The sequence below is a fragment of the Athene noctua genome, chromosome 5 (assembly GCF_965140245.1).
Source record: "Athene noctua chromosome 5, bAthNoc1.hap1.1, whole genome shotgun sequence".
NCBI classification, from domain to species: Eukaryota; Metazoa; Chordata; class Aves; order Strigiformes; family Strigidae; genus Athene; species Athene noctua.
In genome coordinates, this window is record NC_134041.1 from 63,640,113 (window position 1) to 63,928,470 (window position 288,358).

A 288,358-nucleotide genomic window follows, 5' to 3' on the forward strand; every position below is an offset into this window, starting at 1 on the left:
CTGATCTGTCTGACTGCTTCTGTCTGCTGGTAGATGTTTAAGGAAGATCTCCTTTTTTCCAAAACAAAATCTGTGCCAGCCTCCACTACAACAGCAGACCAATGTGCTCATGGAGCAGGAAGAAGTCTTTCAGGGCAGTGGATGTTTATTCCCAGTGTGGTTTTGAGAGAAAAACTGAGTTAATTTGTGAAGAGCAGCCTACCCCTGTCGTGCTTTTCAGCTGCAGGCTCCCGTTGGGTTTGCTTACCAACACAGTCCAGCCAACCAATGCATTCAAAACTTGAATTTTCTCCAAACGGATGGGCCTTTACTTTTATTTTTTCCAGCATCTGCTGAAAGTAGTGCCACAAATACTCTTTCTGAATCTGAATAGTTTGGGGATTTTTAATTTATTTGTCTTTACGGATCGCTATGAGGGTATCGACAGGGCTCCAGGGTATGAGACCATGGTAGCAAATAAGCTTTAAAGCCAACTCGGGATTCACTAGCAACTCTCAAACTACTTTTTTGGTGAAGTTTTAAATCCAACAAGTTGGATGACCCTCATGAATGCATGAGAGCAAAGTTGCTTTATTTTAACTTCGGGGGTTTTTTTGACTAATGACTGATCTAGAGGAGACTCAGAGCTGCCAAACTTCATTCGAAACGGTTTCTAGCAAGGAGGTGGAATTTTGCAGGTGACCGGGTGATGATACAATGTGTTTATAGGACTTTGGGTCCATGTAATTACTTTGAGGGATAACTTTTACAGATGGAACTAATCTCTGAGAATAGCATTTAGTTTTTTTACCTGTCTCTAGAACATGTTACAGCCTACATTATGGCTGCAGGGGGCTGCAATTTTAATATGATCTGAGTGAAAGACTCGATTGTTAAAATTATTTGTGTGGGTCCAAAGTGCTAGCTTAGCTCCAGCTGAGAACAGGGACACTGAAAATTTTATTTTCTTTATGAATACTGTTTTGAAGTTGCATTTGCTAGCTGCAAAGCAAGAGATGAGAAGTTTGTTCTGGTGTTTGATAACTTGCCCAAAGATTCTGGCAGGTTTCAGGATTATCGGTGCTGGACCGGTAGTATTCAGGAGAAACTCATCTGTTTTGGGAGGCAATAGAAGAGAATTCATTGGAGAAGATTTCACTGAACCACGGTGTAGTGAAGGCATTCAGTGAAGCTGTGTGGTGTGGCAAAGCTACATCAGAGAGATTTCATCTATCTGTTAAAGAGCTTCTCCCCACAAGGGGTTGTATTCATCTTCTTTATACTTATTTGTCTTGATTTAGTAAAAACCCTGAAATGGCTAATTTTTTTCTTGTTTTGGTTGGGGTTTTTTTTTGGTTTTAAATCTGTGCTCAGGTTTCTTTTCTTTTTCACTGCCTGCAACACAGCTTGTGCCTGTGTTGGCTGGAAGACTCATGAGAGAGCTGGGGAGCAGCTATGGCTTCACCTGGAGGCCTTGAAGCCTATTGAATGGACAAAGGAAGATAAACTTCTCAGTCTTTTAGAGTGACACGGACCATGCAGCCTCATACATCTGCAGGTTTAGGTCCTCATGCAGAATCACAGAATCATCTCGGTTGGAAAGGACCTTGAAGCTCCTCCAGCCCAACCATGAACCTCACCCTGACCGTTCCCAACTCCCCCAGATCCCTCAGCGCTGGCTCAGCCCGACTCTTCAACCCCTCCAGGGATCCTGGGGACTCCCCCCTGCCCTGGGCAGCCCATTCCAACGCCCAACAGCCCCTTCTGCACAGAAATCCTTCCTCAGAGCCAGCCTGACCCTGCCCTGGGCAGCTTGAGGCCATTCCCTCGGGGCCTGGCGCTGGGGCCTTGGCTCCAGAGACTCATCCCCCCTCTCTGCCCCCTCCTGGCAGGGAGTTGCAGAGGGCCAGGAGGTCTCCCCTCAGCCTCCTCTTCTCCAGACTGAACCCCCCCAGTTCCCCCAGCCGCTCCCCAGCAGACCTGTGCTCCAGACCCTGCCCCAGCTCCGTTGCCCTTCTCTGGCCACGCTCGAGTCATTCAATGGCCTTTTTGGGGTGAGGGACCAAAACTGAACCCAGGAATTGAGGGGCGGCCTCCCCAGTGCCGAGCACAGGGCTCAGATCCCTTCCCTGTCCCTGCTGGCCACGCCAGTGCTGACACAAGCCAGGATGCCACTGGCCTTCTTGGCCACCTGGGCACACTGCTGGCTCATCCTCAGCCAGCAGGACACAGCGATGCCGCAGCATCCTTTGGAGTGTGTTGGGAAGCCCCATCTCCCTCCCGGCAGTGATGGGTTGCGCTGGTGTGTGCTGGGGGTGAAGGTGCAGGTCTGGGCCTGGGAAGCTGACCCGTGGCTCTGAGCACGGTGGGGTGGAATTAAGTTAACCAGAGCTTGCAAGCCAGGCAGAGAGCAGGATGCAGCTGGCTCTCTTCTAATTTTCTCCAGTGAGTGATGATTCAATTCCAGTGCAGGAAAGCAGGCACAAATGGGCTCTGCTGATCTGAGCTAACCCTCTGGACCAGCTGGGCTTTGCTCACCCAGGACACAGGGCAAACCTCCTGCAACTTGCTCCGTGCAGCCTGTTCCTCTGAAGCACTCCAGACTCAAAGAGCACCTGGGGAAGGTTTGAAGACATCCAGGCAGAGCCAAAAGGGTTTGCAGGAATCGTCTTCAGCCAGTGGGCAGCGAGGGAGAAGAAAGCCCTGCTGAGGGGAAGGCACACAGGGCAGCGGCATTCGGCACGGCTCCTCCTGGGAGACCTTTGGGTGCAGGAGTGGGCACGAGTCGTGTTCACGGACCTTGGTGGCTCTCACTACAGACGCAGGTCACACTGGGAACAGACTCTGCTCGTACTGGAGTGAGCATCCAAAGCCTGGCTTTGCCACGCGGGGTTGGAATTGGATAAAGGTGGTCCTGTGAGCTGACCAGAGCCGCTCTCCGAGCCCCATTCATCATCACAGGCTGTCTCAGGAGCAGAGCTTTGAGGGTATTCTCTGTGTATGTAACCCCATTTTTATCCCACTGGTTTCAGGTCATAATTCTGCCTCTTCCCTTTCAAGTAGGAAATTTCATTTTCAAAAGAAATCCTATGGAAAGGATTGGGCTAGATGATCATTGTAGGTCCCTTTCAACTGAAAGTATTTTATTCTAAAGAAAAGGGGAGCTTTTCCGTGACGCACTGACCAGCAGCAGGCAGAGGACTGCATTTTGGCAGAGTATTGCTAAGTGAAAAAGGGGATTTAGTTTCTGAAAGAGGAGCCCACAGACAGAGAACCTTTGCATGTCATTTGGAAAAAAGGATATAAATGCTTTAAAGTGAATGCCCAACAGTGGCAAACTCCAGCCACCTTCGAAGGCTTGTTAGATACAGCATTTCATGAATACAACGGGATTATCTTGTGGAGGTGGATAACTGGTGGCTCAGTACCTGACCTGACAGAAAGTGCTGCTCTGCCTTACATATTCTTTTTTCTTTTTTTTTTTTTTGAATGATCATTTTTAATACCTTTGAATAATTCCTAGCTGTAACTGCACAGTCATTGTGGGGGGGAATTATAATCAAAACGTCTCTGATACGAATGCTCTGTGCTTTTCCCTTTTCCAGAAATACTTTCAGACTGACACCTGCTATTGTGCTGACGCTCATTTTGCTCCACCACATTTCTCTGCAGATATTTCATCTACTCTTTTTTCTTTTTAGTTAGTTACAAAAGGCACTGACTCAAGTCCTTCAGAGTTGTCATTGCAAAAATGGATTCAGAATAACAGCAAAGAAAATGTTTTTCAGGGGAAGGCGAGAGAATCCAAAAAGTGCTAAATGGAATAAAGTTGAGCACAACTTTTTAGCAGGTGCTGGAAGAGCAGATCAGCACATTTATCATCCCTTTGCTCTCTGTCTTTCAGGATGTTTTATGCAGAGATAAGACCTCGAGGAAAACCAAGCAGTGTTTAGGATAGAGCTGGTGTTGGCAGCCGCCGCTTCAGTCCGGTTGGACTGTTCATCAATAACGGAACGACCACAGAGGTGGAGAGCTGGGATGTACGGGAGGGGTCCCCGAGGAGAAGCAGGTTGGGTCCTCGGCGGGTGCTGGGTGCTGACTCCGGAGGGTGCAGAGAGCCGAGCGCGGCCGCGGGGACGTGGCAGCGTGCCCACTGCTGCCGGCCGTCAGCAGCATCTGCCAGCTTATCTCCGGGTGAAATGTAATGTGCTGTTTACCATCTGTAAAGCATTAAATGACCTAGCCCCTATTTAAATCGGAGACTGTCTTGACAACTGCTGTCTGCAGCACGGCTTTGGCTGTCTTCCCTTGGGGGGAGGCTGGAGGAGTGCGAAGCGTATTCGTGGAGAAGATCCACTGGTAAAAACGGATGGTGTTTTGTGGTTTTTTTTTTTTTTTAATAGAACAGCTTAAATTTTTGAAAAATGTTTACAACTATTAACATCATTTATTCACTAAAAATCCCAGCTGCAGTTTTCATTTTGTTTTCTACATTTTAATAAACTCTTCAGAAAACATTTCGCTCCGTGAATCCGACTGGGGTGAGTATTTTGAACACCAAGGCATGGGATCTAGTCGAAGACACAAAGACTGAAGGTCGCTGCTGGCTACACCTGGGAGAAGGTAAGGTCCCTGCGTCACTTGGCTTATGTCTGATGAAAGATATACGCACATTTGTTTCCAGAATGTGACCTGGCAGTTTCTGATTTCATAACTAGAAGGACAGATGAGCTACCAAGTCCTTGGACAGCTTCACTCAGTCTCTCCTTGAGGCTCCCCAGTTTTAACGGACTATCCCACACTATCCCATTGCAGCTGGACTAGATCATCATTTGTAGGTCCCCTCCAACTATCCTATTCTGTCCTTTCCTATTCTTTCCTGAAAGGAAAAGAAAGGACAGAGCGTGAAGTGCAGAGCCTTTGGCGGTATGCCACGTGCAGCAGGATGAGGGCCCAGGAAGCAGCTAAGGCAAAGGAGACAAAGACCTTCAAACAGGTGAAACGCTCGTCGTTGCTAGTGGCAACATCTCTTGATTGCACAGTATTTGATAAGATGTGGGAAGTTAGGGAGGAGGTTGCTTCATCCATCTAACGCTACTGTAGGACGTGAACGTGTCTACCACCCATTTTCAGTTGAGCTCATTACAGAATCTGAACTGGCTATTGATCATAAATTCTCTATTTAACCCGTTTCTGAGAGAAAAGCCTTTTCAGTCCAAAGTGAGCCTTTCCTGCCGTATTTTCAGGTTAATCAACAATTCTCATCCTTTATGAAAAATAATCATAAAGCACGTGTTCCCTCTTTTGATGCAGTTCTCTCTCACTTGGAAGCCTTCCCCATCCCTTCTTTTTTCCAAAGCAAAATAATTAAAAACAGAGGTTGATTTGCATCCCAATGTAGCTATTTTTTAATGTTAACTGAAAAAAATGTCAAAGATCATTTTACCATGGGAATATCATAAGTTGGTTGGTTTTTTTTTCCCCAAACAGGATATACATGGCAGTAAAAGCCTTTTTACCTTGTAACAGGTTTAGCCAGCTTGCTGTGTGCTTGGGTACTGCCACCCTCCTGGATTTGCCCCAGGAGCTGAGCACTGAGCTTGCCCCTGCCCCAACCCCTCGTTCTGCCCAGCACATCATCACTCCCATCCCACTTTCTCTGCTGGGCACAGTCAAGAGCCAGAGCCAGCACTCTGTCTGAGGTGAGGGGCTTTCTTTAAAACACAGTTGTAGTGCATCACCCCCTGCTTGCTGCAGCTCCAGCAGCTCAGCCCATCTCCCTGCCACGCTTTCCTCAGGCCCAGAAATGGGATAATAATGCTGTGCCATGCGTAAGGATTAATATTTTAAAGTGGGTTGAGGTTAAAAGGTGTGGCGTGGATCTGTTCTGTGCTATTGAAGGTCAGCAGAAGCTTTAGGATGAGGATGGAGTAATAGTACTTTAAAAAAATAATTTTGCTTTATTCTTTCAAATCCAATTATTTTCCGGAAGAACAGCAAGTAGTTTTAGTGTAATGGCCATGGAAGTTGATCACAAGACACACAATCCCTGCGTGACTCACAGTGCTTGCATTAGCCCTAATGCTTTCTCTCTCCAGCATTTAAATTTCTGCTTACAAAATAGTTTATAGTAGTAAGCTCTGCAATGCATAAACATTAAAACATATAATCAGATGATTCCCTAAATATTCCTTTTTCCTTTCACCCCCGGATGATTTTTACTCGCAGCAGTGGCACAGCCCGCCACGCAGCCAAACCCAGACCACGTAGCCCTGGTCTATTTGTCCTGTGTAACCCACGTAATGTGTTTCTGTGGCTTCGGCATCACCCCCCGTGTGGTACCCAATCTGCCAACTGGTTATTTTTGTTTAAAGATCAATTCTCAGACACCGAGCCACCGAAGCAACTGCCTCTCTGTTGGTCCTTAAGCCAGGCAGAAAGATTGCCTATTCAATCGGCTCACGTCTGCACGGCGTGCCATGAGGTTGGGTGGAAATAATTTAGTGTACTTTTTTCTGCTCGTTGCTGTACAGCAGGTATTTGCATGGTTACCTATGTCAGGTTTGATACCCTGCTCAAGCCACGTAGTTGCACGTGGGCACTAGATGCCTACTTGGCTAAATGTGTGCACCCCAGCACATCCAAGTGTGCAAATCCAACTTGCATTAAGTGGATCCATCTCTGCTTTTATCCTCTGAATGAAGAGGCAGTCCTGGGACTGCCAGCACCGCTGGTATTCGCTATCAGTTTGTTGGAACACATTGCCCCTCGTCTTATTGAATGCACTGCATTATTTATCAGAGAGATTAAAAAATGGAGTAGCTATTGTTGGTCCCATTTAAACTCTCAGTTCCTGCGGCATTGAAAGGAGCGGTCGTTACCTGTCTCCTCTTTCAGGGTAGATCCAATTTGCTGGGATGTGTGTATCCCGGGAAGCTCCGTAGGGCTCCTCAGGGCCAGGATGATTTATTTATAGGAATGACCTTACCACCACTTTGAAGACTTTCTGCTGACATTTGTGCGCTGCTTAGTGTTTGTGGCAAGAAATTCTCTGTATTTCTAATTCCTCTTTCCATTTGCAAAAAGTTTTTGTAATCTGTTCTATGGTTTATTAAAGTCTGGAGTAAACCATAGGCCAGAGTTACAGCTCGGGTGCCTCTGTGGCTCACTCAGCCTGCTTGTTTTCCATGCCCATGTTTTCACTTTTCTTCTCTGGATATGAAGCCCAGAGCTGCTGATTTACTGCCCCAAGCAGCATTGCTGTGTTTTCCTGCAGGCTGCACCCCTGCAGCAGTGACACAGCATCCCCCAAAAGATGTAATGGTCCTATTCCCATGGGCTGCTGCCCGGGTGGGTTTGAAGAAATATTTTCATCAAGCTGCAAATGTCTCCGGGGACACAGCATTACCCAAACCTGTGATGCCTGTTCTGGCTATGACCTAGGCAGATGAATAAAGCGCAGTTGCATGACCCATGGGCTTGTCCACGCAAACCTCCGGGGATGTTCTTGATGAGCAGGAGTGTCTGTGCTTATCTGGGCAATGTGACTGTCCTTTTTTGTGTCCTGTTTATAAACAGCCAGGCTGGGCTGACCCAGAAGGGTTTTGTTTGTACCCGTGGTGCACTGGTCTGTGAAGGGCTTTAAATAGCTACTGACAATTATTTTAGGATTTTGAACAGGGAAAGAGCTAGTAAATGTCTTTGGAAAAGGTCTGATTAATGCAGCGGGAGAGAGCAGGGAGCCGGGTGAGGGAGGTGTGGATGCAGGGGACACACAGCTCCCCATGCATGATGGGACATGCAGTGAAATGACATTTCTGACCACTGCTGTGTGTTCCATAGAGACAAACTTAAGGCTGATTCTTCTACTGAAGGTACTAAACTTTGGGATCTCTGTTAGTGAACCATATATCCCCTTTATGTGGGTAAGAGCAGAGAGAGAAATAATTACCCCAAAACTCATCCCGTAGTCACTGCCACAGCATGGATTACCATTTGGCAGCCAATGCCCTCCCCCCCCCCCGCCAAGTGCTTCTTCTGGGAGATCTCAGCAATCTTAAACGTCCCCAGGCGTCTGACAGACATGGCATGTGCCTCGCAGAGACCCTGCACCCATCCCCTCCGTCCGGGCTGTGTGTCCCCAATGCCATGGGCAGCCACCCGAAGAAACCCTTGCCCCTTGCCTGCCCTTCACTGGGCTGATCAGAAATCCAGCCCCCTGCTGCTTCAGCAGAGAAACGTAGAGACAATAGTAAAATCCCTCACAGAAGGATGTGAGAGTCAAGTAAATGCAATGTTTTAAACTGCAGCTCGGGGCAGCTGCAGAGAAACACCGAGCATGAGGCAAGTGATGGTGGATCCCATCGGTTCTGCGTGGAAATAAATGTGCTCCTGCACAGCATTGCCAACCTCTTAAAATGCAGCTGGCTTCATGCAGGGAAAAAGTTGATCTCTGCAAAGCAAGAGCCTTAATGTTCCAGGAAGTAACCGTGTTTTATTCATAGAATCACAGAATGGTTTGGGTTGGAAGGAACCTTAAAACCCATCCAGTCCCATCCCCCTGCCACCGGCAGGGCCACCTTCCACCAGCCCAGGTTGCCCAAAGCCCCGTCCAACCTGGCCTTGAACCCTTCCAGGGAGGGGGCAGCCACAGCTTCTCTGGGCAGCCTGTGCCAGGGCCTCACCCCCCTCACAGGGAAGAATTTCTGCCTTACATCTCATCTGAATCTCCCCTCTGTCAGTTTAAACCCGTGACCCCTTGTCCTATCCCCACACCCCTGATCCAGAGTCCCTCCCCCCTTTCCCGCAGCCCCTTTCAGCCCTGGGGGGCCGCTCTAAGGTCTCCCCGGAGCCTTCTCTTCTCCAGCTGAACCCCCCGACTCTCTCAGCCTGTCCTCACAGGGGGGGCTCCAGCCCCCCCAGCATCTCCATGGCCTCCTCTGGCCCCGCTCGAGCAGGTCCGTGTCCTTCTGCTGTTGGTGCCCCAGAGCTGGACCCAGCCCTGCAGGGGGGTCTCACAGAGCGGAGCAGAGGGGGAGAATCCCCCCCTCGCCCTGCTGCCCACCCTGCTCTGGGTGCAGCCCAGCACACGGGGCCTTTCTGGGCTGCCAGCACACGTTGCTGGCTCACAGTCAGTTTTCCATCCACTGATACCCCCAAGTCCTTCTCCTCGGGGCTGCTCTCCAGCCACTCCTCGCCCAGCCTGGATTTGTGCTGGGGATTGCCCCGACCCACGGGCAGGACCTTGCCCTTGGCCTTGCCGAACTCCATGGGGTTTGCATGTCCCACCTCTCCAGCCTGTCCAGGTCCCTCTGGATGGCACATCCCTTCCCTCCAGCGTGTCACCGCCCCACACAGCTCGGGGTCGTTGGTGAACTTGCTGAGGGTGCCTCGATCCCACTGCCCATGTCGCTGACAAAGATGTTAAACGGCGCCGGTCCCAACACCCACCCCTGAGGACACCACTCACCACTGCTCACCACTGCAGGTGCCTGGTTAGGGATTGGCATGCCTGCTTGGGAAATTGGCCGGTTTCTGATGGACAAAATATCTTCTAGACAGGCCCAAATTTTGTGACGGGGCAGGAACTTGCCCAGGTGTTGTCCCCCATCCTCCTCACTCTGTTCCTGCAGGACCGTTGTGGTGGCCTGAGTCATTTAATGCTGGGATTCACCAGCCCTGCTTGCTATCCTAGGCTCATTTGAATATGGGGTCTGATGAATACTTCACCCCATCCACAGATTTCCCAATTAAAAAAGGATTTATCTCAGAATGGTCCCCCTGAATTATTTTCAGATGTTGCCTATCTTGCATCAGAAGTTGAGGTGGTGCATGATCAATACCCTCTAAGACATCTGGGTAAGAAATGACAGTGATGTTCAATTTAGGTGAGGTAAATATTGGCAGCTGGGTTGGAAACTTTCTGAAAATCATAGAATCATACAATGGTTTGGGTTGGAAGGGACCTTAAAGATCATTTAGTCCCAAGCCCCCTGCCATGGGCAGGGACACCTGCCGCTAGACCAGGTGAGGTGAACTGAACAGTTAATGACTTTTAAAGTGTCACAATGGTGAAAGGATTATTAAATCCTGAAGAGATGGGATGAGGTCTTGACCTGTGTCTTGGGTTAATTGTCTTCTGTGGAGACAGTACAGGATCTGGTGCTTTTCACAGGGTGTTCAATACTAGAGCAAAGGGAGAAAAACTACTGAGCTGCAGTTTGGACCAGGAGTGGGAGTTATCTGACAAGCTATAATCTGAAACCTTTGAAGTCTATGGGAGAGCAGTCCTTTTAAAGTATCAAACGGATGGCGGTTCCAAGCTGGGACATCATGTGCCGTTAGGGAATGGAAATTCAGTCATGCAAAAGAGCTAAACATAACAACTGCTAAAAGAGAGTCTGTTTTGGGGAAGAAAATAGGGAGGCTGACCCTATAAATTTGTTCTCTGCACATTCTGCATGAGGTTTTTGGAAATGCCCATTTACACAAAGCAAAGGTTAACCCACGGTTGGAAGAATCACTAAAACCCTACTCAGCTCCAGGTCTCCCCAGTGCCTCTGTGTGGTTAAGGGTTAAACCCTGGAATCCATCTCTTAGTCAAGCTTCTCAACTGCCTTTAAAATCAGGTAAATTGGACTTGGGAACCTGCCTGTAGGCTCTTCATTACAGGACGGCTTCCAGCCTATTTCTGAGAATTTCTGCTCTGAAGTATATGACTTGAGAAAATTTTTATTACTGAAAATCTGAAAGCCAATCTTTTCCCCAGTTTGATTTACAGAAAACATCAAAGTATTAATGGTGGCCTTGACCACACACATAACTGAAGGGGTAAACAAGGGAAGACATCTCACATCTGACTTACCAGGGGTTGTGGTGACCTACCATGAGGTTTGTTTTAGCATTTTGCTTTTCACACATTGTAATTCTGGGTCTTTCCTTGCAAAGCTGTATTTGTACCTGAAAAAACCAGAAGCACAGAGGCACCCATCCACAGCTGTAAGCGTAGCATGGAAACCCGCTCAGCAGGCTGTGGTTCCCAGCTTCACACAGAGCAGATATCTTTATAAATAAGCTCACTTATAGTCTTACAGGGAGTTTCCATAGGGCCCCCACCTATTATATATGCGGAAGAGAGAGGAATTTTCCTCCTAGTAACAGCTATTCATTATGTTAGCTTCTGGTCACCACAAACACTTATCCAATATTTTTTAATGAATTTTGACTTTTCTGGGCCAGGCCTCCACATTTTTTTCCCCTTGTGCTGACATTTCCTATCTACATATGTTTCATTTAATCTTTCCCAAAAGAGTCTAGGGAATTAGATTAGTGAGGCAAATTAATAAACTATTTGTAACCGTGAGACCTCATACGCTTTGTTTACCGAGTTCAGTACGTCATCCTTAACTCAGAGGTCCAGAAAATGTTGTTAATGACCAAATTTTGCCATCTTTGGTGCTACGGTCAACCAGGATGCTACCTGCTGGAGCAGGGGCTGTGAAATGCCACAGGGATTTGGGGGCTGTGCCCTGGATGTCGAGACAGTGGACGGCTGCAGGGTGCTCTGCTACAGCTCAGGCACTGAGGTGCATCTGCTGCTCTGAATCCGTGCCAGGGAAATGCACCGTATAGCTGGAGATTTTATTACAGACCATTGTAACTCAACAACAATAAAGCAATTAGAGTTTGGGCCTGAGCCTACAGCACTTGGAAGGATGATGGACTTCACCTTTATAGGGACTGACAACAGGGTTTGGTTTCTCTGTTGTGGCTTTATCTGTCAGTCTCAAAATGACTTACCCTCCCACAGGCTTGGGAAGGTGAGTTTGGGGCTATGCACCCTTCTCTGAGGTCTGAGGTCTCTTCCATCACCAGGCAGAGTTGTGCACATGGAGATCAGAGGGTTACCCTACTATAGCCTCCCTGTTGAGGCTGGTTTTGTACTTCAGCAAAAAGCACACCCAGAATTTGCAGAGGGACAGTTTAAGAGCTGTAGCATTCTGCACTCTTCAAGCACCTCCAGTCCTCTGGCTGCGATAAGGTGGAGGATGATCAGCGTGGTACAGCGAGCTCTGTCTTCAAGGAGATGTGTCTGTGCATCGGAGTCTGTGCCGCAGCGCAGCCGTGGCGGGATGCTGTGTGCTCTGGACAAGCTCATGCTCTGAGACGGGGATGGAGACCATGGATCTGATATTGATCTTTGTTTAATATAATATACTAAGCAATTTAAACAGCAAGCAGTGCTCTTTAGCGGGCAGCCCACGCTCTTGGGAGCATCATTCGTGTTTGCTGTCTTCTGCTGTGCACAGCCCCTGCCCCCCCCCCCCCCCCCCCCCCCCAGCAGCTCTGGGGAGTGGGACAGAAAGCGGAGAGGGACTGTGAGGGCAGGCAGGCAGGAGGGATCCTGCTGCTGAGCCCACACCCCAGACTGGTTTTCTTTGAGCAGGTCGGGGCTGGTAGATCTCTTTTTTTGTAGTATTACTGCCTTTCCTGGTGAGTTTTTTCCTCTGGGGTGGCTCTGGGATGGGGTGCAGAGGGGATGCCAGGGAAGGCTGTATACTGGCAGGCAGCTGCTTTTGCTGTCCAAGGCAAGGAATGCTAAGAGATAAGGGAGTGCACAAATCCAGATGAGATTTGGCTTTTACGAGTAGCTTTCTTACAAAGTGCACCTGTGTATGTCTGGAATAGTTTTAAAGGTTCTCTGAGCACAGGGAGGTGAGACAGAGTGGGGGCTCCTGTCTGCTCTATCCAGGATGGTCTCAGCAAATTGAAAGGCTCCTGACCACGATGGCAGTGGTGCCATCCTCCCGATTCACCCCATTCTCTGCTGGCACAGGGTGTGGAGGTAGGCTCCTCAGAAACCTGGAGATGGCAACGCAGTGATGGCCATTAACTCCTTGTCTCACTGCTGGTGGTAGAGGTGTCTGCCTTTTGCCAGGAAACACAGAGTACCCGCAGGGAAGTGGTGGCCTTGTCTGTGGTTTAGTCAGACCCTAAAGCTTCACCCATCCAGGCTGAAGACGGAAGCACTTGTCTCACCAGGAAGAGTCATTTCTGAGCATCCTCTAATCTGGGAACCCCACCTTCATTAGGAAGAAGCCTAATGGATCCAAGCACCTAAGAGCATCCTGAAAAGGGAGCAGACTGGATCAGTCTGGGGCTCCAGCAGGTTTGGGACCGAACGCCTTCCCAAGTTCCTTTATGAGCAGAATTTTCTACTTGTTTATGTCAGTTTTGCCATGTGTAATCTGTTTGGCCTGACTGGAGGAGCAGCAGGGCACTAATTAATTAATGATCACAGGAATGACTCACTTTCCTTGTGCCCTCCTGTGGCACCTTCTTTGTCACAGCAGGAAGCAGGAGCACAGATCCTGTTCCAGGCTGCTCTGGCCTGGCTCCTAGGTAAGGACGCCAGCAAAACACAGATTTACAGTGACCGTGCAGTGTTTGCCACTTGCCCAATCTCACCACAGAAGAGCAGCGTGGGTGTAAGCTTGCTCCACAAATTGCCATTCTTCACTCATCGTTCCTGAGAAAAGCTGGAAATGTTGAGATTTTAGCAGCATTGGCATTAACGCTGTCTGCTTAAATGAATTAGACAATAGCTCTGTAATTAGTGTGACTTCCTAAACAAAAATGGGGAAGCTGCTTGCCCTGCTACTCAGGGGAAGAGCTCAGTCTGGTCCTGGGGCAGGCTGGGCAGTAAGGCTCGAACATCACCACTGCTTCCCCAAGATGCAGAGAAGGTCCATGGCCTGTAGGAAGGCTGCTGCAGTCTGCATGGGGAACCCCTAAGGATGGGAACTCTTGAAGGGCTTAGAATTCTTCTCCCCACTCACAAGTTGTGATACAGGGAGAACGCAGAACTTACATTATGTTTAAGGCAAAATAATTTTAATCCAGTTTTGACCATCTGGTGTGAAACGGGAGGGAGCGGAGGTTGCCCCCGCAAGGGTCGTGTTGGCTGACACAAACCCTTGTGCACGGCGAGCGCAGGGGAGAAGGGATGCTGGAGGGGGCGAAGCTGGGAACATCGCCGCGGAGGGGTACGTTGTATTTGTGGATGGGCAACAAGCTATTTGTTGTGGGCAGATTCCCTTCCCTCTGAGATCATCTCAGCTGACAGTCATCAGACATGGCCGAATTCTCTATTACCCAAACAAGGCTTGGTCATATCCTCTTATGACAGCTTAGAGTCTATTATTACTGTTTATTACCAGACTGACACAGGATCGCAGGCCCCGTCCTTACTGCGCTGCCTGCAGCGGGCAGAAGCGTGATGAATTCAGGATTCAGGAACCCTTGCTGCCATTAGAAAGCCTACAGGAAAAAAAAAGCCTCTGAACCCCAAATGCCCAACCATCAATGCCATTGTGCCAAAATAAAATGTATTTATTTATTTACTTACTTAACTGAAGGGGAAGATGTCCATGTAACAGCATTGAAAAACAGACTGAGGAGTGGCTGACTGAGCACCTCAGAGTTCCACTTCACATCTCTTTTTCATGCTACACTGTGCAAATGTAAGATTAAACATCACACAGCTTTCTTTGGCCTCTGGCCAGGCAAAGATTAGGAAATAATTCCTTTTTTATAGATATCTTTATCCATCTAGCATGTGTCAGTTTAGCCAAGAAATACGTGAGCACTGTGGAGAAACCGATGTCCGGTAAAAGAAAAAAAAACACAATACACTCACTTATTTTCCTAAGGATATTTTTGAGAAAATTCAGATGAACTGGAACCAGATAATGCGATACACATCTTGGCAAACACACTGAGGTGAAAGCTAAACTGGATGTTTACTCTCCTCCCGCTTACATTGGTGATCTGTAGCTAGGAATGGAGATTTAGTTCCCTATTTGTTTAATGGGAGATGATAGAATATTTCAGGATATAGAAGCCTATGTTCTGCCAATTCATAGTATAAACAGACAAAATATTTCCTGTGGCTGATCTGTAAAGAACAGCTGTTCTTTAAGATGCTGTAGGTATCTTTCCCTCGAACTAATTTGATCAGGACTTTTTTTTAAAAAAAAACAAACAAACCACAAAATAAATACTCAACAGTTCAAGCAGATACTGCAGCTGCTGGGTGAAGAAGGCTTGAGTTATGAAAATGGAAAAATTGCTACTCCACAGGAAGATGCAAGCTGAATATTTCCTCTGGTGTGGGAAGTGTTGTCACGGTGATAGAGAAAAACAGAGCACCCAAGGAAATGGGTACCACGGGGAAGGGTAATTAGTGACTGGCAGATCTAAATCATTTTCCTGTGTGTTTGGTACTAACTCTTAAGGGCAATTGCACAGGATCAGGACTCACCTTTTAAAAATACTCTGTATAAGAGGGACAGAATGTGTCTACAAATATAAAACCATCTTACTGTAACATTCTTTTACCATATTTTTCTTCATCTCCTCTAAGTCACTGCTTTTTGCAGCTGAATGCTTTAATTTGCCACCAAATGTAGTTCAGGTTTCCATCCATACCAGGTAGCCTCCATTGTCTTTTCAGTTTTAAAACTATGCAGTGTTTTTGAGACCATTTATTGGTCTCAAAAATTGGTTGCATTACGTGTAACCCCTGAGATAGCTGTCAGGAGTGCTGCATAAATTACAGCCTTTTCTACAGACTACGTCATGTAAGAAAGATGGGGAAAAAAATAAATATGTAGATGATGATGAAAGGCAAGAGCGTTTCGCAAAACTCAAAGTCTTCATGCTAGTAGTAAAAAAATTCTTGATTCTGCTGGGGGTGACCTTGTAAAAACCAACTTGCATGTGTATCTCAGAACATCAGGACTAAATTAGGTCTTCATAATGTGACTGTAGCCTGAACTAGACTGTTCGTATTCCCCCGAGGGGTCAGCGTGCCTGGGATGTAACTTGTTTAGCCTAGTTTAGATGCAGTGAAATGTACTGAGACGTTTTCAAGTGTGGTGAGCTGCATATGTTGCTTTCTCCCTGCGTATACAGGGTAGGACATCTCAGAACAGCTCGTAGGTAAATGGCTGTTGGAGAGATGGCTGCTAGATGATAAGCAAAATACTTCCTTTTAGATGGGAAACAGTGCTTGCTAGACAGTTTCCAAAAATGCAGATGTTGTGGTAAATGGCAGTTTGTTGAAACCAAACTGTTTTGCATAAGCTAACGAGTTTCAGCACATTTCTGAGCTACACTAACAAGTGCTGCCAGTTTGCCAGGAGGTCCAGGCGGTGGCCTGGCCTTGGCGGAGCGTGTCTCTGGGGAAGCCCCGTGTTATGACGAGGTGTCCCCATCACTTCAGAGTCCATCTCTGAACTAGCCACGCTGGGCTCCTGGGCTCCCTGGCTTGAATACTGGAGACCTTAGGAGATCACACAGAGCTTTGGAGAGCAATTCCAGAGGTTCTGCATGAATTACAAAAGCCCCAAGTTCTGTGATCATTTTTTTGTTTGTTTGTTTTAAATAACATAGTTATTTTTCTGGCAAGTTTTCAATATTTTTTTCTTTTGTAGAATTAATTATTTTAGAACTTTGAAAATTCTAGCAGAAAAGAAAAAAAGACCAGTTCTAGTTATAAACTTGTATGATATATATATCAACTAAATTATTTTTGTCATGGCCCCTCCAGTACGAGGCTGGAAGAAAAAGAAGCCAAAGCTTTTCTTGGTGTTCTAGGTTAATGGCTTTTGTGTTTCTAATCTAGAATCTCCTTCATTTCATGCAGCCTCAGCAAACTTGGGACTTCATGATTTCTAATCACATTATCTCTCAATGAAAAACAACTAAATTAAACTTCATATAGGCTTACAGCACTGAAAAGAGGCAGAGTATACATGTTTTGGAGACAACTAGTGCAAACTTAGACAACATATTAGAAAAAAAAAAAAAATTCAGTGTCAGTCAGACCCTGGAATAGGGTTCGGAGGAGCTGTGGGAACTCCATCCTTTGAGGGACTCAGACTCAACCGTACAAGGCACTGAACAACCTGATCTGACTTCCCAGCTGGATCTAACTTTAAAGGTGTTCCTGCTTTGAGCAGGGGGTGAAGCAGAAAGCCTCTGGAGGTCCCTTCCTACCAACTCATTCTATGATTCCATGGCATTATCTGACACACATTTAACACTAAAGCTGTGTGAAACTGTAGACAATACCTACAAATGTAAAAAAAATTACTGTACAGAGCTATGGCAGAGTCATCTCTGGGATGGACTACTGCATCCATGCAGTCCAACTGCAATGACTGATGGTACGGAAAGAAAAGTAATATGTAGGTACTCTGCTGGATGAGAAAATCAGTTAAACAAAGCATATCTACCCAAAATGTAACCCAGAACACAGATGCTGATATCCCTTCTTTTTCCTGGCATGTTTTAGGAAGACAGTGATTACTACTAGATGTAAGGACCTCAGCCTGAGTGGTCTCTTGGTGAGAGTAAATCTACTCATTCCTCTGTACTAAGACGGGATATTGTTCCAGCAGTGGCACAAAAAGAAATGTCTTCTGCATTGTGGAACTGGCAGTCAAAAACTTGGGGAAAAAAAGTACAAGCAATTTCTCATTCTCAAAACCTTCTGAAATGTATTATTAAAGAATGAGTTTTAGGAACCAGTATTTGTGGTTCTTTTTTTGTTTTAACTCCTGGGTTTTGAACCTTCAAATTGCACTGAGGTTACATTTAGCCCATATTTTATGCTTTTCTTCACCGCCTTGAGGATTAGAAATCTACTTTGAAAATAAAACCTCAGAGTCTAACTTAATCGCTTGACTCTAGAAGCAGGAGGTCTAGGACAGAAAGTGAATATTCCAAGAAAAACATTAAAATACTGAGAGTTGACAGAACTGTGATTTAACAGTGTTTAACTGAGAGGATCTAACAAGACCGTATGCCAAGGCAGTCAACAGCTCTGAAGGAAGTCAAAGTCTAAAGGACTTTTCTCAAGGGTTTATCAAACTTAAATAGGATGAAGCTATTTTGATTTTGACCAGTGAGACCTTATTTGGAATATTCTCTGATGTGAGAGGAAGACAGCCAAGAAGTTAATACCATTCAGCTTCAGAGATGTGTGCTCTGAGAGAAGTCCAGCTCCACTTGACCTCTTCACTGAGTGCCTGAGAACAACGTGAAACCTCTTGAAGGCTAAACTGTCTGGGCAAGAAGTATACTCGGAATAAGAGAGTGGCAAATCCAAAGGCAGCAAGGCAAGATAAGAGAAACAGCACCAAAATGAAATGACAGAACTTCTGTTTCTCCCACAGAGTGGTAGGAAAGCACTAATCCAAACAGATTTTTGCTCCATTTGCAAAATAAGCTTCCTAGTTTGATGCAAGTAATCATCCCCATTCATCTGAATCATCATTCTTCTGGTTCTGACATGTGTAGCCTGGATTCTGTCACATCAGTTGTGTAAAATATATTACTAATACGCTCGGTGTAATGTGATTTTTCTACACCGATCAAGCATGGCTTGTGGGCAAAGGTTCAAATCTGAACTTTCTCACTGCGCCTTGGGTGTTTGCCCAGGCTCCTTGACTGTGGCAGTTAACTTGACAGAGGGATGTATGGTGGGAAGTCTTGGGCAAACTGGGCTACATGGGATGTCTGGTATTGCAAGGAGAGCAGTGCAAAGTCCAGGAAGAGAAGCATCTGAATCCCCCTGGTCAAGGATTTTAATGTTTGTAAAGGTTCAGTCTCCAGTGGAGGAACATGACTTTTGTGAGACCGAGCAGCTTCACCGATTTCCAATTATTTCAGCGGGAGCTCAACATTTTGCTTAATTTTGTAAAATTGGTTTGAATCGCATTGGGCAAACACTCATCCTCTCTGCTTCTGTTTTGCTTGGCCAGTAATGAGATGTACAGACAAATGATTATATGTGGATCTGGCTGGCTTATGACATCAGTTGCTGAGACAGGAGTTTGCTCCTCAGTTAAATATACTTCTGAATTCTCTAATAGCCCTTACTCTGACCTCCATGGAAGATCTAACTTGCTGTGATATTTAAGCAATTTCAGCTGTATGCAATCCCAATATATAGTCTAAATTGTCTTTTTGTGTTAAAGCCCAGCAAATTTAAAACTGTCCCTGGACATGGGCAGTTCCAGAGCTGTCTGTCTTATGGAAGCGGAGGCTGTCGAAGCTGAAACTTTATTCAAAGACTTTAGGCAAGGCAAACTCACATACAGTTGAGACATGGGGTTGGAATACTGAAGCAACACGTTCCTGAATCACAAAATGTGTATTTCTCAGGCTGGCAAGGATTATTTGGGAGACAACAAACATGTTTTTTATATGGAAGCAGAAATGTGTGGTACAAAAAGATTATTTATAATGCTGCTTACCTACTAGATAGCCACGTAAGAGCTATCAATGGGAGAAAGTACTGACAACAAGCTAATGAGCTCCTGCTGCTCGATAAATGTCTTAGCTTTGCTTCAGCATTTCTTTGTGCAGTGGGAGGGAGACAGTGATCCTAGACAATGTTCTAGTGCAATTATTTTATTCTGATTCTACCCATCATTTTAACACAGCATACAAGAAAGGAAGGCACAGCAGCTTTTCTGATGCCTGATACAAGTAAACAGTAGTTGCTCAATGTACAATTTCTAAATGATTTTCTTTTAAAGTTAGGAATAAAAGCAATCAAAGAACTGTCCTTCCAGGAAAATAATCTGGTTGGAAAATGATTTATTTTTCTGTTTCTCTGATTTATTTTCCCCTCGTTCTGTCTGTAAATAAGGCATAGCATTATGAGTTATCTTGCTAAATGGCTTTCTGCAAGATTAAAAGTAGGAATAAGATTGAAAGCTACTTTTTATCCAGTTGTTGAAGCTGCCTATTTGTGATGAGAAATGCTGGGAGAAGGTACAGATTTTTTGCAGAAGCTATCTCTAAAATAAGGCAATGGTATTAAAGTAATAAGAATTTATGGCCCGGGCTAGGCCTGAATTAAAATAAAAATCTCTCTCTTCCAAAATTCAGGACTTCCTAGAAAACTGTCCTTTCCACATTTTAATTCCAGACTCATGTATTCCTTAGCTTCATCAGTTACGATCCTTATAAGGTCTCCACTAATAGCATTAAATTATCCCTGGTGTTACTGATATTATTTCATCATCCTGCTGAACCGGTAGCGTGGTGATTGGCACGGCTCTGTCAGCTACGCTCCCATGGAGTCTCACTCTTACCTGTTTTGTTTTCTGTTTTTTATTTGAACTGTATGTATTCAATCCTAGATTTGCTCATAAAAAAGGAAAATCTCAATGAAGGGGAAGGCTTCTGAGACCCAGAATGAATATATCCAGAATCCTTAAGCAGTCTACCAGTGGATTACGTCAACTTGAAGATAGATTTTGCTCCCTCTGGCTCATCAAATAATCTGATTAGCTGGCACTGATTATGCTCACCATGATGTACTGTGTTCTGTAAACTGAACACAGAAGGTCCCTTCTCTGTTGCCTCGTACGCTCCTGGCCAGCCTTCATTTACAATAATTATTTTTTTTTTTTTTTTCACTTTCGCTGGCCACTAACAGCTACTAACTTTGCCTCAGATTTGGGGCATATGAATGCCATCTGATAGTACTGCCTTGCTAAACAGGAAAAGCGGTGTGCTCACCTAAAGCAAAAAAAAAAAGCATGAGTTCTTGCCTCTCAGCTTCACAGCCAAACCTATGTCCTCCGGGTTTAGCATCTACGACATTTATGGGATGTTTGGAGAGGGGTGATGCCATCAGTGGGGCTCACAAAAGCCAGTACTCAGAGGAGGGAGCTGCTTAACCTGGGCATCAAACCCAGTGCTTGTATAATGTGGTATTTTTATCTAGCCTCAGTTAGCAGTGTTGGAGCAGTCAGTGTTACGCTCACCCCACAATTCTGTCAACACTTCCTTTTCTGCTGGCAGGACCATTTTGGAGGGGTCCCGGTGTTTGGTAGTAGTTAAATCTGTCATTGTTAAGGATAAGAGAGATGCTGGCTGTTGCACAGAGGAATCCAGTCTCTTTTGGCCTGACATTTCTACACAGCAATTAGTTCATGGATTTTAGTCCATTTTTCTCATGGATGTTTGTCTCAAGCCCTCACAAATGTTTTACATGCCCCTAAAGGGACTCAGGCTGCTGCTTCCTTTTATAGTTGCATTGTTACTTGTCATTGTTCTCCCTCATGGCTTTCTTTAAGAGTGCGTTCAAAGAGCTCTTTGCATTTTCCTGGTTTATTTTTCTTTTCCTTTTGTTTTTAATACTCTGTTTCACATTTTCTGTAATTCTCTCCCTCTTTTTCTCCTCTTTGTCCTCCCTTCCTCATTCTTTTGCTGTGACAAACCTGCTGATGCATGCTTAGAGCAGTGGCAGCAGCCATGCTGTGCTCACCATCTGGGACGGGCAGATCCTGCAGCCTCCCGGAGTCTCCAGAACCATCCTGAATTCACACGCTGTACTACAGCCACCCCATCGCCTCCCAGTTTCCCAATTTTCTCCGTGTGTGTTGCTTTTCTGTTGGCTATCCAGCACAGACTCCTTCACCTACTCAGTGTCTGCCCAACTGAGGAAAGTTGCTAAGATTCCCTGATCATGTAGCTCAAACCCTTCAGCTGGAAATCACAATGGATTTAAACTGACAGAGGGGAGATTTAGATGAGATGTGAGGCAGAAATTCTTCCCTGTGAGGGGGGTGAGGCCCTGGCACAGGCTGCCCAGAGAAGCTGTGGCTGCCCCCTCCCTGGAAGGGTTCAAGGCCAGGTTGGACGGGGCTTTGGGCAACCTGGGCTGGTGGAAGGTGGCCCTGCCCGGGGCAGGGGGTGGGACTGGATGGTCCCTTCCAACCCAAATCATGCTGTGATTCTATGATCTATGGTTCACTCCTTCACCCCCTTTCTCTGCTCCCTGTGGAACCAGAGAGAAAGCAAGAAAAACATGGTACATGTTGAAGCTTTTGGCACAAGTGCTCCCCACTTTTAACTTTTTTTATTTTTGCTATTGAAATATATTTCAAAGTGACTGAGGAGACAACAACTCAGTACATACTTTTGTCATATTTCTACACACTTCTTCCTAGCTATATTTGTTTATTCTCTACTTTTCCTAGCTATTTTATCCCCAAATGTGTGGGCATAAACCACCTGGAGAGGTGTCTCTTGCTGTCCCCATGGAGAGCCATGGTGCTTCTGCAGTAGGGCAGCTCTGTAGCTGAAGAAGAGGCAGAACATGCAGGTGAGTGTTTCATGGTGCAGCGTGAACTGCTCCTACCTCTGACCAAGCCCTGGTTGAAGACAGCTATCTCTTCCCAGGGGTACAGACGGTGAGGAGGCAGAAAGGACGCTTTCCTCTTTGGCTGCTCCTTCCCTGCTCCTTGTGCTGATGTGTTTGGTGGCTCTGGGTGTTGGATAAACTCTCACTTTTCTTGTAATAAAAGAGGCCAAAAGGAGAAGGGCTTGATCTACGTGCATGACATCCCTTCTTAGCACAAAGCCCCTGGGGAAGTCAGAAGAAATCTTGTGTCTCAGAAAATATTTTCTGAAGGATGTTTTTCTGAGAGACAGATAAAAACTGAGCCAAGAGAATGGGTAGAATTAGCAAAGCCATTTCCCACTGGCTGCAGCCATGAGGGCAGACCAGGTGGGATGGCAGTAAGTGTCCCACGGTGAGCGGGAGTGTGCGGTAACGAGAGGGAAGGACCCTGCCTTCCTTCCCTGCCCAGAGGTCAGCGGCAAATATTTGAAGCGCGCTTACGGGCTCTCAGGGTGGCAGCCTGTAACAACACCCAACAGCTGTGGCAGAGAAGAACGGATTTGGTCAGGGCATTATGCCTTCTCTGACTTCATCTTTGTCTGGGTAGGGGGGATAGTGATCTAGCTATGGTTGAATAAATACTCAGGCTAAAACGGGAAAAAGAGCCGCAAGTGTGAGATTTACTGGGTGTGAAGGCTGAGGCTGACTCAGAGAGAGGATGGAAAATGGTAACAAATCAGTCAACCATTTAAAATATCCTGTTTTCAATAGCTTCAAAAACTGTGCTTCCTTTGGATTTTTTCGCATTTCTATTCCTCACCCTTTATCTAAATGTTTCAGTTCAGTTGCAAATCTTCCTTGATCATAAAAAGCCTGAAAACACTGAATAAAGCGATGGTAAGAGCAAGATTCGAGGAGCCAGTGTGAGCAGGGAGTTCTGCATATTCAAAGTTCAGCTAGTGAGAAATAACCATCTGGTGAGCACGTACATCTCTGCTCCTGGATAAGCCGAGGATGAATTGCCTAATGGGAGCCAGCGCTCAGCCTGAGAGCGAGTAGTTACCAGGGTAAAGAGAATTACATAAGAGCAAGATCTGCACTTATACATCACTAACTAGATGTAATCTTTGCACTCGGGCTGAGGCAATCCTGCTGCAGCACAAAAACACTCCACGCCAGCGTAAAAATAATTCGGTATTTGTCTTTTTGCTTACCTGAAGCACAATTTTGCTTCACAGAGTCCCCCAGCTATTGTATGCAACATCTAGAAATATGCTACTGTGAAATGTTTCGACGCTTTCTTTCTAATTATAGCTTTCGGTATCATTCTCTCGGTTATAAGCAGGGTGAATCAGAACAGAAACGTCAGGGAGGGTTGAGGGAAGAAGCCTTTCACTGACAGTGAGCATCAGGACGGAAGAAACAGGGTGTCTTGTAAGGCAGGGTGGTGCAAAGTGCTCGTTTAATAGGAGATAGCGTCAATTTGCAATTCTGGGTTATTCTGAAAAAAATCCTAAATTTATAAATTCTTTGCAGAAAAGGAAAGGAACTTCCCAGCCATCTGCCTCGCTGGCTGCCAGCAAGGCTCGCACCTCGGAGGCACAAAGGGTTCCTGCTTCAGGCAGTCTGTGCTACTGGCGGCGGCACAAGTGCTGGTGGTGCGGCTCCAGGCTGCCAAGGGGGAGGAACCAGGTGGGTTTCTTAGCTGGGTTCCACCAGATATTCCTGCGAAATTACGTGACTTGCGTGCGCCGTTTGGATTTCATCAAATCTGTGAGTTCTGACCAAGAAATTTACTATCAGTTCTTTTCTGAGCAGCTCTTCCTTGTTCGAGAGGAACTGGAAGGCGAGGAAGGAGGTCGGAGGGACCTAGGATGGCTGAGGAAGGCGGGAAGAAAGCAGCAGGCACTAGGTTTGAGACAGGAGGGGGAAAAAAAGAAAGCTGGAAGACATACGTGTGCAAATTATATCTTTAGATGTGAACGAAGGCGCGTAGCTTTGCTGTGGGTTTATTCTGAGTTACAGAGGGCAGTTGCACACCCAGTCAGGGAAGGCACATAATCTCCAAGGCATGAGTGAATTCAGCTCCGCAAAGCAAAGTTCCCAAAATAACATATTAAGCTGTCAAACCAGTATGACTGTTCCAAATTCCTTACTAGAGAGTTAAATTTTGTCCTTAAACTGGTAGAATAAAATTAAAATTTGGGATGGAATATAGGAAATCAGTACTTGCATACAAGTTCTGCTACCTCTAACAAAAATAGAATTATCTTTCTGACATGTAAAAAAGAAAAAGATGATCAAATACCAAATCTATTGAGAACCAGGTTATCAAGTCATGTATATTTTGATTTCTCTCCAAATTAGAAGTCTGAAAGCTATTATAGGATAAAACACACGTGTAAATATCAATGTTCTAACCCGCTGAAAGGTCATTCCTATTGTATTTTATTGTTTAAGTCTAGAACAAATGGCAAACTCGTGCAAGGAAAACCTGGTGGGAGATGCCAGCAGTTTTTTGAGATAAAGCCAAAGACACGGCCTCAGGAGTAACGTCGCCAACATCAAAAATGTCTGGTAATTTGGAGATGCAGCCAGGATTCACTTTTGAAACTATCAGCTCTAGTAACTATTTTCAAATTCAGTTTTACTACACGCCTTTATATACTTTATATTACATGGAATGCTGCTGTTCTGCAGAACAGCTATGCAGGTATGAAAATCACTTGTCTCTAGAAGTCTTTGAAAATCTTTTTTTTTTTAGTCAATCATAATTTTTTTCTTACCTATGCAACAAAAGTCTTTGAAATGATACGTGTCTAGCTTCATTAAAGCTTTTTTTTTTTTTTTTTTGTGTTGTGGAAGTACATTACATGCTCCTAATGTGCTGCAGTGCACTGTGTTTTGTTTAAAATATGTTTCTGTGATCACCAAAAGGTCTTCTGACAGGTTTAAGAAATACTCTGGAAGAATTTGAAGTGATCTTTTCTCCCAGATTACTTATTCCTTTTATTTTCATACCTTATTATGCAGTCTAATCGATAACAATTATTTCTGTAAATTACCCATTGTTGTACAGTTGTGGCAGCATTTAGGATTTACCCCACTACTTGTTCGCTTACATGACAGCTCTTCCATCATCGTGCCTAGATGCCAAGAGCAAGGGATATGTTTTGTGAATTATTTCTAAGCACAGAGATGGCATGATTCCTTAAAATAAGGAATATTTCTTTCACACGACGTATCCAAGTTCATCTGGATCTTATATGTGGGTGTGTGAAAAAAAAATACAGTTGTCCCCATATTTTCTACAGCTAAATATATGTAATTGTTGGTATGTTTCCCAAAACACAGACTGGGGTCCAGCTTGCTCAGTGGAGTCAGAGTCTAGTAAATAACTAGACTGGGAGGGACAAATCACATTACTCCCCCCCCCAACAGTTTCTGATGTTTATAGGGAACGAATTTAATTGCAAATGGAGACAAATTTCTATTTCGGTCTTCATAAGTAATTACATTTTACTTGTGCTGACTCCAGTTGTAGTTGTTTGTCTGCTGGACAAAGGGATTTTCTCTAGTGCAAGGCATCAGTTCTCTGTTTGAACATCTTGGGTGCTTTTATGCTGATTGAGCGAGAAAGGATGGATCCAGCTGGTCAGAAGAGGACAACCTTCCCAACGCAACACCTAGCCCGAGGCGTTAGCAGAGTCCCCTCTGTCACCTCAGCCAGGAACAGGGAACGAAATCACGGAAATAAAAACTGCTAGAACATCTGGGAAAGCCTGAAATAAATTGTAGGAACTACGGTGGGAGGAAACAAAAAATAGTCAGGTATCAAATTATGTAAGACCTGCAAGGGAAGAGCGAGGGTGTGGGCAAATACGCTTTTTCTGTCAATGAGCCCACAAGAGCTGCTGAAGGAAGATGCAGACTCGCAATTTTTGAGTAGAAAGCGAAACCCAGGAGCGCAGAGCCAGCACGAGGGCTGAACCCAAGGGCTGGTGGAGCAGTCGCTACCGGCCTTTTCCTCGCAGGACAGGGCCGGGTTTTGCGCCGCATGGCCGCTACTTGGCTGAAGAGTCCTTCGGGCCAGGACCACCGTCCTGGGCTCCCGCCCCACGCACGTGCCGCGCTGGCCTGTACTGGCACACGGAGGACACGTTGATAGTTTATTTTAGCGGCACTCGGGGAAATATTTTGCTGCGTGAGCACTGCAGGAATGAATTGGGAATCTACCGAAGGCTGGGGGCTGTACAGCCTGGGCACGAGACCCCCGGGCGCGCTTTTCTCTTTTATTTCTCCCACGCAGATGTTTCTCGTCCGGACGCTGGAAGGATGGGTTGTCACAGGAGCAGCGTTTCTGACGGCGGCTGGCCGGCCCTGCGCCATCGCTGGGGGTTTTCACGAGGGATTATTTCCGCAGGAAACTTTAGGTCGAGACACCGGCTACGATCGCGGCCGTCGAGCCGGGCCCACGGCCTCGTTTCCACTTCTCCCGCGCGTCCCGGCGCTGGTGACCCGGCCGGGGTCCCTGTCCCTGGCAGCGGGCGCCGAGGCCGCGGCGGGCCCGGGCGGTGCGTGAGGGGCGGCGGGGCCGGGACAAGGGACCCCCGGGGCGGAGGGGCGGGGCCTGCAGGGGGCGGGGCCTGCAGGGGGCGGGGCGACCCCCCGCGCCCCCACAGCGAGGCGCCCCGGCGGCAGGGATGACATCACCCCTTCTTCCCAAAGAGACGCGCGCTGATTGGCGGAGGGGAAGGCGCCGGCTCCGCCAATGGGCGCTGTGCAGGGCGGCAGGCCGGGCTGACGTGCGGGCCCCTGGCCGTATGGGGGTTTATTTTGCTTTGGGCCGCTCCAGCCGCCGCCATTAGAGGAGCCCGGGGAGCGGGGCGAGAGGCTCCCCCCGCCGCGCCGAGTGGGAGCGCCCGCGGCCGCGGCAGCCCGCCGCGCTGGGAGAGACCATGTCCTGAGCGGGGAGAGGACGCCGCAGCCAGCGGGCCGGGGTTGGGGGGGGGGGGGGGGGTCGGCTTCCAGCGCCGAGCGTGTGCCTGAGGGACGGCTCCCGGCGGCGGCGGCGAGGTAAAGCCCCTCTCCCCTCCCCGGGCAGCGCTGGGGGAGGAGGGGGCGGTGCGGGGAACGGCCGGTTGCCTCCCGCGGGGGCCCGGCGGCGCAGCCCGCGGTGGTTCCCCGGCCGGTGACCCGCCGGTGGAGCGGAGCGGAGCGGAGCGGAGCGGGGCCGAGGGTGGCCCGGCTGAGAGGCGGTGTGGGGAGTCGCCTCCTCCGTGAGCGGCTCGGGTCACCGTCCCGCGTGTGGAAGAGGGGCTTGGCTTCGGCGGCGAGGGCAGCCCGCTCGCCTGCCGCGGGATGCGGCGGTTCTCCCTCCGTCCCGGCAGCTCCGTGTGTAACAGAGCTTTGGGAAAAGCCGCGTTACAGCAACAAGACTCTGGGTACAAAGGCAGGAAACTCTGATTTTTCTCTTGTGGCTGGTTCCCCAAATGCTGGGCTGCAGTACCTCGATCTGCTGGGGTGAGATCATGCCTCTGCTGCCTCCCACTTCTTTCCCCCTCCTTTTTTTTTTTTCCCTTTTGGATATGCCTGTTTTGATCTGTGTGCCGTGCTAGGATAGGTGATGGGAGCTACTTGCGTGTAGCTGTGAATCCTGGCGAGCAGAACTTCCATGATGTTGCCTGTAGTACGGTATCACGTATTGTCGATACTTTATCAGAAATAAAGTGCAGCGTGGGAAGTATTTCGAAACCGAGCTTGTTTTTGTGAACTGAAGTTTAAAAAGCAATTTAGAAAAGTTCCATCGACGAGAGAGGCAAACCGTGGTAATCTACCGCTTCCAGCCACTTTCTGACTCTACCATCGCAGTCCCCCACTGCGGCAGCTCCCTGCCAGGATCAGGTAAACTTCTCTGCGGAGGTCACGGATGTGGCTGTGAGTCCTTCCTTCGGAGTGACCACAGGACCCTTCTTCCAGCCCTCAACCCCCGCCTCCAGCGCTCCGTCCCCGCGGTGGTCACCGCTCTCCTGAGAGCAGTGGGTGGGAAAAATGATGGGGGAAAATTAATCTGGGTCTCCTGCATGGTGGACACAGCACGGCTGCTGAGAACTTTTTGCTGCCATGGTGCCTTTCAGTGATAACAATAATGACAACTTTTTCTAGAATTCTTGTGAGTCGGTGTAGTAAACAAATGTTGTTTGACAGGCTCTGTGCTGTGCTTGAACAGTCTCTGCTCGCTAGCTACCTACTGTGTCAGAAGTGGTGAACCTGGCATGTGAGTTTAACGCATTGATACGTTTGTTGATGCAAAAACTGAAAGGTGAGATGTCTTTCGTGTAATGCCTTAACTTCCTCCTTTCTGGAACACACGCTGTGCTAAAGCTTGTTCTGGTGTGAGCAGAACCTCGTAACAGTAGTTTGGGAGAGATTTGTTCCACTTAGTTTTGCTTTTCGTTCTCATCTAGCGTTTTGTCTTTGTGGAAGAGATTTATGAAGCCCTTTTTCTTTTTTTTTCCCCCCTCCTTTTTCAGTGGTTACTTGGGGGAAACAGGTAAGCAGCAGGAGGTGTTCTGGAGCTGTTTTATTTGCCTCCTCCCAAAGGCCAAGTTGAATTGGTGTCTCAGCATGCAGAGTCTAGCGTGTCATATGTAAAAGATCACTCCTTGTTTAAGTCTGTCACAGTGTTAAAAGAGAATAATGCTTTTGGATGTCTTGCGTTTTGTAGGGTTTGTGAAACTTTAATTATGCGGTGTAATTATTCTGAAGAAAAAAGAAATTATTACCTTTACTTTTCTTACGCTGCTTAAGTAAGGACAGGCAGATGGGGATGACCGATGAGGCCATAACCTGTTATTGTAGAGTTGTATCCATTAGCATTTTCTCAGAAGTATAATTAAAAAATATTAATTTAATTGGAATGCCAAGTGGCATAAAAGCATCAACGGGATTCATCATAGAAGCATGACTTAAATTGGAGACTAGTTAAAACGCAAAATTGGTCAAAGCAATATTTTTGGTCTTAGTTAGCCTTGTGCATGGCAATTGTATGTCATTTGATATGTAAATTCATTGGGGATGGGAAATCCCATCCATCTTTGGAGTTCTTTGCAAGATGGATCTGTAAATAAGTCAGAAATGTAAATAGAAAATACTTTACTGATTGTATGGGAGCTTATTTTTAATACGGTCAATCAAATAATCAAATGTACTCTCAGGCACTTTGATGTGAGATTTACTGGCTCCTTCATGTGGTATCAGCTTAGGTGTTAATGTTTCTCTTTGCAGCTTCTCTTTGCCCTACCGGTTCTGCACAGGGCTGAGATTGTGCAGAACTTTAGATCAATACATTTTTCATTGTGATGTACTGTCAACTAATTGCAGCAAAGCATTTAAACTGCTACTGCCAGTTCTGTTAGTAATCTCATGCCCATTCCTCCCCCCAGAATTTGAAGACTGGGTTATTTTGAGCTGTTCAAAATTTATGTCAACAAGTAATCCTCATTTTAACTGCATGAATTATGATCCAGAGTCTCCTGGTACTAAAATGGAACTAAACTTTAGTTTGGCAGCTGAAAATGGCTGGCTTAGATGTAACTAATTTTTTTTTTTTTTTAAGTAGTACTACATATGAAGAGAGAAATGAGGCAAAGTTAAAAAGAGAATTTTTTTCAACACAGCTGATGAGGAGGTTACCACTTCACTTGTCAAGTGTTATGCCTTGGTAAAATCAGTTAAATAACAGATAATTATAACTTTGTAATGTCAGTTGAATGGAATTTGTTATACCTTAAAAAGAAAACTTCTGTCTTCTAATTAAGATCTCAAACATTAGGAATTCAGATGCTTTCCTGGTACTTACTCTTTTTCATAGCAGTTCTTTCATAGCTGATGTTGCTTTAACTTGCACAGAATCAGACTGATTTTGTGACTGTCTTCACTTCTGCATCATCAGTTGCTGAAGCACAGCATCTCATACGTATGTAGTTAATGCATTTGGAATTTCCTTGAAATATAAGATAAATAATAGGACTCATCTCTTTGCTGTCGAACAGTTAGCATACTTTGAAAGAAGAACCGTAGTGCTTCAACATCAATTCTGAGAACTTGTTAGTCTGTAATAATACAGATGATTTTGTATTTCTGTTTGTGGCATGGACAGGTTTTCAGAAGCTCTCTAGTCAAACTGGAGTTGTATCCACCTGGCATTTTTCAAAACAAGTTTTTTCCCGGTGCTTCTGTTCCCTTTGTGCAAAAAATCATTTTGGTGAGGACCAGAGAGGAGAGGTGTGGAGGGGGTGGAGTAGGGAATGAGTGCAGTGACATTTGAAGAAGGAACGGTCCTCAGGAGTGGGCTGATACGGAGACCTTGACTCAAGAAAGCAGAAGGAATGGTAGGATTTTTTTTTTGTTGTTTGTTTTACACAAGGAGCATGGGAGGGTAATACATTGGAAAGAGTGGTAGTTGCTGGTATGTGCAGAGCATCTTGCCTGTGAAGCAGCCAAGTTTGCAGCCCTTTTGCATCTTCTACTGTACAGCAGATATAATTAAGTTGGCATTTTTCCCTTTGGATATTTGAATTTATCCTGATATAATCTGTTCTGCTTGTTCTTAAAACAAGGATACTATTGCATCATTATTTTTTTTAATTTCTAGTAATGTGGTATTTTTTTGTGCTCAGAGTGACTGCTAATTTTGCTTGTACTCATGTGTGTGTTTTAAATTAGTGGAAGTTAGTACTTCTAAGACAAATGCTGGAGAAGGCACAGAATTTACATCTGCCTTTAAGGTTAAGAATTGAGCTGAAAATGCCTGAATTAATGAGAGCTAGGTACAAAACAAATAACAGGCCTGCAACCTGCTGTCCAGGGGGTGGAGGGACTGGAAGGATGGATATGAGTCTATTTTGGTAAGTGTAAATAGGACTTCCTTCTGAAACTGTCAGTTGTGACCAAGGAGGCTACAGTCTTTTCTCTCTTTTTTTTTTTTTTTTTTTTTTTTTTTTCCTTTTTCTTCTCCTTCCTCCCACTTGTGGTAGAACCCAGTACATGTTGATGTTTTATTTGGGTTATGTTTGCCATTGGTTTTGTAAACAGATGTTAAGGTTTAAAAATCTTCCATGTGATTCTTTGACTTCAGTTTGATTTAGCATCTAGTCTTGAGTTGGTGGTTTTTAATGAAGCAGAAAAAGTCCGAGTTACTGGGGAGTTCACAGACATTAAGAAACTTTTGTAAGTTATGTTGTTCTGCTATCTTCTAGATATTCAGGAGGTAGCTTTCCTGAGCTAAAGAAAATTGTCAGAATCATGGTTTACGTGATGCTGGAAAGAAAAATAAACTTGAGTGGTCTGTTTTGTTTTCAGTAGATGAGAACTATTACGATCAAGTCTTTTAGTAGCTTTGAAGCTGCACACACTTTTGTATGTCCATTCGTTTAAAAACCATGCAGCTCTTGGTGCATAGTCAGTTGATTCTCTGGGAAGAAAACTGTCATAAATTTCATGAACATGGGTAATTCTAGCAAAAAATAGGAAATTTGCTTTGTGAAAGTGATTGTCGGTTTATGAGAGAATCCTGTTTCTTGTGGCTGTAAAGACTAAGTGCATTGTGTAAGCGTCGACTTGTATGTCTTTCAGGCTAATGGGCTTGAAAGTATTTCTTCTGTCTCCATTCATCTTCCAGTATCTAAGCAGGGATTCAGTACAGACAGCTGGCATATTTATTAGTTGCTGCTATCTGAATTACATCCCTGAAACAGATTCAGTCTACGGGTCTGAGCCTTTTCTGCAGTTTCAAGGAGCGTTGAGTATAAACTTGTTTTCATGCTAGGCTTTTTTTTTTTTTAGTCCACACTACTGTGATAAGTCAGGAGTACTTTGTACTAGGTGTCTTAACAATGTCTGATTGTCGTTTATGCCGTCTGTCAGATGGGCCTGTGGGTTTAGGTTTTGGCTACAAAGGCTTCCCCTTAGTGTGTGCTTGTTGAGAAGTTAATTTTTATCTTGCTGAACGGTTGGGATGGTCTGCTCAACTATTTACATTTTTTTGACCTCCTCATTACTGTTTGGCTTGGCAGGGATAAAAAATAATTGTCACTTGATGGCTTTTAAATGGTTTATTTAAAGAAAGTTGTTCAGTGTTGTCTCTAGCAGAAAGTTATTCCCACCTCCCAAAAGCAGAAGGTTTTCTGTTTTAGAGCTGTTACGCTGAAACTTCCTAGCAGCTCAGAGTACCTTGCAGTGACTAACTTGGGGTTGTTGACGATGTATCATGAACAGATTACTAATCATAAGGTTAAAAAAAAAGTTTTTTTTTAAAAAAAAGAACTGATATCACTCCTTCTCCAGAAGGAGTTTGAATTTACTTCCCCAGCGATACTTGATACTAGTTCTTTGCACTGTGCTAAGCAGCAACATACGCAGTAGTGGTTTTTGTGTGCTGTGGTAATCCCATTTTTGCTTCTTTCTCCCCCAGATTGTTTTGATACTTTGTTGTCTAGCCAGTATTTTAAGAAGAGCTGGATAAAATGAGTGTAGCTTGTATGGCTTACTTGAGCTAGAACTAGTCTTAAATATAGCCTGATTGCAAATGCATATTACCAGAGACAGTCTTTAAGTGTGTCTGAAAGTGGCTTGCCATTAATTAGGAGGAAACTACACAGTAGTTGATGTTGAGTGTGTGTTTCCTCGTTGCATTTGGAGGCAGGTGTTTTTTCTCAGCCAAATGGTGACTATGTCTGCATGTAGCCATGATCTGATTTATTGTCAGCTAGTCCTGAGGAGGTCCAGAGGATAATTGCTAGAACTGAATGTCAAACATACAAGTCTTAATACAATGTTCCTTGGCTGTTGGGCAGGTTTAAGTGTGTTAAAGTTTTGATGTTTGATTCCACAGTGTGTTTTTATTCAGAGCATGACATCTGGTTTGCCTCATCTTGTGGATGAGCTGAGATCTAAACACAATGAGTCTCATGTTTTTGGCATCTAGTCTAAACACAGATAAACTTTATTTTTCTGTTTGACCTTGCTTTGTATAAAGAAACCTCTTGTTCAACTTCTGTACTTTGTCTAGTGCAAATATCTTTTAGAATGAAATTTTAACAATTCTGCTGTGTTTTATTACATGTGTTTGTTACTGTGTCGTACATCTTATCTTGAGTCAGTATTCATCTGTTGCTGACTGTTCATGATGATCAGATTCATTAAATGTCGCTGGCTGTAATAATGTGGATATTCTATCATAGCTCATTATTTTGAGTCACTTTGCTTGGTTTTTGATTAGTATTGTGTGGGAGACGCTGTGTATTATGTAACTGTTGATCTGCTTACTCTGGTTTTTCCAAATGGTATTGGTTTCTAAGTAAGCAATCGTATTTAGTCCATCCTAAGTGTGTAGTAACATCTTACCTAAAGAGTTGTTCACTCTTAATTGAGTTCTAAAACAAAACCAGAAAAACCCTGAAAAATGTAACTCTCCTGAAATAAGAAAGAGGCCTAAGCTGCTGCTAGTGTTTTTTTTTTCTAGGTTGTTTTTAGCAGTTAAGGTTTTCCTAGCTTTTAGGCATGAATTTAATAGAGCTATATGTAGTTTGACCCATTTGAAATGAGTAACAAATAAACCAGAAACTTGTACTTTGCAAGTTACACAGAAGGATTAACCGTAGTGGTTAAGAGCACAAAAATGCTTCGAGGGATAAACATCAAAATAAAAAAAGCAGAAAGAGTGAATGTTCAGTGTTGTCAAATACTTGTTAATTCTGTGATGAGTTTTCAGCTTTCACAGAGGAGTCTCTTTATAGTTAGGTCTACATCCTAACCTAAAGTTCATTGTCAATTCTTGTGTTTCAGATATATCCTAAGATCTGTAACATATCGTTTGCAAAATTAGGCACCCTGTTGCATTAAAACTGCATATAAATTCTTTTGCTTACGAAAAGTCAGACTTCAAGGTTTATTTGAAATGATAGCAGTTGGATTGGAAGTGTGAATAGAATATGAAAAAGAAAGCTGAAGCAAAATCAGTGTAATTTTTCTGAATACCATAAATACCTAATAAAGTAGACTTAAGGTGTTGTAAAATGAGAAACGAACCCGTAAGTCAAAATGAAAGCTATTTTTTTAAATTATATTTAAATGAAGGCCATCAGAATTCACCCAACCAACAGGCTTTTAAATGTTCTCAAAAGTTACTACTTACTCTCCCAGATTTTTTTAAATCGTATCTAATGATTTTTTTTTGTTTGTTTTAGAGAATGCATTTCTTGCATCATGTTTCTTTGTTGAAAGTTCAAGTCTTCTGGATTTTAACTAATTGCCCACTTGTAATAGTAGATGACAGATTGTATGTAATGAAGAAGGTCATACCTAAAAATGTGCGGTACAGAGTATTTGTTGACAGCCTAGACTATCAAAACTGAAGGAAAATGTTAAAACTCATTTAACATACTAGCTTATAAATACTAAATACTGCTAAACTAAAATATTTTCAGTTTTTCTTTTCACCATTAATGTTACAGTTTGTAGATTGTGTTGTGATTTACATGACAGTGATTTGTTCCTCAGCGGAACTGAGATTTGTGCCTGTTTTAAGTCCATGGTGGCTCTCTTCAGACAGCAACATTCTTCCTGTTATCCGTGTTACCGGGAGCAAAGGAACAGCTCTGCTCCTCAGAAGAGCAGAAGTGATCCCAGCGTGTTTTGAGAGCAGTGCTCTTGCTAGGATGAGGATGGGAAGGATAATGTAGTTTGACAAAAGCCTCTGTCTTCCAGAATAGTTCTTGCTTTGCATCTGTGTTTGATAAGTTTCTGTGCTCTGTAATGATAGCTGCAGTCTGAGACCCGTTCCTACTGCAAATAGCCAGCTGGTGTTCTTTAAAGAAGTAAACATTTCTGAAGGAAAAAACCCACCTCAGAGCAACTTGCAGAAAATTATTTCAGTGCTCTCTTCCTGAGATGACAGAGTGTTTTCTCCTTTCTGCTGATCTGTTTAGGACAGTAACCTTTCATTTTTGATGAACTGTCCTGACAACCAAAGCAAACTCTACTTGCTTTTTAAATTCCTTGCTTCAGTGTATTCCTTGCTTCAGTGTATTCAGACCAATACAGAAAGTGCTTCTACATTTGTGACTTTGCAATAATCTTTCCATCTTTTATTTTAATACATAGTTATTGCCCTTACTGCAAAGCGTCCAGATTCAGTGCTGATCTGATTTGGTTGTCCCATTGACAAGGTCAATGTTAATTTTTTAAAAAAACCTAATTTGCAGAGATGACAATGGAGCTTATTGTTAGTTCCTTCAAACTATGGAAGCCTAGGTTCAAGTTTTATGCTTTTAATATACTGGGCTGTGGAGGCTTATGCTGAATTCTTGAGAAAGCAGTCATGCAAGAATAGTGGATAGTTGAAGGTGGAGTAAGTAACTCCAGTAAGTTAAGAGAAGAAGGTCAGTAAAATTCCACCTTGTAAAATGAAAACCAAATCTTAATATTTCACAATAAATTTCAAATCGGTTATTTAAAAATGTAAGTTGTTTTTTCTGTATTGAGTGTGATGCTTCACAAGGATTCTTGAACTCAGATACCAAAAGTGAATTTGAGCCATGTTAAATAGCCACGTCTTTCATGTAGGAAATTGAGGAGGTTTTCAGAAAGTGTACAAGTTTGAAAGAAACAAATTGGCCTTTATGATTTAAACTTGTGTACAGCTCTGTTATCTTCTAGATGTTCCTACTGGCTCTAGTTAAAAATTGGCAAAATTTTTTTTGAGTCCCATGGTACAGCTTATATGAGCTTTAAAAAGAGACTCTGGTTAGAGTCAGCGACAGAGTGGCAGTGTTTAGAAATGTATTTGTTTGGAAACAGTGAAATCAAACCATTGCTTTGTTTCCTGCTGTGAAGGGTTGACTCAAACTCATCTTATGCGTCTTTTAAAAACATTCTGCAGTCTTGCAGAACAAAACCAGCTACAGCTATCAGAATTCAGACTAGTGGGGGTTTTATCATAACCATTTAAGGTGATAATCCAGATGTGTGATTTTAATGGGTTTTCCTTCTACAGCTTTAATTAGAAGGCTTATTTGTGTATAAATGGACTTCAGTTCTCTAAGAAGTATGCTAATTTTTATGGGTAACTGGAAGAGAACTTGAGGTAGTGACGTACAAGGGGGAACACTTCTGAAAATGCATCAAAGTATGTGGGGTTAATCATAGGCAGTTTTTCTTGAAAAGCTGTTTGTCTATCATTGTATATATAAACTTCACAGCAACATTATCCAGCTGTTAGTGAGCAATTACAGCTGTCAGATTCTTGGTAGATGTGCATTTAAATACACCAAGTTTCATAATACGTGAAGAATACAGTCAGTGAAAGTGCTGCCGTTTGATCTTTTGCTTTGACTCACAGTCCTGTTCTCCGCTCCTTGTGGTTGGATGTGTGAAAGGGCTTATTTCTAAACTCATAAACTGTTGGGTTCATAGATTCTGTGTTTGGTTATAGAGACCTCTCTTTCAGAACAAGATGCTTTTCCTTCTTTTGTTCCTCTGAAAAGTTGCTTCAGTGTTTTGAAATAACAATAAATAAACCAGTCTGCCTTTCTTTTTGGAGCGGCCTGAGAGAGGCAGCTCAGGGGAAGGAGAGTGGATCTCCTTTGCCTTGCAGGTCTTGCTGAAGGCTTGATACCTAAGCTCCCTCTTCCCTGTAAATACAGAAGCAGTTAGCTTTGTTCAAAAAATCTGTACATGGGAGCATAATGAGTTAAGGTGGAAACATCAATTTGATTGGTATAATTACGTAAGGTTTCTGCCAGCACAATTCCGGCAGAAAATCCGTAGTGTAGACTGGTCTGAAGCAGCATCTGGCCTGTTTACGGGGAGAGGCTTGATTGTTTAATGAAATGGAGCTCGATACTGTTCCTTGTTTGAGCCAAAGGAAAAATAATTTCTGAACATAAGAATTAAATTGAGGGGAGTATAATATATCCTGTCATAAAAATCTTGTTTGAGGATTTCATTGTTTCTTCCCAGTTTCTGTGTTCCATTTTGTGTTTTCCCATGCACCTAAAAAGCAAAATATTCTTAAAAGTTGAAACAAAGCAAAAGAAAAAATTGTGACTCTTCTACGTGACCTTTTCTGACTGTCTTTATTTTTTAAAAAGCTAATCTGGTAATGTTTTGAGTTTTCTTTGTTACTTGATTTATCAGAATGTAATATATTCTCCTCTTTAATGTACTGAGTATTCTACTAGTCTGTCCAGGAAGTATCTAGTGCGCTATATAAACTGATCAATTGGAACTTGCTTGGGAGTTTTGTGGGTTTTAATTTCTTGTCTGCTCATGCTTTTTGGACATGAAGGCATGCACCTGCACTTCACAGTCACTGTTGTGCTATTTCTCTGTGAGAGGAGGTACTACATGATTCAACTTCTCCTCTGCAAAGAATCTAAAATGACAAGTTAAGTTGAAGACAGAGTGGGAAAGAAGTAATTCTGAAAAAATGTTAACAAGCTTCAGACTGCTCAGTGGCTGGATGGTGATCCTGTATGGGCAGTAAATCAGATGGTTCTGGTGACCCTGGGGTGGGGTGCAGTTCAGACCAAGACCTAAAAGTAAAAAAAAAAAAAACAAAACCAACCTGATATGTGAAAGTGCTAAATTTCCTCATCTAGCTGTGCCATAGTGGGTGTTGGCAGAGCTCTCAAAGAAGAGAAATTGCATTGCTCCATTGAGCCTTTTTATATTCTTTACTTCATAGTAACCTGAGGCCTTGTGTTCGGAGGTGGTGAGCTCATATCTTGGAGGCTTTCGAAGCTGCAGATACTCAGCCCGAGAATTATGTCTGAACGCATCTAGCATTTTAAGGGGTGCAGAAAATAATTGCAGCTAAAAACCTAATCTCATGAGATCTGTGAAAGCTTTTCTGTAACACAGTATGTGCTGTGCTATTTAGTTTCATACGTGGTATCTCAGTATTTGTTTAGATCATTTTTGCAAGCATCAGCTTTTCAACCCCAACAGCAATCTCCTTTCCCAGTTTTAATGTCAGTAAAACATGATGCTTACTTTTCTTGCCCCATCCCAAATGTGGGTTGGGATTTGTTTGCAATGGGAACTGCTGGGTTTAAGGCTTTAGGCCATTTACAGTTACAGATCCCTCCTGGGCTTCATCACACATTGGTACGCAGATCTGGCTTTTGATTGAAAGCATTACCTCCTCAAAACATAGCAGCTTCTGCTCAAGTAGAAATTATTCTCAAGCTTATATTGGGCACTGAAGTACGGGGACAGCCACTTTCTGTTATCCTTGGTAGCACAACAGCTCTCGGAGGGTTTGCTGGTGGCAGTTAGCAGGTGCACAGGCAGCGTGCTGCTTCCTTCTCTTTTCTGAAAACCAAGTTCAACTGCCTTCCATTTCTAACTAGAAAATGTTAATATCTCAGAAAACTACTGTTTATAGAGAGAATAAGCTTATTAAGAAATGGTAAAAGTCATTAGAAAACTTAGTGTGGGAATTGGGGGGGAAAACTTTGGCCAAGTGGAATAGTTAAATCTAACATATAGTGTACTCATATAGGAGGTGTTTTGGCAAAGCTTTGGTTTGTTTATGGAGTAGTGAAACTGTTTTTCCTCCAAGTTTCTGCAAAGTATTCTTTATGAAGTCACCTTTAGTAAAATCAGGTTGATGTGGTGTTCTTATGTATATGTATGCGTTTTTCACGTACTTCATTACATGGAGATATGGGGACCCTAGTATGATCTCACTCCTTTTTTTTCCGTTTTGCATGGGCATGGACATTTGAGAAACGGTGGAGGGGAAGCAGTAGGAAGTCTAATTGCCTTCTCAGCACATTCCTCAGTCTGACACAGTTTTGTAATGTATAGGTGGGAGTGAAGTGCTCTGCAGGCTGTTCAAACACGTCATATTAGAACCCGAGCTTTATAAGAAAGCTTTATGAGTTCCTGATTGCTCATCTTGCTTTCATGCAGAATAAATATGGATTGCTGCTGAAAATGATAGTCCTGCTCTCTCCTCTGTCCTGGCCATGCGATAGCCCCTCATTCATGCAGCCACCTGATCTGGTGAATAGATCAGAGTCGAGCTGTTGGAAAAAAACCTACTCTGTGTGCTGGAGTCCGCAGGAGGGAGATAGTAGGAATAAGGGTGATGAATTTAAGTGGACTTTTAGCTATACTTTGGTAGAGCAAGGTGTGTGTGAAGGTATTTCAGTGGCAAATGTACTAACTCATAAAACACTTCCTGATTGGAGAACAGGTATAAACTACTTTTTAGTTTGATGTGTCTAGTTTTGAATTTAATCTTGTTGTCTGACTTCTCAATTTTGAGTTCTTGTTTACTAGACTCTGGGTGTTTTTGTTAGCCGAGAGAGTTGTGATACGACGAATAAGAATCGTCAGTCAATTGATATGACAAATTTGTATTTGCAACAGTTTTGCATGCTTAAAAATAGCACATAATTGAGACTTATATGTTGGGTTACTATTCTGTGGTAAGGGAGGAAATAGAGCGTATACGTTTTTCTTTGTCCTTTATCTACCTGCCTCACCCTTTCCCTCTATTATGCCCTCTACACAAAGGTTTTTTTTCCTTCCCAGTCCTAAGTTTCAGATTGCATTAAGTGTTTATAGATGTTTTGGTGTGAATTTGATGTTGCTTGGATCTAGTTCTTTTACTTCAGCAGACTGATCGCTTGTGTAGCCACTTGTTCTTGATAAATACTGGTTTGTTTTAACCAGTCTATATGTTAGTCTCAGCAGGTCATGACTGAGTTTAAACAAGTAAATTGGGATCAGACTAGGTGTGGCATTTAATGATTAACTTTCTGGTTACTCAGGTCCAGTAGGAAACCTATAATGAGTCTGTTTTCATTTTGTTTACAGGAATAGTTATCTGCTTAGTCTCATCCTTCATATTTGGCCATCTGAGGAAAAGGTCTGAGCCAGCATGAAGACAGAATCCCCTCTTCAATAGAGAAAAAGTGAGTTGGATTGAAATGGGGGTTTGTAGAATGAAAATGCTGTGTTAGCTTGTCAACGCACACAGCTTGTTCTTCCTTTCAAGTGGTATTTTAACTTTGTAACGCTGCTGTTATAAGTGATGGCCAATCAAGGCCTAGTCTTGGTTAAGCATATGTATAAAATTCTCAAGTGTACGCATTTTATGTAAAATTCTACACCCTACTTTTCTGAAAGAACTGCTTACTCACTCTGTAACTGCCCACCTGATACACTCCTTCTTCCTTCCTTCCAAGTCCTGTGAGGTCTATTGCAAGACCTCCTAGGATCTAGACATCATATTGAATTGAGTTCATATTGAGCTATATTCATACTGAATTTTATTTGAATAATTTGTGACTTGTTTCTGTAGCCGTACTGGTCTCTTCTTCAGTATTCTCAGTGCTTAATATGTATCTGCGTTCTGAATTTGTTTTGGAAACCTCAGTGCAAATTTAAGAAACTCCAGACACACAGGACTGAGTTTTCTTTTCATTTCTGCACTAGGAAATCCCCAATTCTGCATTTAAAATGCTGTTAGTTCACGTCTTACCCTTTTCGTAGTAGTTTTTCTTCCCCTAAATGTTCTAATAGTCTCAAGGAAAAAAGATTGCTTGTTTGCCCAGCCTGATTTTTTTATTTGGTGCAGTATGCATCGACTGGGTTAAATCTCATTTACTTTATTTTTTTTAAACAGAGCTCCTCTGCCACCATTGTGTACTAACGATGTATTCTGATTACTTAGCTTTCTGCCTGACGCAGTTCATTTCAAGAAGTGCACGATGACAGAGCGTGGAATTAAATGGGCTTGTGAGTATTGTACATATGAAAATTGGCCATCTGCAATCAAATGTACCATGTGTCGTGCTCAGAGACCTAGTGGAACAATTATCACAGAAGATCCATTTAAAAGTGGTTCAAGTGATATTGGCAGAGACTGGGATCCTGCGAGCACTGAAGGAGGGAGTAGTCCTTTGATATGTCCGGATTCTAGTGCAAGACCAAGAGTTAAATCATCTTACAGTATGGAAAGTGCAAATAAATGGTCGTGCCACATGTGCACGTACTTGAACTGGCCCAGAGCTATCAGGTGTACTCAGTGCTTGTCTCAACGTAGGACCAGAAGTCCCACAGAGTCTCCTCAGTCTTCAGGTTCTGGTTCCAGACCAGTCCCTTTTTCTGTTGATCCATGTGAGGAATATAATGACAGAAATAAACTAAACACAAGGGCTCAGCACTGGACTTGTTCTGTTTGTACATATGAAAACTGGGCAAAGGCCAGGAAATGTGTTGTTTGTGATCATCCCAGACCTAACAACATAGAAGCAATAGAACTGGCAGACACGGAAGAGGCTTCTTCAATCATAAACGAGCAAGACAGAGCTCGATGGAGAGGAAGCTGTAGTAGTGGTAATAGCCAAAGAAGATCTCCACCCACAACCAAACGTGAATCGGATGTGAAAATGGACTTCCAAAGAATTGAATTGGCTGGAGCTGTTGGCAGCAAAGAAGAACTTGAAGTTGACTTCAAAAAACTAAAGCAAATAAAAAATAGAATGAAAAAGACTGACTGGCTGTTTCTAAATGCTTGTGTTGGTAAGTTGCTTGCTGCTACCTTATACTGTTATGCCTGTGATTTTGGGAGAATGAAGAATTAAAGCATAAACTTAACATTTTATTTGAAACCCATCTTTTTTTAATCTCTGCATTTTAATTTTAAAGAGTAAGCCAAATGTAGAAGTTCCTGAAATAGCATCTGCTAAGAGAGAGTGTGGAGTTCATACATAATCTGGACAGGGTTAGACGTGTTTCCCAACTGTGCTTGGACTTTCTTGACCTTTTGTAGAAATGGATATCCTTGTAACCAAATCCTGTTGTTCTATGTAGTCGTTGAAAGGTGGAAAAATTACAGAAGCAGTCTGTTGAACAATGTAATGCATATAGTACTGTAAAAAATGCTATTACTGGATAATTAAAATGACTCTTCTTTTTGCTATGGCAAGATATGCTAGTAGAATCAGCAGCTGCAGCTTGGGAGTATTTGTAAACAGTGTAGAGCTTGCAACAGTACAAGATGCTCTGTCAGATGTTAAAAATAACACCAAAATATGTAGCTCCAAGAAAGTGCATGTGTAATACTGACCTTGAAAGTAATAATGTTGTATTAATACAGATACTGTGTTGTAAATGTTTACAGGCTTTCTGAAAGTATTTTTGTAGTCAGCTGCTTCAAAAAATTCAAATACCAGTTTTGTTTTGTATTTTAGTGCTTTCCTTAAGGAAATTCTGGATAATCCTCCCAATGCTGTTAAATAACAGAGACGTGAGAGCAGGGTTTTCTTTAATTATTGACCTCGCAAGTTAACTTTTGTGCTGTAGCTTCCCAGAAGCAGATATCTTGTGCCCTAGCATACAAACAGGTTAAACACTTGAAATACATAACTATTTTTAGAGTAAAACACTTCATTTGAAACTCTGGTGCTACTGGTATGTCTCATACCGTTCCTTAATGTTTCACGAAGTCTCCTCGTGGTGATTATAATTGAAAAAAACTAATTTGTGGAGCTCCTTTATTTAGTATCTTTGATCAGGTGTAAATATTTTTATGGGTGTCATGGGTTTGATTTCTCTGAGCTAATAAATATTCCAGTTTATTTTTGTCTTGCGTAAATGGTTGGACAAGCACATTTCCTTTTGAAAATAGTTAGATGCCTCAATATTTCCTGATACTTTCAGCTGCTTACATGCTAGCAGACATGCCGTGCTTTTTCCTTCTGAAGTGAAGCAATTGAAATTCTGTATGGTATTTCATAAGTTATCAAATACCCAAGCTCACTTGTTGGAGGTCGTTCCTGTGCCTTACAAGAGTCTATCTTGCATTCTGATGGCAATTGTATGAAATATAATGGGTTTTATCCCCCCTCTGCTTTTTTGAAAAGTGAATTTTTTTTTTTTTACTATTCCAGTGCTCACACTTTCATATTTCATCTGTGTGGAAATGGTTGAGTTTATATTTAAGAATTTGAGTTTTGCAAGTATTTAATATTTCTTGTGGCTGTACAATTCTACATGAAACTCAAAACTATGTTCATAGAAATTTTGTTAAGGCAATAATGATTTGGTTCTTTTAAAATGAAAATAGTTTGAAGGTATCTTGAAGGGATCTTGATGAGAAGGCCAGAATACAAATGGATTTGTGTGCTGATTTTTACTACTGTTCTGCTGAAAGATTTCATCGATTCTTTTCTGTAGCTTAAACGCTTACTATAGTTGAGCTTCTTAACTGAGGGGGGAAAAACCCAGCAACCAGAGCCATTCATTATCAGTCCTTCATTTCAGAATGTAATTTTGCATATCACAGGTGTAATATTTTTCCAAATGCTCCTTGTAGGAGGAATAACCTTAGGAAGATTGATGGAAGCTTCATGGATTCTTTTGTGGTTGTCTCTGGATGTTTTGCAGAGTATCTATATTGGAAGGGTATACCAGTTTAACCAGTAATTTTAAAATCAATAAGCCACATTTGTGCCGGTTGTTTTGTTGTCTTAGTGTGACATACTTAAAACAATTTCACTGTCGATTGAACAATTCTGCCTGAAGCGTATGTTCTTACCATTGCCATCAACTTAGTTGTGGCCAGCAGGGACAGGGAAGTGATCTTGCCCCTGTACTTGGCGCTGGTGAGGCTGCACCTTGATTACTGTGTTCAGTTTTGGGCCCCTCACTACAAAAAGGCCATTGAGTGACTCGAACATGTCCAGAGAAGGGCAACGGAGCTGGGGCAGGGTCTGGAACACATGTCCTGTGAGGAGCGGCTGAGGGAACTCGGGGGGTTTAGTCTGGAGGAGGCTGAGGGGAGACCTTTTCACCCTCTACAACTGCCTGACAGGAGGGTGCAGAGAGCTGGGTTTGAGCCTCTTTAGCCTAGTAGAAAGTGACAGGACAAGAGGTAATGGCCTCAAGTTGCACCAGGGAAGGTTCAGACTAGATATTAGGAAGGATTTCTGTGCAGAAGGGGCTGTTGGGCGTTGGAATGGGCTGCCCGGGGCAGGGGGGGAGTCTCCATCCCTGGAGGGGTTCAAGAGTCAGGTCGATTTAGAGCTTAAGGATCTGCTGTAGGTGGGAACTGTGCTAGGCGAACGGTTGGACTAGATGATCTCCAGGGTCCTTTCCAACCAAGATGATTCTGTGATTGTGACTTAGTGAGTTACTGCTTGTTACCCAGCAGGACAAGTTCATGTTAAATGTCAAGTAAGTTTGTAAAAATTGATCGAGTAAGAGTTGGTTTGTAATTTATTATTGTAGTCCAGCTGAGAAGTAGTGGCTTGATAGGATTCAGTAAATTCAGGCTGCACACCTCCAGGTTTAAGCTTAATCAGTTGTGGAGGGTCCATCTTATGTGGGAGAGATGCACAAAGTGTAGCTTTCCCTGAAGTTAAAAATAAAAATTAGAGGAGCAGGAGTAGGAGTAATTCTTGGCAGACTGGTTATTTTATTTTCTCTTAGAAGAAATTATCTTTCAGAAGGTACCAAGGAAAATGTTTGATACTTTAGGACAGCTGTTTAGTTGAACTCCTCTTCACATATTGCTTCTAGTATAAAATTATTTTTACTAGAGTTTAAATGTAATGTCAAGTTTCATTAAAAACGTGTATCAGACCACTTTTTTCCAAATCTGTTTTTTCAGCTGAAGCATGAAGGTAGATGTGTATCTGGGGTGGATTCAGAAAAGTACCTCTGTGTGTGTGTGTGTATGTTTGTGGGTTTTATGTTTTGTTGGAGACATCCATTAACGCTCCACCCACCTCAGTACACAAACATACCATGTCATCAACGCTTCTATTCCTTGCCAGTCTAGGCTGTACAAAACGTGATGAGTGCAACTCTTATGTTTCACTATTCATATTTATATGAATAGTTTCCTTAATGGAGGCTATTATTTCCAAATCAGAAGGATGAGCGGCATTCCCCCTTCCAAACTCTTCAAGTTAATATGCTTAAATGTTATTTTTGTTACTGACTTGTTTTTTTGCAGCAGCGAATGCATCCATCAAATGATCTTTCTCAAAAGAGTGAGATTTTAGAACTGATCATTTGGTTAAAATTTATTAAAATCAAAGCAGAATATCTAGTAAATATGGCTGTTGAGTAACGTGACTTGCTACAAATGCCAGTTTGAGTTACAATGAGAAATTACAAATGGCTTCTGCAAGGACACCAATGCTTTCTACTGGACTGGCCTAGTAAAGGTTTGTGTGAAGTCCAAGGTGACTCATTTCTTGGGGGTGAAGCTAATGTATATTTAAAATTAAGCTTCATCGCCTTTTGTCTAACTCGTGGTGCCTGTTGCCAAAGAGAGAGGTAAGAGAGGTTTGGTGGCCTGTGGGGTTTAGGAATCCGATGTGCAAGAAGAGCGGTACTGCTTGGGGCCTGGTGAAGCTGGTTACAGCTGGCTGTGGAATTAAGTAGTATAGATGGATGAAGATAGTCATGGCTATAAAACCTTTATAGTGTTTAGAGTTTGCTTGGGGCTTACACTTTAGTACTTGTCGAAGCTTCCCCTCTCCTGGCACTTGAGGGCTGGGTTTTACAGTGGTGTTAGCGGAGTGGGTTTGCTGCAGGGCACTGCTGGGCATCCTTGGGTTGTGTGTTCAACTCCTGAGCTTGAACTGTAGCCCACAGATTAGAAGTAAATTCTTCTCCTTTTCCTTTCTCCCTGCTTGTTAACTGCTGCCAGAGTATGCACTTTCCATTCAGGTCAGTAAGTTAGCCACTGCCATCGTGGGTCAGGCTGCCCTTGCTGGGGATGGTGGCTCTGCAACCAAGTAGACACACGTTCTTCAAAGCTGTGTGAATGAAACAGCTGAGTGTTTTTCTTAAATCCAAAATATTTAGAGCAATCTGTAATGAATCTTGTTTTGCAGTACATCCTTAAAAGGACTGTTAGTTCATTCCTAGTATTCCTACACATGTGTCTGCTTAGTTTATCCTTTGTTGACTACTTTATCTCTCTTACAGGGTGTTTTTTTTCCCTTTGTCCTTCTCTCCCTTCAGTTTTCTGAAATAGTGCCAGATGTGTTACCCAAGCATTGAGAAACCCTGTGGGGAAAGGAGAATTGTTCTGTCCAGCTTTGTGTGGAGCTGGCTGGGCAGTGTCCTGAGCTGCTCTGCAGAGATGGAGGCCACCTCCTGCTCTGGGTCCTGCAGAGCACGTGGCTCTTTCCTGACAATAAAGGCAGTGAGAAGGGACTGACATACTGAGCTGCTTTCTGCTGGCATTGCCACCCAAAGTAGTGTCCTGGCTGCTTGCTTCTGGCCTGCTGGCGTGGTTGCATGCCAGCCTACAATGAAGGGCATCTGGAAACTAATCTTGCTAAAAATGAAACTTGACAGGCTTGATTAGGGGATATTTTTTTTTCTGGGGGGTGTGGTGGTGGTTTTGTTTGTTGTTTTTGCTGGTTTAGTAAACCCAGACTGGTTTCCTCATCGCATCCATGGTAGGGCTAAACCTTGATGGGGCTGTTTATGCTGTAATAAGGGTGTGGGAAGTGTATGGGTGGGAGCAAGCTGCTGGAGGTGGGGAGGGGTCATGCACCCTTCCTTGCTGGTCTCCGTTTAGGCTAGCATGAACTGTTTGGGGAAGTACAGCATGAATTAGATCAGTGATTACCTACCATGCTGTCCTTGGCTAAATACAGCAAAGAGTGTCTGTTGGGATGGTTGGGGAGGGAGAGGTTGATGTGAGCTGTTCAGTCGCGTCTCCTCCCTCCCTTTGTGATTCTGGGAAGCATGACTTGGCATACTTGTCTGCTGTGCCATGTAGCAATGACGTAAGCTTACAACTTTCACCTGGGTAGGAAAGCTTGTCTGTGTCCTGTACATATATTCTATTAGAAATTTTTTTTTTTGTATGTGTGTATGTCTTCCAGAGGAGATAAAACTCTGCATGTCTTACTCCTTGGTAGGAAATCCTAACTCCTGAAACACACTTGTATTTTGGTCTCTTGACTACTTTTTTTTTTTTAAATGCTTGCTGATGTTTTATGCTAAAAATAATTGAAAAAGTAGTTATTTAAATTTGCCTTGGAAGCACTGATGGTTAACTTTAATATCATTCATGACTTTCCCCTGTCCAGCCTCCCTGCCCTGCAGGCAACTAGTCGGCCATTAATGCAACAAGGGGTGTGGATACCTCTGGCAGATAGGAGAGGGGATAAGGACATCTTTCAACAGTAGTTCTTACACGTGTGCTGCTTTGTCTTGTAATGGTATGTTAGAAACGTACTACATGGACTGCGTGTATAGGTAAGAGCTGTTTGCATGGGAAAAAGAATAGGAGATAGTCATACTTTCATGCATTGGATGGCTTTGGGTTTAAAGTACATCATCTTGCAAGTTACTTATGTTTAAGTTGATGCAAGTTGCTAAACTTTGAAGAATTAAAAGAAATTAGTATACAGAAGGTTCTGTCTCAAGCTGTTATTAGCTAGAGAGTGATCTGCTGTTGATTGTGTGCTAAGTCTAACAAGGGAGGTCCTGGAAATGAAGAAAGAGGAGAATGAGCATAGGGGTGTGGTTAGAGGCCCACAAAGGTTTTTTCAGATAATCCCTCTTTCTCATATTAATTGATGTGTTATATTTGCTTGCAATGGTGTCCTTCCTCTAAGAGGAGGAGTTCTTCTCAGACGGATTGGTTTTGGTGCTCAAAATGCTGGAATGGTGGAGTAGCTATGGATAATGAATCTTTCTTTATGGCCACCTGATGGACCCATGGTGAATAGTTGGAAGAGGTTGAGGGCTGAGCTACAATTTACGTGGTCAAACCACAGGTCCTCAGCACTCATTGCTAGAGGAGCAGTCAGATTTTTAACAAGTGTCAGAATTTGGTTTTAATGGGTCAGTTGATCAGCTTGTCACTTAAACTAGTCTTAGGATTGGTCTGTAGATGAGGAAATGAGAGCATGTATATGAGTAGACCACTTGCAATTGTGTCTGAAGCAGAAAAGAAGCAGCCCAGGGCTCTTCTGTGTTTCTGATCTGGTGTATTTTAGGGAGGGATCTATCTCTGCTTCTGATTTTTGAAATGTCTAATTTGGTTATTAGAGAAATTTGCCTTCTCTTACCAAGAAGTTCAGGGAATAGTGAAGTTGATTACAGTTGTCCCACATACGAGGCACAATGACCTCTTTAAGATGAAGTGTCTTCTGTTGTAGTCTACTCAAATGTGAGAACACGTTGTTTGCCATGGCGTTTCTACCTCTTTGAATCAAAGTAATCTCGCATTTTTGGGTTGTTCTTTATTCTTTGGTTTTGCTTGTTTCATTTCAGCTTGATCCTGTTCAACCTTTTCAAAGATTTAGAGTGCCTGCCCTGTAGTATATGCAAGACTGTGTATGTGCCTCTCACGCAGTGGTGCTTTTACAGTTTTTGAGGATCAGGAGCCTCATGCAGAATCAGCTACCGCAGCCTGGCTGACCCACTGCTTTTTGCTGCTCTGCAATCGCTCATTTGTCTCCATAGCAGTTCAACCGAGGCATTATTGAGGAACCTTTAACTAAATTGACAGCAAAGGTGGTTGAATTGAGGGTTCTTACGCGCTTTTAGTCTCTCGCTGCATATTTAAACCTTGCTGCTGGTGGAGCTGTATGTGGAGCTGATGGCCTCTGTCCTGACCTGCTAAGGCAGTGCTGTCTCCCCTGGCCCCTCTGCTTCCCCAGATGTAAATGGCAGAACTGCATCAGTCTAGTTGAAAGGTTTCATTTGCAAGTGGTGCCAGCCAGTGCACTCCAGAACTATCAGAGAGATAGCGACATAAATAAAGGCTGCTGCTGTAGGATTTTCTCTCGAAGCGCTTACATCTGGCTGTTCTGAAGCCATTGGGACTGTGCAATTAAGGCAAACGGGAATTGAGTTTTCTAGATATGCTTGTAAACTCTTGCATATTTTCTAGCTTTACTTAACTGCACTGAATCCTATAAATATTTACATGTTTTAAAGAATCAACTTAATAGCACGCTAGCTGAAGTAGTTTGGTTTTAGCAGCCAGGCTAATTATGGGCTTATTCAATATGAGCGAAGGTAATATTGATATCTAATAAAGATAGTTGTAACAGTTGTAGCAGGAGAAATGCAGGATCAAGATGGTACAAATAGTTGTCATTGGGTGATTTAATATTTTTAAAATTTAGTCTTTTTACATAACCTTCTTAATCTCTGTCATATTTTCTGATACTGAGATTGCATATTCCTGATCTGTGCTATCTGTAAGAGTCGGGGCTTTACTAGAAAAAGAAAAAAACCTTGGCTCCCAGTGCTGTGAAAGAATATTCTGATAAGGGGAAATGCCTGAATCGCAAATGGGGACACCGTTGAACCGGTAAACGCAGAATACTAACCCGTGCTTGTATTCTCTCCTGACTTGGGTGCAGCATTCTGTCCTGTCACTTAGGATGTCAGGCTGTAGCCATGTGTTTGTGCATTAAGCAAAGCAAAACTTGTTGGGGGACACAGACTTAGACTGATGTCTTCAGTTGCAACACGAAGCTAACGTTTGTGGAGTCCACTTTAAAGAAAAGCTATTCTTAATGTGGCTCAGATGTAGACATTGAGTCATAAGGATCCGTTTGCATTTGTGTAGCTCTTGTAGCTTTGCCCTCGCAAGAGGTCTCGCTGCTGGAGCGCTCACGGGGGCTGTGTGAACAATCTTGAGGCAAATGCCAGTCTTCCTTTTGACATTTTAACTGTCTGTGGAATGCGGTGGGTGTCAGTGGGGAATAATCCAACTGGCACGGCACTATCAGAACACGATTCAGAGGCTGCTTGTGTAAGTAATCAGGCACTTGTGTGTTATGAAGTGTAGTGAATTATAACATCAGTAAATATTTCTGTAATATTTCTTGTAAATAGTGTTTTGTTAAGCTTTATTTAAATAGACTTAATGAATTGGAGGCTCTCATTCATCTGACAGAAATCAAAGCCATTGTAGGGAATGTGCCTCCTATTGTCAGTAAAAGCATATTAAGGCCTCATTTTGGAGTGGTGATACTCAGTCTAGGAATTGCAGGCAGTTCTTAGGATTGTTGCATGTAGGCAAGTTTACCCTATGGATTTGGGGCAAGATTTGTGTTTTCTGGTTCAGATTTCTGGCAATGTGCCCGTTTAAACTATATTTTTGCACTTCTACATTTGGGTTGTAGTGCCTGGCACTGTAAGTAGGCTGGCACCTGCCGAGCTGTCAGGAATCTTTCCCTGTTCTTTTGAATCAGCTAAAATAGCGTAGGTGTTTGGTAGAACGGGTAAAGAGAAATTTGAGCTTTCTTCTTGTGGCTGAGAGGGGGCCAAAGAGGTTTGTAATGACCGTGGAATATCAGCCCTGCAGCAGTGATGCTCCAGGTACTTGGGTCACAGAATTTCAATGCAGGTCAGTCAGTACCAGACAGTAGAGTGTGCAGTGGGGTTGCAAGAGGAAGCTTCTCATAAGGAAGTAGACTTGTAGTGGGCTCTCTGCAAAAAAAAAAAAAAAAAAAAAAGGAATGAGCTCTGTATGGCTTGATTTTTTTTGTGTGTGTCATGTTTATGTATTGAGTCTCAGTTACAAAATGGTTAGTGCAACCAGAGTGAGCTTGATCTAAAAACTTCCTCCCCCCACCCCAGTAGTCACTTGGCTGTTTGGATTAAGGAATAGAGGATGACCAGATACAATTTATGCACATAGTCATCACCATCCTTCCATGAGCTGTAACTCTGCTACTTTGATGTGTCATTTGGCACACCATCACTGTTCTTCACTTCGAGATAAAGTATTGCCAATCCTGTACCTAAAACACACTTATCTCAATTTTTTAAATAAGGCCTAGAAAGCACACAGTTTTTTCTGGTTTTGATATATGTATTGATCTTTAGCTTTAGCTTAAGCTTCATCAGTGAAGTTTAGAAATGTAGTTTTTAAATGCCAGCTTATATAACAATTTTAGTAATTAATTCTAGGACATGGGGCTTTTAGGAATGTCAAGTATTGCAAGACGTGGGAATAAACTGTGAGAACTGGCAGTGCTGCATACAGCACATGTCACTGATTTGGATCCTTATTGCAACTTGTAGTAGTTAGTGCTTGAAGGTATTGCCAAACCTCACATGACCACCTATCAGCATCAGTCTTAGACTTCAGTTGTTGCTGAGGCTTGATTAAGAGTGGGATGATAATAAGTTGCCTTAGCAGCTGAGGGTGGGAGACTAAAAGAATAATTACAAATATGAATTGACCAGGCACTGACTTAAGGCTGTAGTAGCAGGTACTACTCTAGCGTGTACTTGTCAGGCTGGCCGACTGGAACGGTTACAATGGGTCTAATCTTCTGTCACTGAAATATCATTTTGGGGGTGTTTGCTTAAATTTTGAAATTAGTCTGAGATATTTGGATTGTCAGAGTGTATACCTACCAGCCTTGGGTGGTCTGTGGTGTGTTTGTCAGTGGATGATGTGGTGGAAGGTGCAGGTGTGGTAACAGGCATCTTTCCTGTGATAATAGAAGTGGTTAAAATTATAAAAGGATATGAAGTGGCTATTAGTCTTTAACAAGATGTCTTTCCTAAATTAATAATAGTAATATTGTATTTTATATATATATAAAATATTAATAAAAGGGGTGTGATAAGATAGCAGAGAATCTGCCCTTCTATCAAGATTCTTCTTTCCCTATGGATTCTTGGGTTTACTAGCAGGTGATCTTGTGCCAAAGCTGTAGTATAACTTGTTTTAAGAGAGTGGATCATGAGAAATTGTCTGACTTTGACATCTGTGTATACATACATGTCTACACTAAAAAAATCCAAACTAACAAGTCAGTTTGCTGCATTTTGCTGGAATGACATCACAAGCAGCCTTGGTATTGCCTTATGAGTGGCATAAATAACCACTGCATGGAAATAAAACGCTGCACTGGGCATTCTTGTTGTGGATACAGCGTATATTGACAAAACCATACCTATTGCTTCCTTATGTTTTAGTTTCACCCAGAAGTGGAAATGTTGCAGCAGGAGCAGAGCTATGTTTGGTCACATCTGTATTTCATTCCTTTGATAGATGTTTTGGAGAATGGCTTGAAAAACCAGTGAATTTTCAGTGTTCGCTTCCCCTCACTGAAACTGCTGTTCTCCATCACTAGCAGCTCCTTTCTTTAAAATAAAATATTTTTTCATCAGCAAAGTTCTAACTCTTACAGAACAAGAACTAAAATTAGACAGACATAACTCCTTGTCTAACTAGTTCCTTAACTCATCTGGAGTGGGTACACAGGCAGGCACTTAAGCAGAATGAGACGTTGATGCTCGAGTGGAATAGGAATGACTTCCTATACAGACAGACCAGAAACATACGTTGCAAAACAAATTGTCATCCTGTATTGTTTTCGTTCTGCCCTGGCCTGTTAGGACTTTTGAGTCCCTGATGGGTCGGTGTTACATGACTGAAATTTGCGATTGAGTTTGTATTCTGGAACTTCTCTGGTTAGACTGCTGTTGAAATGAGTAGTCTTATCTGCAGAGGATTACTAAGCAGAGCTGATAACTTTGTAGAGAAATGTCTTGCACTGATAATCTATTTTCACCCCTGCTTTTCTTCTGAAAGCTTTATTATCTCAGTATTGAAAATGATGGACTTTTTGGCTGAGCTAAGAATGCTTTCTTAAATCCTGGATTAACCAACAACCTGGCAGTTACTGTGCGTCTTCAGTAGCAGGCAGTTCGATTTGTTGTGTTGTGGGGTTTATTTTGTTTGTTTTGGTGGAGTTTTTTGGTTGATTAGTTGGTTTTGGGGTTTGGGAGGTTTTTTGTCTGTTTTGATTCTTAGTCCTCAGTGGGAGTGAGTGCCCTGATTGAGACTTACCTCTTCTGATGATCAAGTTTTGAGTCTTGGTAAGCATCTTGAGTGCAGGATAGACTTGAGTCTCAATTTCTAGCCTCATGGGCCCTACTCAACTGCTGACTCTTAGGAGTTGGCACGGAGGTTTAGCTACAGAAAATAGGGGAGAGGGTTTTCTTGTTTGAGATCTGCACTCTTCTGTTTTTGAGCTGCTGCAAATAGAGCTGCTTCTCAGCAGTGAATTAGAAGTATTCTATTTACTTTTCTATTAAAAATGTCTTTTAAGATCACTGTTTCCTCAATTCAGCATTACACTGTTCTCTTATGAAGCATATATCTAAAATCGAATCTTTATATTTGAAGGAATTTCTAAATTTAGAAACTCTTATATTGGAACCGATGCAGTCACCACCACCACATCTTGTGGATGGTGTATTCTGATAACTGCAGGTAAAGAATGCATCCAGCATGGATGGTCTTGATATGAAACATGGTACAGAAGTTAAGAGATTCCCAGGGACTCTAAAAGTATAGTAGGGTTCTTCCTCCCCCTCCTGCCCCCCCATCTTGCTTTAGAAAGTACACACAGTGTGTGTGTGTAATTTCTCTAATTCAGTTTCAGTAGAGTACCCTGAATGATAACTGTGTAAGTTCAATTAGTAGCAGAGATGGCGAGCTGAAGAGAAACTGCTGTGTACCCACTTCCAACACCGTTTCAAACCATATTTGGAAAAAACCTCCAACTTTTATTCCAAAAAACGTTTAATAGATCTATTTCTTAGATCCAGTAGTTCATTTTTAAGCTGAGTTAAAAGGGAAGATACAATAATCAAACTAATATCTGTACTGTGGATGAATGCCTTTCCCTCGCTAGTGTTGATCAAATGCTAGTGACTATGTTACGTGAGGTTTTTCATCCAGGGGCCTCAGCACCACTTTATGGCTGGCTTTTGATCTGCCCTGTCTTCCAACTAGTTTGGATAGTGGAAATGGTCTAGGAGACGAGGTAAGTGTAAATACTTTTGTAGTCTTCTCTTAAAGAAATATTTGCAAGTTTCTTGGTATGCCCTTGATCTTTATATGGTTATGTCTGTATCAGAATAGGTAAACTGTTAAATAAGGTAGCTTGATCCAGAATGACTGATCCACTAGCTAAAATGTTTGTTTGTTTTTTTTTTTTTTTTTCAGGAGTCGTAGAAGGTGATTTAGCTGCTGTTGAAGCTTACAAGTCATCAGGAGGAGATATTGCCCGCCAGCTTACTGCAGATGAAGTACGCCTGCTAAATCGCCCTTCTGCTTTTGACGTTGGGTACACGCTTGTGCATTTGGCGATACGCTTTCAGAGACAAGACATGCTAGCAATTTTGCTTACGGAGGTGAGTTCTTTTGACTCTTACATAGCCTGAATAGGAACCTCACGTAACCGTGTCGTTCGCAACCAGCGACATGTAACTTTATGAGCTAGAAGATGGAGGCTGATACTGTTAGGATAGGTGAATTGTTGCTTTGTGACTTTGTTGACGTTTCTCCTAGAGAAGCGAGTTTACTTCAAGACTATGTGGTGGTCTTGAGGATGTTCCGTTTTCTCATTAATGAGCGGTCTTGGCACACGCTCTGACCTTACTGGCGGTGGAAGTGAGCTATTGTGAGGCTTCCTGTGCCTTGGGTGGGGGAGAGGAAATTCCCTGAAAGCAAAACACAGAGATCAATGACAGTGTAGTTATTTTTCTGAGTTTTGTTAATGAATTAAGTCTACCTGGTCTTTCTTCCCTGTTTTTCATGGGAGTTTCTCGTCCAGAGAAAGTCTTGCTTTGCAAAATTGCTGCATTTTTTTCCACTCTTTGCTCATTTTATAGACTGGTTGGTTCCTCTCTGTGGTCTCCTTGCTCTTGCATGTTCCATTTTCTTGTATATTTTTGTACTGTCCACCTCACTTCTGGTCATCTTTTTGCCCTCCTCCTAGGCCTGTAAGTAAATTTTTTTTTTTTTTTTTTTTTTTTGTGTGCTTTCTTCATCTCAGAGTTCTGGTTCCTGGCCTGATCAGAGCCATATTTTTATTCTGCCTCCTTTCCTCTTTTGATGCTTAGTGCAATTCTGAAAACGGTGTTCCTGAAAAAAGTAGCATGCCTGAGAAGCGCATAACGGTGATGGAGTGCATAGCACTGACTAATTAAAAAGAGTAGATGAAGCAAGACAAATGTAGCTAAAGCCTTGAGTATATATTTATATATGGGTAATATCAGTAGTTTTGTGCTGCTTACATAGCTATCTGGATGGAGTTATGCATTTGAAAACAAGTTAATTTGCTGCAATACTGCCTTACAGATTTTTCTATTTGGTTTTCTTTCGTTTTTTGGGAATGCTTATGTAACATACCATTTATGAAAATGCTTACTAGTGCTTGAGCCACTGTAATACTCTCCTTTTGCTAGGATATTAACTAGTGAAAAATGTGTGTCTTAAAGAGGTTTTTTTTATACATTCAGTGTCACCCCTGGGTCACTTACCCTGTATCACTGAATGAGTTCCTGCTGCCCATGATGATTACCATCTGCAGAAATTTAAGTATCTCAGCTTCATAGTTTTTGGAAAGATTCTTTGTAGGAAACTGTTTTGTGCTGTGGTAGTGTAGTTCTTTGTTAAATGTAGACTGGGCTCATGCATAAGATTTGAAGTATGTTTCCTATTGTTATCTAGCTCTTACCTATTTCTTTTGTTCTCCTTCTTCCGCTGAAAGCGGTCACCTGTTAATTCCGTTCTTTGCTTTAAAGAAGTATTTAACCAGCTTTGCATTATCAGCTACATGACAAATGAGATGTTAATTAACTGAGAGTCACTAAACATTTAAGCTTTCAGGGTACCAATGTTTATACTTCCTTTGCATTACTTGCTAACAACATACTGTCTGCTGATGGTTATCAGTCCTAAGTCATCGTATTTAACTAGAAATAATACTGAGTGCCGTAACTGTGTTATGTTACAGGTATCGCAGCAAGCAGCAAAGTGCATTCCTGCCATGGTGTGTCCAGAGGTCACAGAACAAATTCGTCGTGAAATCGCTGCATCTCTTCATCAGCGAAAGGGAGACTTTGCTTGCTATTTTCTAACTGACCTTGTAACGTTTACGTTACCCGCAGGTAGTTACAAAATCCTTCTTACTGATGGAATCTTTTTCTTTTCTTGTTACCTAGTTGAGAATTGCTTGGTTTGGATGTGTTCTTTGACTCTGTGATGGTTGTGGGGTGTGTGTGCATTAAGGTTTAATAGCTTAGGTCAGATCTAGCATTTGAATTTGTTTATGCACACTTAAACCGATATGTTGTTCCTGTGAAGTGAACATCCTTTTTAGACATGGAGAAATTGAAAAAAAGCAGTGCATTCTAAGGAAAAGCTGTGTTTAAAGTTAAGATTGGAACCCAGAGTATTTCTGGGTGCTAGTATGACTCTTAACATAGCTATGTTAGCTTTCAGTCCTTTCCCTTAAGGCCCAGGGCTATTCTTTGCATTTGTAGCTGGTTATAGCAATTGTACTTTGAGGCACACCACAATCAAAAGAATTTTTCTCTATTAATAAACTAATCTTTGCTATCTTTTGTTTCTTTTTAATAGAATTGTTTCTTTTAATAGGAATGCTAGCAGAGCTAAGAAAATGTGTAGATGGAAACTTTAGCAATCAGCAGATCTGTTTGTCTTTTTTTATAAAGCAGCGGCCTTGTAAGAATTGTATTTGGAACCTCTTTGGCTGAGTGTTACCTCCTTTCAGAAAGTGTGGGTAATACCACTTGTCTACAACTCTCTGTCTGAGGTGCTGTATTCAGCCTTATTGTGTGGGTCACGTATGAGAGGCAGACGGTGTGGGTGTACAAAGCGTCTAGAGACTAACACTTCATTGCTGTTTATAGGGAGAAGGGAAAGGGGGGAAACAGAATGATTTCATAACACGTGAGAAATGTTGCTTTCACCAGAACTGAGGAGTTTGTTCAGTATTTTCAAGAGATGCGTCCCAAACCACTGTGTAGCTTTTTAACGTGTAATAGCCATTAAATAATTAAGGAATGTGAATGTTGAAAAGCTTCTGTACATCAAGACTGTTGATGTATTTCCACTTCCATTACACTTGGTCAGCTGAACATATTTTGTAGTCAACAGTTAGCAGCTGGTCTTGAGACAGCATCTCCAAGGACAGTGGTATAACTCACACAATCCTATTCAGGTATTACCTACATGATGTAGTTTAGGAACCAGTTTCCACTTGATCTTTCAGAGGAGTGATAGGATCCTCCTGAAGAGCCAATATACAGATGTTAGAGTGTAGAACTTTTAAATTGATTGCTGGCCACTGTAAGACAGTTTTAGTTTTTAAAAAAAGTTTTAAAAATCAATCATACAGGAAAAAAAAAAGACCATCCCACAACACCCTGCCTGCACCAAACAATAGTATATCCTTCAGCAACTCCTGTGCCTGAATGTGGACTTCAATTTTAGAAGGACATCTGAGCAGGACTGGCAGATAAGGACACTGAAATTGAGAGAGAGATCTTGCTGCCCTTGAAATACCACTTAGGACCCAGTCCTTATCCCCTAGACTGCCTGAAGGGATGCTAGATGCTTCTGTTTTAACTATTTACTCTCTTAACTTCGACGTATTTAAGCTTCACAACTGTGCTGAAGCTAGCAAAGCTTCTCTGGTTGCTGATATGCCTTAGCAATCCTTTAGTACTTACCCTGTATTGAAATGCAGGCCATGAGCAAATCTTTAAGGTGTAGCAGATGTTTGTGTTTTAGAATGTGTGACAGTGTGTGTTTGTTTTACGTGATACAGGAGTCATAAAAGAGTTTTGCCCTTTATACAGTTTTCTGTCTTTTTTATTTTTTTAGCAGTACATGCACAGTTGCAGATTCTGCCTGTAAAGCTCTTGGAACAGTTGTCAGTAGTGGCATTTTCCCTGTCATAGCTCAATAGTTTTCTCATTTCTTGTTTTCCAACCTGCAAACCTTTGGAGTTCTCTGAACTATTTCATCAAAGTCTGCATGAAATCGTTAAGGAAGTTGATATTCTGTATAAGAACAAGCCTCTTGGCAAACTGTACCTGTCCTTTGTGCGAGACTGGGGCGGGGAAACCATTCACATGGGTGGAAAACTATTGTGTAGGATTGAAGCTGTCCTAAATATAGTAGGGTTGAGAATTTTTTCTTTGCTTTTCACCTCAAAGTGGTTCTCCACTTCCTCCTTTAGAGAAATACATTCTTATCCTACATGTGCTGTGATGATCCTTTCTGTATAAAAGGTACGGCAGTCAGTCTGAGATACATACCTACTTCAGCCTGCTCTGTGAAGCCTGTGCTCACAAGTGACAGATCTGAAAAATAATAGCAGCTTTTCAGAGGAGACATTAGGGATGATAGCAGAAAAGCTGTTGCACAAGTTCTCCTGAGCATCAGCTGGCAATGTGTCTCTCTTACAGTAACACTGACTGACTTCTCTATTTGCTTTCTTATTTTTCCAGATATTGAAGACTTACCGCCCACAGTCCAAGAAAAGTTATTTGATGAAGTACTTGATAGAGATGTTCAGAAAGGTAGATACTCTGAGAATGGCTGGAATCTCTCCTTGGTTTCCATTAGAGAATATTTCTGTTATTAAAAAAGTGCATTTGTGTGTGTGTATATGTGGCTTTGTTGCCTGAATTTGTTTTAAATACAGATTTGATGCTTTCAAGTTAATCTTCACCCTAGAATTATCTTAATTTTAACATTTACAGTCAGTATTTGAGGCACAGAGAGAATGGAGTCTGTAGAAAATAGTGTTTGTAATGTGTCTTTGAATTTTAAATATTTTTAAAGCTTTACAGTTTTAAGTCACAAGCTCTTCCACTTCAGTAACAATCCTCAAACAAACGATGCAATGCTTTGTTTAAGGCTATGGTTTGTTCTATTTTGGTTATTTCTTTTCCTTCTTTTCTTGACAGCATTTTGCCCAAGGAATGCCTTTAACCACTATAGTTCACCTATTTTTGTAGCATGAAGGAAAACTTAGTTTTATTCATGTAAATGGGTGAATTGTTGAGATTATGCCATTACTGTGCTGTTTGGATTCTCTGAGACTTCAAATGAACATAGGTTTAAAAAGAGGTTATTGTCACGTTGCAGAGCTAGAAGAGGAATCTCCCATTATTAACTGGTCACTGGAACTGGGTACGCGCTTGGACAGCAGATTATATGCACTTTGGAATCGGACTGCAGGGGACTGCCTGCTTGATTCAGTACTACAAGCCACTTGGGGCATTTACGACAAGGATTCAGTGCTGCGGAAAGCTCTGCACGACAGTTTACATGACTGCTCGCATTGGTAAGTTTAGTTTTTATGTCTACTTTAAGATAGCTTTCCATGTAGCATAGTACTACAGTATTAAAAAGAAACACAACCAGCACTCCCCAATTTCCTGTGGGTTGTGTGCCTCAAAGATGTTGAGTCACAGTGTGATTCACGTAGTAATCTAGATCTAGCGTATTTTAAATGTGAGCATTGGAAACTTGGACGTTCTGAGCTCGGTGACAGTATGTGATATTCAGCAAATAGCATTTAAAACAGAATAAATATTTTATGCTGCGTGCTCGTCGAGAGTGTGCTAACCACAGTTATTAAGACTGGAATTTCTGTATACTTGCAATGTAAATCATGCACATGCCATGCCTTGCTGCTTGGTGGAAGCTTTGCAGAAGATTGTTAATAGAAGATAGGCTTTTATTCCTGTATAAACTTTTCAGTATTTTCATTCCATCTGCTTAGTTACAGCTTTATTCGGTATTGCTCTTTTTGTTCCCGTTCTGTCTGTTAAAATAACGGCGGTAAAGTACAGAGTGGTGACATTTAACTAGTGCTGTCATTTGGCCATAGAATTAATTTATCATTCTGTAAAAGAACTTTTGTTGTTTTACACTGGCAACCTTCCCTAAGCTGATACTGTGGTTTGCTTCTGCTAGAAGAAAAACTCTTACAGTTTGCACTCCCAGTGGTGTCCAGCAGCTCTCAAGTGTGTAATGGGATGAAGGGAAGAGACTGATAAAGACTAGTAATGTAAGACACAGGTGATTCATTTTCTTATGCTCTCGTAGTCAAGGACAAGAGGAACACTACCATGCTAGAGACAGAGCCTGACCCCTTGCTCTGTCTGCTGTACAGGATGTCAACAACAAAGGTTAATTTTAGGGGTCTAAGCTTTTGTGATTACTGGCCCCAACTGCCTGCTGTTTGGAGAAACTCCCCAAATTAGCATCCAGAGCTGGAGTCAAGAAAGTGGTGCTTCAGTAACAATTCTTCCAAGAACCTGTCTCCAAAGGGAGCTGTCAGTGCTTCAGAGTTGTTTATAATGGAGCGTGCATCTCGACCACGCAGGAATGTCCCTGGCATCACAAGCAGTTCCCCTGAGGCCAGAACAGAAATTTATGATAGATCAGGTTTTGTTCTTTATGGTAACAAAACCAAGCATGGTATCCAAAAACATGCTGCAAACCGTTGAGGTTTAAAGCAATCTTTCTAAATGTTAGTGTTAACTGTTGTTGAGTTACTGTTGTATCTAACATAACTCTCATTATTTAGAGTGTATTAAATCTGGTTAAGCTTTTTAGTCCGTGTTCTAGAGAATTTGCATTTTGCTCTGAATTTACTTTATCCTTACTGGAAGCACAGTTTCTTGTTTTTAACTGATTCATGTGTTCTTTTATAGTTGTTTGAATACAGTTGCCTACTTTCAGCCTGGATAATCAGATTTGTTAGTTTGCCATTGGAAAAATTAGTACAGGCTGTAGTACAATCCTCTACCGAGCTACATCCTTAATAGGAACTGGTCCATCTGCAGAGGCCGTTAGTGATGGAAATTCTTGAAGAATTGACTGGGGTGTTAGTGGTGATACTATATCAGACTGGAGTCACCGTTCCTTTCAAAAAATCCAGACTTAAGGTGTGGGAGGTCTTTTTTATTGTAAATGGATCATTCTGTACATCCTGTACTTGCGGTGGAGATTCCATGTGGGAAGATACATTTAATTTTGTGGGCCAGGATGAGTAGCAGATAGGAAGTAGTGTTGTCGTCACTGGCTTTAATGATAATTGCTGAAGGAATAGGCTCTTAAATGCAATCACTAGTCTCAACAACAGTATACTTAAACAGTGGAATCGGTCTTCAAAGCTTTCACAAAGACATTTAAAAATGGGTATTTTTATAGTTAGACACAGAACAGTCATGTAACTCATTTGGCCTCCTTTTATGTTTGTTTTGATGCTGAACAAAGAAGAATCTATTTACTAGAGACAGTCTAGGGTCTGGTACTCAGAAAAAGCTCAGTAGTGAAGTTCCCAGAGGCTCTGGGCTGTGTACTCTTTTCCACTCACCTTTTAAGTTACTACACTTTTTTAGTTTACTCAAAAGTGTGTTCTGATTTGTCCTGTTTGGTATTCCACCCTTAACTTTTGGTGGAGAATGAACATACGCCCTAAGTAGGTTTTTGGGATTTTATTTTTTATTATTAAGGATGCATTCAGTTCTCTTGTTCTAAACTGAAAAGTTTATTTTAAATGAGATCAAAATCTTCAGCCTTGACTTCTGTCTACAATTGTGGCTTCCTCCTGGGAACACCTACAGAGAACTGTGTATATGGCTGGCTAATTCAAGGAAGAAACTTCTTTAGGAAAGCACTTTCACAGTAGAGCTTTTGGGGGATAGGTTGTGTGGGTGTTCTTCCTTTTTTATTTTCCTTTTTTCCTTTCTGCTGGAATGTAGATAGATCAGTAGATTCTCTGTAGCTGTATCACTGTGAGCACACAGACCTTTCAGAATGTCTTACTAATAGGTCTACTAAGCCATGCAAAGGTTTTAGCTGTACTTGGGCAAGCCAGCCTTGGTCGGTGTCAACTGTTATATACACCAAGATTTTTAGGATGACTCCATCTTTAATGAAAGCATAGGAAAGGTTTCTTTCCACACACACACCACTCACTGTCTGTTAATTTTCTCAGATTTTAATTAAATGAGTTCATTTCAATGACTTTTTTTTTAATAAGCTGAACTTCAGAATGGTTTCTTTGTATTCACAGTAAAGGGCATTGTTTCAGAGTTGGCTTAGCACTCGTCACTAAACCCGTGTTCCTAATGTGAAGTTGTGGCCTTTAGGTTGATTAGACTGAGTTTAAAATTTTAAAAAGCCAGCATCTGATTTCTAATGTGTAGGTCATTTTTCTTTGTAATTGATGAAGTAAGATAAAACATTAGGACTAAATTAGTATACAAAAATGCTGATTTTAATTTAAACAGAAAAAGAGGAATCCTGTAACTTCAAAACTTTCAGTGTCTCATTAATCCCATTTTCTATATTTGATTCTTATTTACGCTGCTTTATAATTATTCCATACAATGTGAAATGACCAGACGCTTTGCTCCGAATACTGATATAAAAGAGATTCTGCTTCTTAACCACGGTCTATTTGAAGCTGATACACAAGTACTTCAGAGTTATTTGCCTCGTGATATGGTCAACAAAAGAGAATACCTGTATTGTTTGTGTGAGAAGAATGAGCAACTCTTCTGTGAAATAGAATGTCTTAGTTATGTTCTGTATACATCAGGGTTAATTAATCGTAAATAGGGCTTAAAAAAAACTCTTACAAGAAGTGTCAAGCTAGCCAGGAGCCTCTTAAGAGCTTGCATCTCTTAAAGCATGTTTGCTGTAGGCATTGCGATCCCAAATTATTTCTTCAATGAGAATCACCCAGTGGAGTCTCCTGGATTCAAACCAAAATAAAATCCGGTTTTCCTGATGTGTGCTCTCTTTCTTCCCCCTTCTTTACAGACTTGGGAAAAAGAATTATACGGATTGAATATCACTATTGGGTGTATGGTGATTGAGTAAATATTTTTGTGTTTACCACTCTTTAACATTTTAGGTTCTACACACGCTGGAAAGAGTGGGAATCGTGGTATTCCCAAAGCTTTGGTTTACATTTCTCATTGCGAGAGGAACAGTGGCAGGAAGACTGGGCATTCATACTCTCTCTTGCGAGTCAGGTAAGAAAACTTCTTTTATAAGATGGCTGTCAGAAAGGATATTTTAATCTCTGAAAAGAAATTTCAAGAATTTAAAGTGTTCTTCAGGAATAAGAATTTTAATGTATAAAGGAAAACATTCCTCTTAAGCCAGTAATCTTAAAGTATTACTGGGTAGACTCTTCTGCCAAGATGGAAAGGTTAATTTACAATTCTAATATTTTAATTTACCATTAAACGGTACTCTACAAAAAAGTGTGGTGTTCTTGGTGTCAGTGAAGCCTGTAGAATAAACAAATACACAATTGTCTATTTAATGTCCTGCCTCCTAGTTCCTGCAACACTTACTTCCTAGAACATCCTACCAATCTGTAAGCTTACTCTACCTAAACCTCAGCAAGCTGATATTTTGTAACTCCCCTCCAAAAGGAGATTTACATTCCTATAAGCTTCCAACTATAGGAATATTTTTAGCTCCTCTTTTAAAGTATAAACATGATTTGAACGCTCTTCTCTTGTGATTTGTTTTGGACGTGCTCTTTATTTATTTATCTCTTCCTATTTTTCCATATTTACCTTAACCTGTCTTCAGATGAGTGAATTACTTTTAGACTAAGCGTTGTGTAGAGTTTCACTTGTAACTGGGGAATTAAATATGTTAGATTGAATCTGGCCAACAGGGTGAAAAATTATTACTGGCAGATTAAGCTGTTGTGCAAGCTGAATGTTTTTGCTTATTTCTAACTGATACGTCTTCTAGTCTTCTGTTTTTCCTGTCAAAGCTAGGTTGCTCTTAAAAGCATTTTCATCCTCAATTTGGAGTCTGTTTTTTCAAATTTCAAAGTAGGGAATAAGTTCTGTTTCGAGTGATGTCTTTCTTTGTGTTTGGTTCAGCCTGGAGCGAGTTTGGAGCAGACACACATTTTTGTACTTGCACATATTCTTAGAAGACCAATTATAGTTTATGGAGTAAAATATTATAAGAGTTTCCGAGGAGAAACATTAGGATATACCCGCTTTCAAGGTAAGCCTTTAGTTTTTCAAATTTAGTTTTATCAGGTTCAGCTATAAGTCATGAACATAAAAAGCTGAAAGGAGAGTGACATTAAGCTACTAGCTGGAAGAGGATGGAATTACGTTGTAGGTAAACTTTTATTAGAAAAACAAAAAGAGTGAAATAATCCCCTCAGAACTTGCGGTGTTTCACTGTATAGTGGGCATGCTGCCTGCAGCAACAGTAAAAAACGTGTTTTGACCTCCACTCAGCATGCCTTTAGTCTCTACTTCATATAAACATTCTGATCGTGCGAATTTACCAAAAGTTGTGTGGTTTGTACTGCTGTAAGACACAAGAGGTTTAATAAATGGAATTTAAAATTCCTTTCGCTTGTGGTGCTAATGGCTGTAAACACTCATTTTGGGAACTAAACTGTATTTAGCATTTCCTAAAGGAGGCTGGTAAAGCTGGGGGCGAGGCAGGCAGAAGGTGTTTGCACTGGCAGAGCAGCAGCAGGATGTGGGACAGAGGAGCATCGTGCCTTGCAGGAGGTGGTTTGTGAAGCAGCCCTTAAGAGCAGTGAAAAGTAGCCACCCTTAAAGCCAGAAGCAAGGGTATATGAAGAAGGGTAGAGAGGTTACAGTAGGGTGGAGAATGATAAAGTTGAGCTTTTGTTGTAGGTGATGAAAGTAAGAGGCGACAACTTGAGTGTATGGTGTGGAGGCTGAAAAAGAAGGTAGAGCATTTATGAACAGAATTCCAACAGTTACGTGTGAAGTCTAAGACTGGGTAACTTAGTTACGATTACAAAATACTGGTCGTAAATCTGGCCTTCTGCAAAAGTGAATTTCATGATGTAGTTAAAAGGAAGTTTTAGAAATTTATCTGTGTTTCAGTAATTCACACTTTACAGCAAGTGTGATGTAAATACTGCCCTTTTGCTCTAGCAGTATAGTTTTGCTTAGCTTGATCAGGTTCTTTCTGACTTGTTTCTCCTAGTCTTCTGGGCAAACAGCCTAACTATCCTTAAGATAAATATGAAGATGTTTAGCTGACTCAGTCCAGTTTTGCTTAGACGTATGTTTGTAGATTACTGAAGATGTGTATTCTATTTTGTAAGCCAAATACGTGTTTGGGCAACTTTGTGTTGCATATTAAGTCTTTTATTAGTTGAAGAATAAAAACATAAGAGGGGATTGGGAGCATCTGTACGTGCTCAGCAGTAAACAAACCCCAGAAAGAACTGCTTGATCAGGCACTGCAGCTGTTACAGGGTGTTAGGGCTTTTGTTTCGCCCGTGGTTCATCTTCCTGCTTTCAAAGTTTATCTGCTTGATGACTACCCTGCAGTTGTTTTCATCAGCACATCGCTGTATTTATAGCTTAGCAGAGGACTTTCCAGAACATTTATTTCTGTGATTTTTAAAACAGGTTCGCTAACTTTGGAAGGAGGCAAACCTGTAATGTAGAGAAGAACTCCAAGCTGTGGAGTTCATGTCAAACGTGTAACCTATTATAACTGTTCAGAGTCTTCAGAAAATCTGAGCAACCATTCAGCTTGTAAGTTTGGGGTAGTGAGAAAACTCTTTTATGTGAAGAAATGAAATACTTTTTTGAAGAGTATAAAAACTTAGTGCTTTCTGTAGTTTTATTTGAGAGGATGAAAAGATAGACTGGGGAAGAGCAATTATTTATGCAATGTAAATCTGATGCTTCACGTTCTTGTTGCTTTTAACTCAAAGGCTGAGTCGCTTGCAAAATGTTTTTATTTTATAGATGGGGCTTTGAGGCAGACAAGTGTTACATGGCCTAAATACGCTGAAATTGTTTTCTCTTGCTCTGTGAACCAGAAGGTAATGGGGTGTCTGGGACAAGCTTTTATTAGACATGTGTTTCCAGGAATTTAGTCAGACAACTATTATTGACTTGTGATTTTCTTGCCACAAGCTGCATCCATCCATCCATAGAAACGCACAACACTGAACAGGTGAACTTAGGAGTCCTGTGTCAAATTACCTGGAGTTACTTCTATCCCTGTCCTACCACATTTTTGTGGTTAATGTGTGCTAATTAAATGCTAGTAGCACAGCTGAAACCAAACAGCTGTCAGACTCAGAGTGGCACGGGCTGCTAAGACAAGTCTCCCATAAATGGTACAAGACTTGCTGCTCTGGGCTTGCGTGTGAGCTTGGCTTCACCCCTTGGTGAAGCTCTGAGGAGTGCTTGGGCTTCTCTGACTTGCCGTGTAGCACCCTGTTTGTTTTTAAGATGACGTCCCCCAAAAAAGAAAGAGGAAAGAAAGATTGTGGATTAGAATTGAGATGAAGAAATCTTAATTTTTTTTAATGCTAACTTAACATCATGGTTTAGTTTGTAGCACCTTGGAAGGTACTGTAAACCCCTTATCCACCCCCAAAAGTCTTCTCCCTGGTCAGAATTTTTTTCTCGAGGGATTCCTTGTTCCAACTTGGCATCCTTGCTGGTAACTGCTGTGAATCCCATAACCGACAGCCTCCTTGTTTCCTAGATTGCTATTGACTGTTAATCAATCGACTTCTTGAAATATTAAGGCTTCGACAGTGAAAGATTCATTTACTCAGCCTTAAGTGTGCTCCTGGTCTAGCTGCATGTATTTAGTGGCATGAACATACAGCTTTTAAAACTAAACAGGAAAAAAGGTGACTGACTGAAATTATCAGATCAGGTTAGAGAAACTAAAGCCTCTGTGGATGTCTTCCAGGGTAGGTGTTAGGCTGTACTCTTTATTTTGCGTGGCTTGTTTGTGTGCGTGTCAACTGTTTTTACACCACCTTCTCAATATATATCCGATTGACTTCTATAAATCTTAAGAGCACTAGATTTTCTCCCTGGTAATGCGTGAAATTCCCTTCTCATGGAGCAAATCGCATCATGTTGAGGAGGAATGGGAAGCGCAACCCATCCTTCTGTCTTGGGGAGGTTATTAGTGTGGTGGTTTTACTCAGGTAAAACAACGGTGAAAAAAACCTTCCAAAATGTTGCTGAATTTCAATGTAGAGATTACGTCAAGGCAAACAGATCAGCTCCGCTCCTGAAAGGTCACGTAGCTGAGCCTGACGCAGGGGTTCTGCGTTGTTAGATGAGACATGTGACGTCCATAGAGATGAGACCCTTTGCTTACCAGCAATTTCTGTAGCCCTGACAACACTGGGTAATGCTTGGGGCCAGAATCTGCCAGTTTAGGTCAGCAGGGCATTAACCGTCTGTATTAATTGGCGATAAATTAAATTGACCTTCCCCAGATTGAATCTGTTTTGCCCGTGATGGTAACTGGTGAGTGATCTCCCTGTCCTTACCTCCACCCACAAGGTTTTAATGGTGTCTTCTCCCCTGTCCTGCCGAGGGGAGTGAGGGTGCAGCTGGGTGGGTACGTGGCCACTCGCCAGGGTCAGCCACCACACCAGGGGGGGTGTCCTGAGGAGCTGGCACGGTTTGTGAGGGAGGAGGGGACCTTTTGATACATCTCTGCGACCATAACTTGTGGGAGAAGAGGGGTAAACGGTCACCCTGAGGGTGCTGATGCTTTCAGTTCTGAAAGGCCTCGGTAACCCGGGCAACATGGCACTCTGCAATAGCAGTGTCCCACCCTCGCTGCTTGCTTGTCTTGCTGATGCTTCAGACTAAAGGTTGGAAAAAAGTTGATTTAAGTTATTTCTCACGGTGTGTGCATGAAGAGTGAATTTCCAGGAATGGAGGGACTGTCTCTATTACATTTGACTGTTAGTATGTTATTTTCAGTGTGACTTTGAATTTTAGCCAGATGTTTGGTTCTTTCCCTAAACGTAAAGGCTTGAAATTTTTTTGGTTAACGCTTACCCCTTGTTCTGCATGTTTTGTGTCTGCAACTGAATTACAGTGAGACGTCATTGTAATGGGGATGGGATGAAGGGAGCGTTAAGAAGGTATTCGATGGATTGGTGCTTAGATCTAGATGTAAAAGCTTGTGTGAATATTAATCTCAAGGAGATAGAAAGACTTTGAGGTGTTTCTTGATTGCTACTTGAAGAAAGGGAGGGGGGGGAAAGGGACAAATATTTACTGGTAGCCCCCACTAATTTTTGTTACAGCAAAGCAAGGTGAGTTCTAAACCTAAGTAAAACCTCCAAATCCACCCCCTGCCTCAGATTTCCATTTTAGCGTTGCCCGTCCATCTCCATGGATGTTGGGGAAGTGAAGTGCCTTGTTTTGCTGCCACGTTTATTCCCAACTTACTGGCAGCAGCTGTACTACGAAAGGTTGCTATGCTACATGTGCACTTAAGTTTATGCATGGCTATTTTTAAGCTGTCACAAGGTAAGGTGTGCTTTCGCTGAAGATGTCTTGCAGCAGTACACACCAAGAATTATTTATGTTCCTAGAAGCAAGGAGTTCTAGTTTTATTTTGAGTCTTCATGCACCTCCAGCAAATTGCTGTCTTTACTGCTAAAAATGGAGGGGAGAAAGAGTGCAGTTTCTTTCAGAATCTGTGACTTCGGTAATTTTTAGTTGTATCTGAGCAAAATAGTATCAGCTTTCCGCTGGTGGCTTGGGTTTGGCTTTTTTGGGGGGGCGGAGACTAGATATGCATAATTGATGTGGGTTAATTTAATCTATTCATACCATGTTTATGCAAAGTCCCATTGTCTCTGGGATGGGCTACATACTTAGGTGCTGAATAATATTTAGTGCAGCAAGTTCTTTTAATAATAATTTTTGTAAGCAGATGGTGGAAAATTTGTTGTGGTAAAAATAGACATCTGACTGTAGCTTTTATTTCTGTGATGCAGAATCTCTTGATTTTTTTTTTTTCTTTATTTTTTTAATTTATTTTTAAGAAGAGTTACCAAACATAAGACAGCTGTTGTAACCTTTTGTTCATTGCTATACTGTAGACCATAGATTTTTAGAGGAATGGTAATGTGGTACTCTTTGTAATTGTAATGGCTTTTATGGCTAAACTTGTAACTTTTTAAAGTTACAGAGATACTTGACTAATCTCAACCTAATAATAATTAGCTGTACAGAAAAGTATGACCTATATTAGTATAGATCAAACCAAGTACGTTTTAAATGCTTGTTAATGTGCTGCTGGTGCTGTGTTTAGCCAAAAGCAAGAGGTTTGTATCAAAAAGTCTTTGTTGTTGAACATTGTAATTCTGAGTTTTACCCTTCGTTTTAACTTGTTGTAGGTGTGTATTTGCCTTTGTTATGGGAACAGAGTTTTTGTTGGAAAAGTCCTATTGCTCTGGGCTACACGAGGGGCCATTTCTCTGCTCTGGTTGCCATGGAGAACGATGGTTATGGCAATCGAGGTGCTGGTGCTAACTTGAACACTGATGATGATGTTACTGTTACCTTTCTACCGTTGGTGGATAGCGAGAGGAAATTATTGCACATTCACTTCCTTTCTGCTCAAGAGGTAAGAACTAGCTGGTGGCTTTTGTCACAGCTGCTCTTTAAGCTGGGACCTCAGCAATCTCTGTAGCCCCACGTGTTTTTGCAGCTCAGGGAATTACAGGGAGTACGCTGTCCTGGTTAATTCATACTGCTCCCTTTCCCGTCACTGGAGAAGATTCTGAAACATATCTTCCCACAGATTTGATGCTTATTTATAGCTTTGTAAATTGAATGTAACTTCACTGCGCACGTGAATACAAGTGTACATTGAAAAGGACCCAGAAATAAGGATTCTGGCACTAACGTGAGACTGAAATAAACCTTTTTTTGAAGGATGCAATGAAAATATTGGCCAGTACTTGCAGGACGCTCTACCTCTTTTTTCAGTGACACTCAACTAGTTTCCTATTAAAGACAGGGAACCACTTCAGTAAAGCGTGTTCCTGGGGGGAGGGAGAGTTGGAAAACTTGAAGTAATTGCAAAAAGTGGGCATCCTTTAGATAAAGGAGAAAAAATATGGCTAAGTCTAGAGAGGGATATTTTTTCCCGCAAGCCACATCTGTTATGTCTTACAAAAGGAAATGTTTCATGTCAAGAAGTGCTAGACTCCTAAAAAGTGCTTTGTAAAGCCTCAGGGCCCTTTTAGGACTTATCCTACTTATATATATGGTACCTAGCATAAATAATTAGTTGCTCACAAATAATTGAAATTTAGGAAGGCTATATTGGAAATATACCTCTAAAGAATTTAGAAGGGCAGAACAGCTGGCGAGTATTTCCAGAGCCTTCAAATTTGGATTGAAAACACAGCACGGATCAGCGTGGTTTTGGGAGGCTCCAGCTCGCTCAGCTCTGGAAAGGAACTGCCTCGCTCCCCGAGCCTGGGCGTTCCAGAAAATCACGGGTATCTTGCTTAAAGTTTGCTGGTAATGTTTCAGGCCTCGTTCTCAATGGGTTTTCTCCTTTCCCCCAAAGATAGGTAACGAGGAGCAGCAAGAAAAGCTGCTTCGGGAATGGCTGGACTGCTGTGTGACAGAAGGAGGGGTTCTCGTGGCCATGCAGAAAAGCTCTCGCCGGCGCAACCATCCGCTGGTCACCCAGATGGTGGAGAAGTGGCTCGATCGCTACCGACAGATCCGCCCTTGTACGTCCCTTTCTGATGGCGAGGAAGATGAGGATGATGATGATGAATGAAGGAATTGAGAGAAAAAAAAAAAAAAATTATCAGCGCAGAGCGTCTGACCCAGAGTTAGTGTCGTGCTCTAGGAGTTCGTTGTGGAACGACCCGATTTGAGGGGAAACGTGCTGTAAAAGGCTTTTTCTAACCCGCATGGAGAGAGTCTAGAAGCTCATCTGCTGTGTGAAGAGAGCGAAATGGGCTGGACTACCGTTTGTATAAAAACAAAAAGAAACAAAAAACAGCTAATTTTATTATCAAGACAGAAAAAAAAATAATTTTTTTTTTCTTTCTGATTGTAAATCTGTCTATAAATGTACCGCATGTGGTTGTGTTAAGAGGTTGTGTAATAGGAAAAGTATACCAGCATCTTAATTATTGCAAAGAAATTTTTCAAATAAGGGCACTTACGAAAGCACATGTTAGATGGATCTCTCTTCCCTCCAAGATTCTTTTACAGTAGAACTTGCTATTCTACATCACCTTTTCAATACTCTGACACATTTCCGTGAAAGGCCCTTTTATGTGAACTCTCACTAGTGCCCAGGTCAGATTGTGAGGGTTTTTTTGTCTGCACAAAATACCCACAGCAAGTCATAAGCAAAAACACATTCATTATTTTACTAATATCTTAGTTACTGCTGTGCCCGTATAATAAAATCTAAACTCTACGGAACAAACTGGAAGAGAAGCTAAATTTTTCATCGAGTGAAATGATTTGTTTTCCTGAAAAAGGTTTTGGTTATTTTTTTTTTTTCCTTCTAATAGTTAATAGATTCATTTCAGTATATGTAAGAATATTTATTCAGAGAAGTGACCTAAAATATAGGGATTTTTATTCCAGTGAGCATATATTAAGCAAAATTGTGTGAAATTTTAGAACTCGGACATGATTGAGAAGTTCATATTGTCAGAACTCCGTCTTGCTGTGATACAAACTATGTATTATTTTTATCATTTATTCTTTCACCAACTTAACCATTGCTGCAAATGAAAAAACTCCTTTTTAAAGGGTTACTCCTCAGTCATTAAATCTAGTGAGAATACACTTGGCAGTTCTAATTAAAAAGAAGAATCTATGCTAAAGGTTTTTTTTTTTTTTTTTTTAAAAAAAGCACTGTGTTATATATTTCTCAGTATGTAAACCTGGGAATTTCTTGCATGTTGATTGATGTGGCCATACTTAAACTCATGTAAGTTCCTAAGATTGTAAGTTCAGAGTATATTCTCCAGTAGAAATTTTATTATATTTGATAACTTTAGCCATGTAACCTGTAATGGATAAAGTTTATCTAAAAATCTCACTTAAACACTAAAGGTTAATGCCAGTTTTTACATATACAGTGCAATTCAGGTTGTCTTGAAAAGCACTTTTGATGGTGTGGTGGTTGAATACGCAATTTTGCAGTAGATGAAATTGTTTTAATTAGAATTTGGAAAGAAGCCCCATAGCACATATTTTTATGTAGTTCAGAGCTATGGAAACCCCTGAGGAACTTGCTGCTTTTTCTTCCAAATGCTGCTTGGATGGTGTTGAAACGTGCACAACTCCTACATAAACTTGGTGACGACACCAGAAGTATAGAAATAATGAAGTACTGTATTAACTTAGCAATTTCCCCATCGCAGATTCCATTGAGGTTTCTGAGGAAATGTCTTCACCTTTTTTTTTTTTTTTGGCCATTAGATCTCCTCTGATTGGTGCATGCGCAAATCTTCAGGTAAAAGCCTGCATGCTTGTCTGCACCCTGCGTGTGATTTACCTGAACTACACAGCCAGTCCCAGACACTAAAGAGGTTCTTCACAGGCATTTGGTCCTGTTTCAAGTTTGCTTTGTAAATTTTTTTTTTTTTTTTTCTTTGTCCTTTTTCTTACCTTGCAGTGAAATCCTTTTAGACCTTGCCTTGCTGAGGACGTGAAGCTTTTCTGTCAGGGGAAACAGAAGGCGGAGTAAGCTGGGATGAGAATTTCCCTGGTCGGAGGTGGCCGGCACCGCGCGCCCAGTGGCATCGTGACCTGTCGCGGTGTCACCCCGCGCACTCCTGGAGGTGCTTCTAGTCCAGGGCTCGGTGTGCCAGCATCAGGAGTGTTTTGTTCCACGAATAGATCGCTGTAAATTTGGATCCCAGCTTACCCAGGCCTGGCTTCCCTGTGCAGCCCCCTGTTTTGAGTGGACAGAAGGATAAGCTCCTGCCTTCAGTAGGCTATTTCGAGGGGTATATGCAAAAATGCTGTGCGGAATTTTAATTCCCCCCCGCCCTGCACGCTTTCCCCGTAGTTCTGTTCCGTTTCAGGAAGTCAGGCTTCCTTGTAACATGGGGAAAATAACCAATGTGAACGTCTACCCTGAGCCAGATTGGAGGAGCAGGCCTTGGCTGTGGCCTGACGTGCCCGTCCCCAGCCCGCCCCTCACCACAGCGAGTTCAAGTTCACCCTGCAGTCGGTTCAGCTGGTTTTTTTTGGTTTTTTTTTTTTTTTCCTAAAGCATGCAGCGTGCTCCGTGGTATTTACCTGGCTCTGGTGTGAGAGGACAGTCGTACTTCAGAGCTCTCAGCTTTTTTTGATCGTTATTGTTTTGTTCTGATGTGCTGTAAAATGGTATGTTCAGGTTAACACGCTTCACAGGTCATTTCGGAACTGGTGAAGTAGCTTTCTTTTCAGAATCAAAGTAATCCAAACCTCATGTACCTGTAGATTAAAGAGCTGCAAACCCCTGCTTTGTGCTAGCACGGCAGTCAGTGTATGTTCATGGGTACGCTCCTTCAATTACAGACTTGAAAGTTTACAAATACTGAGATTAATTTGCAAATGCTACCTTGCAGCTTGTCGGCAAGTTTTAGCCAAGTATATATATGAAATTGGGTTTCTCAATGTTATTTTTCCTCATATTATTGCTCGCAGCAGCACACGCTTTCCTAGCACAGAACTTGGCTTTTCATTGCTACCTCCTTTACATCTGGTCGTTTTTTCTGGTTTTATTTATGAATTCCTCAGTGAAAAAAAAATCCCTGTATTTCTTTTGTTTTTAATATATTAAAATTTAGTAATTCTGAATTCTTCCAAAGTTCTGCTGCATGGCTTACAGCAAATAGTACTCCATTGTGTTTACTCCATTAACAGAACCGGTTTGTGTGCATTTAGAGACCCTTATTTAACGGCCACTTCTTCTCCTCCTTTTTTTCCCCTCCTTTTGTTCAGTAAGTTCCCTTACCACTTTTTTTTTTTAGGTTTTATTTAGTCTGTCACCTTCAAGCTGCTTTTTTTTTTTTTTTAAGCTACTCTGACATCCATCATGGATGGAGAGCCTCCCTGAGCCTGACCACAGCAGCACGGCTCTGTCAGCACAGCAACAGCACAAATATTCAGCAGCAACTGCTTATCTCCTGTTTTTTTTTTTTCCCCGATAATTTTCCAGTTGCGAGTTGCAGCGTGTTCCCAGCGTGTCTTAACGGCGAGGATGCTCTTCCCCTCCTGCTTCCCTGGAGCTTCTCTTTGCGCTTGAAACCCCACAGCAGAAAAGCCACCGTCGGGTACCAGAACATGTCCTTTAGGCTGTAACCCCCAGGGTCTCTTTAATTTCTACTCTTTGAGCTTGTAGCACTTCAGTAGAGGGTGCTGGCCCACGTTTGCATCCATCCCCAGTTTTGGCTGAGAGGGGGGTTGGGTGTTGGGTGAAAAGCCGAGCGTTTGCTGTGCTGGGGGGTCTGAGGGAAGCCTCGTGCTGTCCTGGGGCTGAGTCCACTGGTGCCACGTCCCACTGGCAGCAGATGCCCGAGATCCTGGGACGCAGGGAGGTGCCTGCACCCATCTGGGATGCAACTGCTTATTTAAAACCGAACAAAAGTACCACAGCTAGTTTATTTTTAAAACAAACCTCACATCGATTAAATGTTTCCCTCTTGGTTTTCACTGTCACTTCAGTGTTTCCCAAACACCTGCTCTGTAACCAACCTGTTTTATCCTCCTGGTTTCTCCTCGTCACTGGTGTGCTGTGTTGGTCACTGACAGTTGCTCACTCCCTGATGAAAGGTGACCTCTTTTTTTTTTAACGTGTTTGAAGCTGGTAACTAGTTTTCAGTTTAATTTAAAGCAAACAAAATACAGAGTTCTGTAACCTGGACGTTTTTTGGTTTCAACTTTTGTAGTCCCTTTCCAGCCCAAGCTCTTTGCCCCATCTAAGGCTGTGTCTGCTGGCACCTGACACCGTGAAAGGGTGGAAATGAAAGAACAGGACTTTTGTCTAGCAAGGCTTTACGCTGCTCCTGCCTCTCGGGCATGTTTTCAGCCTCATTTCCAAGCAGTTTGTTAATGCTGCATCTCGAGTATATACAAAAAACGTTGGTTGAGGTGTACCTGCCTTCATAGCTAATGGAAACCAGAGTGATTTTTTTTTTTTTTTTTTTTTCCACTTAGGCTCCTTATAATGTCCCACTTGCTTATAATTTGTGAATATTTAAAAAACAAGTTTACAGCTTCTGCGTAGGAAACTAAACTCAGGCAGTGTTTCCCCAGCAGCACGATTTTAACACTGACCTGCGCACAGCGAGCTTGAACCGAGTTTCTGCAGCGTTTCTGAGACTGTCCAGGTCGTCCTGCCGCGGGCGAGGCGAGCGGGTCCCAGCTGCTGCTCGAGGGCCGGAGGTGCCGCAGTCCCAGGAGAACTCACCTGCCCTGCGCTGCCAGACCCTCCTCGCTGCCACCTCACTGTCTTCAGCTTAGAGCAGTGGTCAGACTGCAGCGAGAGCTCTTACCTTTCAGAAATTATAGAAATTTTATCACTTTTTATTGAAAACTGCACTGAACGCTAAATGTCCACCTTTACAATAAACAAATACAGTAACGGTAACACACTAAAACAAAACATACTTCTGATAGCCATTGTTTTTTTGTGGTTTTTTTTTTTTTTTCTGTTTGGGACAGCTTAAGATTTTTTTTTTGTCACAGAAACAGGAATGTACCCATACAAAGGCTCAAAATAGGCCATCTTTTTAAAAACAAAAAGGCGATGATTCACAAAAGACTATGAATATAACATGTAACTAGTTGATACAAATCTAATAGGATTTGTTAAAATCAGTCACATCTAATAACACATTTTGAAGTGTTCTTGTATAAAATATCACGTGAAGAAAAGAAGACTTTTATCAATGTCTAAAAAAGTGGGTTTTGTTCATAGACAGTCTGACAAGTTACCATAAAAAGTGTTTCCTGAGACATAAGGAAATGCAACATTATTCTTGAACCCTTTCCAGCTCAAGACTTTTTCCACTTGATAAAATAGCTGCAGATTTAAAACTGAGAAAATATATTTGAGTACAAATAGTGTGTGAAACTTAATACTTTCTTCTTTTTTTTTTTTCTTTTTTTCTTTTTTTTTTTCTTGCATCATTGCAGGGCGTAGGTGAATGCACAGCTACTTTATTCAGTGTATGGGGCAGAGAAGAGACTGGCAGTTTGTTTTTTCCTCAGCCCGGGAGGGCAGTGGCCGTTGCCAGGAGCCCTTTCTGCCCTCCCCATCCCACGGATCCCAGCTGGAATGGCTAGAACTTAAACCTGGCAGGAGAACTTCTGTTACACTGGCCCTGTGAGACTGCAGAAAGGATTTTTTTTTTTTTTTCTTCCATTTCTAAGCCAGTACTGATGCCTCCCATTAGAAGAGGTAACCACATACAAGAGTAAGGAAAGGGCTGAAGCCACATAATGGTTTCCTCTTACATTTCTACGTTAACTCTGTAAGGATTGCTTAATGCAATGGTTTGAAAACAGGTGCAGCAGCCCTGTCCTTCCCAAGGAATTGAGGGAAAAAAATCTATTTTTATTCATGTGATTGATGCACAGATGAAGGAAACTTAACACACAATAACAGAAGTTGATCATTAATGTATCACATCCTAGTTTTCAGCGCTTCAGTAAGCAGGTGACTTCCTCAGGGCTTCTCCTCCCCGGTCTTGACTGCTATCACTTGGTCGTTAACACTGGAACATCAATGATGCGTCTGTCCAAAATCAACATTACAAATTTTGTATCAAATTCTTTTTTAGTTCATGTATAACTTCTTTTCCAATGTCTCTTGGTCCCAAGTTTATTGAATGATTTTTTTTTAAATTATCTGCTATTGCTCATTGGGATGTTCCCTGTTGTCCCCGTGTTTTGTGGGCTGGTTAGGAGATGGAGCTTGGGAAGGATGTGCCACTGTGGGAAGATTGTGAGTAACGGGGATGCCTCCAGGAATGATGCCCTCCATCGCTGCCGGTATTCCTCCTGGTGCCACACTGACCATCCCAGGTGGATACCTGGGAGAGGGGACAGAGAGAGGCAGGTTTATCCCCTTGGAGCTCACCACAGGCACTGCCAACCACCCAACCACCCTCACAGAGGCTATGGAGAAAGCCAGCAGCAAAGAGTCCACTTCTCTGCTCCAGACGAGTTTAATTTTTTTTTTTTTTAAATCACAGAGGATAGCTCAACACTGACTGTTAAACCAAAGCTGCTCTGTCTTGGCTGAGCTTCCTCCACTACGCTACCAGGGCTGCTTGTACCTTCTAACATGTTGTTGAACCACGAGGTTTAACATTTAATAATTTTTTGAAAAATTGGGTAAGGAATCATCTTGAACACTCTCTGAAACGCCAAACACTAGCACGCTGCCCTGACCATCCCCTTTGAACCTCTCCTCCTGGTGTGTAAGTTTTCCCTCTTCCTGGTGTAACCAGGGAGCACAACTCAACAAGGGGGTTGGATCTAGTCCCTCTTCATTTCTAAGAGCAGGGTGAGTTACACATAGTGAAGAAACAACAGCAAGTTTGAGAAAGGAGAAGAAACACCAATTTCTTGAGCAGTCCAAGCTCAAGATGTGGGGGCAGTGAGGCCAAAACCCTCTGGGGGTCTGTGGGAGAGGAGGGACCCGAGGTGGAGGGGGGAGGCAGGAGGGGCAGGGAGGGTTTTACTCACCCGGGAAGGCGATGAGCTGACCCCAGCTTACAGGGCCACGGCTCCTGAGGAGCTCGGCGAGGCTGAAGCACCTGGCAGAGGTTAAGCCAGGAAGGGCTTGTCCTCAGGTCTGGCTTTGCCCACGGGCTCCTGAAGAGGCGGGAGCAGGGCCCAGGGTGCTGCCTTCACCAGGGTCAGCTGTTTCAGCCTCCACCTACGCCCATGGAAGTGGAATATCGCTGCCTGTGGCCCGCAAGCGGTTGTGAGTGTGCAGCGCCACGGCACAGGCATTGCTGGGGGCCTTCCCCGCTCCAGGACTCTGCTGTCAGATGCACTCCTGCCTGCCCCTGCCCTGTAACACACCCTGATGCACCCCACAGGCGCTTTTTTTTTTTTTTTGAATTTTTTTTTTTTATTATTTCGGAGTATTTTCGGCAGCAGTGATATGCTGAAGGCTGCCCATGCTCAGGCTAAGTCCTCAAGCCTAATGGCAGCGTGCTTTGAGCCGTCCAAAGTGGAGCAATACATAAACCCAATCTCGGGGATTTAGGTGGCAATTAGGCCACCCGACTATGGACCTATATTTGGAGTTCTCACCCTGACTCATTAACCCGGGAGCCGGGCCAGGCTCACAGCGGCCAGCGCACGGACAGAGGGGCAGAGCAAATCCTCAACGTTCTCTCCTGCTTGTTTACAGGTCTGAGAAGGGGGGTCCTGCCACTTCGGGAGGTGCTGTACGAGTGGCTCCCGGCCCACCAGAACGGAGGTTTAATCAACGGGAGGCTTTACAAACCCCGGGTCAACTCAAGCAGCACCAGTCCTGCCAGCGATGTGGCTGCTGGCCCCAAGGAGGGGGATTTCAGAGTCGCCTGCTGAGCTGATGAAGCTGCTGTTCCTGGGGATTTCTCCCTCGATTTGCAGCCAGAACCCTGACGCCTACCCCTGCAGGGAACCCGCGGCGGGTTGGGGTGCTCCTGTTCTCTGGCTTACCTGTACGTGGCACCATTGAGCTCTGGATGAATTGCTTGTTGATCTATTACTGACCACGGAGCTGTTGTGACAAAGAATTCCTTGTTCACGCAGTTTCTTAGGCTTTCTGGGATGCGCCCTGGAGTTGGTAATGAAGATAAGTCTCTGTCAGTTGGGTCCCAGATTTATCACCAATAAGCTACGATTTTTTAATTTCACTATATTTGTTACTGTAAAGGATGGGGAGAAAAAATACCCCATATCTCTTGTCTCAGGAGGATGTTTGGGCTGTTCTGAGGTGTAGGGTTGGAGTCCAATTCCCTCCCCTCAGCCCTACCTCTCTGCTTTCAGGCACGCTGTTCCCTTGAGCCTGCTGCTCCCAGGGACAGAGGGCAATTTTTAGGGCAAGAGAACCACAATTTTGCTGGAGCATTGTGACCACCACCACAGAACAAGCTCAGTTACAGAGAAGGGCAACGGAGCTGGGGCAGGGTCTGGAGCACAGGTCTGCTGGGGAGCGGCTGGGGGAACTGGGGGGGTTCAGTCTGGAGAAGAGGAGGCTGAGGGGAGACCTCCTGGCCCTCTGCAACTCCCTGCCAGGAGGGGGCAGAGAGGGGGGATGAGTCTCTGGAGCCAAGACCCCAGCGCCAGGCCCCGAGGGAATGGCCTCAAGCTGCCCAGGGCAGGGTCAGGCTGGCTCTGAGGAAGGATTTCTGTGCAGAAGGGGCTGTTGGGCGTTGGAATGGACTGCCCAGGGCAGGGGGGAGTCCCCGGGATCCCTGGAGGGGTTGAAGAGTCGGGCTGAGCCAGCGCTGAGGGATCTGGGGGAGTTGGGAACGGTCAGGGGGAGGGTCATGGTTGGGCTGGAGGAGCTGCAAGGGCTTTTCCAACCGAGATGATTCTGTGAGAGTTGGACACAGGTGCCTTCACTGCTTTGAAATGTGGTTTTGGCATGTAGTTGGCTGTGGTCTGCATCATCTTTGGGGTTAGGACCATTAAAAGTGGCAGCTATTACTGCTTCGCTGTCCTTTTCTTCCGAGTCACAGACACTAGTCTTTGCCATGCTGCTGATTTACAAAAAACCCCAACAAACCCACAAAACCCCCCACACCCAAAGCCCTCACCCAACCACAAACACGCCCAACTGACAGAAAAGTAAAGTTTGGTTTCTCAGCTCTTTGGCTGGGAAGAAAATGAGGGTTAGCCCGGCCTTTCCCAGGCTCCTGCTGAGACACGGGCAGGGTGATGCCCTGCCTCTGCCCCTCCTGGCTCACGTTCCAGGCACACCCGTGAGCTGAGCCCGGCTTCTCGGCGGCGCCGGGTACCTGTGATCGCGCGTCGTATTTCAGTAGCAGCAGCTTCTCTCATCTCTAGAGACGCCTGCTCGCTGTACCAAGCGGTGTGTGGAGTACAGATTAAATTAGGAGCATCTTTCAATGGGCCTTGAGCAAAACTGGGAGCAGGGAGGAAAAAAAAAAAAAAAAAAGGAAGATTAGTCAATGTTTAAAAAGAGAATAAAGTATGTTACGAGCAGCAAAAGGCTTGTGGCCTGCCTGCTGCACATGCAAGCCTCAGTCCGCAGTGCCCTGCCTGTGGCACTGGGGCTGGAAAGAGCCCGACAGTGTCCTGCCAGCCCGAAACAGCCATGGAAATGTTGAGGAGGAAGCACAGCTCCAGTGCAGGGCACAGACTGAAAATGCTCCCAAAAAAGAGCCAACAGGGCTGAAAAAACAGTCTAGAGGGTGGTGGTTCATAATGTTCCCACAGGAATCAAGCTGACCCAGCATGGAGGGATCTGGTGGAGTTGAGAACAGTCAGTGTGAGGTTAACAGTTGGACTGGAGGATCTCCAAGGGGTTTTCCAACCGAGATGATTCTGTGATTCTGTGAATAAATGCCTGGGGGTGTCCCTGCAGCAGTGTGGGGATGTGGGCACAGGCTGCAGGTCACCCAGCCCAGGGAGGGGAGTGGGTGAATATCAGGGTAACCCTTTTGCAGGACCACACTTTCAGGTTTTTTCCTGAAAACACAAGTAAACTATTAGTATTACCCCTGTCCCCAGGCTGCAGTGAGAGAAGCTGCACTCCCACTTATAACCAACCCCTTCTCAACTAGCAGCAGCCTGTGGGCAAAAATGCCCAGCGCTCAGTACAGTAAATTTGTTCTCATGTACATTTTTATTTTTAAAATACAGGCCCATATCTTGTTCTAAGCCCCCCGTGTCCCTCTGAACACCCGTAACCCCACTGCCAGCCCAGGCCTGAGGGATGCAGCCAGGTGCTGTAGCCTTTTCTCAGCCCAGCAGGACTGTCCCCCCGGGTGACAAGAGACACGGGTGTTGTGTACCCCCCGCTACACTCGGCAACCCACGAAACGGCCCCGTGAGCCAGAGCTTTACCTAAACGGTTCAGACTCGTGCACGTCCAGCGCAGCCCCTCGTATCCGTCCCTCCTTCAGGGCTTGAGTTAAGGCCTTCTCGTCCACCAGCCCCCCGCGCGCCGTGTTCACCAGGAACGCTCCCTGCCTCATCTGCCGGCGGCCGGGGGGAGAGAAGAGAGTGAGCTCAGTGCTGTGACCCCGTCCTCCCCCCACCCCAATGCAGCAGTGGGTGCCCCGGGGTGCCTCTGGCCGGGACTGCACCCTGCTTTTCGTGCTGAGCGGCTGCACTCCTGCCCCAGAGCACTGCCCAGCCCTGTGCACGTGGGTTTTCCACGGTTAGTCCAGCTGTGGCTGGTATCAGCAAACAAAACATGGTCCTGCCATTGCCTCCACACCACACTGTGGGGAGTGTTTTTCAGTTTTGGTCCCTCACCCCAAAAAGGCCATTGAATGGCTCAAGCGTGGCCAGAGAAGGGCAACGGAGCTGGGGCAGGGTCTGGAGCACAGGTCTGCTGGGGAGCGGCTGGGGGAACTGGGGGGGTTCAGTCTGGAGGAGGCTGAGGGGAGACCTCCTGGCCCTCTGCAACTCCCTGCCAGGAGGGGGCAGAGAGGGGGGATGAGTCTCTGGAGCCAAGGCCCCAGCGCCAGGCCCCGAGGGAATGGCCTCAAGCTGCCCAGGGCAGGGTCAGGCTGGCTCTGAGGAAGGATTTCTGTGCAGAAGGGGCTGTTGGGCGTTGGAATGGGCTGCCCAGGGCAGGGGGGAGTCCCCGGGATCCCTGGAGGGGTTGAAGAGTCGGGCTGAGCCAGCGCTGAGGGATCTGGGGGAGTTGGGAACAGTCAGGGGGAGGGTCATGGTTGGACTGGAGGAGCTTCAAGGGCTTTTCCAACTGAGATCATTCTGTGATTTATAATCTAGGGCAGGTAGGAGACCATTTACAGTTACAGATCCCTCTCGGGCTTCATCACACATGAAAGAGACAGGTTGTTGGGTGGCAACCAGCTACTCTGGAAGTTGCCCATAGGCAGTAAGGCCCTGGCTAGCTGTGGCCCTGACCGCAGAGGGTCCCACAGCCAGCACGGACACTTGGGGTTTGCCTGTTGACGAGCAGAGCCCTCCCCTGTCGTGCATGCGAGGTGAATTACCTGCTTAATCGTGAAGTCGTTGATAAGGTGGTGGTTATGTTCATTAAGGTTACAGTGCAACGAGACACAGTCGCTCTGATAGAGCAGGTCCTGGAGCGTGTAGACCCGCTGGACCCCCAGGGACCTCTCTATCCCATCCTGCAGGTACGGGTCATAAAATATCACGTTGAAGCCGAAGGCCTTGGCTCGGACCGCGACCGCCTGTGCAGTGCGACCTGCGTGTGAAGGAAAGAGGGGGGGTAATTTAACTCATTCCCACGTCCCCGGCTCCACACCGCCGAGCTGCCTCATAGCCTGACACCCCCCAGCCTGGCCCAGGGACTGCCATGGGGGTGCCCGGGACCTCCTGGGCTTCCAGAACAGCCTGCAAAGGGACGCTGGCTGGAGGGCAAACCTGGGCCATCTTGGTTTAGCTCTAGCAAACATGATGCTTGTGTTAAAATCTGAAAAAAACCCAAAAAATCAAAGTGAAGAGCGAGGCCACCAGGCACCTGCCAGCTCATGGCCATTTGAATGTGCTGGACCATCCGTGGCCACTCAGGTCTGGCAGGGGAGGTCCATGGTATGGCTCAGCCCCACCGATGTGCAGCTCTGGATATCGCAGAGAAACAATCCACTGCAGTACCACATCTACCAAGAAAAACTGAAATAGGAACGGAAAAAGCGCCGCCTTTTTCAGGCCACTTGTTTGTGATAGGTTTGTCAGCCTCTCGCTGAACGGCTGGTTAATGGGGCATGACAATGACAACTGCTGTGTCTTGGAAGCAGAGGGCTACTACAGCCTCTGGGCTGGGGAAGGATGGCTGTGGTGTTGCTGGAGACACCCCTGCCTGTCCTTTTTGCACTAATTAACTCAGGGCTCTGCAAGACAACAGCACGAAGCAAGTGGGGAAACCGGCTACTGCACAGAAAGCAAGTGGAAATAGTGCTGCAGCATCTGGGGCTTGGCTCTTGGTCGGTGCTGCCCCAAACGGCAGCTGCCCTTCAGCTGCATGGGGGGGCACAGGCCTGGTAACGCAGCCAGAACTGCTCCCTAAACCAGCACCTCGCCAAAAAACCTCCTCTGCATGAGTTTCTGTCCCTTTGCGTGTGTGTGATTGGCCACCAAGTGCTGGGTGAGCTTCTGCTGCCTGAAGGCACCTCCTGAATCATCGCACGATGGCTGGATTTGCTCCCAAAAGGGAATTCCAAGAGGGCTGTCAGCAGAGGTACCTCAGATGCTGAAACTCCCCATGAAGAGGTGAACTGAAGACAAACTCTGTTTTACACAGCCCTGCCGAGGCGCAGGGCGGAAGGGCTCTGGAAGAGCTGGGTTGTGTAGCTGTGGCTCAGGGATGGGGTTTTTTGGGAGAGGACGGCAGCACTACCAGGTGTGGTCCCTCGTGGGGTGCTGCTGGGTTTCACCCACGCTCCCAGTTGGACTAAATGATCTCCAAGGTCTTTTCCAACCTAGATGATTCTGTGATCCTCCAAGGCTCACAAAATCCAGCTCCTTCCCCCCAAAACCAGCCTAAAATGTTCTCCCTGCTTCACACCGATCCACCGTGGTGGTTCTGGTTTTGAGAAACACTCAGTTTACGTGTTTCCCAGGGCAGGGAAGCGGTGCTGAGTCTTCCTCAGGGGCTGAAGAGCGGGCCGGCAGCGCTCCACGCACCATCTGTGGGCTCCCTGCCCCCGGCCCACGTACCGAAGCCGATGAGGCCGAGCGTCTCCCCCCTGATGCGGGCGGCCCCCGAGGCCACCTCCCGGATCTGCTCCACACTCTGCACCCGCGTGCCTTCCCGCAGCGCCTGGTACAGCCACGTGTTCCGTCGGTAGAGGTTGAGGACGTGGCAGACGGTGGAGTCGGCCGTCTCCTCCACGGCGGCCGAGGGGATGTTGCAGACGGCGATTCCTGCAGAGGCAACAGCACAAAGTAAAACCGTGGCTCGGGGAGGGAACAGCCACGCAGAGGGGCTCCTGGCTTTTTGCCCTCACATCACCCAACCAGCCCATAATTTTTTTTAAGCACTCAGAGGAACATGAGGAACATTTTCCAAGGACGTGCATGGTTTAGGTACTGAAATCTCTGCAAAACCTACCGCGACTGGTAATGCTCAGGGGTGCCCTACACCCTGGGTTCAATCTGGAGTAAGGACAAGTGCCAATTTCAAGTGCGACAGCTACGCAGGAGTAGCTCCAGCAGCAATAGAAAGACTTAGTCCTGTTTAGTTTAAGCTACCTTCAAAGCGACTTCAATTGCGCTGGCACAAGTCACTTCTTTTCCGCAATAAGACTGTTCGACCATTAAATTGTTTAGGGATGGGTAATTCGGTGCAGGATGCTGCACCAGGTCGGCACGGCCAGGCCAGCTTCCCCTTCCACCACCAAGCACCAAACCAGATGGCTCCAAACACCCCACGACAAGGCTTGGGGTGACCCCCACCCCCACGGCACGTGCACTGTCAGCGGAACACCCACCCACACCCCTGCGGAAGGAACCCATAGCTCCTCCCACAAAATTTGGAGGCTTTCCCAAAATTTGGGAAGCGCAGGGGGCACGGCTGCGCCAGAGCAGCTCTCCCAGCCCAGCGCTGCTGCCACACACCCGTCTGCCCCAGCTTGTTCCTTTGCCACAAAATTTATTTTAACCCACCGTGTCCCCACTTGGAGCTGCAAATATTAAGTTCACTGAAAATCCTCCCTGATCGTTGCCCCATCCAGGCTCTGGCTCGGTAACGTGTGTAAGGGTGTGCTTAATTTCAAATCTATTCAGCAGAGCAGTTAAGCACAGGCTTATATCCCCCCAGATTCAACGCCATTTAAACACACATTTAAAGATGGATGTGTATTTAAGTGCTTTACTGGACTGGGGCCTTTGAGTAGAAACCATGAAAAAGTAGAAGACAGAATAAGATATTCAGAAAAATCCCCTTCCACTGGGAGGGGCACTGATTGAAATCAGTTTCCCACCCCCCTGTGAGTATCCCTGCTCCCAGGAGCTGCTTTTCTGTTTTTAAAACTGTTTTCCACCCTGTGGCTGTTTGAAAGACCTGCAGAAACGGGGAGAAAAACTGACTGACCCTACACGGTGAACACCCCACCCCGCAAGCAACCCCTGAAAACACTGCCTGCCTCCTTCAGGTGATGGGGACACGATGCTCCGGTCCCCACCAGCTCTTTAAGCTGATGCTGTCTCGTTTTACATCCCCCACCTTTTCCACAGAGGGTGATTTTGGGTTTACCTGGGGGACGTGGGTGCCCAGAAACCACGCTGACTGCCTGCCCCAGTCCCTAAGGACACAGGAGGAAGGGCATCCCGAGAAGTTTAGCTACCAGGCAACCGCTCGTGGCCAGCTGTAGGCAGAGGCTGTGGCTGCTCACAAGGGAACAAGAAGTTTGGGGGGTGATGGGGGCTCTGGCAGTGCTCCCCATCAGCCTGCAGCTCTGCTGAGGGTCCCCATCACCAACCCTGCCTGCACTTGTCCCTTTTTTGAGGCATTTGTCCCTTTTTTGAGGGACCGCTTGCTTACAGAGCTGGGTGACACCAGCCTGCCTGTCCCACCAGCTTCTTACGCTGTTATTTACTCTTGTGTCCCCAGGAGCTGCCAGTCCCAGGGGTTAAATACCCACTGTGGATGGTTCAACACTGGCATCTTTTTCTCAGGGGTGTCTTTTAATGAGTCAAAACTGGTCCCACCGGCCCGGCCAGTAAGGCGCAGGCGGCCGCTAGTGCGTGGCCAGGCACTGTGGTTCGACACTGGTCATTTATTGACTGCACAGTTTAAAAACTACCTTATGGAAAGCAATACCAATTAAACTTTACGCTACATTTGTGGGTAGTCATTACATTTTCTACTCGAAACCACATCATTTGGCCACCCAATTTGCCAAGTATAAAAAGAAGGATTATACTGCAGTATCCCATTACTTTATTCGTTATATTTTTCCTTTCTTGATGTTCAAAGCCTCAGAACATTGCTATAATGGATAATAACAATAAGAGTTAAAAACATGAAGAAACCATTACACTGAGAAGACACTGTTCTCCCCTCGAAAAAAATAATTCACTATATTGAGAATTGCTTTTTTAGGAATGACTATTTGAAACTCTCTTATCGCAATTATCTTTGTAAAATGGCTCACGTGAAATGGCTGTTATTCTTCACTTCCCCAGAGATAACCTTTAATACAAGATATCCTAAACACTATTGTAGGACTGCTTGATAGACTGGATCTTGGAAGCAGACGATCAAAACTGGTTGTAGCTCAGCTGCTAAAATCGTGGCTACAATTAAGCTCTCGCAGCTGGGAGTGGGTGACCAAAGGTCTCTGTGACCATCCAAACCAGTATGGAAACTGGGTGGCCCCAGCACCATCTGACAGCCACGTAACGCAGCCTGCCCACACCCCCTGAACCCCGGCGTGCAGAAAAATCCTGTCGCGGGATGCAGGGGCTCCTTTCTGGCAATGTGAGCCTCCGTATTTTGGCAGCCCATGTAACAGGGACCCACAGTAAGTGTCTTTTTCAAGTTCCTGAGGCACCTTTGGTGAGGTGGCAAAGGAGGCAGCAACCACCCAATGCACAATTCCTGCTTCACCGACCAACACGTCGCCTTCCCAGCGGCGTGGGCGTGACTCAGAACCAGATCAGATCAAAAGACTAATCTGGCTTAACAAAATATAATTAAACACCCTTTCTCCAATTTTTCTAAAACTAGATCAACTCTCCTGTGCCAGAAATAGAACAGCCGTACAAATATCTGTCGGTACAAGGGGGCACCTGGAACTAGGGACAGCCTAGGAACAAGGGACTCGGGTCAGTTTTAACATAGCATGAGCCTAAACGCTGCCTTTTAAAACTGCACCATTTTGTTTACTTCACAGTCAAGTTGTCTCGTCATAATATTCTCTACATGCAAAAATTATAAACTGCACCTGGAATTTTAGGGGCTGAATCACCCCCGTTTGGGAGGTCCTGTCAGCAGCTCCGCTTTGCCAGCACGCTCCCATGGGAAGCTGCAGGTACTTGTGCAGATTTTAAAGACTCGGAAGGACACGGAGGGGAATCAGGGTGTGGAGCTCAGACCTACCAAGTTCTCCCGCAGCTTTGATGTCAATGTTGTCATAGCCACTGCCTATTCGAACAATGACCCGTAAGGCCTTGAACTTCTCTAGATCTTCTCGAGTTAGTGTGATGGTGTGGTACATCATCGCCCCAACAGCTTCGTTTAATACCTGGAACAGAACAGAGATGTCAGGAGCCACCAGGACACCTGGAGGGGACACCCGCAGCTCCTGAATTGGGAATATTACACAGAAAATTGTAACGTTTTTACAGCTGACCTACTGTCTGACCCAGGCACAGTGCAACCCGACACTTCCAGGTGTCACCAAAACCATCAGGGGTGTGACCCACTGCCACGGCGGCCGTTCCCTTTGGGAACAGACTGGATAGATACCTGAAAATTATGATCTGGGGAGACGAGGCAGAGGAAAACTGAGCCAGTCACTCACCTGGACCCTTTTCTGCTAATCCTTCTGCTTCCAACCAGCAGAAATTCTGCTTTTAAAAAGGATTTAGGTTTTACGGCAGTATCTGTTATTTTTGAACGCAACTGCATGTCACTTGTAACTCCTCAATCTTCTTCTGTCTGTTGGAAGTACGAAGACCTGTCACACTGTTCACGTTAACCTTTCCTGTATGTTTGCAAGAGTACCCAACATGACTTGTGTGGGGCTCTACAGTCATGTAAGGCTGTACTTCATCCGCTTCAGTGGAGATTCAAACCTTCATCCGTGCTCACCATAAGCCACCTCGGTGCTTTGGAAAGCCAAACCCAAACCAAATTCTCCAGAATCGGCTCGTCTGTCATCTATCAATATATCTCATTAAAAATCTCTGTCCTCCTTCCCCCACATTTAGTATTTGAAGCACTGCAAAAATCAGCACCGATGCTATTTGTAGTTCTCTTTCCCAGATCCTGGCAGTGATTTCTAATCACTTCAAACCTCATTTGAGTTGTCTAAATGTGCACAAAGAATACTTTTAAAAGTATTGACAAGTAACTGAGCTTCCAAGCAGAAACACCCACCCACACTACACATATCTATCTGCCTGCCTGCTGCCCAGCTCACTGCTGGGGAGAAATGAGCTGCTGGAGGTGCAGGCAGCACCCGAGGAGACCCACCAGCTGCAGCACAGGATGGTGATAGCAAAGCCAGAGCAACTGTGCCATGCCCCAGGGAGGTGCAAGAGGACTTCAAAAAAATAAGAAACATTAATAACATGGATGTAAAAAACCTGATGCTAAGAGATAAAGTGACTATTTTTTTTCTTTTTTCCCCAAAAGAACATCTGGCTTTTAAAGCAGCCTTGCTGAATTTTAATCTGCAGGGACTTCTGTTGATGTTAGCTGCTGATCGACTTGAAGTGCAGATTTGTACACGTTTTGCTCAAGAAGAACTGGAAGAGGAAGGCCAGAGCATGCCGTCCCCCAGCCCGGCCCGCCCGTGCCCTCGCGGCACACGTTACCTTCTCGTGAATCTCCTGAGTTGATTGTGCGTCACAGAATGCAACCGTCGCCAGGTCCTTCAAAATAGGCATCTCCACCGTGCAGTCCCTCCCGTCCAGCAGTGCCACCAAGGGCCGGGGGTGCATGGGGCCGTTCATGATCTGAGGGCGAATACCTGCAAGCAGAAGGAGTGTGGTTTTCACACCGGCGGCAGCGGGAGGGTCCCCCAGCAGCGGTGGTACCTGCGCACGGTTCCCGTGTCAGGTGAGGGGCAGCAGCACATGGTTTCAGCTTGTACAACAGATTTTCAGATGGCAATACAATGCAACATTTAGCACAGGGACCAGCTTTCTCTCTAGGAGTACAGCTGCAGTTTTGCCCCCGTACAGAGAGGAAACCCAGCAAAACTTGCCCCAGGACAGGGACCGACAACCCCCCTTCAGCCACCCGTGACTTTATGGGCTGTATCTCCCCGTGCCAACCCTCACCGACACAGGCCACGCTTCAATCAAACCACATAAGCCAGACCTGCCGGCCCATTTCACTGTTTTATTTAGCATCTTAGGAGGGAAACCCAAGCCAGTAATAATTTTTTCCCCTGTCTGCAGGAGGGCTGGGATTTCATTCTGCAGATGTACACTGGGAATTGGTCTGGGGTTTTTTAAAACTCTACCATTTTGACCACCTCAGAAAGCCAAGTCCAAACAGACAATCAATAACAAAAAAGGATTACAGGAAAATCACAGACAGAACAGGACACTGAAGAGCTCTTTAGCATACAGGCATATATTCTGTTTTATTACCAGCTACTAAAAGGCTTCAAAAGGTGGGAACAGCAAAGCTCAGCTTACTCTGTAAAACCACAGCCGGTCTATCCCCGCATCCCGCAGGATGCTCTGGGATGAGTGGCTGGAGCCAGCATGAAGGACCTGCACAAACACGATGAAACAGCTGCAGACCCAGCTTGTGCCAGCACAGGACACGTCTCTTCTCACGCTTACACGCACCTCACCACGGGCTGAAATTATTTGTATTCAGGGGTCTGTTCAGCTGTGCTACGTTTTTCTCATTTTACAATGACATGACGTGAGGAAAGGAGCGATCACCACCAAGGGCCACAGAAAGCCAATTTTTCTATCCTATTTATTGCTCCGCCAGAGATTAACCAATTCATTTTTGGACAAGTCACTTAGAAATTTCTACGCTTCCCTTTACTACTCAGTAAGGGCATTTCTTATATCAGGCCAGTACAAAATGTCTCATCTATCTTTTTCAGCTACCCAGGTGGTTTCTGCAAAAAACACATGTGGGGGCAGCAAGTGCTCTGGGCATAAAGTGGTTTATTTTTGCTGCTGCACCATGACATGGCCAGGCCTGGAGGGTTTGGGCTCAAACCTTCAAACCCTCCACCCAAGCATCCCCAGAAAATCCTTCCTTCCTTACCAAAACCTCCTTTCTGCTCAAGAACCTTCCAGGGCTACCAGCCAACATGTGTCTCGCCTTTAGGCACAGCGGTTGTGCGATCCTTTTATTGAGGGGCTCACAGGCACAGCAAATGCCTTCACTCCATCTGGATGAGCACATTTTCCACCTCCAGGTATCATCGCTTGCTCACAGTGCAACTGCTGATGCTGGTGAGCTGGACAAGCACGGGGTTTGGCTGAAGGAACTCCGTGGAGTTGGTTTTGGGTATTTTGGGGGGGATTCAAACAGCTCACAACAAGTATCAAAGAACAAACGCTACTGTCTGTGGCACGTTGGAGCAAGTTGGACCCAAGGGGAGAGCGGGAGGCTCCTTCACTGGCCCTCACGTGCAGGGCTGGGTACTGCTCCAGCCCTCCGGACTGCGGTCAACACCAGGAATTGTGTCACTGCAGCCCCACGTGCCAGAAAAATGACAACAAGGGAAAGAAACTAATGAGAAGAGCAACGCCGTTTCCTTTTTTTTTTTTTTTTTTTTTAAGGGAAAACTAAATGTGTCTTTTTGTCCAGATTGCCATCATGTAAAGTATTAGCAAGATCTCCACCAGCTGATGAGTATGTGACAGACGTGGGTGCTATGGGCCAAAGCAATGCCTCCCAGATGACGCCAGCACCAAGAGCATCGCCCCAGGGAGGGATCTACACTGCTGCCTATGAAACGCCGGAAAACACGTAGTTACATTTGTTTTACATGGGAAAAAATAACCCCGTGGAAACAGGCGGGTTTAATGGAGGGGGTTTAGTGGTGCTCTGTTCCTGTTTTACTAAATCTGCTTTAAGACAAGCCAACCAACCCAGCAGACCTGACTGAAGATTTTCAGCATTACAAGTGAATGTTTTTGGAATAGGTTCTTCTCTCCATCTTTCCTACCGAGATCATCCATTAGCATGTACTGGACGTAATACATTATGTTTGCCTGCATTTCATCCAGATGGAAGTGCAACTGTGTCAGTATGCAGGGTAGAGTGCCGAGACGATTTGGATAACCGAAAGAAGCTTGCCCTAAGCAGATAAGCAAGAATAAAAACATGCACAAATCTCAGAGCGCTTACACAATCCTTATGTGAAGCACTATACCGCAGCTAGATTATTTTCTCAGGTTAACAGGCCAGCGAATTATAACACTGACTTAAATGCTTACTAACGTGTATGATCTCCCAGGCTTAGAGCATCACCTACCAGACTCATACCGCAACTGTAAATACAAAGGAATCTGATGCAGGGGTCGAGGTGGCCGTGGTGGTCCCAGCCGCCATCCCCATCCCCACGCTGCACAGCCATCTGCCTCGGTCTGGGCAAGCTGAGCTCAGAGTTCGGTGCCCACAAGGTCAAGGCCCATTCTCAGGCAGAGCAGTGGGCACAGGGAGGGGGGTGGTGGCTTCCTGTGAGCCTGGCACATGCAAGACAAAACCACTGGTTATCTGAAACTTTGACATTTAATCCGAGCCCCAAAATAACGGTTTTATTATGCTGCCATTGCATAAGCTTCTTTGAAAGTCAAACGAAACACAGCTTTTTTTTTTTTGAAACAGCATCTGTGTCTTTGCTCGGGATTAGGGATGTAATTGTGCACGGTGACACAGGCTTCTTAGGCATGTCACCCTCGCCCGCACACAACGTGCGGCCGCCGAGGGTGAATGCTGGCTGGAAACCGTGAGGTAGTCACAGGAATGCCTCTCACTTCTCCTGCTTCAATGAGGGAATTTACTTCAGCTTGACAAGGAAAGTTTTGAAGCAAATCAATACGAGGTGAAGTGCATAATGTATGGAAATTACGTTTTAATAAAAACCATTGGCAGGTTTGCAACTTAACCCGTGGTGTATCTTCCTCGCTTGCCTCTCCAACACTCTGTGTCTATTCCTCACCCTCCTGGTTCCTACCTCCTGTGTAAACACATTCAAACCAAAACATTTGGGCTGACAAAACCCGCTGAACTCAGTCCGCTTTTCTTTCTCCCCAAGCTCATACAGCACGTTTGTTCTGCGTGCAACTGCTTCATTAAGAACGAGGTATGCCATGGATCAGAAAGTAATTAAACAGCCAGACACTCCCCCCCCCGCTAAATTCTGATAAACCATCGCGGCCGTTAACCCTTTCGCTCTGCCACACGTCGCAAAACCCCCGGGCCCACCCCCCCGGGGTGGGATGCGCTGCAAACCGAAGCCAGCGCAGCGGAGCCAGCCGGGGCGCTGCGGGCAGGAGCAGCGGACCCGCTCTCCTTGGGTTGGGTGGGATCCGCTCCCCCCCTCCAACAGCCTCACAAATTCAGCGGCTTCCCCACCATTTGAAGCTGATTTTGCCGACAACCCCCCAGCTGTTCTTGCAAAGTTGTTGCAAGTATTGTTCGGTACGTATTTTTTTTTTTTTTTTTTTTTTTAGGCGTTTTCAGCTGCCCGCGGACCCTCGCCAGCGTTGGAGGGAGAGCTTGCTAAGGAAGAGGGAGAGGAGGAAGGGTTTATGGAAGCAAAAAAAAAAAAAAGGCAAGGAAAAAAAAAAAAAAAAGGCAAGGTTTTGCAGTCACACTGAGAACTCAAACTCCACCCCGGCTCACAGACAGCGCCGCTTGTTGCACGCAGCCCCGCGTATAAAGTGCTTTTGTTTCATTTTTAATACACAAAGCCTGCTTGTCCTCTCCTGCCGCTCCTCCCCTTTGCCACCCACTTGTATCCGATCCCAATGGCACCCCTGCCAAGAGAATTAGGGAGTGCTCCCTGCTAAATGGCAGCCTTTGTGTGACCGCAAGACGGCTGGTACTATCTCACAGAAACAAAAGCAGAAGCCATTTGCCTAATTCTTATTAATCTCAGTTGCCTACGCCACGCAGCATTTACAAAAAAAAAAAAAAAAAAGGAAAAAAAAAAAGAAAAAAAAAAGGCTTTAAACACGTTCACTTGCAGTATATAAAAGTGCATCAAGAATCAATTCTGACACTCGCTTGAATTACCCGTTCACAACAAAGTAGCTACAGTTTTACAGTCAACTACACACTTTATTAAACAAACAGAAAAGAAACAGGAAATTTCCCCTTGCCTGGAAAATGTTGCCTCCACATTCTTCTTCTTATTAAAAACCACACATGGCAGTGGAGGAGGAGGGAGGGAGGAGGAGGGGGGGGGAACCCACACACGATAAAATACTACCACTTCTCAGTGCGTTGCCTCTCCTTTCGTCTACGAGGGGGTATCTTCAAACAAGCAATCCCACGGCCCACAGCTGCAACATCTCAAGACAAATGTCTCTTTGAACACGGAGGGAAAAGAAAAGGCTTTTGTCCTGAGCCACAGAAGAATAGTCTGAAATTGCGAGAGGAGTTACAGTCACCTCTGCGCGGCTCCCAACTCTTCAGAGCACTCCCTCCAGACTTTGCCGAAGCTTTTAACTAATCGTAGTTCTTTCCCAGCCCTTGAATAAAATCATGTGAGTGCCAGCCAAAAAATCTTATGCTATGCACACTAAAGGGTTTGTATATGTCACAGTTGCTTTTTCCCCCTTCCACTCCCCTCCTCCTATTGACTTGCACATACGGCATTTTTTTTCAAGTTGTCTCAAATGGATTTAATCTGTGCCACGCTGCGTTTTATGTTTGTTTGGGTTTTTTTGTGTGTGGGTTTTTTTTTTTTTTTTAAGCTTAAAAATGAAACATGCCTTTCCATGCGGAGTATATTGAACAAGGCTCCAGAAACAGGCTGATAGCCTTTAACAGCAGCGACAGCACCACGAAAACAAACACAAAGCACTGGGGGAAAGCAAGGCTGTGCTGATCTCATCTAGCACCCAGAAACGAAGGGCCAAATTCTTTCCCGATGTGTAAACCAACTGGTTTTCAGCATCAAACACAACACTCGCTTGCTGGCAGGATTCACATCTCAGAGACGTCCATCTCTTACCTCCTCGGGACAAACTGGGCAGGACCAGAAGCAGCCCCGTATCGTCGTCATCCCAATCCCAATTCCCCCGCAGAGCGTGGGGAAGTGTCATTGCGGGACATGGCGAAGGAGGGCAGGTCCTACCTGTGCAGTGCCCTGTCTCCAGAGCATGAGGCAACTCACAGCTTGGAGCAGTTTTTTTCTCTTCCCAGTTGCTATCGTGATTGCTAGTGGTAGCAACAGCTAGAGACAATCCTCATCCAAGAAATAAGGAAAAAAGTCTTCATCTCACTCCTGCTTAATACTGTTAGCGCTGCATCCTAGTATTTGCCATTCCCTGCCTAGAGAGCGGTACAACTCAGTGAACAGAGGGATCGAGGCGGCCTTTGTGCAAACTAACTTGGATCTGACAAACTCATTTTCAGTCTCAGAAGCCAAAACTGGACCAGAGTGCTGCCAGTGCACCAGCGGTACTGGCTACAACGCTTCACCGGGGAGAAATGCAGTACACGGGGAAATCTGTCAGCAGCAAGGTCAGCTGTGCTTCTCCATCACCGTTCTATCACCAACCCGCTGGTTCAGACAGCATCATCCCTCCCCTGGCAAACTGGGGAGTGTGAACCACCCAGAGCCAGTCCAGGGGAAACACCCAGGAGAAACGGGCAGCAGTTTGTCGGTGCCCGCAGCCCTCTAACAGAGAAGGGTGCTGCTGACCCTGTCGCATGCTCTGGCTGCCCAGGAGAGCCCTGGAATTGGTGGACAGGGTCATGGATAAGGAGAACAAAGGCATATTACACAAAGCTGGTACTGACTTGTAACATAAACATCAAAAGGCCTGTCAGCCTGCCTAAAATCCGGTCTCTGAGTACAAGACGAGGGGATTTTGTCACACCTTTCTCTCCAGCTTAGGTTGCCATTGTTTGGGCACTCTGAATCTTCCAGAGGTTTCCTGTCCCAGCCATCAGTGCTGCTTTACAAGCCGGAATGCTGGGGTCCCACAATGCCTTTCTGAGGTGGCTCAGGGGTCCCACTCCCTGGCAGCCCGTGGCCACCCTCTCTACGGGCTGTAAACCAGCACTGGTCCTGCTTCAGGGGTGCACGGAGGGGAAAACCTGGGGAAAGCCACCTCTGTGGGTCACATGGGATGGCAGTTTCAAACTTCAGCAGTATCACCGGCAAGCAGAAAAGCTCGTTGTGAAGGCAAGTTGTGAAGGTGCCATGGACAAAGTTGCTGAAGAAAGGTTTCTCTGAGGACAGGGAAGTTTTTGGAAAACACTTCAGATGCTGCACGACCAAGAGGACCACCCTCCTCTACCACAGCATACTCACAAGTGATGCTCTTTCTTTCACTTAACTTTTCCTGTTAACAAATGCTTCTCATAATAAAATGAAAGAAGACAAAAGCTTTTATTTCACAGTTATGGGAAAACATGTTATTTCCTGTTATTTCTAATTGTAAATACTCTGGAGGTGCTTGGTACTGTACAGACATAAGCCACACAAAAAGACAGCCAGTTTATAAAATGACATCTTACCTTTTTTATAAATAATTATGGGGTGGTTTTTTTTTTTTTTCCAGCAAAGCATCTTTGAGACTGCCAGGATCCTGCCAGGAAAAGACTGGGAAATTTTCTCATTGAGAGAAGACCTGGGTGTTTGGACTGATGTCTGTGAAGCAGCCGGAGCTGAGGGGCTCCACGCTCACGGCCAGGGCTGCCGCGGGCAAGGGGGACAATGACAAAGTGGAGGAGATTTCCAGCCTACTGGGAAAAGCCACAGGTCCCTGGCAGTCTCCATTCTGGTGAGGAAAGTCACGCTTCAGAGAAACTCCCCAGCTCCAGAAAGATGGGTAAAGAGGCAGCAAGGACCATCCACCCCTGTGAGGGGTAGGGTCCCTGCCAGAGAGGAAAAAACTTTGTACCTGCTGGGTTGGGAAGAGCCTGTACAAACTCCCGACCTCTCCAGCACATTTCCTCCCATCAGCACATAAAAGCTGGCTTTTTGCCAGTTCCCTTTTCAGATAATTTATCAGGGCTTCCTTTAGAATGTATTTTTAAAAATTCATAGGAAATTCCCACATAAAACGATATCCTTATTAGCAGATACAAACGCCGTGATTACAGTCCCCAGCTGAGCTACAGAAGCAGACAGCAACCATGAGGAACTGCTCGGTAAACATACAAGGAGTATACATATGTGCTATTTTCTTACTCTTATTTGAATTCTGTAGATACACATGCCAGAAACAGATAGACCTCTTCACCTCCTTTTGCGTACCCCATTAGAGCACTCAGATAACCCACTGCCAATGCCACGGAGATGCAGTTTTGGGGCAGGAAGCCCAAGCATAAGCTTTGCAAACCTCTAGAGCTCTCATCTATGAAATAATCTCTGGACTGAACTAAATCTCATCCAAGGAGCACTCTAGAAACAGCCGCAAGTATATAAACTGGTGTAATACAATAAAAAAGTAATAGAATAGTAATATATAGCCTCTGTTGTATACCTGCCATATCAAATCATCGGTGTTTTGGGTATTGCCAGGTTGGTAAGTCTGTGTCTATGAACAGTGACGTGTGACTTTCCATTCCCAGCTCACACATGGGTTAAGAGGAGCGACTTCAAGAGGAGCTAAGTGAGGTCTTAGGGTGAAACTCCTTATGGCCACACAATGCGATGGGAGACGGGGGTGCCCGAGGGATGTGCTGGCCCCAAGGGTCAGCCAGGGACCCCCGGAAGCAGGAGTGGGGAGCAGGGGACAGTGAGTCTGGGGAGGCAGTGGGAGCTGCCAGGGCACGTGAGAGAGATGGCAGAGCAGATGGGAGAGGCCATATGGGGTGGTGAGGGATGCTACCAAGAAAGCTAAAAGAAGCACCTGGGAGAAAAAAATGCTTGCTCAGAGGAGCTCAGCTTCCTGTATTCATTTGTTTTGTTAGGAGAGGGATGAGAAAAAGAGGAAAAACACAGTGAGGGTTTGTACTGTGGTTATGATTCAGGCACCACACAGACTCTCAAACCATCCCACCACCCAGGGCTGAGCTTTGCAGCTCCTATTAAGAACAGTATGGCAAGGTAGCAAAAAACCCAGTACATTCTACTTGAATGTGCTCTGTTACCAAGCCCAGTACTGAAAACAAATTGTATTTGTAGTGCTTAGCGAATAGCTTTCCTGATATTATCCAGAAACCTGAGAAAATACTTCCTCTCCAGTGCTGCCACCTCAGCTGCAGTATATATTCTTTACATTTCACATGTGTGATGTTCACCTGAGACACACATTCCAGCCATACGGCATCACGCAGGAGGGATGACATCCCGTGATAGTTCTTCACATCCCTCTCTTTACCCATTTATCTTTTCCCTTCTATCCAAACGCAAAGAAACCACAGCAGTAAAAAACCCAAATAAGCTGCTGCAGGAAACAGACAGCTTTCATTGTTTTTTTTTTTTTAATAAAGAGGATAAAAATAAACAAACCCAAGGAGAACAATGCCAGTGCTTTACATGAGGGTGCAGGGCAGAGCCACTGATATTAGCCATCTGGGCAGGAGGCTGCTCAGACTTCAAATCACCCTGAGGGATTCAGAGGCCGTAAAGACGTTTTGGAAGATGAGATGTAAAAATCAAGGCTAAAGCTCAGCCTGCCGACTGGCCGTGACAGCCCTGGCATGGGGACAGCCTGAAACGCCGCTGCCTGTGACCACCACGAGACCAGCAGTGGGGCTGCCAACAACATACCAGTGTTGCGGGGTGCAAATGTGGTTTTATCACACAGACAGACAACCAACAGCCCTATGGTTTAAACTGGAAATTTCCCTTGAATAATAAAAAAAAAAGTAATCCATCAAAGCAAGCACCTGAATTCAGCTTTTGGGAAGCGAAGGGGGTTCAGTCAGCACCATTTAAACTTGAATCTTTTATACTCGTGCTTGCACATTGATCATGAGCGATTCTGAGCAGAAAACAAAGAAAACACCACGCTGTGAGATACTCATAGGTATTAAATTATGCTGGCATTAACCACTGACATTAGTCCTTCCCGTTATGCTGGACAGAAAGTGCTATCAATCTTTTAAGGCCTTTCTGTACGCTGCTCTGCTTTGCTGCTGGCATTTCTGAGATCTGCTGGAGGTTTTCTGTACATCCCAGAGGAGCATGGAGATGGCGTTGGAGGAGTTTCTGTGCCGGGGAGGACAGCGGTTGCCGTTCACTGTTGGCTCATAGCACTCCTTGTACAGCAATGCTGCTGTTGCACAGATGAGCAAGCTGGAGAAACAAGACCACTCTGCCAGGGTGGGAGCCTGGGCAGCCTTTTGGAAAATAAACCCTGATCTCCATGTCCACCTGTAGCTGTTGTCATCTTAAGCCATTTGTTTACAGCACGAAGGGAGAATAAGCCATCGAGGATCCAGCCCTGGCTTTACCTAACGCTCTTTCTGTGAGGGCAATGTGAGAGTCGTCCATGAGAGTCCGGCTTGACTTTTAAGAGCTTTCTCAAAGCAACCTTTGGCCAGGTCTAAAGTGCCAAAAAGGGCCGGCAGCAGCTTCGGCTCCTCCTGCGAATGCTGCAGATGGGTTGTGGGCTGCAGCAGGAGCTGTGACCACCCAGGGAGAACCTGCAGCCCTGGCCGGGGGCGAGGGATGGTTTCAGTCCTTTAAAGCCCCCTGGACATCTCCAGCGCCTTCATTCAAAGTGATAAAAGAAGCAAAACCCTCAAGCCACGGGCCGTGAGGCAGTCTGCGGTGACGCACACCAGCAGAAAAGAGAAGCACGTGAGTTGTCCCTGAGCCCTGTGAGCTGCACCATGTGTGTTCCTGGGAGCTCTTCCACAGCTTGAGTGCCGCCCGCTAGCTACTAAAGGAAAAAAGATGGTGAGCTCACTCCAAAACCCACAGGTCCTGCCAAGGCCTCGTCCCTTGTAAGACCTATTAAAATAGCTCCTGGGCGCTTGCCAAGCGTGCAAGCCCAGCTGGAACCGTCTGTTCAGCGACCCTGTTGCAAGGTCATCCCTTCTGGAGACCGAAACAGCCACTGTTCGACCTACGAATGTGAAATGTTTCTGCCGAGGGAGCTGGTCCTTTGATAACTTTCTCCCTTCCTATCGCTGCTCCCGGCTGTGTCCCTGCTCTCAGATCTCCACCTCTCTTCCACAGCAAACGAAGGAAACCTCGTTGTGGAGAGGAAGCCTAACCACCGCCACGTTTCCAGCTTTTCTGCAGCATGTTCACAGCCTGTACAAGGCTTCTGCTTTTGTTGTCCTAGTTTCTTGCCTTTTTTTTTTTTCCCATTTCTTTCCCCATCCCAGTCCGTACCTGGAGCCCCCCTGCTCTCCCATTGCTCTTTGAGGAATTTGAGACCAATTCTGCTTAGTGCAGAAGGGATGGCAAAATGGAAATATGTAAGTGAGGGAATAACTCTGGAAGGTCCTGGGAGGTGCTGAATGCCTGTAAATCCCACTCATTTCCCTAAGATAAACACCCTCACTTCCCTGTAGCACAGGTTCATAACTAAGTGAGGAAAAAAAACCACCCAAATACTAACATTTGAAAGCACTTAACTACAACCTACTTGCTATTAAAGCTGATTTACTTTTACAACTAACGCTTTACAAGTATATCGTAGGATTTTATCACGGTTACACTGAGAAAAAAAAGGGCACATGTTGAATTCCTGTTGACATTTAAAGCAGCCCAGAACCATAAAAACACAGCAAACAAAACTTCAGGCTCGTCAGCGACCACCAAAACCCACCTGCTCTCCCAGGGTTAGCAAATAAAATCTGCACTCCACTACTTCTGCGGCCCCGAGCGCGGCCCCAGCCCGGGCGGGAGGTCCCCTGGTGCGTTCCCCCAAGGCAAGGTGCCCATCCCCGAGCTCCCCAGCTCCTGGCCCTTCTGCTCTCACCCAGGGAAGTCTCTGAGGCCACCAGGAAACCCACAGTGGTGTCGGATCATCCTCAAGTGCACACATCAGCTTAGCGCCTATTTCAGCACGTGCTGTCCTTAACAAACGCTTTCTTGGATGGGGCTGATATCCCCTCGAGGCGCATTATCAATAATTTGCCAGGCGAGGAGGCACACTGTCAAGGGAAATAAAGAAGATGATTCCATCACACAGCCCAGGAAAGATCTACACGAGAACTGATTTTATCCTTCGGAGGAGCAGAGGAGGGAGGCGGTTTGCCTTGTGGGTCTTCCCAGCGACGGAGGGTAAAGAAGCAAAGCAGCTCATCCAGGAGCATCGTCCCCTGGACACCCCAGCCCAGCAGCTCTGCCTGCAGCCCAGCCACTCCGCCTGGGCACGGCCCTACAGGCAACGGCAGCGCCGGGGGAACAACCAGCTGGCTCTGACCTTCCCCTTGGGCTATACTTCATGAATCTTACAGAACCCTAAATATTTTCTGGGTGTTTTTACTACATATTGCAAAAGACTGGTTCTACCTTGGGCAGGATTTTCTGATCATGACTGCGTTATGATGACAGAGCTCTATATGTAATGTCCTAGGAAAAGTATTGAAAAGAAATTCCCTCCTGCTTCGACCCGTGTTCCTTAACTAATACATTTTATTATTTTTAATATTGTTGTAAAGCTGTCTCCCTAGATATATCAGTAAGACAAAGAAGGATCCCACACTGTGCTTGCAGCCACCTTCTCCGAGGAGAAGGTCTGCTGGAAAGATCAACAAAAATGGGGTGATGTGGGGCCCAGCAGCATCTCCCACCCTGACACCTTCTGAGTCACCTACAAGGCTGCTCACTCAGCTAGAAAAAAAAATAACAAACACTCGTACCCCCTGCCCCCCCCCCCCCCCGGAACATCAATCTCTTTATCCCACTTCTCTGAAAAAAAGATTTTAGAGATGCCACACAATACAGCCCTTTTTAGCTATTTGTGCCCTTAAGCCATGCATTAATACAGCTGAGACTAAACTGGATTGAGGGAGTTTTAAATTGGTGTATTGGATAACATAGAAGGTTGTTGGGAAAAAAAAAAAAAAAAACACACAACAAGAAGCACTCCAAAAAGAAAGGAAACACTCAACACAAATGGTTTGTAAGCTGAAGATGAGGTCAGGGTGAATGTACAAAACCTTTCACTGGAAACGTTATTAATAATAGCATCTTATCTCCTGTAATATAGAAAGCATGCTGATTAATAACAACACACTGATTAGTAACAAACTTCTGAATCTTAAGAGTATTATCAGTCAGTAACTTTTCTGTAGACTGAAGGGAAAAAAGTGGTGGTCAGGGCAGAGAACTCTGTATTTGAAACTCATCCTTTTTAAACCTTCTGACTTTGCACCTTTGTAGAGCCTTACTAGTTGCTCACTAATAACTTACTGCAAGCTGAGAACATCCTGAAGTTGCAAAAGGACATTGCAGGTACTTCAGAAAGAAGTAAGAGCGTGTCCACATGCTTATGAAGACTTCTCAGGTACACAAAAGGGCACGCTTTTGAAACTGCATGTAGAAAATTTGTCTTCATGTGAACAGATGTCAGGTCTCTACTAATAAACTTCAAGCCAGAAAAAACTCTTTTGTAATTCGGGGGTATCAAATCTTTGTTAAAATGTCCAAATCAAATTAAACCAAATGAGATTATTTTTTATGAACTCCTTTTAAATTCAGGTCTTTCAAATATCTGTTAAACCTTTTGAAAATTAATTTTATTTTTCATGTAATGTGCAATTGTGAAGATCTGAAGAAAAGCATGTGGTCCCAAAAGCACCTGTGTTTTTCTAACTATAAAGGTTGGTCTAATGAAAGATATTATCTCTCCCTACAAACCTTGCCTGGTTTCAGCTTTCCTGGCTGAATAAAGTTAACAGTAAAAAGTTAATCATTAAACTTTCACGTTCTTTATTTTCCCCCCTTTATCAGGCGTTTCCTGGCCACTAGCATTCCTGCCTTGCCACAAAACACAGGCTGCATCACCCACCTGCAGGCAGCTCCGGGGACCTCACCCCCAGCCTCCACACACCTCCTCCTGATACATCACCACCTTGACAACCTCTGGACCATGGCTGGAACAACCTGTAACTCTTCCAAAAATACCTCAAATAACGTTGGAGACGTGATTTCTTTTGCTACAGTGGAAGGAAGCTCGGAGTACAGACTGGGGTGGAAGCTGCCATGCCTCTGGCCGCCCCACCTCACCTCGCTGCTCCTCTGAAGGCTTTTGGAGGCTGAACCAAACCCCTCCAGATCTTTCCAGCTGGGCTGTTCTCAGGCCCTGGATGAGCAACATGCACTAGGGATGGATGAGAACATACCTAATGTTTTTTTCCTCATCCCTGACCCTAAAAACGTTCTTCTCCGATTAGTGCTAATCCACAGCCACAGATTTCACATCTTCAGTGAAGACAGTGGACCAAGCAATGCCAACTAAACGCCATCCCTAACTTTGATACCAAAAGTACCTACTCACCCTGAGACACGGCGTCTGTCAGCTCGAGCAACGATCACCCCATCGAGGGTTTCCACGTGGGTTTCTCCTGCACGCCCTGGGTGGGCTCGAGTCAAGGCCAGGTTAAACTCTCATCATTTTGCAAATCCTACCCTTGTAGCTGCTTCATCTCCACCTCTCTTGCACCAGCCAGAAGGCACTCAGCTCGGTCAGTCACATGCAAGCACCTTCCAGTTTACGGAAACCATGTTAAATGCCCAAATATTGCACAGTTCTTTGAATCACAGAGCTTATAACCTCCCTAATTTATCACCAGTGTTTAAAATAGTATCCCTAACCCTCACAAGTAATGATAGAGGAATAATTTATCTTAAAACAGAGCTACTTAAGATATGATAATCTAGAAGAATCTTTGCTAATCTGATACATCTTTGAGCAAAAGAAATACGCTGCCTGGGTTTTGTACTAAAACAAAAACGAACATTCGCAGAGCAAGCAAAATCATTTACAAATACAAGTCAACCTTTTCTCCTTGTGAGCCAGAGTAGCCCAAGGGATAACGGCACGATCATGCTTCTGATGTATTTACACAGCACATTTCATCTTCATTAATCTAGATAACGCACTGGCAGATTCTTCTTTTTTGATTCCAAGAATGAGGAGTTATTCCTGTTCTGTGGCAGATCAACACCCCCCTCTCCTCTGACCATGCGGGGCCCCACGGAGGGCTCCAGGAGACCCCTGGGGCACCACGGCTGCCTCCTTCCTACCTGCCCACTGCCTCGCGAAGGGGCTGTCAAGCTGCAGCCCTGGCTTGTCCCAGCTCCGGGCTGTGTTTTAACAGCCCCCCGGGTTCACCACACTTATCTGGTCACAGTGTGGGGCACGAAGGACCTCACCAAAGCATGTGGCAGGTCTGCCCTTGCCTTCCATGGCTTTGATGTACAGCTTTTCTCATGGGGGCAACCTCAGCAATGCAACACGAGCTAAAGGAGGGAGATTCGGATGCTGGCATAAAGCACTCCCACAAGGACTCGTATTTTCTCTCTGTTTTTCGTGAGCTGACATTTTGGTCAATAATCTTTATATTTAAGGTGTCTTATTTTCGTGTGCATGCAAAGGATAGCTACACTGCAACTCTGGTGGCTGCTGGGAGGCATTTCCTACAACCATCCTCAGCACATTAAGAGACAAAAAATCCAAACTGTAGAGAAACTGACTGCTCTTGAAACCACTTTAAACTATAATGGCCTGAAAATGTCTTCATTTTTATGTCTCCTCATGATCGAAGAGAAGAAAGTCAGTGCTGATGTAGGTAAGCACAGGCTATAGGTTTATCTAATAACGTATACTGAAGATAGTGAAAAATATTTCAAATTTGCCTACAGTTATAAAACTGTAAATCACACTGAATGGTATCACTGCAGTAAGCTGTTTTCCTCTAACGGTTTTCTATATTTTATCGGTTCAATAAAACCCATCACTTATCAACCTAAGACCTGTAGTTACATACCCTACGGTTATTCGCAATTAATTGATTTTTTAGTTTTAAAACTGTGTCACAAACCCCTCAGAAGAATGAGGTGTAGCAAAATGAACTAATCAGATTTCATTTCTTTCTTGGGAACGAGGTAGGGGAGGTGGGGGGAAGGGAGATGTCTTGTATCAAAGTTTCAGAAAGTTGACAAAGTTTCCTGCCTTGCAGTAGAAAGCAGTTGTCAAAGATAGATGCTGATGCATCATACCCCTGTCTACATGTTTATACACTTGATCACATCATACAGATTATGAAACATAACAAATGAACTAAGTGTGCTGAGAAAATTCCCTGGAATCTTGAAAAAAAAAAAAAGAAAAGGCTCCTGCAGCAACAACGATCTTAAGTAGTGCCTGTGTCCTAGGGGATCTCAAAGCCCCTCGCACATTAGCTGCCACTGACATGAAACCACCCCGCTGGCTGCAATCAAGAGGTACAGGCTACATGGCAAAGAGGTGAAGTATTACAAGACACAGTACTCATCAAGAAACGCAGCTAAATGAGCATTTTACAATTTCGCACACAAATATGTCTATGTTTTCATGGTTCATTCCACATATACCCAAGAGGTAAACCGTACACTACTCAGTGTAACCTAGTCCTCTAATTAGTATCTTTGATAGTACAAAGAAAAACCAAATATTGTGAACATTTCCATAACATATGGCCAGCTGACTTTTTAAAGAAAAGAATACAGAGGTGGCTTCATAATTACTCCCAAAGCCCTTTCCATTCAGTGGCATTACTTTCAGCAAGAGCTTTCCCAAACCTCGCCCTGGTTCTCAGCCCAACAAATAGGTCACCTTCCTTGTCCTGTTGTCCTCTCTCTGCAAGCAGACCAATTCTGTGCCCATTTGTTTCCCTGAAATCCTCTTCCTTCAGAAGGAAAAAGGAAGGTGATTCTTCTGCAGAAACAGAGTGATCACCTACAAGAAGATATGCAGATCTCAGTCACAGGTCTGGAAATGATTTCCTGAGTTTTCTAAAACAAGCTTTGTTGCTCCTCGGAAGGAGCGGACCTTGAGAGGTACTTTGAAGCAGATTCCTCTCAATGCCTCCTTCAAGCTCTAGCCAACTGACATTGATGGGTTTCAAGATTTTTTTTTTTTTGCTTTGTATGTAACACACGGATCACAGTTCTTGAAGGACTCATCTTCCAGCTCTCACTGAACGAGCGCGATGGATCTTCCATACCAAACGCAGCCATGCTGCTGGGCTCTCCAGGGGCCTGCAGGAAGCATTGGAGAGGATGTTGCACAGACACCCATGACAGAGACACATCTCACCCTCTTCCACCTCCTTATTTCGGACTCAGCTGGTGAACCCCACGCTTGCTGCCAGCATTAGGCACAGAGCACACACCAGGACACGCGCCTGGATGCAAGCATTCAGTCGACTTGAGACTGCTTCGCTGTTTCTGCCCCTGTCAGGCACATAAACAAAAAAATCAGTTGCTACTTCCTTGCAATTCACATGAGGAGTGCCTGGAGTCAATGGGTTCAGTGTGAGGATCATTCAAACCAGCTGCGGCCAGTGAAAAGAATCCATTCTTCATTCCTGCGACCAGGCTTGCTAGAAAGTAGGGAGCAAATGTTCCACCCAAAATAGTTTTGGTCTGAGCACAAGAGAAGCTATTGGCAACAACAACATTGAAAGAAAGAATGTCTTAGCACCAGGCTCAGATGCCTTGCAAATGTATTTTGTATCCTCTACCCCAAATTGTGTTTCTTTCTGCCTGTAACAGACTACATGCTTTAACCAGCTCTGGCAGATTGCTGACTGTCTTTATTTTGGCTAGTAGAGAGCTCCCTTCCATATGGGACCTATCGAGGATGGAAAGCAGATCTACTGGGATGGAGAGCCCAAGCCCAGCTGAGCACTGGGCCACCGTGGCCCTCCACAGTGAAGCCAAGTCGTGCCCTGGGCTAACAGGGTAGCTCCTCGGCTGCCCACCTCTCCCCTGAGTCAGGCGGCCAGGCAGGGGTGCGGGTGTCCCCCCCAGTCCCTGCACCATGTGTGCATCTCCTGGGTGTGCTCTCCTGCCCCACCTTCCTAGTATTCCCCAGACTGGTGGTGCAGAGCAGGCTCTGGGCAAATCCTCCAACACGTTGCACACTCCTGTCACCATCCCTCCACATACCCGGTTTTACCAGTGCAAGAACACTCCGATAATATTGCAATAAACACTGCTTTCCTCAAAGACAGTGACCAGGTGTGAACGGCTTAGTCTTTGCGGTTTATCTTTAACCTGCAACGAATCTGAAAAGCAGAAGGTGCTGCTGTTGCAAGGGACGTGAAGGTAGAGTAGCAGACACAAAGAGTTCCCTCGGGGTGAGCGACCAGGCCTGATCTGAGCATTTCCTCCGGGTTGACTGGCAAGAGCAATTAATCCTGATGCGGTGCATATGTTCTGAATTTTGTGTACTTCGGAAACGAAATGAGAAAAAAAAAGTTATTGTGCTTCGCTGTGAAGTATCAAAAGCACTGAACTGTGATGCATTAACATGGCATTGTCTTCAGGACTCTCGCCCAACTCAAGGCTGACAAGAGGAGCTGGCACACAGCCATGATGAAGTGCCCATGTTCTTCCCTCGCGTACCCAGGTACTTTTGCACGGCACAATAACGCACGCGAGTGTCTCCATCCTCTCATACACTTATCAGTGCAGCATAAAGTAAGGACAACGCCTGTTAACAAAAGATACAAGAGAGGATAACCCCTAAGATAAAAAAGATCTGCATTTATTAATGTCACAATATAAAGGAAATGATAAACCCCTGCAAGTCGAATTTCTGATTTGGATTAATCTCGCTGGGCATAGCTGTGCCAGCGCTGGCTGCCTCTCCGTCTCAGTCCCGGTCTCCTTTCCATTGGTCAGGACAAGCCTTTTCCCAAATCACAACAGCTGGCTGGAGCAATCCTCCACCTCCTCTTTCTTGCTACAACTTTCCCTTAGAGCGTGATGACTTTTAAATCCTTTCAGGCTCAAAGCCCAGTAAGCAGTAAAGCCCAGCACAAAGTGATATTTATTTCTCATAACTATTTTTTTTAATATAAGAATCCAATAGAAAAATAACCTCATCAGTATTTGTCATAGCCAGAGGTGGATTTGAAGCTCTTATGAAGTGAATATGCTGCACACAGTGGTGCTTGGTGCAGCAGGCCTGCTTCATAACAGAGTTAAAGTCTGCCCTAAACCAAAGCTCCTATCTTCCTTCTGCTGTAGTAAGGAGTGACTTAAAATCTTTTGGGGAGCTGGAAACTTTGGTACGGACAAAGAACTCAAACGAACAGCCACAATGGCTGCAGAGTGGTTTCCTCGATTAGAAAGTTGGCTGCATTCGTGAAGAGGAAGAAAACAATGCTACAGAGAGCCAAGGCAAAGAGCAAGTAAAAACTGTAGCACACGCAGCTCTGGAGGAAATAGAAACCAGCTCTATCGGCCCCCCAGATCCTCCAAAACCACTTGTAATTATTAGGCTGAAAATCAAGCATGGTCCTGCTGCTGAATCAGAGCAGTACAAGCTTGTGAATATGACTCGGCCTTAATTAATTCATTGTGACAAGGCTCAAAACACTCCCCAGGCGATCTAAGACACCGTAAAAAATCAAGGAACTGACAGTTTTTGACCTCAACATGCCAAATACAGAGCTGCTGTCTAGTTTTGACAAGCTGTCACTCTATCCCCCGGACATCCCTACCGCAGCTAAGCATTTCACGTCACGGGGTGCAACGTGGTCCACGAGACTCCTGGCAGTTTCTCAGAGCATCAGTCAATATAGCTACCACAGCATCCAAGAAGCCCTGTCGATCCAGCAGCAGTGGGGCTCTTCTCAGCCCTCTGCCCTGCTCTGGAGCTTGGTGATGGGTAAGGGGAGAGTACAGAGGCACCCAGAGCCATGCGACCACCTGCAAGGAAGCCTGAGAAACCCCCACCCCACTGCTCAGTGCTGGCCAGGTTTGCCTGACTGTCCTCGTGGAGAACTAGTGAGCTGTGTAGCAAATGGAAAACACTAACCAGGAAGGTTACGTGCTTTTTTTAAACAGCAGAGCAGATCCCAGCCTGAAAGCACAGTAAACTCTCTAAGAAGAGACATTTCAGACTGGGCACATCTCTCAAGCCAACGCAGGGGACATCCTGACAAAGGTGGGTAACTGTACAGAAAGTGTAGAAAACCACAGGTGGAGAAACTGCAGCTTTCCCCTGTGCTGGTCACGTGTGGGTCTGTCAGTCCAACCAGCACCTGACACCTGCGATCAGAAAGAAGCTGATACCTGTCGTGCTGAGACGATCGAGCATCCCGTTATGAAAATTCAAACGGCCGGTGCCAAAACAGCGCTCCCGAGGGAGAGGCAGCTGCACTGTGCATCTGGGGAGACCGGGAAGGCAAAACGAGAAAATGCTTTTTGGCTGCAGCAGAAAACCAACATACTGATGCCTCTCCTAAGCACAAGGCTCTGGCCAAGGAGAAACACGGGTCGTGGACCATTTCCAAGGGTGCACTTGAGATGCTCTTACTGTAATTGAACATGAAGCTGTGGCCTCCCAGGGCTGCGCACGCTTCTTGCCGTGGCAGGCTGCCACCCTGTGTGACAGAGTATGGGGTGTTCTGTGTTTTTCTGCTTCAAACCAGCCGCCAGAACGAAATGAAACACGGGTGTCCAACACGAGGGGGGCAGAGGAGCATGGCTGCGGTCTGCAGACAGTGACGGGAGAGCGATGGCAGCAGGAAGGCTGAGTTTTCAGAGTGTATCTCCAAAAAGAAAATCTCAGAGGATAACCTCGTGATCCTCTTTCAGGCAGATGAAAAGGATTCATCCCAAATTGGACAGGGAGAGGTGCAGCTCCTCAGAGGGTCTCTGCCCCAAACACCTCTGCAGCAGGAATATGGCCATCACCCCAGGAGACCTGCAAAATAACCTTACAGCTGACACCCAGGAGCTCCACATGGCTTCATACAAAGCAGCAAAGCACAGGTTACACACTCTGTTTATGAGAAAATTAATTTTAAATGATGTGGCGTGAAATCTTGGATCTAAGTCAGGCTTCTTTTTAAAAAAACCCAAACAAAAACAAAACACTAACTTGCTATTTTGCCAAATTCAGATTGAAAAATCATTGCTCAGACCCCAAGGGCTCACGACCCACTTACCGAACACGGCGCTGCTGTATTTGGGTGGATTTGAGGCAGAGTATTTCTAACACCATGAAGGGTAGAAGCCAGAGGAAAACAAACAAAGCACGTAACTATGCCAACTTGAGAGAAGGAGGGTACAAAAGATTTGAAACACAAACATTTTGTGAATGTTACCAGCAGCGTTGTTCCAAGCATGGAATACTTTCCTAGAAACTGGCTACCTTTAGGGCACCATCTGTCCCACTGCAGTATTTTGGTTGGCTTACTGTTGCTGATTCTGGTATTTTCCCCTTTCTTCTCCTCTCTTACTTTCTTCCTTCCTCTCCCACTTCTCCAGATGTGTTTGCACGGAAGGAAAGCTGCTCCCTTTGACTCTGCGGGGCAGTTTCCAGCTTTGCCTACGCTCAGCAGCGCTCGCAGCCTGGCTGCTGCCTGGGCTGTCCGGCATTTCTTAGTATGCATTTCTTGTTCAGTACTGCGGTGCTTTGGCTACATGCCTTGTGAACGGATTAAACAAACAAATAGGTAAGAGGCATATTAACTCAGCATGCCTAATAACTTCCCAGAGTGGGAATAAAGGAAATTGGAGATTCCCCAGGAAACTGTCCCGGTACGCAGAGCACGGCCAGATTCTCCCTGTCACAGTGGGCATCGCAGAGAGGAACCGTGTACTCTTGGCACCCGGTGCAGGCAATCCACGACCAAAAGCACGACAGGAATTGCTTTTCAAACTGCTTATCTTCTCTGGTCCAGCTTCTGCTCTGGAGTCTGAGGGCTCTGGGAGGAGTGCGAGAGGTTTTTCGGAAGGAGTTAAAGCAGCACTCTTCCTTACTGGCATCTGACGCCTCTTCCTTCCTGGAGCAGAAGCAACTCGCCATCCCCCTGGGAGAACGGTGGAGCATCTCCTTTAGTTCTCACTAAGTGCTCTGCAACTTCCCGTACAACAAACCGGTTGCGTAACACAAATCCGCGCTGTGCAAACCCTCTCGAGTACTGAGCCTTGTAGGAGCCAATGTTGTTTCTCCCAATCCTTCTGCGAGATCTGCTTTCCATATGTCTCTGCCGATGTGTCTGCCTTTTTCACGACTGTGAAAGGCCAGTCTCCCTCTCCACTGATCCCTCTCCCTGCCTCAGCTCGCCTGCACACAAATGCACATGGATGGGTACCGAATGGTCAGGTTCGCTTTTCTCAGCACCACTCTTCTCTCTAATGTACCACTAAGGACACAACACCGCGGCTACGCATTGTCTCCAACCTCTGCTGCAGCAGTCCCACCACTGTACCAAAGAGAGAAGCCACAGTAGGATGGGACTTCCCTTTGCATTTCCCAGGACAAAGCTCATCTGCTCCATCAAAACTTCATCATGAAACAACTACCGAGAGAGAAAAAAAATCAGTTTCAGAACTAAGCACAAGTTACAAGTCGTATTTACTATCAACTTCCTAAACTCCCTCCTTCTTATGTGCCACCTTAAAAGAACAATCGGTTGAACAGATCTGCTCTGGATTTCTCTTGCAAACCTCTCACAGCTGAAAATCCTTTAACAAGGTGATTTTTAGTTAGCAAAGCACCTGTTTTTCACCCCAAGCACTACCTTCTCTCTGATGAATACCTCTGTTCACAGTCTGGAACTTTGTAATAATGACCCATGACCAAATTCATTACCTCCACACACTGTTGCTGTGTTAATACTGCACAACTGCCATTTCTTTTTCTCCTCCTCAACTGCTACCATGACTCTCATTGCTATTAGCTTTCACAAATGGCCTGCTTGAGTTTATTGTAGCCCACAGTGTCACTAATCTTACAACTATCCCAAAATGTAAGCAGATAGATACGCCAGTTCTGACGTCTTCTGCTGTTTCTGAGGATCTTCCTCGAGCCCTCTGTAAAACAGCCAGCTCTGCTCTTCCTGCGGGACCCCATCCCTCCTTCTCCAAGGAGAGCCACTGGTTCCTGCCCGCTATTCACGCTTTTGTGGTGGAGCAGCCCAGTAAGCTCCTTCTGTACCTCATGCTCTGCAGGTCTTGCAAATCCAGCTCACAGCACGTTCCATCCCCCCTCACACGGGTTCCCTTTCTCCAGGGCAGCCAGGGACTCTCCCACAACTTCCCACTCACTTCCAACTAAAAGTCCTCTCTTCCTTCATTCTCAGAAATGCAAAAGCTTCAGGTTTTTTCCCTTTCTGCCTTAATCACCTCTAACTCTGAACCACTTTTTCTGCTTCAGGAGACCTGGATGTTCTTTCCAGCCACCTTCCAGCTCTCTGTACACTTTCAGATTTCCACACTAATGCTCCAGACTTCACATAGTTCAATCAAGTTTAAAGTCTCCATTTTTCCTCTTTACACAGCTGCCACTCAACTGTGCCTGGTGAAGCATGCCTGGCAACCCAGCCATTTATAGTAGTCAAAAAGCCACCACAGTTTATCAATTATTTTTGTACAGCACCCTCTCTAGCGCAGAACACAGTGGGTCCATATCTGTTGAATCATTTTCATTGTCTTGAGTTGTTTTTTTTTTCTTGAGAGCATCACAGCAAGCTCATTAACAGGAGCAGAGGCCAGCCTGACACATTGCAGTTTTAGGCTGAGTAAACCAAAAATGTGACGAGTTGCCTCATCAGAACAGGAATATTATGATTTCCCCTACAGCTGAAATATCAGAAATGTAGAAAATAAACACATTCAACCATACGCACAACTAAACCCCTTTTAAATGGCAAACATCCAAAGCAGAACAATAGTTCTTAGCACACAGCCAGTACTGCACCTCAAAGTCAGGCTGACCACTCAAGAATAACCAAACGCTAAACAGTCAACATCAGTGCCGATTGGTGCTATATTTAAAAGCAAATCCGAGCTTTAATAATTCAACGGAATTTAATTCGCTGGTAGTCAGAAAGGTGGATTTTTTTTTTCCCCCCAAAGAGTGATGTGGATGGATATCCTATCTCTGTAAGGTACACCCCATTTTGTAGCAAGTGCTGGGCATGGGGCCAAACACACACACACAAAGCCTCAGCATTCTCCGGATCAGGCCCACAAGCTGCAGAAACTGAGATCAAGCAAGAAATCCTCTAACAGACTTAACGTACAGCATTTGAAACCGAGCAACATTACAGATATTTATTTCACGCATAAGCCATCTACTAGAATTTTGTTTTGGAAATTTTCAATTGCAAACTTGCAAGGGTTTGGCGAATTCCTTTTTATGTCTTGCTCCAGACTGTTAATAACAGCTCCAGTACTAATGACCTAACTCCTGAATGTACAGAGGAAAAACACTACTTCATGAAATATTGATACACACTTGGAAATTTGACAATTATCTCCAGTGCTCCTTGGTAAAATCTGAAAGCAAATAAATAGCAAACATTTCCTGTACTCATTAAAATACTGAAAAACAGAGAAAGAAACCTACTCATTATCCATTTGACAAATATAACCTATTATTTTTAATAATGCACAGGCATTCAATGCCTGAAATTTACAGCTTCTTTTGCTTAAAGAAACCATTGGTTTTGTAGATCTAATTTTAAGAAATGCGATAAAAGTAAGTTATGCAGAGCTGGTTGCTTTTGCAGGAGAGGGTAAAATCCTTCTTCTATTGAAATCAATGGCAAAACTACCATTTTTTAGATGGAAGCACAACTCCCCTCACTGTCCTATTTTGGAAGCTGCTTGTCCAGAAAGAAAGTCTCCAAAAATTAGAAATATTAATTTTGTTGGCCTTTCTCATGCAAGCTTAAGGAACAGAAAACTGGAGTAAAAAAGAGCTGATGAGCCAGAGTGTTGGGCTGCTAATCCACAAGATGTATCTCTGTATCTTGCTTATCACACGCCAGCGAGATGATACTCAGGCTCATGCCCTGGCCAGAGCACAGCACAGGAGATGCCACCCTGGTGCTCAGCAGCCTGTGCTTTTAGGATGATCAGTAAGTCCAGAGAACACCTTCCCCTGCTGAATAAATATGAACCATAAGGGGAAAATTTCCGACACAGAGCATGACAGGTTGCTCGGCATTGCATTACAGTGCAATCATCGGTGTTATTACAGTAATTTTGGTTTCTGGACCTTTTAGCCCTGACTGTGGATAAAACAGAACCACAACCACTGCAAACAAGAATGAAATGGTAATTTAAGATTCTTAAGCCAAATGTTTCAGCTGGTAAGATAACAACTTCCCTTCTTTCTGCAGGTCCACTCAACACGAGCAAGAATTCAAAGACAGGGAAAGCTTGAATCACAACTGCTGGCTACATTTGGGCTTTCCTGGTTACTTTAGTCTCCCAACAGGATGGCCAAGATACCGATAAGCTCTCTGCTGTCCACACTGAAGACTCTTTTGTCTTTCATAATAATACTAATCAAGATTCCTTTCACTGACAAAGCAAATTACAGGCACTTGCATGAACTACTGTACTTTTTGAACATTCATTTAAAACTTTATAATAGAGCATTCAGAGGAAGGCAGAGAACACAACAAACGCCCGCGTGAGACATTTCCATTCCTGGTTTTTTTCACTCTGTGGCTAACAGTGGGAGACTCCAGTAAGAGACTGGACCATCATAAGAAAAGGCTGATCATCTGTAGGGTCAGTAAAGGAGAGTGTAGGAGGCAGCTCGAAACCGCTCAGGGATTTGCGGTGTTAGAACAAGCATCAGGAAACGTGTCAGGCTTAAGAAGAGCAGCGAGCAAGTCAAGAGAGCATCTCCAGGTTCTTGCATCCCACCACCCTATGACTCCTGATGTGCTCCTTGGCACGGAGGTAACCCACCCAGAGATAGCACCTTCACACCTGCAAAATACATGCCAAATGTTTCAGTGGGGCCCCAGCTTTGATCCTCTTTTTCTGACTTTTTTCACTGAAAATATATCCTAAATTATTACTTATTGTTGTGGTTGCTGTCTAAGAAAAGTCCCGTCTGCTTATTTGCTTGCCAAGTCAGCACGACAACCTAGGAAATAATAAATCACTTGATAACCAAAACAAGTCACTTCTGGCAAAAAAAAGAAGAATCTGCAGAAGTATTAATCCAAATGGATAACGACTGATACACTGATTATATTTTTGAGAGTTTTTCCTCCCCATTTTCATGTGTATATGGATCTGCATATATAAATAAAACATGAGAGTGCTACCTTGGCTGTTCATATCAGTATTTACCAAGGATCTCCACTGGCTCCAACCATTCAGGTAAGCCCTGCTGGTTTCTTTCTTACAGCGACAACCTGCTTATCTCTCGGATTACAGAGCCTAAACCACCCTCCTCCCGGGGACTGTAACGCTTTTGGGAACTGCAGGAAGAGTGCTGTACTCTCGCTTTTCTCCCAGCCCCTCCTTGGCTGCCTCTGCTTCCATGTCCAAGACGTGGTGAGAGGCCATTTCCCTTGGCCACCCTACCCTCGGTGGTTGAGATGCCCCCCCAGGGCCTGGGGTGCTCCCAGGGGGGAATGTCACAGAAGGGAAGGGACCACAAGTCTCCACCCCTGACCCCACTGCTGGTAGCGATGGCATTGGCTGCTCAAATGGAGACCACAATGCATCTGGCAGTGGGGTCTGCAGACACTCCTTGCAAACTAAAAAAAAGAAATTTATGCCTGGCACATGAGGTTAGGTCAAGGTCTTCCAAACTACCTGAGACCTGGAGCCATCACCTTGGGGAACTGAACTGCAGCAGGGATGATGTGTCACACAGAAAGGGGCACAGGCAGGGATGGGGCTGAGCTACACTGTGCCACGGGACCCACGTTTAAGCTGATTGTTGGCCTCAACACTCTTTGCACTGAGGGAGAGAGCGGAGGAAGGAAAGCCGGGCACTAATCCGCTCCACCTGCTCCGGAGCAGCTAATTGGATTGCGAGCGCAGAAGGCAAGGCCCCCAGACAGGGTGCTGGTGGTCACATCAGCCAGGCACGGGCACCCAGAAACCTCCTATTTCACTAAACAAAGCTGCTCTAGTGCAGAGGGCAAGGGTCCTGCCACAGTGCCTAACACACCTCTGCACAAACCCTTCCTCAGGACCCACCTGGCTGCGCTGAGACAGGGCATGGCTGCCCAGCACCTCCCCACGTGAGAGGGAGAACTAAACGCTGGAAAAACAACACGTGTCAATCCCACCCCGAGAAGTAACATTTCATCTTTAACAAAACAGTAGAAACAGCAGACAGAAGAGATTCAAAATTATCTTTGCCGAAAGCCAGTGGAATGCTGTTAATGTCGGGTTTTATTTAGGTGCAAAAGTCAAAAGCTCGTCTGCCAGTTGCTATATATAAACCTTATTAATATATGTCCTATGTCTGCAACATTTATTCTACATCAGTGGCTTAATGATGTTGGTCTTTGCTTTTTAAGGATTCAGCTCAGCACCTACTTTGCTTTTAAAAATAACAGACAATTCAGTTGTGCAGCACTTTCATTAAACCGGTCTGCAGTGGAACACTATGAGAAAGACAAGGAGAAGAAATAAAAAAAATGTTTAATACAATAATGATCAGAAACCTTTAAAATTTTTTCCCTCTGTGAACACTAAGTTTGTAGCTATGGAAACTACTTATGAGAAAGCTAAAAAAATGTATCAGCAAATATAGTCAGAGAATGATCTGGATATATGAAAGTCCTAACAATGATAGAGAACTACAGACACAGGGTAAAAGGAAAGTGTAAATTGAAGACGACACCACTTGTGCATCTGACAACATGTTCTCCTCCGACAGGCCAAATTCATTTTTATTGCCATGGCACTAAAGTCAATGAATTGCAACTGGAATGAGTTTGACACTTTATATTGCTTTTGATAAAACCATTATAAAAAGAGTATTTCAACCTTTAAAAACGTATTTTAAAAGCGTATTCTCTGCAATCAGTGAACCGTGTGCGCATATTGGCCAAGATAGTCAATATTTTATCCAGGTAGTTTTCAGCACATCTCTCGTGCTCTGTTCTTCAGCTGTTTACCCTACTAGTGGGAGCAGTTCTGATGACTTCAAGTTTAAGATCCTCACACGACACACATCCGCACACCCATCTGCCCAACTGAGGTTGGCGAGTGTCCCTGCGAGCCTTTCAAGGGCTTTCCCAAACTCACTGCGAGTGTTTCCAGCTAGTACCCTCATCATTTTGCATAATAATCGCTTGCATATTAATCACTTGCAAGCAATGCTGTAATCATCAGGACAGCAGACACTAGCAAGAGACGCCTGCTTATTTCAATCAAGTATTTTTGTATGGAAGTTACAAGAATCATCAGACTGTGGTTTTGCCAGGGAATGCAGCACAGACTCACTTTACCTGGAGTAGCACACTAGCTGGGAATGGCTCCAAGGACTTGCTATGGTCTGTCAGGTCAATGTGCAAATTAAATCAGATTTATTCAGCACACGGAGCTTCCTTCGGTGCTGTTTCAGTCTCGGTTGTTAATTGAGCTGCCTTACATGTATACATTGTGATTACATGCTACAGAAAACATAGTGAAGAAAAACTGAAGTTGATTTCTGAGCTGTCTGCTATATGGTACATTAGGCAAAGAATAAACCAACATCAACAATGCTCATTAAATTTATATTGTATATAAAATACCACCGGTAAACTCTCTCTGCCCATAGAAAGCTATGACAATTTCAATGTGGTACTCTTAAAAGAATGGGCAAATGTTGCTCTTTTAACTGTACTTGATGGGCTCTTTTAACCATCCTTGAACAACCATCAAGGCTCTTGCTCCTGACTACACCCTCTCCTCTTTGGGGGGTTGGCCACATAAAGAGCTTCAGCCTGCAACTGATGTGCGGTTGACAGAATTTTTATCTGTCACAGGGTGGAAAATACCAATAAAAAGAATCACAATCAAGTGTTAAATAGTATAAGCAGAGCTGAGCTAATCACAACGAGAGGCATTTCTAGCTGGGCTCTAAGCTGATAAAAGAGAAGATGAATCCCCTTCACACTGGAGAGAGCTACCTGTCCAAGGAAGCTACCCTCAGCCTGGCTTTCCCTGCCCAGGAAAGGGCCAGGCTTTTAACCAAATCCTACAGTCAAGTAATTTTGCTCCTCCTTCCTTACAATACCTACCTGACCTATATAGGACAGCCCCGTTCCTCATCCCCGTGGGAAGCATCTCCCCCTCTGTGATCATTTGCTTTCACATCTTTATATGTAAACTAAAGTTTGAAAAACCATCCAAGACACGTATTTGCAATGAATCACCACTCCTCACTGGAGCTCCCTAAGTCCATCATCAGAAATCTGGACTGACCCCTTGTTTTGGAGAAGCCTAGGCTAGTTACGAAAGTGCAAGACTTCTTATCAGTCACCTGCCTTAAGACCGAAACATTGGATAAAAAATATAAATCAAGTAATCTAATAAAAATACTAGCAAACGTAATAGTTTGAAGAGACAACATTTTGGAGATGTAGCACCAGTCATCTGATCAGTGACTGTTAGAGGCGGTTTGCCCTTGCCAGCTTTGCTGACCTACACTATTTATTTCCCAGCATCACCACCCACTTCATCACGAGGCTGGCCGCAAACCCGCCCCGCCAGCAGACCGCCAGCTGACACCGTTCTGTCGTCAGACTTTGCAGGGTTTCTTTCTCGTCTTGCCACTGAGGTGACTCGGTGCGTACACTACCTGTGACGTTACGGATGGCGAGGCTGCAGGAACAGCGAGCTCGGAGCACATTTCTCCCCGGGGAAGCTGTTTCTGACAGCTTCACGCAGAAAGCAGCAGCTCTGCCAGAACGGTGGTTGGGGAGTTCCCAGGACAGGAAAGCGGCTCAACTCGGAGACATCGCGCTCAGCTCCTACGCCCCACTCACTCTGCTGCCACAGCAGTGGGTTTAGGGTGCTCATTCACCACCTTTTTGTCATACAACTCCACAATTCCCAGAAAGGACGATTAATCTGACTTAATTATTTTATGAAACGCAAAGAAGCTGCAGCACTAAATCTCGTTGCTGATTTTCTCTTATCTAACCATACTGAAGCGAGGGGCCCATAAGCACGTGGTGTGTGCCTGTATCCCTGCCTGGGACACCATCTCTACCATCGGAAACACCAGGCAGGAGAAGATGCCTTCTTCCTGCAAACCCTCTGCCCAAACTCCAGTAAACAGCAGCTACGCAGAATCTGCATAGAGCGTCAAAGCTCACCACCAAATCACAAATCAGGTATCTAGAAACAACTCGCTGTAGAAAGACTACAATACACAGTCCAACAAGACTTCAAAAATAACTAGAATGATCTATTTGAAAGCCCTATCCATATAACAAGCTTCAAAACATCACTGGACTATAACAGACATTTTTATAACCCTCCGCTGACTCAAAAGACATTAACCTATACCGACCGAAAATATTTGCAGCCATTTAGAGACAGAGTTTAATAATGAATTTGCTTCCACCTTGCAGCCAAAGCTACAGTCAGGAAAAGGCTCATCACTCCTAAAAATGCTGGCAAATACAGTTTTCCTGGATTTAGTCAAGTTTCTGTCATCCGCTCAATGTTTTAAAAACATCTTAACATATTTGTAATATTCACTTATCACCTCGCGTGTAAGTGTGAACACTCCTTAGCAATGGTGTTCCTTAAAGAGTAATTCCTCAGCACAGCTCAAACATCTACAAACCGCCACGCCTTCCATTTTTAATCCATATCCTTCCATTTACCATATGTCTTACCTTGGCTTCTACTTTTAAAATATAGTTTAACAGGAAGAAAACCTCTCAGGCTATTTGGAAAATAAAAGGGGGAAATAAATAAAAATGAAGACAATTTTACAGGTCCTACTTCAGCTAAACCTTTCAGGGACTTCAATGAGAAGATAATCTTTCTGTGATTATGGCCAAACCCTCTCGTTGCTTAGCAACACATAATTAAGGAATATGTTTTCAGATCCGCTTTGCAAGCTGGCCATTATCAGATGAAATTACTGGAGCAACAAATGTCATCCTCATGCAAATGAGTCGGTCGTAGGCAAAAAAAAAAAAAAGGGGGTTGAGTTGCGAGAAAGAGCTCAGCAGCACAGAAACGCTGCTGGCTTCCTCTTGTTGCGCACGGGTAATTCTTTTAAGAGGAAGGGATAATATCTAGATTTTTTAAGAGAACAGGGTTTTCAATTTATATACGAGACACATGGAAGAAGAGGTCTGTTTCTTGTAGCGGAGACTGTTCCCAACGCATGGCTCCAGGGGTCCCTCACACCAGGGCTTGCACTGCATCAGTACCGGCTGGCTCAATCCAACGTACCGCAAATAAATGAACATATTTGTGTTCCCCCCATTATGTCAGTTTGGGTTTTTTTGGGGGGTTTTGGGAAATTGTTTATTTAAAAATACTGTCTGGATGTACTACTTTCGTGTCTGATCCATGTCAACAGCGAATGTGTTGCCTAATACTTAAGGATTTTTTAGAAATCAATACATTACACCAGCTACATAAAGGATGCACAAGCATGAAAGAAACAGCATCTACTTCCTAGCTGTGTAATTATGGTAAGCCAGGGAAAGGGGTGCGCCAAGTGTCTGCATTTTGACAACTTTATCATTTCCACTCACAAAATCATTCTTTATTTAGATTCCTGTGGAATGGCATCACCAGTTTGGCACCGTCTCTATGCCTATAAATGGTATCCTTTTATTAAAGCTTTGTGCGTGTACGCTGGTACGGCACATTGTTCCAGACTTGTTTGCATGGGAGTTCAGTTGAACTGCACAGGGAGAAAATTCCCTGCTCTTAGAGTCTACCAAGAAAAAAATCCAACATTTCAAGTTACTACTTTCCCCATTTTTCAAACAAGTCAAGCCACAAATGAACGGATTTGCCACGTTTCCTTGTACTTAGCAGTGTGGTTTTGGGGGTTAGTTTCTGTCAGGCTCCAAGCATTATCATCAATGTACATCTCCGAAAGTGGAAGAGTGGAGCCTGCTCAGCTTATCCAGCTTTACATCTGAGCAGCCAAGGGCCTGAGCGCTTCTAGAAGGGGAAGGGAAGACAAGGAGCCACCATTCATTTTTATTGTTCTAGTGCTTAATGACAGGCTTTTAGTTTTAAGCACAGACCTATTACTTTAACAGCTATATCACTTCACTTAAAAGCATCTCTAGAAGGAGATCAAGGGTTTTATTTTGTATGCCTGATAAAACAGCAAATTAATAATAAGAAGAAAAGACTTAGGTAATGGCCAAAGGTAAGTCGATTCTCAAATAACACCATTAGCTATCTGATGAATTTAGTCAAAACAATGCTAACCATTTCCTCAGAGAAACACATTTGTGCCTGATAACAGCGGTAAAAAGTCAATCTGCAGCAAACCCTGTAGTCCTAATTGCTCACCCAGCGCGGTATCTAATCTCCCATTCTCTACAAACAACAGGAACAGCAAAATTAACCTTGGAAGCATTATCTGAGCCACTGCTCACTTTTAACTGAAGTTGGCTAAACAAATAAAATATTCGGAATTTAATGGCAGAACGAGAGTCAGGGTCTTTAGATCAGCACAGCTAGCACAGACACACAAAGAAATCCCATTTGCCTCCTTTTCTAAATAGGAAAGTGTCTAATATTTAGGGATGAAACCCCAATATACTGGACTGTGGTTTTTTTGGTGGGGTGAAGTAAGCAACAACAAGGTGGTTCTAAACTACCGTATGGGCCAAGACCCTTCGGAAATTACTTGGTTCAGGTGATGCCATGGTGGAGACGATGACGGGGGGCCCTGTGCGCCTGCTGAGCTTCGGGTACGGGGAGAGCTGGGCAGGGAACGTGGGTCCGGTGGGTGCCAGGCTGCCGTCCCCTGGCGCTCCTGGCCGGCGGAGGAGCTGTGGGCTGCCGTGCGGGCTGGGGGCCGGCGATGCCGCCGCCGTCCGCTCCCTCTTCATCAGCTCCATGGGCACGGTGTAGGTGGTGGGATAGGCCGTTTTGGGGCTGGCATGTGGGTTGCCTGTGGTCATGGACATGCCGGCCGGAGCTGAGTAGGCAGAAGCCGGACGTGGGTGCACGTTGCAAGGCAGGGGGGTATTGTATCCAGAACCGGGGAGAAAGTGTGGCCCCTGAGGAGCCCCCGCGGAGGCAGGGTAGGCGGTGGTCTCCAGGAGGTGCTGGGTCGGGGCGCTGGAAGGCCGGCGGTGCATCTCCCCTGCTCTCGGGGAGAGTGGCGGCAGTGGAGGCGGGGGCTGCGGGGCGGCAGGGCCATCTGCGGTGGGTCCTGCGCCGAGGGGGGCCACATAGTCGCCCGGCAGCTCGCTGCGGTGGCTGAAGCTGTTGGAGCGGGTCCTGGGACGCAGCGCCCCGCTCCTACGCTCCTGCCTCTGCAACTGCATTTCTGCCTTGTAGTTGTGGGCGATGCGGGAGAGCACGCGGGCCTGGCCCAGATTGGGAGCCACGGACTTGATGTCGTTCTCCTCCATCATGGCCAGCAGATTCGGGGAGTCAAAGCCCTGCTGCAGCAGGGCAGCAAAGGTGCTCTCCGAGACGCCTTCTGCACGCAGCAGAGCCACAAACTCAGGGTCGAAGCTCCTCTTCCCCTCCAGCCCGGGAAAGGCAGCGGGCACCGGTGGGTGGGAAGGCGTCGCCACCGTAGTCTCGTAACTGTCGTAGGAACCCTTGGCACCCTCCCGGCTTGGCCCATAGCCGCTGCCACTGGCAGGGTCCACCACCAGGCAGGTGGGAGCAGCCTGCCTACCCCCCGCCGCCTCGGGGGGCCGCTCCGCCCCGTCGCCGTAGGCCTGTCTGCCAGGAAAGGTGGGCGGCTCTGCCGCGTACCGTGGACCAAGGGGCTCCGTGCCATACCGTGCCGGGGAGACATCTCTGCCGCGCATCCGCTGCCCCTCCAGGCCCAGCTTGGGGTCCCTGTAGAGGCGGGTGGCCTCCAGTGGCAAGGCGGCGGCCGGGCGCACCGGGGCCTGGTCCCAGGACAGCCGGCTGCCGGGCGCCCCGTAGGTCACCAGTGGCCTGCTCGCCACGTGGTCACGGTAGCAACGGGGGTCCTTGGGCGACCTAGATGAGAGGGATGGGTCGCTGTAGTAATCCTGGGGTGGCAGGGAGCTCCGGCCTGCCATGGCCGCCTGCCGGTCGCAGTAGACGAAGTCGGGCACAGAGCCCTTCCTGAGGGGCCCCGGGGCGAAGGCGGCATCCTGGTACGGGTACGCCTCTTGCTTCAGCTCTGCGCCGCCCTGCAAGTTGATATCATTAGCTCGCGGCGGCTCATACCAGCCGCCTTCGCCGCCGTAGGTCAGGGAGCTCCTGCGTCCCTGCAGCCTTTGGTACTCAAAGGTGTTCTCGTTCTCCCAGTTGCCCTCATACCAGCCGGCAGCGTCCCAGCTCTGCGAGCGGCCGATGTTGGGGTGCTTGCTGGGGATGGGCATCGCCACGAGGCCACTTGCTCCCGCCGAAACGGAGAAGAGGAGGCGCCTTCCCTCTCAGCGCTTCTCCAGCATGCATCAAAACCAGACCGTGCTCCGCCTGAGCCCTCCCGGGACTTCAGAAACCACCGACCCGCGGTTTTGCCTTTCAAAGCGTTGCCTGAATTATTAATTCTTTGAAACCTTAGCAGGCAAAGCATGCAGCGGCCGCTCTCGCTTCAGGTTGGTGGAGGGACAGACCTTTCCCGTGCAGTGAGCCGCAGAAGAGGTGGCCGCGCTCAGCCCAGATGCTTTATCCTCTGCTGCCGGGGCCGGCGCGCGCACATGGACAACTGGCCGAGCAGTGTGTGGGGATTAGGAGCTAAATAAAACCGCTAAAGCCCTCGCTCCATGTGACATCATTTCAGCCCGATGAAATCTCCCGCGCGGGCCCAGCCAGCAACCTCAATGCAATTTCTCTCCAGGGAATGTTTTTTTTTTTTTTAAGTGTTGTTTTCTTAACATGCATTTCATCCGTTTCAGTTGCCTCCTTCCTCATTAGCTGAGGGCTCCTGTCCACACCAGCACCCACCAGAAATCGGCAACAAGATAACAAAACGTTCACGTATCTGCTCATCCCCACACATGCGCATGTAAAAATAAAAAAGAAAGCTTCAGTGTCAGCTCAATCTTAATCCACCCTGATGAAATGCTAATCCACTACACACAGCTAAGGACAAATTAAATGGAAGCAAGCAGGCAGGCCTAAAAAAAGGCCAATGCAAGATACTCAAGAATACAAGAGAGATTAGAAATTAGTTAGGTATCTCTTTAACACTTTATGAATATTGTAATTTGCTTTGGAAATTACATTTTTTGTTGTAGTTTCAAATTAGCCCTACTAACTATGCTCCAAAAGGATTCTTTACATTATTATCATAATACTCAAATCCTTTCATCATCCCAGGACAGAAAATTGTGGAGGTGTAATCTGAAATGTATAATTTTAAGACCCCAGCCGAGGCCATAGAAAAGGAGGGGAGGATCAAAGGATCTAAAGCCTGGTTTTACAAAGCAAAAAGGAAAAAGTAGACTTTCGCCTATTATCTCCAGCTTCCCTTGGAAAAACTACATGTTTATGAGATGGGAAAACACTCAGAAACATCAGACAAAACTCCATTTGTATTTAGCAGTATTTCAATATTCATATGGATTAAGCTTTCTTTACACTTAAGAGTAGGCAAAAGGATTTAGATGGAATCACACCATGCAAAATTGTTATTTGGGAATGTAATAAAAAATTCTTTATATAGTCATCACTTTCAGAGGAGATATTAAAATGGCTCCCCAAAACATGTACCTACATTATCACGGGCCGCTCATGCTCAAATATTCCTTTCCAAAGAAGAATAGGTCAACCGTTACTTATCTTGCTAACCACTTCTAGTGAGGCAACACTTTCTTTTTTAATTAAAAAAAAAAAATTCAGACGGAAATTTTTTCACCTTTCTCTGCTGTGATCACGAATTTCTTCACCTCCAACACATCCCTTCCAGGACAGACCCTTTTAAAAGGAATAACAGTCACCTTTCCTGGTCTGTTTGCAAGACAGCTTGTGCGTTTTTTCCCAGCTAATCCACAATAAATGTTTAGTGCACTCACCATCACATGATAGACAATTGTGCTCTTATGATAGCTAAATCACTAATACAGTCTAATGCTTATACTTGCCTATCATACTAATACCTCTGGGCTATATTTCTGACCCAAATACTGACAGGATCTTTGAGTAATCCTTAAATTTCTTTATTGCAGTAAATATTATAAATCCTCTTCAAACATTCTCTCCTCCAATTCCATCTCCAAGAACCACAATCTTTAAAATTATGTGGAACATTACACAGACATTCAAAACACGGGCTCCAAAAGATTATTTATGCAATTCTCAGAGAATATCTGATTGGCATTATATTGAATTAGCTAACAAACTTAAGGCACATTGGAAAATTTCTTCTTTTGTGAGAGTCAAAATGGGAAGACACGTTTGTGGCTTATAAATAAAGCAGAGAACATTTTAACAAACAAAAACATTTTATTACAACAACATTTTGCTAAAGAATAAAATGTATTCCCAACTGGGTACAGCGAGATCTGTGCCATTTGTTTGTTCTGAAGTAGCAAAAGAAAGCTACCAAAAATGTATATGAAAATAATAAAATCCTGGTCTACAGATCAAGGGCATCTTCCACCACTGCCTTCAAAGAAATCACTAAAAAACACAAGCACCATGTTAAGCCCTGGTTGACAATGGAAAAAAACCACACCGTTGAGAAATTAAATCTCAAAAATGCTGATCCTGAACAACTGCAAGAAAAGTCAGAAAGGGAGCTTTGAGCATTTACTACCTCTGAAAAACCCAAAAGCTTTAATAAGCCCTTGGGTGGCATGAGGGACACACAAAAGCAGCCTTGCCCAAACCAAGGGATCTGTGACTGGTGGCCATGCCCTGCCCAGCTCCAGCATGCACACAGGTGACAGCAGGACCAGAAGAGCCACCTCCAACCTCCCCTCAGCCCAAGAGCAGGAGCAGCCCTACGCCTGGGCTCCAAAAACCACCCCCATGCCCCTGGCCCAGCCTGTCCTTCCACGGGCGCAACCTCTCAGCCCTCCAGCAGAAGGATGTGCTCTTCTCACACCTGCTTTGCAGGAGCCAGGAAACTTTAACTTCAGACCTGCTGCTGGGAACACATCAATATGGATGATTTATCCCATACGTGCTGACCTCAATGGAACAAATAAACTATTCCTGTGCTCCAAGCCAAGCAGAGGTAAATGGGATGTGGGATGGGGGGCGGTAGGACTTGTACTTTTCCTTGCAGCTACAGGGCAGATGTCTTCTTTGGAGGGCTCTGCTGGCCCTTCTTGCTGACCAAGAGCTGCCACCAACCCCCACAGTCCAGGAGCCGTGGAGCTGGGCAGCCTCCCACACCACCATGGCAGCAAAGGAAACATTATACCCCCAGTGAAGCAAGACATGAATAAGAAATGATTGGAATAAAATATTTATGGTTGGGCAGTAAGGGTCTTTTATTTTTCTTTTTTTGGCACTCTTAAAAGCAGCGCCTATGCAAATTCCCATAAGTCTGTTGCTATTTCTGAATTCAGACCCTGGCAGCAATGGCCAAGAGAGGACATAGAGGCACCGGGGCACAACCCAACATAACAAATCTCATCTGGACTTCCTGGGAGTGGAGGCGGTTCCCAACGTGAGTGGGAGATGAAGGACTGCGGGACAGGCGGAAAATTTATCCTCCCTTTATCTTCTAATTCTAGAGGTATTTGGGGGGAAAAGACCCACACACATGAAAGAAAAAAAAAAAAAAAGAGCTGATCAAGAGATTAAATGCTCTGGTATTTCAGATCACATGAGAAATAGAGTTTTGACTTAATACCCTGAGTTTCAGTTTAGTGTTGATCTAATATATGGTAAATTTTGCTGTGATAAAATGACTACAGAAGAATTCTGCTCTGAAAAAAAAAATGTAACGACAGAGTAGAAGAAAGGTGGGCCCATAGTTTAAACACCACTTTAAAAAATGGATGGCATGAAATCTGGTTCTGGAAACAACTCACAGTGGGTATGAAACAAGCATCTTACACAATGCTAGAAAGTGCCGTTTTCTTCCCATGAGGAGAGTCTGTTTTACACATAAAACCCATGATATGAAATCAGGATGCTAAATCTGCAACACAAATGGTAAACAACATTTTCTGGTGTCTGCTGCACTAACTCAGGAGAGGTTGGATGTGAAATTAAATTCACATTGATTAAAAACATTTCATTACAAATTCTGAAAGCAAGTTGCTGGAAAAATTACTCCGTGCAACAAAGTAGTGAAGACTGGTTTTGGTTTGGCTTTTTATTATTTTAAAATACTTTTCAATTAGAAGTTAAATCTTGTTGCTGTTGGAAAAAATGACTTTCAATGTAGCAAAATGTTGATGTTTTCTCCCAAATTATCTCCTTCTGGGAGAGAGCACAAGTGAAACAATGTAGTGAATATGCCAAATGTAATTTCTGTCAAAAACTGTAAGGTGCATCAGTATCGGAAAGGCTATTTCTCATTTAAAGGCAAAAGAATCCTACCCCCAGTAGTGAAAAATCCTCTAGAGAACAAACATATCTCATGTTAATGGAGAGAGCAGGTATCAGGACACCCAGGCTTTATACTTCGTTCCGCCACTGTCAGCAAGTAAATTGCTTAATTTCTTACTTGCAGATTCCCCTTCCATCAAAGAGGCATATAATAATATCCACCTATCACATTCAGATAGTGTTAAGATTAATCAGTGATTGTCATATGTTTTCAGGTGACAAGGTACAAAGCTACCGGGAGGATAAATGCTTCTGCCCTCGCTGCCTGGGCACAATCACACGTGGTCCTTGAAAGCCTAATGACCCCCAAAGCTCGGGAAACCTTTTCTGAACACTGACCTCCTACGTTCAGCTTGCAGGACACCAGGGAAGCAGAAACGAGCTGGTGCTAAACTATCCTGTGGTATACCATGGATGCTATGGAGAGGAAAAGGAATAGCACGCACAGCGAATAATGCATGCAAGCACACGCGCACAAATTAAAAAAAATTAGGATAAGAAAAGCCGGAAGAAAATGTTCCAAATCCTTGGAAATTACTGCATTTGCTAAAATTTGGCTCTGCAAAAATCTCTCTCACAGTGGCAATAAGCACTCTGCCTAGATGGACTTTCTAACAGACTCCTGAAATTAGAGGAGTACAAAGAGAAAATTAGCAGGATTGTGCCGGAATCATTTTCAATAATCAAAGGAACAGAACAGCATCTGAAAGCACTCAGCGCTTGAAGCCATGCCACATGCTTTTACCAATTTCCAAACCAAAAGCATAGATGCTTTGTAACTTCAACAAAACACTCTCAAATACCAACTTGGTGCATTACAACAAAACACTCTTAAGATCAGCCGATTATTAAACAATCATTGCCTCATGTAACTCTGTATTTTGATGACTTTAAAGCAAAAAAGAAAAGCTTACATCCATTTGTAACTCAACCCCCCTGGCGCTGGGATAGAAATGTGCCGTAACCGTTGGCTCACAGGCATTACAAGCTCCAGGAATTCACTAGCACACGCCGCCTCTAAATGTTACGCACAAACTGGAATCTGTAACCGGGTTCAATTGCCGTTCCCACCAACTACACACAAACGGGCCCATGCATATGGAAAATAAAAGGTCAACATTGTACCTAAATAAACGTGGAGGCACAGCAAAGGAGCCTACCTCCCTCCCATGCCAAATAAAGCAGACGTTTACTCTCAGAACTGATAACGCAGTATTGCGGTGCCGTTCCGAGTGATTTCCCAAGAATCCCCCCAAACCCCACACGTCAACGTGATGAGAGAGGATGCAAAGCCTCTTCCACTCACACCTGCTGGCGTCGTGCCGAGAAGGCGCACGGAGACATTTCGCATAATGAAACTACAGTGACCTTTTACTTGATCACCGCGGACCTGACCGCTTGCCTCTCTGGTGCTTTTCTGTGCTCAGAAGGAATTTGGTGTAGGAGACAGGCCCCTTCCCACCCTCCCAGTCAGCCAGCCCCGCATCTCAAATCACCGCCACATGCCAACAACTCTGTGGCTGAAGGCATTTCACCTGTGTTTCGTTGAAAGGCACCCAGCGTCCAATTACCTTGTATTAATTGCAGAGTAAGGTGGGTGCAGAAGCACCCTGGTGAGCACGCAGTAACTTGTCACCTCATGTTATCCAGCTCCCCTGGTAAAGCCCTAGTGATTTGCTGTCAGGATGAAAATCGAATTACAGGTAACAAATACAGGAAGCTAGCAATGACCTAAAATACACTCGCAGTTGAAAACAAGAAGCCCAGCTATGAAACACAATTTGAGCCATTGGAATGAGCCCTACAAGCTCTTGAAACTTCAATCAGAAATAATTTTGCCTTCAAGTAGGGGGAGACTCCAATAAAAGTTAGCAGAAACAGCACTGTCACATTCCTGCATCAACAAAGGGATAATAAAAATATCAGATGTATCCCTACACGCTTTCAAAGACTACCAAATAAAAATCAATCTGGATGCTGAATGTCAGTCTAAAAGCCAGTAGACAAGGTTCATTGGGCACATCCCTCAACTATTGGCAAAGATCTAATCTACGAATGCTCTTAAAAATAATCCTCTAAAAATCACATCAAGCACCTTGTCTCCAAAACTGGGTATTAGTCTTTGAGGTCAAATCTCATCATTTTTAATAAGAATTCAGGATCAAGATTTAAATAGCATATGTAATGAAAAGCATGGGAATTATATCTGTCCCAGAAAGCAGCAGAGAAATCCATTGTTAAATGAATATATATTGTAATTCTGAACTCTGCCATGCATGTCTGGGCTTTGCACAAAAAATAATTAATTACTAGATTGTAACATGGTCCTGAGGAGATAAACAGGCTGGGGTTCAGGGTGTCTGTCTGCCTTACTTCCCCTGATGATGCCAAGAGCTTGAAATACTTACTTCCCTTGAAGACCCAAGGCAGATAAAATCCAAAACCAAACCAAACCAGGAGAAAATATTACTTTAGCTAAAAGAATATATATGCATTGCTTTTTAAAAAGATTGGTATTTTGTGTTATTGTATTGCAATAATCCAAGTATCAGATGTGGAAGGACCACATCTGCAGGTAGGCCTTACTGTGGCCCCTCAGCATCCATGGGGACCGTTATGGGGGACGGCCACTCCCCGATGGGGATGACACCAAGGATGAAGCTCCCAGACCTACATCCCTTGCTTAGGTTCATTTATTGATTCAAACACCCGTTATCAGCAGGAAGCGACACTGTGTTCTCTCAAATGGATGTCAATCTATAACTATAGGCTATTCTGTGAACTGAAGCTGTTTATTAGTAAGTTTTGAGGTGCTAGACGGCAGCAGAGAGTGTTTTGTTTAAAAAAAAAAGACAATAAAAAAAAAGACAAAACAAATAGTGTTAAACTAATGGGCTATATAAAAATGTCAGTAAGAAGTGATCAATGTCATTTAATTTTAAAGCAACAAAAATGCACAGCCAACTCCAGAAAACTTGCTCTTTGAAGAAAGCCCTCAGATATAAAAGACATAATGAAAACCTTCACTGTTTTGGCACTTCGATCTATTACATCTGTTTGTGGATAGCAAGAAATATAAAAGAAGAGTTGTGTAATGTGTTCCTCTACAGCTTTATTTTAGTATAGCCAGATGTCCTACTCCCGTCAAAATATTTACTAGTAAATATTCAGCAGAATCAGAATCAAACCTAAAAGCCTGGTCCAGATCCAGACATCATCAGTCCTTGAAAAATTCTAATTTAGCAGTTAGATGAGTTTCTTCTGATATTTTGAGGGCAAATCCATCCTGTTCTCATCTGTCTTGGAGGACTGATCATTTCCCATCACGTGTTTGGAAGAGGTAAAGCAGCCAACTTCCACGCTCTGGATGCTGGAGGCGGCTTCTGCAGCGTTCCCAAACTCCAGAGCTTGGGAACAGGCAACAGGGCTGCCCCGAGGCCACCGCTCCAACAACACGGCTTCTGAGTGCTTATTCTGGGGATATTATAATTTTTTTTGAGTAATCTTTAAATGTAGGGGGGGGGATTTAGAGTAATGAGAAAAACCCCAGATACGATGACAACATGTTAATCCCTAAACCAGTTAATTTAAATGGGAAGTGTGGTAAGGATGAAAATTAAGTTGATGGTATTGAAGTCATCAGCTGTAATTGTTTCTTAATTAATGACATGAAGTTATAAAGCGTGTTACATGGAACCTTGTCTTAAGGCTAGGGAAAATGGAAAAACACAAGGCAGAATTAAGAATCAGATACATATTAAGTTACCATAAATATGGGCTTAAACACGAGAACACAACAGAAGTATTTTTCCCTATCCCCGTGCATACAGCCCTCAAGTCTCAGGGAAAGGGGAGCTCTCTCTGCCTTGCAGTAGCTTGGGCCACATATCTATTACCAAAAAGTTGCATACCAAATTAATGAAATTTTTGTCTGTAACCTTATCTAAATGTCTTTACCGGATGCCTGGGGGATTTTGTCAGTATGGCTTCATATCTGGCTCAAGTCCTAAATCTTGTCATGCGTATCCCTCCATGGCACGTCACAGGAGACTGACTGCATGTAAGTGAATGTATAGGAAAATAACCTACACAGAACTGCCAGACTATTTGAGCAGCCTATGCCTCCATGCTCTAAGGACAACAGCATTCCTGCAGATAGGAGCTACCCGGTACCTCTGTCACAAAGCACAAATACAGAGAGATCTCGATTCAAGTAAAAGGGTTGAAAAATCATGGAGTAAAGTCCACAACCTTGAATAATGCCTGTGAACCCACTGAGGTTGCTTGAACTTTCTTCATCCACAGGATTCTGTCCTATTTTTTAAAAATCTTAAAATTTTAAGAAAACCTACTAATGATGAGTAATTCCTAAACCTGCTATGCCTCAATCAGCGAACGGGTAATTAAAAGCACTGCTGGATGGCGTACTTCTCATTGCTCACATTGGTAAAATGAGGCGTAATCCTGCTTTCGTATGAATTTGAAGTAATGTTTTGAAACCTCCATAAAGGCCAAAGAATTTCCTATGGACTCTCACAAGAACAAAACATCAGGAGCAGCCAGACAGATCTTCAGTTAGCATAAATCAGCACAGGGTACAACGGCAGAGGATCTGACAAGCTAACTCTGCCTTTTCTCTAGGCAAAATGTGGTAAGCAATCCTTCCTTAAAAGCCTGATAGTTTATGTGCTTTGAGGTGGAAACTTAAAAAAAAAGTATAGAAAGCTTTATTGTTGGGGGGAAATCCTTGTACTGTGTTTTATATTCATGGAACAAAGAAACTCAAATCCACTAGAAAAAAAAGCGGCCTATATTTATTCTAAATAAGTCCCTTTTACTCAGGACAAGCAGTTTCTTCCACATTTGATATCATCTTTAACTCATTGTTTCTCATCAAATGACTAGTGGTGATAAGAATTTCCTGAGATAATAAGATTCCATTTCTAAGCAGTAAAAATAAGTATTATCAGATGCTACTTGGCATTCAAATTTGCAAGAATGGAAGAAAATTCCCCCACCCAAATATCAAAGGTACTCATGTTGGCCACTGTTTATAAAAAGGAGCAAGAATTGGAGGCAGCCCCTTTCCAGAGTTGTCCAGTCACTGCTGAGACCCTCAGACACGCAATGGTCTGGAAGAGAAGTGCTGAGCATTGAGACAACTCATTTTTTGACATTATGTGTACCGCAGTGTCTTATATCTGATTATTTCCTACACAATGCCATGTTAACAAAACACTAAGGCCTGGAAAACAAGAGGACGCCAGAATTCAGGTTGCTTGTACAACTTTCATTTTGACTGCTTTGTAGTTTTTAAGCACACTTTTCCATCTGCTTCCACAAGCAAGTTCCTCTGTTTTTTAGCACAAATAGACTGTAGTTGTTGAATGAGAACCTATTCCGTATTCTGCTGTTATTGGTGTGTGAGCCCAGACCTCAAGGACACACTGTTCAAATACTGCTGAAAAGCCAGAACCATTACAATTCTTCAGGGGCATTTCTAAAGAGGGTTGGCGGGGTTTTTTGGTGGGTTCTTTTGTTGGTTTGTTTTTTTTTTTTTAAACAGTAAGAAAGTGCACCACCAGCAAGAATTGACAGTGCAAATATTAAGTCCACTTTTATGGATGAGAAACTGAAATAAACAGCAGGTAAAAACACCCCTGCCATAGATTCAGGTTTGTATTTACCAGTGTACCTAGCATTACATAGTATATTTATTCAAACATTACTGGATATGGTTTGCATCGATTTCCATCGCAGGTGGAAATCTGTCCACTCTTGAAATGACTTAACCAACCTTATGCAGCCATGGCTGAGATAACTTTGCTTATGATGAAGCCACCCTCTCCTTGCCCAAACTCCCTCCTCTGTTCCATAAACCCCTTCCCACCTTTGCAAAAAAAAAAAAAAGAAAAAGAAAAAGAGCTTTAGGCTCCCACCAGAGCTACCACCCTTCTCCCACCTGCTCCGCTCCCCTTCGACCTTCAGCAAGAAAACCAGACCACTAACCCAGCAGAAAATTCTCCAGATTTTTGGTTGTTGGGTTATTTATCGCTGGTTCAGCAACTGCAACTGTGAGTTCCCCAACTCAGGAATTCAGAGCAATGACCAGGCACATACACGGATGAGCAGCACTAGGGCCATGTTGTCTCCCGACTGCTGCAGGACACGTGGATTTTGCTCCAAGTAGCAGAATCTGACTCAGCTCCTTTTCAGATCATATGTGCTTTGTTGTAACCATCAGGTACTCTAAGCTGTGAACTCTTCAGAGCAGACAACCTCCTTAAGGAGGGCTTGGTCAAACTCCAGCAAACAGCCACCACCACAAACAAACAAATAACAAGCAATCAACCGAGCTGCCTGCTGCAAGAACAATGGCACTTCCTAGTTCATCTTGAGTTTCCTGCTTCAGCCTGAAAATGCACGTATATCACTGAAGTGCTCCTGTTTCTTTTCCTTTGAAAGGCCACAAAAAATCAATGGGGAAAACATGAGAACAGAAAGGAAACTGCCATCCCAACTGGCCAGCGTATCACGGGAAGGTGCTTATTCAAGGTTTTCAAGCCGAACTATTATATCAAACAACTCAGACCTATCCAAGAGGCATCAGTATCCATGGTGGTGTCCCACTCCCACTGATAAACAAGGGTATGTGGAGGGTTAAGGCCACACACAGATACTATAGTGACTGCAATGTAAATGCTTGAGGAATTCCTACAGGAAATAGGAAGTGTGGGTAGCACTCAAGAAGCCTCATCCAAAGAGGACACTAGGGTGCCACTCAGAATGTAAGTCGGTAAGTCAAAAAGCCAAGAGAGTCATGCATTAAGCACTGAAAGTATTACGTGCCTGTGCTGGGATTTATTGGCCATTAGACATATCAAAGAACCTGAAAGAAAACAAAGAATATGGACGGCTTGTTTGGCACTGCAAACTTTGCTAGTTTGCAAAGTACAGAGAGTTTTGGTGGCACAAACTGATTTCCCACTGGATAATGAGAAACTCTGAAGCAAAAAACTCGATCAGAAAAATGTTTGGGCTCACTTGGCCTCGCAATTATTTTTTTCTCTTTGCGCTTCTTTCATCTCAGGGCTGCCACTTTTGGGGCCTGTGCTGAAAGTTCAACTGACTCATAAATTATGTCAGTGCAAACTTTAACCTATAAAGCCAGGCATTAAAATTTCATGGCAGTGGTGTTGAAGACGGCAGGCTAGCGCCGTTGCAAGGGTATGGAGCAGAGGCAGGACTTGCGATCATCAGAGAGGAATTCTGCTGTTGGGAAACCTGTGTTTTACACACAGACAAGGCACTGCCATGCTGTATCCTGGATGTGCTACCATTACTGCTTCATCCCCATTAAATTTTGGCATTTCATGAGGAAATAACAACACAACCTTGCACACTGCCATAGCACCTTCTCCTCTGGCTTTCCACTCAGACTGTTCCCAAAGACACTGCCAACAACTGCAAAGGGCTGCTCCTCACTCCCTGGCTAGCTCCTGGTAGTACTTTTTAACCATATTCACCAAAGCACAAAATAAAGAACAGCTGAGCAAGCAGGAGGCTGGGCAGCAGAAATGATGCTTCAAGCTATTTCCTTGCCCAGGAATGCCTTGTGTGAGCACCAGAGCCCCAAGGGGAGTGATGGGCACCACGTGCCAGGAATGCCCCTTGTCTTCTGAGCTTGGGGTTTCTTGGAGGCATTGCTGCACACCTTGTTCTGCCACAGGTAGCACAGAAAAAAAGTTACACCTCCAACTCTTTCTGTTGTTGTTTCCTAAATGAATGGCAGGTGAGATTCTGCCCTGAGGGTTTGAAATAGCTGCTGGGAGAGGGGCACACTGCAACAAGCCACCCTGACCAGGCTGTTGCCCAGGCAGAGGCACAACCATCTGTGGCCAGACTCTGCAGCTGAACCTTCCCTTCAGCAAAACAGCAAGGAAAACAGCCCAACAGCAATATTGCACATCTTGCCTGTGTTCTGTCAGCTTAGCAGAGCCTGCCATGGTTCCTCCTCAACCTGGAGCTTCACTCACTTTCTGCTGCCCAGATGGAAGCAGAGCAGGTTGGGAGCACCAAGGAAGAGCAGGAAGAAACTGCCAGGCTTACAAGACATGGAGAAATAACACACATACCTGCAGGATCATACAGTTGGAGACCGTCATGACAAATTAGTATCAGTGTGGTCATGAAAGGAAATCACTGAATCACAGCCTGGTTTAGGTTGGAAGGGACCTTAAAGCCCATCTAGTCCCACCCCCCTGCCCCGGGCAGGGCCACCTTCCACCAGCCCAGGGTGCCCAAAGCCCCGTCCAACCTGGCCTTGAACCCTTCCAGGGAGGGGGCAGCCACAGCTTCTCTGGGCAGCCTGTGCCAGGGCCTCACCACCCTCACAGGGAAGAATTTCTGCCTTACATCTCATCTAAATCTCCCCTCTGTCAGTTTAAACCCATGACCCCTTGTCCTATCCCCACACCCCTGATCCAGAGTCCCTCCCCCCTCTCCCCAGCCCCTTTCAGCCCTGGGAGGCCGCTCTAAGGTCTCCCCGGAGCCTTCTCTTCTCCAGCTGAACCCCCCAACTCTCTCAGCCTGTCCTCACAGGGGGGCTCCAGCCCCCCCAGCATCTCCGTGGCCTCCTCTGGCCCCGCTCGAGCAGGTCCGTGTCCTTCTGCTGTTGGTGCCCCCGAGCTGGACCCAGCCCTGCAGGGGGGTCTCACAGAGCGGAGCAGAGGGGGAGAATCCCCCCCTGGCCCTGCTGCCCACCCTGCTCTGGGTGCAGCCCAGCACACGGGGCCTTTCTGGGCTGCCAGCGCACGTTGCTGGCTCACAGTCAGTTTTCCATCCACTGATACCCCCAAGTCCTTCTCCTCGGGGCTGCTCTCCAGCCACTCCTCGCCCAGCCTGGATTTGTGCTGGGGATTGCCCCGACCCACGGGCAGGACCTTGCCCTTGGCCTTGCCGAACTCCATGAGGTTCACATGGGTCCACCTCTCCAGCCTGTGCAGGTCCCTCTGGATGACATCCCAGCCCTCCAGCAAGGGGAACCGTATTTCTCACAGCACCTAAGTTTGAGGGCAAGTTGTCTGAGCTCCTGCTCTCACTCTCCTTGTACAGGCTTTGTCCTTGCTCTGACTCACTCTGTTCTCACCTTCCCCTAACCCACTGCTCCCACTCTGCAGGCCTGTACTGGGCAGAGGTCCCCACCTCACCCCCCGCCCCCCTCTGCCCAGAGGAGCCTTCCAGAGCACACGAAACAACCCTCAGCTGTGTTAGCTGCACTCACTTCGTTTCTTTCAAAGGCTGAGAAATTGTCCCAAATTTGGGAACAACAACAGGCACACTCCTGACACCACAGCAACTCTGCTGCAAAATTCAGACCCTTTTTATCTGAAAGAGAGCAGGTGGGTACCGTGGTTTCCACGCTGTGTGGTTGCAGGATTGCAGCTCTGCTTTGTTTTAAACACAGCAAAAATAACATCCCGCTCCATCTCCCGCTCAGACACGGCTCCACAATTTTTGCTGGAATTTTTCCTTTTTTAAATTCACCCTGAGGTAAAAGCTCATCATGGAATGGAAAATTTCAGCTCAAACAGATTTAAAATGTGGCAAAATTACAAGCTAATGGAAACAGGATCTGAACTAAGGGGCGCTGGACAAGTCTAACTAAACACAGTACCAGCAGCTCCACCTCTAAAGCATATTTTGATCCACTATGTAATTGGACACAATTCCACAAACAAGAATTATGTAAACCACCCTGCATATATTATTTTCAAAAGCTCCAGCCATTCACTGGGTACATCTTTCTACCCACATGGATCCAATTACAGAATAGGCACCCAAACTCTCTGGGACAACCAGTAAAGAAAGAAATGGGTAAGTCAAGATCACTCTGACTTAACTTCATTCAGATGGACATCACAAACCCGTTTAATTCTTTAAAGACCACTCTAAATGTGTTTACTCCAGGCTGTTGCCCTAAGATTCCTTTATCCCCTCAAATCCACACCATCTCACACCCGTATTCTTCTACGGAGCAAAATCTGTTACCTGGTGCATAAAGCTCACCTCTTCAAAACAGCCTGCTTAGAGCAAAAAGTAATGCCGTCACAAAAAGATGTCATAACTATATATTAAAAAAAACAGAGGAACTGGTCAAGCTGGGCAATGCAATGAGACCGTACTGCTTCTCTTCCTGGAAGACTCATAAATCTGCCTATAAAGGCTATGAACCAGTGTTTGCAAAGATACCACCCTTCTTGTATGGCTCGGATTATTTTTCCATGCCAGATGCACATTTAACTGAGTAATACAAACACTGCAGCTTCTTAATATACTCTTTTAATACCGTGACAGTTTGTAAACTATTTCCCTCAATATGTGAGTAGTTATGTTTTTAGTAAGCCCGTATGAAGAAGAATCTGGCTGGCAGTAAGGATGGTGATTACAACGTGCAGCCCGAGGCTACTTCACCTCCAGACCTGCCACCGTCCTACTGCATGGAATAAAGCCCCTTCCTAGCAAACTCTCCAGGGTTTGTGTTGTGAATTGTAAAAGCAATGGTACAGTATATGCAGCTTCATAAGCCCCAAAGAATTCCACCTGTGTACTGCAAAACATGTAGCCTGTCATCAGGTAAAGATAGCTCTGTACCCATTCACTTTTTAAAAGAGAAAAGCTGCACAAGTGTTTCCACAGAACGGGAACTCCTGAACAGCAACTTCTTTGGACCATGCTGCACTGGGCTTGATGGAACACTAGTGATTCTTTTCACTGAACACCATTCTGCTAGCAGAGACTCCTCTCCTAGGTCTGCTGAAGTAGTTCCCTCGTTTCTCATCATCTTTCACTGACTGCTCCATAAACCTTTCAAGACAAAACCAAGAGAAATGCTCATTTTTTTTCAGTGTGTGTTTTCACAGCAGCTGGCATGACCCCTTTTCAGTGCTCTGCTATGCTACAATCCAAGATGAAGAGCCTATAATAAAAAATAGCCATCAGAGATGTCACTATGGTATACTGCTGTCCTACAAGCCCAGCATTTTGGCAAACACTAAGCTTTCTGGAAGGTAATTTATACAGTGTTGCTTACACTCAGTCCTAATCCTGTTGCTTATAAATACAACACAACAGTGTCTTACTACAGCGAATCCCACAAAACAAGTGGCAAACGACAAAATATACTTAAAAAAGTTGTCTTTTGCACATTTATGGATTAGAAAAGAATATCTTTTGACCAAGAAGAAAAAAGCTCATATATCAGAGGAAAATAATCTAAACTTCAATCACATCTAAAGCTCCGTTAGCAGGTTCGTTGTACGATCCTTTTGAATTTCTTGTACACTCAGCAACTAGATCTGATAGTAAACATCAAACTAGGAAGGCAGCTTTTGAAAATCCAGGCTCAGCTGATACAACTCTTTTAAGTCAAGTTCAAAGTAAATTTTGAAGATGAGATAGCGTACCACACCTGAGTGTTTATGACATTCAATAGGAGAAATAGGCAGCTCCACACTGCAGTGTACCCTGCACACTCCTTCCTAACTCTCATCTTCTCTGCCTGCCCCCTCCAAAATTAACAGAGCAAAATTAATAGAGCTAAGTAACTCATGACAAGTTTAAAGCAACAGCAGAAGAGTATTACTTTGGCATGCAAGAGTAAGCAATATTTAACACACAAAAATCAAGGCAAAAGTCACCCTAAAATGCTGATCAGCATTTTACACTCACTGGAAACTCCGCAAAGCCCCACACATTTTGCTTGAATGGATGCAGCACAATCCCCCCGTGAGCTCTATGCTTTCATCCACGAGCAAAACCTATTTCACCCCATTTGCATTCATGTAATACTGCAGATTGTTACCCTGCAGGCCACTATCCATCTCCTGAAGAGCAGAACACTGGAACTCTTTAAGAGACATAAATTAAGATATTCTTCCTAAAATAACACTGTTCTGCTTTTGCTGCTAGTAAAACTTGCAGAAGTGTTGGTCTGCATAGGAGAATTATTGGAGTGTTACACCAAAAAGTCAGAGCTTGTTTACCATCACTCAATTTCTATCTTAAGCAACTTACACTACGTGAGCTGCAACAGAAAACATTATCTAAAACCACTTTCTGCTGGAAAACTAGAACAGAAGGTAAAAGTCACCTGTGCTGTGATACTGTAATGTACTGCTACTAAAAAATGATTTACAGCAAATCTGCCTTATCACCACATACCAGCAAAAGATAAGCTGTTCCAACAATACACCCAAACTTACTCCAACAACAACTTTTAAATTTGCCACCTATTTCTTACAGGATGATAGTCAATATTACAGGAGATCGTCTACTTTCACCCCCGAGTGACACGTTGTCTTGGACACTGCAACTGGCACCACATGGAGTGGGAAGGGACGGTAGAGTTGTGGCACCAGCCTGTGTGTCTCAGCTCTTTCTCTAGCCAGAGGAGACCTCCAGAAAGCAACACATTTAACAGAGCATAACCCTTTTCTAAAAACAGTATAAACTTAAGCTCTGTTTCAAATTGGGACTGACAAGATCAGTTCAGTAGAATTTAGGATAAAAGGAGAAGACCTGGTAATTAAACAAAGTCCTGTTCACAGGACTGCAGATGACTTTGAAATGAGTAACCAGTGTATCCTTTCCCAATGCTATATGACTGTATTTTGAGTCAGCAGAGAGGGCAGGGGATCTAGCACTAGATCTGGTCTCTTTATGACTAAGTGCAGTAAGAAACAAGGAAAAATTAGATATTCCACCTGAGCAATCCATCAGCTTCCACAGAAAAGCTGGAGCACACTCTTACCTTCACAAATTCTGTCCAGTCGCTGCCGCTTGACTTTGTGTTTATCCACAAGTGCCATTCTTGACGAATTTTGTAACTTTCTGATTCAAAAAGCAAAGTAGTCCCCCAGGAACTCAGGAAAACTCACAGGAGTCGGCGTGCATACCGCCACTGTCGATCCTGCAGAGGAACGAAAGGATTCATTAGGGTTTCCAGCACACTAGGTGAGATCTATCCGCCCCCAAGAGCGGAGCAGGTTTGTGAAAGGCCAGCGGTGAGTTTAGTGCTTCCAACCCCAGCATCCCGGCAGTCACACATCTTATGCTGCAAATCAAGCTTACAGCCCCTTTATCTTCCCTGTGATCAGAAAAAACAGCACTGTACACACGAACTGTCGAAACGCTGGATGGCCTTCCCAGTTTTATTTCCGTCTTAAAAAAAAATATCTATTCCTAGCAGATAAAATCCATTAAGCTATTTTGTAGGCTCACAGACACTGAAAGATTATTAGAGAGTATATAAAAGAGGAAAAGGAGCTTTTGCTCTTCTAGTACTTTCCCTCACATACAAACCACTTTCATGTCTTATTTAAGCCTTGCCTTGTAAAAGTCATCAATGGACCTTGAATTTGTAACTAGACCTTGGTACATATTCCAGCTGTCACCACAGCCTGTCCTTACCTTCATGCTCGAAGGGCTAACATTAAACTTTGGGTGACAGAGCCGCCATTTCTAGTGTACACACTTTTAAACGCCGATGAAATAAAGCAATCCATAAAGCTCTATGTGTGGCTGATTCATAAGAAATGCTCTACAAAGGGACAGCAGCTGCAGGCTTTGCTGCATTTTGGTGACACAGAGAAAGACCCTAAACGAATCCACTCAGGTCTGATGCTTTTGTTCCTACAGAGAGCCAAAGGTTTGTTTAATCCCCGAACGCTCCGACCTGCGCTCAGGCTGCAGACCCTGAACGTGCCACTGTGGCACTTTGTACCCAGCAGCTTTGTTGTAAAATCCAGGTACAAGTTTTTCAAAGCAAGTTCCACACAGTATTCATGAATCAAGACGTACAACAAAAGACCTCATACTGACAGCTGAATTCAAACAATTCAGCACTACATGCACTAATTTTCTACCGAGTTACGCTACACTACCAGTGATCCAATATCCTCTTCTATATTTTAAGGTGAAGACAGATGACCCTGACAAGAGCTACAAACCTTCAGGGATGGATCCTGCTCAAGAGGTTCCTGCCCCCCTGCAGCCATCCACAACCCTTTTAAGCCCACTTAAAGGCACCAGAACAGCAGAATTATTGGAAAGCTGTGATTTCTAGAAACAAAGCAAAACACCACTGTGTTTTCAGACGTCTCACAAGGAGAGAGGGGGAAGAGGAAGGCAGGCACGAGTGCACGCACAGCAAGAATCCTCTCCTGAGTGGCCACCTGTATCACGCTACAAAATCTCAACCACTCTGCTTACAAAGGATTAGAAAGGGTTAAAAGAAAATAATTCTGAAAAGCCAGCAATAACCACAAAGTTGGTACCATTCATTCAAAGTGGCCCCCAAACAGCTCCTGTGTGGCAGGTGAATTTTCACACTGCGTTATAAGCAAACAAAAAAATTTTCACAGCAAACTAAAATACCGCTGGGTTCATGTGATCTAGGACGCACGGAAAGAAGAACCAGGAAAATCCAAGCTGATGTCCAAAAGTTGGCCTTGGGCAACGTCTGTAACCTTGACTTCAGCTTCCCCTTCTGTAGAGCAGCGATAGCGACACTTAACCCATCCTCTCCAAACACTTCAGGTTCTTCATAGTCACAGAGTCCAGTCAGGGGTTTCTACCCTGCATTTTATTCCTCTGGAACAGCTTATGGCTCTCCTAAAACCACGCCAGTGAAGCGATAACTTCCCAGAAAACACAGTTAACAAATGCAATAGGCTAGGCAGAGCATGCGAGGGGTAAAGGCTCTAACAAAGCCGCTGCATACCGAGATGACAATTTCATGGAGATTATTGTTATTATTATAAATGGTTATCAATTATGCATCACATTGATAGTTAATTTATAAAAGGAAAAGGGTTGTGTTGGTACAACTGAATTCTGACTCAGGGAAGATAGGCGATTTCCTGGTAGTTAATGGCCAATTTCCCAGCAGCGCAACTGCAGCATAATCTCTGAGATTTATAGCAATAATTAATTGATTTTTTTTAAACACAGGGATGCTAAAGAGCACGATTCCCACTCACATTAATAATTAATGCAACATTCTAAAAGAAGCAGAAAACTTCCATTCCAGAGGCAGAAGCTTGCTACAGTCAAAATATTTCTTACAACAAAAACTGTTAGTGTTGTTGAAGTCAGAGTAGCAAACAGCATTTTCATGAACAACATTTAAAAGCATACACGTGAATTTTTACCTCTATTACATCCCACTCCACTTTCAGCGAGAAATGCCAGGTTATGAAGAAGTCATGTCAGGAGAGAAAAAGTTAGCATTTTCTTCTGAAAACGCTCAAATGGTTCATTATGTTGGGGCTGCAACTCTTCCCCCTCTTCTTTTTCCAAACAAAATCAATATGCAAAGTGTATTTAATTTTGACAGAGTGCATTTTCTGATGGATGAATGCTTCCATTAAAATTTTTTTTCTCCTGCCATCTCAATTCCCTGCATTACTCCCTGGAGGAAAACTTTCTACAAAAGAAACTAATAACAATCAGAGAAATTACTGCTCATATTATCAGAATCCCACACAGCTTAATGTAATGCCCATGAATGAACACCATCCTAATGATGTTAACTATTCCATCTTTGTCTGACAGGTGTCCAGGATGATCCCAACTGCAATAAAAGACCAACTCAGAAGACTTGTTAAAATTGTGGCAGGAGCTGCCGAGCAGGATTTGGCAGGGATGGATAAAATGGAGAGAAGCAGATGTGAAGGGCACAGAAACAAGTGGATATTCCCCAGCCTTCGTATGAAGCTGTAATTAAGAAAGCAGTTCTTCCATTTGTGGGATGGAGGATGCAATTAGTTGCGCACCCAACTTCAATCTATCCTCAATGATTTCTCCATCCAACCCAATCTCAAAACAATCGCAAGGCTAAATGTCCCCTGCAATAAAATAAATACAATCAGGCTAGGCAGAACAAAAATCATGGTCAGCAATTAAAATAGAAGAAAACCTCATTGTATAAGGAAATTTGAGAGAGAGAGAGAGAGAGAGGTGCACGCACAAAAATTGTACTTCATCTTCAGCAAGATTAGGAAACAAGTGAAGTGATTTACATACAGTAATTGCATGGCCGTGTTAGCCTCCAACAGTGTCTTTCAAAATGTAAATTTTCTTGAAAACCCTCGGACACGATGATAGCCCATCAATTAATTATTTATTTAAAGAAGGATCGTACTTAAATACAATATTTTAGGAAAAAAACCAATCCTGACATAACACATTTTAAAAGCTTCTTAATACTGCCCGTTAAATACCACAATCCATGAGCCAGAAAATGAGAGCAGAGAAAGCTGTATTAGGGCTTAATTTTCTTGCTTTTGATGGAAAACGAAAAGAGAGAAGAGGTGATTTTCCCAAATAAAATGGTTAGACAAAAAAGAGAAAGGTGACTTTACAAAGAATGTGTTGTCTTCTAAGCTCTTCTCCCAACTGTACTATTACTTTTTCAGGGAATACTAGGAAACACAGGAGCACAAACATGGGCAACATCTATTTTAGAGCATCCATCCATCACAGGCACTGTCAGCAAACCATGGTGTCACCCAGCAGGTCACCAGGACCCTGCTGTCCGGACAAAACTGTGTCTTACCCGCTCCCTCCCAGGGCACAGCCCCGGGAAAGCATCCCGGTGTTCTCTACACCCCGTTTTGTGATGAGCTGAAGCCAACCAAGCGCCCAGCCCCGCCACAGGCTTTGGTAAGCATCACAAAACCACACCTGTGAGTCCTGCCCAAAACACAGCAGAACAGCAATCGCTGCCTTTTGAGGTGTGAATGAACAAGTGGTACAAACGCACCACTTCTGCCAATGAATATACGATCGTAGGTTAAGCGGGACTCCTCTTTAACTTCAAATACGAGCATCTTTCTACACAATCAAAACACGCACACATGCACTCCAAGACCCTTAGTGGAGCCAGAAACTTGTTGCTCACAATTTCCAACTACATTTTCTACCCTCTATGAAATATAGCATCAACAAAATGGAGCTACCCTACTACAGAAAACTCTTAGCTCCATGAACTGCAAAAAGCTCCTACTTCCAAACAGCAAATGAAAACATCTGTCCTTTCTCACATCTAAACTGGGTTTCCACACGCACAACGCCTTACTTAAGGGCAAATCCAGTCCAAATGTTCTAATGATGCTGTCAGACATTTCCTAGGCTCTCAAGAAAGGAGAGTTTCCCAGAGAGGGTTCTGTACTTGTGATCACTGCAGGACATCAGCCCTCCCAGCTGGAAGCAGAGCACGACACTCAAGTGGTCTGTAATTGTGAAGTTAGTATCTGCCAGTGCCAAGGGCAGCTCTCCCTGCCTACTTCTTTACGTCAAGGTTCAGTTTTCCAAAGCTTGATCGCACTCGAATTGAGATTTCAATGCAGGAAGAGGCCTCAGAGCCGTGGACTGTTTAAGCCCTGCGTTAACATCACTGGCTGTTAACTATTCTGAACTAGCTGGCCACTGTCACGGCTGATCATTTCAGACATCGGCAGCCACTGTGGGGAGGACAGGAGGGGCTGAGAAGCAGAGTTTGTGCAAGAAAGGAAACGCGGAGAAAAGAAAGGAGACACACAGAGATAATGACAGGGGAGGGAAGCGGACAAAGAAGACTGTACAATGCAGGAGGAAGACTTTGTGAACACTGTGTCATCCTTCCTCCCTACACTGACAGCACATCCTGAAGTGCGATGCCCCTGCGCAGCCTCCATCACCTTCTCCTCTCTCTAAAGCCCTGGCATGGCTGCAGGGGAGGAGGGAAGCACATGGAAGGGAAGGGATAAACAACATGAGCCTTCTCAAGATTCTTTTTTTGGATGTTTTCATTTAAAACACAATAAAACAATATAGGGAACTCGCAGTGTCAAGACACCATTAAGCCCGATAGCCCAGCAGGAACCAAAAGTGGATTAAACATTTATATGGGTAGTGAGACAAACATAGATTTTCATTAGCCAAAATAAAAAATAGGGTTTTTTAATTTTTTAAATGCCTGAGGCATGTAAACCCTCATGCTTGGGAAGAGGAATCACACAGTTTCTGTGTGGCCAGGATTCGGACTTCTCCCAGCTCCATTAAATGCTTTCAGCCATTCCATGGGAAATAGGATGCTAGGAAAAAAAAAAAAAAAAAAAGAAAAAAGGCTTTTTCCCAACTTCTGGAAGAGCTACCTTGGCTGTAAATCACATCTCAGTGCCAGGCAGCCTGCATCTCCCCTCCATGGACCCTGAGCACCCTCAAAACAGTGAGGGCAGGACTCCTGCTACAAAACCACTGTTAATTAAGTTTAATGCTTTTCCTAGTTATTAGTACGATTCTGCTGCCGCAGAGCGTTCAGCGATGTTTTGCATTAAGGCCTCTCCGTGGGAACGACTGGATGACGCTGTGGGTGGCAATAAGCATTATTTGCCTAGGTGACTTGCTTTTTTTTTTTCCAGCCCAGAAACCTAACACCCCAAGTCTTGCCCCTCCACTGGTGCCTTCCCCCAAAAACTGCTGGGGAAAGCGGACTCAGTGGGTGCTGCAGAGAAAGCAGGAACGCAGCAGGTTAAACGTGCTGCACAGAGAGCCGCACTCCCACGTTAGCACCTGCTGATGGCAAATAAAGAGCTCTTCTGCTCTTCACCACACAGAAAAGGAGAATAACATGCTGTAGGAGTCTTGCGCTGAAGAACTGGTAACAATTTTGAGGAACTTGCTATTATATGAGTGAACAAAATGTACCATAACGGCATATGAGCCTGCACATCTGTTGCTAAATTAAACATGCTACATAATGATGCGGACCACATCTTAAAACGTTATGCAACAAGATACAGACTGTGCTAAAATAATAAGGCTTCAAAGATGACACAGAGGGCCTGATCTTGCATTCCTTTCAGCCCTTGAAAGTCACGGCAAGTGTCCCTCATCAGTTCTACTCCATCAAAGCTACTTGTTGACTCAGTAAAAGAAGAATCACAATTATATACATATACATATATATATGCGCCCTTCAAAGGAAAAAAAGACATATGGGTTTGTAGCATTTTTCCCTCCTCTCCATCTTAATGATGCATAAAGCATGAAAGAGATTTTTGTTTGGATCTGGAATTTTTTTAAAAGTCTCTTTAAGAATCGTATTTCAGGTTACAGACTGCACTCCAGATCAGGTTTCTGATAGTCGGAAAGATGTTATGATTGCTTACAGAAATGACAATATTCAAGTTGCCTCAATAGCCATGGTGCAGAAGAGAGGGCAGCAAGATACCCAAGGTTTTGCTTCTATTTTATTTCTCAACATTTTTTTTCCCCTGATTTTATTTTCTGACATTAGTGACTAGTTTTTGGTTTTAAGAAGATCCAGGCATGCTCCCTTGTCAGGTAGTAAGAGCCCTCCTCAGACCCTCTGTGAGTTTTCAACTCAAACTAGGGAATACCAGAACTGGCACTCCTTTCATTCCTAAAGCTAAAATACAAACAAGCAACCTAAACAGACAGCAAGAAAACTGCTTTAAAGAAAATAACTGTCATCTCTCTGTCTGGCATCAAAAGTGAAGCCGGTCGATGCTTGGCTTATCCTGCACCGACAGCCTTCAGGGGCCTGGTGGTGGGCAAAACAATAACCAGGAGCTGAACCCAAATTATCCACTTAGCTTCGAGAGCGCCTAATCCATCTGCTAATTAATCACAGGCCTCCTTCAGTCTCTCTTATCTTGTTTTTCTAAGTATCTGACACTGATAACGTGCACGCTGATATTGCTACATCACTGGCTGGGAAAGTACCCTTAACTTCTCAAATAAACCAAGAGGAAATAATATATAAATACTCTTAACAGGCTCCAAAGGCCCCTGCCATACTGAAAATGAAAATCTCATTCTGCATTTTACCAGAACCCTTTAAATTATTGTTATTTATTTTCTCTCATTGCAAAGACTAATGCTGGAGTGAAGTGAAGCTTTGCTGTTTGCACATCTGGATAACCAGAAGCTCTCCTCTACTCAAACCGTTATTTGCCCCTGTACCAAAATCAGCACAGCCAAATTAAAAACCCTGAGAAGAAAAATGACTATTTGCTGGTTCGTTGGATGAGCTATGCAGTTACTTGTCCATTAGAGGGCATTTTATACTGCAGAGTGAAGCGCCAGCACACAGCTTGTGAAGAGCATCACTAACCCCCATCTGGAGCTGCTGGAGAACAGCCTCTGTCTACTCTCATTTGGTAATTGCCACTTTTCAACCTTTCCATATGCTGCATATAGATGAGCAAGCAAGAGCGAGGACAAGAGGAAAATAAGATGAAATAGCTAGAATAAAAAGTCCTGGTTAAATAAACACTTTAGTGCACAGCTACTGTTGCTTCCAAGGTTTGGTTTTGTTCAGTTCACTTCTTCCCCTCCGTTAACTCCAACACAGCAAACTTCATCCTTTTTACTCTCACAAACAGCAGTTTATGGTTTAAATTTTGAAAATGATTAACTGAGAAAAAACTATAAATCATGCCATGGCACCACTACCTGTCTCCAGAGCTAGAGGGGAGAGCTCATCCTTCTCCAGAGCTGAACAAAGGCAAATCCAGCCTCCTCACTGCCAAGACGTAGGACATGGCCACTTACCTTCAGACGTCTCCTTCTAGTTACTACTATACCGCTAAATGTGAACTTAAACCGTTTTCAGCTTCTGCTGGCTAGGAAACCACACAAAGCCACCCACTTCCCTGCTTCGGTGGTTTCCCTCTCTCCATCTAAATACAAATCAAATTAGGAAAGAGACAGATATCTCACTATACATCTCCAAATATACGTATGTTTATAATCAGGGTGGCCAAACTTCCTGAGTACGAGCTGCATACCAAAATCTTCATGTGGCCGAGAGCCACATCCTCCCAACCTCCGCACCCACCTCCTGCCGCACACACCCCCTGCACCCCCCTGCAAAGCCTCGCATTTCTCCCATCCCCACAACTCTGCACCGCCGATCCATCAAGCCCGTTTCCCTCGCTGGTCTCCGTCCGCAAGCAGAGGGCTGACAGAAGCAGTGGCTGCATTTTGCAGTGTACTAAAGCAGCACCCGGCACTCCTGCCTTCCAGGATTTGATTAAACATCCGTACATAGTATATATTTCCATAATACTCACAAGTTACTCCTGAATTCCTCCTTAACAGAAAGGTCAAAACAGCAAGCGCAGCAACACAAAGACTACCAAAAAGACCCTGGGTGCCAACTCTTTCCTTCAGATGCCCAAGCTAAAGGGCCAACACTAAACCCAAGACCACTTGTCTTGCAAGTCCTTGTCTTTGTGTCACTCCTAAATAAAAGAAATAATAAAATAAGCAACTAGATGAGTGCACCCTTAGAAGCAAGCACATGGGACACTCAGGGCACACAGCAGTTCCTTCCTCTGTGCCACCTCCACCTGGCAGCCTGCCCGCAGCAGCACCCCGCTCCCGCAGCGGCACCCACCTCACATCCTGAGCTGTAACCAGGTGTGCTGCATCAGCAGGTTGATGCAAGACAAGAACACCATGGCACCCTCATCCCCGTCAGCACAGCCCACCTACAGACTTACGGGATGTACAACTGAAGTATCTCCAAGCCTGGAATACTCCCCTTCATTCCTAATGTCTTAATTCTTCCACAATCAGGATCAGACAATGAAATCCAACACGAAGCCCCAAGCAGCTCCAGCAATGAGCAGTGACACAGGATGTTCTCCTCAGGCCCTGCCCCACAGCAACCAAACATTGTGGAAGGTACCTCGGTGGCCTCAGCCCAGTTTCTCAGAGGACACATACCCATATCCCAGGAAAGATCACAGCAGCACACACCAGCCTGCACCTCCATGACCGGGTTGAAGGCTGGAGGAGGAACCATAAGCAGGGCTGGGCAGGAGGCTCCACCCTTCACTCAGGATGGATCTAACTCACCTGAGGAGCAGAGGTGAAGCCCCCTCATGCCCCAGCTGCACCCAATCAGGAGACTCAGCCCCCCTAGAGACTAGCACACCAAACGCCCCCATAGGGAACAAAATCCCTGTGTTTCTCATTACATCACAGACGTCTCAACCTTTTTTTTCTGTCAGATCTCCCAGAGCCTGTCCTGAGAGCTCTGGCTGGACTGGGAATAGTGGGAAGGAGCACTGACACTCTTCTATCTCCAGGGAATCTTCGGAGTTACAATTTGCCCTTATCTTAGTGCTTATATTTACAAGCCACTCTTACATAAAAAGTCCTCATCTGCATTGACTTATTTAGCAACATGAAGTAAAATAGCCTGAAGCTATTCATGTTGCTTAACGTAGGGGTTTTTTTTTATGTAGATGATGCTCTGTGTAAAGGAATATTCAAAGGGGAAAACTGTGTTTTGTTTGTAACACTTATTACTATCACTGAAGAAAATATGTTCTAACAAGTCTCCGAAGGGGGGAATACATGTAATACCTTTAACAGCTCAGCTAATTCATCTTCTACTGCCCAACTGCTGGCAAAATCTCAAATGGAAAGTCTCAGAATGGAAATGTGGAAAACCCCATTTCTTGTGGTCCGAGATCTGTTCCCACTATACAATCTCTTTCCATCGGAGTGAGTCCTGTTTGTTTTCAGCACATAGCAGCTTTACTCTACATAAAAAAAAAAAAAAAAAAAAAAAAGGAGTTCAAGAGTTCAAGGCTACGTCTCCATTCAGGCGTACACCCACAATGCAAACCGGTCTCCATCCTGTGCTGAAGGCATTCCTCTCCCCACCACCTACCTACAAAAGGGCCTTGTCTGAGGGAAATGAGAAATGAAGGAAGGAGCAGAATGGTGGAGAAAAGAACCCAGCCAGGTGTTGGGGCATCGAGGGCCAAGAAGGCCTTGGATCAAGAAACAGATTGGGGTGAGGATGGAGGGTGGCTTTTGGAGGAAGCCAGGGTCTGGGGAGCCCCGGGGGACCCTCCTGCCCTTTGGGCTCTCCTCATGCAAAACCCATGCTCCCCACAATACTGAGCTCCACGGGGTCAGGCACACGCACAGCCAGGATGGAAACGTGTGAGCGCTTCCGTGAAGTCTCACGGGAAGGAGCTCGCTGGGATGTGGGGCGGCTCCGGGATGGCTCAACTGTGAAACGCTGCCTTCTCCTCCCGAGCCTCCATCCCTGTCTCTCCCTCTGCATCTCGCCTCTGCGGCTCTGGCAGCATCACTCACGCGGTTTAATTTCCAGAGGAGTGAAGGGAGAAGGAAGGAGGGAGCCTAGTGAGCGGAGAGAGGTTTAGATAACAGTAATAAATAAGATGAAATAATTCTCCCACCACTAACCTTTAGTGGTAAGTCAGAGTACCCTCTGCAACCATCACAGGTTTGCATAATCTACACATCTTTCTTATAAGCCTTGCCAGCTTGCTGTAGCAAGGCTATTTTGGGATTTAACAACACTCAGGTTATTGACCTAAATTTATACCGGCTCATCTGGAGCCATAACGGTCCATTGTGTGCCCAGGCCTGCTCAGGACGCCTTAATACACAGATTATTGATGCAATGAACTGTGACGGCTCCTATAGAGCTGTTATGGTTTATTGTAGCAACACCTACTCGGGGTCCCTTTAATGCACAGATCGGTGACACAATAGACAGAAACGGCCACTACTTGGGGATGCATTATCCCACGGATCACTGACGTGACAGACCACAGTGGCTCCAGCCTTCTGCCTCCATGCAGGCAAACATGCCGAATCCCCAGCTTCCCAAATCCTGGGGAGCTGCGGGTGGACAGCCGAGAGGTGCAGGGTCTGGCGCTGCAGGGATGCTGCCCCCCTACCCACCCAAACCTGTGGGCTCCGAAAGGTGACGTTTGCAGAAAGCAATTTGCTACTGAAAATAAGGTTTTATAATGAATGCCCCGGCGGGACCAAACTTTTAGCAAGAACAGCCACAGGCCTGCATTATAGATCAAGGCTAAAATCCTGTATGAGAAATACATGGAAATTAGCCAGAAACAAAATCAGCGTCCAATTTTCAGCACAAAAAAAGGAAAGGAAAACATTTTATGTTCCAAGAGAATGCGAAGAAAGCAAGGCAACAGGAAAGTGCACAAATATCTACACTTCTCCCTTCTTTTCCTCTTGAAGAACAAAATAATCTTAAAAGGCTCAGAGCTAAGCATGGTTTAAAGAAAGTCCCTTGTGTAGGGAGACCTCAGGCTGAGAAAAGGAAAATTAAAACATTAACACTAACCAAGTGTTCACAGCCTCCTCACAAACACCAGCAAACAGTTCAAAAAGCTGCAGCTGGCTTTCCACTATCGCGTGCATCTTCCTCACCATTTACCAGGAGCTTTTTTTAACATCGGTGACACTTCACATTCAAAACTGCAGTTAAAAATAGACTGTTGGTCCTCCCGTTTTTAACCCTGCAAATTCTCTCTCCTCCCTTCCGCCTCCCTGCACACCCGCTGGTCTCTCCCCCTCTCCTTCTGCCTCGCCATCAGCTGTGGGGTGATGGTGGGGAGAGGTGGAGGGGCTGCCCAGCTGCAAGCCCCAGGACCTCATCCGACCCTGGGAGCATCCCTCTCCTTTCTTCCCAAAGCTGGGAGCAGGCTTTATTTGCAGGAATGAAGGCAGTGGGTCCATTCTGTACCTTGATTTCCCTTCCTGCCTGCTTTTGCAGATGACATAAGTCTGGGACTTTTAAAAAAAGCACCCGACACTAATGTTTTCTCTATGGCCTTAAACCCTGCAATCAGCAGCTCTACTGGGAGCGTAGAGAAAGAAATTCCTTTGTTATCCTGTAGCTACTTAAATGCTGAACCTTCAAAACCTCCTCGGGAAATAGGCCTGGTGAACGGCTGCTGCTACTACAAGGAGCCCTGCATGAGAGACTCGAAAATCAATATCCTTCACCCAACTTATCAAATTTACCGAGGACATTTATACAGTATAATTAAATAGAAAAGAGATACAAATACAGAAGAGTATTTGCACGGCACTGCATAGCAATTGCATTATCTCTGGAACAGAGGACACTTTGACAAAAAGGAGGGAAAACACCATATATCAACCAAAGAAGCTGCAAGGACCATGGGGAAGGTCTCTGCTCTCATTGCTCACGGGGAATGTTTAACACTTAAGCAAAGACAGCCGCAGAATATACATCAGCACGTGTACCTATGGCATTTCTGCAGGTCCTGTTCAGTCAGCCAAAACGATGCCATCAGAATCACGCCGGTGATGAAAATGGCCCAAAACCCTCAGTCACCTCTCAGACTCGTGTAGGGTCTCCCAACACATGTTGGGGCACTTCCCCCTCGCTGGTGTGGAAGCAAAGCAGACACTATTATGTTGCTTTTCAGCATATGAACGTACCAAGTAAAATCGATTTTGCCCAGTAATCCACTTGGTACGTCAGTGATGTTTTCCACAACCAGCACCCGTCTCTGCAGACTCGCAAGATAAAATCTTCTATGCAAGGTTAAACCTGGGAAAGGCTGACTGCCAGCACAGGGCAAACTAAAACACCGCGGAAAAGACAAACTAGATTATGTTGCTATTTGTTAAACAATTCTTCTCACAAGGGTTGTGTTACAAGCATGCTTTGTGAATGCTCCTTGCTTTCAGGTAGAGCCAAAGGAGCTGGCTCCTCACTCAAAGTCCCTACAAGCAGCACACTGCTGTAGATGTGACATCTCTCTTGTCACCATGACCTTAAAATTCAGAATAGCCCTGTGTGGTGCTGGACACACGCTCAGGTCCGAGTGCTGGTGAGTAAAAGCCGGGTGTGTTTGCAAAAGATGCCCAACTGCAGGCTTTCTTCTGTTTTAGGCTCAAAAGTTTGAGCTTCACCATTCCCTACAATTTGGCATTGCCTAATTACACTGACCAATAAAAAAGAATATCCAAGATGGGCAGGATTCCTATCCCTCAGATAGGGATGTTTGGGATGTTTTGGACAATCGACCTGCCTGGGAAGATGTTAGCAGGTAACCTGCAAGAGGGACGGAAGGGGGGCTGACAGAGGCCGTGCACTGCCAGAGTAGGGGCAGGTTGTGCCCTGCATCGCTCCCATCTGCCCCAACTGCCCCAGAAGCAGAGGTGTGACTGCTCAGCAACATCCATGGCGGCTCCTTTCCCGCATGCTGCTTCCCCGCGGCCAGGCGCCACGGGCAGAGGGGAAATCTCAGCCATCCACTCTGCAACACACTCATGGGGAAGAGTGAGTATCAGGTTAAAGGCTTCTTTGTTGCCTCTCCCGTGTCTTGATTTGCTAACGTGAATCACACTCCACTCTATTTTGAGCAATCCTTTTATTAAAGATGCCTGTGAGTCATTTTCTCTAAACTTGAAACTATAAAAATGGTAATGTTTGGGTAATACTCAGGAATTTTTTAAGATTTTGCATACTTCTCTTTTTAATTGAAAAGGAGGGTAACCTGACACACACAAAGAACTTTTTTTCCCTTATTTGTCCTGCACAGACCCACTATTCTTGGATAGAAATCACAAATCATGGAGCAAAAGTTCTGAACATCTTCCACTAAATACATATGGAGAGTACTAAAAGAACAAATAGAAAAACAAAATATTTCTTTAGGGAAAGGCCAAAATCTCAACAAGTGACAACCTGGAAATCTGTATCAACCTACGTTCAGCATGGTATTAAAAAAAGAAATCTATAAAGGCAATTGCATGAACTTTAAATTAACATACATCCTTTTCCAGACGGCATAACTCAATAACTGAAAATCATACTGGTATTTATTCATATTTCCAATGACCCCCACCTGAAAGCAGAAGACCAAAGGATTTGCTCTCCAAACTGAATGTCACTGACTGAGGAACACGAGCTGTGCACCACGCAGCACAGGAGATAAACCGGCCTGCAAGCACTACAATTGTGCTTTTTTCATCGCAGACATGGAGACACTTTGCTTTGCTTGATGACATCAGATAAGATGCTACTGCAATGCCAACTCTGGAAAAAGGCTCTTCACCAACAGGCAAAGGTCTCAAACAAACTCATGGCACATGCACCAGCCTGCCTCCATGCTTCTCCCCTCCATTACCTCACTGCAGAGCTCGTTCCCATGGTCTCCATGCAAGACAGGCAGAAGAAAGAGGGCTCTGGCCAGCAGAGCCAGCAGAGAAACTTCCTGTAGCTGTCTTCTGGATGAAGTATCTCTGATATTCTTGGACACACAAGTCATGCTCAGCCTTGCATGTCGCTTGGCCCAAAGCAAATTAAAAGGTAGCAGGAATGAGGAAGCTTTACTGCTCATTCCCACCACATCTGCTTCCCAAACTGCTTCAATTCCTGCACAGACCCCCACCCAGTATCATCTACAGAAGATCTAGAGATGCAGTAGGGAAGACTGTGTGACAAAAAAGCAACATCCAGGTGATCTCCAAGTAGAGCAGCCTGGGACAGAGCTGAGATCAGTGACTCCCTTGGGCAGGACCGAGACCCACAGGGCAGCAGAGGAGGAGGCACCAGCTGGTGCAGTGAGCACTGAAGGGAAACCACAGTGATGAAAGCTTTTTCATTTTGAGCTTGGAGGTGACTCCAAGACTCCTTTCATTCTAGTCAACCACCACAAACAGGGATAAGGGTGATGAACTTACTGCTTTAGCTGTCAGGTTGAAGTTCCAACCTGTGTGAGGACTGCTAGGGAAAATATTATAAAGGGAAACTCATTTCCCCCAGGCTGCCTGATAGAGCCCATCAGAGGAAACATCTGCCAGCCTCCACAGAAGACAAAAATGAGGAGGAAGTGGTTGGTCCATCCAGAGAAAAGAAAGACAGAAACATTAAAGGCACATGGGTCCTGACCAAGGCAGGAGACCCACTTCTGCAGGCAGGTCTCACCAAGACAGGTTAAAAAAGCAGTTTTATAGACTGCCGAGTATGAAAACGGCAGCAGCCCACTTGATGAGGTCAGGGACTGAAGTGGCCTATGATACTTGTAAGAGAAAACATCTGTTCGTGTTAAAAGGTCAGCAGGAAATGAATGCTATTTACTTCGTCCTTATTGGTTAGGCCACCGCTCCTCGAAAGAGAACCACACATGGCTTAACTTAGCAGCATTCACAAAACGATGAAAGCCCCGCGGCAGCTGTCCCACTGGCTCCCACCTTCACGGCCCCTCAGCGCGCCCAGGAACCCCCCGGGGGATCCCTGGGAGAGGGCCGAGGGTGCTCTCCTCCCTAGGGAGCCTCCTGCCGGCTCCCTCCCTCCTCACGGGCTTCGGGGTGGGGGGAAAAAAATCCTTCATGCTGCCTCAGGAACAAGCCGTTAAAATAAATCCGTCAACATAAAAGCGAAAAAAACAAGAAGTTTCTTCTGAAAAACAGGAAGCGTTAGGTACATAGCAGCTTAAAATAGCGCCCGCTTGATTTGTTGACAAAATACGGGTCCCAAAGGGTCGTGTCTTTTTATAGTTTGCTATTTTTCTGGTGGCCAGGCAGGCTCACCTCCATGGCTGCCCGGTGGCTGGCAGCGGCTGGCACTGCTCCCCACCACCGCTCCGCCAGCTGGGCCGGGCCAGGGAGGTGGATGGCAGCGGGTCTGGCCACGCTTCCTGTGCGCGGCGCGGGGCTCCCACAGGAAACCCTGACCGAGAACAACCACCAGTGCGAATCGGGGCTTGCTCGAATCAACACAGGGAATATTTAAGGCTGGTAGTCCCTCGGTAAAACTCGGCCTGCAGTTTTAAGTGTGTAGGAAAGCCGCTTCAAACTTTCCCTCGCTGGCTTCCCAGCTGGCTCTTTACGCGTAGGAAAGCCCAGCGTTGGCCAGGCTAGGGACACCTAAGGACAAGTTTAAAACGATAAGGCTCTGATCCCCAGCCCTGTGTCGACAAAAAGTTCACAACCAAGAAATTACAGGCTGGCGCGTTCCGCAGAACAGAGGAGGGAGGAAATTTTACGCTCCAGCTTTCCGCCGAGGTTGTGTGACATTTTCCTATTGCTCAGGAACTCCCCGGTTTGGGCTCTGCCTCTCCTTCCCCACAGTTCACCCTGCCTTCCTGATTCAGTCTGCAGAGGTGGAAAGTGGCAACTTTTTTTGTCTTAATAAAAAAAACCCCACACAATAAAACAAGAACAACACTTTTAGATGATCTAATGTAAACTAAAACGACGATACTGAAAAGCAGGTCGAGATACTACCCCTTTCCACAAACTTTGATCTACAGACCAAGGTTGCCCGTGAGTCCTGCCTGCCTGCCTTCTCCTCCCACCACTCACTACACCACACCAGATGCGAAGGGGCCCCTATCGTGAATAGCTAATTACTGGACCATATTAAATTATTACTCAAATTAAGATTTGTGGGTTTTCCCCTAGCCTAACAATATGCCTTTGACAGCAGCATTGCAAATACACTAGAGCAGGAGCAGCAGTCTAGCTCCATGTGCAATTAGGCCAGCATGTGGATCTTATTGCTCCTAAGGACTCTTATTTGATTTCCTGCACCACCAACTGGTGAGAAGTTTTCAAGTCTAAATACAGAAGAATTAGATCACTCTTTGGGGTGGTCGCATCTGGGGTTGGAAAACCAGATGGAGCGCGTTTTTCCGAGTCCTTTGTAATTGAACCAGCACACAAAGTTGCTAGGAAGCAGGCAAATACAATCACCGCTTTGGGGCAGCCGGCAGCAGAGTCGGTGCCGTGTCTGCCAACACTCGTAGACACCATCTTAAGTGCTAGCAGGGAAGAATGGTCTCACGGGCTGGGGTTTATAAAATATCGTCGTGAACCTACTGCAAGCATGCAGGAGCTCTGTGACTTCTGAACATAAACACCTGCACCCATGGTCTTCTCACGGTGCCACCCAAAGAACCTGGGAGATGGATGATTTCTTCAGTTCTCTAAAAATGCACAGCTCGCAAGGGTAGGCTGTGAAACTGGGGAATGAAGGGGAGAGAGAGGCGGAGGAGGAGGGAGCAATTAAAGAAGATTCAGCATTTCAAAACACGGAGAACCAACCAAGTACAGAGATGGCCACCACGTGAGCCATCATGCTGTGCCGGCTGGATGGAGGCTGTGATGGGATAAAGCCGCCACTGGTGTGGTCAGCCATCACCATCACGGCCAGCTACAGCGCCACTGGAGGGGTTTGCTTCCGGCAAGGCCGTATCATAGGGCTTTGGGAGAGCCTCGTACCTGGAAGTGTCTGCCCTGGCTCTGCATGCAGCCTCGGATAAACCCACGGCTCACGTCCTGAGTGGGGACTGAGCTATGAATGCTTTCCCTCCTGTGGACCAGGAAGATGCATCTGACAGAGCACAGGATGGTCAGAAGTCTTTCCTACTCAAAACATGCTCTGTTGACTGGGATGAAGCGGGTTTAATCAAAGTTTGGCCACCAGCATCGCATACACAGAGATATACGGCCTAATAGGACGCATAAATCCGTATCTCTGCAGCTGCCTGGGACCTGTCTGGGAATCCACATCTCCGCTCCATCCAACAGGATGAACAACAACTTGCATCTCTCCACCACTCCCAGCAGGGCGAACGGAGAAAAAGAGCTGAAGGAGCCCATCCAAATTTTCTGCTGCAGCCTGCAGTTCATTTCAGCCATCCCCTACGTCTCAGCTCGGCAGTGTCCTGCCCTGCTTGGCTCTCTGGAGCGATGGCTGCAGGAAGGTGGAAGCCCACCGCCGTGCTGGAGAGCAGCGTCTGCTGCTTGTGAGTCCTTGGCACTTCTTCACATCTCTCCTCTGCACGGGGGCAGGAGTCTGGTGGTCCAGCAGCTGCTCTGAATACCCATGTCAGCCCCGAGCTGGGGGGTGTTTCTTCCCTAGAGCCAAGCAGTATTGGCATGGACTGCTCCAAAACAGCACAGACTTTGCCAGGGAATGGCTGCTTTAGAGATAGAAAAGGCAACTATTTTCCCTGGTGTTTAACCATGTGCTGGGTTTAAAAACATGTGGGTTTAAAAACCTCCTTATCAGCAGCTAACACAGAGCACAGCTCCCCAAGATGCAGGAAGCATACTGAAACCCCACTTTCCTTTCCCATTTTTTTTTCCCCCCTCCTTGGAACTCAGAACATGTGATAATAAATCCACAAGTCAAACCATAACAATGAGGCGAAGAGAAATTTTTCCACTGAGTGCTGAGTTTGCAACTGGAGGAGCACTGGCAACTGCCCGCACAGCACCCCTTGGGCACGGATGGCGAGGGAGGGCTGTGCCTGCTCCTCCAACAAAATATCCCCAAAGCACGGCCACTTGAAAATTAATTAGAGATTCAAGCCTAAGCAGAACACCTTTAAATATTTGTTCGGGATTTTTTCAGAAGGAAGCAACAAGTAGAAAAACAAACACATGTCCAGAGTCAGCACTTCACGACTCAGAAGAATACATAAATGATTCATTCTTATGAACATGGCCTGCATTTAAACATTCACCTCGAAAATAATCCTGCGTGCAATACTGAATCAGAAGAGCAAGGAGGATGGTGAGGAGATCAGAGAGCTTACCAGTAGAAAGAAGAGGCAACGGGTAGCGAGGGAGCTATCTAAGAAAGGAGGCCCTGTAGAGAAATTCCCCTTGAAAAGCACACACAAGCACCTGGCTCTGCTGTTTCATCAGTTTTTTGTTTTCCAGACAGCCCACAGGTTTTGTGCACAAAACCACAGTAATTTTGCTGTAGATTTTTCTTTTTGAAAATTGAGAATTGTTGGCATTTTGAATGGGTGTTTGAGGAGCACTCTGCTTTTTAAAGGGTATTATTTTATAGGCATTTTAATCTTAGAAAAATTAAGAGACTATTTTCTTTTGGAGCCAAAAAGCTGACACCTTTGGTATTGCATTTTTCACATCCAATTCTATGTTGGCTAGGCTTTTTCTTCTCAAGCTGGTTTTAGCCGGGCCAGCCTTCCCTTCTGCATCTGCATTTCTGCTGCCGGAATATCTCTGGGTATAAAGCAAGCTACACAGCTACACTAGACCAACTTTTCCAACTGTGGCTACAATGAACTCCTCCACTGCCCTGGAGCATCTGGAGCCACTGGGATTTTTGAAATAACATGATGAAATATCTGGGTGACTACACGGCCAATTTTAAGCAGCCAATTTGAAATTTCTGGTTGGTAGCGCACCAAGGGAGTGCAAGGTTCGAAAGCTGGCCATCACACAGCGTGTTTCACAATGAATTCGGACTGTTTTTCTAACCCAGCTGTCTTGTTTAAAAACCAGTGCAACCCTCCAAGGTATACAAATAATTAATTTCAACCCAAGCTCTAAGCAGCAGCTCCCAAACTTTCTTTCCTGGCTGCGACCTCATTTTACAGACCAGTAACTCCGTGCAATCCCAAACAGCAGAATAAATATCGGACAAAATGAAATTTCTGTCAGGCTCATGACCTCGTTCATAACTCCCCCGAACCTCATTTTGGGGCCATCACCTCACTTTGGGAACTGACACAGCTGTAACACAAATGATGTTCGAAGCACAGACCCACCTACAGACACAGAGCCAGCAGCGCTCACGGAGCCATCAATGGCTCCAAGGTCACAGATGGGAGACCAATGCCCGAAATACAGGGCTCAGGAGCCACGTGCACCTTCCTCACTCATCCTTTGTGGTCCTGGTCTTACCTCCCAGACCTCTGTGCCATGCAGCAGTGGCAAGAAGGATGCCTCGAGACAAAACCCTCACTTATCTCCCAGGCTCAACAACATCTGTGGGGTTTTGCCCGGCAATGCCCAAACCCATCCTGCAGCCCAGCTCTCTTCAGCGTGTTTCACAAACAGCAAAAACCAAAATGTGGATGTTACTTAACAGCATCATAAATAAATCCCCTTCAAATTACCTCCTTTGGTATTTTTTACTGCTACAAGACAAACTTTAGCTTTAGGGGAACTATGCTGCTTTTTGTACACTGCTGAGGAAGCAGTCAGTGTTACAGACATAAATTATGAAGTAAAATGACCTGCTACCACTATGTAAATCTGGTAGCAGGAGCTAAGATTAGAATTAAGGCATTTTCGGTTCCCAGATCAGATCCTGCACAATTACAGCCTTGCAGCCAACTGTACAAATGGGACCTTTCTAGGCTGGGTATCAGAGACCAGAAAAGGGAAAACAAACAACTGGAACCACTTCAGAAACATTTATCTCCTCGTCACTGGCTCCAAGTTCATGATTTTGGCATCACCCCTGATGGTGGTGACTTACACAATAAAAAAGGCAACCAGCAAGTTCATGCAGAAGAAAGGAGGGTAAAGAAAGACAGATCCTGGGGAAAGATTATTTTTTGCCATCTGCCGCCTTTCTGACATATATTTTAAAAGATGAGAAACCCCCAAAATGGTTTAACTGGCAGGTTGGATTGTGAGCTGGAGCAGCGTGGCCGTAACACCTGCAAAGCAACATTCCCTCCATGCACACACTGCTCGCCAGGTCTGCAACCTAAACACTGAGCGTTAGGATATTCCCATGCATGTGCAGAAAACCAAGGGTAAAAATTTAGTCCTTTGGCTCCCTATTGCCGTTAAAATTAATTGCCACATAAAATTGCTGATTCCTACCAAATGAAGCTATACAATTTATCAACTCAAGGATAGAGAAAACTCACTGGTGGTTTAAATACATTACCTGAGTTATTACTAAATTTTGTACCAGTGACAGTTTTATGGATAATGTAGGTTTTATAAATTCATTAGTATAGGGCTAACTTTCAAAGTAAACAAAGACATTAAACAAACATCGCAATACTATATTTACATGCAAAATAGATTTCCCTTTCCTTTCCAAAGCCACGCTGGGATACTCGGAGGAAAAATATGAAAGCAGCTCTGCCGTAACACTTCATGAAGGGAAAACATGGCTGTTCATTAGCACCCGAGTCAGCGAGGGTTGAGCTTAAACCTGTATTTCTTCCCTGCTGCTGACCTAATACATGAGCAGGTCACTCGTTGTGCTTCTGATTCAGCCTCCCCAGGCTCTTAAATTGTTGAAGCATCATTTCTATACCACAAAAGGAGACTGGACCTGCTCCAGAGCCTTTTGCAGTCCATGGCATCTTTCCATTGATTTCAGCAGGCTTTAAATCAACGGCATTATATTGCTTAATTAAAGGGATGCTGTCATCTGGAATCTAATCCATTTCAACCAAAGTTAAAACCAGTTTTGGGACCTACACCTGGATGAATCTCCCCGCCCTCTTCTTGTTGATTAAACGTTTTCCCTCCCAGCTGATATAGGAAATACCTGCCAAGCTGACACTGGACCTGAACACATGTGAGAAAGAAAAACTGCATCTATATGACTTGCTGTCAAACCAAAGGAGACACTGAACAAAAGAGGAAAAACCTTTTTTGGTCTTTCTTACAACTTACAACAAGAGATGTTAAAAACAATTTCAGAAGGAAGTACAAATTTTAAGCTGATACTGCTTCTTCTGTGAGAAATCTTATGATGGAAGTTGTTTTAACCTATACTTGCTGGAATAAATGACTAACATTGCTATAAAAAAAAAGAGATTGTAGGAAAAAAAAAGCTGTTTTTCTCCACTTTTCCATTCTGTTTACTCTGTGCATTTATCACCAGCATGTGTAGAAGCAGTCTCACTCTTTCCCCTGTGCAGGCAGCGAGTTAGTCACACTTTCCCCTGTTGTGTAGCTCCTTTAGTCAGCAGCAGGGAAGTGATAAAGATGAAAAAAACTAAACAAAAACAGGAAAACGCAATTTAAAAAAAACATAGAAATTAGCAGGAGGTCCTTGTCGGCAAATGTAATATTCAAATCGATTTCGCTTGCTTTAATTTCGGAGATTGCAATCTGGAAGAGGGAGCAATGTGCCTCTCCACGCAGCCTTTCCTCTGAAGGAAGAGCACGTAGGGTACAGGGGTGGGGGGACAAGGATAGAGGAGAGGCAGCGTGTGGATGTGAGAGTGGAGCTGAGGAACCCCCGGTGCAGAGGTCCAGGACTTGTGCCCCTGCAGACGGAGCAGGGTGTGAGGGAAATGTCTCTGAACCCCGGCACATCCTCACTGGCGGGGTGAGCCAGGGAAACCCCTGGGACCCTGCTCCTCCAGCCTCCTGCTCCCCACAGTCACACTGGGAGAAGGAGGCAGGACAACAGGAGCCAACCTTCATACAACGCTCGGCCAAACCTCTCTCTGCAGCACCTTAACTGGAAGATAACATTATTATAATTTCCTTCACCATACAAGGCAGAAATGTTTGTTGGCTTTCAGAAATTGAGAGAGAAACTGCTACCAGAGAATAGATTTTGTAAAAACCAGGGTAAGTCACAGCTTCCACCCCTAGCAGTGCATTCACTTACACTCACCAGGTGTTAAATAATCAGCCTGAAGCAGGAACAGCCCAAGTTTTGTGACCAGTGTAATGTAATTATGCACCATTGCTTCGTTCTTGGGGGTCTAGTTATTTAAAATGCATTAAAGAAATAAATCACTGTTGATTGTCCCATCCCCTTTCCCTTTTAAGCTAGGCTGGGGCAATAAATCTATAAAAAGAGTGACTCTTGTTTTAAATAAAACCAACAAAAGCAGTAACAACGGGAGGCTCCCGAACTTTATTTCCAAAGTCACAGCCTCACTTATTTTCCATTACATTATTTGCTACAATAGATACATGAAGTAGCAAGGACACCAAATGACTCTAATATACCCTTACAAAATTATCATCTGAAACCATTTGGAATCACGGTGTTCTGGCAGCTGAATGGTTTTCCAGTCTTGGAACTTACCCTTGACTATAGAAAAATGGATTGGTCACAGGCAGAGCAGGGGGAGGCTGAGCCTTTACATTTGTTAGCCACAAGTATCCACTGACCTCCTTTCACACAACGTAGAAGAGACAAGGTAGGATCTTGCCTTGAAGACTTTGAGGTCCAAGTCCCACAGACACCCGCCGTGTGTGACCAAAACTGGCTCTGTCACTGCAAAGAGGCTGCTCGCGGCAGCCAGAGCATCCAGCAGCGTGTGGGATGAACACCACTGAGCTCAACCAAAATCCAGGGAAGGACGGACTCATTTCTAAGTGTCGTGAGCTGAACCCATCAACTTTACTACAGTTTTGTCAACACGCATGTGCGTGTGTGCGTACACCCTCAGTCATTCCTCTAAATGATGGGGTTGGGGTTTCAAGGTGTCCAGAAGATGGGGAAGAAAGAGGGGATGAGGTTCTGCCTCCACTGCACTGTGGTTTTGGGGAACGGTACAGGGTGCAAGTCCCATCACTCTAATCCAGGGCTGCCCACACCACCCTCCTGTCCCCCAACTCAAAACACATTACTGGAAAGCACCCTCCCGGCTCCCCGAGGGCAAGGATCGGGCTTCATTTATCACCAAATGGTATCATGCTTGTACATAAACCCAACAAAACCAGACCCGAGACACTCCCAACGCAGACCCCAGTCAGCCGGGGTTTGGAAATGATTCGGTGCACACTCAGATACGCCTCCCCGACAGGAACAGTCCTGACCTCCTTCTAGGAAAGCTCTAAGTCACCAGCAACACGATCCGGAATAAAACCACTTACAAAAATGCTCGTACAGAAAAATGCTTCTCAGATACTTTTTTTTTCCTGCTCTGGTGTTAGTCATCAACCTCCAGAAGTATACTACACTGACTGAATTTAGCCTGGCCAGGCACTTCCGTCACATATTTAAAGAAAAAAGTGGCCAGCAAGAGGCTGAGCAATCTCACACGAGGATTCCTGTCGCTGACACAAATCTTAATTCTCTAAGGATCATCTCATATGCCAATGGGAAGCTCTCAAGGGATGAGATTTTTAATCTAATCTTCTTTCAAAATAATGTTGTTGGCATTGATTGTGCTGAATTGTATCTATGGGAAAGAATTTAAAGTAAGAGCAAATACATACATATATGACCCAGACAAGTAAGTGTCTCTTACTATTACCGCTAACTGATAATAACAAAGAACAACAACCTCAATATTAACATTAGGTAAAATTACCTGTTCCCAGGAGCCAGCACACAGCTGCGTTTTTAAAGATTATCCCAACATATACAATATTAAGCAAAATTCTCAAAAGCGACCTGGATTTAAAATTCTTTTGCTTGACTCTACCCCTATTCCCCCAGAAAACAACCCCTAAAATTTCAGTTGTCTGTAAGCCCAGCTGTTTCCTGGCTTTTCTATGCAAATTGTTCTCCCTGGATTTTATTGTGTGCATGTATATGCCTCTTAAAATGCACTCAAGTTTGAATTAGGGGGCCTACTTCCATCAAAGGGAATTCTTGTAAAATAAGCTTCATTCTCACAGTATCTGACACGGAATTATTATCCCATAACTCACGGGTGTCCTAGTGGTTCGGTATTAAACACAGCTCCGAAAAAGTCCCAGAGGGAAAAGCACATGAAGGGACACGAAGAGTCACTCGAATGTAAACCTGCAAAGCAAGGAATTTCACATCCCCTTGCCAAACCGCAAAGCACTTCCCATGTGTCTGGGTGAGGACGTGCTTCTTGCCTTACTTCTGAATTTTTACCTATCAGGATTAACTAAACACCGATTACATTATTGTGTAATTAGGTTAAATTTAAACTTAGCTTAAAGCAGTTCCAATCAAAACCATTTACTTAGTTCTCAGTTTGATATTGACATCTCCCTCCAGCATGACAAATTTAAAAGTATTACTGTATGACAGCAGGAAAACCAGAAAGTCAAAGTTAACTGGGGTAGCTGGTCAGAAAGCTCACAAACGATTACTGGAAAATGATGAGATTTCTGCTGCCATTTTTCACGCATTTCACGTTTTCCCCTCCCCAGTTTCCCACCAGCTTTCTGGCTTCCTTGCATCATGTCGAATGCAAATAAGAAACTCAAATGGTAAAAAGCTGCCCAAGTTATTTCCACTCCCCGGTCACCGAATCTGCTATTAAACTGCTTCAGCTGAATGCCGCACCGTCCACACCAGTGTTGGTTCCTGACCGTCCGTCCTCACTGACCTTTTGTTTGGAATTTGCTTGAGCTTTGTTTCCAACAGAAATGTATGTGTGCTGCACAGCAAACACCCACAGAAACTCCCCAAACCTAGAAATACCTACGACTCTCGAGGAATTCTTTTAAAAGCCCCAAGATTCTTTAACCAACTGCACCTATTCAGCTCGCCCTGCAAAACGGCATCTGTTATCTCACTCCTCTCATTTGATAGCCAAGGCTGCGCTGTATTTCAGAATACATATAATCCTGTATTATCAGTACTAAAATAGTCTAATTCATCTTATTTATCAAATTCCAGCTTTAGGCCAAAGTATTTTTATGGTCAAGCCAGAAATGTGATTAGATTCATAACAACTGCTGCCCTAAGATGCACCGCTACGGTGCCAGCCTGGAGAGTTTTCTTATGTGGGTCTTGAATATTTTATGTGCAGACTTTGCTGTATCTGACCCAAATACTGTCATCGACCACAAAAACGAACTCGTGTGATATTCACAGAGTTGCAAATGTGCGGACACCATCCAAGAGCAGAGCCTGCCCTGCACTGTTTAGTAACTAAATGATAGTCTGTGGTAATAAAATATTTATTATGCTCTACACAATACTGCAATTGAATTGATGTACTTCCTCCCTTATCCATCAGAGTACACTGAAAGCCCTCTTTAACTTCTACTCAAGAAGTCTCAAATTACACATCTTTATTTTTCTTACAGATTTTCCTATAGGGTTGTGTATCTGCAAGGAATCATTTGGCAGTTAAGGCAGTTTACCCAGAAATGCAGAGTGGTGTTTGGTTTTTACTCCCCATTGCCTCAATTTCTCTAGAAAGACATCCCTGGCAAAGTGTCCAGAATCCACTTTCTAAATACAAATACAAACCCACAAAATACACTGAAGGGAGTAAAAAGCCACATCGCCCTTAGTTACCCAGTGCTGTACCAGTCTCCAAAAGAATCCCTCGTGCGGCAGGAGAGGAAAATAATAGAAGCCCTGTTTGTTACAACTGCTTAATCCTGCTGCCCAGTACAGACCCCTGACACCCTCCTCCCCTTCGCTGTGCCACGGCGATATTCCCGTTTCAGTCCTCTCAGAAACGGCTCAATAAACTGGGAACCTGCTTGAAACGGCCGAAATTCCTGCGGCCACCAATAAGGCAAGGCCAAGCAATAAAGAGGCGGCACCAGTGGGACCCTCAGTTTGGGTCCCTGCAAATTGGCAAGGGGGAGGCAAAGGGATGCTCATCGAAGAGCTTGGTGCTCTTCGAGTCGGGAATGTTGCAGAAAACCTGTGTAGCAGAGGGCAGACGGGGTTGCTGGGAGGCGAAGGATCCCACCCTGCCCTCCCTTAGTGGGTATGTTGCTGTTGGCACCAAAAGAGAGAGCCCTGCAGGGGATGCAAGGAATTGAAATGGAAAAACCAGGAAATAAAATGTAAAAAGTGTATTGTGAGCAAGTGATTGAAGGAAGTAGCAGAGCCCTTAACAAATTGGTTATTTGTCTGGTTAGCTGATGCAGAAGTGGAACAGGAAATTAATTCAATATGCTGCAGACTTACATTCCACTATTATTTTCTGGGTTTTTTCTTCCTTTTTTTTTTTTTTTTTCCTCCCCCCCCCCCCCCCCCTCATATATATATATAAAAGCCAAAAAGCAAAGTATTTCTGGGCAAGCTAGTAACTGAAGCTTACGAGACTCCAATTAAAAAGATCTAATCATTATTAAAGCTAGACTACAGACAGGCTTGGAAATGAAAGAATAAAATACGATGAGTTAAGAAGAAAAGACCCTCTTCAGAAACCATTTGGCTGCCAGTGGTTCGTGATTTGTTGAAAAATATCCCAAACCAACAGGTAATACTATTACACTCATATAAACCTTTATGAACAAGTTACCACTCTCTGTGCCTTACAGGATATGGCAACTTGCCAGTAATTTCACTTTAAATATGAAAATGGATATCAAATCCAACTTTCTAGATATAATAATGGCACGGGAGATTGATGGCATCACTATGCTGTGCAATGACTATTTAAAACACTTTTGTCTGCACTTACAAAGCTCCAGTGACCTCTAGAACTGTAGAAACTCTACATAGCATTAGGAGGAAATAAAATTAGTGATTCACAATGAAGAACTAAAGCAATTCAGCATTTTTCAAAGAGGTACTGACTGCAGTTAGCACTTCTGCAATGACACCGGCACACAGCGTTGTGTTTAGAGAAGGAAGGAACACTCCGAATTTCCCTAAATGAAATGTCCGCTGCTGAGACGGCACTAATGGTACCGAGGGTGCCAGGGAATTGAAGCGGAATGGAAATAGACTTCTAGTTACCAGAAAAGTCAAGTTCTCCTAAGCATGGTGGGGAATGTCACTCCCCCACTACGTGGTCACATCACACGAGTGGGCAGCAAGGAGATGGCAAAAGGCAGAAAAGAAAGACGAAAGGGAATGAAGCTGGAGGAAGAAAATAGGAGTGGAAATGAGAAGCTGAGATTAAAGCTGAAAGCAGAGTGGAGGGAGTAAGGAAAGCCAGAGAAAGCCAGACAAAGCAGAGGAGGCACCCCCATCACACCTACTGCTGAATCACACATTTTGGGTTACTTTCATTATTTCTTTGTATTCCGGCTGCATCTGGCATCTGCCGCTGAGATCAGAGCCATGTCGTGCCAAGTGTGAATCAAGATCTTTCTGCTCATGAGCTGAAAATCCAAACAGACAAAAAAGGAAAACAGAGCGAGGGATCTCACCAGTCCTGCCCGGTATGGCCAGGAGCCACGACATCAACAAAACCCGTCCGCTTCGCACCCAACCACCGCCTGGTCGTGTGGGAAAGACACAGAGCACATCTATTTTTTTCTGTACCAAGAAATGGTTCTTTTGGGTTTTTAAAAGCTCTCAGGATCCATCTGCCCCTCAGTAAGGACGGGTCAGGTGTCTGGGTTTGTCAGGCACTGTTTCTGCGTTTGCTGCTGTGAGAAACCAGGATGGTTTCCCTGGGGTCCCCATCCCCAAGAGCTCAGTTATTACTGCAAGGGCCCGTGGAACTGGTCTTCTGTGAACCTACAGAAAAGCTGCAGGGAACCTATAGAAAATTGCAGGGAATGTGATTGAAGGGCACAGCCCAGGCAGCATCTACAACCCACCTACGCTGCCATCAGGAACCAAGTAGGTTCTTCCAAGCATCCAGGTGTGTCACAGAGCAGGTCCACAGACGACACTGAAGCTTATTTCACACCAATCAGGCCCCAATAACTGTGGGGCTGAGGCTCCTGGGCTCACCTTGGGCTGCCCTGCACCCTCCAGACTCTGTAGTTTCCATTAACTTGTGGCTATAAAAAGTCAGGAGAGCATTCCTCTTGTATTGTGCCATGAAGCTCTGCAGAACTAATTATTTTGCAAGGAGAGCTCTAAATCATTAACAAAAAATGTTGATTATAGCATCTGCAATCATTATTTGGCCCATTACTTAAAAAGCTGGATGCAATAAATATGATGGGGAATAGCTGGTACTACGCTTCCAGAGCTCAAGAATATGGGCTGTCAGAAAATGAGCACTGCCTGTAACAGTTACACTTGGGCTCTGTGAGTACTTTGTAATCAGACCAATCCAATAGGTCCTTCATCTCCAAGCATTTAAAAAAACCCACCAGATATTATTAAAAAAAAGGAAAATAGTGTGGTATTTTCTCCCAGGCCTTTTGTCTTTTCTTCCTATTCTTTAGAACATTCATAAACTTGTATTTTTACATTTTCTCATTAGACTTCTTAGATAAACATTTTAACTAAGTCAAAATATCACAACTTGAAACGGGGATGACTTTTCTTTATTTACTTTCTTCCATGCTCTGGCTGTCAGCTCTGGGAGTCGTTCCTTCCAACGGCAGCTGCTGCAAAACGCGCGGTGGGAGTGTAAGTGCCCCAGACGTCCCCCCCTTTCCCCTCCAGCTGCGGGCACACAGATGAGTCCTACCACCACCTCAGACTCCAGAAAAGGCGTTTATGGCAGGATGCCATTCACGCGTGGCCTCCTCCATGCCATCTCCAGTGGCACCAGAGTGCAAAGTCAGGCCTGGAAGGCATCTTCCCGTGAGGACCTCGTTGCGTAGCCCTTCTGACAACCAAGCAGAGCACTCTTGCTGCAGTTTTGTTGCTGTCAGAATTGAGTACTCAGATGCTCATCTTCCATCCTGGAAAAAGGCGTGCATCTCTCAGGCTTTGGCAGGAACTTTGATCTAAAGCCTATCTGGAGTGGCCATGTGCTGAATGAAGCAACCGACCGTCAGGAGCTGCCACTCTCGCTGGCAGACGATGACACGGATGGTTTATCCCTGGCTACTTTGCTGCATGACTATAGGCGAGCTGCTGCAGCACACACAGATGTGCTCCACCAAGTCCAACGTGATAATCCAGAGCTCCAGCATAAAGACACCAAGTTTATGGCTAAAATATTACAAAGGTCCTACTCCCCCAAGGAAAATGCCCAACAGGAACTCAGGGCTCTGCGGCTGGCAGGGACCTCACTGATCGACTCCTTTGGGCCATGAAGTTCGAGAAACTTCATTCTTCAGTTGAATATAAGCTTTTTCGTAAATTCTGCCTAAACTGATCAGCGTGGTGGCTTGCAGCATAGAGAGCATCCCCGTCAGGGTCTTGCAGAGAGCTCTGCGGAGGCATTCGTAACAGCCCGCTTGGCCGACTCGCTGCCTGACACACTGACACACACATCTTTTCTTCATGACTCGCCCCACGCTGGTAGCTAACCTACGTCCTTTTATCAAATATTTCTCATTTGCCTCCCCACCTCAATTATTTCTTCCTCTCAGAGCTTTTCTCCAGCTTCACATCCTCGGCGTGGCCGCGTTATCCCTTCCCTTCTTGCCTGATCAGGGCTTCTGTGCTGGCTCCTCTCCAACTCCAGTCTTCAATGCAATCAATTCACTTAAGAGCCTGGCAAGCTGGTTTATTATTTTTTTTTCCACGTCTTTTTTACACAGTTTCAAAGCATTGGAAAAAAAAAAAAAAAAAAAAAAAGACATTTTTTCCAGTATGAAGAATAAAAACCTTACGTTGCGGCAGCTTAGCTTGCCCACAAACAGGGCACTTTTTTGAAATAATGAATACAATAGCTGGTATGATAAACCAGTGCGTGATGGAGGTGCAGGGAAAGGAGAGAGAATGGAAGTGCAACTTCCACACCTGCTCCTAAAGAAAGATGCCAAATGAGCCAAAATGAAGTAGAAAGAATGAACTTCTCTGACCTCTCTGAATTTTGATACGGAATTGCAAATGAATTAAATTTCCTCCTTCTGTTTTTAAACCTTTATCTTTACTAGGGAAAAAAAGGAGGGGGAAATAAAGATAAATAGAGTACAACATCAAATGTGAGCAGGCAGTGTGTAACTGAAGCTGCATGCTGTTAGCTTGCAATACTGGGTATACTGGTCATCACCAGCGCTGCAAACCCAAAACAAAAAGAAAAAATCCCCAGAAGAGACCTTCCTTGTACTAATTAGACTGTTTTACAGAAAATGACCACACCTCCTCGCAATCACCCAGCTTAGAGAGATTCTTCTCTGAGGCACCACCAAGATGAGACGGGCCATGCCTCTATGTGCCACCAAGTCCCTGTGGCCGCTCTGGCCACCAATGACCCCCTGGCCCGTGCCACCGGCCCCGAGCTGTGAGTCAGCTCTCCCCGCAGCAGTATTACTCTTCCTACCGCTGGCGTAGCCATTAGAAGGTTTTTTTTCCTGCGGTTAGTTTATATGCTCCAGCTCATTAACATCTCCTAATACCAGAACTTGAGGCTAATTAGGCATGGCAATCCTGAGGAACATATTCTCCGTTCATCTTCCCAAAGCAGGATGCTCCTCGACGGCCCAGCTGTAGCTCCACATGCTACCATGAGGGTATCACCCTGGAAATAAAAATACTACAGGATCCCACACATTACACAGCAGGGATCCCATACTTGTTAGTTGATGGCACAGTTTACAGGCTGTTTTGCTTAAAAATTGGAAGCATCTCTGTCATCAAGGCAGATTCTTGCTCAGCAGCCTCAGGGAATTTCCCCAATAGTTATCAATACACCAGGGCTTTCATAATGAAAGCGACTGACTTGAAAATGAAGGGGCAAAGCAGTTAGAAAACTTAGGAGACAAATAAAAAGCATTTGACATATCAATGCTAGTGCGAATTTCCTCACCGTGGCTACAAATGCACAGGAGCAAACAGGCCATGGGATGTGAGACACACTTCATGCACATGAACTACTCCTAGGAGCAGGGTCTCCATCTACACATCACCTAAGAGTAACACCCACTACAGCAACAAGTACCCAAGGAACACCAACAGATAAATAACGGGAGCTATGATCAACACCAACCACTTTAAGCACAGGAGCTCATGAAACCTGGTTTCCCACGTGTCTTCTGGACCACACAAACGCTGACCAAAGCTTGTCCAGAAGTGGGACATTATAAAGCTACCTTTGCCCAGTGGATGCCTCATATTGCAGGTTTTTCTTGAGTGCAAACGTTTCTGTGGTTGTTTTTGTCCGCCTGTTTTCAAAGATCATCACCTCCAACGCCTTCACTCTGGGTCTGCTTACAATGGCTCCAAGGGTTCACGTTGTGAAGGAAGAAGGAACTGGCTAAATTTCTCTGGTCACCATTTCAAATCCCCATAGCCTTCATTTCAACATCTACTTTTTATAACTAAAGGCAGAGATACTTAAAAAGCACCTTTTAAATACAGCAAAAGGTACATACAGATACTGTATTTTCATCCTAAGGGATCCCATGAATACACACATAAAACTTCCCTTCACCAGTCACTGGAAAACATGGACCTCTGAGGAATCAAAATGCAACTGCAGGCATGAAGGATGACTTCACGCCTTCCCAATCCTGAAAAAAAAAAGTTGTAGCATCTTTACTGATGATGAGGAGAGCAAATGGAGGAGCTGTGCCCACAGGCGAGGATGCAGCGTGGCCACCATGAGAGGGGAGCGACAGAAGTGATGGAACAGCCGCACCCCCCTCTGAATCACCTGCAGCAATTCCTCTGTTGTGGGTTTTTTTCTTCCTCCTTTTCAAATCTTTCCCTGGAGAACTGAGTGAACCTCAACACTGGAAATGTGAGCCAAATTCACTGCCTGAGGCAGCAGAGACCTGCCTTCAGCTGCCCTCCGACTTTCATTTTTGGAATGGATTCATTTCCAAAAGCTCCTATAAACCTGGCTGTATTGGTCCACAGATTACAAGATGGAAATGTGAAAAAATCCTGGACAGAGATGAAGCATCCACCAAAACCCCTAATTTGAAGGCAGGCTAAATGCAAACTTTCCCTCAGTAGACACCTTGACTTCAAAATGTTTATCCACTCTTCCTCTGGAGCTCTTTCATATCACCAACACGCAGCTCCAGCCAACTATAAAACTTAATGTGGGGAAAATGTGCCCAAAACTCCAGGAGAAAAAACAAAACAAGGCATTTCATTTTGGGCCAGCTCAGTCCAAACTGGAATTTTGTTTGTTTTGAACTGACCGAGCCGTTGGCGTGTTGGAGTCCAGCGAAGCATTAACCTGCTTTACTAAGCAAGCAACACATCCAGCTCCTGGGCACAAAAGCATTGGGCTTGGCATCAAAATTAAGGCTAGAGCTGTGAAGCTTGGCTCTGCGCATGTACCTTGAGCTACGGCCTGGGTCCCCACACCTCCACAGGCTCGCCAGCCCGCTCCCAAGGAGAACCAGCACTTTCGAAGGAGCAGAAAACAAAGCAGACTGTCATCTGCAGAGGTGCCAGGGTTTTGTTTACCTCTGGGCAAACCTGGCAGCGCGGACCAAGCGTCATACTTCTGCGCTCCGTGTTTTGGTGGATGATCCTTGGCAAAGCGGTGTGCTTAGTGCGTAAGCTATGAAAAATATAGTGTGAATTTTGCAGCGATACGGGGTTAATATTAATTAGACTGTGCTTGAGGAGTAGCTGTGCGAGCGGCGGAGTTTTGTTCCTGTGCTCTCGCTGGGGATTAGCTGTTGGCAGAGCGGCAATGCCGGCAGGAGACTCCACCATCCGAGCTGTTTCCTGGCACCGGGGCTGGTTTGGCTGGAGCCGCTTCTGCTTCTTTGGAGAAGTAGGGTTTTTTAAACATTTCTGAATCCCTGCAATGGCGTCGGCAATGGCCAGCAGCCCTCGTCGCCGAGGAGCCCTCCATCACCTCACCTGCCATGCATAAAGCCCAGAGCAGTGTCCTGCTTCGTGGTGATGGCTCCCTCACAGGCAGTTAGCACCCAGCGGGATGGGGACCCTTCTCTGTGTCTTCTGACCAGATGTGCGCTCACTAGACCAGACGGCGGTGAAGAGGTGACATGTGTACCCAGGCCACGAGATGTGACCTACGTGGGATAACTCTCACCCTTTCTCCATCACCAGTGTTCCAAAGGAAGACTCCCAGTCCACCAGAGAGCTCTGCTTCTACAGGTTTTGTATGGGTTAGATGACTTTAATTAATCTTTTACTGATTAAAGCTCAGATGTAATTATATAGCCAGTGTATGAACATCTGCCCTCTCTATGATGACTCCCAGACCACGTCTCCCACTCACGCCGCTGATGTACGGGGGTGATGCCAGAAAACAAGCCCCAGCCACCCAGTTATGGGGGCACCCTGCTACATCTCTTTTTAAATCTTTGCAGCTATTCAAGAAAAAAAAAAAAAAGCAAGACAAATTTCTAAAATGCATACGCAAAACACAGCTCCTGACGCCATCTCTGCAGAGAAAGCCACCTCCGATGGAGCACACCCCACAGGTATGCAGGGCTGCCCACCACCATCGCCACACTCAGATCTGGGGCAGCATTAGCAGGGCTTTAAACTGAGCAGGCGTTTCTCTCCATCTTCACTTTAAACAGTATTGTGCTGTTCCAGTATTATACCAGTGAACTCACAGTCACCCTGTCAAATAAATATTTTTTCTGAGGTAACACTGTTTTAAATATATCCATTTAGAAGCCTTATTTGAAAACAGTGGACAAATTAAATGACTGTGAAACTTGACTTTCCAGTATTTTGTATTCAGATAAACTCCTACAGCACCCTCTTCCATGGCAGCCAGCCCATATTTCCAAGTAACTAAAATTGTAAAAAGCCGACTACGCTTTTCGGTATCTGTGCATTAATCATCCTTCCTAGTTCAAGAACTCTTTTTGAGTTCAAAGAAGAAAGTGTGAGGAAGAGGAATGTGTGTGCAACATAGTCCCCTCCAAAAAAGCTGCTGCCTAACCATCCCATACGTCCTTACGGGCTCCTACCACGCACCCCAGCCCCAAGCAGGGATCCCCCACCGGCTGTATGAGGCTTCCCTATCACTTCCATCAAGACTGGAGTGTTCAAAGTGTTTCTGCACAACAAAAGGAAACCACGAAGCTGGTGAAAACACTGCTAAATGAAGCCCTGTGCTCCAGGAGAAGTCACGTTAATTGAATGTGATTTCAAAATATTTCAGATTCTCAGCAAGGATTTGGTAGCAGAGGAGAACATGCTGTGACGGACCGTATTTCTAACACGGTATGAAAAGCAGTTTCAGTACATGCTGCCAAAAAGTGTCAAACGGGCTAAAATATGCTTGTCGATAGATAAGCAGCCGATGTCTCTGACGGCGGGAGCAGGGAGGAGGGAGTGGGGAGGGGGTCGGGCAGCGCAGGGGGCTGCCCAACGGCCCTGGCGTTCCAGCGAGCACCAGGGGAGAAACAGCACCTTGCAGAGCGCCCAACGCACGCCTCTGGTTCTAGTGGCTTTTCCTTTGCTCTTGCGTTTTGAGAAAGGTTAAATATGTCAAGCATTAGTTTACAAAACCTCTCCGACGAATCCTCTTACTCACATGATCTTTCTAAACAGCCCCAATCTTTTCAACTGCGCAGATGTGACACTATTAGCTTTGACCATTTCAGCTGCCGCCTCCCAAAACTCGGGGGTTCCCGTAGCACAGAGGCGAGGGGCTGACCTCCACACAATACCCAGATCAGGACACTACGGACACCCGCGTAAGAGCATTATCATGTTTTCCGTATTTTCTCACCCATTCTTCCTAGGGCCGAACATCTTGTTTGATCTTTTGTGACTGTGGCTGCACACTGAGCAGATGTCTTCATCGAGCTGTCCGCGGCGACCCTCGGGTCTTTCTCCCCAATGGTTCCAGTTCATTTAAAGCTCAGCAATGTGTAAGAGGAGCTCAGACCGCTCCTTCCCGGGCGCCTAACCTTGCGTTTGGCAGTGGCGGCTTTCATCTGCCCCTGTGGTCCTCCTTCCCTTAACTTCAGCTCGGTCACCTTCTTCACGGGGCTGCCTCCCACCAGTGACGCCGTGCCGTCTCCCGCTGCCTCCCTGCCACCAACTCGCTGTCTGCCTCTTTTTTCCAGCTTAATGAAAATATTCAGACATGCAGTCATGATGCAGATACTTAGAGCAGTCCAGCATCAACATTTTCCATGAAAAAAAGCTGGTGCTTTACTTGTTTTCTGTTCTAATCCAGAGCTAGCTTTTTTACCCTGCAATGCTTGCTTAAACAGAGGCGCTTTGAAAATCACAGCCTGGTTCTCTGAGATCTACCACTTTGCTGATGTACTATTTAAAAAACCCCAGATTTGTGATTTCGGTTTTTCTCTTATCACATCCTTGCCACATAGATATCTTTAACTGTGTTTTTCTGGAAGAGCTGGTGCTCAGATGAGACACGCAACTGTCCTCCCATCCTTTTTTTTTCCATAACAAACCCCAAGCAGGTAAACCACATGGAGCCACACATGTTGTGCAGACCCAGGCAGGCAAGACCCTGGTTGTGTGTACTGGAGGCAAAAAAAAACAAGAAAAGGAGATGTGAGCATGACCCTGAAAAGCAGCAGAGCAAGGGGGCTCCTCGGATGGAGCTCCTGCACTGCCAACCTGCGGGACATCCAAGTGTCCTGCTGCATCCAGAGGAGAGGCCATGTCGATGGGAAAGGACAGAGCCACACCAGCAGTACCCTGGGAGCACCTCCCGCAGCCAGAAAATGCACAAACTAAAGATTCATTCCTTTTGTTAGCTGTAGTAGGTTATTTTAATGATAAGGCACATTTTTTGTTGGGTTTCTAGAGAAAATTTGTGAGTCTCCACAAGCTTCTGCCCGCAGTGAGCAGGACACCAGCACCTCATGGCAGTGTGTGTGGAGCCACAGGAGACGCCATCAAGCCCAGAGACACAGACCCGCAGGGACACGGGTCACAGTGGCCCAGCGCCCGTGGGATGAGGTTGCCCATTGCAGCCTCTCCAGCCTGCTGCTCCCCCGTACCTATCACCCCTCATCGGTGTGCGCATGCCACCCGCGTCCTGTGCCTCATCTCCAGCACCACCGCCTGAAAGAAGCTGATCTGGTCTAGATATTAACTGGGTCTAGCCTGTGGAAAATGCTGACACAAAAATTGCACGTCTTCTCTCCTCTATCTCCAGCCTCATTAACGGCGGCTGTTAACCCCCAGAAGTCCATCCGAGCGGACAGCTTTTCCCTACAGATTTGCCACTCGCCTGTTTTCTTTTCTCTTCCTACATCTTTCTACAAACCCTCTTCCACCTCAGCCTTAGTCCTCCGATTTAATCGTAGGTTTTACCAGCCCACCTCCTGGCTTCCCCTAGGTAATTTTCCATTTACTGGAGACTGACCCACTTGATTTAAACAGTTTTCAGCTCCTTTACCTCATTGGTGAGCAGCACCAGCCCACTCTCCCCAGCACCTCCCAACCCGTCCCGTTTTGGCCAGCAAAGCAACAACAAAGTCGAGCAAGAGCTGGAAACGCCCTGGTGTTAAGATCTACTTAATAAGTTGTCAGCCAGGTCCCGCGTATCTATTCTTGTGGGCATAAAGATCTCTGTCAGCAGTCAAAACACGGATTTACACTCCCAGCACAATTCCTAGCAGCATTTAAAGATTTTTAACGACCATCCCTTTGTCCCAGGGAGTTAAGCGCTGATCGAATGTCACAACGTGACACATGAATGCACAACACAAGGAAGGTTTGACAGGCAGCAACATTGTAATATGATAATTCCTCTTTGTCCCTTAATCGCCTCTGTTTTTTGCAGACTTGATTCACTTACCAACATGTGATCAATCACTGCCTTTTTCAGTGAGATAATTTTTTGCCCTCTATCTAAATGGCTCCTGTCAAAGGGAATCCAGTACTAAATTAAAGCTGATATGCTTGTCTCTGCCCTTTTGTTTGTTGACTTCTTCTTGCACACAATTGATTTTAAATAGATTTTTTTATGGGTTCCATCACCATTTAAGTATATGTATTTTTAAAAATCTGGCTCCTTGAAATTAACATTCGATACGTACACATTTAAAAACAGTCTTGAGCATATAATTTAATGGAGAGGAATAAATACAAGAGTACGTGCTGGCAAATGTATCAAGTCCCCACTAGACACAGAGTAAGTTGCCTGTTTAGATCTTCCCACGTGCTCTATTTAAAACTGGAAGACGACAGTCAAGTCTCAAGATTTGTGAATATAACAAAAAGAGGACAGTGTAATTTAACACGAAAGGAAGGAAGGCAAAGATCACTTGTTCTGTGTCTGTGAGAAATCAGGATTTAACTGAAGGCCACCACAGAACTTCCCAGACATATCTCACCAGTATTTGCACACCCTGATAAGCACCTCTCTAACAATAGGCAAGAGGTCTTCAGTGGCACAGCACCAAGGAAATAAGAATCTACCTTTGTGAATAAAGCTGAGAGGTGTTTTTGCAGCTCTCGGGTGATCATCAGACGTGTCCCAAACAGCTCTACACCGCCCAGGATGGAGGTAGGGAAGCCACATCTGCACCAGCCCAAACCCCTCCAAGCAGAGCCACACACATGCAGAGCACCCAAAACCTCTGCCTCGCTGCCTGGCTCTTCCCCACAATTCCCTCAAGCACATCCACACTGCGTTTGAAACCCCAAAATTTCACATTTTGCCCTTTTCCTCCAGCTTTTCTTTCCCGCATCCAGCTCTTTTGAGTTGGGTCTTCCACACCTTGCCCTCACGCAGAACCTCGGCCTGGGCCTGCCAAGGGCACAGTGCCCGCAGATCCAAACAAAAAGGAACTCGCTCTCCAGTCACTGTGACTCCTCTGCCTGCGTCTGCTTGGTGACTGCTATCGGGCAAGAGAGTCTGCAGAAATCCCCAGGTGCATCTTCATCCCTTCCACCCAAAGCAGGTACCTGTGTGGTACCTCCGCAGCTGTCATTAGCCCTCACCACTGTACATGGAATCTGTGACAACAAAATGAGGTGATTTCAAAGCTAGGTAAGGTGACACTTATTTAATTCACTGATTGACAGCAAATTTTTGGCTGTGCCATGCATTATAAATTATTCTGCATGGTTTCAGCACTTGTCCTGGTTATGCACATAAGGCAGTTCAGCTTTTGCCAAGATCATCCAATAGACACGTCATAATCAGACCCAGAATATAAAGAATAATCTCTTTTTATACATATTTTTTTCCTTTTTTAAGGAAAACACCTCAACAAAATGCTGGACTGCCAGCTCTTCCTAAGGTGGACAGTTTCCCTGAAGAAAAAATCATAAATTTATGTTTTCATCTTGTGGTTCTAACAGTTTTTCTCCTTCTGCGCAGAGGGAAAAGGGAAAGAAAACAGCTCTGCAATGGAGGCATCACCCCTGGGCGAGGGCGAGTGGTGTTCCAGATAGACGCATCCATCCACAAAGGGCGGTGGGAGCCAAGGCATTAAAAACATACCAATGAATGAGACAGGGGGAGGACTGGCTCGGAAGAAAAAACCCAAAAAGCTCATTTTTCAAAACACATTATTATCGCACCAAATGTATTTTAATGTATTTTCAGCAAGGCATCAAATACCCCCAGTATCTGCTTTGTGTCTCTTGGCAGTTCAAGAATGCCAAGGCGCCCCGTCCTCAGGGTGCCAGAACCAATCTGTTGCCAAGAGACACAAAACTGATATCACGGGTGTATAAAGCCGTCTTTGGAAACGTATGAAACAGCGAACGACCTCATGTTCGGGGTTTGACTTAGTCAGCAAGACGTCAAGGAAGAAAAATTAACCTTTTGTTATAAGGTTTAAAGCTGACCATTTGTATCTTTCTCAGAAGGAGAATCAGCCTTTCTGAAGGAGAAATGTGCTCGTGTCTGGTATTGCACTGCAAGCAAACACCCTGGCATTTTTTCTGAATGCTTACTTTTTTTTTGAGAGGAAAAAAACCCTAAAAATCATTAGAGTCAGGAGACTCGGGGAGCAGGGAAGCTGTGACTTGGGGAGGCTGGGCAGGTGACATTTCTGAAGCGCACATCTTCAGAGGAAACCCAAATGCTGCGGCTGGACCTTCACATTAGCACTCAGGTGGGTACGTGGCAGCATTACCAGCTGAGAAGGATTCCGAGGCTCCAACAGTAAACATCCAAAAGGTTTTCACATTTAAAAATCCGGTCACCAGCAAGTTCTTCAAATATTTATTACTCCAACCGGTGGCTAACCTACTGGAGATGCCACAGGTTCACCCACTGCAAACATTTCCCAACTCAGTTCTGGGCACCTTTCTCCCTCCTCCACCCTGTAAACTGAATATGAACCCTTTTGAACAGAGTATTTTTTTCCCCCAGAATTTTCCTGCTGCAATTACACCCAAAGTTTGCTGCCTTTCTCAACAGAAATACAATTCAATGAGTTCAGGATTCCTTCAAAATACAAAAATATGAAAACAGCATGACTGTTTCTTTTAGATAGGTTCACTGTGGACTGCTTCTTTTCAGTTCATTTCACTGAAGTTAAATAGTTGGAAATTAAGACTCCAATTAAGAAATACAGTAATTAACTGTCATTAAGAGTTGCAGCAAAATTTGTTGGTTTTTTTTTTACCTAATCCGGGGCACAAACTTTTACACATTAAATTAAAAACTCCACTTAGGAACCAAAATGTTAGAAGCCTGTGAAGCAACTAGATATCAGTTCGATATTATCCAGGAAAGGTCAAACATAAATTACAGGATGTCTTTAAAACATTAAGCTTTAGTATATCATGCAGTTTTTGTATTTCCAACTAATATATAGATACATAGGTACCCACATCACAGGTGTCTGCTACTGAATTACCTTCAGTAACAGAAAATGCAGCATCTCACATGAAATAATTAGGATTTCCAGGTGCTTTCTGTACCAAGGACACAGAAACACAATAAGCCTTTGCCAGGACTGAAGAGCAAAGAATCCTGATAGATGGGAGCCATATTACAAATAACCAGAAGTTAGTTGATAGAAACAGGTCATGGGTTTGGGGGGAGATTTTTTTGGACTACAAATTAAAGGTCTTGCCATTATGACAAGAGAAAAATATCTTTTTGTCTTATGAGCCCCCAGTTGTTGGAAGAAAGCTGAGCCATGCCATACCAGTATGCGGGCAGAGAGAGACAGGGGGGCTGGGAGAGGGTGAAGAGAGCTAATAAAATTCCTACCAGAAAACAGAAAATGAGATTAAAAGAGACATTTTGGCCATGAGGCCTTCTTTCGGCTGGAGAAGGCCTCAAAGCCAAAGTGTCTCTTCTAATCCTATTTTCTATTTCGAGAGTGCATTTTAATAACCCCTTTGTATATGGTACAATGACTTTAGCAAGTCCTATTTTAAGCAGATTTTCCACACTAGAAAGCAAAATGGGTTAAAATAATTGTACCGTACACCTCGCACGCGTGACACTTTGTTTAATCCAGTGTCAGACACCGGGGCTGCACAATACAGTACAAAGTCCATGTGTAAAAGTGTCTTTCACACACAGCTCAAGGCATGGTACGGGGGAACCCAGGCTGGGGAGCAGAGCTCCCTCCCACCAGCAGCCAGGTCCTCGCTTTCCCACCTGGATGGGGACTTGGCTGATGTCATCAGGCCCCAAAATTCACAGAATCACGGAATCATCTAGGTTGGAAAAAAACTTGAAGATCATCCAGTCCAACCATTGACCTAACACTGACAGTTCCTAACTACACCATATCCTCCTCTGGAAAAATGGCTGGTACCAACTACTTCCCACCAAGGCTTGGAAATGCATCCCAGGAGGATGCGGGAGAGTTGGCCTCAAGGCAGAGCTCACCTGCAGCTCCATGGCAGTGTCCCCACAGCCACCGAGTCACTGGCCAAGCCAACCTTGATAATTTACCTCTTTGCAAGAGCCTGTACCTGGGTGATGGTTTTCTTCAACTCCACGCACACAAAAATTCCCATGGAACTGTTTGTCTAGAGAGTCTCTCGTGTGCACAAACCCCAGCTTTATTTGAAAAGAAAGAGGTGAAGACTTGTTCTCAAGAAGCATGTGTTGCCAATGGGAGGGAGTGCCACAGATGCTGGGCAGCCCGTGTCTCTCCCTGCCATGGTCAAGGTGTGGGAGCTGAGCTCCCCCAGTCAGTGATGCCAGCTCTCCATCCCCCGGCATGCTTACGGCGCTCTATCAGAACAGCAGCCCTGGGGCAGGGGACATGGGGACAGGAGCGATGGTGGTCATGACCTACTCAACCCTGGAGGGAACCTGAGCCTCCAAAAGCAGCCACGCTTAGTCCAGGTCACCACGGGCATGAGTCCTCCTCATGGTGGTACCCTGGGTCCCTGTGAAGCCAGGGAGGTCACTCTAGCAAAGAAAAACCAAGAAGAAACATCAAAATGATGTCATTTGTTGTAATGCACACGTACCTACAGACTCTACTGATAAGGCTGTTACCTGAAGCAACAAGCCCGGGGGGAGCCCGGCTCTCCTGTGACAGCCCCTACACCTTCCTCACCCCCGTTGTACCAGCCTAAGGGGGACATTTCAACATCCACCCACTGCGCAGGAAGAAAAGCAGAACAGCTTTACTTTGAAGTGAACATAAATAAATAAGAAGTAAAAATGAGGGTCTGACTGTATGAATGGTTAAATGTTTGACCTCTGACCAGGTCAGTGTTTTTGCAGATCTGGGCTTTGGCTCCCAGCAAACCTGAAGTGAGCAATGAAACACAACCCAGCAGCGCCGCAGCGGTGTGCCATGCCTCAGCTCCGCGCTGTGGGAGAGACCTGGTCGCAGCAAGAAATATAAATGCAGGAAACCCCAAAAGAAAAACACAGGAAACCCCCTGGGAAAGTTGAGCTGAGAGCACAGAGACCATCAGCTGTGGAGCTGCCATGGGCAGCGGGGACGGCAGCCTGGCACGGACAGGGATGGGCACAGAAGTCTCGGGCAAGAGGTACCTCAAACAGGAATGGGAGTCCTGCAATCCCAGGTAAAAGGCAAACTCAGGCTGGTTTCTACTAACTGAGGTCGTATGATGAGGTCCCCAGTGTAAAGACGCTGCAGAGTATCACAGATATAAAACCACAGATATAAAACTGCAGATACCAAACTGACGGAAGGTGAACAGGCAAGCACATGTAACAGCAAGTGGTACGGCACCAAACACAAGGGAAAAGCAAGGCTGCTGCAAGGACTGCACATCTGTGACGATGAAAACGGAACCAAAACAACAGAAACAAATGCAAGTTAGCAGAGAAACTCCCAAAACAAAGAATATGCAACAGAAAAAAAACAATTTTGTCCTCTCTGTGCATAATCAGCCAGCGGTCCCCAACCTCTAGGCAGCATGTAGTAGACCACTAGTCAAAATTAATTAAGAATGAGGTCCAAGCACAGAAAATACAGGAGAAAACTCCAAAAGGCCTAAAGACAACTGTGGGTGTTGCGGAAAAAAAATAAAATTGTTTTAATTATTATAATGGCAGGTTAAGTACAACAGAAATTTTTCTGCGTCTCAGTGGCGCTGCATGGTAGCCAATGCTCATGGCCAACGGAATAAAATAAACCAGGTGAGAAATACAAAAATCTATGTAGCATGAAATATCTCTAAGAGACTTGTTTAGCGAAATTAACTAGTAGTTTAATAGAAAAAAGCTTGATGTATGAGAGTGCTCCAATTTCTTCATAGAAATTAACATTTCAATCCTGTTTTTATCTAGAAGTCATTAAACTGTGCAACATGAATTATTGGAACTGTAGCAGAGAATTAACTCTATTCATCAAGTAAGTCCAAACAGTTTAGAGTGCATCTGTAATGAAAAAATAGCTCCACATTTCTATCTCTTCTCATTAAAGTAAACCAGTTTTCCCTCTCTCAGTATATAAAACTGTCTTCTGCTCATGTAATTTATATTACCATAAGCCAGCTCACATTCTAAACTATTACACGCCTCCAATTAATTTTTGCAGCTTTTGCCTGAAAATTTAATGAGATAGTAGTGTATGAACCTGCTGACTCCAGATTACGTGTGTGCTTCCAATATTAATGTTGGCATAATAAAATAATCTGATACATACTTGATGAGAGCTTTTCACTATTGTGAGAGTAGTTAAGGCAATATGTAAACCAATTCCACTGATTTTCTTCCTCCTCCCACCACGTTTGGAATATAAAATACCCCAAAACCCAGCAAAACTTATCAGTCTGAAATTGAGGAGTCCCGAGTTAAGTGCTCACGAGACAGGCAGCATCATCAATGCTTCCCTGGATGTTTTAAATCAGTTGTTTATTACTCACCTATGAACATTCATTTGAATGCTACAGCCATTTCGAAACACTTTTATTTTTGAATGGTGAGGAAGGGCAGGGACATGTTGGGATTTATTTCTTCCGAACGGGAAGGGCATATTTTAAATATCTCACGATGCCACCCCACTGGTTTGAGGAGCCGATGTGCGAGTCCGAGCACCCGCCACGCTGCCTCCAAGCATGGAACAGCCCTTGCTCTCCCAAATCACCTCACAGCAAATCCCACCCACTGCCCTAACACTCACAACGACTGAGAAATTAAGATTTTGCATTTGAGCTGGGAAACCAAGACGGGTTTAGAGTCCCAAGTGTTTCCGTGGCTTGCTTTCTCTTTGCAGCTCATTTTATGGGGATAACTCTTATCTAATTTTGCGAACTGTTCTCCAGCATGTTAGACAAATAACCTTTTCTTCAGAAGGACACATTCTTTGAGACTAAAATTAAAGGGAAAAAATTATAATATTACTTTTCATTGCAACTTCAATTTTACGACCGCATATTGTGCATAATATGATTTTAATATCTATGTGCCTGAGAGAAAAATTGGCAAATGCGATGCTCTCAGAGATCAAGTAATTTTATACATAGACTTAAAAATACACATTTGGCATTATTTGGTACAGCCCTGAATTTATATTTACAGGAAACTATGAGCTGCTTGTGGTGAATAACACAGCCCCTGAAAACACATATTTTGCACCAGACTTGGAGGAGCAGAGAAGCTGTGCCCAGGGAACCGGGAAAGCCTGGAGAGGAGACCCTGGTTGGGAGCCCAGAGCTTTGTGAACTCAGCCCCACTGCAGCCCAGTACTCTTGCAGGACCCCAGGGATAATAATCATTACCTATCCCAATTAAACCATCCCCTCACTCCATTTATCACCCGCATTATCTACATGTTACAAACAAGGGAGGGAAATGCACGTGGACACGGATTGAAATTCAGGCACTGGGAGATTATGGTCTGGGACCAGCAAGTCACTGGCAAAGCCAAAATGGTCAAGCGCTTGTTGGGAGAAGAGGCATCACAACTTATACATGACGCTGAGATGCGTGGAGCGCCAAACCTCAGGTCTTTTTTGAGATGGGAGGACAAACCAGTCTGATAAAAGACTGGGAGAAGGGATGGATGGGAGGATGGCAGGAGAAATAATACACGGCAAGTGCGGAGGCCAACGACTACACACTTTAACGACTCCCAGTGGCATCAAATCAATTTACATTTAAAATAAATGAATTAAATCTGATAATCTCTGATACCACTCAACCTATTTGCTCCAGGGCACTGAAATTCAAATATTCTTGAGTTCTGAAAATAGGCTTTCACTCACACAACATACAATGAAGACAAAGAGTACCAACACCAAACACAACCTCCCTGTTTTTTACACAATCGAATGGCAAAATCCCTTCCACAGTGTTCAAAGCCTTATGTTACCGTGACTTTTGCCCACTGCAGTCAATCTCCAGCATTTCTAAGGTAGCTATAAGAAAATCATTTGGGTTTTCATTCCAGAAACTTACATCCATCCAGATGACCAAAGCAAATAGAACAAGGGGCATCCACCCCAACACCTCCCAGGCACGGGAGAGCCCCTCAACCAGCACCCTGCTGCCACACTGGATGTGTCCACACCAGAAATCAGATTATTGCACCGATCTGGGCTAAAAATAATCTTTCTGGGAAGTTATTTTCAACTGAGGTCTGATTCTCAGCAGGGCTGTGCTGACACAGTCATGGCACTAGGAACCAGCCGTGCGGCGTGAGGGATGCAGGAGCCCATAACACACACATGATGAGGCACACATGTACATGTATACACACATTTACAGCCACCAGATCTCACTGGACTCTCTTTTGAGGGTAAGGTTACCTTTTCTTCTACAGTTTTTCAAAAATCCACCTTGCACTTTTTTCTTTATACATGCATGCCCTTACACCTAACAACTGCTTGTACCTTTGCACGTCAAAAGAAACATGTAATTAAATTAAGAGATGCGCACACTCTTCCTGTTCTCCCGTCTCTTCTCCTTGAATGCCATGCCAGATAGCAAATCAAAATCTGCATTTAAATAGAGTATTTTTAATGTATGAAAGTGGGCGGCCTGAGGGTAAAGAGGTATTGCATTCACTCACCATATGCACAAAATTGCATTTAAAATGTGATACTATGTTTTAAAAATTTATTGAATATTTCTGTCATTCTAGTACCTTTGTTTTATTATAACGAAATCTTCAGCTCCACAGAGAATTTTGTATCAAAGCATGCTAATAAAAATAATGTGATATTACATCATTTTATCAATTTAATCTCGAGAAAAGGATGATATTCAATCACATCTCATAAGTCACTATCTCTGGCAATTCCGGCCATTATTCAGTGCGAAATTCAAGCAGTCTGAATTCATTAACATAGGGTTGCTACAAATCTGCATTTTTTAGACTTTGTCAGAAAATGCAGCAGCCCAAACTCAGTGACCTGAATCTAACAGCCTTTCAGCCAAAACGGCCTCGCTCCCCAACCCCGGCTCCCTTCATGCGCCGGGACAAAGCCGCGCTGCTGCCGACCAGGTCACGGCCGCAAAGCCCGAGCTGGCGCGGTCTTCGGCAAACGCTCCCCGCCGAGCCCCCGGTGCAGCATCCCTGTGCTGGGGGGGGGGCAATCATGGGCACACCATGCTCCCGAGGTCAGAGTGGGGCTCTGGAGGTGGCTCCCCACAGAGCGCGGAGGTCTCCCACAAGCAGCCGAGGAGCGAGAATGTGCAAGCACCGAGTGACATATGTTAGGGAGGAAGTGTCACATCGCATCGGACAGGCCGCGGGGTGATGGGGACCAAGCGGTTTTGATGCTGTGTTATCAGGTCAGCACCTTCAGGAAAAGGGAAAAAAAAATGTTCAAAAAATGGTGGGTTTACCATTAACTGCAATGAGAGGCTGTTAAAACCACAGGGAGGTTCATGGGCATGGTGGGAACCCAACCCTGCACCGCAGAAGCCAACAGAAAAACCTTGCCAAACTCATCGTGGGTAAAATCCAGCCATAATTCAGCAAAGTCCTCTGGCTTAATGATGCTCACTATGTCACTCGGCCACGGGTTTCCGTATCCTGCCCACCTCCCTGAGCCTCTTTCGCAGCTGAGAGAAGCTCTTCAACCTTTGTTGCCCACAAGGCCCTTCTGCTGGCCACCCAGCAGCTTTTCTGCCTGGCCAGGAGTAGCCTCCCACCTGGACACTCCCAAGCCCAGGACAATGAGATGTCCCAAGCAGGAACACGCTCTCTTCCATTCATTTTCCATTGATCCCACCTTTAAAAGCAGGACAGAAATAACAATTTATTTCTGATTAAAGCATATTTTTGCTGACCGATGACCTAACTTCTTCATCGCAGAGGCAATCAGAGAAGAGTTATTACCACAGTGCCCGCTCCCACCGCTGTACGAAGTGTCACTGTACAGAAATGGCACCTGTTTACCTCAGCAGCATCAGTCCTGGTTACCAGGGAAGATCTCATCCGCGCTACCACATTTCTCAATATACATATAAATCGCAGTGACACAAACTCCACAGCTCAGGAGCGAGGGTTGGTTTTAAGAAACCCGAGTGCTAGATGCACAGAAATTATGGCGTTGTGGTCCAGAGGCACCTTGAACAGACTACAAAGGTATTGGCAGGCCCTACCCTACTCTCAGCAAAGCCTGTAGCATTAAAAAACCACTTTGGTTAGGTAAATTTACACGAGCTTCCCAATAAAAATAAGGTATTTCAGCATGGCCATATTGACTGTGGAGCTTCTGCTAGTGCAAAAAGGCTGAAGGGAAATTAATTGCACCCCAGTGTACGCTTCTGTACCAGCATCAGTTTCTAGAGAATTGGCTTATTCTACCCAATTCTCACTTCAAACAGATGTCCTCTTCCATTTTCTTGATCCTTCAGCAGATACCAGTGAAACATCCACACTGTAACACGCAAAATTCAAGTCAGATCTGTAGTTCCCCAGACTGTGCCTAACAGAAAAACATCTCCTGAGCAAGCAGCTTAAGCTCAGAGAGCAGCAAAACCCCATCAACATTCACCACCAACGGACTTCGGGGGTTTTTTTTGAAAATATTATAGTGCATTTATAGTCACGCAGACATGAAACCACGGTAAAACTGCAAGCAAGGTGAAAGCTATTATTTGAGATAGCAGATGAGGCTGTTGCGATTCCAGAATAAAATGGTAATGTGCTGTTGGTAGCGAGCGGTACATTGTTTTAACGTGTTATGATATTTATAAATATATGAAGTTTAAATAATCAGATGACAGAGAGTTCCTTTTCATCTACTGAATGTTTATTATTCTTCACACATTAGCACTTTTTTCCCCAAATGTTATATCTTCTGCCATTTATAATTAATTTTAACAGCTTCTGCAACTTATCCCACAGGTTGTTGCTGTTTCTTTTAAACAGCGTGCTGCTGAGAAATTGATTTGTTTGCTCCGTATGCCTACAGAAATCACATTATGAAATATGCATAAATGTCATTTCTTGGGCTGCTTCTGAGGATTAGCGGAGAAGAAAAGCTTGCTGAGAAAAAGGAAGAGACAAACAACAACAAAGCCTAACCTTACACTTAAACTCGGCTGCATCCCTGCCTAAACGCAGCTCCCTTGCTGCCCTGGTCCGCTCCAGTACAGGGGTGGGAAGAGTCAGCAGGAGATCCCAGCACCACAGGAACCAACTCCTCTCCCAGTAAACAAGTCCCTGCCAACGCGGAGGGGAGTTAATGAAACCAATTAACTCCAGTGATGTGTCTGTGCACCCCAAAAGCCCTCTCACACCTGGAGCCAGGAGAAGCCCTGAGGTGAGCTGCGGTGGGGGTGGCGTGGGCTCCACCAACACCTCCAGAAGGTCTCCACATGGCCCAAAAGCCCAGGGAGGACAATTCCTCAGGCAGCTGCAGTTGGCCGTGACCACCACGCCGAGACGGATGGAGGACCGTGGCTTGCTGCCAGGTGAGGGAGGGCAGGGCGAGAAGTGCTCTCCCTCTGGTCCCAAACCTCAGAAATCAGATCTCTGTGGTTCTGCAAAGGTAGCAGAGGGTCACCAGCCACAGCAACCTCTCATTAGCATTGGTGCACTCCTCCAACTGCTCCCACTGCCACCGGTACGGGAACACCCAACCGATTACACTTCGTTTACTGTTCTGACAGCATTGTTTTGATACGTACGCCTTATTTACAAATTTTTCCACCAGTCGTCATTTCACACACATGTATGGATCACTTATTTTATCGGAGCAGATTCTAACACCAGCCCTTTCCCATGCACAGGTGGCAAACAGGTCCTGCAGGTCCTTCCTTTCCATTCAAAGTGACCCCAGTTTAAAATCCCCATCGTCCCTGGGGTGAGCACAGAGCTCACAGATGGCATCTGAGAGGGCCAGGCTCGCAAGAGGAGTTTAATTACTAAAAGAAAAAGGCATCACAACCATGCAGTCCAACATACATTGTGATCCTGGACCAACGGGACCGTACACAGCCTCAGAAAAAAACAAGTTTTCCTGGAAGGGGAGATCTGGCTGGCTGGGAGTGGGACCCTTCTCCCAACCTGCTTCGCGGAGGCAGAGGCAGCCGCTACACGTGGTGGATGGATGCGATGGCAGCCTGAGATGGAAGGTATCTTTCCCATACTATCTCCTACTGCAAAACATATTGAATGACAAGTTCTGAAATGCAAACCAGATATTTTTCTCAGAGACTTCGTTAGACACATCACTCTCCTATATTATTACAGAAAGCTGTCAAAACAGCCTGGTGGGAAAGCTCTTCCACAGACATGCAGAAGTATAAATTGTCATAGTATAAAGTAAATTCCATTAACAGCTACATAGTCATTATTTTGCATAATAAAAGTAAAGGCTCTTTGCTTGTGATCTATGTATTTACGACCATCGAACCAACAAGCACTTTCTCTTTTCTAATGCCTTTGTTAAAATTACAAGATAATTGGTTGCTGTTGCAGATATTAATGTCTGATAACAAAGTGCCTAAGGCACGAAAGCTGAAGTGGTGGTGAAACAGCACTACTGGCAAAGCTCTAACTCCTGTTCTCTGAGGATTAACCAAGCCAACTCAAAGAAAATAATAGTTTTTAATTTGTATCATCAAAGACATTATTTGAATGAATCATACTGGAAATTCTGGACAGCATTTTTTAAAAGGTTAATTATCTTTATTCTGGCTATCAAAAAAAAAAAAAAAAAGGAGATAATTCAAGCACTTTTCAGTGTAAGTTCCTGAGACAAATCAAAGGATCAATGACAAGTCCTAAGATAACCTCGGTAACTTCTCTGCTCCAGAAACAAATGTATTCCCATCCATAAGGTTTAAGGGAAAAAGAATAATTCTGAAGTAATACGAGTTCCTCAGTAATTAGCGCCAATGCATTGCAAAACAGCCTGCGCTTATAGAGTATGTCCATTTTGGTTGGAAGCATGAATGATGATACACACAAATACTCTGCTCTCCCCGAGTTTACACACAGTTGTGTTTATGAATAAAATTGCAGCTTAAAGTCTCAACCATGATGAGCAATTCGGAAACTCGCTGTTCATAAATATCTTGCCAATTGAAGCAAGCTGGTTTGGGGATATTGTATATTATTTATTACAATTCAGTCTGTCATGGAATTAAGCACATTGAGCCAATTTCAATATGAGCATTGGGGGAAGGAGAGACTGCATTCACATTAATAAAGTTGCTTTTAAAGCAGAACAATGTATTCCAGTAGGGCTTCTTCATAAACTGGCCCATGGATGCAAAAAAAAATAAATCTGCAATTACAGCTGCATCTTCTCGGTCCCCTCTCTCCACCTGGTGAGAAATTTGGGGCATTTCTTGCATCTCCTCTGGGAGGCTTGATGGCAATTGTTCAAAAGCTCAAGGCTGGCAAGTCCATGAGATGCAAGTAAGAAAACAGACATAAACATCTGTATCTGCTGTTAGAAAGGATTCCTCACTATGGTCGTTCACTTTTAGGTTTTTAATTATTCTTCTGTGATGGACACGATACCATTAATTTAATTTCAACTTGCATTTCCTATTAGTATAATCTACCGAGTTATCTCTATAGCAGTAGCAAAATCACTTTATGGTGAGCTATATCACTTCAGAGTTAATTACATGTATTTTGGTTTTGATAAATTAAAATAGGGGACATGATTAATTGAAGGACAATCAATATGATCCAGCTATTAGACAGCTTGATGAGGTATCCAGAGTATGCATATAATCTATAGTAATCAGCTAATTGAAGACTGTGGATCTGGAAAATTTTAGGAAATTCCAGCTTCAAACTGAAAAATATCCCAGTAAAACGGATGAAGGAAAAACGTTCACAAAACTCATGAAGGTTTAAGGCTTGTTTCTATTTTGGTTGCTTTTGAACAAAAAATTTTGCTTCAGTGGCTTAAAAAACTGCTTACTGTGATGAAATACTGAAAGCAAAATTAATTTGGTAAGTGAATCCTGAAGTGTGTTTCTTGTTTACATCCACCCAAACTCCTGGAATTGTATTTTTCTAATGCCTTACAATTTCTGGAGCTGCCAGAGATTGTTAAATACTTTCATTAAAAACACTCTATTTGTCTTGGTTTAGTCACACACCCGATCAAATTAAACAGTCAAATAGTTGAACAAATGAACCTTTCCATCTCTTTTGACATGAAACCAAGTGTGTACTGATGTCGGTTGGACTTGTGTTTCCAAAGAAGAGCCCAAGAAGGGAAAAAATAATCAGCTGGTGAAAAGCTGGAGTGTTACACGTTTAGAAAAATATGAAAGTGGCAAGTGCAATCCGTAAACCCATGGTATGTAAGTACTATTAGCATAAATGCTGACAACTGTTAATCTACTGTAACCCTGATTAATGGTTGCAGTTGTCCATTAATACCAGGCATTTTAACTTACTACTAAAATTGATTAGTCAGTTAAGAATTCAATCCTAATGTTCAATAAAATTGCACTTTCTCTGCAAATGTAATATGAAATGAGGTGATGCATTTAGCAGCACTCGCATATATCAGGAGGCAGCGTGAGGAGGAGAAACCCGGTGCCATTCCCGGCTGGCAGAGGCAGCGCGTCCACCTCCATCCTCCCTGCCACCCTCTTGAAATTGTGCGAGACGTGGAGGTAGCCCACGAATCCAGACGGGGCTGGGAAAACCCAGGGATGGGAGCAGCCTCTGGGGCTGGGCTGTGCGCAGCGGGAGGGAGGGGCCGCCCCGGCTGGGCACCCCAGCCCGAGGGGTCTCTGTTCGACTGATGGGTCTGGGTTAATCTTACCAACTAGTCCTCTTCCCCCTAAATGACAAACCTGCACTTTTCTCCTTTTTCCATTTCCATCATCATCGTCATCATCATCATTATTATTATTATTTTCCCACCCTGCTTTCCTTTGCAGCACTAGCTTCGGTCCAACGCCTACAGAAGGGACTAGCTGAACACCAAAGGGGAAATGTCAGTTTGCTACAGCACCTTTTTCTCCTAAAAGGTAATGTGAGGGTACAGTATTTCACACAACATTACAGAGGTGCTGCGCAGTCTGCTACAGCTCTCTTCCAGCTCCTGCTGCAAAAACCTTTCTTTCCAGGGGTCCTTTACCATGGATACTCCAAATACAAGAAGTAAGGATTCTGCATCCAAATATCACGTCTCGGGCTGCACCTTAAGCCTGGCAGCTATCAGGGGTGTGGGAGAAGAGAACCGAGGAGGCAGAATCGTTGCAGAAGAGATGAACGCTCACTGCCAAAAAAATAATTTGCCATGAGAGAAATACCTTTTAAAAGCTGTCTTCAAATTAATCTTAGATAAAGGAAATACTTTCTGAACAGGTAAAGCTAGATGAGTAATTCGACTCAGTAAAATGACTCTTTGCCAAGGGTCAGGTGGTTTGGAAGAAAAAGCATCAGACTACCTTTTCTGGAGTACAGGGTAACCCTAAAAATGATGGCTAAAAATTAATCCTGGAAGCAACAGAAAGAGCTTTCTTTTTGCACCAGCAATAGCAACTCACACCTCCTGATGCAGAGGTCCAAGTTCAGTCTTTGCACATGATTATGGAGCTGTATTACTAGAAAGCTTTTCTAAACTCATCCTCCTCCACCATCCCCGTACAACTAGAAGCCTCACGAGATGGGAACAGTAATTTGGAGCACCCGGGGAGCGCAGAAGCCGAGCCTGGGATAAGATGCACACAGATGCTGTTTTCAATTAACATTTTTTAAGTGCTGTTGAAAGCAGAGTGAAGAGATGCGAGACTGGGCGGACCGTGCCATGGTCCTGTTCCAGCAAAATTCAGCCAAAGTCTGCTGAATTAAGTCTAGAGAGGAGGGAACAGCATAAAGACAGTATTTAGGTGGGATTTAAAGGTTCTCTCCATGGGGACTCCCAAGGAAGTTTAAGTCCCTGAAACACCAGTGCCACAAGGGCTCCCATTAAGAGAAGGACTAAGACCACCATCACCTCGACTGAGAGCACCATGGACTCAACCCACCATGGCCAACCCCACGGCAGGATCAGCACCACGCCAACTGCAGCCCAGCCCTCCTGCAGACTCACTGCCCACTGGTTCATTGGGACGCTCAAACTTTCATAACTTACATGTATGGCCCCTATACGTGAGCCTGTAACTGTTAGGGGCACTCTGAGTATCCTCAGACCCCGCTGACCAGCCACGCATGGTGGCCGGTGCGAGTGCCAGCAGCCTCGGGAGAGGGCCCGGTGACCAGACATGCTGCTCACTGCCCACGTTACATTAAACATCTCAAAGGGCCAGTAAATCTTGTTAACATACTGCTGGGAACAACAAAAAAAGAAATACTAGGAGAAAGAAGAAACTCCAGCACAACAAAATATCTGGAAGCCAGCAAGGACTATAGTGAAAATCCACAGCTGATTCATAAGGACAACTCAGGACACTGTCCAGGTTTTTTTATTATTTACCTGACCAGCAGCTTGGAAAGCAGCGCTTCTGCAGTGGCAATACCTGAGGACATGATCTTATTTTTCAGTGATCTGCAAGGCCAGGTGCTGTGGCTGGTGTCTTTCCTTCCCTGGTGCTGTGGGTCTCAGCACCGGAGGGCCCATCAGGAAACATCACATCGCCATGGGAAAAAGCCCAAGACTGAATTATCCTCATGCTGGGATCAATGGCCACATATTTGAGTTTCTCCTGGTCTCAACTAAACCTTGCTTAACACTAGAGAGACAGCCACTTCAACAATAAATTTGGAAAAGGGGTTGGGATGGCAGAGCCTGGGATGGGATATGAAGGACCGGGATGGACTAAAACACACAAACGAGGGTGCCTGCACCCACTCCAGCCCAGGGGCTTCCTGACTCCGGCCTGCACCCTCCAAACCTCCTCCATGCCAAGGGGTAACGGTTGCCTGTCACCAGCACAGCACCCTGTAACGCCGCTCGGGGACAGAAAGCTGCTGGGTTCACAACCCATCTCCCCACAAGTGTCATAATTGCAGCATCACCCAGCAATAACGCAGTGCCCTCCTCTGCAAAGCCCTTTAATAGCGTTAATGTCTGTCAGGCTTTGAGTGTTAACATACGGGGGAAATGCCTAATAGCTGAATATTACTGTGTGTGTGTCTGAGAATAACACTCTGCAAGGCCTCTTATATCAAACATTAAACCTGCTTAATAGAAGACATGTGAGCAGAATCAATTCTTTTGCAGTAATTTTTCATATCGAAAGAGGTACTTTGAAATTGGAAAAGTATATGTTGTCGCAGGAGAACTATTTACATGTTTAAAAGCACACTTTGCGTGAAAGTAAGTTACAGGAACAGTAATATGAATGTCAAATTATCCTTTATTCAGCAAAATCCTTGAGAACTACTTCTTACCATGTTTGTAGATAGCCATACTCACAACATTACGCTGAAGGTCCTATCAACACTTCATTATAAACTTCTCCCCTTATATTCAGGGAATTAGAAAAATCTTTGCCTAGAGGGGATTGTTTTCATAAACTCGGTGCATAGGGGTCTCGGTACAGGGAAGAATGTTTACGGAAAATCTGAGATTAGAACATTTCAAATTGGCTGGTTTCAAGTTGCACACATGTAAAGCTATAAATAGCAAGGAAAATGCGTGTATGAAAAGTGAAGAAATAACTCACCGTGCAAAAAAATGTTTGTCAGTTACAAAGGAAAAATGAACATTTTTTCTATTTGAAAAAAAAAAATATCTAATTTACTATCAAGCTATTCCATTTTGCTGTTAGATTGCTGCAACTGTTATGTCCAGGATCTTTTAACACCAGCTCACATTTACAGCCCTCAGTGGGGCTCTCCAGGCAGGATTTTTTTGAGCAGGGTGGGTTTAGCCTCCCGGTGACTTCCCCAGGAGCAGAGATGGATCACTGCTCACCACTTCAGGACCACACCTTGACAAGCAAGCAGGAATTCAAATATAACCCAAGAATGTCAAAGCACTTAAAACCCAGTGAAACTCAGATGCTGAAACACGGCTGGGCAGCAACTTGATGCACAAGCAGAAGCACAGCTGTTGCTTTTCTGCTACAACCACCACAGCCTGAGCTTCCACTCCAACAGCACGGAGCTGTGCCAGGAGAGCCTGGGCAGGAACACGACGATGCTGGACTCAACCCGCCGCCTCCTAAAATCAGCAGAAACGGGCAGCAAGAAGGGCTAACACCCAGAGGACATGCACATATGCAGAAACACACAGCGGGATGCTTTACTGCACAGATCACTGGAAGGAAAGACATTAAAAGTTGCCAAAACAATTAAGCTGGTGCAGTTAGGGTCATGTCCTGCCACCACCTGAAGTGAAGAAGTCTGAACTATCAGAAAGACAGCCGTAAGGCAGAGAGCACTTGTGTTGAGGCAGTGTACCACTACCTACCCAGTTACCCCCCGAGTACTAGTTCTTAAATGATATTTTAAATATACAATCATCTTGGAAACAGCAGTGGTGATCTACAAACTCACTGCTCCCACGATGAAGATAGCAGCGAGGGTTTGGTGGGTGTCTCCTGACCTGTCTTGCCACACTGGCTTTGCTCTTCTTTTAGACGTCTTCGCCTTCAGTTATTTCATACTCTACAGTTGCCTGCAAAATTCTTGCATGGCAATAGCTGGACTTATTGTTCATACTAGACTTCAGCTATGTCGTTAAAGCATGTAACCAGACATGTAAAATATTCTACATTAGCAAAAATACTTATTTCTGCAGATACTTGGTTGTTCTGCATCAAGTATAGCAACTGTAGAATGTCCTCCTGACAGAGGACAAAGACCACTGATGGTAGATAACGGGTCAGCAAAAGCTTAAAAGGCAGCAAGTAGGACTGATGTGTAAAATATATAATGCGACATTTAAAATAATTTTGGCTGACTCAGTTGAGATGATCCTACACCCTACAACACTAAGCCTTTGGCCAGTGTACAGAGTGGAACTGCAGTCCCCTGAAAGCTCGTTAGCTCAGCTAACTAACTGCAGTTTGCCTCCACTTTCTTCTAATTTTAGATTTCAACTCTCTACAGCAGAGCACACGCACAGTGCAAACAAATTTTAAACGTTATGCTTTTCTGAAATACATTGCAAGTATATTTTCTTTTGGAAGAGGCAGGGTGGATTATTTTCCTTAGAAAATGAAGCTCTCAGGATGTTAATATTTCAGGGCAACCTCTGCCTTTGCAGTTCAGAGGAAAGGGTACGGCGAGCAAAGGCAGTGCCTGGATGTCGGTATTACAGGGCTCCTCAGAAAATCCTGCTGACACAGCTTCCTCTTCATCTTTGTCTCATATCAAGTTAGTAGTCAATGTGTTATTTTAACAGCATGACAACAACTATACAGAATGTCAAATAGTTACCTTTTATCTGGAATTTTATTCCTGCCATATATTTCAATGGAAATATACAACTTAATGTTGCAACATATTTCATACTCAAATGGGTAATAAAAAAACTATAGACTGTGCATTTCCCCTAAAACATAAAGGAACAATACACTGGAAATCTCTGCTGTTTACTACTCTGTCTTCCAAAATCTCCACACCTATCTACTGTGCCTGAAATATAAATATTTCTGGGAATATCCTCAGGTTTTGTTTTTTGTTTTTTGTGTTTTTTTTAAAGAAATAAAATATAAATATAAAAGAATGTTCTGCCCAGGCTGAGTTTCAGCTGAAGCCTGACATAAGGATGGAGATGGAGGACAAACCCTTATGACCAACCACACTTTGACCCCACCACATGGGAACTCAGTGTCCCTCAGCCTGAAGAAAGGTGCTTTCAAATCCCAGAGAAGGATCAGGAAATTTTACATTAGCAGGTGCAAACCAAACTCCCTCTATTATCTCCTGTACTATTTTAATATCAGGCCAACACTGGAGGTACACTGAGGGAAGAGGGCTTAGAAAACATTCAGGAGCTCCCTTTGGGGTGTCTATAAAAAAGCACGTCTTGCCCCATTTATCAAACCCCATGTTTTCAGCTACCTGCGAGGCAGATACATATTGCCTTCTAAGGAAACTGCAAACCAGGGAAGAAATATTCCCTGTCCTTTTCAATACACACAACAGCTGGCTAATTACCTAAATTACAGCGTTGTCAATATTACTTCAGTCACTCAAGCCCTTGTTGCTGTTAGCAAAAAAGACCTGGAAGACTCAAACTCTTCCAGATCTTTGGGTCTACCCAAGAAAGTCTTCCTCTTCAAGGGAGGCCTGATGGTCAGAGCTGCTGCAGTCACCACATCTACACGGAGCAGTCTCCAGGACTGCTCCAGGATGGGGATCTTTGGCATGCAAGATCCTCACTTTAAGTTACTTTGGTTTGGCCATCTCCTACATGAATACACACAAATATACCCGCTGGTAACATGAAGAGGACAGAGAAGTTTTAGAAGATCATGAAAACATGACCTAGCTTAGATGAAGGACTTCCAACACTTTTTTCCTTCTAGAGGAACCATTTATTTCCTGCCTGAGGTCCACCGGGTTTTTGAGTTGCTCTCCAGCGTTCATGCTGACTCTGCTTGCTCTGTCCTTGCTGTACACACTGGTCTTCTCTCAATGACACTTCTATCTACCAAATAAAGGATCAAACTATGCCTTCTCAGTTACCCCAAGCTTTTATGTCCCCAGTAGTCTGGGTCCGCTCTCAAGCCGGATCTGCCTGGCAGCAGTGCACACACCGAGTGCTGCAATTAACTCCCAGTGCCGTAACTTTCTCCTGAGCAGTGAGCATTTAAACCAGAATTACAAATTGTAGTTATTGATGAGACTTAAAAATGCAAAAAGGGAAGTATCACTAATTGTATAAACCAAGACATTTCTCCAAGGCCAGTGCCTGAGCAAAATGCTTCACTCAGGACTTGGCAGAGGAATCTGCAGGTCCTGCTCTTCCCTCCTTCAGAGGAGGTTTTCAGTAACATGACTCTACTCTTTGCTACTTCTTGGCTTTTCCAACCTGCATAACATCCTCCAGCCTGCCAAAGCTAACGCACAGGCTGCCCGGGCATCCTGAGACATGGATGCAAGACAAGAGGCTGTGCTCAAAGGTTTGCTGAGCCCTGCTATATTCATACCAGGGCAGGTATGACCTAACAGTTCTGACCTTTTCTGGGACAAACATGAGTTCAGCATCTGTATTTGCTCAGCAAATACATGAAGCTTTGCAGACATCAAACCAGAAACAAGGCAAAATAGCTGAATTCCCTGGTTCTGTGTTTTGATGTTGATTCCTCTTCCGTTGCTTCCCCTCTCAGCAAGAAAGCCCAAGGTCCTGGGCCCTGGATGCCCATCCACCTTGGGACAGGTGGCACCACCTGATGACACATGTCTGATTAAAGCAGGCTTTTGCTCTGGGGACTTGCCCGGGATTACTGCTCAATCTTCTTTCTTGAAAAGCAGCCCATCCTTGAAGGCAGCCACTGCTGGACTGCCGGCTCAGCTGCAGCCAGGTCCAGCCCACGAGGCTTTGCTGGCAGAGGCCGAGATGAGCAGGTAGCTACTCCAGTGGGCTTGTGCACAGCAGCACAGGAAGGCCGGCAGCCCTGCCAAGAGCCAAAGCTCCTTATCTTCTGGGGACCTGCTGGGCTGTTTCAGATATCTGCTCTTGGTGCACATGCTGTGAAAGCTGGAGTCCAGAGCACCAAATCCAACAGCTTTTCCTCTCCCCTAGGAGAGTTCTGGCCCAGCAGCTTCATCACAGTGGCTTTGGTTTGTCACAAGATAACAACCCAAGAGGATACAAAGCGATGGTCAACAGCCCTCACCCTCTGTGATGGTGCAGACAAGCAACAAGCTTGGTGTGCAACCACGGTGCCACAAGCCCAGGGCATCCCAAGAGGGCCTCTGCTCCCACCCCATCCACAGGCACCCCTCCATGGGACCTTCACCCCGGCAAGACCCAGCCAATTCCTCGGCTCTACTAATGAAAGCAGCACAGCAGCCTGAGGCGAGACACAAATACCTGGAAGTGGGGAGATCCAACAATAAGCCGACGGCTATTTTGGAAGAATCTGAAAAATTGTTGAGCAGTGATTTATTCAAGAGATTCAGCAGTTCACCAACTTTGCGGAGCTTTGGAGACGGTAAAAATGTAACAAGTGAGTCTCTTGCATGAATAAAAAATTATATTTTACATAAATTAAATATATAATTTGATTAAACATGTTTATGTCTTTGCAGTGACATTTAGAATAGGAAGTATTCATTTTCTGTTTTGAAAGGAAAAAACTCTTTCAAATGTAATTTGAAGCTGTCAAACCAATCTTCTTTACAGATCTTTTAAATGTCACATACCTTCGAAAGGGGATGGCAGATTCCTTTTAAATATGCAATTGCAAACAGTCCAAGCAAAATCAAGAATTTATTAAAATATGCTACTGACATTTACACTGATTAAGTATGGCCCTTTCCTCACTCCCTTTCGATAGACTCCCCTACAAAAGATGTGTCACAACAGCTCCTATTAACGCCGCGCTGGCTGTAATTCCCCAACACACAACCAGCCCTTCCCAACCAGCAAAACCCAGCTGCAGGAGAAGAACCTGTCTCTTGTTTTGTAAGGGGACTAATATGAATCTGCGGTTGCTTTACATGAAAAATTGTACTTTTTGATGATTTCTTACCATCATGCCTGAAATTTATAACCAAAAATATTAACTGCACTTACTTTAAATCAAGTGCAGCACTATGCCTAATGGCTTTAAATGGAAGAGTGTATTAATCATAAGCATAAGGAAAACCTGCTGCAACTCATTTCAGACAACTTTACGTTAGCGAACTGTATGTTTTGTTTTATAATCACAATATCTGCCCTTAGATTATTCATTATTCTCTCCAGTTAGAGTGCTTTTTTGCTTTTTTTTTTTTTTTTTTTTTTTCCCCTTGCCCTTCTCTTTTAAGGAACAGAGAACAGGGATAGAGGAAAACCCTCTCAGCTACTGGTGAATGGTCAGGAACATCAACGATAGCAGCTCCCATTCTCACTCACTTCCCACTGACATACTGGATGTTTTAGGGTCATTTTATTTTTTTAGAAGACAAGGAATTTAATTAGTATTTCTCCTCCCCTGTCACTAGGCCAGTGAAGTGCATGGGCACAGCTCTCATTAGCATTAATGGAAATCCCCACTGTAAATTCTCCCCTGTGAAGCAACATTAAGAGCAAGGCCATCCTGAGCAAGCATACTCAAATTGGAAAATAAAATATACCTCCCATTTCGTGCTACCACCACAGGGAAAATATAATGAAGTGCAGGAGATTAAGCCACAATTCCTGTATCAAATCTTCCTTGTACTCTATAATTACTCAACACAACATATACAACAGTTACTCCTTGATGATGAGAATTTGTTGCATGTTATTGAAAGACTTTATCCTAATGCTCTCAACTTTCTGGTGAATAACACAACAAATTACAGCACGGCCATCGTAACATAAATCGTGATCACTACCAACTCTGGCTTACTTAAAGCTTACACTCAGTATTTAAAAATTAGAAAATTACTAAAGGGACTCTTAGTACTGCAGAAAGCACGTCAGTGCCCCACCATGGGGACACAACGCAGCCCGCTGGCAGCACTCTGTGCTGATCATGCCGCAGAAGGTGTCCAAAGCAAGCTTGCCTGAAAATAGCCAAGACCACAATCAGCATTTTCTCAACAGATTCATGCATGACATTCATCATCACGCCATAAATGAATTTAATGCCGTTAAGGACAGAGAGGCCCTCAATACCCAGCGTCCCACCTGTGTCTGTGACAATCGATGTTATCCTCAAGGTGCCCCTCCATCTAATACCTGCCCATCCGCCATGGAAAACACACGCTGGTGGGTTCAGCTTGTAAGAGGCAACAAAGCAACTGCCCCCAGTTCCCTGCCCTTCCCTCCATCACCCATCGCAAAGGGCATCCAACATTTCTGGGGGTTCCCAAAGACCCCCTTTGGAATGATAAATATCAATACATAATCCCTCCATGAACAGCTACTTTTCAGTTTATGGATCTACCAACAGCTTCTGCTGATACAACACTGATGACTGGTGTCATAAACACTGTTTAAATAAAACCAGTCAAAGTTTAATACTGTAGTCAAGCACATCACTTCTGATGGGTTTCTCAAGTATGCAAAATAAGTCACCACTCTGCCACTCCAAGCTCCTCCCATCGCTCCCCTAAATCATGTTTTCTGTCAACTCACACGTGCCGGCCCACCTGAGATCCTACCTGGATAAACTCAACACCACATGTGGAAGCTCGTTTCTTCCGACAGCCTCTGGAATGACATGGCAAGCATCATCTGCCAAGGGCAGGGCACTCAGCAACTGACAGCACAGCACCTTCTCTATCCTGTCCAAATCGTTTTTCCAACTCCCGCAAAAAGACAACTAATGTTTCTGCTAGGAGAGGCAGTGTTATTCTCATTCCTTGCACCTGGGAAATGCTCCTTGACTCTTCTGCACTGTGGGGAGAGCAAGGAATTTGTGTTTTGCCTCTGCTTCTCCACTTACCCAGTTGCTTTTATACATGGTAATACACAGACGCAGGAGCAACCAAGCACCTGAGATGTAAATGGGACCATCTCAGCTCTGGGCATTTCCATCCCCGCTGATCTGTGGGGTCCAGTCCCATCAATCCCTTTGGTCTGCACTGCGGGGGAGAACAAGAGTTAAGCTTTCTTAATGTTTAAAACAACTTCATTCAGTCCACAGCACTTTCTAAGCCTCTGTAAGGTCTTCTTACAGGTTTTGTCCACCAAAACGAGTGGTCTGGACTTCAGGCAGGACTCCTTTCCCTTTCTGCCTTTCCAAAGACAGACTGAAAGAACCAACCAGCAAACACTGTGTGTGCGGTATTTGTAGGTGGGTCTCTCCCCTGAGGAGAATGCTTTTAAACCCTGAAGGTTATACTCATGAAATGAAGCCTTGGGAGATGTCAGCAGGTTGCCTTCTGGCTGTTTTTTTTTTTTTTCTTTTCCGCAGCCACTGCCAACAGCAGGACATGCCACCTGGAAAAGGTAGGAAATCTGCCTGACAGGCTTCCTGAAAGCACAGTGAGTCTGATCTATGTCCAAGCTGCTCTGAAATAGAGTTTTGGACCACATTACATTTACACAGCTGGTGTAAATCAGCATCACTACAGCAGTGTGACAGAGAGCAGAGCCTGGCCCCTTGCCGCCGTTCCAACGTGCAGGGGCATCCCTGATTTCCTCTGACAGAATCAGTGCACTCGTCACTGACATTTTCCAGGGCCAGAGCAGGAGGTTTGCTTTTATTTCCAGTTTACTACACTCTGCTGACCCAGGACATGACGTGGAAATGCCAAGTACGGAGTGACAAGATTTAATAGTCAAGTGATAATGCACGGCTGGTGCTAAGAGCCTGCTTCTGGACGACAGGGATTTAGCAACTCTGTCGCGTGAGCAACCCAGGGACACAGGCACATCTCAGGAGGCCACCCCACAGAAGGGCCATGCCAAGCTCATGCCCTCTTACGTCAGCAGCAGAAGACACGCTAACTCCACTCAGACTGGCTTCTCAGTTGTTTCCACACAGGAGTTTTCCAAGATGGTTGCAAAGTCCCCTCTGCAGGATCAGTCCTGTCCAAACTTGTCCCCACCACCTCCAAGAAACTCCTTCCCTTCTTGTTTCCCAACCTGTGTCCAGCAGACCCACATCCTCCTCCATCTGCCACAGTGCCACCACACTTAACAGCACCAGCAGCTCCAATGTTAGATGTCCAGCAGAGACACCATTTCTCTCTCCTGAATTATGTTTTTTGCTTGATTTGTGGAAGCAGGAGTAGAAGCAGCAGCCATGGAAGGAATATTGCTATAGAAGATCGCTATAGAAAAATTACAGAAACAGAACACAAACCCTATACAGAGAGTGTGAATATATAAGCATTTCTCTTGCCATAACATAATGCAAAACGCACTGGGATCATGGTTTTTTTTCCAATGCAATGAATGCATTATTTTTGTTGATTCGTCTGGTTGAGTTTTTGAAAGCCATCACTTCCTGCATTCCACAACAGAAACTTTACACCCACAAAACCTGGTACCATTTCTTTTTATTCTTCCTGTCTCTATTCTATTTATTTATTCAGCTATCCAATGTGAAAGGCCATAAATCGCACCACTACTTAAGTCACAGGGGGAATTCCTTTAAACATAAGTAAAAACTCATAAATAACTTCCTGCAGTCAACAATGCATTCATTTTCTTCTCTGCTTTCAGACTAATCTTCCAGCTAACAAATCAAATCAAGTACCAAAATGTAATTATTCCATTGTGATAATCATCTCCTTATACTCAGAACATACCTTGGCTTACTTTTTCTCAGATTAAAATTAGCAGAGAGGGTCAGGCTGGCAGGAGGGAGGGGAGGAAAGGTTATGAGGCACTGATAAACCCAAGGTATGACAAGGAGCTCTTCAACTCAACCAAAGTCCTGCATCTTGAGCGGAAGGCACACTAGTGCTAGGTTGGTGGAAAAAAGTGATGCCAAATCTAATTTAGACTCACTTTATATTAGTATGATTCACAGTATAATTTTTAAGGCAATGAAGTGCACCATCTCAAAAAAAGATGAGTTTAACACTGGGACAATTCCCCCAAGTTGCTGGAATCATTGCAGCTACAAATAAAGCCATTACAAATAAATCTTGTGACAGAGTCAGTAAAAAAGGCAAGAAACACTTTGCAAAATGCACCCACACAGGACACATGGGGTGAACATTTATTTTACCCTCCGTAAATTTGCTGTTTGTGTCCCATAATTAATCCTCATCACTTCCAAACACCTCCTGCTTGCTGTGTGCAGGGACAGAGCTTAGTGCTCCTACCCCCTGATGTGGGCACGTCGGGGATGAGCAAGGTAAATGCCCCGGAGAAATAAACCCCCCCACAGACACGGACTCGCTGTGTTACCCCACTCCACATCATCGGATCGCAAAGTGATGGCCAGCGTCAACATCAGGGCCAGAGGCATCAGGCTAAAAATAAACCGACAGAAATAAATTTGCCTCGGCTGCCAGCCTCCTGAGGATCCAAACGTACAGGACTTGAGGGGAAAAAAAAAAACAAACACAACCCTGCAGTCAATTTGCATCCAGCACTTTGTACTGTGAGACACAGCAAAGGGACGGCGTCAGAAGCAGAAAGGTAAGAGACTTGCTGCCGGCACCGGAGACAGGGCATGGAATCGCAGCGGGCGAGCGGCAGCCTGCCCGAGAGCATCCTCATCCTCCCCAGAGCACAGCTGGGGAAGGCAGAAGCTGGTACAACCTGCACAGGAAGGTGATGCTGCAAGCCAGGGTGCAGGAAAATGGAGACAGAGGGCAGCTGGTAACCCTATTCTACGGCATGCTTATTTTAAGGTTTTTTATGTTACCATTTTGTCATCTTCAAACTAAACTCCCATCACAAGCTTTTACACACAAGCACCTTCTGCAAGTCTTTGAAAGCGTGTAGACTTGTAACACTGAAACAATAAACCATGCCAGGCACCCTCAGACATGAACATTGAAAACATCAGCGGTTTAGATGGCAAACATTTTATTTCAAAGGCTGCAGGTGCATAAGCCCGGTGTGTCGAGTGGAGCTCCCGCTCTCACAGCCCTGGCAGCGCCATCGCTTGCCAGCCCTGTGCCTCACAAACGCAGCCACACCTCAAAAGCAAACACCTGGTTAGCTCAGATTCTTTCTTAATCTGATTTATGTGACTGGTTTTTTTATTAGAGAGTTCAGGAAAGGACGTCAGAGCCACTTGGAAGGGGTTTTTTGGATGGTTGTTATTTTTTTTAAACACGCTCTGAGCTGGTTAAACCCTTAAGATAAAAGAGGATTATACTGAAAACACTGATGTATCCTTCAATGAGGACCACCATCAATTCATTGCTGAGTAATTCCTCCCCTCCACTACACACGTACTGGCTACGGCTTGAGGAGACATTGTTTCTACACCCCATCTGAAGGGGAGGTCAGACGTGTCCCTCGGCTTATAGCAAGGCAGGGATGGCCACCAGGCCACTGGCCACAACACAGGGGAAAGCCTTCTGCAGCACCTTCCTCCCAGCAGACCTTATCTTGAGTTTTCTGGGGGTTGTTTTCCTACTTCACTGTATCTGTCTGAGACATTTAATGTGAGAGATTCCTAATTCTGTATGATAGAAAGTGAATTTTCAAGTAGCACTGTGAGTTACTGATGAAAACATACCTGTAGTGATTTAGAGAGGAAAAAAAAGAACAAACAGAAGAGATCCTATATGAGCAGAGACTCTCACGGCTGATGGGGAGCAAAAGCCACGGGGCTCCCCCCTCCCTGTTTCAGACACACAGCATGGTCTTGGCCAGCTCATTTAACTCACCTCTGCTCCACAGAATGTTTTGAAATCCTTGAATAAAGGTTTTATAGTATGATTAAAAAACCATCTTGTATCACTTCTATCAGCAGTTTAAACTCTTTAGCACTCACCTTGCACTGAGTTTACATTAGGAAAGAGAACTGACCAGGTACTGAACTGATACCGTGCCTGTTCAGCAAATAACAGCACTTCGGTAACTTCCTCATTACTTTACAAAGTTCCCTGTAATTCCCAGGAAGCCCAGCCTGGAAATCCTCCATTTCTGGGTACGCTTCCACCCAAGTTGTTTTAGGTACTCAGGTTCTGGCTTGGGACGCACGAACACAGCACCGCTCACCTGCGCAAGGCCAGGTATCAGGTGCCTGCCCTGGCCCCGTGTGGACAAACACCTGTACCGAGAGGAAGGTGAGACTCGTGTTCCCTTAGGTTTAAGGAAATGATCTCTTCAGCGACTGCTCTGCACAACTCCTCAGAGCAGGTCTAACCGCTGAAGGTACCCCAGACCCCAAAGGATGGTCACTGAAATGTCAAGCAAACATCAATTTGTTAACAAAATGGGGGCGTTTTGTACTCCCGGTGCGGCGGGTGACATCCCTGTCAACAGAGTGAAGAAACGAAAGTCATGAATTGTTGGAAGAGGGTTAGTCTGAGATTTTTAATCACAAATAAGGCTCAGCACGGTCCCACACCATCGTGCTGTGGGCTGCCACAGCGAGGGGGAGTGAGAAGGTGATTGCCCTGAGAACAGCAAGAGCAAAACTGTTTGAAAACAGAATAAAACCAGCCCCAGCCCAACACACGTGCTTCTGAGTGCCCCTTTCCAATGCACCAGCCAGCAAAACAGGGAAAGAGAAGATGCGCCAGGGAATGTGGGACTGCAGCTGCGAGCTGCGGGGTGGCCACCCCACACTCTGGGGGTGCACGGACCCAACTTGGGGGTGCACAGACCTGACCAGCACAGACCTGACCTTCTCCTACCACGGAGCAGGAGCTGGGCAGGAGCAGCGATGGAGAGCAGGAGAGCCTGAGCAGCTCAGCTTCACGTGGCACACAGCTATCCCAGGAAACAACATATTTTTCACGCCTTTTTTTCCTATCTGCTATTTTCCAGTCCCAAAAAAGCTGGAGGACACAGAGCATCGTTAGGCATACTGCAACCTGAACACAGCAGGAAATTTTAAAATTTCAGCTGCATACACAAAACCCTCTAACACATGTATATTTTATTTGATTTACTGTGATACTTTTCTTCCATCTCTTGAAAGTAATTTTTCTCTAAAGCATAACTGCTTAATTGGCAAGTGTACAAAATATAATTACACTGCATACAAGTTACAATATTGCTTATGGGAATATCACTGTTGATGCATTCTGCTTTATTTTGTGTTTAATCTCTATTAAGAGATCTGTATGAAAATAGCTAGGTACTCTTGATTTTACAAACATGACACGTCATTCAGTCATTTCTTTGCCTAACCAAAGCCCAAACAAATGCACCTGAAAGACAACAGAAAATTCCTGGGCTAGCCTAACACGTCGAAATTAATAACAAGTTTTCCTTTAAAGAAAGTACAATGTGCAGGACACTAAAAAAAAAAAAAAAAAATCACCAACCTCTCCAGGCTTAGGTTTGTCACATTCATTACACCACCAGAGCGATGCAAGGACACGGTACATAGGAATACGTTGCTTTTAATGACAACTTCAGGGGGTTTTATTACATACCCCACAAGGACCTTTGCAGTCACATCTTTTACAGCGGAAGGATAACGAAGCAATGCAGAGACATGAATGTTTAGTGCCAACACGGCCAACAGTGCCTGGCACTCAACAGAAAACACCTCTCGCCCTTTTGTCCCCAGGCTCCCTGGCCAGGCCGATGCAATTCCCATTGCAATCATCATTCCCACTAAATTCACATCCAGCCCCACCAGCTCCATCACCACCCCCAGAGTAACTCCGCGTCCTGCGAGCGTTTACACACGTGAGTAATGTTAGGCGCAGGAGTAGATGTGTTGTGTAGAAACGGGTCTCTCTGGTCTGACAGCTAACTAATATCAGCATGTTTTAAGTGCCTTAAAGGTTTATTTCATTTGCTTGAGTAATGAGATTAATGCGATGTTTGTTTGTTTAAGCTAAATCATACAAAGCCAAACATCTAAATGTCCTTAATTCACAGCATTAGCCCAAGCTGTGCCACCATGTGAGCCTGTCTTACTGTCCTGCTTTTAATTGCTTCAACAAATTCCTATTTTGCTCCAGTTTCGTTCCCAGAGATCAGCCAGCACATAGAGACCTCGAGTGCCCAAATAAACCATTAAACATCGCCACGCACTGCCTAACGTTTTCATGTGCTTCTTATTTTCTTTGCAACCAGGCTTGTAACATATTCAATTTCTAGACCTAAAAAGGCAGTGTAAATCCAGCAGATACATACATATATATATATATATATAAAAATATATATATAAATATACACACACACACAGAGGGGATCGGAACATTCCTGCCACACCAGTTCCTGCATACCCAAGCACAACACGGAGCGGAGCCCGGCAGTCCCACAACCCTCATCCATGAATGGTGGATGAGATGGACAGACCGATCTGCAAACTCACCTAAATGCAGAATAAATCTGCAGATATCCAGCTGCACATTCTCGCTTCAAAATAAAAAAAAAACAACATTTGCACACAAACACATTGGGTTTGTTCCAACCATGACACTAGCAGCGTGTAATTAATTTTTAAATCCGGGTTTGACCTGTTTTGATCAGTTTGCACTCCTGTCCGTATTATTCTGCTCAGAAGATTTCCGCCAGGGTTGCAGTTATTTCTGATGTCCCGTGGCCACTAAGAGCTGACGCGAAGCTTGAATAAATTCTGCACAATTAGGTAAAGAATATGACTATCAAAAATAAAGTAATCCTCCCTCATTTCCTTCCTGCACCCAAATTAATGTCTGGGTCCCATCTAACCCAGGCATTAGCCATAACATGAGCTGAGCTGGCCCCTGCTAACTTTTTGCCTAGTGCTAAGTACCTGGTGTTGACACTGGAGGTAACTCATCCCTGTGATAGATAGAAATTTTTTAGGGAAACCATGGGAAATGGAACCTACGATCTTTCCTGAGCACTAAAGGTCACATCCTGCAATCTCTGCCTTCAGAGGCAGGTCTCCTCTCTGCAAGTCATCCTCTTGAAGAAAATCCGCAATGCTTGGGATCTGCAAACATCTGGACACTCTCATTTACACGATGGGCTTTCATGGATTTTGAGGTCAGAAGAGACCACTGTCATTTTCCAGCCTGACACGCTGCATGCTAACTTACCTAAATTAATCCCTGCTCGAGCGTCGTTCACTCCAATGAACAAACAGCCCTGAATTCAGCGTTTCCAAAGGTGGAGAAACCCTCAGCACCTTCAGCAGGCTCTTCCACCATCAACGGTGCTGAGACTTTAACTGCTTTTAACTCCCTGCCAGGAGGGGGCAGAGAGGGGGATGAGTCTCTGGAGCCAAGGAGCCAGCGCCAGGCCCCGAGGGAATGGCCTCAAGCTGCCCAGGGCAGGGTCAGGCTGGCTCTGAGGAAGGATTTCTGTGCAGAAGGGGCTGTTGGGCGTTGGAATGGGCTGCCCAGGGCAGGGGGGAGTCCCCGGGATCCCTGGAGGGGTTGAAGAGTCGGGCTGAGCCAGCGCTGAGGGATCTGGGGGAGTGGGGAACGGTCAGGGGGAGGGTCATGGTTGGGCTGGAGGAGCTGCAAGGGCTTTTCCAGCCGAGATGATTCTGGGATTCTGTGACCTTAGCTCTACCTTTTCCCTGGCTCCACCTGCCAGCTATCAGGTCTTGTTAAAACTCTGCTTGCTAGACCCAAGAGCTCTTTATTATTCAATTTATTTTCCCCATGACAACACTAATTGCCTTAATCAATTTACCTTCCAACACTCTCCCCGTTAAGTCAAGCAGATGGAGGTCCTGGACCCCTCCCCTGCATCCCTTCCTGACTCCGTCAGCGTTCCTGCAGCCCCTCCTCGACTGGTGCCAGGGACTCGGTGTCTGCCATGTCCCTCCTCCAGCCTGGCAGCCACCTGTCAGCGCAGGCAAGGAGCACACAAGACCTTTGGCCATAATATCATATTAGCGCCGCTCGCTTGTGACTCCTTGCTCCTCTATAAAGACACGATTCCTCCAGACAGCATCCTGGAGGTACGGCCTGCGTTGTTTGCTCTTCGATAGAGAAATTTACAGTTGGCCAGTGGAGAAATATTACCTGCTTGTATCCAAGCAATACAAATTGCTTTTACCAGAGGTCACTCCTTTCCATTATTTACCACTCTCCCAATCTTAGTGACATTTCAAGCTTTAGCTACAGTGACTCTGCCTTATCACGGGTTGCTCACAAACACGTTAAGCAGCGTAAGGACAGAAATGAGCGCTCAGACAGGCTGCTAGAAATGGATGTTTGGAAATTATTTCCAATTTTACAACTGTATTTTAAGAACTGACACTTTTCTGGGTCTCAGCCAGTCACTCTTTTGTGCATCCCCAGCCAAAACAGCGGTGCTGCACCAAGCTGCGTTTCTTGCTGAATTTTAAGTAAATAAAAATCCTTGCAGTTGCCTTTATCAATCACATCATGGAGCTCTTTAAACAGAAAAAGTTAGCTTGGAAGGATGGGGTGCCCCTAAACTCATGCTGATGGAGAGGAGTGCATCGCCATCCTTCCCTCCTTTGTTAAACAAGTCCCCTACCAGTGTGACTCGAATCCTTTGCCCAGGACTTGCATTAAGCTGACGGGTCTGTGTAACTCAGCCTGGCACATCTCCTGCTTTTCTGTACTAATACAACATCAGCACTGCTACAGTTCACAGGGAACCCTCCAGTACTCCAAGATTCAGTAAAAATATGCATTACTGACTCAGTTTACTCTTGTAAACCTCTTTGATGAGAGACACTGGGGCTGATGCACAAATGTCTCACTAAGGCAGTTGCTGTTTAACATTCACTTATACCACTGTCGTAACAGAACTCTACACATATCATTACTCCCCTCCCCAAGAGTGTAACATTTTTCTTTTCTACTACTACCTAGTTTTATTTCTAATATTTCACAGAAACTGTTGGTTGTTCTCATCACTACCAGCCACAGCTTCTCTCTGCATCCTTGTGCTTCCTTCTTCAAGCTCTGATTTCTATTCTCTGCTATCAATTCCCCTCTAGGGCGCTCGGACATGCAACACTGACCAAATCGTAAGGGCTGTGCACCCCATTTTGGCATCCAGCACCTTAAACAGCCTGGAGCATGGACTGGAAGGGCGATGGCTGAAGGTGAAAGAGGCAAGTGGAGACCCACTTGGCCAGATTCTTCCTCCTGCTACATCAGTCAACTAAAATTTTTTCAGAAACAACCGCAACAAAAATCACTGGCTGCGACCTCACTGCCTGGGGCTAAACAAGAGTGAGATTTCATACTCCAAGCAAGGCTGGAACTAGTATTTAGTGAAGTTGGGTCACCTCCAAGAAAGCACAAATTCAAGAAATATGTCAAACTTTTGGCTAGACAAAACTAAAATTGCACTTCGTCTCCCCAAATCTGTCTATGCTGCTTCTTTCTAATACTCACAACTTTTGTTGTCCAGATACAGAGATACAGATACACGCTTTCTGCTCCTCAAACACTGCAGAGGGGAAAAATATGTCATCCTGGCACTTCACCTGGGAATATTACAGTGTATAAAAAGGAACGGAAAATAGGTGTTTCATCTGAAAAACTCTGTTGTTATTAGGAAAGGGCAAAGGCTGATGTTAGCATAGGTATTCCAGCACTAAACTTCTGGATACTCTAATTCTAGGCTTAAGTGTTGCATGGTACCATTTTTGTATGAAAAGAGCTCAGACAAGTGGCAAATATAAAACCTACACGAGCTTGCGCTGCGGGATCGTGAAACTTCAGAGAACTGCAAGATCATGAAAGCTGATGAAAAGTTTTTTTTTTTTTCCATATGTTGAATTGAAATTAATTTCATCCGCAACTAATCACAGCAAAGCTCAAGTAGTTCAACTTTTAAATGTAACATCTAGTATTTAGCCTAATTACTTTGCTTAAACTCCTGATTTCTTCCAACATCCCCTCTCACACAGAACCTGGTTTTCAGTATAAAAATAATAAAAAAAGTCAACGCTTTATGACAGCTCTACAGGTACCACTACGATCTCACATTTGACCGAGCACATTTTTAACAGGGAATTTACAGGGTTTTCCCTCCAGTTAACACAAAGGATGTTCCCCCCCTCCCCACATATATATTGTCATAAAACTAAAGGGTATGCTGATAAAAGCAAGGATGAGAGTTGATGAGGAAAGCCAAGATGTAGTATTCAAACAGACCTGCAGAAAGCGAATTTTTAATTAAAAACTATCTGGAACATAAACTACAAGCTCCTCACGTCTAAAGCATTCCTAGTCCATCACCGGTAGGTGAGTGAGGTGGCCACAGAGACCTCCCACCTCGGGGAAGCCTCAGCCAGGTTCGTATGTGGACGTGCGCACTCACGCCTGGGATGCTGGAACAGAAAAGACGCAGGAAAGACAAGGGACCCCCTCGATGGCAGCACTGCTGCCGTGCTCTCACCAGCAGGTACAAATAGGGCCAAAAGGGAATTGTTTACGGAGAAAGGAGTGATCCTGTTGCGGCAACTTCTCCTAAATATAAACCAGAATACCCATAAAGGCAGGCCGAGGACCTGCAGAGCTCATCACACCCCACAGCGCGACATCCACCGTCTGTGCAGGAGCCAGCTGTGCGATCAGCTGTTGGGTTTGTTTATTTTCTGCCCTAACGATGATGTTATCAGCTCCATCAGCACATCAGCTGCGTGGAAACAAATGGATTTCCATCTCTTCCTTCCACCTCATTCAGGGCCGATCCCGCACGCCTTGTACACCCATCGCTCTTCCCAAAGTCCACCAGCATTTCCAAGGGCCTCAATCATACTCCTGACCAGGGTCACCTATACTTGCAGAGCCATACATTATAGTTATTAAAATAATAACCAAAAGCCAAGCTAATTTTGGGATATCCTACAATTTTGTGCCAACCTCCTCAGCACAGAAGCTACTTTTTTTTCCAAAGCAAACGGGTCGCTAAAAAAAAAAAAGTGATAGGCAGCATCCATTACATATCTGTTATATTTAGCAACAGAGAATCCATCTGCATTATTCCTGGTCTCATTAAAGACTTGGCTCCTTGTAAATATTATGTCTCTAATCCACACATTCTCCCTCTGCACTGTGCTTCGGGGGTCTATTTAAGTAATAATTGGTATGCGTTGTTGCAAAGAAATAGTGGCTGAGTGTTTGACAACATTACACAAGTTAACGTACATGGGAGCAACTGTGGCGGCCCTCGTGTGAAAAATCAGTTCAGTGAGGTTCCTACCAGCACCTCTGCAAAAGACTCAGGGCCAAGGTACCCTGTGCCTTCTACACCTGGGTCCGAAGAAGGATGTGATTGGGTCAACCTTGATTTGGCCATCGTGGTGGCAAAGGTCCTTCCTAATCTCATGCAGGTCAGACCACTGGTGGGGATTAGGGAGAAGACCTGGGTGAAGCAAAGCCCAAAATTCAACCAAGCAGGTTGCTTTAACCATAGAAAACCTACTTCTGGCAGGAGGGATGGGTAGACACCCAGAAGCAAGCAGGGCGGTTACTTTCAGCAGGACCACTAGTTTTTATTGGCTTAAAGGATACATGAAATTACTGCCAGAGAAGGTTGGAGGAACAAGTCATTAATAATTAAAAGCTACTACTGGTGTATTTGAGTAACTTGGGTTTTATCTGCATTTTACTGTAAAGTCCTACAACAGATGAGACTTTAGAGATGCCTATCAAGATGGTATGTTGATCCACGCAGAAGACCATGTATTTGAAAAACAGGGCTGAATTATCCAAAAGAATGGTGGAATGCAAGTGCACCCAGCTCCCATCAGCTGAGGAGCAGGGGGACCCTGAAAGGTGATGGCATCCCAGGGCTGTCCTGCCCTGACAAAAACATGAGCCTCTGGCATCCCCCGGAGCAGGCTCTGCTCCTGGCTGGAATTCCAGGATGGGCTAAAAACTCCATAAAAATCCCAGAAGTTGGGAACCCCACACTGACGACCTCCGTGAGGGGTTGATGAGTCCACTGAAGTCAGCACTAATGATTAGGACTCTCTGGTTCCACCACACATTTTTTTCCTCCAACTATTCCAGCTAATCCCAGAATCATCTCGGCTGGAAAAGCCCTTGCAGCTCCTCCAGCCCAACCATGACCCTCCCCCTGACCGTTCCCAGCTCCCCCAGATCCCTCAGCGCTGGCTCAGCCCGACTCTTCAACCCCTCCAGGGATCCCGGGGACTCCCCCCTGCCCTGGGCAGCCCATTCCAACGCCCAACAGCCCCTTCTGCACAGAAATCCTTCCTCAGAGCCAGCCTGACCCTGCCCTGGGCAGCTTGAGGCCATTCCCTCGGGGCCTGGCGCTGGCTCCTTGGCTCCAGAGACTCATCCCCCCTCTCTGCCCCCTCCTGGCAGGGAGTTGCAGAGGGCCAGGAGGTCTCCCCTCAGCCTCCTCTGCTCCAGACTGAACCCCCCCAGTTCCCTCAGCCATGACAATCCCATGGACATTACAAATAATATTACCCAGGTACTAAAAAATCATTAGAGAGCAAAAAACCACCAATAACTTTTCCAGCAGGACCACCAAGATCTCCCCATGCAGCACCACCATGTTCCCCCCTCACCAGATCAAGTCCAACAAACCCAACTGATCAAAGCAAACCCCAAAGGCCATGCAGCAGCAATTAGCTCGCAGTCTCAACAAAGACAGTTCAAGTAGGGCATCAAATCTAGGGGAGATTGGAGCAAATCTGGTCTCAGGCCCCTCTCACCTTGAAGATAAACATGAAAAAATGTATTTCTGTTTCTCAACAGTCCAGTACATCTTTTCTGAACAAGAAGTCTTCATCTTTCTCTTTGCAACCTCACCATCATGTTTCCTGAATGTGACATCCCACCTGCATCACCCCCTCGGAGAGGATAAACACAAAAGAATTTTAAAATGTTTATTCTGGTGAAAACAATTCCTGTTTCCTAAGAAATCATCAGAGCTCAGGGTGAAGGAAAGGGGAGCGCACACTCATAAAGCATCATCGGTTGTTGTAGAACTAAAAAATAACAACTGATTCTTCAGTGTTCTGTCACCAAAAACTCCTGCTGACTTCACAGAAAATGTGATCTGGTGCCTTCCTGGTACTCTGTAAGATGCCAAAGATCCCAGGCTCCCCACCACGATGGGGCTGAGCAGAAGACATGCAGGGCATAACAAGGTTTGGTTTCCATGCCCTCGCTGGAGCAAAGGGCAGTCACAGCACTTTTCATCCTTCCACCTAAAACTTATCTTTATTTTATTTCCTCTGGCAAAGGAGAAGGAACAAAAAAACAAAGGAACAAAAAAAACGAGACACGGGAACATGGGAGAAGGAATGAGAGTTGGCCCAAGCGTACCAGGGCGTGACAAAGGACATTTTGGGGTCACATCTTTCAGCATCACATACAGCGGTGGAGAAAACACCAATTCCTGGCTAAAATGTTTGTGTTGTCCCAGTCAAGAGCGAAACTGGAGGTGACTTGCCAAAACCTCCCCTCCAAAGTTTCAGCGTTCCCTGCAAGAGGAACCCTGCGACAAGCACCCTGCCTGGTCCTTGCGCGCCTGTGAGCCCTGACACCATTCCTCCTGGCAGAGCCTATCACCTAAATATCTTTAGCGCAAGAGTAATTTTCATTTTAGGAGTTAAGCGGGCTGTGCTGAGGGAATAAAAGACATTTCAGGGCTTTATCCTTCTTATGACAAAATTGTAATTCTTATTAGAGCGGGAGAACAAGTATAAAAATTATTAAGATCCGTATCTTGTTTCCTTACTCCCTGTTGTATCCAGATCCCAAGAGCCAGGAGACTGGCTCAGGGCGCTACTCTCAAGCTCTGTGGAATAACCACACACACACAAAGGTGTGATTTTACCGGGGGACGAAGCTGCAACCAGATCTGATGGAGAGGGAAACCGCTGGGGGTGAGAGGTCCCTGTACTCTGAAAAATCCCGAATTTCTAGGACAGGTGTAATCACCCCAGTTTGAAGAGCTCCTCACCAGCAGCTCCACTCTCCACTTCTTTAACTTACTACAAGTAGAATATTAAGCAAAGAAAGTAATACATGCTAGATGTGATGTGAGGAGTAAATATGACACCTATCAGATTTTAAGAGACAGCATCATCCACCAGATTTTAACAAAACACTCGCAAGTTGCCAGTGCTGCGTTTAGAGAAGCTTTTCCATTTCTTCTGCTTCAACACAAAGTCACTTTCAATTCCCACAGCTAGTAAACAGCACGCAAAACCCAGTGAAAATTAACCTACCTTTGGGCAAACCCAGATTCAGGTTTTTTTTTTTCAGTAAAGTACATATTCTTACCAGAGTCAGCTGGGCTGAAGAAGTTTTAATTGAACTGCAGCCAGCCTGACGGATAAATCGACCTTCCTGGCCAAAGGTTTCGGTACGTTACTTCCAACTCCCGCCTGGGACCTCATACTTTGAGGCTGATTTTTTTCCCCTGATACGAGGAAAATTATCACTGGACCCCAGCAACAAGTCCCTGTACTGAAACAACGGCGTTAAAGATGACTGTGCTACAGCTTTTGCTACAGGGAATTTCCTCTGAACGTTTTTCCATCTAGGCAAAGCTCGAGTGGAAAAGGGCACAGCTTTGCCCTCGAAAAGCGGGTCCGGGTAAGAGGGAGCTGTCAGCACACGGGGCTGTGGGGCATCCCACCCCCGAGCCGTCCCGTCCAGCCAAATCTCGGGGATCCCACATGGGAAAACTACCTTAAAACCAGGGGAAGGTGACCGCAAGAAAACATCACCCACAATTTGTACGCTATAAAGTTAACAATAAAACTCCGGCCTGAGGAAGCATCTCGGTGTGAAATTCTAGGGGAAAAATGAAAAGTCAAACTGCTCCTGCAATTTGCATTTCAAAACACAGGAGTGTTTCACTCTTCTGACTAAACTACCTGATCTTCTATTCACTTTTAGAAATACTTGGCTATGACTTTTAAAGGGAAAAATACTTTGATTGTCCATGACTGGAAGAGCTGGGATGAAGTGAGTAACCGCCCGCAGCCCCCAGATGCGCCCGTGTTTGCTAATGATGAAAGCCAACCTCTGTCCCTGCTCCCCGCTAATGACTAACAGGTGGGTTTCCCAAACGGGTCCAAAAATAAAAAGGCTTCTTTCTAAAAATACCGCCCTGCATCTACAACGCCACATTTTCCAGAAAAATACTGACGATAGCTGGCGTTTCCCAAACAATCGCTTTTACAGGAACTTCGGGCTGCCCCTGCAGCAGAAAGTTTTGTGAGGCGAAGAATACAAATCTTTGTTTAAGATTCGAGCCCCGTGGACGAACCCATTCCCTCGGCCAGCTCCGGAGCTCGAGCACAAATCAGCTTTATGGTAATAACAGATTACAGAACACATCGCCACAAGTAATTTTTTTTTTTTTTTTTTTTTTTTTACTACAGGATGCGTAATTGAAATGTCTGCGATTCAACAATCACCTTTGAATTCATAAATACCTCATAGTATTCTGAACACACTCTCCTATAATGAGACCGTCTTCAATTTTCCTTGGTAAAGAGACCTTTAAAGAATGCTAAAGCAGGTCGGCGCCCTTATGCACTGATGGAAACAGGAACAAAAGCATTTTGTCACCAGGCATCTCGTCTATCATTATTTTCTTCACTCTGCTTAAACAAACTGAAAAGTACGTGCTTTTTTTTTTTTTTTTTTTTTTTTTTTTCCCCCCTCCTTCCTCCCTCCCTCCCCAATATCTGCAATAACTGCGATTTCATTCCCGTCAGTAAGCCACCATCTGTATGAAAACAACGGTCCATTATACCTCACCGGCACCGGCTATCGTTTTTCCTGCTTCACTAATGTTTTTTAAAACACAGGATTAAAATGTCATACCATCCCTCCCGTTCTGGGGAGCCGTGTGTATTCCTCTCCTCTGGTCACGGTATACTTAATCAAGTGTGAATGATTAAAGTACTTCAATTAGAGCTACGTACATTCATTGCAGGCAATTCAAAGGCAGCGGAGAAGTGCAGCTGAAAGAAGAAATTACTTCTACTACTTTTGGAGATCTCCATCTCCCACTTCCCTCCTCCCCAGCACCATCAGGCTGAGCCGTGGGACCCGGCAAAGTACCAAGAGCTGAGCCCCACGAAGGATTTACCTTAGGGGCACGTCCCTCGGCAGGACAAAAGGCTATTATTTCCCCCTCGGCAAGTTGGGGGGGGGTATTTTTATTTTTATTGTTTAATTTATTTTTTTTTTTTAGTCACGCACCCCTCTGATTTTCCTCTCCAGGGAGAGAAGGGAAAGGTTTAAAATTTCCAAGTCGGGTGGGTTTAAAATATCCAAGTCGCGGAAAAAAAAAAAAATAATGAAAAAGATAAATAAATATAGAGGGAATGGAGTATTTTGAGCTCCGCGGAGCGGCTCCGGGAAGGAAGGAGCGAGGCGCGGCCCGCGTACCGCCCTGCCCTGCGGCCAGCCGGCACCGCGCACCTCCGCGGGTTTTAAGCCGGAGAGTTGCTAAGTGACTGCGGGCGAGTGCCGAAATAAAATTTAAAAATTTTTTTTAAAGGCAAAATTTTTGTTTTTCAATAAAAAATGAGAAAATATTTTTTAAAAAATTAATATACCCTGGGCGATAGAGGGGCGGGGGGGGGGGGGGGGGCGAAGCGACCCGCGGATCGCGGCCACCAGTTCCGCGGTCCCCCGGCCGCCGCATCCGCGGCGGCCGGGGGACCGCGGAGCTGGTGGCCGCGCCGCGCAGCGGGGTTGCCCCTCGCCCAAACTTTCCAGCCGCCGCCGCCCCGTTAATCCACCGGCAGATGTTGTCGGCGGCTCTCGCCACTAAGTAAACAATGCGGGGCCCGCCACAACAAAAGAGCTCCTACTTCACCCCGCCGCTCCGCGCAACTTACGCGGCCGCCTCCCACCACCATCACCCCCCCCCCCCCCCACATCCCCCGATTTTCCTCCTCCATCCTCACCGCGGGTTCGCCCCGGGGAGGGTAGAGAGGGAGGGGGGGGGGGGGGTATGGAAGCCAAGATGTCCTCGCCTTCCCTTGTCCTCCGCTCCGCGGAGCTCAGCCCCCGCGCTGCTGCCGCCGCCCCTTTACCTGCTCCCGGCCGCCGCGGCTCGGCTCGGCTCGGCCCGGCCGCCGGCAGCCCCGCTCCGCGCTCCTCAGCGCCGCATCCCTTCCCGCAGCCGCCACCGCCGGGCTCTGCCTGCCGGAGATCCACCTTAAAAACGCCACCCGCTCGCACACCGCACAAAAAAAAAACCAAAAAAAAAAAAAACCAACTTAATCCTTCCCCCCCCCCCCCCCCCCCTCTTCTTCTTTTCCCTCCGCGCTCCTGCTCCGCCCGCCGCCGCGCCGGGAGCGGACGGGGGCAGCGGAGCCCCGCGCCCAGCAGCAGCGGGGAGGATGCTAATTGCAACTTGGGGGGGAGGGAAGAAGGGTCGCTGGTTCTTTTTTTTTTTCTCCCCCCTCTATATTTTTTTCCCCTCTTTTTTCTTCTTTTTTTCTCGCTTCTTTTTTTTTTTTTTTCCAATTTTTTTTTTTTTTTTTTTTAAAGGGGGAAAGTGCCCGGGCGGCGCTGGGCGGAGCGGACGCTCCCCCTTCGCCGCGCTGGGGGAGCGGAGGGAGAGGTAGGGGCTCTCACTGCTTTTTTTTTTTTTTTCTTTGCCTTTTTTTTTCTTGCTTTTTTTTTTTTTTTTTTTTTTTGGGCAATAGGCGGGGTCTCTCCTTGCAAACCAATGACACAAACCCACATGGACCAGCCTCGCCCCCTATAGATACCCTTCACTACAAATAGGCTCTCTCGGGGGATTAGTGGATCAGCTAAAGTACAAACAGACGCAGCGAGGAAGGGGCGGGGGGGGGGAAGCGGTGGGAGGCGCTGGGGGGGGGGACACCGGGCCGGGCCGCCCCGGGCACCCCCGCGGGGCAGGAGCATCCGCGGGGCGCGGAAGGGGCTCCGCGGGGCGCGGCGCCTGTTGCGCTCAGCGGCGGCCCGAGGTTGGGTTGGGGGCGATGAGGGGAGGGGGGGGTGTAGGGCCGGCGGCCGCCTTTGTTCGGCCACCCGCGCTCGGAGCGCCCGCGGGGTTTCCGCGCCTCACCGCGGGGCCTTGCTCCACCCTCCTCACCGTCCCCCCCCGGCGGGAGCGCTCCCAGGCTTGGGCGAGGGGGGGCCCTGCGCAGCGCCAAGTCCTGAGGGGACTCACCCCTTTGTACCCGCCGTCATCCCCAGCCCCGCTCAAGTATTTTAATCCTTGTCCTAACACCCCCCCGCGCCCCCCAGGCCGAGCCGGGGGTTTAAATTGATGTTTGAGGGTGCGGAATAAAGACCACCAGGCTGAGCCCACGCCGTTGACATCTTCAGGGACAGGGAGGGGGGGCTGGCACGGCCATCCCCGCCGAGCCCCGCGTTGATGTGACTGGCGAAGGCTCACGCCAGGGCGTTGGGCCGAGGGCGAGATAACGGGAGCGCGCTCCGACGTGCCTTTATTTGTATTTGTATGCCGCGGTGCCCCCATAGATTTGGGAATTAATGTTTTGACAGACGTTCTTCATCTGCTTATCACAAGAACGTGGGCAGGTGGTGATCCCATCTTTTTGTTGTATAATCATCGAGCCTTCTGCATTATATATATATATATATATACACACACATCCCGTGCTTCTCAATCAGCCTGCGAAAAAGCACGTTCCTCTTCTAGTCAAATAAACCCCTTGAACCAGATCAATTGTCCATCAAAACTAATAAGCGAGCATCAGGTTTTCTGGGTGAAATTACACAGTGACGAGCCTAAAGATCTTGATTCTTAGGAGGCCGTTTTAGGTCCTCTCCGGATGTTTACACCCGTGACCGTTATTTGTCCCCCGAGCACCCGCTGCCGGGAGCTGCTCCCTCTGTCCCGCAGCAGTGGGAGCCCGGTGTAGCCTCAGCTCGCTGGGGCTCCCCGTGGAGTAGGTGCCAAGATGGCCACCGCTGGGGCCACCCCCCGATACCTGGGTTCAGCACGACGCAGGGCAAAGCCAGGCCCCTCCAAGTAGCTTTTAGCAAAATGTAGCAGCTTTCAGCTGAAAGATGCGTCTAATTCTGCGCTCTTGCCTTTGGCAAAAGTCCCTCCGAGGAGAAAACCCTGCCTGCCTGCAGGAAACCTCACCGTGAAAATCACCGTTTCCGTATTATCGGGATTTCTTGGATTTCCATCATTAGCCACACTGCTAACTGTCAAAATATTATGGGCAGCTCTTCAGCACGTGCAACTTGGGTCGCAAGGAATAACAGCGATTCGCCCCAGCCCAGGACTTGCCCATGGCATTTCAGCGGTGATTTTTTTAAAACCCCAACCATCATCACTCTTTGCTTGAGCCAGTTTGCTTTGTTAAACATTAGGTATGCAATGGACGGGGGCATGGGACAGGAAAACAGTAATTGCTTCTAATAAATAACGTTGAGTTCATGATATAAACAAAGTAAGTGACATACGTTGAGGCCAAAGACACAAATAATTATTTCGTTACCGGAGCAATTAGATTACAGGTTGTAAAGGAGAAAGCGCTGAAGCAAACATCTTCCAAGTTTAGCAGGGGGCAATCCTCAGGCATGTGGATTTTTCTGCAAACTATTTGGATTGCGATCGAACATTCATCAAGTGTGAAATAGCCTTTGTAATTAGATGCTAGGAAAGAAGATACATGGTAGGTTCCGTGGGGGGCCTGAAACGAAAGGTTTGTAACTTCAAACTGCAGCTTTTAAAACTTCCAATCAGCTCTTGCCCAACCTTGAAGGAGCTTCAACTCCTCCAGTATCTTACTGGTTTGTGCAAAATTCAGCACGTGCTTGGAGTGGGTCGGTCTGGCTTCCCAGAGCTCGGGAGCAGCACTTTTGGGACAAGGGAAAGCCAGAAGAGCTGGAGGAAGAGGATTATTCTGCTGTCCGGGCAGGCAGGGGCGGACATCTCTTCCACCCTCTTTTCTCCAGATTTTATCTACTTTCTGGACAGATATTTCAGGCAGATTCCTAAAAGGCAGATTCTGCACATCTCCTCCTTCTCTAATTATATTTTAAAAGACTGAGGAACCCATCCTTAGGGAATAATTGGGGGTGGTTGTGCAGATAATCCCTGCTAGAAGAATAGCCCTGAAAACTTAGTTGATGAGGGATGCTCATAAAGCAAAACTAAATCAGACTGGTCCTCTCTCTTCTATTTATTTGAACCTATCGGGAGCTGGACTGACAAATTACTGGCACCCTTTAGGAACCAAGCCCTCCCAGCATCATTTTTTGTTGAAATCAAATGATCTTTAAAGAAAATTTATTTCTTAAGAGTCCATCCACGATGGGAACTGGGTGTCTGGGGTGCAAGGTTTACGTGACACCCCTTTTCCCTCTCAGCCAGGGTGCCCCTCGCGTGGTGCAGTACCTGTCCTGCTGCTGCTGCTAATGAACTGCAGGACTCACCGTGCTCGTCCAGCACCGCAGCTCAACCGCTTACTAAGGTGCAACAGAAAGCCTGCAGCCCTTGTGTCTGTAACAGTTATATTTGATGAATTTGCAATTATTTTTAGTAAGGGATTACATGCTTCTCTTGTGAATCACTTGGTTTCTATTAGCAGTGGATTCAGGAAAACGGTGATGTTCAAATATTGTTTCCTGACCCACATGCTGGGTTCCAAGCAGCTGAACACACGTCACACGAGGCACTCCATCAACCGGGAGCACAAATCGCACTTTCCCTCTCCACTTCACCGACACGTCAGCCTGAGCGCAGCACCTCCTGCTACACTGGTACGTCTCAAGACCTTGCAAGGAACTCAAAAATAAAAAAGAATACAATTTACAGTCTGGTTTTCATAAAGAGGTTGATTTGCAGATGCAAATATGGGCCTTGATCCTGCAAAGACGATGCTCCCGCATAGCTTTTCTGTAGCGTGAGGAGTCAGAGTGACTTCAGCTGGATGACTCTCAGTGCATAAATTTAAGAGCATGCATCTCTCTCTGCAGATTTAGAGCGAGTATCTGTTGACTAGAATAGACCAGTTATTTTACTGCTCCAAGTGTTTGTGCAACTCAGTTACTCAGTGCTATGTAGGAACAGGCAGACACAAATCCTGCCCAGATCCTCTCAGCCAGAGACTAGGTCTGATCATTAGAAATGAAATGTGTATGTTGAGTAACGCCACATATCCAGCGCCGATGTCAACATCCCTTTTTTTTTTTTTTTTTTGCCAGTTTTTAAAAGGTAACTGGTTTTAAACAGGTAGTTGGCTAGTTCATAAGGGATTTTCATTAAAATAATCATCTATGTTTAAGAAGGTGAGCGTGTATTTTACAAATCGATGGTGGCAAACGTTCATTTTCTACCGGTTCTGTTGATCTAGAAACTTAAGCCTAGGATTTGGTTTAATTGTCTAATATAGGTAGAATAAACAGGAATATGAATACATTAAGGAATTTCCCTTTAAGATTTTTCTGAGTATAAATTTGGAGCCTGGAGAAATGAATTGCTTTATTTAACTGCATACTCTGCCTTTAGTGTTAGTACTCAAGTTTAACTTTAAAATGCACTGGGAGACATGCATCCTTCAGTTCACTGCTGTAATTGATGCAAACCAGAGATTTATTTGTTCCAAAACATATTTGGTAGACTGTTCTGTAACAAAGTATTTAGAAGATGGCTTGTTTTTCTTATAGTTTTGATCTCACACCAGACTGACACGGGTATACAAGCGCCATCGAGCACAATTACTTCTAGTGGGAAGCCAGAAATCCAACATTTGGTATCAATCCTGTAAAACTAAGTTCATTAAGAGCATGGTTCAGATCACTTTTGGTATAATTTACCAGAAGGATGTCATCCAGTGCGAAGGATTGCACTGGTAGAAAAAAATTGCTCCTAAAGGCAGTGTATAATCTTTATTAGATCAGCAGCTCCCCTCCCCACTACCTCTTTTAGGATTAGTTTTTAGTATTTAATTACTGCAACATTATTTTTTATGCAGTAACAATACAGTAACAATATGGTAACAATATTTAACTTTGTGTAAATGAAAAGGGTTTATTTATGCCATAAGTTCTCTGTAGGAACCCAGAGAAAGGAGGGTGAATGGATTTGTCTTTTTTTGCTGGTTTAAAAGCATGGGGAATCTTGCTTGTGGTAGAAAAAAAAGAAGCCAACAAGGCAGCTTTCAATTCAGAGGTTGCCAGGGATAATACTGCTCAGTATTTTTGCTTCTCCGCTTCCAAGGGAGTATTTCAAGTGGGTTTTATATGGGAGATAGCCCTCATTTGGTGTCTGACACCGATGCTGCCTTGGTATTTGAGGTGCTGGGTCCCCCAGGCTCTGATCCCAAGCTGATGTGGGTGGTTGTGTGTGCTCCGCAGGGATTCTGAGACCCCGAATCATCTTCCTTCATCCCGCCCTGCCTGCCCTGCCTGCCTGCTTGCACATCCCGGGTTCCATCCCGCCGCGGGGTCGCAGCGTACTTTGAGCTCCTAGTTGGAAAGGCGCGGGTTATTTGCAGCCCGTGCAGAAAGTCTCTCAGTTCTTTCTAATTTTGAAAGAAAACCAAGCTTAGTAAAAAAAAAAATAATAGCCGGTCTGCAGCCTTGTGCTCAGCTGCTGCTGCAAGTGCCTCAAGAAGCAGTTGGCTCCTCTGGGCCCCGGCCATGCGCTCCCAGACCGCGCTGCCTCCTCCCGCTGCCAGCACGAGCATTTGTGCAGCTGCAAGGTGAAGTGGATCAGGGAACGGATCCAGCTGAACACTAATCCCGGGTGAGGGAGGGGGTAAAAAAATTTTTTTTAAAAAAGCTATTTTCAGCTGGATCTGTTCCCCAACCTGGTTGTGCCCTCAGCCGCGTGAGACACGTGCTTGCACGGGGAGCAGCTCCCATGGGCGGGAACGAGCAGCCGAGGCAGGGAGTGCAGGGCTGGTTTTATGGCAGCACTTGGCTTATGCCGTCTTAAAAGCATTTGTCAGGCTATGACCTCGTGTTAATATATTACTCTTTCAGTCCACCGTGCAGCAGAGGTTACAGCACTAGATTTTCACTCCCAGAACCATGACGCTGCATTTTGGAGGATCTGTAGGAGAAAAGACTCCAGCGGTGTTCAATATTTCTCTTTGAAATACAGGGCCCGTGGTTGTGTCGGGGAGACAAGCGTGGGGTCACGGAAGGGCTGCTAGCAGGGAGTGGGATACCCGCACACGTTATCAGAAGACGTTAATCCTCCGCTCACATCGACTGCAGCAACAAGTGTGTCACAGGACCAGCAAAACACATGGGATGCTCTAATACGATATATAAAACAATTTAATTCAATCGGACATTGATCGTAATAGTAACAGCTGTTTTGTGATGTAACTATGGTCTCCGTATCACACTTTCTTCACATTAAATTAAATATAGATTTTGACTGATTTTCACAAAGGCGCACAAATTTAAGGGCTGGCTGATATTTTTCATAATATGTTGGTGTTATCCCTCCTCAGCAAATTTATTCCCGTTGAGAAAGAAAAGGAGTTACATGCTGAGAACTCCCGAATTGAATCAATGATTAGAAAGAGGCAATACATATTACTTCTGCCCTGCTACAGACACTGAATTCAACATTGGTGGGAAAATCTCAAATCCATTTCCCTTTTCAAACATGTGCACAAGGATGCAAACATTTTTTTTTTTGATAATCCTCAGTTTCCTCCCCCACCACCACCCCCCCTTCCCCCGCATGTGTGTGAAATCGTTATGCGGAACTGTTGGGGTATTTTTAATTGGTTTTTCATTTTATTCGTTTTATATTCTTAAGCAAGGAGTTACAAGGCTGGAGAAAAGCCTCACAGAGTGCGTACGCATTCGTATACCCCTTCTATAAAACATCTTAATGTCATCGCCGCGTGAGCAGAATTGTTCTGCTGCTATAACACATGGCTGATGTTTAATCTCTTCAGGTAAGTTTAATGAAAGGTTCTTGAATCAGTCTGTCTGGTTTAAAGTTTGAAGGGCATTTGGATGCACTATTTTCATGTCTGTGCCAGGTGTTTCTAAACAAATAGTTATAAGATAAAGACACATAGAGCCCTTCCCACTCCCTCCCCCTTATCTGTTGTGGGCTTCCTCAATGTTCACCTGCCATAAACAACGGCTCGCTTCAACTGCCTCCGCGTTCAGCATACTTTAATATCCTAATGGGGAATACTACAGCACCCAGTCTCTAGCTCCACATTTGTTATGGTTTTGTAAGCCAATTATTGGGAGATTTAACATTATAATGTCAACAGAAAAGAGTTTGGTAACAAAATGAAAGGGTGAGCTGCGCCTCGGAGTTAATTTGCTGTTTGCTGGGACACTGGTGAGCGCCCTGCATGGCCATTACTGGCGGTTGAAGTGAAAGACGTGTGCTTGTATTGCCCAGCGCCGTGTTGCAGGCAGGCTGGACCCGACTCCCGGCCGCCTTATTCTAGCTGTCACTCGCTGTTTGAATTACAGTCGTGCCTGGGGCATCATCTGAGATCTGGCTGGAAAAGAGCTGGCCAAAGGGGGTATGACAGATGTCTGTAAAACCCTGAGGGGTCTGCGGAAGGGAGTAGGGAACGAGTATTCACTAATTCTTGTAACAGAAGAACGTATCGAATCACAATTAGGGTATCGGGTTTTAAAAGCGAGAATCTTTTCTTGTAGTAGAAAATTAAATTGGGCAACATCCTGCCACCAAAATGCTGCGGAGCCGCATTATATTGTGGGCTAAATGGGGCTGAAATAAAATCGTGGGCTACAGGTCTATCAGTGATCACTGCACGTGGCTGTCTAGACACGGTCTCTGGGTTCAGGGAATCCTCATACTGCTGGTTGGTGGGAGCTAGAAGGGATATTTGCTGTTTCAGAGTTTGCCCTGAAGCATGCATTGCGACCCCCGTTAGAGACAAGAGATGGGCCGAGGAGGACCAGAGCTGGCCCAGACAGATCTGACCTTGTCCTTACGCTGACTGTCCTTGGGAAGATCATCTCAGTCCCAAAGCACCTGCAGGCTAGAGAGTCAAAGGAAATACCGGGGGAAAAGAGATGAAATGACTCACACAAAGTCCCTCGGTAGGTCAGGGAGAAGCTGGGTTTTAGCAGTCCCCAGCCAGCATCCTATTCACCAGAGCACCGGGCTTTGGTTTTTATGTTAATTAGGAAGTCACTGACATAAAACTGAAGCAGTGCAGCCCTGAACGAGGCCCTCCAAGGATTTAAGTGCCTGGAAGGCAAAAGTTGGTTTCATTGATAGTACAATTGTGTCTTAAATCTCTCTGGTCACCAGAGATGTAGCAAGCGTGGTGTCAGCTCAAGACCGCGCGAGGTAAATGCAGATAAGGCAGCGCCCGTGCGTTGCTGGGCGTTTATATGGTGCCGGTACAGTACAAAGGGGCCTGAGCTCTGTCAGCCTTGTACCTGCCGCTGTAATCTAAATAACTCAGAGTGACTATCACAGGCTCCTGCGATGGACATGCTCACCAGTAAGGACTGCTGCCACCTCTAACTGGGAAGTTAAAGAAGGGACATCATCTCAGAGGTTGGTTGGGCATTTGGGAGTGATTCTACCCATACAGGAGCAGCAAAGCTACCTCCACCCACCCTTCCTCTTCCTCATTTTGAAGGAAGAATTGCTTATGGGGAAACAAAGCACTGTAGCCAAAGCTCAGCCAACACTTCCGAAAGCTGCTCGTTGCCAGATTGTGTGTGTTGAAGCAAGGGACAGTCCACCCGAGAACAGTACTACTGTTAGAGCAGTGACAGCTAGAGATAGGATTATTTTTTTTTAAACTGAAACAGTTATACACTGGAAGTCCTACTGTGATATAATTATACCGGTGTAAACACACCCCGTACCATCTTGCTTATTTTACTTTCCAAATTAGAACAAGCTGCACTGCTGTATGCATTTCTTCTAGCAAATAATTTGTGTCCCCACAAGGATTTTTGCTGCTTTAACAGAAGCTGGATTAAAGCAACAGACCTTTGCAGTGAAGACCAGTCCTTAGTTTCTAAGTAAGCACTTTAACTTCTTTATTGTCAATAAGTAAGCTGTAGGAATCCAGTCCTTTAAAGAGTAAGATAAATGGCACAGAAAAACCGGTCTCTTATGTTCCTATTTCCTGATTAGACTTCAGAAAAGGGCAGTCAGAGAAATGCCTTCAACCTTCAACAATTATCCCCAGGAAACCCCAATGCCCAGGATCTGTGGTCAGGAAAACATCTCCCAAAAGACAGAGACAGGATCGATGCTCCTGTTTGTTCCAGCATCTTCATGGAGGCACGTGATGCAACCAACCTTCTGCTGGGTCCGGCTTTTTTGTACATACGCTCTTCTGCCACAGTTTTAGGGAGGTTCCAGTAAGAGATGTTCCTGACCCGTTTCTGTGTCACGTTTTGACAAGCACTATGCATTCAGTGGTGACAGGCAAACGGAGCCAGCTTCTGAGCAGTGCGCTTTCCCTAAGTGCGTATCAGTAAAAGGTTATCAAGGATGCACAGAGCATTAGCATGGTCACAGCCCTGGTGGACTTCCAGATTTCAGTGAACACACGTTGTCAGGGAAAAAAGAGCAAGTTTATCCCTTGGCATGTATCTGGTGCCTCATCCCAGCTGAACAAAACCAGACCCAGTGGAGGCATCTGGTGCACAGGTGGCTTTCTGGGCTGCCAGCACACGTTGCTGGCTCACAGTCAGTTTTCCATCCACTGATACCCCCAAGTCCTTCTCCTCGGGGCTGCTCTCCAGCCACTCCTCGCCCAGCCTGGATTTGTGCTGGGGATTGCCCCGACCCACGGGCAGGACCTTGCCCTTGGCCTTGTTGAACTCCATGGGGTTTGCATGTCCCACCTCTCCAGCCTGTCCAGGTCCCTCTGGATGGCACATCCCTTCCCTCCGGGGTGTCACCGCCCCACACAGCTCGGGGTCGTTGGTGAACTTGCTGAGGGTGCCTCGATCCCACTGCCCATGTCGCTGACAAAGATGTTAAACAGCGCCGGTCCCAACACCCACCCCTGAGGACACCACTTGACAAACACTTGGACGTGGAGCCGTTGACCCCAATCCTTTGAGTGTGACGATCCAGCCAATTCCTTACCCACCAAGTGCTCCGTCCATCAAATCCACGTCTCTCCAATTTAGAGACAAGGATGTCATGTGGGACAGTGACAAATGCTTTGTACAAGAACATGAACATGAGCCTGCTTCTATCTATCAAGGGCCTCATCTGCTCGATCTTCCTGGTCGGGTGGCCTGTAGCAGATCCCTGCTATAACGTCACCCACCCCATGCACAAACAGGCAGCAATAGGGACAGCTGCTCTTCTTGGGAAAGCAGCCTGAAGCTTTGACTAACTAGGCTCAAAATGATAAAATCTAAAATACTTCAACATGTGAAGAGGATTTTTTCAATTGTCATTAATGCTGTTTTCTAAGGAAATTTTAATTCATGTAATGAACCATCTTATTTAAAAATTAGGTACCTAAAGATATAAGGGCAAAGTCTGGAGTGGTTCTTGTCAAGGAAGCTAGTGAGCATCAGCCCTATCAGACGCCTCACCCTTGGCTTCAATGCCAAATTTTCCACAGAACCTAACTGAAGATTTTGGCACCAGCACCCCACATCGAGCCCTCCTCATCCGTCCAGTCCTGGCGTTTCACAGCAATGCGAATAGAAGACAGGTAAGACAGAATGACTATGGCAGCCCAGCCGTGCCCAGTGCTTTTCAGAACGAAAAGACATCTGTGCCCTTTCACACTCATGTTGGAAGGTGTCTTGTGCCAAGCACGGGCAGCAGCTGGCAGCTGCCTCTCCCTGGTAAGAGCCTGCAGGCGTCCCACCTTGCGGTCACCAGAGCTTGTAGGGTGGCTACCAGGGCTGGCTGCAGCCTGGGGACTTACATACATACGGTGGTAAAAATTATTCTCGGCTCTGCTTGCATGTGAGGCTCAAGGACGGCGCCCAAATCACATGTCCTATCAGCCTGGAGAAACAGTTTCCCTTCAAAGCATCCCAAGGCCAAAGGCAACCCGAACCCATTCATAGGAGATTGTATTAGTTGGAATTAGTCTCCACCACATTAGCCTCACACTCCAGAAGCACAAAAGCACAACTTTTACATTTCAAAAGGTGTGTAGTGTAGCGTAGCTGCTCCTGGTGTTTAGTGGCTCCCCGGGAAATTGGTAGGTAACACAGTTTGCTGGGAGGAAGCGGTGCGGGGGAACTGGGGGGAACAGTCTTCAGCACTTGAGCTCTGTTGGCTCTCAGCAGCATAAGCAAATAGGAGTTTTAAAAAGCACAAATGAAGTGACATATTTCCATATAAACTTTTCTCTGTGCTTCTGAGAAATATACTGGATATTGATACTGAGCCAAGCAGAAAATAAGTTGCTTGTTACTGGAATTAACTCATCCTCCCTTTATTTCTGTGCATTATCAAGTAAGAGAATAAGTCATGTGAATAACTCAGCCTGCGGACTAAACTAAAATCCTGGGAAATTGTTTTGGGTAGAGCCTAGGTTTTGTTTAAACAAATAAACAGAAAGTACAAAAAGGAAAGAACTGCTCTGAGCCAACCCAGAAGGGTTTGTGTCGTGCAAACTGGCAGTTGCGTTCATTCTCTGCAGGTTTTTATTTAATTTAGATAAATATCTAAATCAAATTTCATTTGCAAAACAAAAAGAGGCACTTAATCTAGAAATATCAAGCTGGAAAACTGCGAAACTTTTTCATTTGGGGCTTTTCTTCTCCATGAGGCTATTTCCTGAAATCGTGATGAATTTGCAAATAGTTTCAGCTGTCCCAAAATTACACTTTTCAGCAAACAGCTACTTGTCTGATGAAAATCACTCAGCTGTTACCAAGGTCTTGGCTAGCTCTGGCAGTTACATTTCCAATGGGATTTTTCCACGGCAGTTAAGCAGGAGCGGCCTGGGAGTTTAAATATGGGTAATTCCCTCCATCCTGTTGCAACTTCTGCAGCTTCAGCTCTTCCCTGGCTCCCGCACGCTGCTGCGTCTGGGGATGACAGCAACCGCCTCAGGCTGCTGGAGCATCCCTTCAGGAGGGAACAAAGACAAACTACAACGTGTGGGAGAAATTCTAAAGGAGATAAGAGGTGTAACTGGAGATGGAGGGCTTGATGGAGGGCCCACGGTGGAAACTGGGAAGGTTTGAGTGGGTCAGGACAGGCTGGGGAAGCGCAGCATCCTGGCAGCTCCTGTCTGTGAGCTATCAAATATAAATGTTATCTAGCGAGGGGGGCTGGGGGAAGGAAAAGGCTTTAAAATCCAGTTTTACACACATCATGTTTTGAGTAAATATTATTTTAGCTATCTAAAGTATTCAAACTAATCACGGCAGTTTCCTTTAATGTCTGCCATTCTAGACACAAGGTTTATTTACTGTAATGTAATACATCTTGAGGGAATGTCGTATGCAGATATTAGCAATTAACTCATTAATCTAAAAATCACAATTCTTGCAATTAATAGAGCACTGCACAGTCACTCTAATTACAAACTCTGCACAAAAGGCCAGTCTCACAGGGAACATGTAGCCTCCTAATTAGCCAAGATTTCAAAGGCAGACAGAAAATTGAGATGTTGAGGGTCAGGGAGGGAAAAATGTGAATACACTGCAGTGTGAGCACATCTGACAGCGGGACTGACAAGCAATACATAAAGAGTTTACTTCGGCGAAGTCTGGCGGGTAGCTCTCATCTACCCAGGGCAAGCGTGATGCCTCTTCCTGGCGACAGTGAGACTTATTTTGGGGGGAGCATCGGCGAAACTCGTTTGCATGGAGGCAATGGGGTCCTGTAGCTCCTCTAACCAGGGAGTTCCCAAAATTTTGCAAGGCACTCACACAGCCATGCTCAAGGGAGGCAGGGCTGTGGGATGCATCAGACGATGGAGCTTTATCTGCTGGGAGACTCACAGCCATCTCTGGGGCTCAGGGATGGGGAGCACCCCTCAGGATACCCGTGAGCGGTGCAGGATTTTCTCCCTGAGCCCTGGCTCTGGTCCAGTGAAGCACTTATGTATGCATTTAACTTTAAGCACAGGAGTAATCCTGCTGATTTCATTAGGGCTACTCACACGCTTAAGGACTTGGCTGATTTGGAAAAAGAGTGCTCAGCATGAAGCAGGACCAAGTCCTCTATTGCTGGGCATGACCTTGCAAAGCCTTTCAGCATCTCAGTTTTTACCAACTATAAGTGGAAGCAATAAGAGCCACTTCCCTCTGTGCAGCCGTGCCAGCCCGTGTGGTGGCTGGGCCCTGCAGCTGACACGAGTGGAGTTACCCACCTGCCTCCAGACGGGCTCTTCTCTTTCATGAGACACGAGACCTGACTGCTGGCTTGCTCGGTAGTCGGGCGTTGCAAATCCCGGCTGGACTGTCAGCCCCGGGCACCGCAGGCGTGCCTGCCAGGGCACTGGACAACATCCCAGGAGATGCTGTGGGGAGTGTTTCCTCGCCCAGGCCTCCACCCAGATGCTATTGTAATCTTTATCTTCAAGCAAGAGACAGGGAGTCTGCCAGCATGCGGCTGGTGTTGGTAGAAACCGTTGTCATAAGCTGACTTGCAGTGGAAAAAGGCTGTGTAAGACAATGCCTTTTTGACTTACAAAGTAGAAATATGATCACAGCACAGATTTCTCTTCCCTTATATTGTGTGTCTGTGCTACAGGCTCCTGAAGAGTTTAGAAGCTTATGGTTTTAGTCCTGAAGAGAGTATATTTTTCATCATAGTCCCACACCCATAGTAATTTTCTTAGGAAGCACCAATTTTCTTTAGGGAGCACCTCCCATTATCCTTCTTGGTTGAAAGGACCCTTTCAACTCAGAGCAAAGGATCCCCGAGGGAGCACCTCCTTGTCGAGGAGCTCTGGAGGAAATCACCCTTAGCATGTGCAGGCTCCTGTAATGAAGGTGGAAACATCTCTGTGGATGGTGGAGGGGACAGACTGTAGAAGCCACTGAGTGTTTAGATGGTGGTAAAGAGGGAGATCATCTCAGCAAGGACTGCAACTGAAGCAGGTTTAATGGCTCTAGCGTTTGACAGGGCATCTGCTCCCCTGTGGGGACAGGTCTTCTCAGCATGGCCCTCTGTGCAGACCTTCTTGCTTGTAGACTAAACCTGCTGGTGCTAATACTGCTTGGAAGACAAATGCTGGCAGCGCCTCCCTGAGAACTGACCTGCTCATGGTATACTAACCCCACAACTTGGGCTCAACACAGCTGAGGTGGTGGATAGATAGTTGCTGAGTTCAACATAGCAAGCGGAGTGATAATATTCTTGAAGGACACTGAAAGGCCCATAATCCAAAAATCTGAGATCTTTTAGAGACTGAGAATACTTAAAATGTGTTTGGGAGAGAATTGAGACAGATGAAAATGCTAAAAGAAATCATCCAAAGGCAAAAAGTTGTCTTCCTACCATTGTTAGGAAAGAACTCCACAGAGGGGTGGGATCTTGGAGAGTGAAGTTGGCCCTCCATCCCACAGAGAGAGGAGGGCTTGGAAGTCATGCTAGCTAAGTGCCATACCTCCGGGGGACGAGGATGTAAGTGAGCAAGCCATGAGATGTGTGAGCCTCATGCAGCCCGCGCAGGGGAACACGAAGGCAGGAGAGGAGAACCACATTGCGCAGGCCATTGAACGGCTGCTGCCCTTTCAGCAAGGGGTGGGCTCTGATTAGCTGTTCATCTCCCATTCTGTAGGGTGGGGGATAACTTTAAGCTTAATATTGTTGAGTCAATATTGCTAGAGACTTGGTAAATGAAATTAAGAATTAACTAGAAAAAGACTGAGAATAGAAGTTGATAAATAACAGCTCCAGAACCCTGTAGTGCCAAATCTGTGCTCACAGCTTTTTCTCATCTATTGGGCAGTGCCCATAGCTGCTGGTGGTGCTGTGGGATAGGGACTAGGCACCGTAGTCACCCCTGGAGTGCACTTGAAAAGCGGTTAGAAGGGTGGTTAGTGTGAGAAGAAATGTTTGTTTCTCTGGAAAGGTGAAGAAAACGCTTAAGAAAAAAAGTTTTGTTAAAATTACTGTCTCTGGACTGTTGTTTGCTGGGAACAGAGTATGTGATTCTGATGTATTTTTTAATAACAAAGATTGCCAGACGTGGGAATAAACAAGAGTTATTAATATACTTCTTGTAAGGATGACCTGACTGCGAGTCATGCCTGAGGTGAAGCAGCACAGATCTCTGGGGCTCTCGTCTTGTCTCTGCCCTTTCCCTCCCTGTCTTAACCTACTTGTGCCCAACTTGCCTCTGCTGCAGCCAGGGCACTCAGACCTGACCTATGGACAGGGCTGTTGAGAAACTTTGATTAATTAAGGGTTGTAAAGCATTTCTGGGTCTTTGCATGAAAGGCACAACAGATATATAAAGCACTGGGCCGGAGTTGTAATGATTTAATGTTTATGTACAGATAAACTAAAAAGTCAAGTTTTCTTTCTTAAAATGTTCTTTTTTCTCCTCTCACGCATGAAATTGTTATTGTAGAGTGTTTTGTTGCAACCTAAGGACAGTTATTCAAAGGGCAGGGGAATTGGTGTAAATCTTAAACCCTCTCCATTGCTGTCATGTAATTAACTTCATGTTTTACCAAGATTATGTCCCCAAATGACTAACGAGAATAATATGGTTCCAACACCCTTCATTCAGTAATTAATCTTACGGGGAAGAAACTTCATTTCAAATGCTAGTAAAGTATATGTAAAATATTAATCAGAGAGTTAAACTAACAACAGACCACTGGATGCCATCCAGGACAGACGAAAGGCGACAACCTGTTTGCACTTCTCAAAAGCAGGAGTTTTATGCAGACGTTTCAAAACTCCTAGGAAAGCCAGTAATTTACAGATATGCTGAGGGAAATCATGTTCAGATTTAAGAATACAGTGTTGCGCTGCACATTGTAGAAAAGAAATGAAGAAGAATAAAATGTAAAATATTGCTTAAAGTTCAAATGGAGCAGTCTGTCTTGGAAGACAAAAAAGATGATAAAAAAAGAATTGGTAAGTCCAAGCTGGCAGTTATTAGAATAGCAAAAACATAGTGCTTATGTACATAATGGTTTAACTTAGATTAAAAACCATAATTTATCTGAAAACACTCCTTTTAGTACTTCGGAGGTTAAATATGGTTCATAGCAGCTCTCACAATTAAATTGTTTTTCCTTTGCTTCAATAAAGTATATTAAAAATCATTTCCTGAAAAGTAACAAAAGATCATTATTTTGTTTGCAAACCGACCCCATGTTATTCCTTTAAAGGGAAAACATGTGTGGCAGCGGGACTCGCACAGCACTGGGGCTCGCACGCCCTGAGCTGAGGCGCAGAAAGCAAACGGCCCCGCACCTCTCCTGGTAAGAGCAAGTTGTTTCATGAGCAGGAGCTGAGGTGTGGCACCGTTTCACAGAATCCCAGAATCATCTCGGCTGGAAAAGCCCTTGCAGCTCCTCCAGCCCAACCATGACCCTCCCCCTGACCGTTCCCAACTCCCCCAGATCCCTCAGCGCTGGCTCAGCCCGACTCTTCAACCCCTCCAGGGATCCCGGGGACTCCCCCCTGCCCTGGGCAGCCCATTCCAACGCCCAACAGCCCCTTCTGCACAGAAATCCTTCCTCAGAGCCAGCCTGACCCTGCCCTGGGCAGCTTGAGGCCATTCCCTCGGGGCCTGGCGCTGGCTCCTTGGCTCCAGAGACTCATCCCCCCTCTCTGCCCCCTCCTGGCAGGGAGTTGCAGAGGGCCAGGAGGTCTCCCCTCAGCCTCCTCCAGACTGAACCCCCCCAGTTCCCCCAGCCGCTCCCCAGCAGACCTGTGCTCCAGACCCTGCCCCAGCTCCGTTGCCCTTCTCTGGCCACGCTCGAGTCATTCAATGGCCTTTTTGGGGTGAGGGGCCCAAAACTGAACCCAGGAATCGAGGGGCGGCCTCACCAGTGCCGAGCCCAGGGCTCAGATCCCTTCCCTGTCCCTGCTGGCCACGCCAGTGCTGACACAAGCCAGGATGCCACTGGCCTTCTTGGCCTTTTGGGCACACTGCTGGCTCATGTTCAGCCGGCTTTCAATCACCCCCCAGTCCCTCTCTGACCGGCAGCTCTCCAGCCACTCCTCCCCAATCCTGTAGCGCTGCTGGGGGTTGTTGTGGCCCAAGGGCAGCCCCTGGCATTTGCCCTCAGTGAAACTCCACCAGTTGGCCTCAGCCCATCGCTCCGGCCTGTCCAGGACTCTCTGCAGAGCCTCCCTACCCTCGAGCAGACCAACAATCCCACCCAACTGGGTGTCATCTGCAAACTGACTGAGGCTGCACTCAATCCCCTCATTTGCACCAAAGGAGCTGATTCGTCATTAAAATGGCTGTGACAGCGTGACACCATGGCGATGCAACCCCCCATCAGGCACATCCCTTCCTTTTCCACAGCCTGTCCCGTGCTGCCCTCATCCCATGCCCTGCGCAGTACCCAGGGAGCTGCCCTGGGGAGCTCGGCTGGGCCCACACCCCGTGCTACAGTGGCAACCCCGGCTCTCCGGGCAGTTGCCCTGTGTCAGGGATGGTGCAGGGAGGACGCTGGGCCTACACTGATGCAGGACCACATCCTCTGCTATGGGAATGCAGGCGGCAGATCTGCCTGTCTCCATTAAGGGTTCCGTTGAAGCGGCTACACAACATCTGCCGTGGAGTGTGGTAACGGAGGTAAAGCCTCAAAGCCCGAATGTCTGAGCAGGACTGGTTGCTCCGAGGCACTAATCCCCTGTAAGCACACGGTCCAGAGAGTAGCTTGTTCCAATTCTGTACGTTTTGCCAGTGGATGTTTTTGCAGCGTTGCTTTGCTTATACAGTAGATTTTATTTGTTCATGGTTGATGGGAAGGTCTGAGATTTACAGTCAGCTCTTCCTTCTGGCTATTTTCATTTGGTATGGGATAGTATTAAAAAAAATTTCCTAGGATAACAGTAACTACAATACGCAATCCCCAAATGACTAGCAGACTCCTCTGCTCACCAGGAGAGCAACTATAAATGTACAATTAGATATAAGACTCATGTTTAAAAGTAGGAAATTGGATGGGCTTGTCTCCAACAGGAAGGTGCGTTTCCCAGGCCACACTCTGCAATTCACCACATTGCCCTCCCTCTCTTTGACACCCACCCTCTCCCCCTTCACATGATTTCTGTCATTTACCCGGGAATTTCCACCACGGTAGGTAAAGGTGATGCTCCAGCTTCTCTTGGCACTGGAGGAGGGTTGCTTGGGCTCCCTCACTCCTCCCTGGCCACAGCCATTGGTTTCTGACACCGTCCTTCTCTGGAGTGGTGCCTCCCCACGAAGACATTGACACCCTTTCATGGGACGTAGGCACACACAGGGTGGTCCTAAGGGGAAGTGAAATATTTTTTAACCTGGCTCACAGCCCCGGTACCTCACTTACAGCAGCACACGCTGTGCTGATTCGCTCTGGCTGGCATCGCCTGGTGTGACCCTCTCCTTCAGGCAGGGACCCCCTTGTCGGGTGATGCAGGCCTCAGCAGCAGACAAGATGTCATGGGTGAACTGAACTCCAAACCAATGCTGGTACAGATTTTGAGCACAGGGCTGATGGGGAGCAGCAACAGGCAACTTGGAAAGTCACCAGCCCTTTTCCCAAACACATGCTCTGAAGATGCCACGGAGACACCATGGTGTCACACTGTCATGGCCATTTTAACAAGGAATCGGCTCCTTTTGGTGCAAATGGTGCTGCACTTCAGGTCCTGTTCATGAAACTCTTTTAGACTGGACATCAGGAAGTATTTCTTTGCAGAAGGGGCTGTTGGGCGTTGGAATGGGCTGCCCAGGGCAGGGGGGAGTCCCCGGGATCCCTGGAGGGGTTGAAGAGTCGGGCTGAGCCAGCGCTGAGGGATCTGGGGGAACTGGGAACGGTCAGGGGGAGGGTCATGGTTGGGCTGGAGGAGCTGCAAGGGCTTTTCCAACTGAGATGATTCTGTGATTCTGTACCTCCGTGGGTTACATTAGTGCAAGTCGCTGTGAAGCACTCAAGTTATTTCCTCCCAAATGGGAGAATGAGATCAGTATCACAATTCAGCAGCACTAAAAATCTACATCACATGGATAAATTCCTTCTGCTGTCATGGGAGGGACCCACACCAGCTTTTAGCTGCAGGTTGTCCCATACCCCCAGCACCTGTGAGGCTTCGGGGGGAGAAGAGGTCCTTCCATTTGGCAGCAGCCGTCCATCTCTCTGTGACCCGAAACTCTGCTCCATGGAGGAAGGGAGCAAAGAGGCGCCAACAATTCCCATTTCGTTCCCCTGCACTGGGAGATGGGTAGCCCCATCAGGGAGGTGGAGATGTTAAAAAAGATGGGGAGAAATGGGAAAATTCCTCCAGGCTTCATTGTGGATGTAAAGGGCCCTCGAGGGATTAAAATATGAAGATGGAAACTGTCATCTATTTTTGGAAATGTTTTCCTCTCAGGGACTAACTCCAAGGCTATTAATCAGCATAACAAGAAGAGGAAGAGACTCTCAAAGATCAATTGCTCCTCGCTGGAGAAGTAGTTCAAAATAATTGTATATGTGTTGGGGCTCTTTTTGGTGTAATTGAATGGTACCAAAAGAGTCAAGTATATTTAAGGGATAATCTCTCCTGCACTGTAGTGAACAAAGCAATAAACGCCTATTGAGATTGATTAATCACTGAGGAGGTGCCAAGGAGTTTAATCCATCCCAGAAGTCTTTTATGACAAAGATCCTGCAAAGTAGTGGGGATTATTATTATGCAAGAAAACTGTAGAAAATAAAAAAATTCCTCTCTTTGAAATACTCAAATATCATCACCTGCAGGAAACCTCCACCCCAGAGGTTTGGATAAGGATCTGTTGGTAAAGCTGACTGAGGACAGGAAAGGTTCATGCAGTGTAATTCCTAGAAAACTGTCTCCTTCCTTGTTTGCCCCTTACTGAGAGAGATAAAAAGGGAAAAAGCATGGAAAAAGATTCTTCTGATGAAAAAAAGCTTCAACAGACAGCCCTTTCAGTCTGTACAAAACAGAGCCTGTGTCCTTCCCTCCCTAGGAAACAGCCTCCCTCACCACCCGAGGTGAGAGCCTTTATCATGTCCTGCTGACCTGGAACATGTGGGACCAGACCTCCACCTTTACCTAAAAAAATGGACACTGAGAACCAAAACGGAGCAAAAGAGAGAAAGAGACCTATGGCAACACACATGCTGAGGGAGAAAACTGAAATAGGGTCCTTGACTTTAGAGTACTGAGGGTCTCGCTGGGGACGACGCTCGCGCCCGCTCCAGAGGAGGCTGAGCCAGGTCGTCCCTCCGCTGCAGGGTACTGCAGCGATGAGCAGATTAACAGCTCATACCCAGAAGCACCCTTGCTGAAACTCAAACGCAGTAATTCAGGCATGCAGAAGCCTATATAATGCTACTCCAGTAAAACAAAACGTACAGGTGACCCTAAATAAGAACCTAGCAAATACCAGAGGAGGGAAGAAGTCTGGATGTTCAGAGCTCCCAGCTTTGTCCCTTCCTATGGCAAGAGTGGTCTGAGTGCAGCCCGTCATCCCTGGGAGGGGAAAATTGCATTTTTCTGCTGAGAGGCATCTCAGAGTTTCTGGCATCATTCAGCCTGTGGGGAATTGGTGGGATGAGGCTGCTGCAGGCTCCGGTCCTCGCCTGGAAGGCAGTTCTTCACCTGGAGAGATGCTGTGCACAGCTTCCAGGAGAGAGCATACAGAGCCAGGGTAGGAAACTGGTCTGAATTTGAATAGTAACCACACTGGGAAGATTAATAAATGAGGCAAGGTCACCAAGGAGATCTTCATCTTATTCTTAAGCAAAAAGAGTGCAAATGTGATAAGTCCGTAAAAAGTGTAGCTACTGCTTCACAGGCTGGGCAAGAAACTTCCAAAATCTGTATGTCCAGACTGTGTACAGAAGCATCTCATAGCTGCTTCCACGTATTTTTCTCTTTTTGCCTCTAAGCAATGCTGAATACACAGAAGAAAAATATTTTAAATATCCCGGCTGACAAATCAAATGCAAACATAAGAACATCATTCCCTTCATCTTCTTAACCCAAAGACAGGATTCCCACCATGAAGGTGCACGAAACAATAAACACCTGATTTTCTTGCAAGGCCCTTTTGCGAGAAAGAGGACGTGCCCTTTCATCTGGCGCATCTTGGTCTTTGATATACAAATCCCTGTGTCTCTGTGAGCAATGCAACTTCCAGGGCAAAGCCTGTTTTGGCTTGTGATTAAAAAAACTACATCCAAACCGGTATCAAGAGGGGCTGCGGGTGTTTTTGTCACTGCACATCCATGGGGTTTGTGCTTTCCAGCCTTTCTGGACCCCACCCAATCGCCTCTGCAGCCTGTGCCCTTGGAGTAAGCTGCTGGCTCAGGGTGGTGGGTCAGGGTCATGCAGGCAGGATGGGCACCGAAAGAAAAGGGCAAAAGGAACCAATTCAACCCATTTTGAGCTATAAATTCAAACAAAAGGCAAACCTTATGGCCCCGGTTCAGGAAAGTATTGGTCATGGGGGAAGTCCTTTAGGATGGGGGGCGGGGGGTGTGTGTTTTTCCTGATTCAGGGTCTAACGTTGCTCGATGAGTATTTCCGCAGTGCGTGTAGGCAAAGCCCTTTTCTGTACGGAATATCACACAGTATGCTGATAGTTTTCAAAAGACTTTCATCTCACTGTTCCTGGTATTTTACTATTTTCTGCTCGTTTCTTAATTTGGACTTCAAACCCAAAAAATAAATCCTATTACTTTTTTTCAACATGGTCAGACTCTTGCAAGTCCTTGTTGGTCCAGTGTTTGTGTCAGACTCCACACTCCAAGGGCCACGTCCTTACAAACACTCACTCACACCGACATTTTTTAAACCATGGGACCGGTTGTATTAAGTCTGCCAAAACTACTTCTAATAAAATTGTGATTTCTGATGCAAATTTAAGACGAAAGCAAGACCTTAAGTCATCTTCTCCCTTGCTTCCATGCATTTCATGAGAGCCCAGGCTGTGGCTGGTGTTTTTTTTTTTTTTTCATTCCATTGTTCACTTGAATAAAAAATTATGAATATAGTTATCTACACACTGCAGCAAAAGCCTTCAGCTCCTGGATTGTGTATAGCTGATCAATGGTGACTACACTCAGAAGTAAGAATGTGAGGTCTACCACCAAACTAACTACTAAATATTAATTGTAAATGCATTAACTCTGGAGTTCGTGGCTGTGATGCAGTGAATGCAAACTTCTCCACTGTACCTGCATTGAGAGGCAGGAGAGTCTCCCCAGGCTCTCTCTGGCTGCACCTCAATCACGTACCACCCAGTGGCACAGCCAGGAACTGTATTTGCCATTTCTTTGGGAATACTTTGTGGATGCATATATCCCCAAACTGTATTTTGGGAGGGATCTTCTTTTGCCTTCCAAATACAGCTCAAAATTTCATTAGCTTCTACTGTGTTTTATGATAAATCGTAGCTCAAAAGAAGCCTTTATGAATTGTCACAAAAATCTGCCTGTGAAAGTGTATGCTTCTCCTCACTAAAGTGTAAAGGTACACTAATAAGGTACAAAGTCATGGTTATAAACACGGGCTAGATATGGCCATCCCTAGTTCAAAACCACGAAGGGCTGTGTGCTATCAATGCACATCACTGACATCACACAAAATGAAATAAAAAACATAATTAGCACAAAAGCACCTCAGGGCTTGACTGTTAGCCATTCAATTCAGCAGGACTTTTGCCATCAGCTCTAAAAAGTGTGGAGTAAGACCCCAAAGGAGACCCAACAGCCTGCTGTTACTGTAGCTCAGGTTCTGCTTTGCAGGGGCTGCTACATGTGCGTAGACTTTGCTTGCACAGGATGTGGCAAGAGAGTTTTTTGGTTAAGGAACTGGATGGGACCCTAGGGATCTGATTTCAGGTTTTTTTTCTGTCATAGACTTCCTGTGCGACCCTGGGAAAAACACTGAACTGTGGGTGTCTGTCCCCAGTCATACACCACCACCACCACCACTTCGTTTCTGGTCTCAAACTGGGCTTCTAGCAAGGCAGGATGGAGGACATCTTACTCAAAGTGCTCCCCCATACTTTTCACAACGTGGCCCAGCATTGGCTGACACCTCTGTGATGCAAAGTCACCGGTATTTTGGAGTAGAAAACATTTCTCAGGTGGGATAAAAATCTCATTTTTCCTACTGGATTGGATAGTGCTCTGAGCTGCACCTACTCAGGAGTGAACCATCCCTACCTCTTATGAGAACATTTCCATCCTGATTAATTTAATAAGAACAATAAATATTAGTATGAGAAAAGTCTGAAAATTGGTCTTTATCATTACTTGTATGTAATAGATGGGTTTAAAATAAAATTCATATTCTTTTCACCTTCTTCTGAACAGTAGCTGGTATTTGATATCAAGAGATTTTTCCTATTAAATTAATCAGAAGTCGTCAAGTTCTAGGTAACATCTGGGGTTTTTTTGGGCTAACTTCAGAATTAATACCAGTGAGTTTGAAAAGGGTATACATTTTTCATTATGTCAGATGAAAAGAACATCCTTCCTATTTGTATGATAGTGCAATAAAAGACATCACCAGTGACTTCAGCTCCTGGGTAATTTTTTACTTGTCTATCTGGTTCATTTTTCTTTGATCAAACAAAGACTAAAAATACTGTGGCATTTTACTACTTCAAAACTCAGACATACATAGCCTCTATCTTTCTGAGGGAATATTGGAAACTACTGCATATTTGAATTGCCTGAACTCTGCGATTCTTGGACAAGGACCAATTTCACCCAGAGTTACACAGCTGCAGCATTGTCCCTTACAGTATTTACTGCAACCCCACCCTGGTGCTGCCACCAGCTAACGCACAAGTGGGGTTGAATCAAGTGGTGATGGCGTGGGGGTAGTTGCAAGACCCCAATTTTACTGCTCAGCTATTTGAAAATAATCTTAATGTCTTTTTTCCTACCAGGTGAGAAAGATTACAATGTCAGAAGCTCCTTGGTTGCTCTGCTGTCCCCTCCAGTTGCCCAATCCTAATTAATTCTTCCCCGGTGCTGCCTGCTTGCCTTTGTCTTTTGCTTTCCACCTTCTTGTCTTGCTTATCTTCAAGCACTTCCCCTAATCCCACTCACTTCTCTATCATTTATTTTGCTCCTTTGTGTCCAAAATCAATGGTAAAGTTCTTAACTCTTGCTGCCTGAACTTCCTTTCCTTTATCTCGCTTCCTCTCTCTGCAGCTTTGCGTTCCTACTTCTCCTCTCCCCACCGCACATTCATCCAGCGTTTTCTGCAATGATTCCTCATCTTTTCTTCCCTCCTCCATCTCTGGCTCTCCACCTTTCCCTTAGCTCCCCAGGGTCTGGCGCTTTTCCCAGCTCGCAGGGCTCTCCAGCCCTTTGCTCATCTCCTCCGCTGAGGCTGCTGCTCGATGACAGCTCACGTCCTGAAGCTCTTTTTCTCCACAACATCTTCCTTTCCCTCTGCCCCTCCAGACCTCTCGAGCCCCTCCACAGCTTTCTCCTCAGTCACTCCACCAGCATCGCTGCCTGAACCTCTGCTCCCGGGTGTGTGCCCCCATCTGTGCCAGCCCCTTCAAAACACTTTTTGCCTTAATCTTCAACTTTTCCATCCTCACCTCATTCTGATGAAGCTTTCTGTTTTCATGAAGCCTTTCCTGCAACCCATCCTCTTTCTCCTCACCATTAATATTCCTGTGCTCTCCCTCATCTAAACGGCTCTCTGTCTCTTGCCTTTTTTAGACTGTAAGTGCTTTGGGACAGGGAACATGGATCATCTATGTTTATAAAGTGACTGGTAGATTTTGTGACACTGTATAAATATTTCCTTTATTAATTACAGTCTCCAGCATGAGGCTTTTCTTCAAAAAAGGTTTGTAGAAAGGAAATACATATTTTGGCAGCATCTCATCGAGTATGTTGACCTCACTTTATAATTTCCCTCCCAGTGCAGGAAAGCACATACCACAGCGATTGCTATCGTTGCAGCAGACACGCAAAACTTCTTCCGCATGCAGAAGATAAAGACCTATCTGTTAACCTCCTGTTTGTCTCCACATCACTGCAGACCGATTATGTGATAACGTTTTAAGCAAGGGTGACATTTCCTACACCTCAGCTCCTACAATTAGATCTGAGTGTCAGGGAACATCATGTTGGTGCAGGTAAAGAGAAGGAAGGCATTAATCTTCCCCAGCAGCACCGGTGCTGACTGTTTGTCAGGGCTGGCGTTACATTTCACTTCATTCATTCACTTGACACGAGACTTTCTGCGGTGCTCAGGCCCTCCTTGTCAGTGGGTACCGGCTGAGGAACTTATGTTGGGGATGTATCCTCGTCTGGTCAACAACAACTTGCATGCATCTCACTCATGGTGCATTATAGTCCTACTGAGTTTGAGAAAAATCTCTGGGATAAAAAGGTGTCACTGTACTCTCATACAAGCAAAACACATTTTTTTCCTTTGAGTCTCCGGGAAAAGTGTGCACCTGTCAGCATAAACAGGCACCGTCCTTTCAACAGAGACTGCCTGCCCAGGAGAGCTCTTGTAACGCACCCGGCTCGTACTCCTGCTTTAGATCATAGAATCATAGAATACCAGAGAATCATCTGGTCCAACCTTTCCTGGCAAGATCACAGTCTAGACAAGCCGGCCCAGCACCTGTCCAGCTGAGTCTTAAAAGCATCCAGTGTTGGGGAACCCACCACTTCCCTGGGGAGATTATTCCAGTGGCTGATTGTTCTCATTGGGAAAAATTTTCCTCTTGTGTCCAGTCAGAATCTCCCCAGGAGTAACTTGTACCCATCACCCCTCGTCTTTTCCATGGGACTCCTTGTAAAAAGGGAGTCTCCATCTTTGTAGCCACCCTTTAAATACTGGACCATGGGGAAAAGGTCTCCCCTAAGCTTTCTCTTCTCAAGGCTGAACAAGCCAATTCTCTCCGCCTTTCCTCACATGCAGGCTGCCCAGCCCCTTGATCACCTTTGTGTTCCTCCTCTGGACCCTCTCCAGCCTGGCCACATATTTTTGTATAGTGAGGACCAAACCTGAACACAGTATTCCAGGTGTGGCCTGACAAGCACCGAGGGATAATGACGTTTTTATCTCTGCTGGTGATGCCCTTGTTGATGCAGCCCAGCATCCCCTTGCCTTTCTTTGCCGCAGCAGCACACTGATCACTCGTACTGAGCTTGTTGTCCACCAGGACACCCAGGTCCCTTTCCACAGAGCTGCTGCTCCACTGGGCGGATCCCAGCCTGTGCTGCACTCCTGGATTATGTTTTCCCAGATGCAAGACATGACACTTGTCTTTGTTGAACTTCATAAGATTCTTGTTAGTCCACTCTTCCAGCCTAGCCAGGTCTTCCTGCGGAGTGACGCTCCCTTCCCAAGTGTCCATTTCCTCACTCAGTTTGGCATCTCTCAGCTGGTTCTGCATTTAGTGTTGTATCTCCTTTTTGGCAACTTGCATTGTCTTAAAAGCTGCTGTTGCTTTCGTTGTCCTGTCTTGGACAACCACGGCAGCGGGAGGTGGAGCTCATTGCCAGTGCCCAGGCTGAGCGTGGGGTCTGGATGGACCCTGGTGCTGTTCCTGCCCCAGCTGAAGTGACAAATGTGGGTCACACGGTGTGGATTAGCTGTGTGTAGTAGGGAGAGCAAAGAGACAGTATAAGGGAAAAGCCAGGGAGGAAATGCATGCCCTTGCCAAAAATACTATAAATAAATCCTGCCACAGGCTGCACAGCCTGGTCTCGATACTGCCCAGGCTCATCTTTCAAACTTTCCCACTGTTCCGTACAGCTTTGTCTATACATCCATGCAGATACAGCAATATTAATGGCTTTACACTCACATATCTACAATGACTTTTTTTTGGGGGGGGGGAGAAGTAGGTTAAATTTTCTCCATAAAAGACACTTTTTACCATTATGACTGTTCCTACATTAGGAATTGTACCAGTTATAACTATACCAAGTATCTAAATTTATTTCAAAAAATCAGCCGCCTTACCCAAATAGATGCATCTAAAACGAGCAGAGACCTTGCTACGGTACTTCGTCTGCTCTCTCATAAATGAGTCTTAATGAAATATTGACTTAGTGCTGGCACTGTTTCAAGAGATTGCTTGCACCTTACCCTAACCAGTGTAATATCAAATGCCTAATCAAAGCATAAATCATCACAAACAAACAAACATGTTTGATTGCTTTGCAATAGGAGAGTTTAACACGGCTTTCCCAACTGGGATCCTAGAAGCGAGGCAAGCCCAAATTGACAGCTGCTCAGCTGGAAACTGTAATGATCTGGACCTAGCATGAAAAAAATACGCATGAACTGTGATTTTAAAGAGCTGCCGATGCCTCAGTAAAAACTCTTATGTTGGAGTGATTGTTCATTCTGAACAGCTATTGAGCCCATCAATACCTGTACTTTAGTGCAGAAGAAACGCATATACTAATTTAACCCCTGCGTTTTATTCACCTCCTTTGACAAATTTCCTCCAGAAAACAGATGAATAATGAAATGGCGATTACAAAAGGATGCAAAAGTCAAAGGCAAAGCCGTCTGAGAGCTGCGGAGGGTCTCACAGTGCCAAACGACTCTGTGGCAAAACAGCAGATCGAATTCAATTCTGAGAAGCTCAAAGGGAAAAAACCCCAGTGTTCACTCTGTATACTCACTGATGAGCTCTTCTTCAGCTATTACCACTTAGAAAAGAGATCTGAGAGCCACTGCTGGTAGTTTGAAGAAACATCAGTCAAAGCTCATAGGCAGCCAGAAAGGCAACTAGAATATTATAGGCATGTGTGCCTGAAAGCTCATTTAATTTTTCCAGCTATATAAATTGGTGTAATGAAAGGTGTTACATCTGTCTACGAACTCTGTTCCATCTGTATCCTTAGACCATCACAACTGCAACAAAATACCACTAAACCAGACAACATCATTATGCCACTGTATAAATTCATGTGTGCTCACCTCTTGAATACTGTGTGCAGTTCTTCCGTATCCCTCTTGGCTTAGAAAAAGAGATGATTGAAGGGGGAATATGATAAAGATCTGTAATAGCCTGAGTGGCATGGAGAAGGTGTAATGGGAGCGATTACATGTTACTCAATTTAAGAATAAGCGCATGCCAAATGAAACTTTTGAGCAGTAGGTAAAGCAAATACCAGGAACCCCCTTTTTCATCTCAAGTCTGCTTAAATTGTGGAACTCATTTGCCTCGGTGCGTCAACATTTAAAAAAAAAAAAAAAAAAAAAGGATTTAAAAGGGATTAGACAAATTTACATAGGAAAGGTCCAAAGGATGGATTGTGCCTCTTTGCCTCTTTCTTCCTCTTTTTACTCATCTAGTTATACTGTGCTGAGCTGTAATGACTCGTACCTCCTTCAGTGGTCTCACACCTCTGTCAGTGTCCACACGAGCTGATTACTCTGTGCTCTTTAACTACTGTGCAGCTTCTACTTTATGTAGCTTCCTACTGGTGACCAGAAGAATATGATCAACTATGGAGAATATATCATAATACGGCCTTAGCATGCCTCTAGCTTCTTACAGGGAGCAGGCATAAGGAACGGGAAGTATAAATGATGACACATTTGGTGTCACAGTGTTTTATTCAAACCCTCTTCTCCTGCCAGGTGATGCTGGCATCACAGGATCGCCAGAAGTATGCTTCCTCACTGTCTTTTTCTTACAAAACCCTAGTTTTCCCATAATTATGAAGACTCAGCTACCACATGGAACCATCGCTACCAGGAAAACAATATTTATCTATTTATATTTATTAACTACCCCCACAGCAAAGCTTTGCCCCATTTTAGTCTCATTCATCTGTTAAGCCTTGACTGATTGGAAGGTGTCTGTAGCTGGAAGTGCTGGAGACAGGCACCTCGAAGTGTCAATGCTCGCTGGTTAGCAACGGTGTTAGTTAAAGCAAATCTCGGCCTGTGCAGCTGTTGTAATTTTAGAGGAGAAAGAGTGACCGCAGAACACGGGAAGCACAGTCCTTGTGTTTAGCCTCTCCACAGCTGCTGTTCTTATCGGTACAATTAGGTTTAAGGTTTTGCACGGTGTGGGATAAGCAGCTTTAAGTCATCTGCATGCAACCACAAACAGGGAGTGTTAAAATCAGGATTAGGACTGAGGTCTTCTTGGCTTCGCTCCTGAGCTTACTTAGTCCATGGTTCATTAGTACAGAGGAACAGAAATGCTGGCTTTGACCTAGGATTTAGTCCAGTGTCCCGAAGCACAAGATTAGAAATCTCTTCCAAAATTATTCCTCATTGGCCTTCAAAGTCCTCCTGAGTATTTTCATATCCACAGGTCCCTGCTGATGCCCAGTTCAGAGGGCATACACATGCTGACCAGCACTCCCTTCCCTCCCTGGAAAAGATTTTCCTCATTTGGGGCTACCCTGCACAATTCCTGCTCCTGCCAGTGGGAGCTGTGTGTGTGTCTAAGAAAAGAACTTGGCTGCAGAGCAGTATTTTAACTACTATATTTAACATATTGTATTATGACATTTACAATATTTCCCCCAAAGCTCTTCTCAGATTGAGGAGAAGAGACTCTCTGCATTATGCTGGCCCTTTTTCCTTGTTGATTGACAGTGAAATTAAATCAGTTCATTGCTTGTATGTTGTATGCAACTAATTCTGCTCAGCATGGTTGAGCAATAGCTTATTCTACTAGACACCCCATCATCTTCCCCAGAGCCTCTTACTGCGAGGGAGGGCTCATCCTGAATCAGGCTGTGGGATCTGTCTCTGCATTTGAATGAAGATCTTTGTCACCAGAGAAAGTTAGGGGGCTGGGGTTTTGTTTCATTTTGGGGGAGGTTGTCGGGGTTTCTCTGGGTGTGTTTATTCATTTGAATGTAGTTCCGTAATGCTGGATTGGAATAACATCTACAGCGAAACCCGTTTCATTTGATGTTAATTATTTAATACAAATTCAGTTATTATGCCATGCCCCAGTAGCACACAAACTGTTCAGCCATAAACAGATGAAAGACTACTTCAGGGGCAAACCCTGAACGTCTGGAGACATGAGTCAGATAACAGAGTCTTGGAGAGGAGGAGGAGAAATCTATATCCAAGAGTAACTGAACACATCCCTTTTAATCTAGAAACAGGAGATAAATTTCAGGAGATAAATTAGCCTTCTGAAATTTTTGGTTCTGTGGGCCTCAGAAGAATAAAGCAGTGTGCACAATTTTGCAGGGAAGAAACAGTTCATTGAGACCAAAAAAAAAAAAAAAATTAACTTCAGAAACAAAAGCATAGGAGTGCCTTAATTTCCCTGGAGTCCTTTGGAACAGTTTGGATCATTCAAGTGTTATTCATACAGCCTTTTAGAGCAAACTATTACAACAGGAGACTTCCCTAAATCCAAAGCCCAAGCTATGTCTTAAGCGTACAACTAGAAGCCGATCAAAATTTTGCAAATAGCTCTCCTGTGTCTTCAGACAGAATCATAATGGTGAGAAGTACTGTGTTTGAATGCTTGAAAGCTGCTTCTGTTGAAAATACAGATTCTAAATCTATATACCATTCTTCCTGATCTAGACAGGTTTTGGCTGGATTTGAGGATTGCATTGCTTCATCTTCATGCTGCCTTGGACCTGGAGCACACAACTTCCCATGTCCCTACTGCAACAGCCTGTGGCTCTGTGGAAAATTCTGGTTCACTGCAGTGTGCCCTGATATGATCCCTTGATACGGTAATATATAATGATATGGTTTCTAGGGTCCATAAGGTACTTTGGGATCTACTTTGGAGGATCCTGAGCATGCCCTGCTGAACCTAAGCCTGGATCTTGTCTTTGGAACATCTGCACAGCACAAGGCTTTGAGTGCTACAGCCACGCCACGCTGTGTCAGTACATGCTCAGAGTCAGTTTTCCAGAAAAAGTAGCTAGGTGATTTAGAAAACTAAGTGCCATTCTAGGAGGTAATTTAAGCACTTCAGAGTGTAAACTTGATTGAAAGTCAGTGACATTGAAGGTGCAATTCATCTTATCTCTCTTAGCTGTCCGAAAGTTGGCCAAGGCTTCCTGGGATTCCTCCACAGGCAGCAGAGAGCACCGCTCCCGAGCCTGGTGACAGATGTAGGTGGCACGGTCTGCCCTGTGCAGGTGGTGAGCTTTCTCTACCGGCACACAGAGAGCCAAGGCATCCAGCTAGGACCAGATATCTAACTTTTAGATACAACAAGTAGGTTTTTAGTATTCTAAAATGTAGTGTAGGGTACAGATACAAAAAAAAAAAAAAAAAAAAAAAAGTTAGATGGTGCATAACTCCCTGCTGATGTGACTTCAGAGTTTCCAGAGTCCAAGAAAAAGTCTTTTATAGATCACCACTATGCCCAAAGCTCAGATTTCCATGATATTTAGATGCTGCTGTTCTGCTACCTGCACGGGTAAGCATACTCTGGCACATCCTCTGCAGGATTAGGAATCCAAGTAACTCCAAGGATTTGGCTCCCAAATCCCACTTGAAATGGCACAGGGTCAGATTTTTTAATAGTTTCCCCTCTGTGCCTTGATTTCCCACCTGTGGAATGGCCCATCCTCCAGAGGTTTACGGACAATATAGCATGTTGTAAGGTCAACAGAGGGCTTGGCAGTGCTGGCACATGTACCCCGTGGTGATGGAGAGGAGCAAGGACTTTGCGGCAGATCCAGCCTTTAAGCAAACCCTTTTGGGAACTGCCAGCCCCAAAGCCCAGCAGACACCTCAGGCACGCAGGAAGCTGTAGGAACTCTTTTAATGTCTGTCCCTGTAGTTGTAACGCCTGTCACTGCAGTTCATGAGAGACAACTAATCAATAACCGTGGAACCAAATAGGCAAATAAAAATAAAATCCATTAAGATGGCAGAGGTATTTACTTGTTGTATTTACACCATGGAGAGCTGCACTGTCAGTCAGTGCTTCCCCTTCGCAAGATAGAAGCAATTTGTGCAGACTGATCCCAGTTTTCTCATTAATATGTAAATGAGGCATGCCAGTTGTTAGGTTAGAAGAAAGCTGTCATGTTTATTGTGACAGATTTAATGGATGTGTTTGGATTGTGCATTCAATGTGTTTTCAAGAGCATGTCTTATCTTTGTTTAGGCAGTAAATCAAACATGTAAACAACAATTCATTAGCATCTGTCAGAAGCTCAAAGCTACATTGTTATAGTTGAAAATCTCCCCAGAGGTGAGAAAAAGTATATCTGACTTATTCCAGATTAGTTTGAATATTTTCTTTCTGTTTGCCAACTTGTAACTAATAATTGAGCTACAGAATAGGTGCACTCGGATAGCACTAGGGGTCAGACAGAAACCAACCAAACGCCAGGAATCCAGAGCTGGTCCAGAAACCACTGGCTGGAGAGGGGACTGTGGCCACCCATCTCTGCCACCACTGGGGACTCGGCCAGTGCCATGCCCAAGTCTGGAGCTGTAGGACACTATTTAATGCCTTGGAAGGAGAAAACTCCACCTGGGCTGCTGCAGCTGCACCCCGTGGCTCACCACCAGCAGCTCAAGCTCAACATCACCAAGAGGGGAATTTTGGTGTGGGATGGGTGGGGTACATGGGAAAAATAACTTGGATGTAGAGATATGGCTGCAAGTGGTCTCCCAGAGGGTCAAGACTGGATTTGTGGGAGCAGAGAAGAACCACAGCTTGAGACTCCCAGGTGGTTCATCCCCCAGCAACACCCCTGTCTCCGTCCTGCTCCTCTGAACAGCCTGCAGAGGAACATCCTTCATAGGATGTCTCGTCTCCTATCAGAGATCTCGATGTGCTTTACAGACGTCAGTTAAACCTTATCATAGACCCATGAAAGAGGAATTGTTGTATCCGTTTAACTGATGGCTCTGAGAAAGGAGAGAGATTAAATAATTCGCCCAAAGACATGATGATGACTCAGCCAGGAGGAGTAAAGGGGAGCGTAAAATCATAGCGGGACTCCAGCTCTTATTCTCCCGGGCCCACATTACTGTTGTTTTTAGCTTCTACTAGTTGATGACTAATGCTATTTTTAAAAGCTCTTTGTGCCTAGATGAGTTTGGTTCTCCAGAGACTAGAAATATCAGCCAGAGCTTGGCATTACGCAGGCAGCAACTGTCTAAATTGTGTCACATAGCCCAACACTTCTGTCCTGCTAAATTTGGGATCACCTGAGCATTGATTTTGATTTTTGTGGTGGTCTGTGAGGCAGGTAGGTGGGAAGAAACAAAAGTCAAGTTCACTTATGACCTTCCACAAACCCAGATCTTCAGCAATGAAGTGTTACTGCATTAACTCACTCTTCCATCCCAAGTTTCTATGCATTTAATAGAAATAATAATAATTTAGAAAATGATACTTAAGAACCAGTAATTACAGTACATCAAATATTTATGATTTGCAATCAACCTGAAAATGTTCCCTTATCTACACAGCAAAGTGTGATTTCTTCCAGTGAAGTCACAAAGTATCTTTTCTAAATTGGCAATGGGCTTCACGTGTTAGCAGGTTCCTTGAGATGGGCCAGTTCGACCCACAATTTGGGGTTTAACTGCTCTATGGCAGCTGAAACAACCAATGGCCTTTAAGCAGGAGTGCCGAGTCCTACCTGGCTATGGCAGTTGAACAGCTCTGCTGAGTTACAGAATTATAGAATCACAGAATGGTTTGGGTTGGAATGGACCTTTAAAGGTCACGGGCAGGGTTATCTTCAGCAAACAGATGGAACGCTTCACAATTCAGGCACTCTTGCCACTGTTCAGCCAGAGGACCTGTGAAAATCTGGTTGTATCGCAGTCAAGGGAAGTTTTAGACCTTGAATAAGGTCAGGAGTTGTGCCCAGGTACTTTGGGCAGAAGTGGGGCAGTTTGGTTTGGAAGCAGGGTAAGGTCTCTGTGGCTGGCTGGTGGTTTTCCCTTCCCAAGTTTACAGAACTCCATGGTAAAGGCAATGTGGAGAAAAGGTGAGGAGCAAACTCCTCAGGGCAAAGGCCATCTCTGTTTGTGGACATACAGAGCAGGGTAGTCTCACCCGTGGGCACGTACTGTGCTCCAGTGATGGATGCTCACCAGCCATACAGGTGATCCAGCATCTCATTAAACCCATTGTTTTAAACCCAATGGGGTCATTAAGCACAAACATCTTCCTGATGTTCTGCTCTCTCCTGTCAGGTTTGTGATGGATCTGGTCTTCAGAGACCTTGGGTTGAAGGGGGCAGAAGGAACCCGTGAGCCGCTGTTGAGCCCTCGGCTCATCAAAGCCCACTGGGCCAATGCCAGACTTTCATTTATTCAACTTCCTTCCTCCGAAGGAACTTACAATTTAATCAGAACTTCTTAATAGTACATGAATTCTAAATTGCAGTCATTTGTTGCAACTAGCCGCAGGCTCTTCTGTCTGTTAGAAATATCTATGTTATTTCTTTCTTTTAGAGATTACGTAAATAAAATAAAATAAACTTTTACAAATAATGTTTGCCACTTAATGTTCTCACCCAAAGTATCTATCTGAGGAAATAGAAATCCTTCCTTACAATTCATCTTAAGGATGTAGTTTCAGTTTCTTATAAAGTAATAATGAATGTACCACAGATAATGTTCCAATAGTGCAAATGAGAGGAGCATATAATCAAAATGATAATGGCGGGTATTGTACGGCTGGTATAATAAAATCTATCCCACTATGAAAATCATATCTCAAGGCAACATTCTGTCTGACTTTTGTAATAATTGTACAAGTGAGAACAGGGCACTAGGCAGCCAGAGAAACAAAGGTGCCGCAGTGGTTCATTAGCCAGGCTCTGCCCCGACAGCGCATCCTGCCTGGCCAAGGGTCTCTGCTGGGTTTTAGGAGAGGAATCAGACACTCAAACTAGAATAAAAATTCACACTAGAGCGAGCCCACACCTCAGGCATTGTCAAGATTCAGATTAAGCCAAACAAAGGGTGTGTATCTGGGTGCCTATCAGCTCCCTGCCTGCACAGGCAGCGCCGTTCGGAGGAGGACGCAGACTTTCCTCTGGCCAAGGTGACCAGCCTTGCAAAGCTCCCGGTGGGCTTTGATCTTGCATCACAGTCAAACTGCTCCAAGTGGCCTTCCTCAGGATGGGGGAACCTGTGGCTTTTCCCAGTTTTGAGGTTTCTCTTCTAGATGTTTCTCTCCACCTAGATGAACCTCATGTTCCTCATTTATTTAATTTTAATCTTTTCAACGTTCACTACACAGCACTCGGGGGTGGTGGCCTGTGTTGCTGACTGTTTGGGGCCCATTAGAAACATTTGTGTACATACATAATTACTGAATTTTAAAACACAAATGACTGCCTTTGGGGCCAACAGGCACAGCAGATACAATCTGTCATGTCAACTTTCATTCACTTCACGGTTATATTTTTCTTCAAGGAAATTACCAGGCCAAAACTATGCTCGGAGTACTAAGAGCATCAAAGCCACCTCTCTAGCCAACAAAACCAATTCAACAGGAGAGGCAATGCTCTGGGTTAAATGTCCTGAGCCAGACTTTTTTTTCCTCTAGTCTACTTAGCATTATCTGTCATTTGGTGCCTTAAGCATTTTGCTTGGGTCCTGCCTGCCACCCCAGTGTTCCCGGTGAGCTGTTTCATGGTTGCTGCCACCCCAGCAGAAACGGGGCAAACACTGGGGCAGAGCTGATCCCCAGTGGGGTGTGGAAGACACCACATGGAGGACATCACGTGGCTGTAGGATTTCAGCAGCCTGGAGTTATCTGCAAGATCAGGATCTTAATCTGGAAAGTGGATCCAATCTAGCCTGCCGTATTACTTCCATCCGTGGCTGCCGTGCCCCAGCAATAGGGTCTGTGTTTGGGTTTAAGTGTCACGGATTAGTCAAGTGACATGTACGTGTATTTACATGTGTGTGCCCTTAAGTGAAGAATCATTTTCATTCTGTTCTCTGTCTGCTTTTATACTCTGGTAAACACGTATTCCTGTTTTCATTACACTCTAGTGTTTGATTGCTGAGCTGTGTTAAAGCATCATTACAATACTTCACAGTCCTCAGATGGGAAGTATCATTAGCATCTGCTTAACAGCCCCGAATGGCACTCTGCACGTGCATGTCCACCTTTCCCCAGCCTGCGGGGCTGGGCTGGAAGGAATTCCCACACAAGGGAGAGCTGGGCCTGCTATGGGCTGCACACCATGTCCTGGGCCAGCTCCAGCAAGGCTCTGGACCCAGCACTACTTGGGACCACGTGTACATGAGGGCAGGGGCAGCAAAAATGAAATTCCTGCTGCCCCGGGGCTGTGTGCATCAGAAAGCCCCTGAAGATTTTATTTATTACATGTAAACTGGAAACAAAGTGCCATCTTCAAAATGAAGATGCCACTTAACTGAAAACAAAGTGCCACTCGGTAGCAATAGCAGCAACAGGGAGTAATATCTTGACACAAAGAAAAATTGGGTGTGGCACTAAAGTGAGTATGGAAATCCGGCGGTGTAGCTCGAACTCCATGTGTTTGTTATACACAGAAGGGAAGGGGGGAAAAATAAAGGCATCTGGGTTCATCCATTTGTCTCATACAAAGACAGAAAAGTGTAGAAAAAGCCAGTAGAGCTTTTAAAAATTTCTCACATGGTAAAGTGGCTTATGCTAACCAACATCACCAACATCACCCCAACATCACATTTATAGATTAGGTCCATTAGAAAGACTGGTTTCACAGTCCAGAAAACAATTATGGGCTAAGTCTGTTTGGCCTAAGAATATTGTCAGAAAAAACCCCAAATTTATAACGGGGATTGCTCAAGTACCTTTTCCTATGTGCTGACAAACCCTAACTCCATAACTGCACAACTTCCCACAACTGTGAAAGCCTTGCTGACTTAAAGAAACAGAAACAGCTTGTTTTGAAGGAAAAAATGAAAGCTTTTCTGAAGGTAAGAGAACATATATAAACAGCACAGAAGTCACATGTAAAAAATATAAATTGGAAAGTTACAGAGGCTAAGGAAAGCAAAGTATAAGTAAAGCAAAAAGGTGCAAAAAGAAAATGATGGCCAACAGAGTAAAGGAAATTATAATAACTTTAAAGCATATAAAAACCAAAATAAATTCCTAACAATGCTATTTACTTTGCAAAAGACAAACTTTCACCTATTTGAAGGTAAAGATTACATTTCAATCTATGTTATTAATCATCAAATCATCAGTATCAATGCAGAAAGTACAAAACTTTGAATAGATGTTTCATGTCTGTCCTTAGAGAAACATCCAGATGATGTGCTCAGAGACAGCATCGTGATGAAACTTTTGTTTCCAACAGCACTCTAAGAAGAATGTTAAACACTACAAATAGACAGTTTAAAACTGTCAGGTTACATAATCTGATTTTTCACATTTTAAAACAGCCAGGCAAGGGGTATTCTAGCCCTTGGCTCGTTCACCCGTCCCTCCCTGCTCGCCTGCCCACGGAGCCTCCTGCCATGGGAGCTTTTCCCAACTGCCTGGAAAACATCAGTGATGAGTTTTCTGCTTCCCCAGCACTGCTCCTGTCCTGTGTTTTCCCAGGGAAACACACACAGACCCCACAGTCCTTCACCTGAATTTTTTAGAGCCTCTAAGGGCTCTAAACATTTTCCAGCTTTTCCCTCTGTTTTCCTTTCCAGCTTTTAATGCCATGCCTCCAAGAGCGGTGATGCTGTCTGCTGCTCCGTCAGCACAGCCCAGAGCCATCCTGCTCACCTCCTCCCTAACACGTCTGCACTCACACACCTTACAACTTGGCTAGCTCCTTAACTTCAGACTAATTCAGAAACAAACGTTGATTTAGAGTTGGTAAAAACGATGACAAGCAAATGCTTGCGGTGTAAGCCACAGAATCAGAAATGTAAAAGAAGAATTAAGTTGTTAATCAGGTTGAATCGTTTCAAAAAGAGTGGAGAGAATTTTCCAATGAAAAAGATGATTCCAGCATATAAATTAATCTTTTGTATAGGAAGAAATGAAAGTCATTAAATGTCATTGTCTTATTTTAAAAGCAGCAATATCCTGTCTGATTGCAAGTACTTAAAGTGGGATGATTAAACAGAAACCTTATCTTCAGTGTTCCAAGGAGAAAATTGGAGAGAAGTTATCCAATTATGGATAATAAAGAATGGGGAGAAATCTGAGCAGTGAGGAACTTGCTTAGGTAAGTTATGGAGGAACACTCGACAATCAATCACACCCAACATACCAGGCACAAACAAAAGGCAAACCATCCCACATTACACAAAATTTCACAGCTTTGAGAAGCCTTTGAACCACATACTTGCCTGTGATTTCACATTTTTGTAAGCCCTCTTCAGACCTTTATAAAACAATAGCCTAAGGCACTTGTAAATACTAATATTCTGTTAAACATCTGGTTACTGTAAAATGGGATTGTCTTTATTTTCAAACAGGAGTTTACAAGCAGATTATCAGCTGCTGGCTGGCTGTTACGTTATACTCTCCAGCAATCCACTATGCATAGGCATATTGCTCTGCCTGAATGGCATTTTTCTGTATTGTTAGTGAAATTTTAAGTAGAAACAGTAGCTCACATGGCAGAGGGAATGATATGATCGAGGTCTTCTCCTTCTGCTGCAGATATCCATGTGTCCATAAGCTCTGAGTGCCTCATGTCTTTAATGCTGGTATTCTTGCAACGTCTGCGTGAGTTGGCACAGATGAGTGTCCCCATTCCCTGCACAGAGGGACTGTGAATGGGGACAGCATAAAACAACCTCTCACAATGTAGCACAAACAGTCGAGGTTTAGATCTTTGGCCAAGAATGAAGCTTTGCATACCTAATTTAAGAGAAAGGTTTCCTTTGCTGCGCCAAGGGATAAAGCCCTTTGTCTGGACAGGACCTCCTATCGCCGTTAAAGAAGTGGGAAGGAAGGAAGAAGCCTTGTGGCCCTGGCCACAGCTCTGGCAGGTTTAAAAGCAGAGAGTGTGGAAAACTATCATGAGTTAAAAGTTGCTGCCTTTTCAGGTGGTCTTGATGCTCTTGGGAACATGACCCAGGTGGAAGGACGTCCTGATGCCTATGAAGGGTCTGTCGGGGAATGGGTATGGCCCCTTATGGACAGCAAGCACAAAACCTTTAACCTTCACACCTTCCTTAATTTAACCTTTAAATGATGTCATTTCCATTCTTACTTTTTTCTTTCCTTTCACTGTGGAGGCAGCTTGGGCTAAATGCCACCTTCAGCAGCAGGGGAGCCCCTGGGGCAGGGAGGCCAGCCCCCAGCACACCCCCAATGGCAAGTCCCCTTTTCCATCTACTACCCACGGTTGCACAAGCACCGGCTGGGAAAAAAAGGGAAAAAGGAAGGTTGAGTCGTGTATTTTTATATCTGTGCAGCTGTTCTCGGGCTCTGTATCTGATGCATTTGGCAAGTAAATAACTAGACCTGAAAGTGGAACAATGTACCTGTCAGGGGGGTTAGCTTCTATGGAAAATTTGCTTTTTAGTTTATAAAGGGAAAATTACTCTTAATGAATTCAAAGACGCTTCAAAACAACCCCCTAAAAAAAGAAATCAGTCTTTAAAGTGCACTTAGTTACGTATAATTGATGTCATTAAAGGGATCTTTTGCAGAATTGTTATTTATGTAAAGAAATTACCAGGCATAGGATTCTGGGTTTATATCTTTGGAGTCAGCGACCAAGTAAAAAGTACCTTTAAAATTTAAACTTGCGGTCAGAGGCAACCTGAAGCTTAGCTCTGGAAGCCTGACTGTCCAGAGATATTCTGGCTGAGTAGAGAGGATAACACTTCATAATCTGGTATGACTTAAATCTCCTCCATGCCAGATAAGATAGCAAAGGGAGAAAATCAAATCAGGTTTCAGGGAGAGTTATCACACTTCTTTGTACAAATTTGTATCTAAATCTGCAAACTGAGGAGCGTGTTCAAAACCTCTTAAGAAGGACACATGGGAGGAAAGCTGCCTCTCCCGCTCCATGCCCCACATCAGCCCAGCTGCTTGGAAACCATGATACCACATTACACACCAAGTCCCCTCCCTTGGCTGGCTGCCCACAACCTCTGATTTTATGTGCCATTCCCTTCCACATCCGCCTGCTTCATTTGGTGGGATAGAGGCTGTCAGAGTCACAGCAATGGATGAGGGCTTCTTCCACCCTTCTTTTTCCAATCGCCACTTTCCTCAGCAGAAACCCCTTTTTGTTTTCTAGACTAAAAGACCCATAATGGATTACAAGATCTTGGGACATCTGTTCCCTAGCCCGCTTTTTTGACTAGTAGGATAAGATTTTACGGTGGAAATGTTTCCAGTTTCATTTGCTGGCTGTCACGCTGCAGCGGTGCTGGGGTATTTGCTGGAATAGCTGCTGCCTTGATTTTTACGATCGAGCGGAAATATTCTACAGGAGCATGGATGTATTCCTTCCCCCAACAGCTGAAGTGCAAGCTTACATCTTGAGCCATCCTTCTCCTCTTCCGGACCCTCATCTGAGATGGTCGCTGCTCAGTTCAAGAACAAACAGATGTTTCTCTGGCTACACAGTATGTTGTTTAATCCCACATCAGGGAACAGTCTGGTGCATTCCCATGCAACTGTCAACTTCAGAAGGTATTTTGCCCTGGATATGGAAGGAAATGCATCTGATAATAATACTAAGTTTAATAGCAACTCTAACCTTCTTGCCTTCAGGGCGGGATTCTCAAATGTCCTATAGGAGAAGAAATGCAAAATATAGTGCCCAGATTTTAGACATACAGCCGGAAATTACTAAATAACTAAATTCTGTTAGATTATGGTTTCAGATGTGTAAATCACCTCATATATTCCTTACAGTGACTTATGCATGGGATGACTATGATTTGGACATCGAAGCATTCAGGATCAACTCACAAGCTTTGAAGTCCACATGACCTTAATGAAATCTGGGGATGATCGACAGTGCAGAATCCTGGTCCAGACTGGGCTGAAAGTTGCTGTCTTCATGTCCTGCGCAGTGTGTAGTTATTGGAAGAGGTAAGCTGTCCTATGGACGTATCAGTGTTCTGTCTGAAGACATTATGCACACAGAGGACACACAGCTGCACCAGGCGAGTCTCTGCTTCATGTGAGGATGGCTCTGCTCTTTCTTGTGTTGCCTCAGGAAGAAGGTGCTGCCCAGGGCTGTCCTCAGGCACAACCAACCTCAGTGACCACTCTGGCCCTTCTCAGGTCAAGGTTTTGCAATCATACATCAGCACAGGAAAGGACTGTCCCTTGCTCCCACACTCAGGCCCAGAGGAGACATTGAAGGTTTGCCTAAACACTGTATCAGCACAGGCATCTGCTTTTCCATGACTTTTCCAAAGCAAATTAACACATGTAACAAATTATAGAATCATAGAACCATTGAACCGTTAGGGTTGGAAGGGACCTTAAAGATCATCTAGTCCCACTCCCCTGTCACGGGCAGGGCCACCTTCCACCAGCCCAGGTTGCCCAAAGCCCCGTCCAACCTGGCCTTGAACCCTTCCAGGGAGGGGGCAGCCACAGCTTCTCTGGGCAGCCTGTGCCAGGGCCTCACCCCCCTCACAGGGAAGAATTTCTGCCTCACGTCTCATCTGAATCTCCCCTCTGTCAGTTTAAACCCGTGACCCCTTGTCCTATCCCCACACCCCTGATCCAGAGTCCCTCCCCCCTTTCCCGCAGCCCCTTTCAGCCCTGGGGGGCCGCTCTAAGGTCTCCCCGGAGCCTTCTCTTCTCCAGCTGAACCCCCCAACTCTCTCAGCCTGTCCTCACAGGGGGGGCTCCAGCCCCCCCAGCATCTCCGTGGCCTCCTCTGGCCCCGCTCGAGCAGGTCCGTGTCCTTCTGCTGTTGGTGCCCCAGAGCTGGACCCAGCCCTGCAGGGGGGTCTCACAGAGCGGAGCAGAGGGGGAGAATCCCCCCCTCGCCCTGTGCCCACCCTGCTCTGGGTGCAGCCCAGCACACGGGGCCTTTCTGGGCTGCCAGCACACGTTGCTGGCTCACAGTCAGTTTTCCATCCACTGATACCCCCAAGTCCTTCTCCTCGGGGCTGTTCTCCAGCCACTCCTCGCCCAGCCTGGATTTGTGCTTGGGATAGCAAAGCTATATCTTGCAGAGCTGTATCTTGGTAGGAAATGAAACCAAGCTCCTTTCTGAGTACAAACCATAAAATGTGAGACAGAATGATGATCTTTCATCAGGGTTTGTAATCTTTCTGCAGAAAAACAAATTATATGTTTCCTGAAAGAATTAGGAAGGTCTTTGCAAAGCTCCCGGAGGTGGCTGGGGACCTGGCCATGGACTGGTGAGGCACCTCTGGCCTCAGCCAACCATCAATTAACTTCCCTGTGCACTACCTTAGCCATGTTAAGTGATGCTTAGCAATGCTCTGGTCAATTTTCTTCACACATGGTCCCTTTCAGTCTGCTTATCATGACCCTTCCCCTTTCACTGAACCAACCCTTTTCCCTGCTGACGGTTGCCTCTTTGGGACAGGAGTGAGGATTTAGTGATGCAAAGCTGCCTCTCCCTTCTTCTCATCCCTGGATGTTGCTTTGGAAACACCCTTGCTCCCTGCCAACCCACTGAATGGCAGCCCATAACCAAGAGTCCGACTCTTCTCTCCTAGCAGCAGGGCCATTAGCATCACACAAACTATTATCAGTAGCCCTACACACTGGTCCCACTAAAATCAATTTATCGCCTGAAGTATTTGGCTCATAAAAGGATAGTTTTCTTTTTTCTTTTACCTTCATAACCAAGGTTATCTGCTCAAGAATGTACAGAGTGAATGAGGTTGTTCAGCTTATGGATACAAATAGATCTTGCTTTTTTGACTTGCAAAATGAATTCCACTGTGACTTCGATAAAACTTAAGTATGCTAATGTTCAGTCAACCAGTTGTCTATTTATTTCTGTTTATGCCAGCATACCCATTAGCAACTTTTTCTTGTTTTCTTTTAGAATATTAAATGGTTCAAACATATTCTAAAAATTAGTTGATTAGCTTGTTAGGGCACATTTCCACTGCTAGTTCCTTCTGTAGCAAAAGAGAAAATGAAGGTAATTTTGTTTGCAAGGAACGTATGATTGGAAGCTGACTGTTGAAAGATGTGCCATGTCAATGTAATGAGGGAGTGTAATATCTTAGTTTGCATCAATATGGAAATAACTGTGCAGTTTGACAGACCTGATGCTAAAGGCAGCACCAGAGCACTCATTATGCATTCAGCCCCTGATTATGAAAAATAGTGTGTTTTCTTTTAAAGAGGAATACACATTATCAATCAAAACCACGCCAATTATTTCCAAAAGGGATCACAGCTAAACAGGCGTGGGGTCTCTTCAAATATAACTGCACCTGAGAAAACAGACAGATATCAAAGTACATGATAGTTTAATTTCATGACAGTTGAATTAATTAGGCAATATAAACCCCGTCTTCTGATTGGTCCAAGTTTTGCTAGGCTGGTGCCACGAGTTGCAATGACTTTTCTTTAAAAAGTGGCATCACTAGTTAGGAGTTTGGTGTCCCCTGGGCCACTGCTCCTCCGATCCCAGTCCGGCAGTCCCGCTAACGTGAAGTGCAAAAGTCCTTCTCTGGCTGAAAGGTTGGATGTCATGGCCAGTGCTCATGCCCTCAGGTCTGAGTCAGCCCCGCTCTCCTGCCGAGGGCTGGGCAGCTGCCAAGGAGGAGCTTTGCCCTCTCTAAGGGCAGAAAGAGGCTCACAAGGTCCCTTCATCTGGTGATCCAGCTCCTACCCCAGCATCCCTGGCAGATGCAGCCCAAGCTCAGAGGGAACCACTTGTTTTTATTTTGCTGGAGGTATGGGATGGCTGCTTTTGTAGGCAACCCACAGCCACAGCTGGGAGGAGGTTAAAGAAATCCCACCCAACCTGTAAGAAATCAAAAAATCAGCAGTGTAGCCATGGAAATGTTTCTTGCATTTTTGATTTGGTCTTAGTTTGCCAGTAGGAATTGAGGTCATGGAATCACTCTTTGGGGCAAGAGCACACTTTATTTATGCTGGCACCATCTTTCTTCTTATTAACCCTTTTTCTCCTGTGCTGTTTAAAGCAATGTTTTCACAGTCTCTTGATTTCCATGACATTCAGCTGGGAGAATGCCATGATAGCTTCACTGCACAGGCAGTGAAAGCCATTCCTCCACTCTTTTTGCCATTCAGCCAATATCTTGGCCTCATGCACACACAACACCTTGCATTTCGGCTCTTTAATTTGTCTGTAGAGCTCAAAGCATTATTTTGACCCGTGGCCTGCAGTAGTTCCTAGCCTAGCAGTGATCTCTCTTTTCTTTTCAGCAAATGATTCCTTTAAAATGCAGAATCAAGCTGCATTCAAGCATCTTAACAGAATGGTCACCAGGCTGTTATTACGTGGAAAAATAAAGATAAGAGGATAACTGCAAAGTCACCAGACAACATATATGAACACAGGCGATTATCTGAAATAAACAACATGAGCAAGGACTGGAAGTGCTGCTAAGGTCTTTTCTTATTTAAACGGGTTGTCTCGCTGAGCTTTATGCAGGGGGAGTTCAGAGAGCAGGGGCTGAACATTAGAGCTCAAGGATGTGCCAAAAACATTTACACGAAATATCTTGCAAGGGATAGTCACAGCCGTTCTTCAGAGGCTGCATCATGGAGCAAGAAGTACCATATGAATCAGAAACTTCCCCGGCTTTGCTCCTCATTCTGTTTCCATTCCATCAATTTGTCCCCAAAGAGACATCTAAATGAAAGCTGTGTTTTTGTAAATAGGGAAAGTCAGTTGATCATGTAGGATTTCAGTCTGCTTTTGCATTCGAAGGTCTCTAACGTCAAGTTGTCTGTAATTTGTACTGAACCAGAAGCAAAATACTGCTGTGCTGTCACTGGAGTGTCAATGACTTCTCTGCAAAACTGAATCTCTGTGACATTTACACATCCTAAGGACCTGTCTGAGCTTTGCATTCCACTGAGATGATGCAGGAATAACAGTTTCTTCAGGCTTCAAATTGAAGCTCTTCTGGCATTTTGCAGCTATAGCAAGGGGAAAAAAACCCGATAACTTGTAACTGACCTTCTGTTCTGCTTCTTGGGAACAGTACATGCTTCAGATAGATGTATGGGACTTGAAGGACTGCAGACTTACTGGAGGTGTGTAAGTTGCTGAAGAATTAAAACATAACTGGTTTTGCTGAATGTATTTTCACTAGTCATTTGAAGAGAATACGGGTATATAAATGCTAAAGAGGCAGAGCTCAGGGCTAGTTTTCTCAACCACAGGAAACCAAGCAGATGTATTATTTCTTTGTTAGCAATGTACAAATAAACATAAACTTAAGAAACAAGGAATGTAAACCCCAACTCTCCATAGGAAATTTCACCAAGAATTCCCAGTAAAATTAGTTCAGAACTGGACTGGACAGATTTGTTTAAAGTGCTTCATATGTATCAAAGGAAAGAATACACAAAATAAACAAAAGGTTCGATCGATACCGTTCCGTGGTTCTGTTAGCATAAAACCGAATGTTGTACACGTTGTTTTGTTGAGAGACTGAATACTTCTTGCCATCAATTGCTGTTGATAGATATACCTGCTTAAAGTGTTCCCCCATCACAGTCCATCTTGATCCTTTGCTGTTCAAGGAAGTTGCAGTCATTTAGAGTACTTATGTATTGCAATAGTTTCTATGACAACAGATGATGATGTTAAGAGTAAAGAATTTTGAGTTGGGTCTATGAATAGGGAGATAAAGGCACTGAATTGCAGAGGGGAAGCTTTTCTTCCAAACATTTAGCTTAAATATCTGAGCTATTAATATTTATCAGCAAATAATGGCAATTGTGTGGAAAGCAAATAGACCCAGACTTTAACTTTTAGAGAAGCAAATATTTTCCCAAAAACCTTTACTCTGTGGATTTGATTAGTTTCTCTGCTCCCCATCCGAGCAGACCAGGTTCTTCTGGCGCAAACCTAAAACAGGATTCATACAGACAATGCCTGGCTCTTTCCATTTCATTGAGAGGAAGGCACGAATGCTAAAAGCCTACAATGGGCTCAATCTACATGGGATTGAGATCAGTTGAATATTGCTTCCAACCCTTTTCAAACACAAAAATAATACACTGCTGAGTGATGATAGCTCCAAAATCTCGAGACTGTAACTCCTTCACTTGCAGAAAAACTTCCTACCGATACCTGGGAAGACAACATTTCTCTTCCAGTCCCTCCCCAGTCCCCCTGCTGTGCAAAGCCCACTTGCTCTGTGGTTTCAATAGCCACGCTCCTGCCATTAATTCAGTTTGCCTCCTGCCTGCTTTATCTGCACACAAAGCTGCAATGCAGCTCACCTGGGGTTGGGAGACTCTCCGTCTTTGGGCAGTGCTGAACAGTGAGGAGCCTTGCCCTTCAGCTGGGGGCCAATATCTGACCATCCAATGCAAATAACACAAGCCAGGAAGTCTTCCTGGGTGGAGAGTAAATGTCATGACTGCAATCAGATATCTACTGCACAAGGTTAGGTTGAGTAATTAATTTAGTGTTATTTGGATATGGATAATAAAACCTGCTTACCTACAATGGTCCAAAAAGGCCATTAGAAACCCACAGTTAAGAAAGCTTGAAGTTCCTGCCAATCCCAAAGCAGCTGCACGGAGAGAGCGAGGAGAGCATCATGGTTCCGCGGCCAGATCTGCTGTAATCAGTAACCAGCAACAGCACACCCTGCCAGGTCTAATGGGAGGTGCTCAGCTCCCGCAGCCCGAATCCTGCTGGGAGCAGAGGTTATTCAGAGATAACACACTGCCCCGGGCTAGGCGGCAGCCGAGCAGCTCGGGCATGGGGTGATGCGGTGGAGGGCAGCAGGGACGTCACCGGGATGACACTTGGTCCTGGAGAGGGGACCGTGCTTGGCTCCTTGCCTCAGGCCACACACCAAACATGCTCCCCCTCGGTGCAAAACCAGAAAGCCCCCACAGATTCAGCCACTGAGCTTACAACTGCAGCCAGCCCTGACCTGTTTCATCAGTTCTGGAATGGTTATGATGGAATAAATCCCAAACCCTTATTTTCTACAGCTGTCAAGTACCACTGCTGCTTTGGCCTCCTACTCTGCTCACAAGCAGGACAAAATTTACTGACAGAAGGATTTTTTTGAAAGTAAAACTAGACGAGTCCAGTTCTGTTATGGGCTAATCTGGGCTAAAGCATGTGCCAGCTCTCGTAACCTTCTCATGCCTGCACTTTGTTTTCCACTAAATGTCAGCTCTGATAGACTAGCCTGCTCATCTGAAAGGGCAGGTTTTTGCTTCAATAAAAACAAACCTAGTTAAAAAGATAGACAGTACCTCAATAAAAAAATACCACGGACGCATGAAATGTTCAGTCTTAATTGGTATGGCTATACTGCACGGTTTCCTTGCTGGCATATGTTAGCGGAGAATATTTGTTGTCAGGGGATTTTCAAGGTTATAAAGCATCTTAAAGGTGTTGGGGAGTGTGTAAATTAAGCCGCTACAGGTAGGTAATGTTCCCATGATGTCAGGACTAAATATGCTGGTGCTTCCAGGTAAGAATTTACCACAGTATGGAGTACACACTGGGGGCCTGATCCTCAGTTAATGTAAATCCTGTTGGCTCACTGGCTTTACTACGTCGATTCACACTCGCTGCATTTTGGAATCAGAGATCCAGCCTTGAAATTCAATGTCTAGAATACTCTAAAGCATGAGGAGGTTCAAAATTTAAAAAGCCTGTCCTCAGTAGTTGAGACTTTCAGCTGGATGCTTCCCCTCTGGAGGGACACAGTGCCTCGCCGGGTGCCAGCCCATTTCCTCAGGGCTGGGGACTGAGGACTTCTGGCAGGACACATGCTGCTCCAGCACAGCCCTACCTGGAAGCCACGCAGCCAAATTAACGGTGCTTCTGTCGCAATAAATTGTCATCAAGGGAAATGTGGGTATTTAAGTGGCACATTATTTACTGGACTGGGGAAGGAGGAAACCAGAGAAAAGAGGAGCCTTATTCACTCTCTCATTTTGAAATGGATGAATGAAATGGCAGGAGCCTTTAATTTTTTCACTGGGGATGTAAAGGAAAGCCAAATGCATGCAGCACAGCACTGCAAATCCTGTCCTTCTTCCCTGGAAGGGTGGAACTTGCCTGAGCTCTTTGTCTTGGTGGTGAAGTCTCAAGCATCTGCCTCTCTGTCTCCTCATGAAGACATGTGAGATCCTACAAACTGATCTGTCACTGTCCCTTTGCATCAGCCCGTCTGCACTGTAGCCACGACTCTCTCCCTCAGCCCGTGCTGGAGCACAGGACCCCTGCAGCCCCCCACCCCGCCGAGGTGTGTAGGTGAGAGGATCTGGCAAGGCTGGACCCGCAACGGTGTTGCTGGGAAGGACACGTGCAGGGGGAGCGCGCCCGGCTCTGGCTCACTTATTCCCTCTGGACTCTCTCCATGAGAAGAGCTGCTGGAAAAGTATTTAGGGAAATCTTGTAAGCATTAGCAGCATGATGGAGCTCTGCAGACTTCGTGTAAATGTTATTCTGGGTTAAAAGCTTTTGATGAGTATGTTATAAACATAAGTATGTCTATGGGGATTGTTAACTCTTCCTTTGCCAAAGCAAAATATCCTTTACTACTAAGCAAGGGAAGCTTGCAAAATGAAGTATATTGGTACTTGCTGCACTTTGGACACTAAATTAAACCATGGGTGAATATAGGACGAAGCACTTGGTAATGTGTATGCTCCTTCCCTAACTAAGAAGTTGGCATTACAGCACGACGTTAACTCATAGAGCAGCCCCAGTGAATCCTGGGGGCCAGCAACACCTTGTTGGTGTAGTCACCAGTGCCTGCCAGGATGTGTCCAGACTGCCCAGAGAGCCCCTCCAAACCCTTCTGCTGCCCGGTGCACATGAATCATGCCATGCTTGCTGCCAATGGCCAGTGACCCTCCACTGTGGGGCTGGAGAGGCTCTGCCTGGCCCAGGGACCCAGCCTCCTGCCTTAGGGGGAACCAAGGGTCACTTCTCCCAGGGATCCAGGCCAGGGCCAATGAACCAAACCAAGGTTTGGCTTTAAGCAGCACCAGATCTCACCAAAACAGGGCATTGTGACTGCAGAGCCAGGCTGGGACCTGCCTGCCTGGTACGCATGCGGTCACCTGAAAATACCAGCCCAGGGGGCACACTTCTTAGGAAATACAAATACCAAAGAAGTAGAAATGCATCCAAACCCTCTCATGGCCTGAAAACTCATATCTGGCTGCTGTGTGTGCCCATTAGGAGGGCTTTTCCTATGGTAAAATTGGCTTTGGAAGCAGTCTGGAGCAGATCTTCATAGGATCACAGGATGGTTTGGGTTGGAAGAGACCTTAAAGACCATCCAGTCCCAACACCCCTTTCCCAACTAGCCCAGGTTTCTCAAAGCCCCGTCCAACCTGACCTTAAACACTTCCAGGGAGGGGGCAGCCACAACTTTTCTGGGCATCTTAAATGTATGTCCACAGCAGATGCAATGCAAGGAGCACTGTCGTCCCCAGAGCGCGGGCATTTGACTGACTTTGGGCAGGAGGGACACAGCCACCCAGATTTCCTCAGGGACTGGGGCTCATGTAAAACTGTCTCACATGCTCCTCTCAGGAGCTTTGGAAGGTACCGAGGAGCACGGAGGTGAGCTCTTCCGCTCCGGCCTGGCAGCCCACGCAGTGCTGGGGAGCCCAGGGTGGAGGAGAAGGTCATCAGCACATGGCAGGAGAGCATCCTGCAGCCACGGCGGTGGGGACAGCAGGGACACTGGCCTTTGGTGGGGGATGCGACAGCTCACGTGGCGCTGCTGCATCTTCTTCCCGCTTGGGGGAACAAATTACCCTCATACTTCTAACATTAGCAGCCATTTCCATAACCAATTAACCTCTGCGTTATACCATCAAGCATCTGAAAAAGGTGTTGTGACACAGTTATTAAAGGATGGAAGGGACTTGCTGGCTGGCATACATAATAAAGGGCGGCCTCGCTTTCCGACTTGAATTTCTGAACAGGGGCAGATGAACCTAAATCCTTACAAAACAGAAATATTTCACACTGGTATGGGAAGGATTTCTTTTAGGTTTGTAAAGTGTTTGCAAATTAAATTTTTGGTTTTATTCATTTGCTTTTAAAGAAAGATTTATTTGCCAGCGAAGCAAATGACTACAGAAATTGTTTTCCACATTTGTCATTTATTTTTAAAGAAACTACCTGTTTTTTTGTAATTTATTTTCCCCTCATCAAGCTGATGAGTCCTGCTTCAGGACCAAACAGCTCTAAACATCCGTCAGGATTTGCTGCTGGAGGTCTCCTTTCCCCTTTCTCCTTTCCTTCCCACGAGCTGTGCCAGATGGTGAAGTTAATTTCTGCCGACAGACCCTATGGAGCTGCCACGTCTCCTTGTCCCCACACTTGGGCAGGACCAGGCACAGCGAGGGGGCTGAAGCCCCACTCCTCAGTGGCGGCATCGCTCCCCACCAGAAATGTATGAACTTTGCTAAGATTATCAGTTTTGCTAATTTTTCCTTGGCTTTTCCACCCTCACAGAGCCATGCAGCAGTGGCATAATGCAGGGGAGGTTTATGAGAAGACTACAGGTTAATCGCTACCCAGGTAATACGAACAAGATGAGACCATTCAGCCAGAAAAAAGGAAAAAAAAAAAAAAAGACTATTTCTTTGTAAAGAACCTTGCAGCTTTCCTTTATGTGCCTCTTTTTGTTCTCAGCCAAGATATTTCATCCCTGCTGGCCTGGGGAAAGCCAGCGAAATCCCCAACCTGTGGAAACTTGTTGTAACATGCAAAAAGTGTCCATAGATGTATATTTTTAGTAATGCTCAAACCTCTTACAGATTTCACATTCATTTGTGTGCCTGCTCTAGAGCTGTTGAGGGAATATTTTTTTTTCATATGATTTGCTCTCTTAAAACTTTATCCATACATACATGCACATAGGCACGCATGAAGTTTTCTGTTCAAATCCCTGTCAACCAAAAAGCATCAAGGCCGCCACAATTCAGGCTGCCAAGGAGTGTGGAGTCATGATGCACTTGCAGCACCACTGGGACAAGCTACATGTGAATCAAAATATTTCACCAATATCCAGTTTTATGGCAAAAAAAAAATTAGAAATATTCAGCTGGAGTGAATGGTAGAGGAGGGACCATTTTCCAGATAGCTCTACAGTGGTTTTTTTCTTCCTAATTTCCCCTTTTTTAACACAGATTACAGAGGCTGTATGGTTTTATTTCCCATTTTTGCAGTGAGAGGGACTTGACAAGGAGGGGTTAGGCCAACAACAGTCCTACCTTTTTTTTTTTTTTTATTTAGGAAACTACACTGACACTTTTATTTAAAGATCAAAGCAAGGCAAACACCATGACTCCAAGCCTCTTCTCTTTTTTTTTTTTTTTTTTTCCATAAAGAATGCTATGGAGTTACTTGTGGTGCGACTAATGAGGTAACTTCAGCACCGATTTCACATTATTAGCACTCTATCTAGTAGAAGCTGATGATCTTTGGCCACTGTAAAACATGATTCCCAGGCCAGGTGTTGGGCTCTCAGCCAAAATTTTGTGTTTTTCCCAACACTGCACTACAAAGGACCTCAATGATGATAGGAAAGATATACTTCCTTTAGGGATCAGAGATAATTAACTCTTTATAGTTGCTCTTTTATTATTACTGAACCCATGCCAAAATTTTGCATTGCTTTACCTAATAAAAGTACCTCCTGCACTGCTGGTAGTATCCAAATTACTTTTTTCATTCATTAACAGTCACGGCTTTAACTGCATTTTGAACTACTTTGTTGTACAAAACTCTCAAAATTAGTAATTCCTGAGCATTTACACTGCATGCTTCTCTTTAGTTTCCAAACTTTACAACATAATTGTTCTTACCAAAAGGGACAAATTTAGAAAATATACAAAGAAGGCAAAATAACAACAACATATGTTTCATACAGTCACCTAAGAACCATATTTAAGATACTGTGTGCTATTATGCTGCCACGGCATTAAATTAATAGATTTACAGATTCATTAATAACAATAATATCACTGTTCATTTGCAAACCTCCAAGAACAGTACGGAACAGGGTCACATCATCATCCCAGCTTTGCAGATTGGGAAATGAGAGGGAGAAGATGACTTGCCTCGTGCTAACAGAGTAGTATCAAAGCCAGGACCAAAGTTCAGCTCTCCTTCACGGCTGACCACGCTCTGTCCATCGGCTTTTTCTGCTCTTGCCCAGACTGGGCACTGGACCTGATCCAGCTGGAGGTTTAAACTTGGTGAGATGGCGGCAGACATCAGCCCTTGCTTCCGAGCAGTGCCAAACCCAGCTGTTTATCTAGGGGGAATCCGCACACCTCCAGTAATCCTTTCCTCTCCTCGGGGCCTGTACTTCCCCTCTGCCACCCTCTTCCTCGGGAGAAGTGACATGTGTATAAGGGCATCATTCTGCGAGAGAGACGTTCCTCCAAGAAGCACGAGGCCAAGAGGTTGGTTCATTTCCCTGAGAGTTAACCAGCCCAACCACGCCATTTCCTTCCGATGGAGCCAAATGCCCTAGTGAGGAGGCACCCCGCTTCCACAGTTACTAGAGGGCCAGATTTCAGTGAGGGGTTTGTTATATGACTAAGTGTGCATTGCCACTTGTCACCACTTCATAACCTCAACCATTAAATTAACTTTAAAAATTAACTTTAAAAGTGAAGGGCCTGGAGCACAGGTCTGCTGGGGAGCGGCTGGGGGAACTGGGGGGGGTTCAGTCTGGAGAAGAGGAGGCTGAGGGGAGACCTCCTGGCCCTCTGCAACTCCCTGCCAGGAGGGGGCAGAGAGGGGGGATGAGTCTCTGGAGCCAAGGCCCCAGCGCCAGGCCCCGAGGGAATGGCCTCAAGCTGCCCAGGGCAGGGTCAGGCTGGCTCTGAGGAAGGATTTCTGTGCAGAAGGGGCTGTTGGGCGTTGGAATGGGCTGCCCAGGGCAGGGGGGAGTCCCCGGGATCCCTGGAGGGGTTGAAGAGTCGGGCTGAGCCAGCGCTGAGGGATCTGGGGGAGTTGGGAACGGTCAGGGGGAGGGTCATGGTTGGGCTGGAGGAGCTTCAAGGTCTATTCGAACTGAGATGATTTTGTGATTCTGTGAACTTGCAGAGGCAAGTATGGTTTTTCTGATAGGGCAGTTTTAACATTTGCCTTCCAAAAACTAGTGAAAAGCTATACAGCAGCCTATAGGAAATAATGTCAGAAAAAAAAGCAATGCAAGAACAAGCCCATGAAGGTTTATTTTCCTCAGATCTGCGACCCTGATCCTGTCTGTGAGCAGCACCAAGGGCAGCCCCAGGACTCATGCTGCCTGCCTGGGTGCAGTGGAGGAGCACTGCTGTCCCATGGCACTAAATTTACGCATCCCCAGGGATGGGATTGTACCTCAGAGTCCAGCCCATGGCCAAGATCTGCCCATTTCATTTGCACAATATTGCTAGAGACACTTAGACAGCTGCCACCTCTCTCCCCACCCCAGGATGGGGACATTTGGAGTTGGGATATGTTTGGAGAAGCGTACATAAAATGTCAATTAGTCTGTGAAGGTTCCTGGGGTCCCTTGTGCTGAGACGTGCTGTAATAACCATCACCTGGACAACCCCATGGCAACTGGGCTGGAGTGCTAGTGTTCCTCCCAGCTTTGCAAAAGCAGAGTGCGTCCCTCACCCCGTCGCTATTGTCTGCACCGAGCACCTGACACCAGGGCAGCATTCCTGTCCTCGGAAAGACCCGCTTTCCTCAGAAAAAGAAAGTCATGTGTTCTGAGAAATGCTGCATGTTGGATCAATATCCATTCTGCTCCTCAACTTGGTATTTCCAGGCGTTTATTTATCTAGAGCCTCGGAGTTTTCAACTGAAGAGCAGATTGCTCAGTTTGTACCATGTAACCAAGTGGAATAAAGATTTGCCACTCAATCTGAATACACAAGGAAATGAAGAGAGAGAAAAAAAGTAATATTCACCACATTTGGGATTTGCTTTTCTTCTGAAGCTGCATCTGAACACAGACTAAAAACATAATCTTCCCAAATCCAGGCTCCAGGATTTTAATCTGGATTTCTGGCTGATAGGAATTAAAAGCTGACAGCACAGAAGTATTTTATTTAAAAGAATGATTGGCTTAATGATATTCAAGTGAAGCACGGCCTCCAGATTGGAGCTGGTCACACGTATAAAGTGTGGGGAATAGCTTAGTTACACAAGATCACAAAGGGAGTTAATAGAACTGGGATCCACATTCAATGTCTTTTTCATTCTCGGCTCTTTGTTCTACCCATTAGTATACACTGACTCCCTTTGGTAAGATCCTTTGTATTTCCAACTTATCAGGGTCTCATAAATGAAAGTCATGTGCTTTTATCTACTCATTCCCTTTAATAAGTGTCACAAACATTCTGTGTGATTGATTAACTGGTAACAAGAAAGAGACAAAGTAGGAATATGCATATTAGCATATTTTTCTTTGCTCAAAGAAATGCATTTTATACATACGCGGCACTTATAATATATTAAGCTGCCAAAAGTGTTAAACAAAGGAGGAACTGAATTACAGTACTAAACACAGTGACAAGGCCAAATTTATCCTTGGTGTAACTCACTGATGTCAGCAGAGTTAAACCAGAGATGAAATAGGCTCACTACGTGTACATGAAACACCCCAGTAAGCACAGAGGGATATTCATAGATTTTGCAGCCAGAAGGGACCGTTATGATCGTATCGTCTGACTTCCTGCATAAACACAGGCAAGAAAATTTTACCCATTTCCCCATTACGCACACAGATGATCGACTGAAAGATTTTATTTCTTTTGCGTTGGCAGGGGAGTTGCTCTGGTACTGCTACGGAAAGATGCTGCATGCCATTCCAAGGTGCTGAGCACCCTCCCCTCATCCCCGATGGCAGTGGGAGGTTTTGCTCGATCAGTTCATGCTGTATTTGTCACTGCAGGGACTGGAGGTAGAGGATGAAAGGGCTCGTTGCACCCGGTTTGTGAGTGTTTCCACTTTCAGGGTTTTTGCCTGTAAAACAAACATGCTGCTTCTCTCTCTAGTGAGGCTTGAGGTTAACACAGGCTTGAGGTTAACCTAGGCTGATTCATGCTGGGTAGATGTGGAGGTTGAATTCACCTGTTCTAGACAAGACTCATGAAGAAATAGGTAAGGGACCTGGCAGTGTTTAGCGCTGCCATCATAAAAAACACTTGATTCGAAGGAATAAGACATGTATGGTAGTGAAGGCAAAAGTGTGTATTACCTGAGACATGTGTGTGTTACCTGAGTTAACTCTATGCAGCAGAATAGCCACGCCACCAAGATCTCCAGGACAGGTATGATTCACAGAATCACAGGATCGTCCAGGTTGGAAAAGCCCTTGAAGCTCCTCCAGTCCAACCATGACCCTCCCCCTGACCGTTCCCAACTCCCCCAGATCCCTCAGCGCTGGCTCAGCCCGACTCTTCAACCCCTCCAGGGATCCCGGGGACTCCCCCCTGCCCTGGGCAGCCCATTCCAACGCCCAACAGCCCCTTCTGCACAGAAATCCTTCCTCAGAGCCAGCCTGACCCTGCCCTGGGCAGCTTGAGGCCATTCCCTCGGGGCCTGGCGCTGGGGCCTTGGCTCCAGAGACTCATCCCCCCTCTCTGCCGCCTCCTGGCAGGGAGTTGCAGAGGGCCAGGAGGTCTCCCCTCAGCCTCCTCTGCTCCAGACTGAACCCCCCCAGTTCCCCCAGCCGCTCCCCAGCAGACCTGTGCTCCAGACCCTGCCCCAGCTCCGTTGCCCTTCTCTGGCCACGCTCGAGTCATTCAATGGCCTTTTTGGGGTAAGGAGCCCAAAACTGAACCCAAAAATTGAGGGGCAGCCTCACCAGTGCCGAGCACAGGGGTAAGATCCCTTCCCTGTCCCTGCTGGCCATGCTACTACTGATACAAGCCAGGATGCCATTGGCCTTCTTGGCCACCTGGGCACACTGATTCACAGCAACTTCTGCCCAGGGAGAAACTTCACACCTAGCAAAGATACCAACCTTCTCCCCTTCTCCCAGTACCCAGGAAACATGCATTATTGGTTTGAATTTACTCAGAGGTGTACTCAGACTTGCTGATGGGAAGGTGCAGAGAAGAGAAGATGCCCCCTTCTCCTAGCGTCATCTGAGAACTGATTAACCATGGGTGCTGACACTCAGGTCTGTTTGACAGTCACTGCACCATTGCTCCATGTGCCAGCTCTGGGGTAGGAAATAAAAAGGTGAAATGCACTTGTTTGTTTGTTGTATGCAAGAAAGAATAAATTCTGTTTTCCTGCATTTACTGATATGCTACCTCTGCACATCTTCATAGGTGCCAGTCTCAAACTGAACCTTAACATTTCTTTAGCATTTTAGTGTTTGTATAACTCACTGAGCATGTTAGGTGTCTCACCTCAACCGTTAACAGAGCTCCTTGCTCTTCAGACAACCTCTGCTACCACATCAGTGATGTGGTTTATTCCTGTGTTTCTCAGTGAGCCCAGTTAGTGCATTCCTACAGAACTCTCTGTTCAAGGACTTCGCATTTCATATTTATTGAAGAACCAAGTTCTGTGAGATGAGCATTATGATTCCTGTATTATAATGGGAAGTTGAGTCATGGAGCAGACTTACTGACAATTTTATTCTTTGCAAAGCTAGGCCAAGAGCTAGAACCTTATCTTGTATCTCTGAAGACTTTGCTTGAACCAGAGGATGTGTTTTCCTCACATACAGTACCACACTTGATACTTTCCCACTCTGCTGTTCAAATGCAGATGGAGAACAAGTCAGCCTTTTCCCTTACACTTCAGTTTATATTTACAAAGTACTGCACAAGCACAAATCCATTAACATCCACAACATCTATATATTTCCTAACATATCTTACTCCTTATATCTCCTAAACCCTGATCGTGAACTCCTGACCATGGTAAGTCTGAGAAGGTCTCCAGAATAACTGTGCTATGCTTTGGTGTTTTCTCTCAAAGCCAGTCTTTCAGAGGAACATGCACATTTGCAAGATTATCTTTTGGCTTCTGGTAGCAGAAATCAGAAACAGATTATTTGAAATGAGGAGCGTCTACCATTTTAGCTCCAGGCCAGGTGGACATGGATGACCTAAAAGGATATGTTTAGCAATGAACACTTCAGACTGCAGTGCATATGTGTATCCAGTTACTAACCGTTAATCATGTCTCCTTCCCCCAAATTGGCCAACCAAAAGGACACCTGGCAATTCTGGAACATTCCTATTAGATTACTAATATCAATATTAAGTGAAAGAGCTTGAAGAATGTCACATTAGTTTCTGATGGCTCCCTTCCGCCATACTTCTGGCCAGCAAGCTTTGGCAGATGTGACTCCATTCTGTCCAAATGCAATTCAGTGTTTAAGAATGTGCTCACTTTCCTGGGACCATCTGTTTACTTTTCTGCTGAAGGAACTCCAGCCTCTTTGGCAACCTCATTGTATTGTACTCAATAAATCCTGACATGTAGCAAATTTTTCTGGCAGATCTTGAATCTGAATGCCATCCAAATTGTTCATTATTGATATTAAAACCGATTTGTGCATCACCAACCATTAAAGGAATGTACTAAATACCTCCATGAATGAGAAACCGAGTAGTCCATCAGAATACATTTATCAACAGTGGTGTTAAAATGAGAGTTCTATGGCTTTTCCTGCTATTGCAAAAGCCCACCTCTGAGAGTAGTTGATGCTTTCCTTTTTGCAGGACCCAAAATGAACAAAGAGCTAATGCACATATTAAAAAGTCAAAAGAAACGTATCTGTCCCAAAGGGCTACCTCGTATGGTCCAACACATGCAGTGCGGAGCAGGAAGGTAGGACCTTCCATCTGTTCCTAGCTCAGCCAGAAATCCACTGACCACAGCAAAGGCTCTTCATCTTGCATGGGTTTGATATCCTCTTCAGGTTGGTGTCTAGACTGTAGGATTTTCAAGGCTTGTGAAATAATTAATGTGAATTTTCAGTCTTCTAACTACTGTACTCTGATGGCCAAGATGGATATTCATAGCATGACAAAGTATAATGAAGTTTTCAAAGTATTGGTGGATATCTACAAAAAATAACGATGTGTACTTTTCTGTATTTGTAGAGTCATCATCTTTAATTAAAACTGAATAATTTTCTAGATAAGGAAATTGTTGTAAAATTAAGTTCACCGGACTATTTTTTAAGGACCCTTTTCCACTGGAATTTTACATCAGTACTGCAGGATTATTTGGCTCCAGCTGTTGCTGGCATATCAGTTGTCAGCATTCAGAGTCCATCATATATTTCAGAATATTTTTCATATAAACATATAGAAGCTTTGGAAAAATCCAATCACTCAAACTCCCATGAAGGAATGGACTTCATTTTTTATTTAAAGAAATAAATAAATCAATACTTAGCAAATGTAACAATCTATCCTGACACACCACATCGAGAGCAAGGATTCTGTTGAAAATTCTTCATCTTTGCTTATTCCTTTCTGCTCTAATAACTATCAAAAATTCTGACCTGAAGTATTTACCCTTTAGAGTGTGTTGGACATTGATGACACAAAAGAGAAATAGGACAAGAGTTGCAATAGCAGCTATATTGTATGTCCCATTTAAGTAGCTGGATCCAAAACCAAGGGTTGGCTTCAGAAAGCATCATCATTTTGCTTCCTTTTCTTTTTTAGCTTTGCAACAGGTGGCTCAGGAAGGTCTTGTTTCTAAAGAAGCTATTCTCCTTCTCGTGATGTGGAGTAAGCGCGCAGCCTCGACAGCATGCTAAACTTTTGAACTTTTCCTATATATTCTCCAGACACACTCGCAGATTCCTCCCCGGTTAATTTAATGCTGCTGAAAGACTGCAGCTTGATAGCTCTGGAGACTGAAGCCTGTTGTTACATGCAGGTAATTATTCAGTAGGATAAATGCTTCCTCCCACCGCCCCGTCACGGCGACTCCAGCACCAAGAGCAGCCAGCTGAGGGCTGGGACGGCAGCGCTGCCTCCACACCAGCTCCAAAATCAGTCTCCTTGCCCAGTTTGGTGCCAGCCAGAGAACTAGCAGGGATTTTAGGATGTAGCTATCTCTCCGCTAGAAAATGGAGGGAGGCTGCCAATATTTATAGGTCTCCCTATTAACAAACTGGCTGCATTACAAGAGGCACACTGCAGTTTCAGCAAGTAGCCTCCCAGCCTCAAGTCAGCACACCAGGGCTTTTAGGAAATGTGTTAACAATATCACCATGTGTGACACGGGAGCTATACTTTTAATCATCTCTGCTCCTTCAGGTGATTGCTCTCTCCTTCTCCCGCTTTGCTCCTCCCGTCACAGGGAAAGCATTTAGCTGGCTTTGAGTGCCCTATATTTCCTTATCAAGACCGGTGTTTTTTATCACTGTTCTTCTTCTGCTTTGTTTCACTTTCATCAAACTGCTGGTCTTGTTAAATGAACAGAAGATCACTCCAAATATTTCAGTTAGAATTAAAAGAATATCTCCAATATCCTGCTTTTTGCTGTTAAAACCTCTTTTTCTCTCCCTCTGGCCATGTCACCCCACAGGGGCTGACAGACAACAGTTCCCTCTCTCCTCTGCACATGAGTGCAAAATCCTCTTCTTGTGCCTTGTGTACTCACTGCAAGTGTGAATCCATACACATCAGTGCAGTGAGAACACAGTTGAAAATCAGAATGGATCAATTAATAATTAGCGAGATAAATGTCCATCCTTAGGGCGAGGTTCTGCTCTCGGTTGATCTCTACCATGTGCAATCGCCTGGCTTCACTGGAGCAGGCACTGCACAGGGTGGTACACACAGAGCTTGGCACTCCTTTGCGTATTTATGGTCATATTCTATATGAACTGGCAACTTTGCTACCCATCCTGTTCTGTCACGCTCATATAACCTGGGGTTGTATAACTGGCTAAGAGGACAACCTTGTGGATATCAAAAGATCTGTATTTTATTTCCCATATGATGTTGGAGAATGGATCCTCCACAGCTTTGGATTTCCATATGTAAATCTGGGATACTAATTCCTAACTTGTTCCCGGAATTTGTGAACCTTAATGGATGGGAGGTTATACCTGATTAATTTGTATGGAAGAATGTAAGAGGCTGGCTCTGATTTGTGTTTAGATGTGATCTTTTCCCTAACTATTTCTGCGAAAGGGCCTAAGGTTCCAGCATGGCTGGTAACATCCACAATCCCAGGTACAATATCTTTGCAAGTCACTACATAATGTGGTGGCAGATAATTCTGACAGCCAGCTCCCACAGGAAATAACAGCAATCACAGACCCGAACACCTTCCACTAAAAGTACAAGATGTACTCCTGAACTTGCCTTCTCAGTCATAAAGGCTCAGCAATGTGTACATTAGAAACAGAAACAAAACCTTTCCAAATAAAATACTGCACTGCTTACACAAGGGAGGACAGGAGAAAGAAAGCATCTGAAAGATGTTAGTTGTTTCTTTTAATACTCTGAAGTACATCAGTACATGGTGGTGTGAATGGTGCGAGAAATGACACAGCCTTACAAGCCCAAGCAGGGCTTGGGGCAAATGCTGATGGATAGCTGGGCTACACTCTTTGTAAAAATGGAGTCAACAAACACTTGCTCCCCCACAAAGACTGCAACTCTCATTTCTTAGGAGCAAAGTTGCAGCTGCAACATGCACCAGATAGTATGAGAAGCATTGCAGTTCAATAGCACCTTCTATCTGCAAGATACTCTTACTTAGTTACTCTACTCTCTCTAGTGAAACATAATAATGAAATGGAAAACAGAAGATTTTTTTTTTTTTGCCTGTAGGACACAAAAATAATTGATTTAGGACTAATTTCTAATGGTAGGACTGTGGAAGCCCCTAAAACTCCCTAGAAGCTGGTCGTATATTCCAGTGGAAAGATAACTCAGTGTCACTTGCTCTTACTCTACTTTTTTCACCAAACATCCTCTGCTGGCCACTGTTGCAGAGAAGACATGAAGATATTGGGCTACGGGCATCTTTGGTCTGAAATGACGTGACAAGTCTTTATGGTGTAACTCGCATTGATTTCACTGGGAAGCCTACGTGTTGGAAGTAAAACAAGCAGTGGCCTCATAGTGTAAATGCCCACTGACAAACACAGGGACTACATATAAATGACAGCTGGTGGCGTTTTCAGGAAGGCCTCTTCTTGAAGAGAAGCAAGAAGTATTTTAAAGGTACCAGGTGAAAGCACTTACAAAGGTAAAACTATCATCATGATCAGGACCAACCACTACTACTCTCTTATTTCAAGCATTTGGATGTTCTTGTCTCCAGCTCTACTTCATTTATAAATATTTGTAGTGGTTCAGATGTTGAAGTAGAATAAGATAATCTTATTTTAAAAGTGTTTAATGTATTTCCTCACAAAACAATTGTCATTCTGTGACAACAACATGTGACCTTTTGATGGCTGCAATAACAATCAGGGCTATATGAAAGGTAAAAAACTGAAAATTTCAGCTGAAGGCACGCGCCTCTACCTCAGCAGCCCTCTTAGGTGAACAAGTCTTATAAGGTTCAGTACTGACCCTAGAGAACAATAAACTATTTTCACTATAGATCTACTGCAACTGGAAGATTATTTGATCAAACCTAAAATGGATTTTAATTAATTCAGCAAATATTGAATCCACTAACAACTGTTGCTTAGAAAGTAAATTCCATGGGGCAGGGATAGATATTATCTACGTGTTAGGTATTACACAAAACATATTGACTACAGCAAACAGGGATCTAGGCTGTCAATTATCTAACACAGTTATCAAACACAGATAGAAGTCAGCAATTTTTTTTTTTTATCTGAGGATCTGATCCAAATATATATTGTGAATGTATTGGTAAATATAATTAAGAGTCAATTTTATTGTTAAAAAACAACATAACAAAATATGTCAAAGGACATATAGTCCTCCGAGGTCCTGGATTTTATTATTCACCTGTCATGTTGTGCTAGATTTTTCAAAACGCACGGGCCTTTTAGAAGGGCTTAGTGTGGTGTGGGCACGGCAGCCATCATTGCCAATACGGGAATGCTAAGCCTAGACCTGCAATCAAATGTTTTTGATGCCCCAGTTGGAGCAGTCCCATTTACACGTGGGCTGGTTGGGATGGCCTGTGGCACATGCCCTGAGCAAAAGGTTGATTTTCCTTTAATCACCGCGTGTGTTTTTTCTTCCTATTATTTGTGCTGCAGTAGCACACAAAGGTGCATTCACATGTCAAAAATATGGTCAGTGGATGGCAACATGATCAGGCTCCGAGAGCACACAGTGACACCAAGAGACAGGTGTAGCTGATGGTAACCTCTATGTGGGACCTCCCGGCTGGGCTGATTGTGCCCCTCGCCCCTGATCTCTGTGTCCACAGAATACCTTCTCTCGTCTGCTGGCAGCAGGCACTCCTGGATCCTGCCTTCTCTTAGCATGCCAATCCTGACTTGGGAAGGATGCTGACCCCTCCTGTTCACAAGATGCTGTTTCTACATCCCCAAACTGCCGTTCCCTCCCCTGCCAGGGCCACCATTCAGCTGAGAACATAAACCTGAGCCTAACTTCCACTGTACCAGCTGATTTCGACATAACCACTTGTCTGCTCAAATCACATGCTGGATCAGAGCTTTTGGAAATAAATTCTGAAGGTGTTAGAAGAGAGGTCTGGGAATTGAGCTGTAGCTGAGTGATCCCACTCACATGGTCTGGGCAGGAGAAATTTTGATTTGCTTGACAACTGAATGGTTTACAAGGCAGAGCCCTCATGTGACAGCAGTCCAGAAGCCCAGTTCTATTCAGGTAGGAAAGATCCCTGGAGGATTTGGGTATATCCAAAGTGATTTGTAAATTCAAGATATTAATAATATTGCTATGGGTTAATTTTATCCCAGAAATAGTTGCAAATTGAATATAAAGTTAAATGTAAATGGGAGTAACTCCTTATGCATGCTTAAAATACAGAGCTAGTCTCCCATGGCTTCTTCCTTTTACTTTTATTAATCCTGAAAACTAATTACTGTAAATTATTTGATTAGTCAAAATACAGGAATTAGATTATAAATAGATTTTTTTTTTTTAAACAAGTTACACGAAATCATGATATGAAAGTTCACAGTAATTAGTCCTCTACTAACAGTTAAATGGAAATTATACTGAGCACGCTTTGGTTCTTTCTCTTTTATCAAAAAAAAGATGTAATTCTCAGATTTTTATTATACTGGAATGGTGAGTCATATGTATAATGCTACCAAAAAATAAACCATCACAAAATATTGACATTTTGGGAGCAAAGATAGAATAGGGATTTCAACATTTCAACATGAATCACATTCTTCACTTTTAAGAAGTCCAATTTTTATTAATAATTGAAAGGCAGGCTTGCGTAGGAATGCTCTCCCAGTGCAAGCGCCCTGGCAAGGCATGCTGCGTGCAGATGCAGCTACACCAGGAAGCTTCCTCCTGCCCTGTCTCAGCAATACCAGCTCCTGCACGCCAACGCCAGCTCTGTTCAAGAGATAAAGCCATGCCTGTGGCTTTTATTGGCACAGCTACCTTGGTCAGGGATAGCACCTCTTCACAGTCCCAAAGTGCCAACACATCCTTCTCTCAGACAAGAAATTATATGACTTATCTTTCTTTAAAAAGGTTAGTGGGAAATAATGCTGAGGTCTGGGAACACTGACAAGAGAATTTCTATTATAAAGCTAGCCATTTTCTATGTTCCTAAGAGTTTTTACAAAGGATAGAAAAACTACAAATTTCTTTTAAAACCAAACTATTCACTACGATTTTACATGTATGGTTTGATGATGGACTGACACCTGGGGTGACATGCTGTAAAATCTTCTGCATTAATGGGAGAAGTGCTTTGCAAGATGGAGGAGGTTTTTGCACTACACTGAAGCCTGATAATGCACCGGTTCTGTCAGAAGGGTGTCTGAGGAGAGGTACAGGAGGAAGGTGACAGGGCACTCTCCTTGCTCTCCCCAGCAGAGGGGCTGAAGGGGATCAACCACAGTGTAACTCTGGGGTCAACCGACTGCATCCAGATGCTCTGGCAGAGCACTGTGCACCCCTTTCTCAAGCCCCACATCTGCTATCTGCCCTTCCCACTCTCCTTACCCTTCATGTTGAGCAAAGCGCTATTGCAGCGTTGGCTAAGGTATCTTTCCCTTTCCCAAAAGCTCGATGGGCATCCAAAAACCCACCCCTGTGTCCCTGGGGGTCACTCTTCAGCTGTGGGATCCAGCCCAGGGTAACACGGTCCACCTGAACTCAACAAAACTAAAATAAGTTGAAATACAAGATGACAAACTTCCTAGTAGCAACATTTTTTTAACACCACTCCAGTTGGCAGGTCAGAGAGGGAAGAGCAGCCTCCAGGAGCTCTGCTTTATGGTGAACAACCGCATTATCCTGGAGAAGAGCTCCTGACTGGGCTGCAGCGCTATCGCTCTGCGCAGGAAATAGCTTAATCCTATCATAATCTCCCTGCAATTTTGCTCTGTATTTTGATGTATATTGTTCCAAAGATACAATTTTATTTGAATTAGAGTTTATTTCAGACTCCAATGTGTCAAATTTAATTTCAAGAGTTTTTCTTGTAGGGGAAAATCTTTTTTTAGTGAGAGATTAGAATTGTAGTAAATAACCAGCACTGAGTTTCTGCTCTGCAAATTTAACTGTTTCTGAGGCAGATACAGAGCATGAACTGACATTTATTCCCTCACTGTTACCTACACTTCAGATTTTTCAAATGTTTTTATTCACTGTTGCCTCTGGACAAGCAACATCAAAACATTATGTTTGAAAGATCATTCCTGTGGGGACTCTGCACTGCTGGAGTGCAGCTTTTCGGGCTGTCTGTATCGGGTTTAGATGGAAATCTTTGCACTGTCACTTCAGAGAACTCATTCCAGCAGGTGGTTTATGATGCTGAGAAAGCTGTGCTGGAAAAAAAAGTGAAGGATTTTGTTAGAAGAAACAAAGTTTAGTGTGGATCTGTGCCAAGTAAGATGAGGTTTATGAGTACAATACTCCTAGTGCACATGAGACATTATATCAGTGGTGAGAAATTTATTGCAATCATCTGCCTATTTCCATTTCTGCCTTCTTTTTGGTGACATAATAGTGTAAAGAGGAAAGGTCACACCTTGATGCCAAGATGATTCATAACTTTAATACCAGAAGGAACAATTGACCTAAACAATCTTTGGCTAAAGTGTATTTCCAGCAGTGCTTTCAGCCTCGGTCTGAAGCCGAACAAATAGAGAAATATCCACCACAAGGTTATTGTGATATATTCAGAATCACCTGCCTGAGGAAAGAGGTTGATATCCAGCTGAATGTCTCTGAGAAGCCAAGATGGAGCTATCTAAGGCCTAGCCATAATTGTCTTTCAGCTACTGCCCATGGAGATGCTCCACAGCAGTGGCTTCTCCGCAGACCAGCCTGATCATAGCTCTCGTTGCATGCACCAAAACTAGTCTGGAGGTAAAGTGAAGTTACGATGGTTCTCCTAACAAACAATATTGACAAAACCATGGACATGCAAATGGGATGAAACCGAGACCAAGGACAAGAAAATGGCATTTGCTGCTTTGGAAAATCTGCAGCCTTCTTGATGTGAGCAAGGCGAATCTCATTAATCCATTGCTTTGCCTGCTCTTTTTTTGCTGTCCGCAAAGGCAAACTTCTAGGATGTGAATAAGAAAGCAGAAAGAATGTGGGGATTGAGAAATCTGGGCCACCGTTTCTGTGTCTGAACTGCAGATTGGGCTCCGAGAAGAGACCTGAGAGTAGGAGTGTGCTACAGATACCCACCGATGGTGAGCAGGCTCAGTCCTGACTCCGGTGGGTTGGAAGCATTTGTGACTCAGTAGGAAGGTCTACCTACAGCAAATTGATATTATCCAGAGGAGACCGAGCCAAGTTGTCAGAGAAACTACTGCTTTAAAAAACTAACTGTGTCACAGCACGATAAACATATGCACAGATTGATTTTGGCTACAAACCAATAAATCCGTACAACCAATGAGCTCAGTTTTTAGTTGTAACAAACAAGACATAATTATAATACAATCCACTCCTGCAACGTTCAGGCCAGCAAGGAAAAGCTAATGGCTCTTGAAATACTTTTGCTCAAAGAAAATTTTGGTACCAAGTATGACAAGAAAAAATGTAGAAGGAGAAAAAACAGAAGCAAATGGAGATGTGAGCTGTCCTGGTGTATGCTCTGTAAAACCAACATGGGTGGGAATAAATCAGAGTGAGAAATCCAAAAGAAAGATGGCAATCTTGAAACCAGCAGGATGATTAACAAAAGGATAGACCAAAGTTCACAAGTTTTTATTGTATCCAGAAGATCACATTTTAAGAGGCAGATTGTCTCATACTCCTGTGTCACCACTTGAATCCAATTACATCTGGTGGCAATAAAAGCTGACAGACACAGCAGGTGTTATCAGTGCAATTTTTGGTAAGCAGCCATCCATACATAGACCATCACCGGTACCCAAATGGGCACCTTTGGCAATCTCAGCAAAGAACCTGAACATTGCCTGGATATTGAATCGGAAAGTGTTTTTCTAGTCCAGAACGGAGAGGCTTGCTGAAGCCAACAGAGCATGGAGCCAGGTATTACTCAGCTGCTGCTCACCGCTCCCCATGTGACCAGCTACATCACCTTAGACCATTATACATTTTTTCCCTAAGCACTCCTCCAGTTTGCTTTTACTCCCCCCAAAACCAAGCCAGACATTTTCTTCTCATACAGGAGCTAAATAAAATCCTGTGCAAGTTTTGAAAAGACGTAATAAAGATAACATCCTGTGTTTAGATTAGAGTGGGAAAAGGGATGGGGGGGATGCATATTCAACCTTCAGGACATAAACTGCAAAAAAAGCCTTGGACTTGGGATGAACATTTAGTTTGGATTGAGTTTGCTGTTAATTGACACTTGAGGAGGTTCTTGTACATTCCTTGGAAACATTTGGTAGCAACCTCTGCTCAATGTGAAATATTGCACTTCGGTGCTGGGGCGGTATGTCGGCAGTTTGTGTACAACAACCTTTTTTGGTTTGCACTGCAAATACCAGTACACTGCAATCTGCAGTGACACATCACCATGTCACCAGTTTCAAACTTCACGGTGGTTTTCCTCTGTCATTTAAAGATTTTTTTTAATTCACAACCCAAATGGTGCCTCGTAACTTCATGTAGATGACGGTGTAACAAATAGACACAAAATCTCCCAAGCTCTATGTTCCTGACCTCAAAATATGGTTGTCAGAAACCAAACAAAAAAAGATTACAAATTATTTTATGACAGCACCATCCACTCTATGACTTGCATCAATGCCCACCTGCAGTTCTCCTAACTGTGTCTAGTCTTTTTTGACGTTTACCTGTGTTTCCCTGCCCCGTAGACCGCAGAGCACTCATTGCACACAGTGTCCAGTTCGTGAATGGGGAAGTGACGCACACAGAAATTAGCAGAGCAAGGAAGCGAAGCCTCTAAAACCGAGTCTTAACTAAAAAACTGGCCTCTTTTCCTCTCAGTAAGTTATTAAGCCCTTGCAAAGTCTTGAGCCTCTATCACAATGGCATTTGCAAAAGAGGATTTTAATGTTTAAACAGTGCTTGAGTTAAAAATATATTGAACATTCCATTTACATTTCGGACAAAGTATATTGAATTTACCATGAAAATATTCCTATAGAGGCAAGATAAAATAAATGAAAAGACAGCTCTCCTTGTATTTCATATTTTTTTCTGTAGAACTAATATAGGATTAAAGAGGAAAACCTGGTAGCTGCAGGAACAAGTTTGAGCAATCACTTGTCACTTGCAGTTAGCACAAAAATGTATTATAACAAGATATTACTTGTAGAATTTCCACTATAAATCTTTTATTCATTCCAAGGAATCCCAGTCCAGGCATTTGCCATACTGCATTGTCAAAAATAATGTCCAGCATAAATGGTGTGCGAGAGACCATGAACATCAGAGATAACAAGAGTACTAACACCTTATGGGCCTTAAAAACCCAGTAGCGGTATTTCTGGTCTCTCATTAAAAGTGAAATAAAAATATTGTTTAAGAATGACTTTTATGCTTAACTATTAAATGCAAGCATTGATTCTTTGCTTATGGTTTTTCCCATTTTTCTTTTTAAAAATTGCTGAGTGGATGTAAACAAGAAAGTAAATTTTTACAGTCCCATTCTGTTGCTGGGCAGGAGAACAACTGAAAGCTGAAACAACCTGGCAACTTAAATGAGCATCAGGAGCAAGAAGACACCTGTAAAATACCAACCAGCATTAAGAGAAGGAAGAAGAAATCTGGTGAGAAGGAGCCATGGTGTAAATTTCCATGGGTAAAGGAGATGCAGGTTCTGACCTGTATGCCTGAAAAATTATATCTGCATTTAGCAACACTGCTAGCAGCAAGTTCTGAAGTTCTTTATTGTGCTTGGTCAGCCAAGAGCTGTGGTTTCCCTCACCACCAGTTCCTAAAACTGATTTGTAGTTCAGACTTTCCCAGGTGAGAGACTTTGCCCTCAGAGCTACTTCCCTCTGCATCAGAGAACTGGCCTTCATGGCAGGACTCAGCCCCTAGCTAGCTAAGCGAGGGAGGTCTCTGCACTGAGTTTGGTGAGCGCTGAGTCATGGTTATTATTAACGTTTAGAAGTACAACACAGACGAGGAGAGAGCCTGGGGTTTGTGCCAAAGCAGCACTCACTTTAAGCATTTGTGCCGGCTGAACACCAACACTTTCATTAACGCCTTGCACCCCCTTGCCTTTTTCTGAAGATCTCTCAGAAAACACAACTTGACAGCTACTACTTGGTACTGAGGTCACTTTGCTGAGTCTTTCCCTTTTCAGATTATCATATTCAAATCCTGAAAATGTTTTAATATCTGGGCTTCCTCTGCTTTAGTTCTCTCTCTGTATTGTCTTTTTAGTGTGTCTGTCCTTCTGCTGAACTCTTTCCCCTCACATTTTCCACTGGACACTCCCAGCTGCATTTTCTTCCAGATTCAGCTAATTTGGGAGTGTGAAGGCCAGAAGGTGTGGGATACCCGTGGGAAATGTGAGGTGGTGTAGCTGTAGGGTGATGTGCCCATACTGCAGTGAGATCTAGAAAGGTCCTTACCATGTTAATAAAGCAACTTCTGCCAAAACTCTTGGCACGTTTATATATCTCAAACAGGTAAGCAAGCCATGAGGTCATCTCTTTCTTGGAGAGTTTCTCCTCTTTTCTTTCCACTCTGTTTTAATCTTTCCACCAATTCTTTCTTTTCTTCTAGTTGATCCCTCAGGTTTTTGTTTCTTCCATTTATTTCTTTCCTTGACCTCCAGAGGCCATGAGGGTGAGAAACAGCTTTTCTCCCAGCTCACTTACCAGCAGTAGATGGAAAAAAAAAAAAAAAAAAAGATAGATTTCCCAGATAGGGGAAGATAGGTTTCTTGTTTCTTTAAGACATCCCTGCTTTCATACCAGAAGCACAGAGCATGTTTCTTTCAGCTGTGGAAAACAGAGAGCAGATTAGGGGAGGGGACACATAAAATGGAAGATGACCTCCACTCATGGGTCTCTGCTGGTGCTAGAAGATGTAGACTGAACCAGACTCTCTGCTACCATCTAGCCTCATGGAGGCCTAAGGTAGGATAGCCAAGAATAACAACATGCCCTTGATTTTCATCAGATCTGGAAGGTGGCTCAGCATTTTCTCAGCAAGAAATCTGGAACTGCTGTAATAACTTATGCAAGATCAAATGCCTGTGAGCCACATAACATTACCATATGTCCTACGTATAACCAAAAAAGAAAAAAAATCCAAAATTAATTCGCAAATGTTTGACGGAATATTTTTAATTAGGAGTATTTTTCATACCCCACACTTAGAAAGGGTGCTGCCATGTTTCTGAGAGTTATTGTATTAGCTATAGAGCTCACATAAAAGGGAAAATTATAACCATAAAGGGA

General features: G+C 45.0%; 2 protein-coding genes and 1 long non-coding RNA gene across 8 annotated transcripts; 2 read left to right on the forward strand and 1 right to left on the reverse strand.

The window, feature by feature from the left end:
• Nucleotides 1-22,048: 22,048 nt before the first annotated feature.
• On the forward strand, nucleotides 22,049-25,226 carry LOC141961534 (uncharacterized). The gene is made up of 3 exons (XR_012633773.1): nucleotides 22,049-22,171; nucleotides 23,726-23,881; nucleotides 24,650-25,226. It is a non-coding gene; the product is annotated as an uncharacterized LOC141961534 (long non-coding RNA).
• A 1,976-nt stretch (nucleotides 25,227-27,202) lies between these two features.
• Nucleotides 27,203-73,738, forward strand: ZRANB1 (zinc finger RANBP2-type containing 1). Of its 2 annotated transcripts, none has more exons than XM_074907941.1 (11): nucleotides 27,203-27,265; nucleotides 40,082-40,179; nucleotides 40,941-41,791; nucleotides 54,243-54,430; nucleotides 56,038-56,191; nucleotides 58,562-58,633; nucleotides 59,205-59,403; nucleotides 62,995-63,115; nucleotides 63,989-64,118; nucleotides 69,298-69,527; nucleotides 70,482-73,738. In XM_074907941.1, the coding sequence occupies exons 3-11, from the start codon at nucleotides 40,978-40,980 to the stop codon at nucleotides 70,698-70,700; spliced, it is 2,127 nt and encodes a 708-aa protein (XP_074764042.1). In that variant the 5' UTR covers nucleotides 27,203-27,265; nucleotides 40,082-40,179; nucleotides 40,941-40,977; the 3' UTR covers nucleotides 70,701-73,738. The 2 variants fall into 2 exon arrangements, with proteins under 2 accessions (XP_074764042.1, XP_074764043.1); XM_074907942.1 differs by lacking the exon at nucleotides 27,203-27,265 and adding an exon at nucleotides 27,979-28,093.
• Nucleotides 73,739-75,445: 1,707 nt separating this feature from the next.
• Nucleotides 75,446-218,388, reverse strand: CTBP2 (C-terminal binding protein 2). Of its 5 annotated transcripts, XM_074907937.1 has the most exons (10): nucleotides 218,253-218,388; nucleotides 139,343-139,501; nucleotides 88,619-88,773; nucleotides 87,177-87,321; nucleotides 83,792-83,998; nucleotides 82,105-82,319; nucleotides 80,981-81,111; nucleotides 79,909-80,036; nucleotides 78,605-78,722; nucleotides 75,446-76,977 (listed from the first exon to the last, which is right to left on the reverse strand). In XM_074907937.1, exons 2-10 carry the CDS (start codon nucleotides 139,398-139,400, stop codon nucleotides 76,797-76,799), a joined length of 1,338 nt encoding a protein of 445 aa, XP_074764038.1. In that variant the 5' UTR covers nucleotides 139,401-139,501; nucleotides 218,253-218,388; the 3' UTR covers nucleotides 75,446-76,796. The 5 variants fall into 5 exon arrangements, with proteins under 5 accessions (XP_074764038.1, XP_074764036.1, XP_074764041.1 ...); XM_074907935.1 differs by lacking the exons at nucleotides 139,343-139,501; nucleotides 218,253-218,388 and adding an exon at nucleotides 120,710-122,728; XM_074907940.1 differs by lacking the exons at nucleotides 139,343-139,501; nucleotides 218,253-218,388 and adding an exon at nucleotides 118,716-118,821.
• Nucleotides 218,389-288,358: the final 69,970 nt, after the last annotated feature.

Bases quoted from the DNA above. Each gene is read 5' to 3' on its own strand.
- CTBP2 (XM_074907935.1), bottom strand. From the start codon at position 122,399: ATGCCCATCCCCAGCAAGCACCCCAACATCGGCCGCTCGCAGAGCTGG. The intron at 82,320-83,791 runs GTACGTGGGCCG...CTTCACACGCAG, and splicing joins GCTCGGCCTCATCGGCTTCG to GTCGCACTGCACAGGCGGTC. The intron at 76,978-78,604 runs GTAAGCCAGAGA...CCCCTCTCCCAG, and splicing joins CTCAATGGTGCCACGTACAG to GTATCCACCTGGGATGGTCA.
- ZRANB1 (XM_074907941.1), top strand. From the start codon at position 40,978: ATGACAGAGCGTGGAATTAAATGGGCTTGTGAGTATTGTACATATGAA. The intron at 41,792-54,242 runs GTAAGTTGCTTG...TTTTTTTTTCAG, and splicing joins GTTTCTAAATGCTTGTGTTG to GAGTCGTAGAAGGTGATTTA. The intron at 59,404-62,994 runs GTAAGTTTAGTT...TTAACATTTTAG, and splicing joins TTACATGACTGCTCGCATTG to GTTCTACACACGCTGGAAAG.